The sequence below is a fragment of the Bombus terrestris genome, chromosome 5 (assembly GCF_910591885.1).
Source record: "Bombus terrestris chromosome 5, iyBomTerr1.2, whole genome shotgun sequence".
Taxonomy (NCBI): domain Eukaryota; kingdom Metazoa; phylum Arthropoda; class Insecta; order Hymenoptera; family Apidae; genus Bombus; species Bombus terrestris.
Genome location: NC_063273.1, coordinates 7,581,650 through 7,846,326, shown reverse-complemented (window position 1 = coordinate 7,846,326; position 264,677 = coordinate 7,581,650). Strand labels below are relative to the sequence as shown.

The 264,677-nt window shown below is 37.9% G+C and overlaps 9 protein-coding genes and 5 long non-coding RNA genes across 35 annotated transcripts; 7 read left to right on the top strand and 7 right to left on the bottom strand.

Annotated features, from left to right (window-relative positions):
* Positions 1-10,610: 10,610 nt before the first annotated feature.
* On the top strand, positions 10,611-13,663 carry LOC100645485. The gene is made up of 3 exons (XM_048405897.1): positions 10,611-12,431; positions 12,540-12,776; positions 13,210-13,663. Exons 1-3 carry the CDS (start codon positions 10,847-10,849, stop codon positions 13,413-13,415), a joined length of 2,028 nt encoding a protein of 675 aa, XP_048261854.1. The 5' UTR covers positions 10,611-10,846; the 3' UTR covers positions 13,416-13,663.
* A 5-nt stretch (positions 13,664-13,668) lies between these two features.
* On the bottom strand, positions 13,669-26,144 carry LOC100645710. Its single transcript, XM_048406015.1, has 20 exons — positions 26,016-26,144; positions 20,466-20,577; positions 20,146-20,384; positions 19,792-19,901; positions 19,616-19,703; positions 19,224-19,456; positions 18,479-18,863; positions 17,639-18,266; positions 17,414-17,435; positions 16,575-17,201; positions 16,366-16,516; positions 16,056-16,283; positions 15,352-15,977; positions 14,948-15,128; positions 14,762-14,879; positions 14,615-14,670; positions 14,333-14,528; positions 14,100-14,247; positions 13,917-14,022; positions 13,669-13,847 (listed from the first exon to the last, which is right to left on the bottom strand). Exons 2-20 carry the CDS (start codon positions 20,539-20,541, stop codon positions 13,785-13,787), a joined length of 4,281 nt encoding a protein of 1,426 aa, XP_048261972.1. The 5' UTR covers positions 20,542-20,577; positions 26,016-26,144; the 3' UTR covers positions 13,669-13,784.
* Positions 21,576-25,495, top strand: LOC100644289 (F-actin-capping protein subunit alpha). The gene is made up of 3 exons (XM_003395459.4): positions 21,576-21,823; positions 22,402-22,651; positions 22,739-25,495. The coding sequence occupies exons 1-3, from the start codon at positions 21,626-21,628 to the stop codon at positions 23,155-23,157; spliced, it is 867 nt and encodes a 288-aa protein (XP_003395507.1). The 5' UTR covers positions 21,576-21,625; the 3' UTR covers positions 23,158-25,495.
* A 135-nt stretch (positions 26,145-26,279) lies between the features above and the next one.
* Positions 26,280-31,390, top strand: LOC100643730 (queuosine salvage protein). Its single transcript, XM_003395454.4, has 6 exons — positions 26,280-26,421; positions 26,618-26,833; positions 29,814-29,973; positions 30,296-30,409; positions 30,488-30,673; positions 30,902-31,390. Exons 1-6 carry the CDS (start codon positions 26,326-26,328, stop codon positions 31,138-31,140), a joined length of 1,011 nt encoding a protein of 336 aa, XP_003395502.1. The 5' UTR covers positions 26,280-26,325; the 3' UTR covers positions 31,141-31,390.
* LOC105665732 (fibrous sheath-interacting protein 2) lies at positions 27,890-29,776 on the bottom strand. The gene is made up of 3 exons (XM_020863140.2): positions 29,456-29,776; positions 28,531-29,016; positions 27,890-28,247 (listed from the first exon to the last, which is right to left on the bottom strand). The coding sequence occupies exons 1-3, from the start codon at positions 29,509-29,511 to the stop codon at positions 27,890-27,892; spliced, it is 900 nt and encodes a 299-aa protein (XP_020718799.2). The 5' UTR covers positions 29,512-29,776.
* A 193-nt stretch (positions 31,391-31,583) lies between the features above and the next one.
* LOC100650481 lies at positions 31,584-87,533 on the bottom strand. Of its 9 annotated transcripts, XM_012308548.3 has the most exons (17): positions 86,368-87,528; positions 65,439-65,633; positions 65,127-65,230; positions 56,789-56,950; positions 55,835-55,918; positions 41,859-42,046; positions 41,630-41,714; positions 41,152-41,294; positions 40,254-40,383; positions 38,618-39,646; positions 38,395-38,530; positions 37,850-37,959; positions 37,577-37,709; positions 37,424-37,501; positions 36,806-36,950; positions 33,250-34,314; positions 31,584-32,664 (listed from the first exon to the last, which is right to left on the bottom strand). In XM_012308548.3, the coding sequence occupies exons 1-17, from the start codon at positions 86,463-86,465 to the stop codon at positions 32,350-32,352; spliced, it is 4,200 nt and encodes a 1,399-aa protein (XP_012163938.2). In that variant the 5' UTR covers positions 86,466-87,528; the 3' UTR covers positions 31,584-32,349. The 9 variants fall into 9 exon arrangements, with proteins under 9 accessions (XP_012163938.2, XP_012163936.2, XP_012163937.2 ...); XM_012308546.3 differs by lacking the exons at positions 31,584-32,664; positions 33,250-34,314 and having other exon boundaries at positions 35,107-36,950; positions 86,368-87,532; XM_012308547.2 differs by lacking the exons at positions 31,584-32,664; positions 33,250-34,314; positions 86,368-87,528 and adding an exon at positions 75,873-76,445 and having other exon boundaries at positions 35,107-36,950.
* Positions 51,169-52,227, top strand: LOC105665733. Its single transcript, XR_001098706.3, has 2 exons — positions 51,169-51,427; positions 51,852-52,227. It is a non-coding gene; the product is annotated as an uncharacterized LOC105665733 (long non-coding RNA).
* Positions 87,534-90,613: 3,080 nt separating the features above from the next.
* On the top strand, positions 90,614-115,816 carry LOC100642804 (uncharacterized MFS-type transporter C09D4.1). Of its 2 annotated transcripts, XM_048405898.1 has the most exons (10): positions 95,860-96,129; positions 96,492-96,853; positions 102,211-102,462; positions 105,070-105,291; positions 106,438-106,662; positions 108,772-108,913; positions 109,026-109,231; positions 109,412-109,515; positions 109,597-109,707; positions 110,013-115,816. In XM_048405898.1, the coding sequence occupies exons 3-10, from the start codon at positions 102,382-102,384 to the stop codon at positions 110,272-110,274; spliced, it is 1,353 nt and encodes a 450-aa protein (XP_048261855.1). In that variant the 5' UTR covers positions 95,860-96,129; positions 96,492-96,853; positions 102,211-102,381; the 3' UTR covers positions 110,275-115,816. The 2 variants fall into 2 exon arrangements, with proteins under 2 accessions (XP_012163944.1, XP_048261855.1); XM_012308554.3 differs by lacking the exons at positions 95,860-96,129; positions 96,492-96,853; positions 102,211-102,462 and adding an exon at positions 90,614-91,215.
* On the bottom strand, positions 105,220-106,444 carry LOC125385127. Its single transcript, XR_007224112.1, has 2 exons — positions 105,962-106,444; positions 105,220-105,351 (listed from the first exon to the last, which is right to left on the bottom strand). It is a non-coding gene; the product is annotated as an uncharacterized LOC125385127 (long non-coding RNA).
* A 571-nt stretch (positions 115,817-116,387) lies between the features above and the next one.
* On the bottom strand, positions 116,388-120,666 carry LOC100647179. 4 transcript variants are annotated; one of them, XR_007224105.1, is made up of 7 exons: positions 120,652-120,666; positions 120,337-120,504; positions 120,143-120,245; positions 119,633-119,694; positions 118,216-118,574; positions 117,625-117,788; positions 116,388-117,520 (listed from the first exon to the last, which is right to left on the bottom strand). It is a non-coding gene; the product is annotated as an uncharacterized LOC100647179 (long non-coding RNA). The 4 variants fall into 4 exon arrangements; XR_001098709.3 differs by lacking the exon at positions 120,652-120,666 and having other exon boundaries at positions 119,648-119,694; positions 120,337-120,468; XR_007224104.1 differs by lacking the exons at positions 119,633-119,694; positions 120,652-120,666 and having other exon boundaries at positions 118,216-118,567; positions 120,337-120,468.
* Positions 119,079-122,440, top strand: LOC105665734. Of its 5 annotated transcripts, none has more exons than XR_007224110.1 (6): positions 119,079-119,391; positions 119,713-119,899; positions 120,163-120,593; positions 120,737-120,981; positions 121,328-121,503; positions 121,685-122,440. It is a non-coding gene; the product is annotated as an uncharacterized LOC105665734 (long non-coding RNA). The 5 variants fall into 5 exon arrangements; XR_007224108.1 differs by lacking the exon at positions 119,079-119,391 and adding an exon at positions 120,042-120,074 and having other exon boundaries at positions 119,811-119,940; XR_007224107.1 differs by lacking the exon at positions 119,079-119,391 and adding an exon at positions 120,042-120,074 and having other exon boundaries at positions 119,815-119,899.
* Positions 122,441-122,906: 466 nt separating this feature from the next.
* On the bottom strand, positions 122,907-151,882 carry LOC100643607 (carbonic anhydrase 1). The gene is made up of 7 exons (XM_003395453.4): positions 151,392-151,882; positions 138,883-139,083; positions 133,702-133,823; positions 130,658-130,753; positions 127,725-127,839; positions 126,791-126,969; positions 122,907-126,138 (listed from the first exon to the last, which is right to left on the bottom strand). Exons 1-7 carry the CDS (start codon positions 151,429-151,431, stop codon positions 126,070-126,072), a joined length of 822 nt encoding a protein of 273 aa, XP_003395501.1. The 5' UTR covers positions 151,432-151,882; the 3' UTR covers positions 122,907-126,069.
* A 5,976-nt stretch (positions 151,883-157,858) lies between these two features.
* On the bottom strand, positions 157,859-264,431 carry LOC100645828 (dystroglycan 1). Of its 6 annotated transcripts, XM_012308555.3 has the most exons (16): positions 264,013-264,431; positions 219,726-219,739; positions 176,733-177,088; positions 170,601-170,810; positions 168,432-168,560; positions 166,562-166,687; positions 165,974-166,357; positions 165,792-165,890; positions 164,846-165,286; positions 163,748-164,271; positions 163,435-163,630; positions 163,215-163,376; positions 162,902-163,138; positions 162,640-162,829; positions 161,887-162,567; positions 157,859-161,805 (listed from the first exon to the last, which is right to left on the bottom strand). In XM_012308555.3, the coding sequence occupies exons 3-16, from the start codon at positions 177,036-177,038 to the stop codon at positions 161,582-161,584; spliced, it is 3,909 nt and encodes a 1,302-aa protein (XP_012163945.1). In that variant the 5' UTR covers positions 177,039-177,088; positions 219,726-219,739; positions 264,013-264,431; the 3' UTR covers positions 157,859-161,581. The 6 variants fall into 6 exon arrangements, with proteins under 6 accessions (XP_012163945.1, XP_012163949.1, XP_012163947.1 ...); XM_012308559.3 differs by lacking the exon at positions 164,846-165,286; XM_012308557.3 differs by lacking the exon at positions 219,726-219,739.
* On the top strand, positions 258,222-261,338 carry LOC125385126. Its single transcript, XR_007224111.1, has 2 exons — positions 258,222-261,153; positions 261,211-261,338. It is a non-coding gene; the product is annotated as an uncharacterized LOC125385126 (long non-coding RNA).
* Positions 264,432-264,677: the final 246 nt, after the last annotated feature.

The window sequence follows — 264,677 nt, the reverse complement described above, 5'->3', positions numbered from 1 at the left end:
CGTGCCATTCGTTTCAACGTTGAGAACCTCGAAAACTCGTTTCTATCGGCAATGATTTAATATGAAGATGTACGATTTTTAAGTTGTCAGACGTACGTTTGACAACCAGTTATCGTTTACTGAAAACTGTTAAACCTGCACGTGAAGCAGCAGCGTCACAATTTCTATTGGCACATTGATGTGATTTTGATCGTCTGCCAAACTCTTCACTGCATGAGACTCAACGTGTCAACGCCACCGTGCGTGATTCATTGGATCCGCATTCGATAAAGAAACTATTTATGACACCTATTACGTTCTTCTTTCATAAATTGAATTTGTATGACGATCGAGCAGGAAGAATATTTTAAGCGATCGTGTAAATCGTTCAACAACTCGTGGAAGGGTAACGACAGGATCGATTGAATCGTTTAAACATAAAACCGATTAAAAGCGCAAATGCTAGAATTATTTAACGTTAAGCGAAATTACAATTTAATTTAAGTCACCTTGGAGACGATTCTATTTCGATGATCTTATCCGAGCTAGATGGTTGCATATAACGCCATCCACGTGAATTTTGTACAAAGAACCGATCTAACGGGTGATTTATGATTAAAGGAAAGCCAAATCTAAACATAACTCGGTTATGGATCATTAGGTCCTTTGGATATATGTCAATTGACTCGACTTTGTCTGTTCCAACGACTGTGATGTTCGTCCGGTGAACTTCATATTTTAGAGCTTTGAAATGAGGGATGAAGCTGACGAGCGGTGCTCCTGTATTTCCAGAATCAAGCTATTTTTGAAATTCCCTTTGGATAATTTATTTTGCAGATGACCTGAAAATATTGAACACAGCGAAATACAATCTTATGTAGATCACAAGACAGTTTGGAATTGCGAAATTCATAACTCCAGAATTCAAAGTATTTAGATATCAAGAAAATATGTTACTGTAGAAGTATGAAATTAAATTAATACGCCTCATCCGGATAAGTGGCAACGAACGAACGAATGGATGAATGAATAACAAGAGAAATCTTTGGATTGTTTGCTTTGCATAACGTATGCAACGACCAGGTTTGCATTTCACCAGTTGTGAGAAGTACCAGAAGATATGTAAGACTTTCTCCGTCACGCGATGAACGATCACTGTTTGTTATAATGTTTGGTATAAAAAACCCATGCGAGTGGATCAACAAAATCAATAACAGTATCATTGCTGCATATTCCAGAGAATTGACAGAGTTCCAGGAATAATAATTATCGAAGAGCTATTAAATTACTAAGCCAGTTTCTAATTTAGAAATTTCACTATTTGATATTTCTCTATATCTTCACATATTTTCAAGTGCAAAGTTCAGTTCATCTTAAAATACAACAAACATAATACAACGAGAAAGGAAGCATACATGCAAGTCCGAGAACCAAAAAGTTCAACGTAAAATCATAATTGAAAACGTAAATCTACGTTTTGGGAATGAAAGCGTAGATCTACGTGATCCATCTTTCGAGCGTTAATGCTATACCCAAGTAATATTTTTTCATTATTCGTTACCACGAATCATATTTTGTCTCATTATAGTAGCAGTATTGCCTTAGCTGGATCGAACAAGCAAGTATAATATATTGCTTCCAGTATATGTACCAAAGAATGCCAGATATTTTGTAATTAATTAAGGCCTAATTAAGGATGGAAACGAGACGTTTCGGATTCGAGTGGCATGCGCGCCGTTGGCCAGGACCGGCACGTTAACAGATTGGCTTTCCAGGAAGCGTGAAACACCGACAGAATGCGTTTCGTATAAATCATGTCGGGGACTCGGTAGAAAAAGGAATCTGCTTGGCTGAATTAAGGGATGAGACAGTAGCTGAAGAGAAAAGGAAGCGGTGTGGGGGGAGAGGGAGATGATCGCTGAGAAGAATGAGAGACGTGTTCGTGCATTGCGGGAGTAGTTGGAATGGCGGTGAGTTCTTGGTTGTCTTCAGTCTTTGGCATCGAACCAGATATTCTATCTACCTTCGTGCGGTGCGCCTTGGTTTTAGTTTAATTTAGATGGCGGTATCGTGACGTAACGTATTTAGCGTGGAGGCATATACGTCTTGTTAGTTGCCATTTAGCCAATTACTCAAAAACGTTTGATGTTTCGCCCTTTATTCGCGTTGTTTCCTTCAAGAATGCGCAGTTAATGAGCACGTAAAATCGCAATGCCAGTTTGCGCGCTATACGTCACTTTGATAGGAGGAAGAAGCTTCCGATAATAAGGGCGAAATAGCCGTTCTCTTCGTGAGATTATTGTCATTGATATTATTCTCTAGGGTTAATGTTTCTATTACTCGTGAGAACTAAATGTTTTACGAGGTAACGTTTGGAATTGATGAAAGCGTAACTCACCCTGCCTGACGACTCAATCGTGATTCCCTCTCGTCTGATGACTCGAGTTATCTCCGCTGAAATTTCTGGACACAGATTTAACAACGGTGTTATTAAAACTCTACTGTCTGTCTTACATTTAAAATTTTTATGTTTCAATTTGTTTGGATGTGAATCTTTTATCGTACGAATCGTTGTGTAACTTACCTTGTTTCGATTTGGACGTAATTGAAGTGTTGGAAGCCATTGCGGTGAATTCCACATTACACTATCATTCTAAAAATTAATAAGAAAAAGAACTTTAAGTTACGTTATAATATTTAATTTATGTTCTTAATTCTGAATTTCCGTTTATGATGGCAGTGCTGCCATCTCAATCTAAACGGTGATTCAAATATCGGATTTCAGTAAAGATGTAAACTCTTTCTCGACCAGTAGGTAACTTATCGACTTTGTTAAATCATTTTCTGATTACATATTTTCTCTTTCTATTAACAATATAATCTTTAGAAAGTAATGTGGAGTGATCAATTATACAAATTCATAACCCCACATTTATCACTTACACTCTATTCAGTGTCATAAGAAAGCGAATCCCCTTCACTAAACTCAATCTAAATTTACCTTAATCTCTTCATATTTTACTTCGATTCCATTATCAAATACATGCAAGAACGTAATGACTATCAAACTTTTTCTCACTATACTTTTTCAGCTCTTCTATGCAATTTAAACACGTAGGAATACAAAGGAATTTATATCATACACTACGCCTGCGCACTGAGCCATGCGCAGTTCTCTTTAGCGCGCAATTTTGATTTCACCAATATATTTTTCTTTACTTTACTACTTTAAAAAATCACATATTTAAACAGAGAACGTTGTCATCAAATCTCATACATTTGTTTAATAAATGTAGCAAGGCTATACAACTGTACAATAATGCTATAAATATTACTATACACAATATAGATGTTGCTTCCGCGTATTTGCGCGGTAAATTTAAATATTTCATGAAAAGTGTGGCGGTCACTAGGAAGTTTCGATCGATTTCATGGGGGGTAAATCGAACGTTGTACGTAGATGGTTAAAGTGGCGTCGGTGGATCAACCTTTAGTTTAAGCGAAATCTATTTCCGACACGCGGCACCCGTATTCGTTCGTCTGATTGGCTGGCCACCTAGCACCGCACGATGTTGGCCGCATTTTCTTGTATTTCGCCGCTAATCGGGTCACTTCCGCCATTGATTTCGACGTCGAAATCCACGCGCCAGACACGAAGCTTTACGCTGGTTCATACAACGCGATGGAGGAAGTATTATCGAACCAGCTTGATAAACAGTCTGAATTGACTGCTTCAACGCCGTTCAGCGAGAATATACTCGTACGATACCTTTCATAAACTTAACTGAATTGAAAATGTAAATTATACGCAATATTGTAACGTAAATTTAATTAAACTAAATAAAAAATAACTTTAAAAATCATATTTTTATCATATTTAAGAATGATGTTAATAAAGTTTAGTAATTTCAAAAAATAATGTTTTTACATTTTGTTAACTATTATTCCTTAATTCTTTGACGATCATTTAATCCCAATTTTGTTAAAGACAACGAGGAAGAAGTAAACATTACACCCTCGATAAGGATTCATCTCCTTTGATGCCATCAAATGAAAATAAACTTGTTCTGCTAATCCAATTCAATCACCAACAGCCGATACTACTAGACTCGATCGAATTCTTTTTTTAGACGTTGAAATGGTGCAGAAGCGGAAAAGCCACGAATACTGTACAATTTACGTCCATGTGTATTCAGAATAAAGCTTCAAATATTGAGCCTTAAATTCTACGATAAAAATTTGTTGAAGAACGATAAAAGTACAGCAAAAATCAGTGTTAATTAAGTATCATATCGTGAAAATGACTTGCGTTATTGAATGATTTACATTATTGCGCGCTGTAGCAACTTGTTGTGTCTCAAGAAGACATAACGCAGTTAGATATTTTGAGTAGCGCACCTTGGAAACGCGTGGGCTACCTTCATCGCGGTCATGTTCGTTTAGTCATCTTTCCGCGAACCTAAAAACTTGGCCTTCGACTGGACTGTTCGCGGTTTAATTCACTGGACGAGTTGTGTCGCGATGGAAATTGTGCCAGCAAAATGGCACAGCTATTTTACGACGCACCTTGGGCATGTAACACAGAATTTTATTTCATCGCGAGTTTCACAGCATAGGTTGATGGATCAAAGTCGTACCAGTATCATCATCCCATTAAAAAGACTTTGATGTTTTGACTGCAGTCATGATATAACTTTGTATTCCTCTCAATAAATCGTTTGAGTGAGAAGAGAGAGAAGCCTTAAAGCGCAAGCTTAAAAAGACTGATGTTAAAAATAATCATTAAATAGATTGTATTACATGAGAAGTTAGATGTACAGTCGAAAGATGAGTCGACGTTTGTGCAGTTATTTGCTGCTTTAACTAAATATGTCGAGAAAACGAAAACGATCAGTTATTTCCATGCGAGAGAAAGCTATTAATCATAGAAATTTTCGCAGTAGACGAGTGATAATCAGTAGAAGATTTGTTACACCCTATTCGCGTGCTTCCGCATGGCAAGTTGACAGCATTCCATATCTGTCACCGCGTCGACAGCTCGTCGAAGATAAGACAGGCTCCATATACATAAATATCACGAATACTTTCTACCGTCTGATAAGAACCGATGAAATGAATTTCCTCGTTGAACAAATGTTGTCTTCATCCATAGCTAACTTAATCTTCCCCGATCTTTTTCAATTTTCTTAACTATCGATAGTCATCAAAATATCTCTGTTAATCGAAAAAATACGCTACTCTTTATCCGGAATGTAATCCAGAATTAAATGACACAATCGTACAATTTTATTCCGGTATAACATCTAACCCTCTTCGAGCAACAAATTAATCATCCGGTGCGCAATAGAGAACTCAAGGCCGCGCTCGCGTTCATTTCATAACATACCAGCCCCGTTTGTAACAGCTTTTATTTTTCAATCGCACGTCACTGATATCTCGAAGACGATACTCCTGAGAAAGCAGCTCATCCACCATGCGTCCCGAAATAATCGGTCGAAATTCACCGAGCACAGGCAGCATCGTCCAAGGCCAGTCGCGATAATAACAAAAAATCTATCGATGACAGTGAAAGAGAGACACTAAGTCCTGTCTAGCAGGGGATGGTCGAACGAGGAAGTTGTAAACCTTCAAAGAACCCGGCGGAATGGGGTTCGAATGGTGGATCCGAGCGTGAAGCCAGCACGCTGCTGTTCGTGTACCGCTTGAATGCGAGATCGACACTTGCACAACACTCACGAAAATAGCACGACGACGAGCTGACACGATGGCCAGCGAAAGAGGAAAGAACGAACGTACGAAAAAGAAGCTGGTGAAAATGCTAGACGGACTCACCTCCAGCTAAACACATTCAGAGTCGGTTTATCGAGTTTCTTTGTCGTCGACGAACGAAGGTAAATCGCGACCCTCGTTAACACGCTGAGCACTGGATGTACACGGTGGATCGATGGATCAGCCACTGGATATATCGTTCACCACTTTGCGTTCGGAATCCCCGAATAAATCCCCCGAGGCGGTGAGGAAGCCAGCCGGCGGCTATCTCGAGACTGCTACCAATGCCAGCCGCAAGACGTCCCGACACCCTCCACGCTTCTCTTCTACCTCTTCTTCTTCTTCTTCTTCGTCTTCTTCATCGTGGCCCGCGTCGTCTTCTTTCCTTTCTTCGTTTCTTTCACTTATAACCGTGCGTTGTGCATCGACATCGCTCTGGCATCCTTCTAGTCGTCGTCATCCTCGTTCATCTTCTCTTCTTGAGGTAGTTCATGGAACAACGCACCTGTTGTTCGATGCACCGGTTCCACCGAAATTTCGTTTGTTGTTTCACGTCGTTGTAAGCATTGGCCGAAGATTTATTGAAGAGAAGGTTCGTGGAAATGGAAAAGTGATGCAGCGTAAAATCGAGGATATTTTGAATTAGAGGATTAAGAAATAAAGCATATAGGAATCTTAAAAGAGAACACTGACGATCTAAAGTATTATCGTAATGAATTTTCGTTATGGTAATTAGTAGATGTTTTATTGGTAGAAATAGTAAATAATGTAAAATAAAATCGAGGAAATTTGGAATTATAGAAAAATTAGAGAAGTAGCTAGTAATTTTAGAAAAATGGGTTGAAGATTTAAGATAGTATTGTACTTGATTTTAGGAGATAATTTTGCTAATGATACAATAGAAAAGTATTCGTTTGCAGAAATGGCGACCTTTGGTATTCCTCTCTAGCATCCTCGCGTCGCTGTACGCGAGCCAAGGATTCTTCGAGTAATTAACCAAGGATCATTACACAATTGTGAATTATCGACAATGGCCATTATGTGCGTCTAAAAGCGTGTCTCTTTATGTCGTAAATATTAACTTCTTCTCCTTTGTGTAATTAATTTCTTATCGCTTCGCATTTCGAATCGTCTTCGTTGAAGCAGCTGTACGCGCGCCAAGGTTCGATTAAATAATTAGAAATACTCGATTACGCAATTGATGGGCATCGATCGATTTAAAAATACTGTCCATTTCACAAGCATAATTTGCCAGTCTAATTCGTGCGATCATCGACGTCTTACGATCTAGCAGAGATTTAACGTGATTATTTTACTATTTTACAAACTATCCCAAACTGTACGCACTGTTCGTAAACAGAATTGTTTTGATGTGACGAGCGCTTTGTCATCGTCATGATGTGCATAGAATTCAATCTATGGCATTGGCGCACCTACCTCTCAATTTGCTTTATCCTTAATCGTGTCGACAAATAAAATTTATTAATTATTTTATAGTACACTTATTTATAAATAGGAATCATGAAATTTTCCAATTTTGAATTCTGAGAGAAAGCAAATAGAAAGCGCAGATCACAGAATTTTCAAATTTGGCCCATTTAAGAACCGATAAAAAGCAATAGGAAGCATAACTCATAAAATCTTCATAATTGGTGCATTCAAAATTCGATGAAAAACAACAGAAAGTATAACTCATAAAAATTTTCAAATGTTCGTGCACTGAACGTTCGATTAAAAGTAATAGAAAGTATAGACCAATTTTCAAACTCTCAAATTTTTTCCTCCCACTTAATCTTTCTTCCATGACACTATGTATCCTCTGCACTATAATTAAAAATTTCAGGGTGGTTTAGAGAGTGCAATGACGCGAATTATCTGCACCATTGGATACGCTTGCAATATCGTCGACGAGGCGGACGAACGAAGATTGGTTGTGCTTTGGCTGGTTCTAATAATAATCGATGCCTAACGTGTCTCCAGGGATTTCTCTCCTGGTCCACAGCTGATATGTCCGTTGTATTTGCGATGCGTTGTACAGACCATAATTTCTACGGCAGCCAGTCTATAGCTGCAGTCAGTCGTCCTTTTTGCTATTCACAGCCGTCTTCTGTCCGGCGCCGATGGTACTTCGACGGATCGTTCGGAGTCTATTTGTGTTCTGACTTGGTTTTAATACGTGCACCACATGGTTTCGCTGTCGATGTACTTTTACGACCGGCAAGATATGTCCCGTTTTTCTTCTTGCAACTAGACACCTGTCATTTAGTCCAGACAAATCACAATTAGCCCTTTTCAGCTTCGATGAAGTATTGGTATAAATAAATTCGCTTACGATGTCGCGTACTTGCAGTTTCTTCATCTTATCCTGCAATAACTTGAGAAATATACAAGCGCAAGAAATTGGCATAATTTATATTTATGGTATTTCATTCACATAAATGGAGATTACACAAGTAAGTCCAGACAAATAGATTCAATAGGAAGAGTTAATTTAATTCAATACAGAAATAACAAAATTTTTAAGTTATTAGGATTTCGTTGCAATGAGAGAAGTTTAGATAAATGGGATTTTAGTCTGAGGCAGTAATTTCCCGTAGAGACGTTATAAAGTCTGCTCTTTTACTCTCTTTCACTGTCCAAGTACAACATAAAATATCATTTTGTCGCAAATAAAGCAGCTACAAATCTTACATTCTCAGGTATCACCTTAAAAAGTCATTAATGTCATACATATTGCATCGTAGAATTATTGTGATTGCTATCGCAATTATACTCCAAAAATGTTTCGCATGAAGCGGCGCTAACCGAGATGGAACGATAAAAAGATTGAAAGACTACGTTGTGCCGAAACGACACGGCTATAAGTTCATTTCCGTGTTATTAATGCAAAGATGCCGCGTGTAGGACATTCGTACATAATATCTGACTAATTGAGGCCGACGCGTGTACTTGGCGATCCTCCAAGTCGCTTTGATCGCACGTAGATCGACCCTATGCGAAAGCGACACGCACACGGCACACACGTACCCACACGTCCCTGTGGAACATGTTTCTGTAGATTTAAGTACACGCTTGTGCCATTCGAAACGAGCAAATGGATCGAACTGAAGTTTGTAGTCTTTTCACGATGCTCAAAGACCACTTTACACTGAAACCTTGTTTAAAGAAGGAAATAGAGGAATATGAACAATCGTTTTAAACCCGAGGAAACATTTCCATGATTTCAAAGAGAATCGTACATCATAGGTAATATCGTCAGTTTGCTGGAAGTAAATATGCGAGGAAATGGATTTGAGTTAGAAACTTTGCAGTAGAAAATTATTAATTATTTCATAATCTATCGTAATAAAAAAATATATTTCTTTAACCAATAGTCTCTAAATTTTAAGGGTCTTTGATAAAATTATTCTTCGCATTTATTTCTTACTATGCGATAAAAATAATGTAAAAGCAATCCTTCAAGTTGTGGCATTTTTAAACGGCAGAATTTTATTAGTAAAAATCACGACGCTCGCATAATAGAAAATAATAATTCTCGTTTTTACGATTAATTTTTGCGGATATTTGAAAAATCGCCAATTCTTGAAGTGTGTTACTCTTCCTAGTGAATCAACGGTAACGACATGACAAAAGTTGGTCGTGGAGAAACGAGCATCGAAAGTCGCGCGAGCGCTTTCTGCGAACCTTTCTCGAGGATATGTCAACGTGTCGGAAGAACCACACGTGAACGACCATTTTTCCTGTGATTTATTAACGATACTACCGCGAGACGTTGACACAGGAGAGGCAGAAAACGAAGGGGAATAACTGTCATGAATCGACGCGGTGAAGTACGAGCTTAAATCCATCGTGAGTACGCCGATTCAATGGCACCAGCACCAATTTTTCGATCGATCTACCTCGCGGAGGAATGCTGCTAACTTTATTCAGGTACGGAACAAAAACAATTTCAAATAGGAATAATATATCGTCGATCCTTTTTACAAAATAAAAAAAATGCGGTTGAATAATTTTGCTAACCAAAAAAACAGATTGACCATGATCGTTCCGCTACTAATCAGCGCAGTTGGCGTCGAAACCAATCCCGAAAAATTATCGTTCGTACCGTCAGAAGAAAGCAAAGCAGTGGCCCAATCGCATCGACAAGGTTCTATGTTTTTAAAAGAGAAATCCGTTCGCGATGAAAATTCAGGTCTCGTAGAGAAGCGGCAATCGAACAAGAATAGCCGATATTCCAGCGATCAAGATTCGATAATACGTCGTGGTGGTGTCAGTTTCATAAAGAACAGAATCCCGAGACAAGGCGGCGGAGGATTAGCGCACAAAATGGCTAAGGACGCGCTCAAATCTCCGAAGATGCAGGAGACTATAAGGAAGCTTTCGCGAGTTGCGCCCAAAGGAACTCTTCGTGGGAGTATTAAAATGCCAACAGTATCGAAAACTGGCTCGAAGGTGGCCGAAGGTAGAAGACACCGGAAAGTGTTGAGACACAAGGGACAAAGAAGGAAAAAGAAGAGAAAAAGGTAGTGAAAGAAGTTGTTACCCTATCAACATTCAGACACGTAAATATATTTGGTAATTACATACAACAGGACACATCTTGTTGATTTCAATGATCTTAGTATACAGTAGAGTTTATAGGAACGAAATTTTAGTTAGCGGTAATTGAATCAACTTCTGTTTGTTCGTTCAACTTATCTGAACGTAAACTTCCATTACACGAATAAAAATTCTTTAATAGCGGGGAGTATCAGTCTTATGCTATCGCATGAACCGTCTAATCTCCGATAGGGTTCATATAAATGGAATTTTATTGTATGTTGTTAACATATTGCAGTATATAATTGCTATATTTTCCTGTTTTTCAGACATCACCGAAAGTTCAGAAAACAGCAACCTGGTTTGTTAAAGAGAGGATCCTCTAAGGTAGGTAAGCTTCGTTCATCAATTTTCCACTAATTATCATGGCATGCCCAAGCGGTCAATTTGACTACGCATCGGATAAACGTTCGAAAAATATTCCTTTACTCAGAGAACGTTGGACACCGAAAGGGGCATTAACGCGTTAACAAAGAAATCAAACGGAAGGGGGAATTCTATGATTAAGCATAATCCAGTTATTCTCGGCGAGAAATCACGCGACGAATTGTCCACCCAATCGGACGTCGAAGTTAGCGCTGTCAAAGTTGACGACAGCGATTACGTTGATTTTTCTTCGGCTTTGAGTACCACCCAAAAATCGCATAAGATCGAAAGCGAAAAGATGATCGATCGTTTAATGAGAACTACCACGAAGGATCCGTCGAAAAAGAATCCAGGCGACCAAGGGGTCGAGTATTCGGATTATTATAGCGACGACGAAGTTCTCCAAGACATCGCCGCGAATAAAATTCCCATACAGCTGGCCGAGTCGAAAAATCTTAATGATCGATTCGCACGACAAACGATGAATTTTACATCGCATCGTAGCAATCGGATCAAACACTTGAAACCTTACTATCCGGATTACAATACTCGTGGAAGAGACCTCAGGTACAAGGATGACGGTGTCAATTACCTTAATAATTTTCAGAACTATCCGACAAATGAACATTTCTCGAGACTAAATCGGAACTCTCGACTCTTTGAAGCAGATGATCCTTTTCTTAGTTACGGGATCAACTACGGATCCTCGGAACATCAAAACGAAAATTTCGACGCACCATATTCGGCCAATACGGCAGAAATTCCGGAACACTCGCGAGTAGCCGAGGGTAATAATTTCGATTCGAATGAATTAAACGACGAAGTTCAGCAACCTGTTGTCGAGACGCAGAATCCAGATCAATTTAATTATTGGAATCAATACAAAACTCCCGAAGAAAACTTGCAGAACTTAAATCTGGACGAATCTCAGACTCTGAATGTAAACGAACCGATTGAACCGCAAATTCAAAGTTTAAATAACTACCAACAGATAGAAACAAATTTGCCACGGGAAGGAAACTTCGAGCAGAGTATGATAAATCAACCTTTAATAGATAACACGAGGATTCCAGGCACGAAAGGAGAAAATACGGAAATTGATACTCCATTTAATTACTCTCCTCTTCAATCGTACAGTAATCAGGAAAACCAGCAACAAGACCAACAAGTAGCCCCGCAAAATTTCCCAGTACAGTCCAGATACAATCTTTCGACAGTAAACGTTCCCAACGCGATGGACCAGCCTCTTGGAAAGGTCCTAGAATTCCTAGGAATTAACGTCGATGGTGGTAATCGCAAACAAAATCCAAGTTTGAACGAAAATATTAATCGTCAAATATTGCCTTATTCCAATACCTACGAAAATGGAATACCGGAAGAACATTTTATAAGTCCAAGTTATTTAAAGAAGAAACCAGGCAGAGAACAAACTAGTTTTCACGAGGATGACAATACGAGAGGATTGGAACATCAAGCAATTAGATACAGAAGCAGAAGTAAGGCGGAAGAGGGAAATTTTATGGGGCAGTCGAATCGAAATGGAATATATAACAATGATATTTTGGCACGTCTGGACGATGACAGGGACCCTGGTCATAATACGAATACTTCTACCGCAGTGCATAACACGAAAGAGGTAGCCAGTGAAATACTCAGTACTATAATGGACGAACTGGAGGAACTGAAAGAAGATCGGTCGAAGAACAACAAGGAGGAAGGTAAGATCGAGTAAACTGTGCATAATGTGTAATGTGATGTTTCGCTAAATGAAATAGATGGCCTGAAGCTTGGCTATCCCTGATATGTGAAACGAGCGATATTTTTAGGCTTACCTTGCCGTTTGTCAGGGTCCTGGTCAACGGCTCAGGCCGGAATGAAACTGGATATGAGGGTCGTGAATCGTACTATAATCGTGAGGCTTTCCGACCTCACGTCACCGCGTTTACACGATAGTTTGCTGAATGGAACGTGGAACATATCTGGTCATGCCCCATTCAAACGTGGTTCCCCATTTACCCTCATCGCCACCAATAATTGTACCAGTTCCATAGCCGTCTTTGTTGGTATGCAATTTTACGAATAATTGTATTTTTTGCATATCAGTGTTTTATTCGTAATTATTTATAAAAGGGATTATCTTTCCTTTATCACAAAAATATGTATTTTTTTCTAAAGACATTAACTGCTACGTGAGTGTTGTATATTTTAGCGTGATAGATTAAAATCTTCCAATAAAATCGTCTCTAACGATATCTAACATTTGTAGAATATTTTGTTGTAAGAAAAATTATTAATTCAGATATATCTATCATTGAACGAATCAAAAGTAGTTTTCTAATTTTCGAGTTTTTAGTAATTTAAATACCAAGCAGAGAAAAGTCCGAAATTGAAAGCCGCCGTTGCATGGCCAATGTGCTAAATAAAATAACTGAAAGTAAAATACTGACATACATCGAGATTTGTGAATAGGTAAGTCGTTAATGAAACTCTGTTTAGGTGCTTGCAGGGTCTGCCAGGGTATCGATACCATAGCAGGTGTTTGGTCCGTAGCTCGACAACCAAAAGGTTGCAAAGACTTCCAGGTATCCACGAGTGTCTTCAACGATATTTTCCGCAAAACGAAATTGTCCAGTTTGAAAGAGAAACAAGGCTCGAATTCAACGGAAAATGCGACGATGAAGCATAAAAAGAGGAAAAGTTAGGGGTAGTTGAACCTTCTGAAATCCGTATGACGCGGAAGATCAATGGAACAGGTAAGAAAAACGTTGGAATTTCGAGAGATGGAACTACGATAATGGAAATGATGATCGATCCGCGTGTAGTTAACGATTCGTATGGAAATAATGTATCGCAACACATATGTAGTAACACGTATACAAGAAAAATGTAGAATACTTTGTATTATGATGTAAGTAGCCTCTAATAAATATGGCGTTTTGTACTGCGTAATTTTTTATCACAGTATTGTAGATTTACAAGTTCCCTGGTTTCTTGGTTGGACGTTTATAAATTTTTAATTTTACAGTGACCATAGTTTTACACATTTTCAAAAAATGTAACAACGAATATTTTTATAATATCGATTCGCGTCTTCCGAAATATTGACGTATCGTATCGTAGCCTAACACGTAGATCTACAAATATTTCAAATAAAAATTATTTATCCTCATAGCCAAATACATAGCGAAGAATAGTTACAATACCTTCAGCAGACCAATTTGTTCCGTAGTGTCTGGAGTATACACCGGGATTGACATAATCTGTTCACCACTTCCTAGCGCGTAGTCCCTTATATTAAAATTAGCGAACCTATGCATGGCGATTTTCCTAAATTAATATTTCTTCCACGGAGAATATTTTAATAAAGAAATTCTTTTTCATCTCACCCAATTTCCACGCACTCTTTCGTATCAGTTTCCTCAGGAAGCGGTTCACATACGACAATAAACTTTATATTAGAGTTAATAGATTGATCCAGCATCGCGCATAAGATCCTATTTTGCAACGGGTACTTCTCTTCGTGCACTCGAAACTCTGTGAACAATGCTTTCTCAGCCCCAAATTTCTCCAGCAAAGAATAAAAAAACGAACGAAGGAGTCGAAGAGATTACTATCTTACTTCTTCTAAAATTATATGTTAACTTCTGGTTTGGTGGTTGCGGTTTCTTCACTGAAACCGTTTCCATGTCAGCTCCACAATAACCCAGGAAACAATATTCGATGTAAAGGAGCTGATACTCTGGATTCTGCATTACGGTGCTTTTTGGGAATAAAACCAAATTCATGATTTCAATGATAATTGAGTCCTTTCCAAGCTGTAATTAGTATTTCATGAAATTCTGTTAACTTCTGTAATCTTAGTGATTGGAAAAATGAATCGGTAAAACATTTTAATTCGTACGTCATTGTCTTTATCATCAACAATATAATCAGATGACAAGTCTTCTGTAGGCGAGTCTGAAATTCATTTTTGTAAATAATCCTAATCTATGCGCATCCCATATAAATTAGGGTAATCCTGTTTCGAATTATAAATTGTTATACATGCCCTTGAAAGTGAACGTAGTGCGTTCCTTATATTGTTGCCAGTTTTTATCTGCGATCACGTTGGTCACCTCGGAGATCGAATCGACTGATTTTGACCGATCTGGCTCATCGGTTTTACCCTGAATATATCCGCGAGATCAAAATTAAAGGCTGAAAGAACAGCAAATAAATGATCTTCTAATCTTACGTTTGAAAGGAAAGCATTAAATTCCACCACGCTTGGTCTCCCCATTTCAGATTCTTCGTTTGACTTCTTTGTAGTTTTCATAGGCTTCGGTCTATTCAAAATCACGTTTTTAAATCTATCTAATTTTTTATTTACAAAATGCAATACTTCTCTACAATCTCGTTCTCTATGCTTTTCTCGAGCGTGTCATCCCACTTAACCGTAAAAGTAGATTTATGTTCATCCGTATGGATTTCCGCGTTCGAATCTAAATTGTCAGTTTCGTCTACGCTCTTTTTTACCACGGTGAAGGAAGCGTCGTCATGCTTAAACTGCGTTGTTGACGAAGGGACATCAGTAGAATTTTCACCTAAATAAAACATGTGATCGATTGAGTCTATCCTATGAAGGAAACGTTTTATTACCAATTACTTCCTCGCTCTGTACTTGATTCGTCAATGTAAGTAGGTTCGATTATGCGAGTCGTTGTTACATCAGGCAATTTTCCCGGGTCTCTATACTCTATTTTGGAATTTTCATCCTTCAACACCAACGGATCGTCTTTTGGTGGAACAAATTCCTTCGATTTCGGCGGTTTCTCTGGAATGAGCGTTTTCAGCGGCGGTTCTGATATTATACCGTATCTTCTTTTGAACGCTTCTACTTGCTCGATGTCACAGCTTAGTCTGACCCATAGAGACAATTGACCAAAATTCATTCCAATCGAGCAGGGGAGTACACTGTTCACGGGTGTAATATAGTGAAGTTTGTTTTGTGGATAGTCCAATATATCTTTGATGCAAAGCTTCCCTTTGGCTACCATGTAGTTGTCGTTGTCGTGAAACACGTTCACTTGGAAGGTCACGAGTTCTAGAAGAATGTAGTTGAAGAAGGAGAATAGGTCTGATATTCGATAGACGAACGACGAATTGAAGTTCAGCTTGGGACATTTGAGCGTGGGCGTGTAGGTTGTATCTTGATTCCAAATGTTCCAACTTACGAACAACAACACGTTGCTAATATCCTTTTCTCGGAAAAGGATCTGCTTAGCCTGACGTACAATACAATCTCTCATAAAATTACTTCGGGATTATTTTATTTCATATTAACGAGTTTATTTAGTACTAACGGACGTGGAAAGCTGTAAGGATACGATGTGAAGCTCCACCAGACCTTGACCATCCGCGATTACTAATGGAAATGAATCAGAAAAGGCATTTGTAGTATCGATACACTCGTTTGGACAATCGGCACTGCAGAAAGAGTCTACTTTCTGGACTTCAGATTTAGGTCTTCTATGTATAGGTTGGTATTGTATCGAGTCAATATTTTGCACGTGCTTCACGATTTCATTCACCTAAATGTTCGTGGTACGAGTTTTATCTTCTATCGACATCCTATCGGTTTCAGTCGAGTTTTAATTAAATTGTAATCCTTACTGGTATCCCACTCACGGCTTTTTTGCATCTATCTAGGTGTTTGATGTATTCCTGTAACGATTTATTGCTGGTGGAAGAGTTATTTCTGTTCTGCATAGTCTCACGCGTTTCCGAGGATTTGTACGGACCAGATTTGTCGTCCTGCAACTGACTTAAAAAGGTGACTTCGTGAGTTTCGCGAAATGATCGAAGTTATTGAAGTTCGTTACCGAGAAATGTTCAATGCGCCTAAAGTTCTTGGTATATAGCAGTTTCTTGTAGGTGCGAGAGAATCGTTGTGAGAAGGTGCCTTCGAGTCGATCAAGTCGTTCTTGCTCTTTATTGCCTGTCCTTTGCATTGCATTTGCGTATTGTTGAAGTAGCACGTAAGCGGTTTAGTGGAATTACAGCAACATCGATCACATTGTGTATCTAGATTGCACCTCAGTAAGCTGCTACAAGTACAATCATTGTCATCAGAGACTTTAACCGGCCGACTATAACTCTGTACATTGGGCAATAATTTTCTCTTTGGCTTTTCTTGTTTACTGTAAGGATTCGAGCAATATTTTCTTGTGCTACAACCAGATCGAATCGAACTCTTTGCAACACTGCTTAATGTCGTATCATTGTTGTTGATGTCTTTCACGAATTGATACTTAATCGGTGGAATTGCACGATACAGAGTGTTGGCTTCATGGGGTATCATGTATGTATACTCTTGAAGAATATTAAACAATACGGATAATACTGTATTAGGATCCGTTGACTGAGAAGCATTGTCTTTTTTCTGCTGCTGGAGACCGACTTGAAAAGCTGCGGCTTCTTGAATTCCTTGTACAAGTGTCTCTATGCCACTGTAACACAGTGTCTAACGATAATTACTGAAGATAAAATATTAGAAATAAAAAATGTTCGATTACAAAAGGGAAATAAAGTATAAGAAGGTACTATAATACGAAAGCATCACTTTATTACGTGTTTTATTTACCATAAACCTTATCTATATTTTATTGAAATATAATCAAATACCACTATTTAAACGAACACATGGAATTCTGCCTAAAACATCTGGAAGCTCCAGAATTTTGCTGCGTCACAATTATTAATATTGATAATGTGCGTTATTCGGAAGAACGATATTAAAATTCCAATTCTAACGAACAGGATATTGAAATATTTTGAATTCTCTAAACTTTGTCTATCCTATCTTAACTAAACTAGATTCATATGAATATATATACAAATACAGCGTTGAAATAGCGCGAAAAATAATCGAACAATTTTTGTCAGCAATTAGAGTCACCGAAGAGCAGTTTCTCAAGCGAGACAACTTGCCTGTGTCTCTGATTCTGATCCATCATGTCGCTGTAGTCGGCATCAGTAGCCATGTGTTTCTGATTAAATTTCGCTGCATCCGTAGATGTGCTTATCTGTGCTTGTTCCAGAAGCTTCAGCATTTTATCTGGAGTCAAATAATTCTCTGTAGCTATTGCAGGATCTGTACTTTGCGTCGCAATTTGTGGTTCTTCCATTTTCGATGTTTCTTTTATAGGTGTTATAATTTCCAGATCTTTCGTGTTTACGGTAGATACGCCGGATCCATGTTCTGTCTGCACTGATCTATCCATCAATTTAATAGATTTTTGGATTGCATTCGTAGTGTCTACATGTGATGATGGTTCGCAACATCCTTTGCATTTCTGCTCTTTCCTAGCGATATCTAGCTCAAAAATCTTTTCGAGCGCTTCGCAATATTCCACTTGAATATTGCGAAGAATATTGCATTTTTCCACTTGAATGCTGGCATCTTTGCGCGATTCGCATCTGTCGATTATCATTGGTATCTTCGTCTCGGGTTGTTTCGTCGATATTAGCGTAGTCTTTGTCGTTTCCTGTTTTTCCGTCTGTGTCTGAAAACACTAGAATAACGCGTTCGTTACTTTCATTGGTGCTTTGCAAATGTATCTTCAATAATGAAGATAAGTAAAATATTAGAATATCAATATTAGAATATCCAAATTTATTTAGTCGAGTAGCGAGAAAAAACACTTACTTAGTTAAAGAAGCAAACATCTGAATTGTCAGGCAGAAGACCAGCATTATTGATTCAGAAAAAAAATTACACACTGACCGTTAACTGTACCGTTAAACTGTCTATATTCTTCTGTAGTTCTTCGAGTTTCCCGAGTAACTGTTCGTTCGATGTTTTCAGCGCCACGATATTAGCCTGTTCGGTGTTAAAAGCGGTTTTCAAAGTTTCTTGATCGTGAAGCTGCTCCGTGACTTTTTTCTTTAACTCCTTGTTCTCTAGCTCGACTTCGCCATATTTGGAGCTGAGGTCGATGAGCTCGCTGTTGTGCTGCTGCAATATCTTCATCTCGTTTACCAGGTCCTTTATATGCTCATCCTTCTCTCGCAGCGAGAGTTGAGAATCCTTCGCCTTTAACATCTGTTCGTCGATTTCCGCCACTCGTTTCTTCTCTGTCAGAAGCTCCGTCGTGATCGTTTCGTTGTTCCTAATTACATATTTATAACATTTTTTATTTTAGTTACTCGACTTCCTATTTTATGAATAAAGACAGTGCATTTACATTTGATATTTAACGTTTATCTGCTAGGATCCAGGAGATAGATACTTATAAGATAAAATTTATTTATAAAATAACAAAGGTTGAGGAGAGAAAGTTTAATTACGCGTGAAACTTGTGTCGGAGAATTTATAAGTTGTTTCATGCATAAAAAAAGAATGCATGTATAAGGAAAAAAGAGAAAGGTAAAGGATGATAATGCGATAGGTGGAACGCGATTCACACAGCTGGTCAAGTATTGTTTAGAAATATCGTTGTTGTGCATGAGTAAAGAGACGTTAAGCGTACTTCGTCTTCTCGTAAAGCTCCCTCTTCAAATCGTTGATTTGCGCATTCAACGACTCGTTCTCGTTCTCAGTGGCTATTAGCTTATCATTCAGTTGCTTCATTTGTCGCCAGACTCTTATGTACTCAACGTTCTCTGCTACTTTCTCCCTTTGGTTCATGGCTGTATAAGTAGACAATTCTTCCTCTAGTTCAGTTATCCGATTAGACATTTCTTTCTTCTGCGCTTCCAATTCCTGCTCACCAAATACAATTTTCATTACGTTTTATATCATTTCCATCCCTAATTCTAAATTTAATAAATGACAAGTTGTTTGTTCTTCGTTCAATCATTTATTAGGTATTATAAATAAAAATAATGAATAAAACAGAAGGAACTCATCGATTGCTATTACCTCGATTTTATTGAGATTATATCGCGCATTGTCGTCAATACAATGACAAGATGGTATCTTAGTGCGGCTGCTTTCACTTCGGCATGTTCTAAAACGAGGATCTCGACTCAGTGATCTATCACGATATGTCATGGTATGAATCATAGATTGCTTGTAATATGACGCTATGGACTTACGTGCGTCCAGACGAAGGCCTTGCTTGGGGATTACGACTTCTTGATGACGATCTACCTGTTATTGTATGACTCAGCAGTTGATTTCTCAGCACCGAGACTTTATCTTTCAGCTGGAAAATCGATTGCAACATTATCGTATTAGTCGCAATGGTTGTCGACTTGAAATCTTATTCACTCTATTTTCAATCTATTTTGCTTCAAACAGATCAATGGTTCAGAAATGATTTCCTTAAGGATTAGAAGATAGAGTTGTTTTCTTCACTTCTTATTTTTCAATTCTTTTTTATTGACTTTGAAAATTTTTAATTAAAATTGAAGTAGAAAAATTGTAAAAAGGAAAAATTAAACTTTTACCTTGGAGTTCTCAAGTTCAAGAGTGACTATTTTATTCTTATCCTCATAAACGTCTAAGGCAATTGTGCATGATCTTGAATTGCCAGTTACTCTCATCAACTTTGTTGTCAATCGTTTGATCTTATCTTCCTGACAGTTTGTTAATTTTTTTAAGTTATTTGCTTCATCGAGCAGTCGTAAATATCTGTCTTCCAGTTGGTAACGATCGAGCTTAAATACAATGTGTCGCTCTCTGGGATCTTTAATTTGTTTCAAGTAAAAGTCATAAATTAAAGAAAACCAAGTGTAATATTATTTTAATATTCCTGTCAGATACGAACCTATACCACTGCGACAAGAATCCACACAAGAACCTTCTCTCACAGGCAAAATGTCTCGATTTGGATCGTCAGCCATAATTTCAAAATTCCATTATATTACCTAAAAAAAAAACTACGACAAAATAAATTATTAATAATTATTAATAATAACATTCGTTTCTGATCGAAATATTCAAATATTTGTGCAAAAGTGCCAAAATTAACAAATTTGAAAATTCCAACATTTCGGAATTTTTTAATACAAAAGTTTCAATATTAAAGATTACGTGAACTTCTAAATTTAAAAATTGAAATAGGCATATTGCCATATTTTATATAGCAGTTCATGTAATTCGAACGCGAATGCGCGTTATGTTGTACTTTAAATATGAAGCCCCTTTTTTTCTTGTTTTGAAGCCCGTTCAAATTTTGGCGGGCAAACAGACATATCCGGCGGCGATCTTTCAATAGGGAATGATTTCTCGATAAGAGATTTTACATGTGTAGACAGAAATATCTTGATAAAATGCTCTATCGGCTTTTATCGAAACCACACCTGCCTAGAATTGTGTATAAGAGAACACAAACACTATTCGAGGGTTATGCTCGGCAAAGTTCGTTAAATACAGTGGTTGTCTCTGAACTAAATGACTGAAATTCTGTCTTGAATTATATCCTCATTTCTCCTCTATTACAAATTTTATTCTTTATAGAAAAAAGAATGTTAAATAAATTATGAAATATATTTTAACCACAAAAACAATCTATGTCTCTTCCTTTTATAATAATAATAATATAAATAGACATAGGTATACAATTTCATAATATTACTGCATAAGAAAATGTTTAAAATCGATTTATGCAAATATTAAATTTCAACAAGAAAAATTAAAAGCATTTCGTATATATATATAGCATTTATAAAAGCAAATACAACAATTGAATTATTTAGCTGGTATATGCATCATACATATGCGTATTTAAAATGCGTGTTTCGTCGGAATATGTGGAAATGTAGGAAAATATGTATGTCATAGAGTTGATTAAGAGGAAAGAGATACGTATCCCCTTTGTGATGCGTCACCGGGTATATGGGGCAGTGCTTCGATACGCCGGTACAACCTGCACTGCACTAACCTTGGTTTGACATCGTGGAGTGTGCGTGCGAGAGAAAAGTTAAGATGGCGGCGGATGGAGATGTGATCCCTGATCAAGAAAAAGTACGAATAGTTTCGGACTTTATACTGCATTCACCGCCGGGCGAATTCAACGAGGTTTTTAATGATGTGAGAGTCTTGTTGAATAACGACAACCTGTTGAAGGAGGGTGCGTCCGGAGCATTTGCTCAGTACAACAAGGATCAGCTCACGCCTGTTAAGGTACATCATCGACCTCTCTGTGATGAACTTTTACAATTTTTTATGATAGTATCCGGGGTATCGTTTAGTATCTGTGGTAATCGAAGATCACACTATCTCAGGAAAGTGTCGGATCGAATTTCAATGGCTAGTAACGGTCCTAATCGTGCAACACGCGTTTGGAATTTCGACAGGTGACGTTGACTTTACAGTGAAATTGGAGCGCGATAATATTCACCTGGCTAATGTGATTGTTTACCTAATGTATCCTTAAATCGCTATACTGCAGTTGCTATGTGCAAATCTTAGTGGAGTTTCGATCGAAATCGTACGCTGTAGTAGGGTTAATTATAGTTACATTTTGTGCTCATTTTAATAGGAAATATTTGAGATTGATCTATAATAATTTCTATTTCTGGTTCAAGCTTCGTTTCATTTCGAAATTTGGAAGTAATACCTATTTTGTAATTCTATGAAATAAATTTGGTTAAATTAAGGTTAGATACTAATTTATTTATAAGTGTATTTATATGATAAAATTTTTGACATTTGTGAATCTTGTGTTACATTAGTCAATTTGTTCCTGTTTTTGACTTCAGATTGATGGAAGCGAATATCCTGCTCTTATAACAGAACACAATGATTTAGGTGGACAAAGGTTTTATGATGCTCGTAGTAAGCAAAGTTTTAAATATGACCATCTTAGAAAGGAAGCACAGGATTACGAACCGTATGAACCAGATCCTGTAGCTGAACCATGGAGATCGGCTCTACAAGATGAAATAACAACTTACACTCAAAGTCATTACAGACACGGTGCATGTTCAGTTTTTGGAAAGAGTCAAGGAGGTATAGTTGTTTTTTTTAAATTTCATAAAATTTTAATTGTTTGAAAATCGCAATTGTAAACAAAATGTGGTTTATTCACTTACACAGGTAATATTACCCTAACGGCTTGCATAGAAGATCATCAGTTTCAACCTAAAAATTTTTGGAATGGCCGTTGGCGTTCTGTATGGACTGTTAGTTTTAGTCCAAGTTCTGGAAATGCAGAATTAAGAGGTAGCCTTAAAGTACAAGTTCATTACTATGAAGATGGAAATGTACAGCTTGTCAGTAGCAAAGAAGTAAAAGAAAGCTTACCGATCTCAAATGAGAAACAAACAGCAAAAGAATTAATACGGCTTGTTGAAGAATCCGAAAATGACTATCAAACTGCTATATCGGAAAATTATCAAACAATGTCTGATACAACCTTTAAGGCCCTACGAAGGCAATTACCTGTTATGCGAACGAAAATTGACTGGAACAAAATTGTATCGTACAGTATTGGCAAAGAGCTTAAAAGTCAATAGAAATAGATTTTTTATATAATATTAAGAGAAATAATTAAAATGCGCATTTTGCTGCATGGGTGAAGTCTGGAGGTGTGATGTGCATGGGAGCAAATGTAACAATGCTATAAGTTTGGTTAAACATGTTTTGACTGAAACTCATGCATGCCACTCAAGGTTCCTCTGGACCCCTAAATGTATCTTGTTAATAACAAAAGTAATAAAAAGAAACATCACTGTAGCTATCGATTTTTTAAGAGCAAAAGAGAAAGAAGTACAGATATTTTAATTATAATATCTTTTTTTTACCGAGCTTTTTAAATTCTGTATTAACAATTTCTAATTGCATAAAAAATATTTTTGCGATTACATTTTATTTTTAATGAATTTTATTATCAAATGCTTTGATATAATACTGGGTTTAAATGTAACAGAACATATATATTGTTTATAAACTCATCTTTACGATTAAAACGTCCATTATTTTACAGTATTTAAGAGATTGATTTATATATTAATCTATGTATTATGTGGATTGGTGTCTGTTTATAAATTTACTACTATTTAATAATTTACAATCGGGGTAACGGGGATCCTTGGTCTTACTTTTTGTAAGCACTTTAATTGGAATTATATTTGGTAAACCAAGTCATGTAAAATTTGTAACTGATGGCTAAAATCAAACAAACGTGAAACTTGGAGTGAAATATCGAAATCCGTTAATACATTTATTAGATACATTCAAATTGCATCAATCAGATAGTAATCTTGTACAATAATTATATTTCAGTGCAAACATTTCTAATGAACTGCATTTACTGAATTTATTTGTTGTAATTAATTACATGGATTATTGTCTTGTTGATAATTTGAATGAATAGATAATTCTACTTCATCAATTTTGTAAAATTTATAGTTTATAATCTGGAGTTGAAGTTTAATATTAAAAGATTAAATGCATCCATTTTAACTTATATTGATATCATAATGTTAATAGTCAACATTATAAAGTATAAGTACATGAAGTATTGCACAGTGGGAAAGAAATTGCTGTCTAACATGTGCATGTTCGGTCAGCCTAATGAAACCATCGAGTTAAGATACTTGAATCAATGGTGATTAAAATTTTAATTCATTAGTTGCACAACAATATAATTTTTTTTAAACACTTAAGCCTTGTAACACCTAAAAAGCACAATAACATGTTTAATATATCTTTAAATGAATACTGTCATGGTTTCATGCTATGTACAAATATAATAGCATGCTGGGGCCACAGGTGATGTCAAAATATACAATATCAAATTAAATAGATATGTCTATCATCGATTCACGATCTGGTACAGAATGCCATTAAGTGTTCATAGCATTCGATACACAAAGCAAAACTTCATTCATTACAAATATTGGTGGGCAAGGCCTACTATTTTTGTCCAATTTTATATTTCATAAAATATAAATTTATACATTTTTGTTAAGATGTATTGTTTTATGATAAGTATGTCTATTATGGCAAATATGTTGCAAAGTTTAATAGTACGGTATGAAATAAATGTTAATCATTGCAACTTGATTTCTGTGTTAATCATATTATAGTTGTATGAGTCATTTGTATCAAATAATGTTGAAAAATCTTTTGGTGCTATCGCTTACCACACATTACACAACCAGACATGTATGCGAAAACGGAAACTAACAAAGTACATAATGCATTGTACATTGTAGAATGTAGCCTATAGCCTGCTGGAGCCTTAATCTGTTCACTTTATGTTGAGGGGGTATTATGTACATATGTTATTTGAATGAATGAATGCGATGAAGCACACTACCATTTGACTTTTCAGACCTTAGGATTCGAAACATGTTTGTAATATTATTCATATTTTGTAAGTTACATCGTAATCCAAAATATTTTATTTAATCATGCTATTTGATAATTTTTAGAAAAAAAACTTTGAACAAAATACATACATAACTTAAATATAAGATCATAAAATCATTTGATCAGTTGTGAAGAAGTTAAAAGAAATGTGCAGAGATATAATACAAAAAACTTAGTATACTAAATATTGCAATAATAAAATTTTATATGTAAATATGATGATATACATTATTTAAACATTGTAATTTGTGTTACGTATGTAAATTACAAATGAAGTGTTGAAGTTTCGAATCTTATCAAACTTTACAGAAAATAGTTGCCTATGATAATAAAATTAGGTATTACCTACAATCGAATGTACCGTAAAATAAGAAACGCATGTCCTTATGTAAAAACTTAAACACAGAATACATTTATCAGTTAAATTATGTATTATTAAATGTTATGATTGATTAAATAAAGTGATATAACACTTTATACTTTGACTATCAACTTAAACATCATGTTTAATTCAGAAAAAAATAAATTTTATTTTTTTCTATATGTACTTTACTTTAGATAATAGTTAATATCAACAAAATTCAAATATCAATTATTGTTGATGTTAACAAATGTAGGTAATACAACTGTGGAATTATTGAAGGTAGAAAAAAAACACGTAAAAAATGTGTTATATAAACTTTATTTTCAAATTTTATATAACATAAACAACTAATTATGATAAATAAATGCATATAGAAATTTGCACTATACTGTCATAAAAAATAACCTTAAGATTTCTCTATTAAAAAGATAAGATAGGACAAAATATATAATATAAAATATTGTATTTGAATTAATTACTTTTTAATATTATTTGATTGTAATTTGTAGTAGTAACCCCGAAAAGCTTTTATTACTCAATGTAAACAATTATAGTGCACATGTGCTGCTGTGCATTGTTTTGAAAAAGTACTTTTAATCTCAACTATGCAATTTCAATGATTAAAGTGCTTACCTTGACTTCATCTACAACAAAGTTTTGGAACACTAATACGAACATTTCAGGATGATTATCTGTTCACATAATTAATAGACAATCTAAAAGACAATTTCACGAATTTTAACATTCACAGCCATGTTTGTTTACAAGCCAGTCGTTGCTAACGTGCTAAGAATCATTGGTCACAAGGTACTGTCACGTGACTATTGACTTGATCGTAGAGTAGTTGTGTGTCAGGAGTTTGTATTCAGGTTGTGGATAAATTTTGTGCTTAAATAAATTATTTTCAATTCACTATTAACTACGCTGTGATACTTCCTCAACAATGATTTTAATGCCAAAGGAATCCGCAAAATTAATAGATTTTTGTTCTAAGGATGTTTCCGTTGAAGAAGAAGGAATCAAAAATCTTGCCTATGCGGTAAATAACTTTTCACTATCGTTCAAATCTTTCTCATAAATTTGTTGTAATATATTTAAAAAATTAATTGTGAAATTATATCATAAATGGTGCTTGAACTTTTTTGTTGCACATTTTTAACTAACTAAGAAATGAGATAAAGAATTTAAGGATATGATTGATCACATATAAACTAATCAATATTCTTTTTTTACAGGTTTTTGAAGCCCTTAACGATCGCAAAATAAGTGTGAACAATTTTTCACAATGTCAGTTTCACCCTTCTCCCGATGATCTAAAGGCAGTCGATTGGATATTTGTTTTGGACACATTGAATTATTCCTTTTGGAGTAAAACAAATTGTCCAAAGTGGACTGTTAATGGCCAGACTGGGTATTTTGCCTTGTGTGCTGCTATTAAGAGAGCTGTAGATGTGAGTTAAAAAGTATATAAAATTATAAATAAGTGACATTATCTTTAGAAGGAAAATTAAACTATAGAAAATTTAGTTTTGGGAAGATTATCTGTCTTTTATCATATAATATGTTTTTCACGATCTTTAATTGCTTGACATCTGCATTTTTCTTTTGGTTCAGAAATTATTGATTCTTCTATAGTTTCTGTTTTTGATGAAGGTATAGATTCAGTCAATAGATCTAATTCAGATTTTGTATCTGATTGAGTATCTCTCTTCTTTTTTACTTTTCTCCTTTTCTTTTGTTTTTTTCTTCTTTTTCCAACACTTTCAATTTTACGTGCTTCCTTTTTCTCCATCCTTGCTGAGATCTTCCTTTTTTTCTGTTTCAGTTTTTGCTTTAATTTATCTTTGCTTAGAGACTTTTCTTCACTCCTCTTTTTTTCTTTCTGAAGCGTTTTCTGTATCTGAAATGACATTATATTTTATACCAGATAAATCTTCATATTAATATTGTTTTTTATTGATTATATAGTTTGCAGTCTTAATAACAGATAATAGAAATTTTCTTACTTTATCTTGTTTTATTAGCTTAGCTGCATCCTTTTTATCACTTTCCACAAACAATGTTTCATCCTAAAATTGAAATTAAAACTATAACGTCACATTCATATTTGAGATGATTTTATATTAAATTCATATAAAATACTTCATCATCGTAGAAATATTTTTCACAGCAAATGCGTTCTCTACTTCCAGGCAAGTGCCTAGCCAAATAACATCTTATATACATTTTTACATCTTCAAAAAGTCCTATAAATAAAACATTAAATTTTATCAATTTGTGAGCATACATTTTTATGAAATTCAGTAACACATACTTTTCATTCTTTCTGTTTCTCTGTCTACCTTTTCTTGATATGCATCTATGAATTCATTCCTTTGATCTTCTATACATTGCAACAGAAACTGTTCCTTTTCAATTTGTTTCTTTTGAAATTCTAATCTTTCTTCCCATCTATACAGCACAAATAAAATAGTTTTATTTTTCTAACACAAAGTACGTTATGAATTTCATATATACTTCAGTTCTACGATCTTGCGTTTTTCTTCTCGTTCGTGCGCTAATCGCGTTTCTAGCATTTTCTTTCGTATACGTTCCTTCCTGTTCCATTCCAAAAGAGTTTGAATTATCTTTTGCCTTCGAATATCTGTTGCTGCTATTTGTTTCTGCTGAATTATTTCTGCATGAGCTTTGCTTTTAATATACCGCATTTGTTGAGTTTCTTTCTTTTTCTGAGCCAATGCTTGTAACCTTTCATCAATTTTCCTTTGTTTCTCTTTCTGCTTTTGCAGCTTCATTTTCTCAGTCATCTTGCTTTGCGTGATCGCGGACTTTCGTAACTCCATTAATCTTTCCCTTTCTCTCAATCTAACAAAACGTTGTTTTTATGCGATACCATTCTCAGACAATAGTTTCTTATATATAAATCAATACGTATCTGGTCTGAAAGAACAATGGCGCACAGTGATGCAAGAAAGTAATTTTTCAGGAGACGAAAAAGATCAGTTTCATTTAATTATATCTATAATTAAGTATCGTGGTCTCTTACTATAATATGACAAAAATATTATTAACGTATGTAGCTGAAACTTTTCAATTTTGCGATTATGTCATTGTTCTTCAGGATTAGCGATATTTACTCGGTGGTTACCTCTTCACTTCTTTCTCAGCCTGCTCTTGAGCATACAAGATCGCTCTCTCCTCGATGGATTGTTTCGTTCTTCTATTCAATTCCTTCTTTATGCTATCACAGTGCAGTCTTCTTAGATACCTTCTGTACATATTGTAATCTTTCAGAGAACATTTTGCGTCTAAATTTTTAGTAACGAAGCCAGATTTGATCAAATGCCGAATGATATTCGGTTTGGAGAAGTGAGGAAGCAAATGTTTATCGTGGAGGGAGTCGTAAGTCCATTGTATCTCGTAGCCGTATGGATCGCTTAAATTAAACTCCGCATCCGGTGTGGAGATCCATAGTTCCTCGCCAAGTTTACGACGCGTGAAATTGTAAACACCCTCCGGTCCGGGAACCATTGGGATTTTCGACTCTAACGGCATTACTTTCCATTTTGGTAGTCCAAATTCTGGTACCGCGCCTTTAGGCTTAGGAATCGAATCGAAGAGCTTGTCTAAAGCCCTAATTTATACGCAAACAATTCAATATGAATAAAAATTAAGGGAGGTCGAGCTGCAATAAGGAGGAAGTTTTCAGTAATTTGAGTGAATCAACAAAAAGCAACTAAAGATCAAGTACTTCTGCGAAATTCATGGTCAATTAATAATACTCGTAGTAATAAATCTTTGCATCTTTGAACATGAAAACCACAGGGGAAGAACACCACAAGCTATATCTTTTGTTTTTTATATGAGAGTAATTTTAGTAATTTTAACCTTTAAATAATATCAACATCAGAAAATCAACAAAATTATACTTATCATATTTTTCTCCTATAATATTCATATGAAATTTATATTTTTCTTTCGCTTTCAATCCAAACAATTTAAATGTTTGAGCTCTGTCCTTATTGCTGTAAATCCCGGAATTGATATTATATTCAAGAGTCACGTGTACTCACGTGGGTCTTTTGAGACCGATTATGTCGGTCGAATATTGTTTACACGCGGGGTTCATCTTATTAGCCTTAAGAAGCAACGTTTCTGACTTGACGTGTCCTCAGAAATTTGACCGTCAATAACATTTTGTGGTTACATGGGAATTTTGCATGTAATATAGGTAAAATGTCATGTCCCGATGTTCTCCACGTCTACACGTCTAGCTTCTTTTGTTCGCAAACCGTTTGTCCTGGTCGTTTCAAAAATACTTCAACACGTTGGTGTCTGTGTCGTTTCGAAAGTTACACGATTGTTGAAATTCTACCAATAGCTACGCCATACTTTTTTTTTCTTTTTTTTCAAACAATTTACTTCGAACAGGAGGGGAAACCTATAGTCGACCCCAAGTATTATTCTCAAATAACGAGATCTGAAGCTGAGCATATTTTTCGTGGCGATACTGAAACTAGTATCCCGCTGTTAGACGAAAGAGTTAAATCCTTGAGAGATGCCGGAAAGGTTTTGTTAGAAAAGTATCAAGGTACATGATTGAAATCCCTTTCTTTTCCTCAGATCATAGTTTTGCTTATTAAGTTTATATATAATAAAGGAATCTGGTGCAAAACTTTACCGATCTTTGTTGAAGCAGAAATTAGATTTTCGTAATTAGACGAGCTTATTTCTTTTGTAAATTCCTAGTAAATCTCGAAAGAGACTCGAGCAGACTGTAAAGTTATACACTAGACTACCAAACTATTTTACACACATGCGATAAGTCACTTTTTGGCATTGAATTTTAACATCCAATTTTTAAACATTGTATCACCCATTATATTGGACTATCAATTTCTTTCTCTTTCTAGGTACTTTCACTAACTGTGTGAAATCGTGTTCGCGCTCAGCCGAAAAATTGCTGAAATGTATCGTGGAAGAATTTGAGTCTTATCGAGATGAGGCAGACTACAGAATTCACAAAGGTAGCGATATTATTGTTAATCCTATGAAAGAGAATTATTTCCGAAAGCAAATGTAATAACAGAGTGTTTGTCTTCCAGTTAGCTTCTACAAGCGGGCACAAATACTGATAGGCGACATTTGGGCCTGTTTCAAGGGACAGGGAATTGGTGAATTTGAAGACATTGACTGCATCACGATGTTCGCTGATTATCGTATTCCACAAGTTCTACTACACTTTGGTGCTATTCGTTATAGTAATACTCTTCTGAGCAGACTACAGTCTGGTGAGTCTATTGCGCAATTTTTAAATCCAATTCTATATTGTTATATTTTAGAAGGTTTTTAGATAATTTTTTTCTAAACGATTTGATTATAAATGACGTCTTTCTCATATTTTTTGTATACATAACGTCGCTTTGATATCAGTGTTCAGCCAATCACGGTATAAATAGAGTCATTATAGTTAAGTGATAGAGTTTCTCTATTAGATAGCACAGTATTTAATATTGCAGATATAGAATTAGAAAACGGTAGCGAAGACGAGATCGAAATTCGAGGTTGCTCTATAGAGGTTATCGAACGGGTCAAGGATGAAGTGAGAACTCTAATCGGGCGCTATCCTAATCTAGCGTTAAAAAAGTCAGACATTAACGCTATATTGATCGATCATTTTCTATGGGATTATCGGCGAGAACACGCCGCTGAGTTAGAAAGTATACCGTTCCATAAAACTAGATGCATATATTACTGAGCATATCATCTGTCTCGTAATTAGTATTTAAGGAAAACACTTTAAAAATTGCCTATCACGCGTATAATAATTTTACAAATTACATATCTAAATATACGATGTGTATGGCTATCTCATTTTGTAGCTCTCCAACAAAAAGTAGTATTTTTACAATTATGAAAGATGCTGATAGAATATATATACTGATTTTATAGTTATACAGACACTTATGTACGTGCACGTATTCAAATAAAATGCTCATCATATTTTAGGAAGTTTTTAAATAATTTCTTCTAAACGATTTCCGTGGTACTTTCCTGATCCATCGTCTCGATGATCCCTAGTCCGTCCCTTTTAAAAATGAAAGGTAAAAAGCTTTGGTAATCTTTTTTAGATAATAAACAGTATATTTATGTAATATCGATATAGCACAGTTTCTAGCGTACAGATAACGTAAAGTTAAATCCATACAAATTTTGATATTTTTATTGAAGTACTTTCGTTGCCCACCGATTTTCATAATTCGTATATACACAGATACATATTTAGACGTTAATAAATAATAAATAGTAATGTCGTATATGGGAACACTATATGGTAGATTTATATATAAAACTTTGTGACTATGATTAAGAGTTCCTTCTTATATACAGAAAACAATTTCGACAGTTCGACTATGTTCCGGCGACGTGTATTTACAAATTGATCGTAGAATATTACGAACGCGTAAAATTTAGCTGGTCGTTTCGTAGTTTCCAAAATGTTTGCTATTTAGAAAGTTACGTTCAAATTGCTCGCGTATTTCGAAAGGACCATGCAAAAAATATTTTCTTTGGCTAATCACGGGTTGATATCATTTGGCACACACAATCACATCGACATTTCCTGTCGCGAATGCAATTGCTCTTGTAAATCGATCGATCGTTGAGCCTGTATTGTTTCATACAATTAATCGACTCCTTCGTTGAACGGCGTTGAAACATTCTTACGTTGAGCAAGGATGTTAACTTGTTCTACTTCTTCTAGCTTCTCGATAAAATTCTGTTTCTCGGGAATAATTTCTATCGCACTCTATAAAAAAGAAGACCAAGTTATCTGGATTTTTTACATCCTTTATCTAGACGCTTTGCATGTAATATGTTAATTTAATTTGATCCCTAAGTGAACATTCAATTTCTCTTTCGGTTTCCTTTTTAAGACTTTGGGCCTAATTTTACATACAAACTTGCTTTAACTCTTTCTCTGCATCTGTTCCCAAAATATTATATTCGACTTTAATTTTCCAGGTAGAATTACGTTCGTGTCGTTGGACACGTCGCTCTTCCCTTGCACTACTTCCGTTTGGTTTTCCGTTATATTAGGTTGCTCCATAACGACGTGACTAGCCGGAGGTGAAGTCACCTTGTTCGGAATTTGCCTCAGGCCTTCTCGAAATTGTTTCGAAAGCGATCTGGCAGTCAGACTGTGCATCTGTCTTGGCGTTTCGACTATTTGGATCTCTGGTGTTGACGATCTCTCCTTATTCGCATTGCTCGATTTAGTTATCTAAATAGAATAGATAAGAAACAGTCAAAATCATTTCTGATTACTTCATTGACTTCTATACGATCTCTTGTAACTGGTTGTGAAAAGTGTTTGCAATAATTTGTGATCATATATCGTAACTAAAGTCTCCTTTAGATATATTTGTATAAATGAGCATGCACCTTAAATTTATATTTTTATGAATATAATTAAAGAAATGGAACCTTGAAAAATTTGTCTCTCTAAATATCATGACGTGTACCTACTATTATACTCTGTATACTTTATATATTTTTGCGTATTCTGGTCCCCTAATTTTGTATAAATCCATAATATCTTTAATCTACATATATCATAAACAATGCTTCGCTGAAAATGAAGCGCCCTATACTAAAATTAGATAATTAGAATAATATAAAAAGAAAGATCTAAAGCTTCATATCTTTAAAGCTATTCAACGTATATAATGTCTTATTTATACCAGAAACCTACATGCTACCAGCATCTTGCAAAATTACAGTCAAGGTCGACCAATTGGTATCTTTCTTTTATTAGACTTCTTTTTGTAACACTCTGCATATCGATTACTCAAGAATCCATTCTTACCTTCGAGATAGGTCCAGGAACGGGTTCGGTCTGTTTGCTAAACGCTTCAGCGAGCCTCCTGACCGATGGCATCGGCAGCACCTTATTATCAAATTCCTCTTCGCTCAGACTTTTCTTCTTGACGTCACTCATCGATTGGTGATTCTGTTCCCTCTCAAAGGAATTGTCCGTTTCATTTTCCGAATCGTCGACCGAAGAATCGTTACTCTTAATGTTACACTTCTCCAAACTATAATTATTCGCGATGTTTCTCACCGATCCTTTTTTAACCATTCCAAATTCGTTGTACGAATTCTGATTATAGCTTTCTACCTCCTCATCTTCTTGGCTATTCGGATTCGAATAGAATTTGGCGATGTTCGGCACCGATTTCGCCGACTTCAATCCAAAATCGTTGTAACTCTCGTTTTCATACTTGTTCAAAGTTTCCGTGCTCTGTGTCAAGTTGTTATCGCCAGAAGCACGGTTGCTTTCGATCACATCGCCACGGTCGTTCTCATAATCGTTTCTCCGTGTTAAGTTCGATTTGTTCGACGTTCTGGTTAGCCTTGGCTTGAATTCGTCATTACCTATGCTATTCAATTGAATCGTCGATTGTGTTCGTCGAATTCCATTATCGTAACCAAAAGACTTAAGGTCCAATTTATTGACCACTCTAGGCGTGGAAGTTTTAGCCGTTTTATTAGAGAATTCATTTTCGAATCCATAAGCCTTCAAGTCGATCCTCTTGATCTTGCGTGGATTTTCATCGGAGTTGGACTTTTTCGTTTCTATAACGGCGTTCTCATAATTTTCCTGATTATTCAGTTTCGCGTTGATTTCATTCTTGCTATTTTTCCTCTCATTTTCCAGAATTTCTTCCATTCGTTGGTCGTCCCACGACATCTGCGACTCGATTTTCGAGAACCTGTCTTTGTCTCTCTCCGCCTCGTCTGAAGAGTCATTTTGTCGAACAGGTTGTTGATATTTGTTCTCCACGTTGTTATTCTGCCATTTCGCCACCTTGGATTTCACGTCGTTGCTTCGATTCAGGATCGTCTCCGTTTCTCTGTATTGTGTTTCCTCCTGAAACAGAAAATGGTTCGGTTGAATTAAACCATCCAATATCGGGCGCGCGTTTTAGTTCACAAAATGTTTCAATGTGGCTTTTGCAGCTGTTAGTAACGTTTTTACATCTAAAATTAATTTAATATAAGCTTCGCGTTTGTACGTATATAGCCATGCATATTACACCCAATAAATTTTATCGAGAAAATTAGAAGTTGTTAGTTGTGATCAAACACCTTATAACGGAGAATGGCACCAAAGATTTTTACGTAGCATTCACTTTTTCCTTTTTTTTTTCGGTTCAATGATTTCTGATAAAAGCTTTTGTCGATCATAGAGCATGCAGACCTTTATCGTTTGTTAGTCGACATGCATTGAATTGGAAATGCATGTAAACGGTACTTACCGATCGGAAAAGGCATTTTTCGCAGCGATCATGCATGTGCAATGTGCATAGAACGACTTCGTATTAACAGAATGTTCTCGATCACATGTTTTATTATTTTTATTATTTTTAAGCCGCCTCTTTTACGATCTACGTGTACTATATACAAGAAAGAACGATCATTTTGTATTATACAAGGCTGATACATTACTGCGTGCGATCTACAAGAAAGAGTCAGGAAAGTTATATTTACAGTTTGCTTACAGAGCGTACTAATTTTTCTGTTATACCACAATTGAAACTAATAAAAATGGTATTTAAGTAGTCATAGAATCTTCGAATCTGCTACTCGAGGATTAATCGTAGGGACAAATACCTACACCGTTATAGTGTCATGCACACTTCAAGTAAAGTCACATATCTCATTATTCGTTACGTTCATTAGAAACAATATATTTATAACAGTTACAATATACACTCCTCTGTACAATAAACTTCTTCTCTATAATCTTTCGGTGAAAAATAGAATTTGCATCTTTGATATGTTTTGGACACCTTTCGAGGAACTTTTAGTTGATAATATGGCACTATATACGATAAAATAAAAAAAAGCATTTCTTTTAAAAAAAGGTACTAACTTCTATACGCGTGAAACAGTTTAGATTCCCCAACGGGAGCCAATTTAAGTAACTACTTTCACCATATCGTTAGATCGGTCAAACATCTCACACCAGTTTTTTTCCGGTTGTTCGATTCGGAACTCTTGCTCTTCTTTTTCTTCCCTTTGCTTCGAAGATCTTGTAATGTTTCGAAAGTTTTTTCGACCATCTCCGGCACGATAGGTGGCTCCAGCTTCAAACTTTCGTTATCGTCCGACAATCGTTTCTGCGATCGAACTCTTCTCAAACTATCGTTGAACACCTTCCTTCTGGACGTATTGAAAAAATAATTAGAATCGTTATCCGGATTCGGTCGTAATTTGATTTTCCTGGGCGTGTCCCTTAGACATTTCCGCATTATCGGTTTGTCAGATGATTGAACATCTTCGTCTTGCCAGGATTCGTCCGAGGTCGATCTATACGACGAAAACACCGTCTTAACTCGTCTCTTGTAGAACTTGTTATTGCGCTTTCTCTTCGTATTTATATTAAGGTACTTCATCGTATCTCTCTCCTCGGAACTGTCACTTTCATAATCGCTCTGTCTATCAGACTCCTGATCGATTTTTTCGTTCGACGCATTATTTATTCCATTCATGCGCTGTAAGGCAGAATCGCTTTGAGATGACTTCATTCCTTTGGTACTTTTACAATTCCTTATACACGATCTTAATATCATCTTTCTATACATGGGAATTCCTTTCCAGTCGATCTTCTTGCCCTTCTTTATACCGCCAAATGTCTGAAACTTGAATTTACTGAAATCCGTGATATCGAAGGGCTCGTCGTCACGTGTCTCCATTTTCAAGTTATCCTCCGCGTCAGAATCTTCCACGCTTTTATCAAGAGAGTTCTTTATTCCTCCAAATGTGTGATACTTGTAGCTATTAAGGTTCCAGTATCTCCTTCCATTGAACGACAGAATCTGATCGTTTTTCGTATGATGCTGATTGCCATTGATCCATAGCCTCCAAAACTCCTCACTTTGTTTCTTATTATCCTCCATGGGGTTCATATCGACCGAGAACATCCCTGAGTCATCTGACTTCAAGATACTTTTCTCGGGTTCGTAGAGCGGATTATAAGCGACTTTTTGCGAAAATTCACTCGACATAAGTTTTAAAATATCATTGTCAGTGCCAAGAGGTTTAGCATCATGTCCACCGATATCAAAATATTTAGTTTCCTTGTCTATGATCACTTCGTACTTGTCAATATGTTCTTTATTCTCTGTCATATTTTTCGAATATTCTATACCGTTTGGAACATCGTTTCCCGTAGATTTTTCGTTAGAGCCGTTGATTTTTTCGTGATCACGATCAGTTGGTTCTGTTGATACACCGAGTTCCAACCGTAGAAGAGGGTTGATGGCAAATTGCGGACTGGAGTACGGATCGCGATAGGTCCATCTAGAAAGGCTGCCACGCAGGGAAGCCTCCTCGAACTTTTCGAGCTGGAAACTCACCTGTTGATCCTGGTCCGCCATTCCGTTGGAACTTGATCGTTGAGACAACGAGCTGCTCGGTCTGCTCGAGGTCGACGCCGTCGATCTTCTCCCTTTCTCGTTACCCGACGCTCTGGAATCGTTGATGTAATAGTCCCTGCCGAACCTACGCATTCCAGGCATTTATATAATTAGCTAGTTCATTATCCATTTCCTGATGGGTTAAAAATTGTTAAATCCCGATAATTCTGTCAAGATTATTGATTTCATGCAGGAAGATTCCTCCTAGAGGATTTTTTTTTCTTTAAAATACGAGTAGGTATTTGCGTGTTTTAGAAATTTTGTACATCGGATAAAACTTTTTTGTGCGATATATGGATTGTTCGATATATGATCTCTATTTATCATAGATTTCTTTATTCGAATTTTATTTGCGAAACAAAATATTTGTGGTTTCTGGAAATTTCAGGTACAAAGCAAAGTTTTGAATTCCTATTGCATTCATATGTTATGGTATTATATACTGCGTCTATATATTACAGACAGTTATTATTGAAAGGTTAAGTTAATTTCTAATTTTGGATGAAAGATGAAAATTTAGATATCTGTAGATCTTTTTCTCATAATTTCGAATATCACCTTTTGATATCCGGTTCATGGGGCGCCAGCACGACATCCATATCCGCACCGTTGCTCTTTGGCAATTCGGTGTGAATTCTGAAGGAAAATATCACCCGTAGAAAATTAGTCTTATCAAATTCGCATATGAATAAAAATTATTATAAATCTTACCCAGGAATGTCTGACGATCTTCTAGAGTACTGCCTCTCCAAAAGCCTCTTTTGAATATTTTCCTGGCTATAGGGGTTGTTCTCGATAGGTGGTGCATTTTCCCACTTTTTGTGCTCGCGTTCAGCAATTGTACCTATTTTTTTTTATTGCAAACAAGTAACATTTAAAACAACGTCTTTAATTATATCGACAGATACACTGACTCTGAATTTCTAAAAAATTACGACGAGGATTGAAATTGTAAAAAAAATAAAACTGTTAAAAATTGATCACCTGGTCTTGGAGGAGTACCTAGCCGACCCTCTTCCTCCGGTTCCTTGTTCTGCAGGGACAGATGCGAAGCCGATTCAGCTTTGGCAAACGCCACAGCCTGTCGGCACTTACTGCACAGTGGAATATTGGAAGATTGTTATAGTATCATCGGTAAGAAGAAAGTTCTTTACGGCGCTTCGCAGACCGTTGAACGGTGACGTTACGAAACGAACCTAGTTTCGATACTTTCGACGCAAGACAATCGAGAAATCTCGAATTTTACTCTTTTATGTTCCGTTAAAAATTTCTTTTACGTCAGCTTTGGTCGAGAATTTTCATTTACAAGAAAAGATAACTTTGTCAAAAGTTATAATGTTCATTTTAAACCAGATGAATATATTTAAAGCCTCTCGAAGGCTATCATAAGTGAAGGTTCATTGTGGCACGTCTTTTTTAAGTTAAAAAATTAATAAAGATAAACGAGCGGAGTTAAATGTTTTATCGTCATTCAATACTAGATGAAGAGTTCTAGTGGTTACAAATGATAATACTGGTGTTGATATTACCTTTCGTCATCCTCTATCGAGGAATTCGTTAATGGCGAAGACTCGAATGATTCGGACTTCGTCAAGCTATCCAAGTGTCTCTGAGTCGCGATATCGTAATGTTCGGTGTATTCGCTTTCCTGCTGAATATCTTCGGCTAATGTTCACGAACAAAAGTGAAATGAGTGGCAATCATAAGCTCATAAACTCTTACAACAGGCGACTACGTTGCTAAAATATTTACCATGAAAGTCGACTTTTTGCTGAGCAAACATCGTTTCCTCGTCTTCGAATGCTTCCACACTGTCGTCATTGACGGCCATCAGTTTTTTCTTCGCGCATTCCAAGGAATTCAGAACGATCTTCTCCTGCGAGATGTACGTTTTCTCGCTGTGAGGATTTCCCAGATTAATTTCCATGGAAATCCTCGTCGGCGTGGGTGTCGGTGTCTTTGGAACGTTTAGCTCACTTACATCGGGCAGAATAATCGTCAAAGGCTTCGAATTAACAGAATTCGATAGATTATCCGATTCACTTTTCTTCGCCGATCGATCTACTTTAATGAAATTGTCCCCGTTGATTAAATTTCTCGTTTTATCCTCTTCGGATACATCGTTCGTTTTCTGTCGCTCCTTTCCTACCTTCTTCAAGCCGTTACTAATTACATTTATTGATTCTGAAACAGGTTTCTCATCCTCAGTTTCGACTCTCTCCAATTTTCTTTTCACTTCCTTCTCCTTAATCTCTTTGGCTTTCACTTCTTCGTTTCCCTTTACACTTTGTTTATAATCTTCTTCTTTTTCCCTCTGTTCCTCTGCTTTCCTTTGCTCTTTCACTCGTCTACAGTCAGTCTTTTCCTCATTAGATACGTATACGTATCTGCCATTGGAAAATGAATTCGTATCACCCTCCTTCAATGAAAAGTCATCTGACGAATTTAAGTAGTCCAGACCATTCTCGAACTCCTTTTTCTTCGTGGATCGTGGCACGACACTGCATATGGCTTCCATTAATTCTTTTTCTATCTCTTCGTCTGACTGTGCCGATGAACACTCGGACAAATCGGATGTGTCCTCCGCGTCCTTGTCACCGATTAAAGCCTTGAAATCGGCGCTAGGATGAGGCACCAACATGGCTACAGGGTCTGCCTGGCTTTGAACTCTCTTCTTCTGGAACAGCCAATTCTCTTCCCACGATTCGATCGGAGAAACTAAACCTATGTGCGTGGTCGTCGTGTCTGGATCGTCTTGACTGTCCTCCGAATCTTGACAAGCTATGGTAATAAAAATTAGGTAATTAGAAAATAATAACAATGGGACTAATGTTGGATTTCAGGTTTCATCAAGCGTAGAATAAAATAATATAAAGAATTATTTTAGATATTGCTCGCTACAACATTTCTTTTCGCACAACACTCTCTCGTCTTCTACTTATTATCACGTTTTTTAACGATTGTTGCCTTCTTACATTGCACCACACATTCTAGTCCATTCGTGCTTTCTCCGAATTGCTGCTCACTCGCTATCGGTCTAACGCAAACAATTCGCTTGTTCCTCAGTTACTCGTCTTTCACACGTATTTTCACTGCCGCCACAAATTTGAAATTACAATAAATTACAATAAATTATAGTTCGAGTTTAACACATAACACGATTTGAATAACCACTGGCAACGTTCTAGTACAACTGATCGGAATATCCAACGACAAACTCAATTGTGTTATATCGCTTCCACACCATCAGCAGAAATATTACATACGCAAATGTCATTGTTATCTTTGTGTATCAAATTCCTAAAGGTGAACGACCATAAGAATAAAGATTTCAATAAAACATAAGCAATGGAATTAGATGAACGACACGTGGATAAGCAGCACTTACGATCGATAATGTCCATTCCAAGTTCAGGAAACGGAACTCGATGGGCGTTCTTAATGGGCAAGACGTCGTGTTCCCTATGATCCTCGTCGGACGCATAAGTTGTCGTCACTTCCTCAATTCTTTCCTCTATCTGAAACGATCAAACATATGTGTCATTAATAAATCGTAGGAAACGACCTCGATAAAGTCTGTGTATAGCTTTTCGTGTTTTCTTTATTTCATTTTTTTTCCTCTTATTGGTTGGGACCGGCGTGCGTATTTCAAAGTGGGACAACGGTTCCACTTCCGTCGCTTATCATTCGCGAGTAACACGCTTATCGACCGAGAATCACCCAAGAACCTACAAACCTAGTCGCGAAATTACACGAAACGGTTCATTTTTCCAATCGTAATTTTTCATATCATGTTCTAGATCTAAAATTCAGACATATCCTCGTTACTTGGCTCTCATGGTTATTTATGCTGCTGTGATTGTTTTCAAATTGAGTTCGTTAATCTATGGTTCAAAGTTTCAATATTTAAATTATTTATTTATTTATATAAGCTGCGTTCGTTGGACCCTAGGTATAGGTTTTACATTAAGCAATGCGAAAGTTATTATAAATATTAGTCGACTATGAATTTACAGCATTTGGCTTGTTTAAAAAGATGATTTAAAAAGTTTGATTTTGAGTTGGACTATGCTGGCTTACTCAAATTACTGGAAAGTTTCCATATTGACCATGTTACTCTAGTAAGCTTTTCCAATTGTTTCGAAATCAAGATACTCAATACGAGTCGGAAGACTCAGTAGAGGTCGTATCTACATATTTCCTCGGAAGAGTTCTCGTTTCTTTCGCAAATTCTTCGACGTTCCGCCAAGGTCATAAGCGACGTTCGCCATAAAAGGATCGCTTACCGTGAGAGATAATGGCTCCGGTTGGTTTCTAACGCGTCTCGAGCAAGATGCACTGCAGTCACTGCTACAATCATCCTGAGACAGTGGTTCCAGGCTGCTACAGCCTTCTTCCACACCTTCGTCGAGACCTGCCTCATTTTCGTCTGAAATACGAAGAAGGATTCTCTATTGAATTGCTTCCATCCTCTTTCCTACATTTTCTTTGCTTAATCATTTAACGTTAGAACTGTCGACTGTTGTACATCTAATATACCATATACGTGGATGATTATAATTAATCATGCTACATCTCAATCTCAATAGTGACATACTCCATTATTATGTTTCTATATCATTAAATGTTAGCATTAATTTTATGAAAACCACATCTTCCTATATACTAATTGCACAAAAAAAAACAACCCGAAATCCATCGTTTGTGTTCGATTATTTCTTCTATTCTTATTTATTCTTTTTATACAAAATCAAAGGAACGTACTTAACGCACACTTAGCGGACACTGGTTTTCCTGGGAGAACGTTGCTATTGCCGTCCACCTGTTCCTTTTGGAATTTCTCGATGACCTAGAAAATCCAACGTTCGCTCATCGATTTATCCTCTCTCGCTCGATCCACGAGCGAATACCAGGAATTCCATGAACGGAGCCCAAACACCTCGAGGGAATGCCCCCGAGAGAGATCAGACTCCGAGAAATGAATATTTGTAACCTTGTTGAGTATCGCGGTGGCGAGTATATCCTCGTAACTGTCCTCCGCGACGTTCCGTGCCTCTGGAGCATTTCCGGACACACCGGAACCACCGAGGCCCGGCAACTTCCTCGCTTCCTCCACGGCACGCTCCACGATTTCGCGCAGCGCCGTGTGCGCCATCGTTGGCGAATCCGTGTTTGGCTTGTCTGCGAATTTTTGTAATATCGATATTTGCGTTTTACAATACAGTAGGATTTATTTGTTAGCTGTTAAGTTTGTTGGTTGCGAATACGTTTCCTGCGAAAGTGTTTGGGAATGTTTAAAGGGTTTTATGGCAGACGTTTCATTTTCTTTCGGGTATTTAGTTTTTTTGGGGGTCTTGATAGGTTTTCTTGCGCAAGTTTTGGGGAAATTTGGAAAATCTTATGGTAGATGTTGTATAGATTTTCAATGTGACTTTGCAAGATAAATTTATTTATGAAATATATGTATGCGTAATGTATTTGTGACGTTTCTGGGGACATTTTGTGATAGATGTTGCGTGAACTTTGTTTCAGTATAAAATCGTAAGATCCTGGTGGGTGTTTCGATAGGTGCGAAAGATTTTTGCGAATATCTGAAGAAATTTGTGATGGATGTAGCACTGTGTTTATTCTAGTTCAAGTGAAGGTATTTGTCTCTGTGTGAGATTTTGCTTCTCGCTAGCTTCTCCGTATTTTTTCAAACGCGTGAAGATTGCTGTGGTAAAGGCGTCCTACTTTAAATTGAAATATTCCCGATTGTGAAATTTCCGAATCTTTCCATGTTTACTTACGGCGTGACGAAGTGTTGGACGATAAAAATACTGGCGTCAATATGAACTCTTCAAAACTATTGAAGAAGTCATTCAACTAAAAATTACCATTTCAATATCTGTCATCGTCAAAAGAATTTCTGACAGAAACAAATTCTTGAAAATCGCCTATTCATCCCTCCACACTCATCAATCCATCCTTCTAATAAACCTCAATATCCACAACGTCCATACGCGAATGTGGAAAAATGTAGCAAGACGTACGAATATTAGAGAAAACTCTGATTATAAATTATCATAATTTATGAACGTTAGAAATCTCTGAAAATCGATTTGAGGAGAAACCTTATCGAAAAGGAAATAGATGACGCGAAAGGGTTAACGAGCAAGGCAGGACAAGAAAAGCGGTACGATGGCGTACTTTCATCGACGCGGTAGCTACGGTATTGGTAATGGATCGAGCGATGAACGTCTCGTTTGGCCGCGTACGAACGACAAGCCAAGGTAATTTCACCGGTTCCCGGCCTTGTCAGCTATTCCTCATTCTTCTTTTGCCTGTCCGCGTGCGCGCGACCGAGAGAAATTCGACGGGGACGACCTGCTGAACTCTTTTCGCGGGAAACTTCGAGCTGTGACAGCGGGGACGCGTTCACTCAGAGGCACAGAGGATCCATACTGCATCTGTTCAACCGGTTAGATAGTTGCAATTGGTCGAGTTAATGTCTTGTTCGCTCTATTAACAGATACACGAAAGTATTTCAACACTCAGCACAGAAAACTTTTACGCACATAATTGCGTGTGTTCTATGAAACACGCAGTTTAAAATCTCATTAACACTGACACAACTATGATCATTATATTGGTAATAAATTCAGATCCTTGATTTGAAGATGTATATAGAAATTGGAAGATACTTATTACAAACATACATTTGGTAAAGAATTAGTATAATAAATAGCCATTTCTGTGAAATATACTTGTACCAAATACCGTGTAATTTTTAATACATCTTCGGATTTCCTTGAAACTGGATCAATATCAGCATGGTAGTCGAGTCTCATAAAACTGCTAAAGAAATTTCAAAATGTTTCACGTAACACCTTTAATGCATTAATAAAAGGTTCTTACAGGTATTCGAATACCTTCGAGAGCCTGTGCACAAGCTGAAGATAGAAGTTTGATAAAAGTTCTTCGAAACTATGAGGATTATGGGCATTAAACAATCTTCCTTTAACTATTCACCTCTTTATACTTCGTTTAGCTTTATTTTACGTCTTCACACTTTCTAATTGTTTAGAGGACTGCTTCAAGTTCGTTTCAGTGATTCATCCACGCGATAATCTTGAAAGAAGCGTTTAATGGAGGATTAGTAATACGACAGGTTGTACGTTGTTTCATGATTAATGCACGATTCTTCTTGAGTTCCATTCGCGGTTTATTAACGGCGATTGAAGTCTAAATTTAGCGCTCAGGCTGATATGCATCGGCCTGTACGAGCAGAAAGATTTTCCGCCAACTGTGTTTCCGTGTATCAAACGTACAGATTCGATGGGCTTTCTAACCCTGGTCTCTCGCTACAAGGTGAAGGTCGCCTACATTTATTTTCTGCCTACTTAGCTATCACCGGTTCGTTCAACAATTTCCGCGGCTATTCATTAGCCTCACCATAGCGCGTGATCGTCTCTTAATTAATCGAATTAATTAATCGAATGCTACATTCTTTCCATTACTCGAGTATCATCTTGCAGTGAAATTCCATCGATAAATACACGTTCTTTATCTTCTTTTCCTTTTTCCTCTCTTTATTTTATTTTTCTTGTTTCGTCGAACGAGTTATTCGAAAGTCACGCACGATCAATTCTACAAATTAAAAGTGGACGGAAAAGACGATGTTGCAACTATTACAATTATACAGTTATCGTGACATCTTGCTGCAACGAATAAGCGTATGGATGCGAGTGTTTTGTTTCTTCACATACTGAGTATTAGCCGTGCGTTTACGTAACGCAATTAAGAAATCAATAAAAAGCGGAGTCGATCGGTTTGGCTTCTGAGAGGTTAAAGTGCAAACGTCATCGATGATGAAGACCGTGAAAAGACCCGTCCCCCTGTCTATTACTTCTCCATCGATGATTTTTTCCTCCACGACCTTCGTTGCGCTTTTTCTTCACACTTTCAATCAATCCACTCGGTAATATTCATAAATTGACGCAAACGTAGCCCAGACAGCGATAGAACTGCATATAAAAGAGCGCTGCCTTCGAAGGATGATCGTATCGATGATCGATTACGACCGTTCGCGTTTTTGCGAAACGCGCTGCCCATTATTCGCGACGGTTCGCTTTGTTTTTCCGAACTTTCTAATGGGCGAGTCAGCGGGAGGGAATTTCGAAAGGGAACGAAATCGTTTCCACCCAGCTCGTAACGCTTCATTTCTGATTTGTGAAACGTCGAGCAAACGAAATCGCGCGACAATCGGCGAAATCGAATCGCGATTCGAAAATGTGTACACCGCGAAACGCGTCTGACGCAACGAAATTATAGCGATTATCGATCTGGATGGGCGTAATCGCGGTGCAGAAAGGTTTCTCCCTGTGTCAAATTAACGTGCAACGCGATCGATCCAGGGAAATCGTGTCTCCTCCACGGTTGCTAATTTAATATTTCTCGAAACGACAGTATTCGTGCTTTGAGCTTCTTGACTTTGTCTCTGGACTTTGCTATTGACGGATTTAGATTATCAATTTAATACCATAAGCATGGTTTAAGAATTCTTCACGAAAATAGAACAAAACGCGCGGTGATTATGATTATTTCGTTTAAGAGAGATTATCAAGTTTTCTACTTTAAGCTTAACTGATAAGATTACGATATAATAGAGTTGCCTATTGGTTGCACGAGAATAACAATCGAAATACGGGAGTTACTACGAATATTAATTGACCATGGATTTATAGCTCGTCTAAAAAAATAATTTGGCTTGATTAATCTCGTATTGGTTTCTTTAAATTATTGAAAAGTTGAGCTATCTACTTGTTGCAGCAATCCTTTCAATTTTGATATTCGGGTTTCATCAGTAAATTACGGATATTTCTGCAAGTTCGCGATTTTATGTGAATAACAAAACGAAGAGATAGAACCTGAGCAAAGATTCGTTTCGCTTGCTTAAATATTATAAATTGCGTAATGAATACGTCGTTTTGAATATCTTGTTGAATATCGAACATTATATACCTACTCTTGAATATTATAATATATGCATACAAATTGTTTATATCTTTATGATTTACGTCAATGCATAAACATGCGCATCTTTTTCATAACAGCGAGGAAACGGCCATTTGGAAGACTGGTTTCTTCGTTATTTTTCCATAATTACGTTCGAATTTAATCTCGAAGATGCGAGAAAAATATTCTTTACTGTTCCATTATGAAATATTTTCCGACAGACACGAGCCAAGCAAGTTGCGAGGGATTTTTTAAATCTAAATCACGTTCGACCTCGTGATCTGTACGTCGTTAAGTAAACCTGAACCGTTGGAGATAAAAATGTCGAAAGGGAGGGTAAAGAGATTCGACGAGCAAGAGAAAATTATTCGAAATGGAAGAATCATACGATTCCTCTGGTGATACTATTCGAGATAATCTTGCGACCTTATTGAAGTCAAAAGACGTGTTATCGTGGCGGCAGCTCTGTCAGTTGTTCCTTTGAATCGATCACAATCGAATAATCGAGTCGGTGACAATAACGCACCGATTGTCACCAGCGAGAAATTGTATGGAATTTTTTTTCGTAAACTATATTATCTATGTGACATCTATGTGAGTACGCATAATGCAGGTAGAACGTTTATTTAAAGAGAAGATATTTATCTCGAAAGAATTTACGAAGAAAGAATTACAACGATGAGGTAGAACGAGAAGTCAGGGATGTTAAATAAATTCTTTTTATAAATTTTCCACAAACTCTATTATTTACATGTACGAACATGACAGTGTGAATACACGTAATATAAATATAGAATTCCTGTAACGAGACGTGTATTTATTTAAAAGAAAGAATTATGAGACTGAATGGAGAACGAATCATCAAGAAGGACACTAAATAAATTCTTTTATGTTATTTACGCTTAGCAAGATGACAATACGGGCACACGCAACATAGATATAAAATCTATTTAAAAAGAGAAATTACAACAATGGGCTGCACCGAGCCATCAAGAAGAACGCCTGTTTCGAAATGTGTCGGAGGATGATTTTTCTCGGCTTCTCTTCGTGTTTCTTTTACGAAACATCGTAAAATATTATTACAGAATGTCCTGCGAAATTGTCAAAGAGGAGAGGAGGCAGATCCTCTTCGTGACAGATTATTACGTGCAATCGAGGAACCGTGCCAGGGACACGCGAATAGTTGGCCGGTGACAATTTGCAATAACCACGGCGAATCTGTGCCGATGATGCTGCTTTCACGAATGCAAACTGGATCGAAATTTTATAACCGCTCTACTTTGCATATCCTACGTTCTACAGATTGGAAAAGATTATATCAGTTGCATTCTATCGAAAGTTTCTCGACTTGTCTGTAATTCGATTCGTAATTACCGACAAATAGACTGTGAATGTATATGCGTTTATGGGAAATTGAAAAGCGATAAAATGCATAGAATACATAACATGAAAAAATATATGAAACATCCATCCACATGATATTCAGTAGGCGAAACAAATGTTTGTCTCCAAGTTCTATCCTTTTAGTGGCCATAAAGATAGGAATTTGCATAAATATAAATTCAGGAACGTGGTTGGTAACTTTTTCTGATATTTGATAACTTTTCTTCTGAAATTATCATATATGTATAGAAAGTGAAGACACACGTCTCACGTGAGTTCAACTTGTTATCGATAAATATCATTGGTGTATCAAGTAAATGTTTGGTTTGAGAGAACCTAAGAATGGAGCGAAAAAAATCCCGAGGCATTTAATAACACTTTTCTATCGGTTAGAGAGTTGCGTATTGAAAGTGAAGAAGTAGATTTCACGTGAATTGAATCGCAACCTATTAACATACTCCCACTGCTTTCTTCTACTAATACCATCCTTTTACTAACTATTCAATTTCAAGTTAAGACAAAATTGGTAATATTTACCATTTCTTATGGTGAACAGCACGTAGATGAAATAGGCGACGATCAGGCCGCCGATCAGTGTCAGCATCTCCGCGGTGAGTTCCAGCAACATTTATCACGCGTTTCACATCGTATCTCTAACTGATAAGCTAGCAAACGATTTCCTCGCACTTTCGACGTAACGCTGTTTTATCATTACAGGTAGTATTCCGGTAACACTCGATAATCTGATTTCCACGTTTCATTCAATCTTTCTGACGTCCGATTTAAACGATCAATTTGTTCATTTGACAAATCACGATCTAGAAAAAAATTACAAAATTCAACGAACTCTTGCAAACTTCTACTTATTCCACGCACTGTAAGTACCGACGTATTCGACGTTCTTTCGGCGTTGCCTTCTTTCTTTAGCACGCAATTTCTACGTAATTATGCGAGATACCCAGGTACACAGAAGACAAGATCTCGACGATCATCCGAGGGAGAACGCTTCCGTCGCGTTAGTCGAATATATTTCCTGGCAGCTATAACTTTCTCGTTTTCTCATGATCGACTAATACCGGAAGCCCACACGAGCTCCGCGCATCGCTGTTTACAACCGTTGGTGATTTCTCATTATTGAGGAAAAAATTACGCGCTGAATTCGGCTCACGAAGAACTCTCCATAATTCCACCTTACGCTGATCGCCACCTTACACTTTCGATACGCTTTATTTTACTCTTTCCTCGTGATAATCGCACTTTCGATCCGTCGAATCGATTACACGCTGCTTAAGTCGTTAAAAATAACAGGTCGTTTCCTTCTTTCTCTTCGATGACGATAAATAAATTTTTCTCTCGCAATAAGTAAAAGAGAGCGTCTTGGAGAATGATTTGATACCATCGACAATTCGCGATTACAAACAATTGTGCAGCTGTATATACATTTAATACGCGAATTGAGACGACGTTGCACGCGTGCGTCTGAACACGTGCACGGCACAAATACGATCGAACGACAGACGCAACGAGAACCTTTAAACCCTCATTTGAATAGTTGTCCGACGACGATTCTCTGAACTTTGAAATTTCTCGCTGGAGATGGTAATCTGTTTACGTGTCTATCGTCAGCAGGTTATCTCTGCTATCGTTACAATTGTCATCATCGATAATTACATCGACTCTTGTTTTCGTTACACTACAACGTTTTCATAGAAAAAAAATCAAAAGACAGATCAACGTACGTAACATAGGAAACTGGCGATACCACGTACGTGGCTTTCCGAATATATTGTATGTGAGTATGTGAAGTATATTGTATTCCGAGTATGTGAATACTCTTTATCAATTTATTATCTGTATTATGCGGAACGTTTTGGAATTTTATTAGCCTTGTTACGAGATACGATCGTTCTGATTATACTGGTCAAGATCATATATGTTCATGATTCACTGTATACGATGCTGCATATTGATTTCTTAATATATTAAATAAATTTATATTAAAAATATTTTTATGAAAAAAATGTTAATATATTATGTCTGCAATAAATATCTCGTAATTTCGATATACATAGTAAAATTCGTTGGAAGTTACATCATTTTGATAATGACAGTCGTGTCTTCTTAGAATGCTAATGAAATTTCAAAATGTTTTATATAATACATAGGACATGTGTATAATAATTTTCTAAGGTAAAATGTTTAAGCTGTAGTATATATATTTGAAAAACATTTATTCACCTGTTTTATCAAGAACAGAGAGCAAATGGCGAAATTTATGTGCGTGTCGTGTTACGGTTAGTCGAATCGCACTAATCGCTGTTACCTTTTTGTAGCTGGTCGCGTGAAATACTGTCAGGGAGCATTTAATACTCGCAATCATCGTAATTACCACGGTCGTGATTGCATAATGTCGTTTAGATATTTCTTTCTATTACTTTAATTTAGTTGCAGCTCCATGTGTTTCTTAATTTTAAGCGGATAAACTGGCAAAGACACAAGAAAGCATGGTAAGTGTTTTGAAAAATGAGAAGAAGATTATCGAAATCAAATATCCAGGATGCAGGCTGTACAAAACTGTTCGTAATATTGTCTAAAAAATACTTCGAAGGCATTGCGGAGTGAGGATCGAACAGTTGACGCATGGCTTCGTTGTGTGTCTTATCGAAGCCAATTATCGTTTTTCCAACGCGTAGCGAACGCCGTCTATAGCAGGTAAAGATATTATTGCGAAGCAGTTAGTAGTCTAGCGCTCGATTCGAAACTCGTATAATTTCTAAGGCTTCTTCGGAATCCTCGAAAATCTTAAAAATCTATGTTTTCCCACTCAAATGCCAGCTACCAAAGCGTGACGAACAGAGTAAATTGCATTATCGGCTATTAATCAGTTCATTGAATTTCAAATACCTTAAAATACCATGGAGACGGTGTTAGCTTATCGAAAGTAGATCAAATTAAAAAGAGAATGAGATAAGAGAGCAGGAAGTTTATTCCTAAATAATTTTACTCCGACATTGACTACTGCGTCCATCGAGACACATCCAAATCCTGGTTGAACAGAGATAAAAAGCCTGGTGTTTACATCACGAAGGAGGCTCCATTCACTCGCGAATGAGGTAATTAAAGGCCGCCTGGAGAACGCGGCGAGATTAACGGAATTGATTCGTCGAATCGTGAATCGCTTTTTCTCTCTTTGCATCTTCCGTCTTGCTATCTTATCTCTCAAGGGCGCAATTAACGAGCACCTAGTTGGCCCAGGTAATTGCAATTATATACGCATCGTAATTAGAACAAACACTTCTTTACGCCCATTTTAACTGTCCTTCGCACTCGAGAATAATTTCCATAACACCTTGACGATCGTCGACTTATCTTCTGTATACCTTTCCTTGGATCTACTATCTCTAGTAATAGTAATCTAAAATTTATAAATATTCATATGCTTACGAGTATGTTATATTAAATGCAAAGATCACACGTCGTTGTTCGAAATTCACTTGGCTCTCACTTTCACTTGCTGGCCGTCAGTGGCGGAATTTTCAAAGGGGTACGTTTGCTTGCTCGCCCGGTTGCCACGCGTTCATATCGTGTTTACGTGTTTAACATGTTTTTAATTGAGACGGGTGCTGGTTGATTAGAATACGACGCGGAAACACGAATCGGCCGATCGTCGAACCGGCGAATCGCGAGTCGCCGCTCTGTGTGTGTGTAATCGCAGGCCTGCGCTGCTCGCGACTGAGCCTTTGCCAAAGCGGCTTGATACGCGACCGACGTACCCCACATACGCCGCTCTGTACGGCTTCCTTTTAGTGGGGGATACTTTTGCGAGGGAACCTACATTTTCTAAAATCGACAGACGCCTTCTGAACGATCGTGCGACAACCAGCCAAGACGCATCGTTGCGTACACGGATTTTTCATTTTTTATTATTATTATTATTCATGCTTGTTTTTTGGGATATTCGAATATTTAATCTACGTATGCACTTTCGCGTAAAGCTAAATAGCGGCTGCATAGATAGACTTTACATTATCGGTGTTTCTTTTTAAGGTAAGTAGAAATCCATTTATGAACATTTCCATTTGTTGAAACGTAATTTTAGGTGATGCCTGATTATCCGAGGTTTTACCGATTCAGTCTACATATCTGAATCTGAGTTCTTATCGCATAAAGGAAAGATCATAGGTAGTGGGGAAATTTGTCGAACTTCTATCGCACGAACTCCAACTATATACATTGTTTGTCCTTAAACAAGTTCACATACAGTAATAAGCAAAACTGAACACACACCCTTTAAAATTCTTGTAATAGCTATTTTAAAATTCGTCTAAGCGACTTGATTCTTTCTTTGAAAAGTTAGATGGATTAATCGACTAGACGATGCGTAAAAATAGTTGTTGCAATTTTTAATAAATTACTCTATTTTAAAGGCTGTGTGTTCAGTTTTGCATATTATCGTAAATAGAGTTCCATCGTACTGAAGTATTTAATGCACGTGTATGAGCTTTTCAGAAACTTGTATCTCATGTGGACAGATTTTGTATTATAGATGTTTTTGTCTTTTATGCAGTATTTTATGCAGTAGGTAATTATGTCTTTTTTTCTACAGTTATATCAGTACAAAGACTCTCGACGGTATCGAGCATTAATCATCTCATTCGCAGACGTGTGTTGGGTCAGTACCGATCAGTGGTAATTGAAATTCTACTTGTAAACGATAATAGAATTAAATCTCGCTATTAGAGGAGCAAGATTCTCAGCTACACGCGAGGAGACTGATCTGTATCTGCGAAACTGATAAAACTGCTCTTGTCGAATTTATTGCATGTAAGAATGGCGAATAAAGATTCGAGAGAAACTTGTGGAACAATGCGATCTGTGCTTTATTCAGTCGTGTAAACTGTGATAAATATATGTAGGAATAAACCGCATCATTGTATGTAAACGTCGACGAAATGGCACGTAATAAATATTGATGGCTGAGATTTACAGTTGCATTTATCTACATACATACAAGTTAGAAACGGTAATATTTATCGCGTGAAAGTTTACAGTTTAATATTGCGGTAGAAAATTTTATTTATCAATTTGTAAACATTAGTTTTAAACTTATTAATGCTTTATCGTGTCACTTTTAATTTAGAAGCTTTCAAATTTTATTGTACGGAGTATACGAATCAAAGATTGTACGAATTGCACGATTGATATAAATCGACTCTTTTGGGACATTTCATTCAAGTAAATCACCATGCGTTATCTTCGATATTCGATAGAATTTAAAACAATCGCGCGCTGATTTCGTCGAAAACCGATGGACTCGAACGAATTTTCCCCGAAAACAAATTATAAGTAAAACGAATGTGATTACACTTGATGACGTTCAACTTGTGTTTAATCATCGACTCTTTCAAGCAGGGGAATAAAAAGAGTGATTTTTTCCAGAATAACGATAAGGCAAACTTTTCTTTCGGATACTGACTCATTTTTCTTACGCAATCAGTAAACGAGCTACGTCGTTTAAGATTATTGTCCTGAAATCATTATATTCACCATTGTTCCGTACTTCAGATCGTCCTTCGATTGAAGAGTCGCGAATGATTCATTCGTCAGAAAATAACTTGCACAAAAGTCAAGAGGACCCAATAATTATCGTCAAATATATAACAATTGATAAAAGATAAAAAATTTCTAAAATGGAAATTCACAATCAACGATGAACTAATTACATAAATTTTAAATTCATCATTTTTGTTGATAAATTTTTATCACCAAAGTGCTTAAAGGAACGACCTTAAATTACCACATAAGTAGACTTTGAAATGTAGTGTGAGACACATTGACGAATGGTAGTTGAAGAAATAAAGTGACGTAGAGGTAATATCAGCTGAATGTGTTCATAACCCATAAAAAAGGCCAATTTTGCCACTGAGATTAACATATATTACTACCTCAAATATTTAATACGTATTACGTAAATCTACGTTCGTTTTTGTTTATCTTTTATTCATCTACTTTTAATTTAAGAAACCTACGAATACATTTAAATAAATAACAAATATTATCATTTGGGAAACAAACTCTTCCTGTTAAAAAACGTTTTTCCTGAATTATTCGGTAGCCTGTCATCGAATGTCGACGTAAAGCTTATGCAAACGAAGTACAAATGTCGCCTATATGACTTTTACATGCGCCTTTGGCGCGACGATCGCTTTTCCATGCAAATTATCTATCCTCCATACACGCTCTTTTGTTGCTTTTGTACATCTGACAATGTATTCAAGCGGTTTCTTTCTTATACACGTTACACTTGGATCATTGTGAATGCGAGTGAAGAAACACAAAATTTCGTCGTAGAATACGCGTCGTTATTTTTTCAACGTCAAGCCATCCTAATATGGTACCAATTTACAGTAAAGTTTAAAGATCATGAATTTTTAACCATGCCTTTTTTCTTACAAGCGAGTCGCGCCTTTTCTTAGGAGCTTTATTCTTCTCGCCTGATTTCTCGACTTACAAGTCATCCCACTCGACCAGAACCTTTCTGGCAGAGGATCAGGTTCGAATTTATCCCGATGAAACTGCGATTTCGACGCTACGAAAATCGATAGACAGTGTGGGAACACGTCGTCCTCGTTTCCCGCTTTTATCTTTTTGCTCTCCTTTCAGTTTCAATTAAAAGAGCTCGGCGAATTTTTCCCAACAGCAAGATAAATACAGAGAACGATAAGATTTGTATTTACCTAGAAAATCCTTTTGTGTGTTTCCAAGCTTCTAAAATTTGAAATCATATCCCCAGTTTCATCTATACTGGATTTCCTGTTAATTTTTTTTATTAATTTCGGAGCAGTTAGTTTCTCAATGTAAAAAGTATAAAAAAGCGTTGGGCTAACTTTTTTTTCTTTAAATTCGTCGTTTCTACGAATCGTTCACGACAATGAATCCAAACTGTTGATCGATAATGGGCATATAGAAGTGAAAAATCGTGTAGATGTCGATCTATTGATTGCGGAAAATTCTCAGTGAGAATCGAACGTTCATACTAGAGTACATACCGATAACGAGTGACTCAGGGAATACACGTAGAGACTTGACTACACGTGACAGGAATGCGTATTGTGTATTTGAGATCTATAGGAGCGTGATACGATTGAGAAGTGGCAGAGTTTTCTGTGAATAGTTCGCGTAAATTCAGAATGGATTGTTAAGAGTCAAACATCTAAATATCTGACGGAGAATTAATTTAAACGTTAAATGCTTCAAATTTCCCAATAAAAATATACACTCGCAATAAAGACACCTAAGAATAAAATTTCATTCGAATCGTCAGATAGTACAATTTACGTACAGAAGATTAATATCCACGAGCAAACCGATTTCCGTACGAAAAAGTTTGATTTCACAGTTTGCCCAAGATGGAGATTGTGTCACTTGTACCACATTTCCTTTCCAAATGCTACATTTTCTACTCTCAAATTCCAGCCTATGACAATTCCCAGTCTTGTACGATTCTACCACAACCATGCCGTAATTAACGTAATTCCAACCAGAATAATTAGAAAAATTCTTCCACAAGTACTGGCAAAATCGTGAGCACCGAACGAGTCGTCTCCGTTTTACGGTTGCATCGACTTCTTTCTAAGGATACCTCCGGCTCGTGGGAAGGTAAAAAACGCGCACTGAATCGTCAAACAGAGACCGGCAGCGACAATGATGATTTCTACGCTGCTTATGTAACTCTCTAAAGCTAGGTCGTTCGACGTTGGTTCGCTCGTCATCGACGAACGAACGTCATCTCGCAAGAAACAAGAAGAAAGAACTACATACATTATAAAATTTCCTTACTAGAACAGCCATTAGTATTCTAATCGAATATTAATTGGCACGGTGTTCTAACATCGCTCGACTGGAGAACGGATTTTATTGAGTAAGATAAAATGTTGGGTCATCGAGATTACGCGGTGAAATAATAGTTATAGGACACGAGACTTTAGAACGGATCGCGGCAGATATGATCGTAAAAAGTCACGCGAAACGTGTATTTTAGGATACAGTCGGGAATAAAGACAAGAGCGTAAGTAAGTGTCAATGAAGCTTAATCGAACCAGTACAGAACGTTATACATCTAAGTTTTATCTATTAAGACTATTTAATGAATCGTTGAAATTAATGTTTACATTTCTGTGTAAACACACCATATTTAACGAAACATTATTGATATCTATTTCCACTAGTTGTCCACTTACTTTTGTCCCAGACTGTACGTTGTGTGTATTATGTTTTGAGTCGTTTGTAAGAAGCGAACTTGTATGTGTGTTATTTGAGCGAAAACGCTCGAGGCGCCTGGGGCCAGGCAACCCGTTCCACATCGCTGCGTTGCGGTGCGATCATCCTAAATCATAACGCCTGTGCCTATACTTTGAAGCGCGTATACGTGAGTTTTAAGGGTCGTTTGATATCTTTAAACGATGTCCAGGCATCGAAGATTATAGCCTGATAAAATATAGCTTGATAAGAGGTATATAACGGTTGTGAAGTCAAAACAGTGTATGCTGTCTCGTTTGAAGAATACGAACGACGTGAAGGGCTACTTACTTTCTAAGGACAATCGCAGGGCCATGGCCAAACGTGAGAGCGCGTCTACCAAGGGTGTTATATGTCTTTCCATAAGCTTGTCATCTAGCAACCAGCGTTAGTCGAGTTATTAGCTCGAGCGAGGAAACGTGCAATTAGAAATTGATGTCATGTTTGTTTCTTTCATCCTTTTCATTAACAACTGCTATATTTTCTTAATTGCAACTGTTAAATGTGCATTCTGTACAGGGTGTTTTAAACCACATCTCCGTTTTAAAACATGTTACATTAAATCGAATAAGATACGGTACAAGTATTAGAACTTTACAATGGAAAGTTAATCGTGGAGGAATATTTTTGCCATGTCTCAAAATTACTATTTACTTGTAATTCTGATTTTCGGTGTTTTGTATTTGTAAGTGGATATGAAACAGCCTGTACAGGTGCGGACGTTTTCTTGTAACTTTTGTTTCGCAGAGGAAACGTTCGGTTGCAGAGTCGCGGCGCAACCAAGCGTCAAAGAAGCAATCGAGATACCCGAGAGTTAATTGCCAACCGGGCAGTGCCGCGTTTTAGAGATGTATCAGGGGTAAAAAAAGCGATCAAGATGGTTGGTAGTTAATTGTTAAGTAGGTAACAAATACGCAGCGGGTAGAAATATAGCCGTAGCGATTAAGAAAGGAATTCGAAGCTCTCCAGATACGTCTCCTTTCTTATTTCAATGCATTCGACCGTTTTCTGCAGATGGCAGCATAGCTTGGGTACACGTCGGATACACTTGCGGTCATCTAAACTTACATTTGTTAAAAAATTAAAAAAGCAAACATACGGAGAAATATTAATTTATAATCTTCTATATAAAATCTATAAAAATTAATTGTTACGTGTATTATAGTTCATTTTTCAACGTAAAGTAGAGCAAAAGACGCCAGAGAAAGAGAGCAATTACTTACGTATTTGTGTATTTAGACTTACATGCTGGATGATCGTATAATCGATGGATCGGGGTGTCGTTCAAGTTACCCATCAATCTCACCACTATCTTCTCAACGAAATCTCGAACCGTTTCCATCGTGTTCGCATCTTCTTCCTTCGTGGCCAAACCCTGTCGCGAACTGGTAGCTGCATTTTCCACTCCTAAAAAAATTCAAATATTTCTTTAATTTATTTGCAAAACGTACAGTGCTTTGTACTTCATAGACAGCTTTAATTTAATTAAACGATCGACGAAACGACCGATGAGTTTATAACTCCTTTGAGAATTAAAATCAAGGACGTCGTTTAGCCTCGTAATTAATTTCTTCGTTTCTCATCGTTTGCGGTACTTGCACTATCTTTCGATTGAATTGTTCGACTGGAAACGGAAGCGAGATTCATCAAACCGACGTTATTGTGTTCAATTAAGCACACTACATTTAAATTCCTTTGAATCTTCGTAAGGTTCGAAAGGAAAAAGATTCCATGTGAACGATGAGCAGCTGTCCCTGCGATATCATTTTAAACTGGGTCAACGAGCATAAGTCCGGCATCGTTAACGTTACTTTTACCTTATCAGCCTGATATATGAACATTTTATAGCACACATCACATATGTTTCATATATGATTGTCCAATTTTTTCTTTATAAACTACGAACGATTCCTGACAAATAAAATACTAGTTCAATTAACAATCTAACGCAATATCTTCAAAAATGCTAACCTTTTATCGTACGAGATTAACGGACAAGTGACCATTATTTAACACACGACTCTTTAATTTGTTCGTCTAAAAACTGCAAATAATCTCCGCCAAACAAACTACTCGTCTAATTATTCTCCTATATTATTATCTATATTATCGTTCAATTATTATCTTCAATTTAACAAGAGTAACGAAAATATCTGCAAAAGTGACCACGATATTAAAATCAAGTGATCATTCGTCTACTTTAAACAGGTTCCTTAATTTTTCCATCCGATTAAACCCATCCATCTAAGATACAAGATAACAAGCAAGAAAAAGGAAAAATGGAAGCAACTTACTCATTCACGCGGCCGTAACTTTCTCCCCCTTTCGTCAGATCGAACGATTGTCCCAACATGAGCACGAATCGCGCGTTGCCACGAACATTTTCAAAAACTGTCGACCGAATCGATTTGTTTACAATAGGCGCCGGTCGAAATGGCGTATCAAGTATCGGTTCAAGGGAACGACGCGGCGCGATCGCGAATCTTTGTGCAACTGACGCGGCGCTTTCTAAACGAAAGTATCGACCATTAAAGATCTACCACTATAGTCCTTTTTTCCCCTTGTGTTTGTAACCGCATTCTCTTAGGCGAGTACCGCAAGACCGGTATATTTATCAGTTATCACACGGCTTCGAGGCCGCTCGAGCGCGAACAGACATCGATCTTCGCTCGAGGATACTTGGTTCGACGTTTGTCCCACAACGTCGATCCTTTGCCCTTCAGTTGAATCAAAATACAATCTCTTTAGTCTTCCGAATACTCCATCCTTCGTTTCCTATCATCGATCATTATGTGTTTTATTTATTCAATTTTTTACTACAAACTCTCTTTCCACATCCTTTTCTACAGATGGATATTTAAAGATCGTTACGGATCTTTAGACGATTCTGATGAAACTTGATTTTGATGGTCGTTTTGATTGCGTTTTGATGTTGGATGTTGCGAAAGGATCTATGGAATCTTTTATAAATTCTTCTTCTATAATTCTTCTCCGAAGATGGATCTGTAGCGTAGAGCGGAAACTGTTACCGATCTTGAGATCAGTGTGATCGTTTTTGTTGCTTTTCAATCTAGGGCAAGAGTACACTTATGAAACTTCTTTTCAATTTTCTATCACTTGTCCCTGACAAGCATTAATTTCGTGCTTGAAAACGAGGCTTCGTTTATTAAACATTTTTTATCACACACTTTTGTCGAGTTTCAATTTGTTCGTTCTAGTTGCACTCTATTCTCGAAAGTTCGAAAAAAAAAACGAGACTCTATTCGTTGAATATCCTTTTTCAATTTTCCATCAATCTCCTCTTTTCACATTATATCTTCAACAAGCCTACAGTGAACAAACGAGAAAAAATCCTCGGAGGAAGTTTCTTCGAAATTTTTACAATGCCTGCAGAATCATCAACCGACTAACCCGTTCCACTCGCCGATCCTTTCGAAACGTCTCATCCACTTTTTCATCTCCAATCATTCCGTTCGAAGCCAGACTAATCCTTCAGTCTTGATTAGGTATCGCGACTTTCGCGCGCTTCTGCCGTCCTTGTCTGCTATTTTCCATTTCTAAACGTATAGAACCGGTTACTGGAAGCCTTCCTCACCATCGACCAGATCTCGAACAACCTCTCTAAAAGTCTTCGACGACGTTCACTGAAAAATGGCAAGAAAACGCTAGGTTCCACGATATTTTCACCAACGGGACCTGCTTTCACGCTGCCGGCTCGTTCGACTTCCGTCCTTCGCGACTGCAGCTTGTTCGCGTGCACGTTGCAATTATTATCGATACACGATTATTCCCCACGCGTGGACCGTGGCAGTCACCTTGCGGTTGCACAACACGCGCGTGCACGAAGTAAACGACGTGTCGTTGCGAGCCGAGCCGAGAGGAATTCTCCTTCATGGAATAAACGATACGAAAGAAAATTCACGCAGGAGGAGAGGGGAAAAAATGTTGCTCGATCGGTCCGAATGGCGATCGACATTGACCGCTCGGTGACTCGTTTTGCGCGAGCGGATTCTTTCCAGGGATGCGAGTAACGGAGCGGACGAGACGGCGAAAGAAACAGGCAGAAAGGATTACAGGAGTGCGCGATGTTACTCCCAAGAGTACTGGAGCAGAACTGAGGTTCGCTACGGAGGGCCCGGAGACAATAAGACCGATGAGCGCGCGGGAGTTCCGCTTACAACCGGCCCGAAAACCGATCGGAATTCGGCCCCGCGGCTCCTAATCGACCCTGCCACCGTGTCTTAACAACCTGCTTGCTTTAAGCTTTTTCCGCGCCCCTTGCATGATGTCTTGCAGGACAGGAGTAAAGTGGTTTCCTTGGAAATATTTATCTAAAGCTCGTCTTTCTTCTCTTCATGACGAAGAAAATGGTTTGTAGTCTCTTAACGAAGGATTCGGTTAAAAAACGCATCATAGTGAGAAGTTTTTCCCCCGGAATTAGGTATTTGATATTAGGTGTTGCGTATAAAGGTTGGTTTCTTTTTAGTTTTGATAAATTTTTAGAAATATGCGTACAAGTTTCTTCTCCTTTTATATGGCCAAGAATATGGATTATGATTTTGTACGGAGGAACCTGTTTAAAAGACGCGTTGTTAGAAGAAGCTTTCCAGTGCAATTACGAGCTGAAAGTATTTCTTAAGGAAGAATGATATTAAAACACGTTTCGTTAGAAGCTTTTCTCTGCAATTGTAAGCCGAGATTATCATGGATATAGGTTGATCATGTACTTTAGATTATTATAAACTCATGGACGTATTTCCCTAAAGGTTTTCTTCCTTTTATGCAACGAAGGAGATGAATCGCGATCTCACGCGGTAGAACAGTATTAAATGATCTTAAAAGATTAAGGTGCTTTAGATTCTTACAAATTCTTGGAGATATATCTCTAAAGTTTTCTTTCCTTTTATGCAACGAAGAAAATGATTTATGGTCTCTGGAGAAGAACGATACTGAAAGATTTTCATTCTTAAGATATTTATAAATTAAAACTCTGATGAATAAAAGTAACGCGATGTGATCTAGATTCTCGTGAATCTTGTCTCACATTCATCGATCTCGCGAGAGTGTAAAATCTTCAGATTTGCAATCTTTTCAATTTCAAAGATTTTCAAGATTTTCAAATTGGAACCTTTTCGTTATTCTGTTAATATCGTTTCATCGTTCTGAAGGCCATAAGCTATTAAAAAGCTCGCCTAAATTTTCATTTACAATTCCCAATGTAAAACTTTTATAAAGATATTCTAACTGCGTTCTATCATTATCGTCAATGTTTTGTTCTATATTTTATATAAAAATTCAACTTCAGCTAGCTTATTGCAATTCACGAATTTAAAACACAAACGGTAATCAAGCGAAGAGATCGCGAGTTCTATCCAGCTGGAGGATCTGGTTTTCTGAAATTTCGCGCGGCGGAATGCGACGCGATCCATGCCGGTTTCCTAGAAGAAATAACGAGCGTGGATCTTTCGGCTCGCGAAAAACGACGAACAGGGACAAAACTGTTGGGCACGACCGTGCTCTGACCATGTTTGGCGAAAGAACAGATCCTTGGAATAGGCTGTGTAAGTTGGTAGAAATCAAGAAACCTGATGCGTGTATCCATGTACAAAGAACGTATCTCCATTTGGACAAACCTCCTGCGATCTTGCCTCCTTCAGGAATTCATAATTCCTGTAACTCTCAAACTGCATCCTTCAAGCTGGTCTTTCGAACGACTATTCAATTAACATTGTGTAAGCCTTCTCTAACGTGGATAAGTTATCTCGATTTTCTCGGCTTCTTACGTCCCAGACTAATTTTTGCTTCAAAACAGAAACAAGAAATGAAATATCGTAGATTATTTTATGTCTGTCTTAAAGTTAAGAAATTTTCGAAAATTTTCGATCGAAAAGCAAAGAGCTACGATCAATTATAATTCCTTTCACAAATAAAGAAAACTTTTCTTATAAAGAGTAAAATTTAGAGATTGTGACTCGATAGTTAAACACAGAATACACACGTAATATCAGGTTAATAAAACGAAACTACGGATCTTGTTAAAAGTTTCTTGTTCTTCAAAACTTCCTTGAGAAACTTTCCCAACGTTACTCAACTCTCTATACGTACATATGCAGCCTCGTCGATACAAATAAAATACAAAGTATAAAATTCTGGGTGGAGGGGCAAATCCATAGCATAGCATAATTCGATGATAATCTACTTTCGTGCTTGCCTAACGTTATGATCGAATAAGATAAGATCATTTGGGTTAAAAGTATTTATATTCGTGTCAAGCTGAGTAGTTTGATAATGACAAATTTTTTAATTGTCTTCTAATAATAGATTATTTAACTAATTATTAATGGCCTCATAAACGTTGAAATATGTTACGTGTGCATTATATTTGGAATAGTATATTATCGACAATTTGATGGCTATAGTTTTCTCATAATGACAACTGATCTTAATATCTTCTGTTGTAATTATCCTATGTAATTTAGTGCCGTGTGAATATTATTTATTTCCACAGGTTATTTTATCGCTTAGTTTATTAGCTCTCGTAATATAACATCTCCTCACCGATCTCAATGATTCTACCATACTGTTATTCCACGTTTCTGATATCTTTTTTCTTATTACACCTAAAATATACGATATTTTCCTATTCATTCATTATTATCTTCGACTAATAGTGCCTTACAACATACAGCATACAAATTTGATTATTTTGTGTAAAGTTGAAGATCGAACTTCGAGATATCGGAGCTTAGCTAACTCAAAGAACCTTGTCTCACTACACAAGTGACCTGCATCGTAACTTGCACTGTCAAGTTATTCATAACGGGCCGAGGAATCGTGAATCGCGTACATTCCACGTGACGTGAGACAGGAGCATTTTTTTCCATCGAAGAAAAGCTACAGTTTCCACGGGGCCACTATTTTATCCGTCCGCTATCTAGTAGATAGAAATTCTCGTTCCTGATCAAACGGCCCGATACGATTCACGCGGAAAAGATCGTAGGCCGTGTGCAACGAACAATGAGCATCGCGGGGAATCCAGCGTGAGATCATTTTTGCGACCCGTTCTTATTGTTGCCTCTTCCGTTACACGACTTTTCTGACTTGGAACAAGGACGCCCGTTTCAAGATGGCACAATGGTATCTCAGCTCGCGATTCAACGCTGAATCCAACGTCAATTAACATGTTCGCTCCAAGATTTTCTCAGATAGTTATTTCGGGTTAATTTCGTTTTTCTTTATTTTCCTTGCGACTGTTTTTCCCATTCTTTCACTGGATCGCTCGTGTCGTGAATCTCCTCCAATTAGCTAAAGATCCAAGATCCTCTCACAGCTGTTTCCGTATAAAAGCCTGGACAAATTGCAACATTTATTACGTCGATTGACGTTGATCTTTCGTGTTGACAGGTTAGATAATCTTCTTCGATTAGTAATAACGTCTCACGAATTTCTCAATGTTCTTGCGGCAATCTATTTGCATGAGATGACGTTTTGTTGACCAAGACGGCGAATTGATGGATGATTTCGTATATGTTATTTTGTTTTCGCCACGTCGTATGCTTGCAAACGTGTACCTACGTGTTTCGCGTAATTATCACTGATCTTGCGTTATCATATAAAATATGTAAACGGTAAAAATATATATAAGGAAATAGAAAACAGAAAGAAAATTCGAGATAGATGATCGACCAAGTGATAATTATAGCGGGAGAAAATGAAAGTAGTCGGTACAGTAGTAGCCGAATAGTTGAAGAGACGAGAGGATCGCAAGGGAGACGACGTCAAAGCGAGGGAAACAAATGCTACGTGGAACAAGGGCAACGCGATGAAAATTTACACGAGGTCGTTTCGACGTTTAATTAAGCTTTACATCGTCGTTTAGAACAGATGGTTCGAGATTATCGTCGAGTCGTGGAAATTCGCTCGAATTTCACGCCGCTCGCTGCTTCCACGACAAACTCGCAATTAATTCCCTCTCTAGCGCCGTATGCACAACGCGTATCGATTCGTCGATCGTTCACCGCGCCCACGGCTTCCAACCTGCAAATCAATTTTCCTCGAAGGACTTGCAATTGTCCGCGATTCTCTTTCGAGCTCGACCTCTTCGCGATTCCTCCGTGGACAATCGTTTCTCCGTTGCTTCTTTTCAAGGCACTGCATTAGCGAGGAACATGTAGGAATGCTCCACCTTGTGTCGCCTTGGAAGCTGCATTATTTATAAGGGGTCCGTCGGATCGATTTTCTTGGGAACTCGAGGGACGCGTCGATTTTCTTGCATTCGCGAGTTTTACTAGCTGCATTCGCCGTCTCTATTCACTTGGTACTTTTATTCAAACTTTTCACGATATGTTTGGTGAATAATTTTGGATGCAGTTTGGAGCAGAGGATGGCGCAACAGGTAGCTATTGTCGTTTGCAGAATTCGCGAATGCTTTTGAAAGTCTATAGGTTACAGAGACGAGACAGAGATGGAACATTTTGCAGTGGCTGCAAGGAGTATCGGGATTTTCTCTATGCTATGTACCTCTCCTTTTGCTTTATATATTATACTGGATATAAAATATTCGTTTGACTTCCCTTGAGGATGTCCTCAGTACTGAAATTATAAAACATGTCAAAGTAACGGTTCTTTGATATCTTGTTACTCCAATTATAATGCTAGTATTATATATAATTATTATACTATATAATTGCTTTCAAATGTTTATGACAAAATTAATGATAATATTGAAATAAAATCATGATTATATTGTATTTGCTTATTTTCATCATAATACTTTAATTATATGCACTCGTGTATAGTATTATAAGTCTGTAATGTTAGCAAGAAACTTTGGATGAAATTGTATGCTTATAGAGTAGAAACCAGGAAATTATGAATAAAATTCTAAATAAAATAGTAGAAATATTTCCACATAACTGGATAGTCTTCCTAAGGATAACGAGTAAAATGCTTTTTCAAATGACAACTCCCAGTAGATCATTTTATAGCAAGTACTCGCTGAAAAGATGATATCGCTAGGAACTAGTTTGTTTTCCTGCTTTTTCCTCGGACACGTATTAATTGAAATAGTTTCGTCGCTGTTTCTAAAGAAACCGGTTATTGAGTCGATAAAAGTCTTCTTGTCTTCGGTTCGTTTACGCCCTTATATAATTGGTATCAGACCCGTTTCCGGCGATAATCATAACGATTGCAACACGGTTTTATCGATGGGGAAAGTGACAATGTCGATAATCCATGTAATCCATATCGAAAGATCGATCATTTATCACCTGTTCACATTTATATTACCATCAAAGAAATTACATTTATGGTTTCAAATAAGAAAAGGTACTGTTTCATTTTTTCATGTCGACTGATCACAATTAATCAAAACGTTGAATTAAAAAAAAAGTGATTTACTCATAAGTTTGTTTATCGCAAGGAGGATAAATAATTCCAAGGTAAATTTTATAAAATAAATTTTGTATCCTCATTAATATTCTCTGCATTCTAAGTTATGTCGATTGATCAACATACTTCCTAAGCGGCTTATATGCAAATTAAAGATTCGTGGAAATCGTAGAATAAAGATTAATGAACAAACCTGCCACGTAAACTTGTGATTTTGCCGTATTGAAGTATCGATGTAAATCTTTCTCGTCGATCGGCCCACCGAATGTCTCGACTCCGTTTTTCTTCAACCAGTACCTAATAATAAATTCGAATTTCATTAAAAACTTTTCGAAAGTCGAATGATAACGATCGCATAAATGTTATTTTACAAAATTATGCGAGGTAAGAGTTAAATTGAAAGGAGAAATTATGCAATGGTTTAATGAAGTTACTAGAAGTTTCGTAAAATTAAATAGAGTTTCGTATAGAATTGTGTAACGAATTAGTATATCGCCGTGGGAACCTTTGTTGACGGCAAAACAGACAATGCCAAGCGTTATCTGACGGGTCCCAACGGGAGCAGCCTTTCCTGCAGGATTTTCCACCGCAATCCTCGCAGCGGACTCCACGTCCCAAGAAAAATGGCTTTAGACAGCAGGAGCAACGATTCTCGCTCACGGGAATTTGTTTTTCGTCCTCCTTCGAGTCTCCAGACTTCCTGCAACATCGCATATAATTTAGAAAAAATTCTGCCGCTTAATGAAAATTGATGAATTATCTGGCGAATTAAAAATTTCTATACTAATATATTAAATTAAAAATTACTGATATTTGCTATTGGAATTTTCCTGCTACTAACGCAGGTGATTAAGCATCAATTTTATTGCGAACTTACGTTCAGAAATTTTTTTACGATGAATATTCCAAATGTTTTCGATCAAGGGAAACAATACTTCGTCGTGCATCGACAATTATAATCACACAATGGTACGAAACGACATTGAGGACACAGTGGTGGACGAAAGAAAGTTTAAAATTGCTACTTGCGTATATGTAATAAATTAGTAACTTTCAACTTTATGTCCATTCATTTCTCTGGTCAAATGCATTTCCAGTCTCTAAGGTTATGGTGTTTGCTGGTGGTACCCTCTCACTTTCAAACTTTCTTTCATCCTCCACTGTACATCTCGATAATACAGTTTATGAGAATTTGCTTTTATTAGATGGCCATTATCAAATGATCGATATCCAATATTTCCACAGATATTTACTTACAATTGTTAATTAAAGTGTCACGAACAGGTAGTCTACATAATTCGTAGAACGTTTATATGCACGAAACGAACTATCGGTTATCGACTATAACAGCGCGGTTCCGCGATTGCGATTACTCGATGTAGAGGCGCTCTAGGAGGTGCTGCACGCTTTGCAACTTAGACGCGTAACCGGTCGAGTGCAGTGTACACGTTATTATGTAACCACTTTTAAATAAATATACTTTCGAAATGCTTTCTTGCCTATATCAAATCCAGTTAACTTTCCACGACGACCTGGCGGTAACTCTATTACACAACGCTATCCATTACAAAACGTTTTTACGCCTAATGAACGATATATATACATTGGTTCACGAAAATAAGCGGACACTTGCCATAGCATGGCTTTCATGTTGTACATGCTGTCTGAAAAATTTTGAGATTTTATTAACACCATAATGAGACTGTCACGATTATATTGATAAGATTTGAATCCAATTTGAAAATGTATATAGAAACTGCAACATATTCACTGCAAACTCATGTACATAGTAAAAAATTACCTATACAGTACGGACAACTATCTCGAGAATGTAATAAATGTTAAATATGGCCTCACTGCGTGTTGAGATTTATTAATGTAATGGTAATTGATTGTTTAATTATTTCTGTAATTCCTGCGATATATATATGCTTGTATTAAATCTTATAGTTTCTATATATATACATATTCAAATTTATTTTAAACTCGACCAATATAATCGTCAGCGTTCATAATGATGCCAGTGATGATTTCAAAATATTTCGCATAATACGAATAACATATTCGTAAGAGATGTCTACCAGTCGATCTTTTCCGTCTTTTCCGAAAGAATCCTTGTTCCATTTTCGCCAATATAATTACAGTTCCTCTATCTTGATTCTCCTTTACGAAAAACGGAAGCCAGAAATTACCAAGGGACTAATTTCCATAAACGTCGATTATTTCCTCCGCTTTTGTGCCACGAAACAACGCATCCATCATTGTCGACGCGTCTCTGCCGCTCGTCAATTATTCATGCACGTAGGTATTACCCGATGTCCAATGATAGGTCACTGCGTTTAATGAAATTTTCGCCAGTTTGCATTTGGGTACGAAGCATTAGCATATGCCCCGTTACAACGTACAACGGTTTGCTAATTTCGTTATTGTTCCACAAAGAGGAACGACCACGTTGATGGAACTTTTATTAACATTAAATGTTCATTTTCTTTTAATTCGTATTCTATTTGTGGAAATATGGCTGGTTGATTATACATATTATGTACTTTGTTCGATATTTCGAATAGATTAGGAATGAAGTATCGATTTGAATAGAATCCCGTGTTCTTACCGAAGGATTAATACATATTTTATCGCTTACTCAGATCGTTATCGATTTCCTATAGCCAATTAATTATTTCGAACAATGCATCACTCCATATGAACACGCTCTCCATTTTCTCATTTTTCAACATTAAATTACACCGTACAAGAGATTGCATTCAAGAGAACCAATATTTAAACAACTCTCAATCGCAAACGAGGAAAAACTTGAAGAAAAAGCCCTAAATTACACAAAGAACGATGATAACCTAATAACACAGAAAACACGCTAGGATCACTAATGAATTCGACCAAGGCACTGAATAAATTTGATCGAAGAATCTCATGACTCACAAATCACGCTGTACCGCGAGATTCTTATCTCACGATATAGTTTTCATCTGTTCCACTTGCTGCACGATATTACGACACAGAAGTGTGACACGATGATCCACGATGATGGAGGATCAATCCTCGCGATCGAAGAAAGTGGCAGCAGCTCTCAAACCGGCGTGGCTTTCTTCGTCTCTTTCCATGTCGGAGGTGACAACCTTCACCACGACCACTTCGATGGTTATCAACAGAAAAAGCACCATGAACGTCGCCATATTGTACTTCTCCTGTCCAGGGACTACTCTTTCTGCCTCCAGCAGCAACGTGGCGATGATACTCGAAACGTAGCCCAACATCGTGCTTCTGTTTTCACTTTCAATTCAACGGCAAGCCGCACTTCCGCCTTATTCACCTCGATTTTGCGTTGGTAAACTGCCGGCAATGAGTGAAGGGGCGAAGAAGGTGCACCTAGATCTTGCTACTTCTCGTCACGAATGTATAATATAAACGAGAACTTACTCGTAATGTGCAGTCTATCACACGGATTAACCAACTGGAAAACGAGCACCAGTTTTCCTTGCATATGATGTGCGTCAATCGTTTTTGTCGCTTCCTATATCGTTTCTGTCAGACTACTAGCTCTTTGTATTACACTTTCTCGATTTCTTACATATATATATGCAAGTTATAGAACAATGATATATTTCTTTCTAGGTTTTTGTTCGATTTTTCAATAATATATTTACATTATTATCTGAAAAATGAATTGTTCATTTCTTTAAAATTAGTTTCGCTTTTAGATAATTTATATTCGAAATTGGTGTAACTAATATCTTGATAACTGGAATTAAGTTTCTTCGTTAAAGGATATTGAATTTTAATTGACGATCTTTGTTTGATCTATTTCACATCTTTTAATTTAATTTGAATCGCTAATGGAGTTCTTTTAATGTTCGTATTGGCTCGACGGATAATACTATTTCTTCCACTTTTATCACACATTTCTTTTTCCTCTGCGACGATCTATTTCGAGGTTCGCTGATTTATTCCCTTTCTCTTCGCGATGAATACAACTTAATACCTCGCACACCGGCTGTTTTTCAACGATCTTTTTGCCAGACGCTCTCAAAAGCTGTGTGCTTTTTCTCTTTCCGTCGACGCTTGTCGGTACCGCTCTTTCTCTCGCCGATAATTAAACTCAATCACGCTGATTCTGCGGCTCCCAGCGCAGCAAAAAACTGGCTTCCAATGCAGACATTCGATTGCCTGTCGCGCAGCCGATAGATTGATGCGCTTTCCATGCAAATGTGAAGATTCAGCGATCTATTCGACAGAGATTCTTCGAGCCGACTTCAAGGATAATTCCTGCAGATGATCCTCGCAGCTTCGACAATACTATCGAGAACCGAAAATAATCAAATCGAGTCAGATCTTTCCTCTTCGATTACAAATATCAATCTATGCAAATCAGATCCTCTTCGAATGATGTTTCTCACAAATCTGTGATGTAACTGTCAGAAGGTCACATTAAACCTCTCGAACAGTTCATCATTTATAGGATAATCGACTCGACTTTCTTCCTTATTGTAGCCTAAGTAATAGGTAACCAAATTAGGGTTGATTCCTCCTCTTCAATTAAGTGTGCCAATTTCTGCAGAATGGAATCTTGCAACAATATTCATTACAAATGTGTGTAAATCACATTAGGTCTTCGGAATATTTCACCACTGACGAGCAATCGACTCAGCTTCTAGCGTGATCGAGTCGAATCTTTCTCTTCTCTTCCGATGTGGATACAAAGAAAACTTTTGTAGATCAGAATAGAGTCCGAAGAAGAAAATCACACTGAATTTCTCGAACAAATCACCAACGGCAATGCAATCAAACTTCCGATATAATCGAACGATCTTCCTCCTCCTCTTCGATGGTTATTCATATAACAACGTTCGTAGACCATACGTAGAATCCTGTTGAAGCAACGTTCTTCGCAAGTCAGTGATCTAGGTAAAAGATCACACTGAGTCTTCGAAACAATTCACCAGCAGGAAAACAATCGGCTCAGCTTCCCTCCTCGCCACCAGTCAAAGGAATCAACCGAAAGCGATCTCTCTTGCAGCTGGATCTTCCATTCAACTGAGTTCACGGACCATTTTCGTGGACACCGCTGGCGAACGGTGCCGATCAACTCGTTCCTTTGTGCCGGAGTGCCGGTTTGAAAGTGACAGTAGCTTGGCCGGTCGGGGAAACTCGGTGTTATGCACACGAGCTACACGGTATGGTAGGAGATCTACCTAGTTCAAGATCTTTCCCTTTGGTTTGAGGAGAGGTTGAGCACCCCTATCCATCAATTAACCTGAACTTTCACTGGATTTCGACTCTGTGTTTCGAGAACTAGTGGCGGCAAAAAGACAAAAAAGAAAAAAGAACAAGAGCAGCAGCCGACTCGGCCGAACCTTCGACGTCAATTGACGAAATCGTCGCTGGTTCGAACGCTGTTATAGGTCGAAATCGAGAATCCCCCTTGGCGTGGTCTGATGCATGACGTAATTTCGAAAGTGCCACACAGCGATTGTTACGTGTTATATACAACCTTTCACGGGTTCGCCAGATAGCTCTAGATCGTGATATTTCGTAACAGTATACTTACATTATATATGTAAATCATCGATTCGATTAGTTCGTTCGAATAAAGACGAGCTTTTTTTTTCAGATGATCGGTTTGAAGGTTGGCAAGATGTTTGTTAATAGAAAAGAGAATTTTTCTCGTTATATGTACCATGCTTGGTACGAGGCGAGATTTCACGCTTGGTAATCTAGGACACGGGTTTACGATTATAAAAGAAACGATATTTTATGTAGGCCGTGAATCGAAAGAGAGAGTAGCTTGTTTACTAAATCCTTTTGAGCGAACGATTATTCCGACGTTATTAAAATTCTGCTCCCTCAAGTAGTATAATACGGTAAGATATGCTACAAAGAACGAATCCTATAACGAGCAATTATTATGACGAAAAGCAGAGTGCTATAACGCACAAAAATGTTACAATGAACATGAAGAAATATCGACCACTTTGCCTTCGTTATTGTGGTAAAAAGCAAACACTTTCGAATCATGCAAATGGATGGAACAAGCACCAGATGTCACAGTCAAGGAAAAAATGTTGCCAAACATGATCGTCTCATCATTTTATGATTTTCACTAAATAATAAATTTCATATAACTTTTACCACTTGTCTTTTAGTTTATATTACATTTAGCTGCTGTTTAAATCCTTACACTGGCGATAACATTGAATTTCAGTGTGGGCCTGGGACGAATTACTCTTAAATATGTATGTTTCAGTGTCGAACAGATGCTACAACGTACGTGGTTTGAAAATCAATTTCGTTTGTTTTAGCATATCTTACGTATATTCTTCCTATGTACCCTCGTCTTGTGCTCTTAATGTTCGCTATATATAAATACTATATATAATTCAGTGTTACACCTGACTACAACGAGAAAAAGATAGTACAAACAAGACTCGATGCATTTGAACTGGTTGAAGGAGAAATAGTTCATATATTACTCACTATCTGCAATTTTTTGTTCACATAAGTGGATTACGTTGATATGAGTTCAGCTAGCATAACACTTTAACGATAGCGCACGCCAATCTGCATTCTATGTGAAATTAAATATATCAAATAACATTTTTAAATTATTTAGATCGATAATAATTAAGATTGCTAAATAACATTTAATAATCCGAGCATTTTTGACACATCAAAAGTTGTTGTTCGATAGAAATACTTGTAAAAATGAATGGGTATATTCGAAGGTATATTTCCTTGTAATAAATCAAGTTTGGATAAATGAAATTTTACCGTATACCATATATTAATGTCATTATTAGATTCACAGTATCTCGTTCTACTGATGTCTGACGCTACGCACTGAAACGTATCCAAATCATGAATGACCTAATGCAGCATAATCAAGCCACAATCTTCTCCAGTAAAAAACAGACTGTTACAAAGCTCGTACTTTCTATGTCTTCCGGAATTTACGGAGAAATTGTTGTTTTTTAAATTACAAGAGATTTCTAGAATACCAAATAGCATCGGTTATATCAAATCGCGTAGGATTTTGGTAAGATCATAAATTACCACACTATGTAGGTTTCGCCGGAGGCCTTCACGTGTGATTAGTATTTTTCGTGCCCACGTGTCGTTAATAGCTATAGGATTACGCGATGAAATTGCGTGAAAGGTATTTCTATTCCCAGTTATTGCGAAACGATGCTTACAATCAAGGAGAATATCTTACGACACGTGCTACTCGCTAACATACCGAATTAAAATTATAAGCAAATAACATTGTCTTCTCAATCACTTATTATAATAGTGAAATTTATGTTTGTTTTTTAAATAATTTCGTCACGTTTGCCAAGTAACCGCACCTTGTTATTTCGTAATAAATCTGTTTGATAAGATCGCTCGAATACTTTCAATTCCACCTCGAAGTAAAATACAGAAATTTAATGGAAATTATAGGATGAAATAAAAATTGTAAACTGGAAAACGACATTCTTCTTTCATTTGCGTAAGAGCAAGATTTATATTTGTTTGTCAAACAATTTCGTTGTTTTTCGCATACTTCGTTATTTTGCGATAAATCTATTTAATAAAATGGCACGAATATTTTTAATCTCGTCTCGAGGCAAAATACAGGAACTGTTAAAATTGTTTTGAAAATAACACGACGATGGCGTGATTTATGTTCGCCAGAACGATCCAATTAAACCTTGAACCTCGGTAATAAATAATAGTTCGCGTAGTTGGTTTCTGTCCTCCATTTTTACGGAAATCGATCTGTTTCGCTTCTCGTTTCCACTCGGATTCCTCGCGATTCCGTGTTAACATTCGCATCGTATATTCTGGTAGGCTGAAAAGCTTGGCCATTAATCGATATCCGAACTATCGTACTTTAACCACATTTCCATCTACTTGATATTTAACTTTATCGAACTATGTAATTTTTCGAAGAAAACATGGTAACAAAGACTGCGTTTGTAATTTTTTTTCATTCCGCATGAGGTGCAGAAAATCACAGCACGTTATGTTCCATCTGTTAAGAATTTTAAATTACAAATTGTTCACCTCTAAATTTTTCTATAACGTGTCAGCGCCGTGAATATGTTTGCTTTTGCCTCAATATTTTTTCTTTATTCTCCGCGTATGATATTGAAAGCCAGAAGTAACATTCAAAGAACTTTATCCTCGACGGTATCTCCTCTTAAGAATGTTTTTCGATGCGACACGTTTCCCAACCTCGGCTATGAATCACACGACGAAGCTTCGTCCTATACCCGCTGTTCTCATCGAGCAAAGAAAATGTCCGCTCAAAGGGATCGGCTGGGTGATAAATCCATGGGAAGTTGATCGAAGTGTCTCGCGCGAGTTTCATGGAATCGGCGTCGCGCAGTAAGTGGGCCAATAAATCGCCGGTGAACGGTTCCATCGTTAGCATCTTAATTGCACGAGCGAAACGCCCACGTAAAAAATCCAATGATTTACGGCTGCGTAATTTGAACTTTTACATCCAATGTTTTCCTTGCTAATGGATTTTCAAACAGTATCAAAGGTTATCGCGGATCGATATTTGTCCATTTTAAAGGCAACGCCACGGCAAAGGCGGTGTACACTCTCGTTTCAGATATCGAGGCACGGAAACTTAAGCAAAGTAGAAGAACCATTATGAAATTATCAAAACTTATTTCGTTTGATACTCATTAGATTACAAAGCGATCAAACTCTTATATAAATAGTATTTGAACATGTTTAACCAGGAATTCGCCTGATACTTGACAAATTTTCAAAATCGATTTTCTTAAAGACGAGGCTTAAAAACAAAGAAACTATTCTTCGATAGGGGTTGAGTTAAAAAAGCTGTGAGCATGAAATTATTGTATAAATTATGGTAATTTTCTACATTGCTATAATTCTTTCAAGTTGATTTTAATCAATTTCCACTTTACACGTGCATCACAATTTTGCGTCTAAAATATAAAATTCCGATTGATTAAGGGGGTGTTCTGGATTAGAATGTTCTGAGACAGCGTCTTTTTGTGATTTTTTTTAGAAGAGAAAGAAAGAAATGAAATCATTGAATTTTGAGATATGGTTTTATATACATTTAACGAATACAAAAAAATTTTTTTTAAATAAAAAAGTTATAACAAATTTCTAAGCCCATTTCATGGGCTGCATGAATTAAATTATTATATATTTTCCTTCTCAATGAACTAAAAAAGTTCGTAAAAAAATGTATTTAAATAATTGTTGTAGCACTTTAAAGTTTATTTTTTCTTTTTATAAAACACAATTTTTCTTTAAAAATTTTTAATTTCACAATATTTTCTGCCTTTTTTTTAGTTCATCGAGAAGAAAAATATATAATAATTTAATCCTTTTTTGGTTTTTTGTTTCGCTGAAGAATTACGAGGTGGATCTTTCCCGCCGATTGAAAACTGCAGCCCATGAGATAGGTTTAGAAATCTGTTATAATCTTTTTTCTTACTTTAAAAGAATTTTTTTTGTATTCGTTAAATATATATAAAACCATACCTCAAAATTCAATAACTTCATTTCTTTCTTTCTCTTCTAAAAAACATCACAAAAGACATTGTTTTACAACATTCTAATTCAGGACACCCCCGTAATCTTTTTCCTGCTATTTCTGATGCCAACATTTGATGAATTTTAAGGACGGGAGTGTACATTGCGCAATGGTAAGAGTGTAAGACAGAAGAAATTACATGACCGTTATGTAACTGAGTTACAGCAGCACGTGGGCTTATGAAACGTTGACAGCATACGGGGAAGTGTTCGATAATGCAACTGGACTTGTATCTTTAATTTCACTTTGAAGCCTCTCCGCACTAGTTAATTCGTTTAAGATCGTTTGAATTCGCCGCTGCTTTTACCTACAGACGCTAATGGACGATCAGAGGAAATTACGTTCGTAATTGAAGTGTTCGGACAAAATTTGGGACCAGCAGTAAAGTCTTTAATTTTAGAAAACTGAAAGCTTGGTGTAATTAATGAAAAATCGTGGCACTTGAGAAAGCTCTATCTAAAACTCTGAGAATGATAGCCTGATGATCTTATGGTTGCCATTTAATTTCTTCTCTTATAATTTATTTTGTTAGTATTTAAATGAGTTTACCTGTTTACTGTAATATTATGTTGCATAACAAATAGCCCATGTTATAATCTTTACTTGGCAACTTTCAGTCTAAAGATTTGAGACTAAAGCTAAAGTACAAATTAAACTTTGTTATAAATACAATACATCGTTATTAATTACGATATTCTATATCTATTCATTTAGAAATTGAAGGAAAGTGAAGTTTTGTCGTATATTTTGTGGCATCTTTGTTTTTCCTTATCCAAAGAAAAATATCTAGTCGTTACAATTGTAACAGCCTATGTAATATGACTTATTCAATACCTCGAGTTTCGAATAATTCTAAGAAAAAATACAAGCTAAAGTTTCAATCTTGATAATTATATGATACCAGACCACGAAAATCTCAAAGTAAGTTAAGTACGAATTTCCCGCTCTCGACATAATTAATCGCGATAAATAAATCGAACGACTCATACCAATAAGTTGCGTGTCTCGCTTATATCCAGTAGGGTGGTCCGTTTCCTCCTTTAATCGCCATTAATCGGAACAAACGAACGATATATACATTTCCAATTTCCTCGAAAGCAAATAAACACCGCAGACAAACACATACAATCTATCTCAAGCTGCGATCGACAGCGACTCGATGAACCGATGAAATTACGAATCTTGGTAAACGCGAAGCTCAGCGTGAGATTCGTTCAGAAGTTCTCCGTGATGTCGTACAAAACCGTTAACCTCGATCTTCTTGCGATCGATAGAAAGTACATCCGTACAGAGAACGCGCGATTAAAAACGCCGCGCGTCGTCCACGCTTCTGTCGAGCGGACACACGAGTTTCGTCCTTACCGTTTCTCCCGCTTTCTCCGGCAAAGGATCGTCCGTAGCAGGAAAATTTTGATCAACCGCTTCGCCTCGCTCGGTTTCATCAAGCACTTTGAGTATTCTTTCTCTCTTTAGCGTCGCACGTTCATTCAAAACACACGAACCGAATCACGAATAAGAGTTACTGTTACTCAATTTGCCGCAGATATTGCTGAAAGCTTCTTTCAGTGAATCACAAGTAAAATTAAAGCGACAAAGGATCCTTTGCAAGGAACACCGTTCGCGTCCAAATTCGGATAGCTTCCAAAGAATAAACGTGTATCACAAAGACCTTTTATAAATGAAGATCGTCAACGTTATATAACAAGATCAAATTAAAACTGTCCGATGTTCTTGTTTAATTAATCGCGCCTGTTTTCTACTCTACCAACACTGTAACCAACAAAACCAAAAAAACGCGCGCGATGCTTTAACAAATTTTGATCTTCGGAATAGGACGCGTCCCTCTTCTTTTTCATTTATTCAGAAAATGAATTTGAAGAGAAGCGTTCTAACACCGGTAAAAGAAGCAAAATACACCGGCTGACGGACTATCCGCGACACGAAGCATCTCAACAATGAGGGAGCCGTTGTTCGAGGCTCCCCCGGTCTACGGTTCCTCCTCTGCTTCCGGTCCCCCTACACGCTGACCGAAGCTATTGTTTAATATGGTTTGATACGTCGGCCATTGTGTAACGACGTTTTGCCATTAAGGACACCCGTGTCATGGCCCGGACTGTGCATCCCAATGTCCAGTTTGTTCTCCGTTCTGTTCTTCCCGACGCGCCACGTCTTTCCTCCCTCCTTGTTCCACTCTCGAGGTCGCGATGTCGCTTCTGTTGGTCGACGTTGGTCGATGCTGTTGAACCGTACAGCGAGCCACGCATCACTAATCGGTAACCGTGCGCGTACATCCGGTCCTGCCATGAATTCACGAACCGCTGCTGACCTCACGTGCCTGCACAGCCAACACGTGGACACACCTGTCTCATAATTCTAAATCGTTTCATACCTTCCGATTTTTTCACGTTTCCTTCGTCTTGGTATTTTCGAGGATTGCGCGAAATTCTTGGATCGGATAACGTAAAGATTACGAGAAGTTTGGATTGGATAATCTAGATATTGTAAATGTTACAAGGGTAGGTTGCTTCCAAGGTCGGGTAATTTACAGATTAAGAACGCTTGGATTTTCTGATCTATGGATTGGATAATTTGGCGACGTGAATTGGGCGTCGCAAAGATTTTGCGAAGATTGAGCGCTTCGAGGATTGCGTGATTTAAGGATTGCTTGATTTTGTACTTGGGGATTGAAGAATTATGCAGTGTTTGGTAGGTAACTTAAGGATTGGATGATTTAAGAACTGGACGATGCTTGATTTATATAATTTAAGGACTGGCTGATTTAAAAGTTGGTTTAAGGACTGGGAGATGCTCGATTCGAGTGTTTCAAAGATTGAATGGATGATGACGAATTGGCTGACGAATGTGCTTCGATTGCTAATTGCCGTATAACGATTAAGTGAGCGTTGTTGTGTGTAGACGTAGGCTTGATATATTCAAATATTCTTCTTTTTCTGATAGAAAATTGCTTGCAATTGAAAATCGTAGGCAGTGACATTTCACAGGTAATTACGATAGATCCATGCTTGTCCTCCACCTCCTCCATCCTTCAATTACCTCCTTTCATGACTAATTCCTCTTCCATGATTTATCAAAAAGACGATTCCATCCGTTACTCATATCTCAAAACCCACGATTGTAATTTACCTTTTCATAGAAAAAATACGCTATACAATGGCTACAAGAAGTGCATACTTTTATTTTCTAATGAATCATTTTTCCATCAAATTCTATATTTCATTCACATAGGTCAAACCTTCCTATTCGCATGAAAGTATTACTAAGTGAAAAAACCTAGTTTAATATATCTATGCTCAATTTATATGTATATAAATGCCATGATAAATGCAATGACGTGCAAATATTTCTTACGTTCATTGTATCTCAGAATATCAGAAGATCTTGCAGCAAACCATGCAAAATCAGTTTCCTCCGGAGCCGGCTTAGATTCGTTGGAATTCACGTGACCGACTGCTTCGTCATTCTTCTAAACGTTTCCTATATTACGTCAAGGAAGTGGAGAAGTTGTATAACTGTTTTCTCAACGCTCGACAAAATTTCAACGAACTCGTGCAAATACATTACGATTCGTGGCAGGTGTCCGGTCACATCAAGCGCATTCGTAAACGCCAGCCTGTGTTTCGTGCTCTCTAATCGGACGTTCGATCTCGTCCATGAGCCCATACGTTCGTTTTCAGGTAAAATGGAGCGTGTACGATGCACGGTCAGGGAAATGGATCCGAGTAATGGCTCGTGAGCGGCTCACGTTCGATCTATCGAAGAAAATTCCTTTTTTCTGTTATATGTTTTATTTTTAATAGCAATCAGAATGTAACGTATTCTATAGGGCAAAGTGGTGTCTCAAAAAGTTGCTACTCTTAATCCTCGTGGCGAGGACTCCTCCAATTGCAAGATCCTTGTAGTTGTCTTTCGCGTCTGTTGGGAAAGTTTTGGAAAATGAAGAAAAATAGGCTCGAAAGTATCCACGAGATCCGTGTCGATGCATTCCTCGCGTTAATTGCCAGATTCCACGTTCCTGATTACCAGTTAGCGCATCGTAATATTCATTTACGATACCCACATCGGTGTTACATAATGCGAATGAGATCGTGGCCGCTTGTTGTGGGTGGAAAAATGTAATACATCTGATTGACACATTCACACAGTTATCTGATCGAAAAAGAGCAAACTGGAGACTAGTTTGCTATTTATTTTATGCCATTAAACTCACGGTTTCGTGAAACCGTGAAGTAACGTTTGGATAAACAAGCTTTTCGATTCAATGATTATTTTTAGATTAAGGCAGATTGCGGGAGCGAAAGTTTGTAAGAGACCTGCGTGGGAAATATCTGCTCGGTGTACGTGAAATGTATTTTAAATAAAATGTTAACCACGTAGCCTCTTCCAGACATCGTATTTATTCATGAAAAATATTGATTCCAGAATTTAAAAATTCTCCGAGTCGTCACGGTTTCTTTTTTAAATAATTTATACATTACAAAGTTATGTAGCTGGGACTAGCTTTTTTAATAGCGTCTTTAACCTTTACCAGATGTGCTTCCAATAACCAGTAAGGCACAAGTTACTAAATTTCATCTCGTATAAAAACACCATACGGGTATTCTGATTATTCTTGACGAAGTGATGATTTTTATTAGAAATCTTCTTCCTTAATCTGATTTAATTTGATCGACAATAGAGCCAGATTTAATGTATTGATCAGCCAAATTCAAATTTTCATGATACATCTATCATTCAGGGAATTCGTGTATTATTTTCCTGTATTGTACCATTTCATACGGGATTTCAGATATAACGAACGCAGATCGGTTTTCAGCTTCGATCGTCTGCATATTATCGTGGTTATTAACGGTACCAGAGGTTGCTCTTCCGTTTTATGATATAACATACTCCCACATATATCCCGCGTTCGAATCTGTGAATTTGCACTGCACTAAATTTCCAGCAACGAGATTTTCAGTTTTGTAATATTATTTTCCTCTTCTACCTTGCAAATTTTGTACCATCGTTGAATCGTCCTCGTGTATCTTTTATCTCCGTGTATATGTTAGTCGAATATCGTACATGTTCATAGAGAATTGTTCAACGAAATTTCTAAAATGATTTGGTTTGTGAAACGATATTCGAAAATAATGCAATTTTAATGCTGTTAATAAGCATTTCCTGAAGATTGCGTTTGATTTATTTCGGTGCTTAAACGAGTCGTTTACATAACGTTCCCGCTTGTTTGATATCACTGTGTCTAATTTACGAAGAATACAAATAGCTTTTGTCTCGCAACGAGGACTTTGAATCATTTAAAGCCCGGTCGAAGTCAGTTGGCCAGTCAAGGTCGCTTTCCGCACTATATACATTTTACTTGACCACTTCACCACTTTCTGAATATAAATCAAACGTTTAACTCTTTCACGATATAAATACCAGATAAAGCGATTCGGATATCCTACCGAATATGCTACTACAACATCAGTATTTTTGCAGTTATTTACTTATAAAATTATTATGTTATAAGGTTAGCCTAACATAATTATTTCTCTAAGTTTTTTAAGCTTTTCGGTAGATTTCTCTCAGAGACGAGTTTGTAGTTAATGGCTATGAATTAAATATAAATTACTAAAATTTATTGCTCATGAAAATTCGAAACTACCTACATCTTGCATCAAGCCATTAGAGAAATGCCAAGACAAAGAAACAACTTTCTTCTACTGTCTCTCTTCTTCGTCGTTATATTATACTCTCAGAAAGTGACACGAACACATCATAATAACAATAAGACAAGAACCGAAGCGACAGAATAATAATTACTTATGAGCAGATAATAATTATTCGTATAAAATAATCATCAAGTAATTACTCATCTGGAAGAGGCATGCAACTTCAATCAACGAAAAGAAAGATTTCCCCTTTCAAGCTATTCCATTCGAATAATTAATCGCGCACCACGGAAAAAACTCGTTCCACGGTTCGGTTTGAATAATTGAAAAATGTCGAGGTTCGCGGCCCGATACACGTATAATATTTTCGCATCGTTTATTCGCGGTATCGGGTCGGAATCGAGCGCCTCCGTGTCGACCCGGTCTCCTCTTGGAGTCGTTCTTCTCACGCGGTATCGCGGGACTATTGTCGCGGCCGCTCGTGCACACCAACGGTTCACATTCGTTAAGAAATTACTTCTTCATCTAGGTCACACTTACACGTTGTGGAACAATGAACGCTCATTAAGGCGGGCACATGGCATATACACGTTGACGCGCGATATCGATCTGTTCCGAATTATTAAAGGCAGAAAACGCGTCTGAAACGCGTCTGGATACGTCGCAACCGCGAACCACGCGCCGTGGCAGACGCGAGAGTTCCCCACGTTGAATTAATAGCACGTAACATTGTTACGAAAACGAACGTAACAGAGGAATGTCGCTATTGCAAGAAACTATATAACTATAATTGAGTTTCGATTTAGCTTCTTGTCTTGTGTTTCTATCGATGTTTCTGTGTCTTTATGCCTCTTTATTATTGCTCGAGAAATTAAAATGTTCGTGTCCCTCTTGTTGCTCTAGATCGTGTTATCTCGTCTATCGTCCCTTTTTCTAATTTTGCTGCTGGTCGTTACAAAAGATTCTTAGCAAGGAGGAATCTGTTAAATTAAAATGGTACCTTCTACGATCTGTAATTACACAGTTGGTTAGTTTTAATAGCTTGATTGATCGATAGCTCGCTTTAGGCGTGGCTTTTATGCGAGTTAATGATTGTATTAAGAATGGTAGGGTCTTGTGAATGTTTCAATATTGTGCAGTCCATTGGCGCCGCTGTAGCGACGTAATGAACATTATTATATTTATAGTCTTTCGCATTTTGAAACTCTTTTTCCTTCTTTCTAATATTTCATTATGGAAAATTCGCTGTTTAGTTTACTAATAATCGTAAAAGTGATCGTGAAACTCGAGAACAAGTAACAGTTAGTCCAATTAGTTGTGTAATAATACGACACGATAGAACTATTTCAGTGTTCAAAAAACGAGTATCGTAAGCAGTACTTACGTACTGCGTAAAATAAAACGTTCGACGAAGCTTATCTTGGATTATTCATACCACAAATGCGCAATTAGCCAGCGATTAACTGATTACCTGGATTTCCACCTTGTAGACTAAGTATTCGGAGATAAATTATACTTGTTGCATAGACTGTACCATTTCAAACACCGTGTATACTTTAACGGATGAATACCACTATTTATGGACATTAAGACTACGATAATATGCGGAAAATGACACCTCGCACCAAGCACCTACGTACACGTGTACTGGCCATAAATTCGTCAAGAATTAAGAAACCGATGAGTACCATCTTTACGAACCGTTCGAAATACTTAAAATTTCGAAATAACTCATAACTATTATTAGATTTGAAGTCTCATAAAAATTTTGCGTTGACGATATTTTTCTATTCGGTATATGAAACGGAATTATCGTGAAACTAGAATTTTATTTTGCGAAACGATCGTTAGGTTTTAATTTTCATAAAAATCGAAGTTTCAGCGAAGAAAAGAATAAAGAGTAAGGCGAGGCGAAACTTTGGCCACAATATTCTTTCATTCGGAATATCCTCTTCGATATTCCGAATGGAAATATCGCGAACACGAGTTTTCGTGCGCTCTTCGCTCTTCGCAATGGAGCCCCGATTTTTGTCATCCCCCGTATCTTGAGAAATCACCGAAATATAATTTACCGTGTGCTCGGGGGGAAAAAGGAGAATGTGAACGACACTCGTCAGACTGGTCAGAACAAGAGAGAGTAAATAAAAGCAAGTCCTGCATACCGAAGTTCGTCGTACGCATACGCATATATACGTTTATAAACACGGCCACGCGCGTGTCTACAGGGTATTAAAAAAGTTGAGGCTAAATTTTTCGTATAGAGATAATTAATATAGAAAAAGAACCGCTGATAAACTTCCCAACGATTTTTTACCATTCGTTATTCACAGCTTTGAAAATCAATAAAAAAAATATATCTTTATTGCCATAGTTAGTATAACGCGTAAAATGTTCGCGTTTTCTTTCATTTCTTTTTTCCAGCATAACAATGATAATCTCAGTGAACTTTCAGAACGGCGTCGCGATTTCAACAAAATGGATAATGGAAGCATCTGTAACATTTTCCTGTTGAAATATTTGACCTACTTTTTATTAAATCTTTTTATTCAAGTTTTACAGATTCTTTTGGAATTATTCTAGCACGTTATTGATATGTGTATCAATTTAAGGAATTATCGAAATATAAAATTATACGCATTTTTACTGCCTTAGATAATGTTCGTTGAACTATTCGATCAGTTACGAAATTTTTAAGGGGTCGTCGTTTATTTATTATATTGCATGGTAACGCTTATCGTTTCATAAATTATATGCGAATACGAATACGATTATTAAAACTTATGTAACAGTTCGAATCTCTTTATTTAGCCAGTGAGCAATGTGTTAAACTACCCTCGAACCAAATTTTTCTCGATTCCAAAGAGATATACAGTCTTTCGCACACATATACGTACAGTGCATTAGAAAGTATCGGTATAATACACGTATCTCGAGAATCATAATAACTTGGACCAATTATGAAAATAACCAATCTACGTGTCGAGTTATCTTCAAACCAAGTTTATCAAAAGTCCAAAGGAACGTTTAACGATTTTTAGACGTAATAAAGCGAAAAATATCGGTGCACACGCGAGTCATAACGGCCAAAGATTCTTCTCGAAGGCCTTTGGCCGGACTACTTTGGCCAGGAACTCGAAACGTCGAGCGCGAGCCTCGTTTTATATCGGCTCGGAACGAAGAAATTCCAACTGGATCGTTAAGAAACCAGCTTCCCAACTCCGCTCCTCGCTACATCCACTATCTTTTCCTGCAAAAGTGTCAAGAGAGATCTAAAATGACGATTCCTCGGCGATGATCGCGGGTCCGCGAAAGTCGTTCACCTAATCGGTTCTTGCTTCGAGAACCATTTGAAAAAAGCTTCGAACACCGATTACCGTGTAGCTATTACACGCCTCTGTGCAGGTGGATCCGTGTGTCGTGAACACAGGTAGACAGCTTTATGGCCGAGCAAATGTGTGACGCGTGTACAGGCTGGAGAGAAAAAAGGGAACGCCCCGATACTCGAATGATATCTATTCGAATCATTTGCATAAAATGCTGCTTAAATAGAAGGTGACGAATTGTACTTTTCATTGATTTTTTTACTCTAATGTCATTTTATGGTAGAAAGTGTCTTTTCTCTTTCTAATCAAATTATTCTCAAGGTTATTAACATTTTTACCTAGTGTTCCTTTCCTTCTGTTTATTTCTTCAGGACAATATTCGCTGAATTATATGATCTCTGTTTTCCTTTCTGATTAGGAGACTTTTTTTATTTTCAATGTTTTCGATACTTCTCGCCAAAGATGTTTTTTATTCTGTTCGTCCATTGGAGATGACTCAATAATTTCATTTGTTTTGCCTGATCAGATCATATCTTTATCTTCAAAGTCATCGATATTCTTATCCTAAAGACGCTGTTATTACATTTGTGCGTTAATGACAATGTTGGAGTTCTGTTTGTTTCTTCCGATTAAATAACTTTTTTTACTTTCAAAGTCATGCATATTGTTTAAAGAAATTATCGTAATGTTTCTATGTCGCTCGGTTTCTTGTAGCTGTGGCATTTAATTATCCGAAGCGTATGAAGCGTCCTACTCGATTACATTATTTTTTATCCTCAACGTCGTTACTATCATGTTCCTAGAAACGTTTCTACGTTGTATTTATTTTTAGCAAATAAAATTTATCCAATTACTCGAAGCGTCCAGTTTTTCCCCTTTCCGACCAGCTACAAATGTCTTAACGTTGGTAAGTTATAGGTGTCTTTTCACGCGTGAGAATTATAATTAGTTCCGCGTGCAATAGGCAAACAATTGCCGAAAGACAATAGGCAATCTAATCTCCGTAAATATCTCATAATCCAAGAGATAGACGTCGCTATCTCGGTTTTGAAATTGGTGTATCAGGTGTTGCCAGGTTTCGTGGCTTTCCAATTAAAGACATCTTCGAAACTGTGTTGAATCGAAGGAAACCGACGAAGAGCGTTGTTACAGCTATGGGAACAGAGAAAACCGAGATACCAAGATATGAAATTATCTTCTTCTCTTTTCCTATTAGATTCTAGGCGGTTTGTCAATAAAAACCGGGAATGAAACGCAACGCAAGAAACAGCCTAATGAATATTTAAGTCACGCGTAGCGTGATGTTTCTCGTAACTCTTCAAGATGCATTAACGAAATCATCGCGGCAAGTTTCATAATAGATATAATCTATCGAAGACGGGAGACGCCAACCGCAGCAACGCGTATCTCAAAGAGAGAAGAAGTATTCGACAAATACTTGAAAGACGGGAATTGAAAATATACTAACCTCGTTTAGAATCTTTTCTTCAAGCTTTCTAATGACACGACTTTTTTCTTATCGAACTCGCTATGTATGAAACTAATTGAGATAGTATTAATACATCTATGGGTGAATTTTCTAATTGTAGCCACCTATTCTATCTTGAGATAATTCTCGATTATTTAAAATTCAAGTCGATCGATCTAAATTTAGCGATTGTTTACGTGTGAAAGAATTTTACCTCAGTGTTTATATCATAACGGATTGGTATCTTGTTTTCTTTTGTCTTAAATCCCGTAATAATCGATGTACTCGTGGATTACGTTGCATAAAAGTGGCACGTCTCTATGTGAATACACGAATAATATTTGTGACTCTTGCCAAATTCGACGACCATTGGACGTTGATCCTCGTTGTCGTCACGAGGATCAGATACGCTTTATGATCGATGAGTTCGTTTCGATAGAAACTTATCGCTTTTGATATACGTTTCACGATGAAAATGTTTCATACAGTGCCAGTAAAAAGAAAAAAAAAATGCAAAAGGTGGTGGAGCGAAGCGCCGTTAAATCGAAAGAAAACAAATCGATTGGAATTCGGTATCTAAACGCGATTTCTAAATTTCTTGAGCAATCGATATTATTATCTATTTAAAATCTCCAATAAAATCAACAGAAAATTCAAGAAAATCGTTCGTGTATGAAGAACGAGCAGAAGACGAAGAAGAAGAAGTACTTCAAAGCGCATCACAAACAGACGAAACATGTGCAGAATGTGCACTGTACGTCACGCGCCATTAACGCCTATCTGTGATATCTTCAAGGCTCGAAAGCATATTTTTTCGCCGCCGTGACCAAGAGAGGCTAAAGCAGGTTCTAAGAAAATATAATCACCGCACGAACCGTATATTTATGAAATTGAATAATATATCAATGGAGATTAACAATCGGAATCGAGGTGCTCGGCCTACTTTTACCGCATTGCGTTCTCCATTTTGGTCCATCGGTCAGGAGATCTCTTTTTCGAACGATTCAAGTATTTATTAATATCAAAGAAGGCTACGCAATTACTTACTAAATAATAACATTAAATAAGACAATTGTATCAAAATAATCATGTAAATATTGTTTAATATTTATATATTTATAAAATACACGTAACTGTGGTCACCAAGACCTTATCAGCCCTATCAAATCTAACGATAAATAAAGAATAATAATATTTAAAAATCGAAAGGAAACCACATTTAGTGATCTTCACTTCACGCCCACTCCCCGAGAATTGGAAAATCTTTCTTTTGGAAGAATCAAATGAAAAATTGAAAGAAACGATCGAGTGATCTTTCTGTACAATTACCAAGACTTGTATCGTCGAAGATAAACGGAAAATGAAACAACAAATCAAATGAAAACTGCACTTACCCCCTAAGGACACCACTGTAGATCAGAAAACAAATACCAGAAGCAACACCAGCCACCACTAAACTCATACCAGGCGACATCAACATTTTTCCATTCATTGAACAAGCCTCTCGAATCGAATATCAATCGATCGGGCGGTGTCTCTCTCCAACGACGATAGGATTGACGTTTAATTATAGCTGATGGATCCACTTGACTGTTCCTTGCACGCTGATCGCTATCGAGTCCATTTTTCTTCCCTTTGCCGAAGGTTGACGAGATAAAAAGGTTAAAAAGTCTTCGAAACTCTAGCTACTCGAATCTGTTAGTACGAGTAGAGTTTGTTTGAAATTCGATTTTGCCTTCGCCTCTCTTCGAATATTTGGAAATATCCCCGAGAAACTTGGAACAACTTCTATACAGCCACTGCCGACTCTGATGACTGATTCTGGTTATTTGATCGAGTTCCACGATACGCTGCAACGTTCTGGTTATCTGATACAGTCGATAAATACTTCTCGATCGAATTCTAACGATATCGAGCCGAACTGATTGAGGAAATGCATCGACTTGTTGTTGGTTGATCTTTCAAAGGAGATCCTCCGGCTGTTTGAATCTTTTCACAACTTAATGATACGAATCCGGATTATTGCAGTTTCTTTCCTCCTGCCTGATGCCTATTCAGTTCCTTAAATAAATCTCTGCTTCATCTACCGTCTTTTTCCTTTTTTTAAATTAGATTATATAAATTTTTGTTTAATCCTCTTCAGTTCGATTATTCTTGTAAATATTTCTTAAGTAAACGTCCGTCTCATCGCTGTTTTCAGAAATCAATAGGCAACGTGTCGCGTTTGAAGATTCTTTTCAAACGAAGTTCGATTATCGTAATTTATTTTTTTTCTTCATATTCGTCTAAATATTTAACTTGGTTCCTTAAATTAGCCTCTGTTACGTTACCGCTGTTACAGATTAATAAACAGCGTGTCACGTTTGAAGATTCTTTTCAAACGAACAGAGACGTTCAAAGATCGCTCGGAACGATCGAGTTTCCCGAACTAAGGGAATTTTGAATATCCGCCGTGGGATGTCGGCACTTTTACGCACTTTTCACGCTGGAAATTTGAACAGCGGGCCGATGATACCGTTATTAGATCGGTAACTGGTATGTATCCAGGAGATGTGAGCGGGCCGCACGATAAGATTGAACTGAAGCAGAGCTAAAGTCCCCGCGTGTAGACACACGTGCACCTTCTCAGCATCGTTGCGTACCACGCTAACGCGTTATTCCATGTCGACACTTAGCTTCCTCTAGGATGCAGCTGTCCAATGGAATAGCTGCATTTTCTATGTAAACGTCGATATTTGCAATTCGTTCCAGTTTTAACCTTGTACTCCTGGTCGAACTTTGGAATTACTTCATCTAGATTTCTTTAAAAAAAAAAAAATGTAACCTGGAACAGGTTATTCCATCATTCGTGCAATAGTAAATATGTTTAAAGACGAAGAAAACTAACGAAGATTATGACAATACAATTGTTTCTTAAATCATATTCTTATGTAAACTCTTTTATGGTTTCTATCTTTTGAAATATTTGAGTTACGTCTATAGAAGATACATTTTTCAAGATCTTTTAATAGAAACGGATGGAAGATTGATTTAATAATCTTCATAAATTAGTTGGTAGCTGGTCGTTTTCTCTTTCACAGATTCGAGGCGAATCAATTAACGTAAGAATCATAACGGCGCTTGAAATAGCGGGAAATATTTCCTGAGAAAACGGCCGAAGAAAAAGCTACGCGGTTATTATGTAACTTTTATCTAAGTCGTTAAGTCTGTATTGTCTCGGTCCATGTCGCCTGCAAACAAAGTGAAAATCATTCGCCTAACAAAGTACACAGCATTGAGAGTGAAATATGATCGAACTCGCTCGTAATTTTTCATTTCACTTTTCTATGGAGACTTCGTGTTTGATTCGATTATCTTCCTGTGATGCCATGCGGTTTGCAAGTTACATAATATCTGCAAGATCTTCTCAAGTATTATTTTAATACGCTCATTACTTTGTTACATTTTATTTTTTTACGATATTGTTTTATTTGTGCACTATTATTAAAAAAAACGTCCTTATAACAGTTATTAGTTCTATTCCTTTCTTTTAAAAATAGATGTATAGTGCTTATGTTAGTATCGTAAATATAATTGCACATGTATAATTCCCATCGCGATAATTTTAATTGTTTGTCAGTAATTTCGATTAGTGGCGAAGAAATTTCGAAAATCTGGAGATCTCTGTAGGAGAAATTCGGAATTGCAGAATTTTTTTATCGTTCCTAGTGATAAAGCAGACGTTCTGTTTGGCGACGCTTCGTGCACCTGCCATTGGGCTAATAGAATTCGTACCTCGTGTACGTGGTTGCCTATCACTTAGGCGCGTCTGACTAACGCCGTCGGTAACCATTAACCAAACTGTGTCGAATAGGACTTTTCTACTTCAACCAGGCGACTAAAAACAACAGAACTCTACCATTCTTCCAACTTCATTTTCATAATTCTTCCAATCGTATCCTTTGCTATTCATCCAATTTATCCCCAATTTATTCCTACGTACACATAAGACAACTTAGGCACAAGTGACATTTCACTTTTCTATAGTTTCCTCAAGCTTCAATTGAAAATCTTTAGCAATAAACACAAGAACCTATTGAATAATAAAGTAGATATGTTAATAAGTAACCTGGAATTTGTTTATAGTTATGGAAATTCGTAGAATTCTTTAAAAATTAAAAAAAAGATTAAGATGGACAAAATAGATGAATATGTATTATTTTTGTAAAGAGAATTGACTTATCAAGTTTAATCATTACCAAACTGCCAGTGTCTTAAATATTCTCATTTGATTAAAACATTTATTACCAGTGTGGAGATTTTTATTATCAAGAAAGAGTTCTTTGACATTTTCAAAGTTAAGAGCTGACTAATAACAAGTGCATTCTACTATGACGCAACTCGATAATTTTTCTTCTGCTGCAAACTTGTTCTGCGGTAAAATGATTTCTTCCCTCTAATAGTTTACTCCGCCTACGTGGGACATCTAAAGTGTAGAAATCACTAAAATACAAAGACAAACATTATCATGCGCAATACAATGAAAGCTCTGGTGGCTACTTCAGGCAAAGGTTAAGAGATTTAGAGACAATCAATAGGAAGGATGAACCTCTGTATGCGATCTCATTATCATGTTAAGCACGTTCGAATTCAATCATCGGCTCAATAAACATTCGTGTTTTAACAGCGTATTCAATCCCTCGAATCGAAAGTGTTGATTTCAATATAAAATCTTTCGTTTCTTAGTAGAAAGTAGAAGTCGTTGATATCAAAAAACTACGCTTCTATTCTATCTATGCGACAGATAATCTTATCGATTATTAATTACAAGTCCTTTTGATAAATCAAAATATTGTTTAACTCGTGAAAAATAAGAAAAGTAATCTGTCACAGCTCTTTTACTTTTCATTGATTTAAGAATTATGATTTAATAATATCGTAAACAAGATAATTCAGTATAAAATAATCAAGGTACGAAAAGAGAAAAGAGAGGAATAAGAAGGAAATATTACGTTGAATATTACGATTAAATATTTGAAGACAAAATTGGGAAAGGAAAGAGCGAAAATGGAAAATGGAAAAGGAAAATAAAAGATCAAGGTTGATGGAAGTTAAGGTCAGAGAAGAAGTTGAAGTAGAAAATAAATTGAAAAAAGAAGTGAAAACGAGGTTGGAATCGGTGAAAAGGATGAAAAATGAAATGAAATGTGAAAGGAACGAATCGAACGAAATGACAATAATTAAAATAAAATATAAAAAGTATAAGCATGTAATACTATATAATATATAGGATTTAGCAGTAAGTTATATGGTGTTTTAACAATGAATGGTATTTTAATAGTAAGTTACAAAGAGTTAAGCAACGATTTCAATTTCCCATTAGAAACTTTTAATTATTCTCAAGACTTAACGTTTTAATTAACGTTTGTTAAACGTTTCTTCTCTTCGTCGAGACAATATAGCTTGACTTAATGACAGCTGCGTTAATTAACAGTGGAATCATAGTTCGATAAATGTTGCCGATACAAGAGAATTCGTCAACGCCCCGACTCAGCGTCACAGTTCACCACACTAATCAAAGAATGTGAAACTCGTATCAGTCGACAAGTCTGCGCTCGTTTCAAACATTGTAAACATGTTTCTGCTAGGAAAATTAATATTCCAGTTCGGCTCTGCTTTGCCAACGGGTGCGGCTTCGCACAATCGTCATGGATCTTCGGTTATAATCAATCGCCGCCTGTCGAACGACGAGACCGCACGTTCCGACGACTAAAGTTCGCGAACTTTCGTGATCCTGCTTCGTTATAGTATCCATGGTGTCGGAAACTTTTCTTCAGATTTATTAGAACGCACGCTTCAAGCTTTTCTATTAACTCCAGTTCTATTAACCTTATCTTTACTCGAATCTGTAGTAGTTTCACGTTTAAAAAATTACCAAATTGTAAGACAACGTGGAAATTCCTACGCTCGGAACGATCGTCTGGCTTTGGTCGATCTCGGTTCTAAGAAACAGAAGCGAAGACACTCGAGGTTGCCATAAATTAGGTCCCTTCCTTTGCTGCATTTTGCCTACGAAAGTTTGAAGCTTTTTCGTGAAGAAAATTCGACAGTTGCAAGAAAGCATAAAGTAGGAGTTCGTTGATCAAAATCGAGCGTGTGAATTCAATAACGAAGAAATGAACGAAATTCAAAAAGATGTTCCAGAAGAATCGACCGGCCTTCTGCACCCTAATCAGCATTCCCATCGAACGCTATCTCCTCAGGTATGAATACTTTTTATTTTCATTATTTTTTTGTTCGATAAGATAAGCGCCTCATTGAGATAGTCTCGCTCGCGCGACTTTCCTACTGTTCGTAACTTTTATCAGCAACGACGTGGACATAGACTATGTGTACTGTACATACATCGTATACTATGCACTTCGTGAAATCCTTGGAAAGAAACTTTTCTATTACTGCGATGTGCCGATATTACTTCGGACATTATGAATATTGCCCCAATTACTTGATAATCTTCGATTAAATCGAATTATACAATTAATATATATTCAGATTTTAATGTTTTGTTTCTCAAAGTTGCACCTACCAGAGCATCAGAGCATTTTTATTTCATCGTTGCAATTAATTATATTTTTTCTATTCTTTGACTTTCCTTCATTCCTCTGCTACGATGAATTGAATACCAATGAAGAACAAGGAAAATACTCTTAAAATATAATTATTGCAAACATTTGTGATACTACGGAAATAAGAAACCTATCTTAACTATTTCTATTGACATTTCCTTTAATCAATCTACAACTCGATAACATTCGAAAGCAAAGAATAATCTTACGTTGAAGAAAGCTAGCTGGAAGAAAGTATCTCCAAAATATCACGAAACATCGTGGTGGACACTGCGCAGATAAGAAGTATATCTCGTCTATGAACTATTATTCCATAAACTGAACTATTATTTAATCGACTTCGTATAAAAAGAAAAAGGGAAATCTTCCGTTCACGAGTGGTGAAGAAAAACATCTCCAAAATATAACCACAACAGAAATATCATAAAACATCGTGATACTCAAAACACTACATAGATAACATTGTCTATCCTAATCCTCTAATTACTTGACTAAAAACAAAACACAAAGAATCGCAGATAGTTAAGAAGCACTGATATCGAAGTTTCCTCTAACAATATCAAACATCGTTGGATCATTTTCATCAATTTTTCCTCCTTCATCTTTTGCATACATGCACATACATCCTATACATACATAATTCTTAGGTGTAGAAAGAGAAACATTGCATAACCGGCGAAGAACAGCTCAACATCAGGCAGCATAATAATTAGTCGTTAATACGGCGTGCGCGCGAGATAATGAAGATAAAAGTTTTGATCATCATTAAAATGTTTTATCAATGACGCGCCTTATCACGTAGCCGCTTTGGTCGTCTGGATTCGAGTTTAGCAAGGCCGAGTGGAATCCAGTAACGGTGGTACAATAATAATTGTTTAAACATATTGCGTCAATTGCGAGAGACAAGTCGAGTCGAACAACGTGTTTCGACAACGTGACTTTCGTTTGAAAGAGAAAAAAGTATATAGAAAATAATTTCAACACCAAACGATCGACGTTAGGATAGAGAAATTGGTTTGTTTTAAAATATTAGTCTCGTTGTGTATTGTCTAGATTTATCTTAACTGAAAATCGAATCTCTTGTTTACCAGAGAGATGCTTTTTGTGTCGAGGCGAATTTATCCAGGTTTCTAGCACGTACTCGACTATTTCCTGTCTCTTTCTTTTTCTTTTTTTGGGCTTGTTATCTCATCGATGATATAATTTTTTATCTACGATACAAAAAAACAAGCAACAATGAAACATTCGTCACTGAGAATAATGATAAGCGAAGAGGGTCGTTTCATGGAAAATTCTTACAGGATCCAGTTAAGATCATCTGATCGGCTGTGGCTCTTGAAACAATACGATTACTCAGAAATAATTCTCGAAATTAATTAAAAGAGATCTTCCCAGATCGATTCTCTTAACAGATATTTTGCTTACAAATAATTAACAACGATAAATACAGGAAATATATTTCCTTTTTGGAGATTAGATTAAATAAGTTAGAACAGGTAATTATGTTAACCCAAACGCGACTAGTATACTCGCATCAGATGATTGCCCGTCTATTTTATTTTGTAATTTTTTCGCTTCAAATTGTTAATTTAAATCGTAAATAAAGGAAAAGTGACGTTACGTTTAAAAATATCATTAGAAAAATTTTATGTGTCTCACATTCTTTCCAATTGCATTTTTTTTTTATACTCTCAGAGAAATGTATTTTTATTAATTATCAATAAAACAAAAACATATTTCTTCTGATATTTTTAAAAGGAAAACGTACGGCAATAAAACTTCAAGCTAATTTTGTTAAAACCGGATACGTTTATCGCTTCATTAATAATCTATAGAGTATAGTATTTTGTATATGTAAATCGAGCGTAGAAGGTATATATTATATTACATTTTCGTGGAAGTTTGATTAAAAGTCTGAGAATTTTCACGGTTTACTTTCGGTTAGGCACGATTGCTACATATCCGCTCGTTGATACGTGATCAACTGTATTCACTGACAGTAAAATCGGATTTGCGGGGCTTAGGCAGCGGTATTCTTGGAAGATCCTGTTTACTCGGTTTACTATCACGCTGCGAGCACGAACCGGGCAATTAGTAACTCCATGTCGCATTGTATACTGCAACTGTTGCTCGTTGTTTTTTGTTAACAAAGTCTTACACCGATAAAGATCACGATAAACAGCGATGCCCTGCATGTCATCCAATGGTTTAACCAGCCGATTTTATGATATACACTTTCTTTGATCAAACGAGTTTTCGCGCAAAGAAACTGTATTAACATATATTTGCATTGTTTATAGTATCCGCTATATTTGTATCATATTGACATCGATATGATTATTCTATATTTCTCGTCTCTTTCTCTGTCCTATTGTCACAAAGTAGAACGATTATGTGTTTGGTCAGACAAGCGTAGTTAGAACGTTTTTCTGTATATTCTCAATGCTTATATATTGTCCGTTATTGAAAGTATTCATATTTTCAGCGACAATGTATTTTCACACCTGATGGCTTTTTAATTAGAACCGTCTTCATGAAGTCAAATGATTGTGTGTTCGATCAAACAGATGAGATTGAGATGTTTTGATACGTGTTCTGCATATTTATAAAATAATTTTTCATTTGAAACATTAATTTTTTTTTATGACGTTGTATTTTTACAGTTGACGAGTGTCAACCAGAATCGTTTTCGCGAAGTAGAACGATCACGTGTTTGATCAGACAGATTAGATCAGAACGCTTCGACACATTGTTCTTGATATTTATGTAACGATATATCATTCGCAGCATATTACTTTTTATAAAGTTATTTTACAAAATAAGTAATTTTTGTCTGCTGATTAAACCGAATGAAAACCGAAGCTCGAACGTGTTTTGAATTAACATTAGCAAGGTTGAGATATTTCTATTTTTGGATGACATTTCACGGAGAGTTGCGGCAAAATTCAAGTGTAGATAGTTCGTTGTGTTATTCCAGATGATTTGTCCATTGAGTTCCATTGTTAAAAGTTTCATTAAATCTGCGATAATTCGCTGCTCGTATGCTTCACGTTGTTATCGTTCAGCAGCATTATCTTTACAAATGAATTGTTTCCTACTTATGGTAATGTTATTGTTAATGTGTAACGTGGTTCAATGTCGAAGCTATCACGAAGTTTTAAAAAAATGTATCAGCATTAGTGATCATTAGGCTACTCTAATTCGAAGGTAATCGTTTCAAAAAATTAGCCTTTTTATCACTGAATTGATTTAACAACGTCATTGATGTGACAGCATTGATTTTTCTAAAAACATCGATTTAATTATTTAATTATTTGTGTTAATTAACCGATTAAGAAAAGATAAAGGAAAGAGTAGATTATCTAAATAAGAAAACAATTAAGGACATCGATTATCATCACGATCGAAAAGTATCACGATTTCAAATTTGATAGATTAAAAGTTAAAAACGAGAAATCTCGAATCTCGAGCTGTGTCTGTAGTATCGCTAGAACGACACGACCTATCATGATTTGTTTCATAGACTGCCAAAAGAAAATTTGTACTTTCTTTCTACGCTTTTACCTAAACCCATTATATTCGTATCTAATACCAACCACTCGGAGTCATTCAAAACTTTGTAATATTTCCCTGAGAGCTAAAAAGAGGAAAAGAAGCTGATCCTGGTATAATACGCTAATCAAATAATACGTTCACGTGTCAAGCCATAAAATTGACAAATGTTTGTGTTAGCGAAATATTGTACAACATTTCTGTTCTGAAATATTCTTCCGAATCTCCTGAAATATCTGCCAAAGAAAAACAGAAAAGAGGACTTCTGTTGTACATCTTCAGTGTATTCTATGGCCTTTATCCTCGTCCATATCAAAATCGTTCTTCTCTCTTGAAACCAGAAACGAAATGGAAAGAGAAAACTTATATAAATCTTCAAATGAAAATTGTAAATTTTCATTAAAATATAGAGGATATAAAGAGAATTCTACAAAGCACCGCTAAGACTAAAAACAAAAGGAAGAAAATGTATCTCTGATTTTCCTTCGATCCAAACAGCCTAATACGATATATATCAAAGTTAACTCCAGCTGATCGACTCGTCAAATGTTTTAGATCTCCGAAATCGCGCAAGGCGCCGCACAACTAACGAAAAAATTACAAGGATGACACGTCCCTTATCGCGGCACGGGTGATCGCGGGCTCGAAAATCTCGCGCAGAAGCAATGGATCGAGCCGTGTTCCGTCGATGCGCGCGAGGCCGCTATCAAACGAAGGACGTGTAGGTGGTGCGAGCCGCGGCGAATCTATCGGATTTAGTTAATGTCCAGCGCTCCGTGGACTCGGATGTTGCATCGGCTGCGACTAGCCATGACAGACGAGCTCGCCTGACTGCACAAAACAGCGCAAACGCTTCTATTCCTTTCTGCGACGTTTTCTTTTTTTTTTATAAACCGCACAAAAAGAAACCATCGAAGCTGTTAACGTACATCGAGTAACCTGTAGCCCAACGACTGATCGATAATACACAACAGAGAGAAAGCGAGAGAGTGAAAGAGGGTAAATTTCGTAGCTGCATACACGCTCGCTTCTCCATACGGAAAATTGTGCGGAGAAGCGTAATTTAATTCAAATAAATAATTGCCAAAATATATTTCATTTGACTTGATTTTACGAGCAAAATCAATTCCGTGGAAAATTGGTTACATTAATTGGATAGAAACTGATTCTGAAAAGAAAATTAATCGAAGGGAAAGTGACTCTGAAAAATATTAATCAGAAAGAAACAGATTCTGAAAAATCATTCCTACGATCTATTACATCGAGCAATCCTCTCTTCCTTCCTCTCTCTCTCTCTCCCTCTGTCTCTCTCTCTCTCTCTTCACTAACAGAAAATTAATTTCTGTAATCTTTTTTATTAGCTCTTCGATTATTTTTTTAATGAATTTTTTTGCTCGAGATTTGATTGCCTTTTGATATATGCCGGTGATTAATCGCGAAAAAGCTAGGTACGCGCGTGGCTCAACGATACATCGACGTAGTTCTGTGACCGGCACAGAACAGTCGCGAGATCCACGTGGACTTGACCGTACGTTTTTGCGTCTCGCATACCCGAATTGGAACTAGTCGCGGATTCTCGATCGTGACTGAAATTCGGTGAAAATTGGTGAAAACACGCTAACGTAATTTTATGTGACACGCTGAAGACCTAATCTCGAGAGACAAGTGTCTCTCTTCTTCATCGATCGGCGGATCCACGAGGTCATCGCGTTTCATCGTTCAGGTAAGTTCAATTTTATATGATATTTTTCTTCTCGATAGTTGAAACTTTTGGCTTCGGCGAAGGTAAAAATGCTTCGAAACAAATGAAGGATATCGTAAATAAATTATTGTAATTGACGTTGAAGTCGCACTTTAATGGTAGGTTCTGTAAGGTAATGTGCATCGATTGTGACTAAAGGTGCGCCAACCGCGACCATTGAACGTAATTACGTTTCAGTCTGATTATAACCAAAGGTTAACTAAGAATAATAGAATTTTGAATTCGCGATACGAAGAGAAAATTTAGTCTCCGATATAAATAATACGCCTACAAAAAAAGTACTTGCACGTCGTTGTACTTTTCGTAAGATATACACAGATCTATGTATGTATATGTATATTATTGCATTGAAATGTGGAAAACGAGTACTTTTTATAACTACTATGTAGTAAATGTCAATTATGAATTGAATAAAATAGTGCGTAGAAATTCGACGAATAAAGGGTAAATTATGGAGGTTTCCATTCATGATCAATTACTCTAATCTCAAAAAACAAATATCGAACTTTCTCCGCCGTTTATCTTGCGTATCGCGACAAGCTCTCAGACCACAGTCCTTCAATTGTTTCAAGCGACACAAAGAGATAAAAGAAGGAAAAATTTACGATACAATGCTGCTTTCTCTGTTCCTGGTCAAATTCTCTGATGAAAAAAGTAAATAAAACATCCTTCGTAAAATTTTCAAACGAAGAATGAAAGTAAATTAAATATTAAAAGATCAATTTGCTCGAGGACCAATTAGTGGCACCCGCAGCACAATTAAAGAAAAAAGAAATGTACAATCTAAATTACTCGAGTCCCGATAAATATTCCACGATATCTGCTTTAAAGCTTCGATACCTGAGGAGGTTGCTTAATTTCTCTATATCTTTGCTGCAACCATTTCGTGATTAGTTCATTGATCATTCGAACATTCGTCGCACGACCGTTTCATTTCGTATGCAACGCTGTTAAATTCCTCTGTAAATTAACGATTCATCAAGCCATTATCTCAACCTGAAAATTGATACGGTTTGCAACTTGTTCGAATAATCGTATTGGTCGAAGTGTTGATGGGGTTTCATCGTAAATTCAAATTGAAATTTGCAATTCGGCTGGCGATGTCACTATGGTGGAGCCAGGCACGTTAGATGGTTCCTCTAGTTCCTGTGATCCTTGACCTTAAAACCTAGAATTCCGGACGAAACTCACGTTGAGTCCTCGAACGACCTTCGATCCACTTCCTATGAAACGGCCGTCGAGTTACTCGTTGCATTAAAAGCATCGTATGTCTATTGGCTTTTTTTAAACGTCAATACACTTTTCACCTTTTAATAATTAAATTATTAGAGTTTGAAGAGTGCGAAAGAAAAAAGAAAATATATCGAGCTTTCAATATTACGATTTATATTACGCGGACAGTCGTCTAAACATTGGATATATCGGTTCAATCCGTTATTTTTCATTTATTTTGGGAAACATATCGCTCAAAAGCGAAGGTTCTTTTCGCGATATATTTTTTCCGTCTCATGCATATTCAAGATGATAATTACGTTGATTTACATTGTTTGTTTGTTCTCCGATTAACACTTGTGTCATACGTAACGAGGTTCTATTTTTATCAATTGTCAGCCAGATGATAGTCTTTTTTCTATCTTTCAACCGGAAATACTGCGTTCATAATTTAAAACAGACTCGTGCTCGATGGAACGATTCCACGTGAGAATTTATTCACGAATTTTTCCGTATACCGAGCCTTGTGAATTTTCAACCGGTTTTACAAAACGAAGACTCATCTTAGAATCAGAGATTCTAACGAGCAATAACCACGGCAATTATAGTTAATTTCCCGGAATTTTTCTAAGCTAAATTTTACGTTAGAATAATCTCCGATCTGAAATACCTGCTGGGTAGCTTACAATATTTTATCAATCGATAGATGCTGATAAATCTCTACTTTCGAAATTATTCCTATCTGATTTCTTAAACAGCTTTTATAAGAATCAGCAAACGGGGTTATCCTTATCTACTTTGCGAGGAGACCTTGTGGAACCTTATACTCTACTAACACGAAAGAAAATAAAAAAATAATATAGGCAGATTGATATAATTCTATAGAGTTAACCATTTTTTGAATATATTACGTTTCTTAAACGAAACATTTTGAAATTTCATTGGCGCTATTATGAAGCTCAACTACGGCGATTATATCGATAAACTTTGAAAGAAATGCGAAAATACACGTACGGTCTAAAAGATATTTAATGCAAAGTATATATTTCGCGGAGATGATCAAAATATTTAAATACTCAATTATCTATTTGTTGAGAATTGTGGATCTTAATTGCCGAAATAAAAATAAAGGAACACTAAGGATACACTTAGAATTCATATTAAAGTAGTTTTAGATTTATTTAATGAACGATTTCCAGGATCTTCGTCGATATACATTGGTCTCATCATCTGCCGTACCACACTGCCAACAGAACAGTACATTCATCCATACATACTTCTACACACTCATATTCACATACGTGTGTCACCACTACGCGGTCAATCTAGTCCAGCACATAAAATTACACATATTTCAATACTATTCTATTAATAAGTCTGAATATTCCGACTAATACTAACATAATCTTTTTATTGAACATCTGTTTGCTGTAGGTATATGTTTTCATATGTCACAAGTATATGTAAGTATAAGTATGTATGTCTTCTGTATTATAAGTAAGTAATAACTTTTGTATACATATTTCGATTAATTTCAAAATCAATATAATCACAACAGCCGTATCTCATCGCAATGCTAATGAAGTTTCAAAATGTTTTGCTTAATCCGTACAATATACATACGAAAGTTTGTTGTCATAAGCGTTCAAATACTTTTGTGTATTCACACTGCATACTAATTTCCTATAGTATACGTTGACAGTTGGTAGATATCAGGTATGATTATCAAATCAGTTTCAAATTCCATCAACATAATCACGACAATTGTGTCCTATTACAATATATCAATGAAATTTCACAAACTATAACATCTATATAAACACGCTTATAATGTATTTATATTTCTATGTAAATAATATTCAAATATTTTCTTGAGCCAGTGTATTACCGACGAACGCTTACGTACGTTGTGTGTCGGATTTCCCGCTTGCTTAATTACAATAAATGGGACGAGAACGATCTTTTGCACGATAATGAGCGCAAGGTCGAGCCACCAAGTTATACGTTCCGTGTTTGAGGGCGGTGTGACCCGATCCTCCTTGGCTAAATCAGGGTTTTCATCGTAGAAATATGGCTCCATCGTCGTGACCCCGTGAAACCGTCACCCTCTTTTATAGACCAGATGAATTTCTATATCCCTTTGTGTCGAATTCTATGAAAATTCCAGCTTCGTCGTAGCTGAGATTATTGTATCGCAAACTGCAGGAACTTAAACGCAAGAGAAATCGGAATAAAGGAAATCCGACGAGAGAGCTAAGGTTGCAGGAAGTTTGTAAATCAATTCAGGTTCCACAGTTGTCAGATGCATAAATTAGATTGGAAAGGTTTTTGGATGGTGAACTGACGTTTGAGAGAAGCTCGGTACGCGCGAGCTCGAAATACGAGAGTAAGCGAAAAGTTGAAGACTTGTTAGTCTTACCGCGACGACCGATAGCCGATTAATCAGTTTTTTGTCGCCGACTCTTACCGATCGATAGCCTATTAATCGGCTTTTCATCGCCGACGCTTACCGATCGATAGCCTACTAATCGGCTTTTCATCGCCGACAATCTTTCTCATTAATTGAGCAGTAATTTGTTATTTAGTACTAAGGTATCTTGCGCAATTGCGTCAGTTGCGTTGCTTTGCAAGCTCCCACAGTTTTATACCAATTTGAGAAACTTACCGTTCGCGATGATCGAAAAGAATGGCATTGGAGAGTCTAAACCGAAACAGAGCCGACGCCAGGGAGAATCTGCGCCTGAGCTCGGACGGTCGGACGTATGTATACTGTTGAACAGCCAGCGGTCAGTAAAGTGTTAAGTATATGGAAGATTAGAATTTCAAATGTTGTAATATTCCAGAATTTAGATTTTTAGAGACTTAGTATGTGTCTGAGAATTTGTAGGCGTGTTCTAAAATTTAGATTCTGCAGCATTTGTTTTTACAATTCTCAAGTATCCGAGAATTTAGGCAGCTGGGAACTCAGACGCGAGAACAAGTTCGACAATTTTTTAATATTCGAAAACTTCGGCTCTTCGTGCTCTTAAAATATTCGTAAGTTTAGGTTGCAGAATTTTTTACATACTCGGCAACTTCGGATTCAGGGTATTTTTAAATAATAGTAAACTTAGAAATCTCAGCGGAGATTCTCCTGCGGAGAAGCTAAATTCAGGGACACCTCGATACGGAAAAGTTTACCAACGGTTTATCGATAAAAGGTATATCGCGAACGAGTCGCGAATGACCCAGAATTTCGCTAGCAATCGTTGAATACACAATTCCTACAACTCAGAAGACTTAAATGCGGAGTAATATGACTGATAATCTTATTCACCTTGTTAATTGCTCATCAGAAGACGAGCCTACATTGGAAATAGAAGGACGATACGTATAAATAATTCAGTGTTTGTTCATCGAACGTGCGTCTTGTTTGTTATTGTTGTTATAAGAACCGGTTAATATCACTTGCTATGAATTACGGATGCCTTAAAAATCCTTCAATTATCGTCCACGACCACAATTTTCAAATTCATGCACTTTTTTCTCCAAGACGATCGTGTGATTCTATTGTATCTATGGTATCGTACATCTATCTATTCGTATCCATAATTCTTCAAATCTTGAATATATCACAATTTTCAAGTTAGAATACGTAACAGAAAAATCTCATTATTAGAAAGGAGAAGGCAAGGAAGAACACTTGTGGCCAAGGACTCTGCAAGAGATCTTCATATACATTTTTCCAACATCTACGTTCGAATTCATTGTTCGAGTTTCCTGTTAAATCCCGAAGAGCGTGTTAGCCACTAATTGTTACTTTAAACCGTGCAGAATCATTAAATTTTCCGTAATTAGACTTACGATGGATTATGGTTATAGTAGATGAAGAATCATTCGTTGGAATTTTTCATCATAATTCGTCGGAATGTGTTCCTTGACTCGTTGAGATCATGAAACTCGTGAATTTTCCACCCGTTTTACGAGAACAGAATTATCCTAGAAATTTTAACAAACCATAATCGCACTTAATTTTCTTGCAATTTTTACAATTTCTCTCTTTCTCGACGATTTTCTTGTTGTGTCTCGAATAAAAGTTTCAATGCTTGTTTGTCGATCTTTTTCAGAGAGCAAACTCGATGAGAGACAGGAGGGCACTTGAGAAAATAGTTGCGAAGTAAATACAGGAAGATCGAGCGAGTGAAGGTGAAGTGAATCGGGGAAGTTAAAGGATAGGAACTCGAGGAAGTGAAGTAGAAGAATCGATTTGGACAAATTGGTAGAACGTTCGTTGAATTATGGAACAAGAACAGGATACAAAAATGAAAAGCTCGGCGGACTATGTAAAGGCCATTGAGAGCGGCGCTCAACCGTCTCAGGTGACTACGTTCTCTGTGAAACGAGAGCTGCTTCTAAACTTTGGCTGATCTACGCGGAAACTTGTATTTGGTGTCTTGTACAGTGTGTTAATAAATTTTGTTACAAGCAACGAGCCTCCGCTATTCTATTTTTAAATTATTTTTCTTTCTCTTTGTGAGAATCGAATGTTTCTTTGACCAGGATACTTAAAAAATACTAGGAAAGATAAGCAAGGGATTATGTTCAGGGAAAGGGATTTGTTTCAAAAGATTGTGTTTAAAGACACTTCAATTCGGGAAACATCGATGGAGGAAATTTAAATTTGGGAAAAATTAAATGTAAAAATCCTAGGTGCAAAGAAACTTACGATGAAGGTAACGTAAGTATTAGAGAACCTAATTTCAAAGGATGCTAATCATAAGTGCAAAGAAACTTAGGTCATACTATGTATTTTCTTTAGGTATTTCAGAATAACTTAAATTTAATAAATTCCAGGAAGAAAATTGGACCAAGATACTCTAGATATTTCACAGTTCAAAGGATTCTAAGTGTAAAGAAATTTAGATTATTGTACCATTAAAAAGTTAAATTATAGTACAGTGAAAATGTAAATTTAAACGACTTGAGCTATAAAAGGATTTAGATTATAGTATTTTATTTAGATACTTGAGAACAACTTAAGTTTAATAAATTCCAGGAAGAAAATTGGACCAAGATACTCTAGGTATTTCACAGTTCAAAGGATTCTAAGTGTAAAGAAATTTAGATTATTGTACCATTAAAAAGTTAAATTACAGTATAGTGAAAATGTAAATTTAAACGATTTCAGCTATAAAAGGATTTAGATTATAGTATTTTATTTAGATACTTGAGAACAACTTAAGTTTAATAAATTCCAGGAAGAAAATTGAACCAAGATACTCTAGGTATTTCACAGTTCAAAGGATTCTAAGTGTAAAGAAATTTAGATTATTGTACCATTAAAAAGTTAAATTATAGTACAGTGAAAATGTAAATTTAAACGACTTGAGCTATAAAAGGATTTAGATTATAGTATTTTATTTAGATACTTGAGAACAACTTAAGTTTAATAAATTCCTGGAAGAAAATTGGACCAAGATACTCTAGGTATTTGACAGTTCAAAGAATTCTAAGTGTAAAGAAATTTAGATTATAGTACCATTAAAAAGTTAAATTATAGTACAGTGAAAATGTAAATTTAAACGATTTCAGCTATAAAAGGATTTAGATTATAGTATTTTATTTAGATACTTGAGAACAACTTAAGTTTAATAAATTCCAGGAAGAAAATTGGACCAAGATACTCTAGGTATTTGACAGTTCAAAGAATTCTAAGTGTAAAGAAATTTAGATTATTGTACAATTAAAAAGTTAAATTATAGTACAGTGAAAATGTAAATTTAAACGATTTCAGCTATAAAAGGATTTAGATTATAGTATTTTATTTAGATACTTGAGAACAACTTAAGTTTAATAAATTCCAGGAGGAAAATTGAACCAAGATACTCTAGGTATTTCACAGTTCAAAGGATTCTAAGTGTAAAGGAATTTAGATTATAGTACCATTAAAAAGTTAAATTATAGTATAGTGAAAATGTAAATTTAAACACTTTCAGCTATAAAAGGATTTAGATTATAGTATTTTATTTAGATACTTGAGAACAACTTAAGTTTAATAAATTCCAGGAAGAAAATTGGACCAAGATACTCTAGGTATTTGACAGTTCAAAGAATTCTAAGTGTAAAGAAATTTAGATTATTGTACAATTAAAAAGTTAAATTATAGTACAGTGAAAATGTAAATTTAAACGATTTCAGCTATAAAAGGATTTAAATTATAGTATTTTATTTAGATACTTGAGAACAACTTAAGTTTAATAAATTCCAGGAAGAAAATTGAACCAAGATACTCTAGGTATTTCACAGTTCAAAGGATTCTAAGTGTAAAGAAATTTAGATTATTGTACCATTAAAAAGTTAAATTACAGTATAGTGAAAATGTAAATTTAAACGATTTCAGCTATAAAAGGATTTAGATTATAGTATTTTATTTAGATACTTGAGAACAACTTAAGTTTAATAAATTCCTGGAAGAAAATTGGACCAAGATACTCTAGGTATTTGACAGTTCAAAGAATTCTAAGTGTAAAGAAATTTAGATTATAGTACCATTAAAAAGTTAAATTATAGTACAGTGAAAATGTAAATTTAAACGATTTCAGCTATAAAAGGATTTAAATTATAGTATTTTATTTAGATACTTGAGAACAACTTAAGTTTAATAAATTCCAGGAAGAAAATTGAACCAAGATACTCTAGGTATTTCACAGTTCAAAGGATTCTAAGTATAAATTATAGTATATTATAGTATATATAATTATATAATATAGTATTAAATTATAGTATATTAAAAATGTAAATTTAAACGATTTCAGCTACAAAAGGATTTAGATTACAATATTGTAAATATTTGAGAACTAAAGTTCTAGAAATTCCGGAAACAAAATAATTAGTATTAAAATAATCCAAGAATTTACAGAAGAGTGTAAATTTGACGATTTTAGCATCAGAAAAGATCGCTAATTTAAAAAACAATCTTTTCGCAGGTTATTGAAACGACGGTGTACAAACGACGATGGGCGATTCTAATGATCTTCGTGCTGTACAGCGCCAGCAACGCGATGCAGTGGATCCAATACAGCATCATCGCGAACATCATAATGGTCTATTACAACGTGTCCAGTTTTTCAGTTGACATGACTAGCATGATCTACATGATAACTTACATTCCGTTCATCTTTCCAGCGAGCTATCTGCTCGACAGATTCGTAAGTGCGATCAGCAAAGTTGCATTTGATCAACTTCGGCCGTTTTATTTAAAGAATCGTCTGGAAAAATTGATATCCTTAAATCGTGTTTATCTATGCATGAGCCGAGTTTATCGTAACAGAAATATTTTAAATCAGTTAATTTAACTCGATCGGAAGTTTAATCTAATCTGCTTCGTTATCGAGAGCGATATCTCGGAGAGTATCTTTATATTTATATAAAAATTGTTCATTCTCGTTGCATTTCGAAAGTTGTTGATAAGGAAATGAAAGAAAAAATTATCGAAGAACGTATAAAAATACAAAACAGTTGCATTCGATATTTTTTTCCTTAATGCTTCTTTCAATTATTATGTATTTAATTAATTGCACTGTAATCTGATTCTGAAAATGATTATCTGTCTCTTTGTTTTCTTCTCTTTCTTTAAGTCTTTCTGGGATGTTAGTTCTCTCGAAACGTAAAGCATGGACATCATTTATAAGGAAATTCGATTATATGCTTTGGGGATTAGTGGATCAGGAGTGGGCTGTAAATTTACGTGCGGAGGAAGATAATTCGATTAAGCAGATTGAGTTTGTTAAGTCCGAAGATTTCGAAATACAAGGAAAATATCGTATTTACCATTTCGGTAAAACAAACGTAATAACTTGAATTAATAATTGTTCTCACCTCGCTTTATGATCTTTGACGATCATAATGTCGATGGTATCTCTGTACGAAACAGACACGACAGATTTGATTATTTACCTACAAATGTCTGAAATTAAAAATTATCTGCAGTAACAAAATAATTCTCTATCAAAAATATGAACATCGAAGTATATTAAAATCCTCGTACGAACACGCTATACTTTAAATGCACAACAAATTAAATCTACGCAATTTTTCTATTCGAAGATCAATAATCTTCCTTACATCGATTTTCTTCAAAACAGATAAATTTATTTTACAAAATTCCTCTATTCGAATAATATTTCGAAAAATGTACATTTCTTTAAAAAATATATTTTCTTCTCTAGTGTTAATTTTCCTCGTGATAAATAACTTCAAAATTCTGAAAAAAATCTTCCGTCCAATTATTCACTTTGTAATATTTTTCTTTTTTATTTTTACAGAAAATAAATAAAATGAATCGTTGATTTCAGGGGCTCAGGTTCGCAGCTTTGGCCGGAGCAATCGGAACCACGCTCGGTTCCTGGATAAAAGTGTTCAGCGTGAGTCCAGATCGGTTCTGGATTACTTTCGCCGGTCAAACATTCGTCGCTGTGAGTCAAGCGTTCGTGCTGTCGGTGCCAGCACGTTTGGCGGCTGTTTGGTTCGGCCCGGACCAGGTCAGCAGCGCGTGCAGCATCGGCGTTTTTGGAAATCAGGTCAGTCACTGTCGGATCGAAAAATTTCCAACTAACTTCGTATCGGTTGCATGCTTCGCAAAATTAAAATCGAATGGATACAATGGATATTGATAGTAGCAGACCGAAGAATCACCTTTGACAGAAAAGATAAATGTTTTTACATGTTCCTTTTGGAGGATGTTTCAAAATTCTTCTGAGCCAACCTACTACGGTATTTCAATATTTCTGGCCTAATTTTGCTTCCATTTCGATACATGAAGAAGTTTCAATCTTTTAAGAAAAGTTCTAGGAACATCGAAACAAGAATTTATACGTATTAAAAGCGATTCTTTCGCATCTTTCCTCGAATTTAAGAAATTTCCTAAGAAGCCAAAGTACGTCCGGATTAATTTATTAATAATTTAATACAATTGAATAATTTACTGGTAAAATCTCTAACACGAAACATTTCAACTTGTTAAAGTGTTTAATTCCACAATCTTTGATCTTGCACATCCTTTTCGAGGTAACTCAAACGCGATACCTCTTACGAAACAAGTTCGCTTTCATCATGTCTATTCCCCATAACTCAATTCTCGAATACGTAAACCAATTGGAATTACTCGCTCGAGAATTAACAGCCAATTATATGAACAGGCCAGTGAACTATCCTTCACCAATTAATTAGTGCACTCTGTTGAACATGATCCTTGCGAACGTCGTTTTACAGTCTGCTTCATCTATGTACTGTTTCAAAGCGCTATACTGAGAAAGGCATTGCACATTATCATATCAGACTATTGTCTCAATTACCGTCTCAAAAGTCAGCGTCCATCAATTTACGACGATGATTCCTCCACTTTAATCGATTGACCGCGGTAACAGAAATGCGTATCAAATGCACACGATTTCCATAAATGGAGTCATCAGTAAGTGGATCTGTACGACTCCGTGATAGTTGTTGAATAATGGTGGCGATAAATGGAGCTCGAGTGCACAATACCTGTGTGGTAGAACTGTATTTGGAGGGACAGGCTCGTTGAAGAGTTAAGCAGTGATTAGATGGGAAACAGAGTCGAACCGTGCACCCACGTTTCATTTCGCGGCGGCATAAGGGGATCCTGGACCCCATCCAGCGAATTAAAGAACGACCACATTGCAACAAGCTACACACCCCTTTCCACCAGTTTCTCCCCCCGCGGAGATAATCTGTTCAAGGTGCATTGTCGACGAGATTACTTTGTTACGAGCTGCGTGACTTCGTATGGACGAAGATTATTTAAACTTCTATCCGCTCGAAAGATTTATATTTTACCTTCGATGTTTTCCCGAATTTCTGTTTTCTACTTGAGTTATCGGAGGTGTTGAGTTAGTTGGAAAATTTATGGAAAAATTTATAGGAAAAATTGCAGTTATGAATGTTGATGCGTAGGTGAAAAAGAGATTTATATGCAAAATACTATGCGAAATATCGAAAATAGAGTATTCATGGTTATAGTGTTCAGAATCGAATTTCCAATCAGATTCCACTGCTTCGTTTAACGACGCAAAAGTAATTATATATTTGTATTTTATTCCAAATGATTCTCTTTCGTCTTATCAAATAATAAATATATAGGATACGATAGAATATATCGATAATTAAAAATTAATCTATTTTCCAACTAAGAAATCGAACATTCCGCTTGTCCTCTAAGAAATGGAGCACGCGATAAAACTTTTATTAGAAATTCCTATTTGCCGTACGGTATTAACGAAGAAATACGCGATGGCTATCGTAAAATTGATATAAATGATCGTTGACCTTGCTATTTATGACGTATCACCGTCCGTACAAGTTCGCCACGGTTCTCGCAAGCTTTCGAGAGCGGAACTCTCGTCGGAATCGCTCGTGATGAGCTGAAAAGAATAATGATCTGTCACTTCCTTGGAATAACAACAATGGGCGTCGAGCATCTCTCCACACGTCAGCAATTTCATTACAAAACTTCCCTACCAAACATGCGACTATAAATAATATTCTCCCTTTTCATTCGGAAAAATTCCATCATCTTCCATGTCTCGTACTTTCCATTCTTATTTTTGCTGATTTTTACATATACTTTTATTATTTATAGAAAATCAGAATAATCGTTCCGTTATTTTCAGTTGGGCATAGCAATCGGTTTTCTCTTTCCACCGATGCTGGTGCAAAACAGCGAAGATCCCAACGTAATTGGCCGAGGACTGCACGTGATGTTCTATATCGTCGCTGCTTTTACCACTACTATTCTGGTTCTTATACTTCTATGTGCGTGTAATAACCATAAACTTAAGATTGGAAATTCCTCGAAACGATGTTTCACAGCTAAACGATATTGCTCATCGTTTGAATGAGAATAACGATAAAATTTTTCTTTCAGTTTTCAAGTCTGAACCACCGATTCCTCCGAGTCCAGCGCAAGCTGTACAAAGGGAGGCTGAATCCACGGGAAGCTTCTTCGTCTCTGTGAGGAAACTAGTGACAAACACGGGTTACTTGTTATTGTTGCTCAGCTACGGCATCAACGTGGGTGTGTTTTACGCTATCAGCACGCTCCTCAATCACATAGTTCTTCAATACTTCCCTGTGAGTCTTTCGGCTTCTTTCCTTTATCTATTACCTCCTTTGATTCTCATATTTTGTTTAATTAGAAAGCTAATTTTACCATTAATATTATCGTTGTATTTTTATTTATTTTCCGCATAAATTTATGAAATTTCAAAGTTTAGTTTAATAAATCTGTATTGTCGATCCGCAAATATTTAGAATCATGAACAAGACGCTGGAAGAATCGGCTTGACCATCGTGTGCGCCGGTATGTTGGGCTCTGTGGTGTGTGGCATTGTACTCGATAAAACGCACAAATTTAAGTGAGTAAATCTGACAAATACATGGAACAAAAGAGCGTGCTTAACAGGTGGCCTGAACTTTAATTTGAAATCTATTTGCAGAGAGACAACATTGGGCGTGTATCTTCTCTCATTCTTTGGCATGATCATATTCACGTTCACGATAGACACCAGTGAAATATATATTATTTACATAACAGCTGGAATGCTAGGGTAAGTGCAAAGCTACTACCCCTCTGATCTTTTGAAATATTATTTAATTTTAGAAATCACTTCTATGAATTTTAATATAGCAGTTTCATGCGACTCTAGTTGAAGTATTTTTTATTTTTACTTTTTCTAAAGCATTTCATTCCCATTGAAATTCCCCTATCCAAATGAATAATTTCCAATAACCCCCAAACATTGAACAGAATTCTTTAAAAATGTTTCTAAATAAGAATTTTATTTAAAAAAAATATTGTAATGTAATATCAAATTCCATAAAAAATTCAATGTTTATTTTCCAAATTTTCTAGATTCTTCATGACCGGTTACCTTCCCGTGGGATTCGAGTTCGCTGCAGAGTTAACATACCCAGAACCGGAGGGAACCTCCACTGGTTTATTAAACGCAGTGTGTCAAATATTCGGTATTGTCTTCACGATTTTCTACGGTTATTGCCTGAACGAGTGGGGCGACTTCTGGGCGAACATCTTTCTTTGTGGCACGTTGGCCCTCGGCACGTTCCTCACCATCATCATTCCCAACGATCTTCGAAGGCAGAAGGCCAAGTTTTAAGCGTTGATCTTTCGTGGTCGAAGGTTAATTGACAGAAAGCCGGAGGAACGATTGACTAGTCTTCTTTGTGATCGATGATATTGCGAAAGTATAGCTTCCGCGTCAATGGATGATTATTTTTAAAGCGGATGAGACAGATGAATTATCAAAGGCTGATCAGAAATGGTTGATTCTGTTAAAATATTAGATAAGATAGGTCCTCACAGCTCACGTTTCTTATTGTTATTATTATTATTATTATTATTTCTTTCTTCTACATGCACGGTATTTCTTTAATTTACAAGTTGCAAGTAACTTCACTAGAATGTTTAAAAAGACTTCAGACGTACAAGACGACAGGATACTGATGTATCTCCAAATCTTAATGATATAGATCACCATTAAGAAGAAACACATATGTCCAAATATCATTTTAAGCAAACATACGAGGTAGAAGAGGATTAAAGTAATAACAACGGTAGTCTACATAAGTAAACAATAACGTTGGGCATGGTTCATGATCTGAAATCGTACTGAAATATTTCACGTAGCCTGGTAGCTGAAGAGATCGGAATAGATTTACGAATGAGATTAATCGTGATATCGTCGACTATTCGAGCTTAGAGAATCAATGGCCTATGCTCAGACATAGTTTCTTTTCTCATGTTTCTTCTTCTTTGTACTGTGGCGACTCTTCAGTATCGTGGGGTGAGCCTATTGCGTGTAGGTAACGTGTGGAATTCCTCTGTTGCGTCTTAAGCGAAGGAAAATCGAATGTAGAGCAAGCTACAGAGCCAGTTTTCACGTAGTTTTAAGGGTCAGACACTCTCATCTCGTTATTCGTGTTGTTTGATGATTCCAAAAACGAGTTTCGCCGAAGATCCTTTCTTTTCTTTTTTTACTTGTAGTGCCATCAGTATTAATGCCATTCAGTGTTTTCTATGGCTCTGATGAATGTAAACTGTTGGCCATAAGTATTATTGTTGTAAAAGTATAACAAATTTTATTTTATTTGATACTGTACATTATGCGATGCGAAAGAAATAAGACTAATATAGGGGAGTAACAAGAAAATAGAAGCAACGAATTTGCACTAAATATTAGAAAGTATCATAATACTTATGGCAGACAATGTATAACTTGAGTTAACTTTCGCGCTCTGAGACCTTAAACGATACGAATTACGACGAGAGAATTTAGCGTTATTACGATTGCCGTTCCGAACGAAAGCTAGTATTCGCTGAAATAGCGATGAGTCGTTGAAGATAGTATTTTCGTGGAAATCGAGGAGGAACGGAAAGGATAGTATCGATAATAATGATACTTGTAGCGAATAGATCATTCCAGAAATATTATCGAGATGCTGTGCATCCGAGCGATGAGTAAAATCTACTTATTCTTGTTACTCGTGTAAATGTTTTAATCGAATAAGTAGAGTAGATCTCTAAATATTGATCTTTGTGGCGTACAAATCTATCAAATTATATTTCCTCGATCGACGTAACTTGCGCAGAGTGTACCGTACAGGATCTTAATAAGCGTTCGCGAAGCTGTTTGATCTTCAGTAATCATACTTAGGTTGCTCATTCGCGATAAAACCGAAGCAATGCGGAAGATATCGATGGAAGCAGTATTTTTGAAACGCAAATGAGATAACGAATGTTACATAGTTGTGGAAAAAGTCTTTCAAAATTTGCAAATTTGCCTTTTAAAAATTACTGTACTCGTATTTAGAAATTTACTGTAAATGATTCTATCAATTTAGTTCTATAGTTGAATCGAGTGGAAGATGAAATGACATGGAAGATGATTTTAATAGAATCGAGCGGTTTTTACGGTCTATCCGGTTTAATAAGAATTTTCGATAATTCAATGACCCAGAAACGGCGCGAAATATGCGACCCATCGAAGGAGCAGATCGCTCCACTAGCACAGAAACTCGATTTACAAGGTGGTCGCCTCAAGCCCCGATTAAGCTTGCCTGAAATTATCGAGGAAAAATTAATTATCGCGCGAAGGTCGATTTGGACAAGCTAACAGATACCTGAAAATCAATTTTTCTCCTAGTTGAAAGTGGTTTATAGGGAGCGTTGAAACGTCGTTAGACTTCGGATTCTATTTTAGATTACAGAGAATCGATGTTATCATTATTATATAGAGCTAGATCTAGAATAAAGCATTTCGCCCGTTTCGAATATTTCCTCTAACAAAACAAACGACAATAATCGTAGCTACGCGTACAAAACGAGTATTAAGAGAAACATTGTGAAACACTGTAGTGGTAATTGTCGTAGATCACCGATGTGTGTACTAATTGTGTACTATTTTTTATAGGATATTATCGTGTGTCCTAAAGTCGCGGGGCCAGTCGCGTAGAAACGAAAAAGATTGACAATAAACCTATCAGTAAGAGAAACAAGGATTTCAGATCGATAGAGATATAGCTTTCTTCTATTTTTGTAACATTCCGAACGCAGAGAAACATTCAAAGTAAAATTGCACACCGTTTACTTTCGCTTGTGTTCTTAGATTTTTTACATTAAAAAGAAAGAAAAAAGAAAAAACAGGAAGAACCACTTGTTCTACTTTCTTCACTTGCAAAGATGCATTAAACGCGATGAAAAATCTCTCAAGGAACAAAAGTTCCCGGAGATGTTTGTCAATTAATTGTCACGAATTTTTCAAAGAATCGAAATCACAAAACGAATGGACAATTCGAAGATTTACAGATATAGAGGCACACGTGTACGGATATATGTGTATATTTTGTCAAATCGATGTGTATATTTCACGTGTGTATTTTATTCGAAGTCGTGTACGTCTCTGTGCAAAGCTGTTTCAAACATATCTTTTATAGAACGATATTATTGAACAATATTAACGCGTTGACTGCCACGTGTTTTTGTACAAACGAATTTTGTACACCGGAAACCTCAACAGGTCACAAAATACTGCACAGCAACATTTGATTCTTATAACCTATTATATTATATTTGCGCGCTTTTTCTCTGACAATATTACATAAGTCACTCACATTGGAAATTTCTCAGTCATAATCTATTTATTTGAACCATTTTAAAAAATTTGATGACATGGATCACCGATGACCATCGTAGCAGTTAACGTGTTTAAGATTGTTACGATAGTTACCATATCTCGATGTAATTTAAAGACAATATTAAATGTTAACACGTGTCGAGTTTGTTAAATAGTCTGCTAAACAGATGTACCGATAATCGATAATGAGGAGTTTCGAATGGTTTTTAGTAGCGCCAGCTTTTTTTAATTGAGATAGGTTATTCGTGAATACGCGCTTTTATTTGTGTAGAGAAATAGAAATGTAGAAATCGGAAGCTTGCTGCCGAAGAAATATGTAAAATGCGTGGAAGGTTTTATTACGATCTCGTTTAACTAATTTTGCTGCATCAGCAACGACTAACTTTTTTATTGAAACGAAAACTATACAACGTACGTACTTTCGTATATCCGAGTGGATGTTTTATTAACTGATTAACGTCGAAACGGTAAAATAACGCATAAAGGTTACGTAAATGCAACATCATTGAAAAACGTGTATTATTTACGCGTTACTTTGCCAAGGTAGGAAAAACTGTTAAAGTATCAGATACTTTACAAAGTCACTATTCGAGTTACAAAATTTCCATGATTAAAGAAAAATGTGAAGCTATCGAAAAGCTACCATCTCACTAATTTCGGCGAGCTTGAAATATGTTATCAAGGTCATCGTTTTGAACAACTTTTCCCTATACATATAACAGGTGTTCTGTTCCAGTTTTCGAGTTATACACAAAAGCTCCTTTGATATTATATATATACTTTACTTCTATATTTTATACAAAATTGTACATTAACATTACAAAGTACATTAAGATTGTACATTAGACATTGTAATTGAAGAGTGCTTGTTGAAACGCTGAAAGTAAACTTACGCACAAATGTAGTCCAAATTCATGAAACAGAACAAGTGTGTTTGTAGAAAAGCACGTACGTGCCACCTCTTAGTTGTAGATAAAACTCAATGTTCCATTCGTTTAAGTAGATGGCATGTACAAAAGCCATAAATCACTTAACTAACGTCTATTGGCGCTTATATTTTTTTCCATAGAGGCAATGTTTTAACACCATTTTCTAACGTTATTGTTAACTACTTAGAAAGGATAATTGCACTTAGCTACTATACTGTAGTATTCTCAGTTGGTACATTTTGATTGGAATATTTTTCAATAAAAATCGAAATTTTCTTTTGCCATTCAATTTTACCACTTATAATGTTGTGTACAAACACTCTTCGATTATTGCGTGCATATAGATGTGCGTTTCCAAATTAAAACTTTGTCAATGTAGTTGCATCGTTATCGGTAAGTGCCTCTCATGGTAACCGAGTACGCTTGTAACAAATAGAATTTGACAAAATTTCTAATGGAATGCACATCGTACTTATTCGTAACTTGGAATTTTCTCTTCTTTTTAACGTCACTGAATTTTAATCGCTGATTTATATCACCACCGTCACTTAAATAACCTAACGCTACTTATTTGGAATTCAATGACTGGAGCTTTTACTATTTTTGCCATTGTTTATACGTTACTATGGAGATAAAAAATGCGACGTTAAAATTCACGAGGAGATAACAGATTCGACAGCTTCACAAGATATATATGATACGAAATATGCCTTTGTGTATAACTTGAAAATTAAAATAAAGTACCCATTATATGTACAGGCAAAAGTTGTTTAGAACGTACCTTTTCGATAGGTTGACCAAAACAAAATAATTTATCATTAATCAATTTGTTCAATCTTTACAAAATCCTAGACTCTAAATGCAAAAAAAGGAATGAATCAAACCTTCAGATTTTCTCTTCTGGGTTGCAATGTTAAAAGGATTCGATAATATAAATTAACCAAGAGAGTGGTAAGAGTCGTGTTGCGTTAACGTAACATTAGTCGATAATGAGTTAAGCAAGTTAACAGTCACTGAATGACTGACTGGTTCGTATTATTCTTTCCTTGCTCTCTTTTTCTCGAGATATACTTCTATTTACCTCCTAAGAATCGATTGATGAATTTTTGTCGTATTAAATCCTCAGACGAGAAAAAGAGAATAAAGCAAAAATAAATCGAGTTTGGAATATGATTCGTCCTTGATTGACCGACCAACGATATTATAGTCTTCCGTTCTTTTTTTTAATTTCGCATCTTCGAACGTCGTATTTATTATTCGTTGGCCGCTCATTTTGTAATTAAATTTTAAGCTCGCAACGCGTTTCCATTTGTTTCCTCCTCCCACGAGCGTATTAATTTTTATGCGAAATCGTCTTGCGCGTTCTCCTTAAATAGCAGGAAACGCGCACGACAAAAGTCAAATAAAAGTCTCTGTGATTGTTGACAATATCCGCTATTTGATTATCTTTTGAATATGTAGAGCGATAAGATGCTTCGAAGATTTAAAGCTTTAAGATTAATCTGTATGTTATTGTTACCGTGTAGTCCCGTTACAAACAAATCGAGAAATAAATATATTGAGAAATATTTACGATACAATTGTGTCACTTTTATCGTTACTCCACTTTCATTACAGATACCAGAAAAAATTAATTAAAGCTATATTAACTCTTTACACTCTGAGAATTATTTAATTTGATCAATTTAATTCAGCACATCTTTACTTTTGAAATAGACATCTTTTTGATAAAAAATGGAATTATAATCGTTCACAAATTTATTTATACAATAATCTTCTCCACTTTTCTATTTCTTCATCATTGAAAAAAAATCAGATGAAAAGCTTTCATATTACCAATTATCAAAAAGATGAAAGTGCAAATTTTGTTGGAATAAGAATTACAAATATCTGTCAATTTTAATTATACACATAAATTATTATTTTAATTATAATTATACACGTAAAAATATCCACATAATCAATTATTAAGAAGCTGTGCGATTAAATATATTTTTTCAAAACATCTTTTTAATTAATTTCTTATCTTATATTCGTATCTTATATTCTTATATTCTCCTAATATGAAACTTTATTTTCGAGAGTGTTGAGCGCCTTTGAAGGCTCTCTTCTAACAAGCATAACAGGAGAATATGAAATGCAGGCAACTTCATGATAACTTCTTTATTCAATTGTTCCCCTAGTAAGAAAATCGCAAAGAAACAATAATAGGAGAACACGAAAAGCAAGAAGTTGTAGTTTAATTTCTCTGAACAATTATGTTTTCCTGATGAGTAAGATAGACGCGCAGTACTAGAAAAGTAGAAATAAAGTGGTGGTATTAAATGATCTCTTGTATCATCCTATTCTCCTAGTAAGAGAATTCATTTTTCGACGCTTGAAGAACGTCGATGGAAGCTTCCTGGATGACAGAAGAGAATACAACAATCGACTAAAATGCAAAGTTATTAAAGATGTGTAAATATAAATCATTTGTTACATATGACACATATGTGTTAATATGTGTTTAGTAAAATTAAGAAAGAAACAAGTTTCTAAGTTTCATTCGACGTTAACATATTGATTAACTCTCTCTCGAATGATAAAAAGGTATCGAAAATTGATGATTCAGAATTATATAATAATTTAAGGCAATGATTCCAAATCTGCGAACGTTTCATTTTATACTAAAAACCAAATGTGTTTAGAAAATATTTGTTAATAAAGATTAATAAGTATCGCGATAATTTACGATACGATCAATAACAATTTATAAATTAACAAATCTATAAATTATATTATAGGAATAATATAATATAGACATGAATTCTCGTTCTTCTTCAACTGTATATGTATACAACCTTACGAATACCGTCTATGGTCTCATTTAATGTCATGTTTGTTCTGTCCTAAGTCAATGTTTCCAGCTGTCACTGCTCCGATGATACAAAAATGGTATCATCGATTATCGATAATATACCGATGATGGATAGAGATGTTTTTGTTTTATGCTTACATGATGAATTATGACCATCATATGATGTGTCAAAATTATTATTAATAGCATTGATATCGACCAAGAATCAGATAGGCCTTGCATAGATTACAAAAAAAATATTTCATGACACGAGAATTACGTAGTCCCCCATATCATTTTAATGTCACATGCGACATTATCGGTTCAGTACAAGATAAAATAGAGATCGATTTATATACGATACATCTCTCCAATTATCTGAAATACTGCCATCTATTGCTTCTTTCTCTCATTCATTCAGCCATTGAAGAATTTCTTCCAAAACCTGATAACAGTAGAAATAACAAAATATTTTAGAATTCTTAAATAAATACTACTTATAAATATATATATTTGCAATATTAAAAGTATGTAAAAATAATGAATTACCAATGTTATAATCCTCTGATTCTGGCGATCAAACCCTTATTCAGTCACATCCGATTTAATGCATAGGACAAGTTATTTATCTTCGAACGAGAATTAATTGTTTCTCCATAACCTCGAAATTCCTTCACGCGTTGTGCCAAATAAAACTGGGAACTACTGAAGATCTAATAATACAATTAAATGTTAATGTAATAATCATTAAAACACAAGGTGGATTTTAAGATTTCACACAATATATTTTACTTGCGTTGCAAATCTAAACGCGTATGTCTTTGAGATATCTTTGCACATACTCTGACATTATCTATCCAAAAAGCATCTGCATTGTATCAGTGAATGAAATCCTACTGTGTATAATCATTATTTCAATTGACCACAACAGATAACAAAGAAATTTGGTACACTAGCAAAGATTACACTATGCAATTAAAGTATTTTCTCTATAATCATCCACCAATACGTTCCTGATAATTAATCAGCCATCATTTCCATTACTGGGAGCAGCCAAAGGAACAAGAAATTGATGATACCCTTTGGAGCTGGTATTTTTGCGCTAGAAAGGGATCTGAGAAACAAATCGGTCGTTCGTACCCCGATCACGCAACTACGGTGGAGGTTGTCCGCTCTCTCGTAGAATATTAGAATAAATTGGTGGAAGTGATGATTTAATCCCAAAATCGCAGGGTAGAAGAGCAACAGGCTTCAAAAATGAAAAACATCACGTCCCGGGTACCGGTCTAATGAACCGGCAGAGATGTTACAAAGAATGGGCTGAAGAACCGATGGTAGTCCTTCCGAACTTGTACTCCTGTGCTAGGAAGGGTTATGGGAAAATGAACCGATCCTGGGTGTTTAGATCACGCCTCCACGACGGTGGTTGTCCCCTTCGTCGTAAATAGATTGGACTGAAGAGGCATTTCGAATGTTTAGAAGCAAATGAGATCTGTCCACTGCAAAATTATATGTATTTATTGCACTCCTGTATGTATGAGGCGCATAGGAAGCTAAAAATGTAGATATGTCACTTCTATGGAACAAAAAATGGGGTCCGGAATTTTTCTCAAACGTTATGAACTATGAGAAATAACTTCACGAGAATTATGAGATTTATTCGGTTCAATAACAGAAATCAACAAAGGCAACAAAGGTTAAATCTTTTAATACATTTCAAGAGTTTCTTTACATCCGGGTAAAACACGTCACAGTCAGGTTTGAATATGTTCTCGAGATAGCATTTTCCCTTATTGCGTGTCTACAGAGGAAAGCATACCATTCTTTATTGTTAGACAAATTCAAGGTTATGTATATGTATTTGGAACTGTAGCAGCAAACATTCAATTTGCCCGGCAACTTTTTCAAAGCAATCAAATTATGAAACATTTATAGGTATAATAATAATATTTTATATATATTAACTACATATTTTTTGTTATATTCCCGTGATATAGTATGTCGATGACTATACATGAAATATTAATTCATTCCTGAGAGATCACAAAACACGTAATACTTCCGATGGAACAACTGAATATAGAAGCACAAGAAAGTAGCAAAAAAATCGCATTCCACGTCGTTTCACGTGTCCGACCTTTTTCAACTAATTTCATTTCGAGAAACCACGGTGAAGCTACTAGCTCGACTGAAGTGTGCTATCAGTCCATGATTTTGCCCACCATATTCTCTGACTTGCGATCGATGATCCAAATGGGTCGGGAAACGAATGTTTATATATTGTTCGAGGACGCAGATAAGAACGTACACCGATCAGTAAGTTTGCTCACGTGCACTTGAACCGGCTTTCGCGATTTGTATTTTCATTTCACTTTCATAAAATATTTTGTCTTTTGTGATTAGAAGATTTAAGATTCAGCGAGTATTGCGCCCGAATAGAATAATTATCAATATCAGATTATTTGTATCAATTCTTTATATTAAAATGCAGAACGCGATGTGCAAAGTAACCTATTCCAAACTAATGAATAAAGTACAGATAAAAGATTTTACTCACAAAGATAGTAAATACCTGCATGCGATATGTTCGTCAAAAGTTCTACGTAATACAACCGTCGCCTGTGTCGATTTATTAAGATTATTTCCCCGCGGCATGATTGAGCGACCAGAGCGACAAAAATGTTTACGACTCACGATTAGATGCGACCGACGTTGTCATTGATATCGTTGTGGTCCGAGGAACATTATTATGAAGCCGCCATCATCAAATAGGAATCGTCGAATCCCGTGAAAGAAGTGAAGATTGGAAGAAATTTGTAACAAAGTAAAGAATATTACAATTTGTTCTTCATAACAGAAAAAGAAGTAAACTACTCTTTTGTATCTTTCTTTTTTCTATCGAGTGATTGTTCATGAAAATACTGCTTTGTCAAAACTACGAACTAATTATTATTTATTTACCATAGGATAGAGAAACATCATATTCAGAATAAAAAAAAGTATATAGCTAATATATTTCAAATATTATGATTATATGGATATTTATAAAATATAAAACATGACGTACTTTTTTTGTCTGTTAAACAGAGCTGGGCAATGAAAGAAATAGCGATTTGAAATTGATGACAACCTTCCATATCTTGAAATTTTCTCTGTGATCGAGCAATAATCTGCACAAAAGAATTACACAAAATGTTAAAGTAATGTATAAAAGTAATAAATTATATAAAAATAAAACGACAATCTACGTTAAATACGCACAAACGTGACTACCAAACGTCGTTTCGCGACGTCCAACCACATCAGTCAGCGATATTAAACTGGCACCTCACTCCACGGTTTGTCTAGCGAATAATGGTGACGAGGAATGAAAATAGCAGAGGCTGCTCTTCGGTAAGTCGAGCGGTACGAATTCAAGTCGTCAGATTCCTGGAAAAAATATGTTTTTCTTAGCGCCCTTATTATGTTTCAAACAAAGAAACATTACGATAGGCTGAAGGCGTAAAAAGTAAACACGCGTAAGTTAATATTTAGATTACTTTTGAAATTGAGTGAATGAATTTAAGACATAGATACCTGCGCTTATATATCATAATTTTATTTGATTAAATAAATTTGACTGCTATATATACATAAAGCTTAAAGATGACATGTATTTTAGATCGAAATAAAATGATGCTACTGGCCAGAAAATTTTAATAAACAGAGAGAGAGAGAGAGAGGGAAAAGAAGAGGTTATGAAAAGAGAAAAAGAAAACTAAATGAAGTAATTTTCAGAATCAATCAATGATCTGTATAGAAGAAACCACCAAGTATATTAATATAAAGCAAAATCCTTTAATCGCACTCAGAATAACTATCAAATTTTAGATATAAAAGGACCAACTTGTTACTTAAGTGCCTAAAGTAAATTAATACACATTATAAAAATATATTTCCAAATAATAGCTAACTAATGAACCAAATCATTATAATCAGTTCTATTTACGAATAATGTATAAATTTAAATATCACAAAAATAATTATGAAAAAATAATGTGCTCTTTTTAAAATATTTTTTGGAATCTTTAGAATATTTTATTTGAGATATACTAGTATATTATATGCTGTATATATATAGCATAATACATTACAACATATATGGTGTACTATGTATATAACATAGTAGTATTTTATTAATTATTATTGTTATTACGTATTTAATAAAGATTTGTAACTTTTAACATCTAAAATGTATTTTTATTTTAAACAGAAATATTTAGAACTATAGTAGAAAAAATTCAACAGTTGCTGTAATTACATGGTTCAAGATCGTAACGTAACAAAAAATACCTAAATAGCCAGAGGTGGGTGATATTTACACTGAATGTACGGAAGGAAAGTTATGTTCGACAAATTTGATTGATACTTAAAAATCTGTAATACACGGTGAGTCACTATAATTCTTATTGTAAGAGCTAAAGAAGTTTGATAATCTCGGAGGAAAAACAGCACCCTCTTTTTCTGTCTCCTTTAAACATTCCGTTATCTAACTCTCGCTTTATCTTTTCTTCAAATACTGCATTCCTTATATCTGCTTCTACTCTAACGTTGTTTCTGTTTGTTTCAGCCTTTACAATGTATCTTGAGTTGTTCCACTTGAACCATAATATTCATCTGAGATACTTATTGTGTATCACCTCCAGCCTGCATCGCTCTTTCCGATCCCATATCTCTGCTCTATACAGCATGATGCTTTTAATTGGAGGTCAAATAACTTAATCCTTTTGTTGAAGTCGCCTCTGAATTTTCTTTGTTCAATTTCTAGACCTGTCCCATTGAGTGCGACAAAGACAGACTGTACGTGCGTTAATCAAAAGAGGCGATAGTGTCCGACAAGGATGAGCTACACTGGTGGTGATAGAAAAGGAAGACGATAATGTGCAACAAGGATGTATAAGGGCATAAGCGTATTGAAATGCTCCTAGACGTATCGAGACGCACGTAGATACGTGGCGACGCGTAGAAACGCGCGCAAACAGCTGAAGATGCGTGGAAACGTGCCTGTACCTCGTGTGTGCCACTAGTATACTGAATCGATTGCGATGTATACGATACGACAATGATGTACTTCAAATTGTATGGCACAAAAAATTATTGCATGTTATTCTGTACCTCGTCTGTGATTCTGTATAAAGATATGTCTATTATCATTGGCTACGGTCATATATGATTTATATGACCGTGATTGCTAACCAAGGACAGAACGTCTTGAATAGGTCCAACCTATACCTAGTTTTTGGCGTTATAATATAATCGTGAATCCCAGGATCGACCATTGAAACCGGTTTTCAGGTGGACGCTTTCCCCACTGAATTAACGGTAGTAAGTCGTTGTTGCATCTTGTTTTTATTCTTCGTTACAGGAAATACCTTCTGCCAACTTACCATAATTTTTATGTTCTAATCTTTTGTAACGATGAAATGTGACAAGTTATTTCTTTGAATATTATTCGTAAGGGCAATTGACCATAAAAGCAAAGATAAATGAGATATATTATTAGTAGTCTGCAGATATTTACGCAAATTCATATTTTTATGAATATAATTAAAAATGGTCATTTAGATAAAAGATTTCATCAACTAAATATGTATTGCAAAGAGTTCTTATCTTTGGCTATTTTATATATTTTTGTATGTTCAAATTTCCTAGAAATGCATAAAATTACGCATTCAATTATCGAGTACACAAAAGTAAATAAATGAAGTGAATTGTTTGCAATTCATCATAGATTCGTGTACCGGACGTATACAAATGGTTATATAAGAAATATATTAGGTTTCAAACAAACATTTAAACATGTTATCGCTGCGAGATTTCTCGCGACCCTTTATTACCATTTTTCTTACTTTTTCTTTTATCACAGTCGATGCTACGAAATACATATACAATTGCTTCTCACGTGTTCAACAATAAATATAGGAAGGAGAGGAAAAAGAAAACTTAGATACAATCATCGTTACCAGAGAACGAACGACACGACGTTTTCCATTATCACGTTCGAAGTAAACTGTCCATTAACGTAAAATACACGTTTCAGGAAAAAACCAACAGTAAGAGGAGGAGTAAAACTTTCAGCATTTCAACTAGCATATTGAAAGCTGACACTCGCTACTCCGGTACGAAGAAAGCTCTTTACGATCTCTGATCGACGGTCACGCAAATATATTACAATAATCAAAACCGGGGTTGAATAATATGTGAATCGGTAGCTCGTGTAAACTTCTTTTACATCTCCATGCAAATGTTGCATTCATTATTTCCAGTATGATTGCAGTCATTTACAATGGCTACGAAAAGTATTTCCACACCATTGTATATATTAGAGTATTTATATATGAATTAATTAAATTTAAGTATACCAACATCTTTGAATCAATTTACATTATCAAATTCTACTTCTCTAACATTGTGACGATGGAAAAGAATTCCTAAGAATTCGTATAATATTTTTTTCTTTGACTTAAATTTACAATTTTACCAAATTTAAAGAAATTGACATATTTATAATACAATATATTGCTATAATATATTGCATGATCCCATAGATTAAGTTTCATACCTTCATATGACTACGAAAATTTGATATTACGAAAATGAAATGTAGAATCTGATAACAAAAGAGCTTCATTGAAAAATGAAGATATGTGTAAATATTTGTTGTAACTACTGCGCTTCCTTTATGTGTGGTTACCCGATTTTGATTAGATAAAATGAAAGAAAGAAATATGTATGTATATGAACGAGGCGTTGTCGTCACGACAAAAGCATGTTACAAAATAAAATTGCAATATGCAAAAATGATGATTCCATTGTTCTTCGCGTCTGTGATAATTGAGTGAAAAATACTCAATAATCTCAGATACGAAAGTTAATATGTATTAACAACATTATACAATTGTGTTACTTCACGTAGGTGATTAAAAAGGCACATAGGCGTGCATAGTCCGAGACGTATCGAGTGGTTTTCTTTCTGTGCTTCGAAAAGTGACATAGAAGGAAGATTATTATTATCGTGTGGGTAATGTAAAATGGCACCTCTGCCCACGCTCGTCTCTTCGTGTTTGAAAACGTCTCGAAAATATTTTATTTAAATTTAATTATTTTGTTTAATTTTATAGAAGAATAATACCACGTTTTTTCAATCCACGAGTTAATTTCGACAAAATATCGATACGCCTAATTAAACATTAGGGTAACGTTAGCTGCATTTTCACATTGATGGCCGATGACACTCGGCAGCCTCGGACATTTTAACAAACTATACAAACCGCAAACATCTATATTGAATGTCACACCCGTACATACGTGTAAAGATATACGTATATAGTGTATATAATTATTTATACGCGAAACATAATCATCATACAGCATTCCATAATCAATGGTATCTGTCCGATTTACTATCAGATCCTTGGTGGATCGATCAATAGTGGACGGGTCTGTTTTAAAATCTTTGTAAAACGTTTTAAAAATTACGATTTAAAAAATTTCCTATAAACCGCTGAAATTTGAGTGAATCTTCCGTATTAGTGTGAATATATGTACGTATAGGCACGTTTCTCGTTTCTGAATCCGTTAAAACAAGCAGTCGCAAAAATTTTCAACTAAATATCTATAGTCTCTACACTATGATACGGTTCAAGCGAAATCCTCCCGTTTCAACTACGGTTCTTTAATTGCACTTGGAATCGAAGTGAAATGCCCACGCATTGCTTTGTTCTTTCGCGATTATCGTCGAGATCATGAACAAGCGTTAACACGACTATCGTTCTATTGTACCCGATCATTCAAACAAGACACGCATGTATACCACTATTACACGTTCATCGAACGTTCTGTGTCATGGCGCCTTTGAAATGATTTCCAAATTTCACTCTTTACACGATTCTTTGTACATTCCTTTCTTACGACTCCAATGCTGTCCAGCAGTTTCTCTTTTCTCACCATAGATCGCCGCCATGGTTCGTTCAAAGTTAATTAAACTAATTAAAACCCTGTTGTTTAATACAATACTTTATCTTCTTCTCCTTTTAATACCATAAGTAATATTTAACGATTGATTAAAGGAAATCTCATTATCATTAACGATGGACAGCATCTTATTCAATCACTCGTCAATCATTCCGTTTATCCTACTTAATTCAACCTTATATGCTAAAACTCCTCGAAGGACGTATCCAGAATATACAGGGTGTTAAAAAAGTGGCCGATATTTAGAAACTGATTGTAGACATTAAGACACGAACGAAGTTCGTGTACAAAAATGTAGTTTGTGACTTATTTTTCTAATTATACGCCATTCGATTTTACATCAGAAATACGCTAGTATATATAGTTGCTGTAGACCAACAAATCAGCCGATGTACTTTTCTTTCTGTTTCATCGACACTCCATGTTCTCCAGACAAATGAAGGAAATCAAATATCACGGCAGAAATTCTATTATCGTTTGATTTTTTATAACAAATATGAAGTATCAGTGAGATATATATAGAAAGAAATATAGCCTAATTTCTTGCGTAAAATTGAATTGTTTATATATAGAAGAATAAACCTCAAGCAACAACAATTTACAAATGAACCTTCTTCACTGCCTTGATGCCTACAATTACATCGTACAAGTGTGTTTTCTTTAGCAGCTTGTATCTTTTAGTCTTCATCCACCAGTTTGTCCATAAAAAATCTTCTCTTGTCCTTCGTCCTCTCTCCTTCCGACCACCATCCCGGAAATCCTCGACAGACAAAGAAGGCACTTCGTTCTCCCAGCGAGAAAGGTCCACGATACAGAATGAAGGTTGAACGGCGATGCAAGTTTAGCGACCATAGCGCGTCGAGTGGTCGCGGTCGCTCCATGGTCCACCATAATGGTGGACAACGCGGCTGGGTCGCTTCTTTCCCGTCGTTTTTCACCTGGCACCGGGTGATCTCGATGCGGCATCGCCGGTGAACCGGCTCAGAAGCTGCCACACTCGCGCAGCACGCGATTTCCGAGCGGCATCGGCGGACGGAAGTTGTTGATTACCTGAAACAAGCGGCACACAGGCGCCGGAATTAGGAAAACTGGGCCGTAATTCCGCCGATCTGGAATTCATTCTTTCGCGGTCGGACGCTGACGCGACGCCACAGCTAAAAATAAAACGAGAGAAAAAAAATGGAAGGGAAGGGTGTGCGATGTGTCGCCAAGACGATGGATTTGTGGAGCAAGAGAAAGATTGATCGAACCGATGGAGAAGGTGTCCAGTGGGCGTTTTGTTCCGCCTTGGTTGACGTCGACACGAGTTTGTGATCAATTTTTAGAAATATTCTTCGTTCGTTTGTCGGAAGTCAGATTTAGTTAGTTTTGTTTTTTTACACTGTGTAATATCTCATTGAGTACGAAACATTCGATAGAGTTCAATGTCGATGCAAGATTCTAGTGTATTAAATGTAGGTTTTATGAAAAATTGTAATATTCGATTAAAATTCAGCATCTATGGAAAATTCAAGGTAGTAAATATTTATGGCGATTGTAGGACTTCTCCAATTTTGATGTTAGGAAGCTCTAAAATGTTCGAAGGTTTCTACGAGTGATACTCCATTTTCTCCTCAATTTATCCAACGTTGCTTATTTCACAATATGCTTCGTAATGAATTAACAGTATAAAGAATGCAAACGTGAAACTGAATACACTTACCGCTCCATGGTTCTCATGGCACGGGCACTCCTCCCCACGGGAGAATTTACGTAAGTTGCGGAAGATGTTCAACTGATGATGAGACACCTCGATGCACTTCTTGAAAAGAATCCAAGTGACGCTCTCGTTGCAGGGTGGCGTCGTCAACGAACCCAGATACGTCCAGTAGCCATTGTCATCTGGATCAGGAAATGGGAAGCACGAAATAAAATACAAGCTTAATTAAAAAAATGAACGACTTATAAAATGAAAAAAGTCATAAAGTATTTCCAACGATAAGATCTGCCACCGCGATAAATGATGGACGCAGACGATAGAAAGCGCGGTCGTATGATGGATTGGTTCGCGTTTTTTGCGTTTGATATTTTAAACTGAATACTAATTTATTAATATGTAAAATATCGAGCGCGAGAGAAATTACGTAACTTCATTAACGTAATGCTTTTTTTTAAAAATTACGCGATTCATTATTAAAACGATAATGTATATAGTGGACATGACGATCGATCAAGACCGTCATTTAAAATATTCGAGGCGTTGTCTCAGACAATTGTGTATACTCTTACGGAAGACGATAAATGAATTTTTAAAGACACCTTGGAAAGCTTGGTAAGCAAATTTCTATCGATTTTGAAAGGATCTGTCATGCGAAAGCTTCGTGTCTCGTTTGTAATTTCCAATTCCTTTTGTGTGACCAGGTTCGCGTGGCATAAATGATAGCATAAACGATAGCACTGCTTTAAAGAGTTAAGCGATCGTGATTGGAAAGTAGGATGAAAATTTTAAGAGTCCTTTGCAACTAACGAGCGAGAGAAAAAAAAGTTCTTGGACGATTTTTGTTTGACATTGGTTAATGATGAATAATGAAGTTATGGTTGGTGAGTAATGGAGTCAGGTGAATATAAAATTGACGATATTTTGATAGAATACTGACCAGGAAGTAGCTTGCTGGGATCGATTGGATCTGCGATTTCTACGACTTCGTTCTTGTGCGAGACATATGGCAACAAACGAGCGATCTTCTCCATTTCCTTGTGTGTCTTTCCCACCTGCAATTACAACGTTGCACAACACACTCCGTCAGTACGATCATCAACCTTTAATCTCTATTGTATACATAAATATTCATATTCTTAACCGAGTCGTATGATGCATATTTTCAAAAACCGACAAAAGAAAAACCTACATGTGTCACTATTTAATCATATTAGAACGAAAGAACATTTTAATGTACGGTTTTGGAATTTGTAACGAACTGATTCGGAATCTGATTAATATTACCTCACTTTCACACGGAATTTCTATTATGTTAATATTCTCGAAAAATTTTAAAAACGTAAAATCTACGTAATTTCTACTATAAAAAAACGACGAAGGGGTGAAAATTTGTTTGGTTGAAAGATTCAACTTCTTTTTAAATGATATTTTGCATTACGATCCATTCTTATTTCGAGTTAAATTACCGATCATCTTACACGAGTGCATCTTCATCCTAATTCATACGTTGTTCTTTCAATGAAGTCAAAAGACGCCTAAATATTCATAGTGACGCAACGAGGAAAACTGCACACGTTATACGAAACACAGTTAACAGCTATTAGAATAGCCGACTGGTTTTATCAAGAACAAGTTGCACGATCGTCGCCTTCCTGTCTCTCGAATTTAATTAAAGGCAAAATGCCTTTGGAAGATGATGTTGTTGGAAAAATGGTTGAACAAGGAAATGGAATTTGTATAGAGAAAATGCAGACAAGAATATACATTCAGCCAGTATTAATGACCGTGCATTATCTAATGGTCGTCGAATGTTTATCGCTTAGTAATAATATATACGAAAATTACGGCCTGTCAAAGTCTGTTAATACAGACCTAGCAAGCTTAAAGATTAAGAATGCTTTTTTTCGAGCGTAATATGCACTCTGATCGCGATGAAACGAATTACTGCGTACGTATCTATCCCCGATTGCTCTAAAACGATTCACGCTGTACTCAATGCGCAAATGGAGGAACGTTCTTGTACTTGTGAAGCATATTAGAAAAGTTTCTACTGTGAACCTTTTTTAATTTGTAGAATAATTAGATGAAACATTATCTGAGAATTACTGTAAAAGATAATATTAAACTTTGAAGGCCTTGGAGAAATATTTTCAATTTATAGATAAATTTAATGGAATATTTTCTAAGATTACGATAGAAAGATTTTAAGTTTTTGATATGATATTGTCTTGGATATTGATACGAATGAAGTTAGATTTAGCCAAGAAAATATTCTATTCTAAATTTATAAAATGCTACACAGGAAGTTAGTTACACAGGACTACCGGTACGTAATCAGCTGTAATAAATTTGAACAACTTCCGTGCAACATTCGCGGCCGTAAATAATCTGTTTGACCGGCATAAATTCGATGAAAATTTCCAGCAAACAATGACTACTATAAGCAATCTATTGCACAATGTTACTTTTCGAATTGCCTCGCGTTATAACGTTTCGTAAATATTCTAACAACGATTGCGCAATCGCTGCGCGTGGTTTTTATGTGAAAATAATTCCGATTGAATATCCGAATCTATTCGTACACTTCTCGCACGACAAAAACCTATCTCCATTCGCGGATCGTGCAAAGCGGAAGTCGCTAATTTAAAATCATTCGCTGCAATTCCTTTCAATGTTCCTTACCCATCTCGTCTCTCATTTATTTCATTTTAATATTTATCTAAAATTCTCTAACCTTATCAATCCAGACGTGTTATATAAAAAAGATAGTCGAACAATAAACTGCAAAATTTTAATTGCAAGCGGGAAATATAATAAAATTAGCGGATACCGGTAATTGAAAATCGCGTGCATGATTTCCATTCGTCCTTGGTGGCGCGATACCGTACTGATAAAGAGAGAATTTCACTTCGTCTTTGAAATAACGGATAATGATTCGCTCTCGCAAGATTACGTAACGTGTCATCAAACAGATGATGAAGCAGACCGCGTCATTGTTACGGATTCTACTTAGGAGAGCTTACGAGCTTATTTAGAAGCCCAGACGACTATAAATATGGATACGTTTCTATGAATACGGTTCTATGCACCCGTAGAAAAAACAGCATATAAACGGATTACGATCTTAAGGATCTGCTGTCGCAGTTTTGAAATATTGCTGACTTTGAGACAGGTATCACGCTATATTCTGACTCTGTCTTGTTTAATAACCGCAACTCTAATAATAGATTTTAATTGCTCAAATTCTGCCTTTGATAGGGAAATTTTTATTCCTCGTTACCATTTGTTTTACTGGCTTATCGTATTTTTATTTTGTATGCAAGCCTCTATAGAAAATTAAATGTAGGAAAATGATAAAAATCGCATTAAGAAAGATCCCCTCTCTTATAATTATTCTATCGTGTAAGCTAGTACAGCGAGGAAATTGGCTTTGAATAGGCAAAATTTATAATCTCCCCTATCCTTGTAACCATTAATAATCAATTTACGTTACATTAAAAAAATCACTGTTAACTCGTAAATAACGAGAAATTCATAACTTCATAATTATTTTTCCAAGAACATCGTTAACTAATTATAGTTGTATATATTCGAATCTAATATTACCTGTAAATGGCTACTTGTTCATAATCTTATCATTTTCCTGCTCTCAATTTTCATTCACTTAGCAGTCGATAATAATTAAATTAGTAACTTGGCTTTTAAACTTGCATCCTATTCGTGGCGGGGAATAAACGAAGTTAACAGCTTAACGTAGGTGTAAATATAAATTAGATAGATCAACGTAGCAAAGATACTTAGAGATCTAGAAAATATTATCTAAGAAAATAGAATATCTAGAAAATAGTAGAGTGAAGAATGATTACTGACCTTGAGGAACACGCCGAGGACCGCGAGGCCATCGGATGCCTTTGCAGCTTCCGCGAAGGTGTTGTATTTACTGGTGTTCCAATGCACCAGGTGCAACTGTAACATGAAAATAGCAAATAGAATACATCTAACAAAATAAATGATACTGATATTCGTAATAATTTTTAGACAATGATATTTCTGCAGCAAAATTTTATATCGCTGTTGTACACTTATATTTTCTTTTTCTTTTTTACTTAAATTAGGAATTAAATCGATATCCTGTATTTTATATTTTATTCCAAACATTTTCCAGGAATCTTCGTCAACATCGACTGTAATCAAGTGAAAATCAATCGTTTACAAATATGTAATACAACGACAAAAATCACACGTCAGAGATTATTATGCAAATTTATTAAGAGTTGTGAATAAATTCAATATTGCAAAATCAACAAATGATCGATCTCCTGGAAGATTCACATGCATCGTGTTCTAAGAAAAAACCAGTCTTCCGATATATTAACAATTTTCCTCGTGATGTTTGCATCACAATCTTAGTAGACCACGCTGGTCTTAGTCTCGCTGAATATTTATGACTTGAAATCACTACGAAAGAAAGATCACTAATGGAGTCATGCGATCGAGAAGAAAACTACAAAGATAATGCCTTATGAATCATGGAATTCAGGCTGCTTTCGTGGATCGCTGAAACTCGTGATGATTGTGGCAACATGTTTCTCAAATAATTCACAGATCATCATGTGGTTCTTCACGAAATAAGCTAACAGATAATTCACGGCGAAACTAACGCATTTCGTGATCAAACATTACAAAATATGTTTCTGGAAAATTGAACTATTTATTTATATCCTAGTTGACCAATATTAATTTTAATTTTTAATCTTGTCATTTTGGTTTCTTTTGGTATCCTTAATATTGCTAGCAAATTTAGTAACATTTAAAAAACCAAAAAGAAATTAAAATACAAGATTACAAATAAAAATGAAGGAATACAAATTTCGATCTTCTTTTTCTTCAATTTTTCCGTTTAATAAATTAATCGGTATTCTGTATACTCAAAAGGAAGTACATTGTCGTCGGTGCGCTCGAACCGCATCGAACATCGAAGTGAAGACGTGCACGGCAAACAAACGCGAGACCCAAGCAAACATATTTCACACTACCGTTCGAGAATGCAATTGCAACCTCTTAACGTCGAAGCGACCGCCGCGTGTTTTTCTCTAACAATTAATCATGAAAGAACTTCTCCGTTGCGCAATCGATGTCTAGTTCCTTGCTCCGTAACAACCGAAGGCATTTCTCATAAAGTTTAGGCTCACGAAGTTTGAACACATCTTCTTACGTAATTTTCTGTTCGTCATTTCCATACAAATGGCACGGACAATTATCTTAATTCTTCGGTTCCTTTGAAACAGAATAGGAACGTAAACAATGACATGGTACGTAACGTTCTAATAAAAATTTACTCTAAAAGAAAGAGAGGAAAAACTTAATTAATCCTTCGTAGGAAAAATTTCACAGTTAACTGATTCCTCTGAATTCCTAACATCGTTATTGAAATGATTCTGAAGCTGTTGACATAACCAACGATCATCTGACGCAGATAATATACATAAATATTCATATATGATAGCTTAATATAGTAAACGAATACTACAGGGAAACACTATGTCACATTTTCTATTTTTTATTACGTAAAAATGTAATTTTAAAATTCAGTACACTATCGACTATTTCTATATCATCTAACCTGTTGTTTTCAACTTGATTCTGGGATTAAATGTATGCTACTGTTATCCATCTATTTATGAATGTTTAAAATATATCGGTTGTCATCATCGTTGCTTTTATATAAAACTTCGTGGTATCTATTTTTAGAAGCTACTGATACATCATTGGACGTGTGTGATCTTCACCATCAAAATACCATTTTTTAATCATCAACTGATATAAAAATCAGGGAATTAATAAACATGAACCTATCGCGTTTCTTCCATAGCAGTCTCCGTACATTTCAGAACATCTTCAGAATTTCTAAAAATGTAGAACACGAAAAAAAAGAGAAAAGAAATTGGTCTCGAAAATAAATGATTCGGCTTAGGTATTCGAGGGCGAAGAACACACGCAGCATGCATTGTGCTTTTAACTATCATATTAATTAGAAAACTGGTTATTGCTGGAATCTTTCTTCGACTCATGGACGATGAAGTGCACGCGTTCGAACAAGGTCGAATCGCAACCGTAAGAAGTTCGTACGAATCATTGTGACACGAATCATGCTTCTCGACAGTGAATTATTAAAGATTCGCTTCGAAGCCAGACGCGCTGGTTGTTGAGAATGTTTAGAGAGCACGGTTAATCACCAATCCCACGTGCGTCCTTTTAAATTCGTTTGCAGGCGGCCTCTTCGTCTTTTGTCCGTGCACGGAATCGCAAATTACGCCGAACGATCTCGCGTTAAATCCCGTTGGAACGTATTTGTTCCTCTCTCTCTATTTATATCATACATCGTGGGCCTGAATTCTAGAGGAAACGAAAGTTGGCAAGTGGAATATGTAAATAAATTTGTCACAGTCGTATTTGTTGATAAAAATGTGGAAACTTGACCATGGATATTGCACACACAGAGTCCAGGTATATGTAGCTTGTTATTCCTCTAGAATATCATTTTCGTCGTAAATGAAACTATAAGACGCTTCTCTTTTTTCTTTAAATTTCGTAAATACGATTTTAATTTCTCTCTTGTTTAATAAATTCAACATTGAATCGATTTCCACTGTCTGTGCGCGAACAAATAATATAGGATTGATTTGTATATCTAAAAACTTTATAGGTGAGCTGTGGATGAATTACCGTGAAACTGCTTTCAAAATTTTGTGATTCTTATCCCGTTAACTAAATAAAACGAGCTGACCTATAGCTCCAATTCAACAGTTACAATGAATATGTATATGAAACGTATAATTTATGTACCGTATCTAGTTGGAGTTGCTGTTACGGACAATTGTTTACAAAAGTGAAGTAATCGTTTTTGAACTAACCTCTCCGGCGAAAGCCTGTCCATTCACAGTGTGTTCGGATCCTCTCGAGTCGCTACATCCCCAGTGGCAGTGGTACTGTTCCAATTTGTAGACGTCGTCCATCAAAGGTCCGCCGCTCAAAACTGTAGAAGCATCGTTACGATTTTATTTAAAGACACAGTCCCAAAACTGTGGAAGCATCGTCGTAATTTCATTTAAAAAAAACGTAACCATGCTTGGCCATTTAAAAATCGAATCGTCATTCAACGACAGTGTAATCTTATCAGTAGAAAATTGCAAGAAGAAACAGATATATGAACCGATGCTAAGAAAAAAGAAATAAAAAACAAAGATAGCGAACCAGAGATGTAAATCATTCTCCTCTATTTTTCTGACCTTAAGTTTCCTCTTTCAAACGAACGTTGAATATTCGCCGAATTTATCTTTATCGTAAATTTATTACGCGATCCTTCGCCTCCTCCGAGAATACGCGGTAGAATTTTTCGACGAAACCATCGTCAACACGCGAAAGAATTCTAATATTAGTCCGTATTATGGTTTCGCGGTTGTGTAACGCGAAAACAGGCGGCAGAAAAGTTTCCATCGTTTCCACGATGGCACTTGGAACGAACGCGGATCGTTTCAGCGCGTTGAATTACAGGATACGCTTGATTAGCCGAATTACAAGAACGATACTGGGGTCGTAAGGGGATAGAAGCGAACAGAGAAACCCCACACGCGTCATAACCGCAAAGGTTAAAGAAGATTTATGGCGAGCGGGTCAGAGTCGACGAACTCTCGAATCGAATAGCGTAGCTTCAAACTGAATAAACGATCACCTGCTTCGATCCTACAGCGAGAGTCAAAAGAGAGTATACGTGTTGGAAAAATGACGGTCGTACAATATTGATCTTCCTCGACACTTATTTACGTTTCTGTTTTACTATTAATTTGTATTTCTACATACTTTGTTCTAGACCATGGATGTTTATGCATTTACTGGGAAATTTGAAAACGCAAAATTGCACAGAACGCGTATAATACGAAAAGTATTAGAATGCTTTCTACGATCCTAGCTACCTTTTTAGTTACGTTCTTAAAAATATGGATTTCCATACTAATCCGTAGTTTACGTCTTTAGAATTAATTTTCAATTTGTGCAACACGCTCGTAAGAATATTTGAGTAAATGCCGTGCCTCCCGGATGTATACTCGCTTTTGATTCTCACTCTATACCTGTCTGAGATATTTCAATGTTCATTGCCGTGTTCCCTTAGCTTCTATGCAACACCGTATAGAGATTCTATCATCCTATTTGTTCGAGTATAGAAATCCTATAGTAGTAACTAGCGTTGTGTAGTAAAAATGTAATTGCGAAAGTTGCTTGAATGAGAATGTCACAGAAAAGGTATCGCAATGAAGTCATTAGTGGCACAAAGCTGGTGGGTTCGACAAAGTTTACAACAAGATAATGAATGGCCATGGTGAACTACAACGAAATAACGATAGTCGATTTACACAAAACAACAAAGGATAAACGGATTCTTGTATACAAATGTATTATCGTTCTTAACACATTCGAGACTGATAATTTTTAAGTACAAAACAATCTAATTAAGATAACGATAAATATCGCGTATTATGTCACGTATTATTAATTCAAATATATACAAGAAATTTAATATCTTTTTCTTCGCTGATATAATTCACTTGTATGCGCTCGTCTTATCCAGAAAAAAGCATAGCAATTTTATTGATTATTATTAATATTAACATATTAATGGTATTGCCTTATTACGACCCTAATCTTGTCAAAATACGATCAAAAAGCGTATCAAGGAACGATCAGTCCATCAAATTTTGAAATCCATAATGTGATATTAAACTTTCGTACTATTCCCAAATTATTGTATGATCAAACAAGATTCGCATCTTTATTGCTTCTAAATGACAACGAAACGATTACGCAGGACCTAATAGTTCGTCGAATAAAGGGACACGATTATTTTCGAAAGGTAGACACGTGTGTATTTGTCAGATTGTTTGAGACGATTGGTCGTCGTTAATAAAAATGGGCCACGATATATCGATGGTATCGGGTCATCGATTCCCTGAAACTTTGCTCTATTTCCATCGTGTGGACGTTTCGTTCCTGCCACGTATGAGCACGCATAATGCGTCACGGCACGACCGTCCTCGTTTCGAACATACCTCGCAAAGGTAAAAGCCTGCTCGACTGGCACGAAACTGCTGTCGAAGCGTTCGAGGAAAACGCCAATGACCACGATTCACTCTACGCTCGTTCCACGACTCTTCCCTCCGATTATAATTAATAAAAACCAATTATAATTTGTCTTTCTTTGTTATCTTGCGTTTCGTGACGAGCAGTTCGCTCGAATACCAGCGTCGATTAACAATCTTTGATTCGTTCGCTATAAATTGCTTTGATTATTTCCGAATTCCTCAAGCAAGGAGTAATCATCAACTTTTTGTAAAATAATGGATAACAAGTTGATAAAAGTAAGTAAACCACGGTCACTGATACATCATCCTGATGTTCGAATGCCTTGACCCTCTTGTTTTGTGTCGATACATATTAGAGCAAATAGAAATTAATTGGAATTATTTGCTTCTAAAGCGCTGACGTATAGGAAAGTGAAAATTAGCGAGGCCGTTCTAAACGAAGATTTATCTCGAATACAGTTTTTTATCGTTTCAAATGTCAAACTTCCCTATATCTTGGCTTGCACTTTTACTTCTTCAACTAACTTAGCTCAACTCTATTCATACGTGATCAAACGTTTTTATTCAAAGAACAATTACATGTTAAACGATTTTCCGAACACACATATAACGGGACAGGAAAATATTCGAATGCTCTCGGATTACTTTCAAATTTGGCCAACACGATCATGACACTCGTGTCTCATTATACAGCTAATGTACTTTCGAAGAATTTATGCATATGATACACGCAATACGTGCATAAAATATTTCGATAATAAATGTCGAAATACTCTCGTGAGCCAGTGTATAGAACTTCAACCTGTATACCAGCTACTTATCGAATTAATAACAAGTATATAAATTGCGATCTACTCGATCCTGTGCTTAAGGTGTAATATAAGTTTCAACGGCTGATTCCTTTCGCAAAAATTGTTTTTTTTCCGTCTTTATTTTTTCTCTTCGCTCGTGATAATCTCACGAGGATTTCAATACCATAGATAAGACGGCTAATCATAGTAAAGCATAGAATAAAGTTTTACGGCCGCGGGATTTACGATGTTGATGACGAAATGCAAACGCAAGCTTTTCCTCTGACGGGTTCCTGTTAGGCGAACCGGCTCTCACAGCGTCGGAAATGGACGATTAGAGCCACGTTTCGTGGCCCTTGCATGCAACCAATTAGCTTCTAGCCGCGGTTAACGCTGAAATCTACTTCGAACTGCTTCGGATTAAGTCCGTCGCTCTTCATGGACTAATATTTGGGTCATCGTGATGAAAACAGCATCGTATACTTGCTTTGTCAACAGCCGGATCGATTCCAGATTCGAATTAATATCGGCCAAATGGTCCACTGGATTCTCTGATATTTCTATTTATTGTCTGATAAAACGGATCTTTTTTAATGAAATACGAATTGAAATACGATTTCTTGCAGGCTAAGCCTCCAAGAATTTTAATCGAGATAACAATGTTGAGATATTTCCTGGAATTTTAACTAAGAAATGTATTCTCCGCGTTTAAAAGGAATCTTGCTGCTAAGACATCAACGACCGTTCTTTAAAATCTAACGCTTCCTCAATCGTTTGTTTTATCCGAGTGAAAATTACAAAGAAGTCGAACTAACAATTACAAGTGATAATTAACGTGATAATTTCTACTTTCCAGAATTTTTGGAATTTTCTCTCTTGAAGAAGAAGCTCTGAAGGGGAAGTGTTAAAGGTTTCGATGGATTTCACGATCCAACTATCCAGAAAAGGTTTCTTCTTACTGAATCTTTGGGAAGGGGAGATATTTGCATTCGTGGTCAATCTGCAATTCAATGCTGCGGATCGAAATCGTTCTCACGGCGTGTCCCAGGCTTTTCAACTAACGAACGACTTCTTAGTTTCGCATTTAAATGCACGAACGAACGACACGGCACGGCACGCCGCGTTTCTTAACCCCGAAACCACTCTTTTTCCATCCGCAATGATAAATAATATTGGAGTCAAGAAGCGATACCGCGAGCTAAGTCCGATCAACTAGTTTACAACCATTCGTATCTACATGATTAATACGAAATGACATTTTTTATCCTATCTTCTGAATGGACGTTCGTCTATCTTATTTTTTAACCTGCTCTAAAGGTCTCACAATCTATTTTTATCCTTATAAGAAAGTTCTAGCACACTTCAATAATACTAAATGTATTAAGTACAATTATATATATATATATATTAGGTTGTCCGAAAAGTTTCTTTCGTTTCATAAGGTGATAATGGACGAGCAACAATTTATGTTTTATATTATTTTATAGAATTAGGTATGATCCATTTCGTTATATTTCTATTATTATGTTCGTGCATAATTCAATAAACTAATATAAAACAAAAGACAATGTGCGTCTATTATTTCTTTATAAAACGAAAGAAACATTTCGGACAACCTAATATATATATATATATATAAACGAAATTCACGAAAATTGTGTTACGATGATTAAAAAGTGATGAACGACAATGTACGTATTCTTCTAAATTTCTACGCTAAGGAAAAAAGGGTGGATGAATTTATTAATAACCGAGTATTTATACAATGAAATTTAACTATGAAAATAATTAAAAATCCAGAAGAACATGATCTAAAATATTATTCAGATAAAATTACATTTTCTGAGCGCTGTTTAATCATGGTAAAGAGACTCAATGACCCATTTTAATTCTCCTCAATTATGAATTATCCGAAGTTTATAACCAATTAATGTTCCTATTCCGTATTAGTATCTACTATTATGTTCCAATCTTGACACTTAAACGTACTCTATTTCGTTGTTAGTTTCAATTTCACTCCAATCACAGGCTAAGAATAAACGTAGTTTTGGTCACGCACGGTACCTATCTGTATCTACATAGGCAATTTCTGAAAGGCAATAGCCAATTGCTCGATGCGATAAGTAGCTTTCCCGGATCGTTTCGTGGAAAATGAAAATAAACTTACATGTGCCCTCGCCGTCGGTGTCCATCCGCCAGCAATAACCCGGATTAACAAGTTTCCGGGAAGCTGTTGCCGAATACTTCCATCGCAGGGGTTTGCTACTCAAAGCCTCGTGATCCGATTCAACTCGGTCGGTTTCGATATTCACGGGGCTCTGCCTCGATCCTGCCGCCATTGGGAATTTTGATACCCATGTGCTTGGTCCTGTAATCAAAAAGTAAATTATATTTGCTTTAGTTCGACAACGTGCTTTGGGTGGGAAATGGAGCAAAGGCTGAACTCGAGAGATTCTTACCAACAGATCTCCTTTGTGTTTTGCGATTGAGCGTTGTGCATAAGCTATTTAAACTAGAACTCTAACTAACTAACTAACTAGATAATTAGCTACTAGATACAGGCATGTGCCACTGGTCAAATACATGTCAACGTACTATACAAGATTTACTTATGTTCTTAGTACACAGAATGTAAATAACCCGGGAATTAACTGAAAATCCAGATCGATAATAAATTAGCATTTACTTTCATCTGAAGGAAACGTGAAAAACAGAAAAGAATGATATTTTGTCCGATCGTATTATTATTTGTTTATCTTTAAAAGTCACGTTTTTGGTCTTGTAACAAGACTATGAATTAGTATTTTATCTCGTTCAATCGTATTATGTCAGTATTTTAGATAAAAAGACAAAACGGTTTACATTGATACTTTAAAGTGCTTGATAAATTGAATATTTTAATATTATCATAACACAAGATATAAGATATATAACATTAAGATGAAATATCAAGAAGCTGAATCATTTTGTGTCGTTGTGTATTTAATACACAATTGGATTTTTATTAGTCACTTACAGTGTGTACAAGATGATTGTACAGTTTGTATTTTTATGGCATAGCAGTCTAGATTTTATGTGTATACATAATTCTGATTAGATTAAACGAGTATCAATCGTGTGATCTGGTTAATGTTTGCCAATCTCGAGGCGTCATTTCTTAAACATTCTGTACAATCTTCCTTCATAGCATCGTAATTCTCTTTTTAATTAGATGGGAGAGTTTAATTGGAAATTAATTCTATGCGAGCTTATCTTCCCTCGTGAAATGCAGTGTTTTTTTTCTTTCTTTGAATAAACGCTTTCATCATCTCGCATAAAAAGTGGTAAAACAAGTGTTTCTGGAAAAAACGTTTAATTGTTTTTGTGTTCTCTTCTTTTTGAACGAATATTTTTCTCTCATTTCACGCAAGAAAGTGTCAGAATAACATTTGTCAAGTAAATATGCGAGACAGACGTAACATCTCCACAGACCTTCAAGATCCAAAATCAACAAAAACTTAGAGAGTGTGTGAAAAAGCTCGTGACACGGGAAGTCATCCGTTATATCTGTAATCCCCATGAGTTTTATACCCTTCCTTAATCATTTTCACATAGATAACAGGTTTTAGCGTGCTGACTCTATAAATAATCCAGCAGACGTGGTATGCGTTGCGAGCAACGTTTTAATGATATTGAAACTAACCGAAGCACAACCGACGAGATATTAGAATTATCAAACGTTATGAATATTTAAGATTACAGTCTGTCACAAAGTTTTGCATTACGCTCAACGTAATGTATAGAATACACCAGCTCGTGAAGGAGCTAAATCGATGCTAACGACGTCGAAATTGGTTACGCTTACGGGATCGTAAATAATTAAAATAATTTATCGATTTACACGAATGATCCAAGAGAAATTTTCCTATCAGTCGTAATAGAAATTTGACGATTCGCAGATAAAAGGATATCGATCGAAATGAGACATATAGTGGCTCATAATATTATTCGAACATTTACAGAAACCTATTGTGAAATTTTACTAGCACTGTTGCAAGACACGACTATCATTCTATTGGCAAAGATTGGTAAATTTTGAAACAAAATTGAAAATACATAATAAGCTTCGATATTCAGTGGGACAATCTGTAACACTAATCGTAAGTTTCAGACCATTATTCGTGCTGTATAATAACTTTTTACTAAATACGTGTTTACGATACGATAATGACAATCGTATGTCATTAATGGCAATGAGACGTTTCAAAAAGTTTCGTGCAACAGGTATAATATATTCGTAAAAGTTTTCCATGATAAATGGAAGAATACTTTCCTTTCTATATCTACTAAAAATTACTCCTTGGTGGTTGGCGCAATAACACTTGCAATAAGAAGTGCAATTAACACTTCCGATATTATCCTATGTGATAATATAGATCGATAACATGAGTTTAATCGTACTTGTGAAAAGCAGAAGCTTTTCTAATTACTAGTTAGAGATAACGTTCCAGCCACCAACAATCTTTCAAGAGTAGCAGTTTTCACATTTTTTCCCCCATGTTTTTTCAATCAATACGATGTGCAATTGCTTACGTTTATCGTTGAATAAATACTGACGTTATGGGACGACTATATATTTTTTAACTGTAATTATCATATAATGTCGGTTAAAAATAAGTATAATCAATGTTTCTAGTATTTTCGAAGCTGTTCTTTCTATCTTTTTTGCAGGATATCACTTATCGGTACAAATAAGTGGTCTTTTTAAAGTAATAAACAGAGTCTTGTTTCGATAGGTCAATCGACAACAACAACATCGAGTTAATGATAATGGCACGCGAATAACAACGCTCGATTGTGTAATAGCGAGCACATCAAAACAGCCTGTATTGGTCCAGATAATCGAGGTAAATTATCGGTTGATTTAAGACGCCCGTTATCACGGACGCATGGGTTACGTGCCGTTGCATAAATCTCGTTCAAACGTTGACACGCGATTCCGATATTGCTCGTGATAAGGCTGCATTCTTAAGCATTTCCCGTCCTTCGATTACATATACTTAGAATATCGATATAATACCATGAATTATACATGGAATTTGCAAATAATTATTATTCTTCCATTCCATCTCTTTTTACAGATTGCTTCTCAGCTGAGAGGTCTGTATCAAATATGGAATGATTCGGCAGGTTCGGCGTGACCTTTTGCGGGGCCTGAATACACATTCAAATCCTACACTTAAATTTTACAACGAGGAACTATTTATTAACAAATGCTGTTACATATTATATATTTGTTATAAGATGAATATTAAATGATAATACAATCCAATAATAATATTAAATAATTTTTCTCGCCTTTTTCGACGCCAAATCTTTCATAACATCGTCAAAATCGATTGAATTTGCTATTTCACTTTCTATTGACAGAATAGTCTCTGAAAAATCTCTTGTCTCATCGCAGATAATTTTCGTAGACCTCGGGGCCTTTCAAAACGCGGAGCCGGCTTCCGGCGAACGCGCTGAACCTGCCTTGCGCTCGCTCTGCGATTCTGTTACTGATACACAGGCAACTATAGCTATATTTAGAGTTGTCGATACTTTCGAGATATAAACAATAAAAAAAAGAACGGTAGATAACAAAAGATAGAATTAGACAGAAAAAGATAGAAAGATAGAATCGACTGTCGATAAGTATAGAGAAAGAAATTTCGTACAAGTGTTTGCCGAAGCAAGATATATCATTATCAATGCTAGCGACGGCAGATCGTCGACATTTGGCTACAATTAGCAGACAGTCGACCAACACGTACGAGCCAATGAACGAAGATGATGTTCGGTGATGGATAGGTCAAGGAGGCTCGTTTTGTGTCAAGATCATATGATATTACACCGCGATAATTTTATCGGCAAATTTTGTAACAAACACGATTGAAAACAAAGTTCATGTGCGACGTTAATGAACAGAGCACCCAAACTACGAAGTTTACGTTCGAAAGAAAGTAACATCATCATTGGATATTAATACATCGATCTTGGATTGCCATAATCGCACGTGACGCATTTTTCTTCCTACTTATAGAATTTTATTCAACCACAGGTTCAACATTGAAACGATCTTAGCGTCGTACCACATTCAAAACGCCTAACGCGATTCGCGTGACTCTTATACCAGCGAGTCGCACTTGGCGAAACTGTATAAACATCATATATTATAATCAGATCAGAATATTACGGAATCAGTTGGACTGATCATGTATTTCCATCTATTCGTCTATTTTTCATTAAATAGTCATGGAATCTTCTAATTAAGGAATTAACGTCATCGAACAAAGTTCACGATTACAAGCCACGAGTTCTTTATTTCTCGTTGCAATATAACGTTAAGTAGGCGAGCAGTTAATTATTCTCGAAAAGTGTGAGCACGATCGTGTGTTCGTTTGCTCTGGAGCGAGAAAAAACACAGCTGTTGAGTGCACACATTCCTCTATCGCACGTTAGATTTCAGCGTGGTTCACAGCGCGAAGCAGCACGTGATGATGACATAATGGGCGCGCGACGTAACCGCGATTATGCTCGGAACGCGCGATATTGTCGCACGCCATTAATTTGCAAAGTAGCCCTTATAATACCATGGACCGTGACCGCCGGTTTCTTCCAATTTCCCGCGCATTTGCAGAACGTATTCTCCGAAAAATGTTTCGCGAGTTTGCAACATACAATGACTATAAAAAGTACCGACACATATCCTTGTTCTCCATTAAAGTGTGGATTTCTTTTCTGTCTTTACATTTTCTATCTTATTTCTGTAATATCAAATTTTTCTAATCATACGAAAGTACTATCAAATGTTATCAGATTAATATACCTTCGATCTAATTAATCGATACGTAAGTAGCATCGTGCATTATACGAAAGAAGAAACTGAAAGGAACATTCGGTACGTAGAAATTGGACAAGCGAATCGAGTCGTTCGGTGTGGAAAGATCTTGAAGAAATTTTATTGCGTGTATGCGAGCGAACTTAAATCGCAGTGTGAACTTGTGAAAACGGCGCGATGGAAAACTGTTCGATAACAGTTGTAACAGAGATACTGATACACGTGAACCAGTTTACGTGGGTGGAAAGTGATATAACCGGTTACGAATTCTGGTTTAATAATTCCGTCCACTTGCTACGTTACCGTATAAACATGCTGTAAACTGTTTCCAATAAACGAACAATCCTCAAGATACCAATTTTCCAACGATACTACAATTTTACTAAAACGATATTAAAATGACAATAAAACTAAAACTCCCGATAAAGGTAACCACTTCAATTTGAAAAAAAAAAAACATTCATTATGCACTTTCAAGTTTCCAAAATAATAATTCATCATGGTGTGAGCGTTCGTTGCGTCTTGCAGCCATCTGAATGCACAATTCGACTCACAGTCTTGTTCAAGCTCGTTGAGAATCTCATTGATCGCGATCATAAAGGCCGCCGCGCTTCAAGCAGAAAAACATCTCCTCGAGGTCGTCGAGATCTGCTCGAAGGTTCGTTCAACCTTGTCGAAGACACAAGGCGAGCGTAAACGCCGCATCCCGATCACTGACTACGGTTTCTCGGCGAATTTCACCACGGACCTTGCACTTTGACCTTCTTTATTTTTAGTCCCTTTTCACCGAGACCACCTCGTAAATCGCGACACGAAACAGCAACATTGTCGTGCAAAGAATCGAACAAGTCGAAGAACGTTGGAGGAGGATCGAAGAAATCTCTACGGCGGAAATTGAGTCAGACGTCGAGTTGAATTAAGATCTGTGACGCTCAAACTACTCAGAATTAGTAAATAATACAGCGTGCTTTCGTTTATATACGGATAATGCTTCTAACATTCATTCGATTACTTTTTATTAACTGATATTGACACTTTCAGAGTTTAGCCTTGTTCTTGCCGTAGTACAGCGTACACAGCGTAAACTAGAAAGTTGAAAGTCGGTGAACGTTGCCATTGAAATTATTCTTGCAGCCGCGAGGATTAACCTTCCTTTGATTACGTGTTAAACTATGCGTGTAACTTCTTAACGAATACGCGTGCACAACAATGCCACGCCTTTTACGTAAACCGGATGAGAAAAATGACGCATCGCATCTTCCTGCCTGCTCCATTGTGTGCCATATTTAACGGCGCGTCGACTTCGTGCGACGACTCTAAACAAACCTCAACTAATCAAGCAGCTGTTTTAAACGCGTAATTCTCATTCCTCCATCGTGTTAATTACCATGTCAGTGATCATATTTAGAAGATTTAAGAACTATTTAAAACCAAGGTTCGCTTACTTCTCTGTGTATAATCATGATTCATGGTTGAATATAGTTGCTCGATGAGATCATAAATACATATATATTATTTTGCAAACATTTATTTTATAAAATGATATATCTTATCTCGGCACAGAGGAGGAAACTAAAAAATCGATATACAACACGCGGTGTCTATAACGCGATCATCGATCTTTCACAACGATCCGTTTCGTTCAATCTCCTTTCACCTTCCTATTTAATTTGGGCTAAAGTTGTCGAAAGGAGTCGTAGGTGATAGAAAAAAATTCCACGTCGCTAAAACCTGCATTTTATCGAGACTCTTTGAAAATTGCACGATAATCTTGTCGCGTGATTTGCGTCGGTGCACGATAATTACGTACATTGTCCATACTATTTTCCCGAAACGATCGGTTTGGAATGTGCAGGTTGCGGAACGAGGCAATAAATTGCGAAAAGTTGGCGGTACTGCAAGGTAGTTTCTCATAAGTGTGTTTCTGAAGTTTGCAAACGCCGATCGCGCCCGGTTAACGAGAATCATTAATGGCTGCCCTGCAGCGGACTATGACACGGTGTAAATGAAAAAGGGGCAAGCAGTTGCGTCGACGCGGGAACGCCGACCTCGATCCTTCTGTGTCGAACGAAATTCCTGTTTGACCCGAATTTCACGCTAACTGTGACGAGGAACGAGAAAAGAAGAGAAAGAAGAATAAATAAATAAGAAAAATAAAACGGTACTCGTATAGATTTCAACGAACGCTTCAGGCTCGTCACGAACGATAAAAAATGATCGTATCGAAAATTTCTTTCTCACCTGGCGTACAACGCAACACGTGTCTGCGATTAAAAGCTCGCGGTAGAAAACTTTTCCTTCGTTTCCGCGAGCTGTACCGTTTCCAACACCTATCTTTGATCTCGCTTCTTAACTTAAACGCGATACTCGAACGTATTACGTACTTAAGTCTAGTCTAGTACCTGATTACGTATACGTACCGACGATCCTTCTTTTCTTCATCCTCTACTTCTACGTATAATACTTATCGCGATAGAACTCCGTTTGTATAATCTTGGTGGCAGACAAATGAATCGGTGAATTGAGAAACGATACACGTTCAATGCGGTGTTATTTTAAAACGTAGAAAAAAGATTACTCGTATAATTACATATAAATGAACGTTTATCTGAATCAACGTGAACGCGTTTAAATTGAAACAATACTATAAAACCAATGGCAATAATCGATGGCACGCAGAAGCTATAGCCATTTTGCAAAATATCTGTAAATGTTGTTCTTGGACTTTTAAGGTCCTTCAAGTGATCGATTTAACTAGTTGTATCATAAAACAGTACTCCGCTTGATACTTCCAACTTCCTATGATTTTTTATTTGCACAAGTAATAGGACTTAACATTTAGGTAAGTGGGTTCAATAACAGCAAGATTTCATTTCATAAGACATTGCCTAATATTTCATCCACTAAATAAATCCACTAAATTCTACCGTACTTCGAATCCAAACGAGATATTCGAATCCTTCGCGAACGTAACTCTATCAAGCTGCTGTTTCTTAATTCCCTCTATTTCGTTCAAAGTAAACGGGATCCGTGTACTTATGTAACTACGGCGTACTAAGAAGTTGATAAAAAGTGGAAACTATAAGACGAAAGAATACTAATTACATCGAAACCGATGATAAATCATGAGATCGATATAATCGCGGAAGATAATCGGCATCGTTCATTAATTGCCGCGAAGGACAATAACGCCGCGGTCTTAAACAATGGTCGCGATAGTGTAACTTCCGGCAGTGATCGAATATCCCGCGACAGGGTAGTAAAATATTCGAACCGATTGCCATTTCTTGGGCGAATCGCCGGTACACGGTCGGAAAGCCAAACGACTTAATCGGCGATCTGCACGCCGGCCAGGAATTTATGCAAATCACGGTATCCGCCAGACTTTGCGATTGCACTCGCGCCGGTTCAAAGATAGCGCTGACAAATTGGCCCCAGATTAAGGGCATTTCGGAGAGGCATGCACGGTAACCGGGTAAGGCGAAACGAAACTGGGTCTGCGACCCCCAACACGCGCTTTCGTCTAACTATACGTTTCGCTTCTCGTCCCCTCTTGACTGTACTTCCATCCATTTCAGGTATGCAAACACGTCGCTATCGTTCCGATTCATTCGATATCGATATTTAAACACGCGTTAAGTAGCCAAACAGTTTCCACTTTGTTTATTACGCATCGATTTGATCATCGTTATAACTCTTGCTTGATGAAAAACCATTAGAACGAAGCGACTGGAAACGAAGGATTATGGTTTTATCGTGGCTTACGAACGCGTTTAAATACCATCTTCAATTTGTGGTATCATATCAATCGTATCGTTATTGTATCTGTGATTTGAAACGTTAATGGCCTTTTCGTTTGTTAGAACGAAAGGAAAATACTTATTAAAATATATCGAAGCTTATCGATATAATGGGTAATTGTTTATACTCGTGTGATCTTATATTATATGAATTCTATGTACATTTTGATTTGTTCCAAGCTCTATCGGTATAGTAATGGTAATTGAGTCTCATTACAGCTAATGACAAAATTAAAAAATGTTTTGTTCCATACACGTGATATATCCATAGAATATCTGTATATATATATATTTGAATATATTTACGAGCCACGATATGCAATTATGGAAAAAGCGATTCTTCTTGGAAGTAAGGTTTGTTTTCCTCGACTATGTTCCTTGGCAAATGTTTCCAAGTGAAACGTGTTAATGGACATTAACGTATCGCGACTCGCGCGAAATGCAAAATTAGAACGTAAATCTCGCCAGTGGCTTCTTCGTGGCGGGAAATTTTTCACGGTAAATATTTGTCAGCCCAGGCATGTTTTTTCGACGATCTATTTACGATGTTTATTCACCCAATTTAGATCACGTCGCGCTATGTTACACCACTTCCGCGCCTCGTTGCGCTCGACATTCATATTTAATTATTCATTCCACATAACACAGCGATATACGTACTCGATCGTGTATATGTTTCATATTCTGGCGTACGATCGGCTCGATAAAGGTTGACGCGTGCCATGCGATCTTTCGCGATACAATTACATCGGTAATAACAATTGTCTTCGAGTGCTTCGTGCTCATGACCCTCTCAAATTAAATATGGTACAATAGTGCCACGTTAAGTGGCCGAGAGTTTGCTTCGTTAACTAGCCATCGCTATCCCTACCAATTCTTAGAATTGACTTCGCGAACCGAGACTCTAAACCCTCTATCAACTAATTTATCAGCTAATGATATTAATGAAATGATCACGTCGAATTCGAACCCATCAAGTACCATCGTTGCCTTAATGCAACATTTCATTCGTAACGTTCTTTAATCAAATGCGAAAAAGAATCGCAAAAATTTGCTCCAGTTTTTTCTTTATTTTACTTTCGTCAATTATTAAGTTCGATTAATTTTCTCGCTACTTCCCCTTCTATGTACATCCACAATTTTATGGAGTTTGGCGAAATTGAAATATTGCGTGATACCGTGACGAGATCTATTTTTTTCTCAGATTATAAAACTTTTTTAGGGCCTGCAATTTGTATAGCGGATTAAACGTATCTGTTATTCTAATACATTTCGTATCGTACATCTTGATAGAGCAACTGAAATAACTTACTTTACTTACGTTCTTTAGCAATGTTGCAATGTTTATGCAATTTTGTCCTCAATAAAAACCCGATTTCCTTCAATTCTGTCTCTTTCATCCTCCATTCTACGATATCTTGCATTCAACGAAGCGGACAGTACGCGTACACCAGAACCATTCATACGAACTCCATTTATACTCAATTTTAGTTAACGTTTGATTAATCTGAATCTACTTATCTAAACGTGAACACGCATTACCAGAACGAAGAGTGACGGAATTACCGTACTCCTATTACATCGACCCCAATTATGCGAACTATTTATCCTCTGAGAAGTTCATATAAACGTAGATCAATTCAAAATCCCCTACGTTCGTATCTCCCTCGATAACTGACCGGATAAAATCCCGACCCGTGGCCAAGTATGCACATACCACCGTATTTGACTACACAAATGCAAGAACCTCACGTACAACTTGTGCGTGTTCGTGCCTCGTTACCAGCGAACAACGTGCTCTCTATTCTCGCATTATGTTTACGTGTCTACGACTAGTATACTATACGACACGTTTTAACACGGTTTATGGTTATATATCTCTGGCCGGTAGCGAAGTATTGGTGTGCACGATGCTTTCGAGTACACTCTAGGCTGGTCAGAACGATACAGAAAGTTGCCTACGCCCGCCGACGGAGAACAGGTGCATCGGCCTGAAGTACGAGGAAAATTATTGATTTTCGTTTACCTACTGAGCCGGTTGGTGTCCCGTGCTAGCATGGCGAATGCAACGCCGTCCCTTGGCACGACTGGGACGCCCTGCATTCGAAGACAATGGCCTTAGGTCAGTGAGCCTGGTGCCATCGTGACACCGTGAAAATCGAACGTGCCCCAAAATGGGAACTAACTTGTTATCACCGACAGAACAGTAACTTTCTCTTATTTCAACTCTCTTTCTAACCTCTCTTATTTCAACTTTCCGTTTCCAGTCCGCGTAAACAGCATCATCCACGATGTTGAAAAAACAATCGTTCGACTAATCGATGTTTTTTTAAGACGAAGAAGATGTCAGCGACATCGATGTAGCATATATTTACAATGCAAAATTGCTAACCTGTGTGCCTTGTAGTTGTAACCGGAGGCGGTATTATGTAGGTTATAAATTACGGAGAAAGCCACGATATAAGACAAATTGATTAAAAAATTAGTCAAAATCGAAATCACGGTTGTTCGTTGTTATGCGAATCTTTACATGCTACGATGTGTTTTTGCTGGGATCTTTGAAAAACATAAATTGCGTTTACCGTACGTGTTATGAAAGATATGATCGATCTATATAGTATCAGATAGATCAAATACGCTTTGAACGAAATCACAGTCGAAAATGAATAGCGTCTGAAGATATCTGTGTACTAATTTTTATTTAATACTTTTATTATTCTCTATGGCATTAAAACACTGATATGATTCTATCTAATCGCTGTGATTCACGAATATGCACAGTTTTTCGTAGACGCGTATAATATTTTTAATTAGTGTGATTGATACGGATAGTATTTATATTGGAACGCAATCTTTTTTTTATTAGATAAGCAACAAAGCGAAAAAAGATTAATTAGCAAAGGTAATTTAACAAAATGACAAAATCACCACAATGGAATAATACTGTGTTGTGAAATACTGCGGAGATCGTAGTTCTTAGCAGTAATAGAACAATCGCGAGATTAAACAAGAAAAACGATAAAATTATTCATCGTTCTTCGTAGAAATACAAGCGTGACTGACTTTTGTAATAGTTCAAGAAACGTTAAAAATATTAAACACAAAGAGAAACATTCCTGTAAAACATGTATGACGGTGTCTCCTCTACGTGTATGTTCCTTCCCTCCAAGTCTTTAAGGAACTATTTTTACCAAAGTAACAGGCGCGTTTTTCTTCTTCGAACATAAAAAAGTCAGAGATTATGTTACACCGTTCCTTCGTGAGGAATGCAAGGTTGATACAGAAAACAAAATATTTTTAGTCATCAGTCAGAAAAGCGATTATAGATTATAGAATAAGAATAGTTAACGATGCGTAGCAATTGTAATCGATAGAAGCGTTTAATTTTTAATACGATACGTTTATTGGAAAAGTATAAAATATAAAGGAATACGGGGTAGATCTCGAGGATTGAATCGGTCAAGCGAATCGATAAACACGCATCAACTCTCACTCTCCGTTGCAAGATTTATGGAATTCCTAACGGATGTTACAAACCATAGAAAAAGAAAGAAACGGCGTAAACGAGCTTTCAACTAAACAAATTAAAGCACATGAGATAAATGAAATGTAATTGAATAAATGAAACATAATTTTTAAGGTTAATGAGAATTTTTTTTATTACTCGATTACAGCTATTCGTATCCTTACGGCCAAATCTAAATAAAGATTTTTACTTCGCCCTAAATATTTTAATGAGTAATTTGTATACTCGATGCATTTTCATCAATTATGTATATTTCTTTTGCAGCTTTCGATCTCCCATAAATGCATTAATATCGTCAGCCCACTCATTATTTTCCTTATTTTGACACTGTACCGAAGAAATAAGCTGAAAGCTGAATATTTTACCTGTCGATGTGAATAATGCACGAGCATTCTAATGTAAATTTAAACGTGGAAAGCAATGTATCGTCACAACAGCTTATTCCTGCCCTGGTTGCTGCGACGTTCATAGATAATCAAGAAAAAACTCACCATTTTGAACAGAGTAGTCCCATTCGCTTTTGTCGGCCATCTCGGTGACGATCGTGTTATCGAAAATTCAGGTCCGCGAAATTAAGATCCGAGTAGAGTTTGTTGCCGGTCGTCTTGCCTGCTTGTTATTCTTGATAGTTTGAACACGCCACTATATCGCGTCTTTATTTCGATTTACCGTATCCACGAATCGTACAATCCGGCGAGATGCCGATCAGAATCACCACTGATTGATTTGAACTCGGAACGAAAATCGAGAAACGATTGTCAAATCCACCGATCGTCGACTACCTTCAAATTTCTTCCCGACTTTCGTTCTGCTTATATTTCGTATACGTGCACGTACGAATTATTCGGCTACACGAGCATTGGATTGTACGAAATCGTATTTTGTAGAAGGTTTAAGAAAACTGTTTGTTTCTAGGAAAAATCGAAGCGAAAAAACCACTCTTGTCACCTCGGATTATCCACGAATGCGACGCCGGCCGGTTCACCACTGGATTTTATACGCGAGTCGGTCACGTGACCCTTACTATGGAAAAGCAAGCGTCTGCGCATGCGCTAGTAAATGTTTACACGTGCATCGCCGATCCCCCACCGCACGCTACCTTAAGCACGTGCTTCGTTGTAGTCGACAACACCGACAATATTCGCAGTTTTATAATTTTTAGACCAACAATTTGATTTATAATGTTATAAATTTATAGGATTAGATCTAAGAGATTAAACATGGATTAAATATCGATAAAGTTATGGATACGGTTACGATTTGAAATTTCGTTTGAACATTGACAAAGAGGCGGACGATCGAATTGGCCGCGTTTGTTCGCCAATACGAGTTCGCACTGCGAGGAGGCAGTAACTAGCGACTTAATGCCTTAATGATTCATTTTATAATCTATCTCAAACGGGAACATTAATCTCGATGAAATGATAAGCTAATATAACGCGCGACAATTGTTCTATCAGCTACGATGAGAAGAAATCAAATACGTTCTTTTCGTCGAGTCTCAACGTTTCCTTGCTTTATTACGCTTTTTATTACATTCTTTTTATCTTCGTTATTTTCCTATATTTATTATCCTCTTTTCAAACTCTCGTAGAATGTCACTGTTCTCTTACAATAATGACATTCCATCATCGTGATAGATCGACAAATAAAGAGATTAGATTAATCATCGAACTTGCTCTCTTGAACTCTGTCATTCAGTTCCTTGTTTATCGCGTAATTTTTGTTTTAAGTGCAAATATTTCTTTCTCACCTTATAAACATACGAATGACTTCTTTGTCGGGTCATCAGTTTCTTTCCTCGTGAGTTATGACACCGATGCACAAGCGCTACAATGCATTATTTGTGTCTATTGTTTCGACAGTTATTATTTCTAAGTCAGACGACACGAAATCGTTTATTGTATCAAGTGAATCATAATCTTGCAACGAAATTGCATTCGCCATGACCGATGACTCACCCGGGCCCTTACGAGGTCGAAGACCTGGATAATCCTAACTGTACTTCTTTACTTTATTTATTTGGCTAGTTTCTTTCTTCCTTACTCCAATTGTAGTCCTTGCTCTGTCATTTCTTATAACCACAAGAAACAGAGATTTGATATAAAAATTATTCAACTTATCTACTTTACGACGTGACATGAATTTCAGATAAAGTTTGCAGACATCTATGAAATATTATAACAACAATATATGTGTTAACAAATATTTGTACAAAGAAACGTGATTAATCTGTAAGATGCTCGGCACACTATTAAGAGAGAACTATGAGTCTATGTATGAAGAAATAAAAGTTTGTAAAAGGACGTAACACAGATAAACCTGCATCGTTACGAAAATTTCCTTCTGTGTCCGACTGTGTGCAATCTCCTTTCGCGCACAAATGAGCTAGAACGTATCAAGGAATTGGGTTCAAGAAATTGCCACTTTAATTTCATCGAGCTCTCATAACACTGTCACGTCAATGTTATGTCACGGAACGTGGCCGACGCTCGCCGTGGTCGTTTCGTCTTCGTTATACCAATAAAACGAGCCGGTCGCACTACGATGCTCTCAATAAAAATTAATGAATTCCAGAAAATTCCATCGCAAAACGTCAATGGACGTCCGTTGCTCCGCGTCTGCGGCGGTGACTTGGCGCGAATACGCTTTTTCCCGCCATCTTTTGCGGTTTTCCGCGCGTGATTTTCTACTGGACCTCTCCTTTGTTTCGCCTGTGGTTTATGCCCATTTAATGACTTAGAACACGAGTTTTTCACCTTCAAATCTCTCGAATAAAGTTAGACTTCAGAATCGTCCTTACTACATTATACGAAGGTACAATAATTGTGAGAAATTTAAAAATACGATAATACACAGAACAATGGAAAAACATAGAAAATATCCGAGATACCCTTTATAATATTTAATGGGTAGAAAATTCTTTATCTAAGTTTTATCTGTTTAATTTTTAAAAATATGAATTTGCACAAATATCAACCTACAATATTAATCAGTATGCTGGTCGTGATTGAGATTGCCTCCGAAGATACGTAGGAGGCAAAGAAAGGCGATTTGATCACACAGATTAGCTCGCGCGTACAGAACCGATCGTTGCATAAATCAGAGACATATGGGCAGATATTCTTCTTAATTAATCGTGTATAACGATCGGCAAACGAGCTGTAGCGCAATTTATTTTGGTATGCCTGAGTGCAAAGTCTGTCTGGTCATCGAATCAAGAAGGATGCTAACTGAAATTCAACGAGATAAAGGTTCGATTTTAACCGAACAGGGAACAAGATTTACAAATTAGCTGTCAATAGCATTAGCATGGTCGACCTACTATTTTTCTTGAAGGAAAAAGATAAATTACCATGGCCCCTGGTAACTTCTTATTGTGGTAGGATGATGGCGAAGATTATTTATTCAAATTACAAAAGACCATCTCATAAATTCGTCAGAACCCTCATAAATTTTCCAAATATGGTCAAGCAGGCCACAAAGAGAATTCCGATTTTCTGCCAGAACGTACACAATTGTTCATTCATCAAGAGAATTCCTAACCAGCCGTTTCGTTCATGAAACTCCTTTGCATTTTAATTTTGTCGTGTAGAAGGAAGCGATATTTTATTCAAATCCTTTGCAACTGTTACGTAATTGCCATTTTGCTTGTCCTTCGCGGCAATCAAATTGCTGTCAAGTTTTACCTTAAGGGGGTATTCTAATCTACAAATTTAAAAAAATCGAAAATCTTTTTTTTTTCATGTTTCCAAAGTTTAGACATTTAAGAATATTCCCTTAAAAGGATTTTTCAAAATTTCAATTATTTGACAAATGGACAATAGAAGGTAGACCCTGCCCGAGTACCTGCGTATGAATATCCTCATGAAATCTTTATTCTACTTTATCCCTTTTTAATGTATTTTTAATTCTCTAATTCTCTGGAACGATGGATTCTTTTGGGTTCTGAAACCCAAAATAGCAACGAATCGTTAGATTCGTTAATATGGACTTTTGCTCCGAAGCACACCTACGCAGGAACGCAGACAATTCAAATTTCCACCTTCCTCGCAGTATGTATTTTTAATGAAGGTTTTATATCCATATTAAAAATCTTAAGTGTCGTGGGAATCACGATTGGCCCAGAAGCTCATGCGTTCGCAGTCAGGCGAGACGAAGTTCGCATCGAGCGCTTTGAACTTTGAGTTTCAGAGGCATCAAAGGACGCCAGGACTGCTCGTCTCCATGAAAGAACTTCGGAAAATGAGTATTTTGAAGTAGAGGAAGGTTTCTTGTACAGAGCAGGAATCGCCGATTAAAAATATGTAAATATGCTGTACCATTCTATGAGTAAAATTGCCGGAAACTTGTCTCAAAACTTTAAACGCGTTTTTCTCGAAACTACTTTTTTCGAATTGGCGTGCACGATATCTCAAGTTCTAATGAACCGATTTATTTGAAATTTAGTGTGAATGTTCTTTATACATTCCTCTATCGCCTCAACCACGCCGAGATCAAAATTTTTAATTTTACTATTTTTAAAAAATTCGGAATTGCCAAAAAACATGCCAAAAAGGAAAATTTTTTTTCAAACGGCCGCCATTTTGTAGAAAAATATCTTTTTGACTTCTCCAAGGCTCATGCTATACCCACATCTATACTAATTAAGAATCCGTTCGGCTTTTTCGCTTCACATGACCAGAAGGGTTGAAATCATGCACGCCAGGACACCCTTTCTTTTGGACCCCCACTTTGCCAGCTCGTAACTTTGTGAATTTTGAGTTTTCCGACTTTCCCGTTAATTTTCTATGTAATCTTAAAATATTAATAAACAAATAATAAAAAAATGGATAGTAAAAATATTTTTTGTATCGTTTGTACAATGCTTCAAAAACCGCCCGAAATTCATGCCCCTAGACTAGAATACCTCCTTAAGGAACGTTTCTATCGTATAGAAACTTCAACAATCTTTCGACGATTCAAGGAACGCCTTGAATTCGATCGTTACGAAAATAATTTATGTTAATCGTGATCAACGTCGATTTGACTCGATCCGTCGGAAGTATCTTGCAGGTATTACTTAATCATCGGCTCGTGTAAAGGCATCGAGCAGACGCGTTAAAAATGCTAATCGGTAGTCGTCATCTGCAACACCGCTTCTTTTATTTTCATAATACATTTGGTGTTATTCCTGTTAGTGAACGTTTACTATTATCGGATGTTAAAATTGTTTCAAGAATAAAGTGATAATTGAGTAATTTATTTACAGAATTTGGAAACACGGTAGATGGATCATTGAAGCATCTCGGCGAATGCAGAGAATTTCAAATGGCCGTTCGAATAATACTCGAATCCGTAGAATATCGATCAATTGCTATGCTATCAGACTTAGCTTAATAACTTCGATACTTACGTAATCGTCGAACCTTATCAGTAATTGCTAGAATTTTGAATCAAAACGCATTATGGCAACTATTGTCTGAATCATTGCGTGTCAAAATTTCCCTTTATCTTTCCTTCCTCTTATCTATGGTACATCGCCAAGTACAGCGTTTCTCAATTAATGAAACAGCAACGAATAACGTCCTAAATACTAAAAATATTACCTAATGTAACGCGTTGCGTCAAACGATTCACTTTTTACTACCATTATCTCATATCATTAATAATTCCCAAATAATATCAGTTTTGTATTTTACCTGTTCAATGTTTTTAATCAAATCAATGCAACAAAATTTCAGCGATTCCCTCTTCGATTGCGCAATTCTACGATGACGTAAAGACGACGTACTTTTCGCCATCTTTTCTCGATGAATCGTTCGTTCATGTCTACGATTATTGATATGATAACGATATATCTTCATAGATATGTAGAAGGTAGAGACGATGTTTGACCATGAGAAGGTAACGCGACATCCGTCATCATCGTGGCGACTTAAATTGCTAAAAAAAAATTTATACGGGCATGCAGCCAATGTCAAAAGCGAGGTCGGCAGTCGATACGCCGTGCCGTAGCAGCTCTTTGTCAGCTTCGATCTAATTAATCCTCGTTAAGTGATCGTCAATTGTTTACGTAAATGAAGTATTCAACTGGCAGATGCAAACTTTTGCTCACGAATCGCGCGCGTGTGTACCTTGTTTCAGCTGCGATTATTGCACATGCGGTCGTTACGGTCGTACAAAGGTATTAACACCTGTCTCCTTGTCATTTGTCTATAAGTATAATTTAACCGAAGACAGACGTAACGTGAAGCACGAGAATCGAAGTGAAAAGAACAGATGAAATCGAGGACGGTCTCACGAAAAGTTTCGTCTATGAGAACATGCGAATACACTTTGTTTTGCGTTCAATACGAAGTTAAAATATATTTGCACGCGTGTCTTCTGCGTAGGTTAAATGGAATACAAACAGAAACGAGCTAAAAGAATAATAAAATAGGAAGTGAGCAGGAGTTGAAGATAGAGTGGCGTGCAATGTTTCTGGCCAGACAAATTTCTTGCTTTGTATTTCAAAACTGATACGCAGACTGCGCACCTTTGTGCAATTTCACCTTTCCGCGTGCATAATCAAGGAAATGGAATCTAAATAGGGACTCGCGTCGCTGAAGCCGTAACAAAAAGTTACACAGTTAGAGTTCTTTAAAATATCGTTTTTAGAATATGAAGCGAACGATCTACCTGGCTGGAAATTTTTGCGCATCGTTGGAGGTCCTTGAAGGATACGAATATGAAAGGGAAATACAGTCACAGTCTAAATAAATGGAGGATAAATAGATCGAGTTAAATAGCAAAGAACTCGACAAAGATCAAAATAGGAAATGACAGCGTGATTTACTTTCCGGAAGTGGAAGTTCAAGGCAGATCCTTGAGCGACTCACCTTGCTACTGGCAAGGTGTACCCACTCCATTACGATATCTTTAATAATCTATCTGATTTCTCTAATGTACACCGAATAGGAACGAACGAGAAGCCTGGTATCCTAAAATGGCTTTATTAACTCTTAACTTTACACGTGTTTAATATGCAGTACTTGTCAGAGATATCTGTATACGCGTGTATCTGTGTGTCTGTGTCTGTATTATTCCACGCTTCTTTTATTAGTCGTCGACCACACCACCCGATAGGATGATCGTTAACGAGACACTATGCCTTTTCGATCGTGCAGATCGAAGGAAGGACGATATTTTATTACCTGGCCCGATTCCTTCCATCCGGGGTTCCGTCGAGGCGCCATAGCGGACAAAAATAATTTGCGAATTCCCAGTCGACGAGTATTACTCTTATGTATATATCATTATGTGTACAAGACTTTCTCCTCCTTCGTCTTTCCCCTCGAAGCGGAACTTTTTCGGTTGTCCTTCTGGACTCCACCGAATTCTACGATTTTTCCTTCGTATTTCTTCCGTAATTCTTTCGTCGTTTCATTCTTGTTTCCCTAGCTTTTGTTCTCTTCTATACAAAATACTTTTGAACCACGCATACTGTCTCTCTCTCTCTCTCTCTCTCTCTTCCTCTCTTCGTTTCGCAGGCCAAAAAAAAAGAAAGTAAGCTCCGTCCAAAAGCTTGTTCTTAAACACGACGATCGGCTGCATGTTCGCCAATTCCGACCTCTTCTTTACAATATTTCCACTTCTGACACCGTATCTTATAAATATCGTACACGTTTATTATACATAATCGTCGTTTCCGTCACAATAACACAATTGCAGCGCATGAGAGTTACGCGTATAGCGATGATATGATTAGAAGCATGATATGAGTTCTGCTCTTGTCTATCGCAGGTCACAGACCGGAGATTCGAAAGTAGTCTTTGAGTAGCGTGTACATATACTGCGATCGGCCACGCACGATCGATATGGCCTCATCCACGATCCGAGCTTCTTTTATTCTTATTATATATATATTTTTTTTTCTCTCGTAAAAAAAGCTTTCTGTGTCTCTCTTTTTTTTTATTTTTTTTATTTTTTTTTTTTTGAGGTAGCTCGAGCGTGGACGCGACGAGACGATCCGTGACGCATCAATTTCCTTGAACAGCGGATACGCTAAAACGTGATACAAAAATAGAAAATACTCCCGAGGTTTTCTAATTCGTGCGATTATCGCGACGAATCGTACATGTTGTTCGTTTCATTGGAACGCAATCGTTTTGCATTGTGGAATAGAATGATCTGCCTGATTTTTATTCTGCGATAAACAAGGCGCGATGAAGAAGGATTGAAAAGAGATAGTCGCCTGTTAATATACTTAAATCTTCTACATTATAAAGACGTGAATTAATATATATTATATCGTAATTTAGCTTGCATACCAAACATCCGTTTTTTTTTTTTTATCATTCTACATACACAAATATCATCATCATCATCATCATCATCATCATCATTCACACTAAGTTTTAATAGGAGTGACCCCAAATTTGTAGATTCGTCAACTACCTGTTTCTGTTGCGAAGAAGTGGATGAACAGAGCCTCCAAATTCGAGGTACGCAAAAGATATCGCTTTTTTTTTTTTACTTTTGTTTTGTTATTTCTCTTCCTGTTTCCTCCTACCCTTGTCCTTCGTTCTTTTCTTTCGATTTCTCGCATTATTTCCTTGCTCTTTGAAAAAATATCAGGAAACTATCGAGGTATTGAAGAAACGGCGGCGCGTACATACCCGTATCCCAAAAAAATTGTGGTTCATTCTCGTTCCTTTTTCCTTTTATTTATTCGTTCACGAAAATCAGTCGAAAGTTTGTTTGTAACAGAGCAGCTGGTTAGATTGTACAAAATCATTCATATAAAAAACGCGTGCGCGCCCTGTTCATAAGGTGTACGGGTGTTTACGCACGTTTGTATATGTTAAAAAGTAGGTCTTATTACTTTATTCTCCTCCGTGTCCTTTTGTTCCTTCTTATTTTTAATTCCATTTTTTCTTCTCTGCTTTAAATAGTTAGTACTTTTTTTTTTGGCTTGGTAACTATGTAAATTCTAAATTAAATTAAGCCATCGACGGGTTTAGAATCGTTAAAACTAGAGCTTCCTTTTTCTTCAAACGATGAAAAAAAAAAAAAAATAGAAACAAAATACCTTAGATAATAGTCACAGAGCTGTTAAAAAAAAAAGAGCGAATTGTTTGTCTGATTGTGCGTGAAACGAATGGGAAGCTTCCTCCTGTACAGTGTAAAGAAAAAAAAGAAATAAAGAAATAAAAAGTGCAAGACAATGTAAACCCTAGACAGTAGGTCTTGGCAGTGTTTTTCGAACGACATCAATCTAACAATAAGTAATGCAGCAGACTGTCTATCGAACGACAAATAGGTAATATACATAGTTTTTATATATATATATATATATATATATATTTATATATATTATCATTAGTTTTTTTTTCTTTTATTCTGCGTGGCCTACAGCGCCAATGGAAGCATTTTGCTGTCACTCTGCAATGGCATATCGCGCAAACAGATACACACGGTTAAGTTATGTTCCATTTTTTTTTTTCTTTAAAAAAATCCTCACTTCTCACTAAGTTAATTGTTTAAGTCTGGCATAACCGATCGTCGGATGGGTCAGTTCAATAAAATCGCAGAATATACAAAATCTTCTTCGTTCCTGTTCCGATATTCCTTCCTCTTGCAAAAACTTATGGACAGTATAAAAAAAGAGGCTTGAATAACTGGCGATAAAACTGTCTCGTCCGACGAAGAATTATCATGTATCTCTTTTTTCCTCATCTGGCAGCGTTACGCGTTGTAGGTACGTTGTAAGATTCGTTAAGTCGATAGTCTTTGATACTTGGAGACCGTTTGCTTCTTTTTTTTTTTCATTTTTTAACAGTAAATTGCGTTAAGTCGTAGAACCATTTATAGTAAGTGTTTTCTTCGTTCACAGCAGGATACCCTTATTGCTTAAAAAATGGCACTGATATTACTGAAATATTTAACGAGTATCGTTGCTGCATATACAAACACCGACTCTCTTTGCTACCCCATATTATCAAGTAAAATACATCTCGCCCTAAACGACTGGCTGGTTCTACAAGATTCGTAAACCTAAAACCTAAAATATCCGCTTACCCGGTCGGAGTAGTAGAATCATTCTCCCTCTTTCTTTCTCTCTTTCTACAGTTTGAATTCGTTACGAAAGGCAACGCGTGATTTGTAATCCCATACACTCCCTAGAAAAATGTATCCCGTGAAATTACAAGACGATCGATGACAAAAAGTGCATCTGTTTTGTTAAAAAATGAAAGTAAAAAGAGGAGAAGAAAAAGGAAAGAAACTCGAGGACGACTTTCCCATCCCTCGTTCCCTCGTCTTTCTCTTCCCTTAAATACGTTATATACCGCGGATAAATAGCGACGAATGAGTATACATGTACATAGATAATATTACAAAGTAAGTAAAAGTGGGCGTGACTTTTGGCGTGAGTTCTCCTGAACAGATCTTTCGTCTTCTCTCGTTTCGTGATACCGATATACATATACATATATATATTGTTCGAATGCCGGGACGAACGAAAGCTTTGTGTTTTCCTTTTCTTTTTTTTTTCGTTTTTTTACTTAAGATTCTTGTATATGTTCAGATTACCGCAGTTGTCCATTTTACCGGCAAGCTGAGGTTTCTTCTGATAGTTGGTTTGGTTTTGCGCGTGTATTGGGGAGTCTCCGAGCATCGCTAACATATATTTGCGCGTGGGCGAGTGAACCGTATTTTGTTAGGGTGGTACGTATGGGGGTGGTTTCCTGTACGTCGGCGTGGGTTTAGGACGATTCTGACGATTGGTATCGCGGTTCGTTGCAAATGGTGGAGGTGGTTGGTACGGTTCCTCGGAATTCTCTTTTGGCAACATCGGCACGTCCGCGCCATCTTCGGCCTTTTGATATTCGGGAGGTGGTAGTGGTGGTTTTTCTTCCTTCAGAATGACGGGAGACTTGTTACCTGCAATAAACGATAAAAATATATAGCTTAACGCAAGAATAGTGGCAAATCTAGATACTTAAATAAATGAAAAATTTATACCTGGATCTGGTTTTTCATCCAACTCGTCCTGGAAAATGACGGGTATACCCTTGCTACGGAAACTCTGTCTCTCGTCGTCCTGTTCGCTGACGCTCATCTTACCACTACGCCTTCGTCTGTACAACACGCAGGCAATGATACCCGCTAGAATGAGCATTATAGCGATTATTATAGCCGGCAGGACGAACGTGATAAGATAATCATCGTGGAATGCCCCGACTGAGGTGGAATCGTCCACTGGTGGAACATGACTGTCAGGCGAATGAACGTCTGTTAATTCGCCAAGGCAGATGCCCATGGGGACCACAGTGATTTGTTTCACAGGGAATTTCGGGCCCATGACGTCCAGAACCTCGTCCGTGACAGATCGACGATCGTTGTCACTCTTTACGAGTACCGAACGCAATCTACTGACTTCTTCGTGGGCACAATACGAGGTAGGCAAGGTTCTGTTGTGCCACGTGATTACCGTGCTACCATTCGATATACTATGTAAAGAGATCGCACTAGTATCTTTATCTTGATACAGATCACGGAGCTTTTCGATGAAATTACGCTTTTGAAGGGCAGAGTGTGCAAACGACTTGTACGGGATGTCCAAGGTCATGGAGAACTCCACCGTATGGTGCATGAAGGGTGCAGAATGCACAACAACCACTAGGCCGTCAGTGGCGCTTGCGCCTATAAGGAATTGACAGAAGTTTTATAAAAATATCCAGTGTCTAAATCTTGGAAGTGGTAAATTTTGCTTACCTTCTTTGTCAATAGCTACTAATTGATATTCCTTACGTCCAACGTCACTACGCATTGGCACTCCATAAAATTCTTGATTCTTGCTGTCAAATTGCAGCCATTCATGTGGCGGAATAGGCTTGCGTTCGATGGTCAGTAGAGATATTTGCATATTTCTTGCGGAACCATCTTCTGTATCGTAGAAGGTATCCTAGAATAATAATTTGTATTAGATTTATATTTAAATAAAACAGTGTGTTTCTTTTGTTACGACATAACGTACCTCTGGTACTTTAAATACAAGCAACTGGCCAACAGTGGCATTAATAAGGTCCACCTGGTTCCTTGGTATCGGTGGGAAGTTTAATTTAGGCTCTTGCGTAGATACTTTTGGTACTCTTGGACGGGATATGTCCTCACACTGTCCAATACCCTGGTAGACCACTCGTTTGACTCTAATTTCAGGGAGGAAAACATCCCTCAATGAAGGACTGGGCTCACCGTTTTTATCAATCAGGACCTAAATCACAAATATTTAATAAGATTCTCTTTAATACGCATCTGAAAAAATAACGAGACATTAAAACCATAATTACATGCATCAGATCGTCGATATATTCTTTAGGGCACTCGCTACTTCTAGGTAAACTATCATTGGTCCAAGTGAAGATTGCTTGGTCGCGATCGATATCAACAGCTCTAACGGTGATATGCCTGGTATCGCTATCTCCATACAATTCGGCTATTCCTCGAATTGCCTATAAACCGACAACAATTGAACGCACTAGTATAGGCTCTATTATAACAGATGAATACCTTTATCTCCCAGTCAACGTCTGTAGGAAACTCAGTGCGCTTATCGATCCTTAAATAAATACTGAATTCATGGTTCACACTGCGACTGAGCTTGTGCTGCTGCACGTGAATGTCGAGTCGATCTGTCACATTTAATCCCTCGCTATCGCTAGCTACCAATTCGTAGGTCCAGGTAGAAATATCTTTCTCCAGTGGCCTGCGCAATAATTATTAATTAAAAAGTAAATTCTTTATATACAGAATATTTCACTGTTAAACACAGTTCATATATAATAAACCACTGTGTAATCATTCCTTGATAACTAATGCTTACAATCCATAAACCTCCTGCGTCCTTTGATTGAATTGTAGCCAGTGGCTGGGTTTCAACGGTGCACCCTGCAGATACAAACTCAGCCTCAGGTTTCTGGTATCTCCGTCCTCCAGATCGCTGAACGTATTAGCGGGTATAACACAGCTCAATGGTTTTCCAGCCGTAATCGGTATCTTCTGCAGTCTCCTATCTTGTTTGGGCGGGAAGTTGCGAACTCCGTACTCTATGGTTTCCGTGGTAACCCTAGGTGGTTCCGTGGCAGCGCTGGTCGGTGCTGGAGTGGTAGTGGTCGTGGTAGTGGTTGTACTAGCAGTGGTTGGAGCCATGGTAGTAGTAGTGGTGGTAGTGGTAGTGGTTGTAGTTGTAGTGATTGGTGTGGTTCTCATCTGTGTCGTTGTTGTTGTGGGTGTTGTAGTGATATTTGTGACCAGTGCGGTAGTTGTGGTTGTGGTGGTGGTGTTCGCAGGTATTGGTAACAGAGTAATGGGCTGTTTCGTCGAAGACATTGACGATTGTTCCGTCGGCTAAAGGCAGAAAAAGGATGCTTTAATATTGGGAAACAAGTAGTCAAATCGTCGAATCTCGATGTATGAAGACATCGTGAATAATAAAAAAAGGGACAACTTAATTATGGTAATTAATGAATGCTGCGAGAAGATCGTGCGAATTATCTTTTCGACCACAATTTCGAGATGCAAATGAAAACAAGAAACCTTGGTTTTGGCCAGTTTCTCATGGACAATGCTCCCTTCCCGTGGAGTTGGCACGCTTGCTTTACTCGTGTGAATTATTACTCGGCGCAGCTTACTCTAAAGTGACACGCCTGTGCACGACGCTGTATTAAATTACACTTCTAAGCTGCGCTTAACTTTCCCGCCAGCATCTATGCAGCTTTGTGACAAACGACAATGAGCGAAGGATATCCACGCTACGATCCTCGTCGCGCATCGTTTATAAGGCAGAAGATGGCTTTAGGTGGGCTATGTGATACACAACGACCTATCATTTGGCATACTAAAGCGACAGACTAACGTGAACGGACTCTACGCGTAGCATGAACTATCGTACAAACGAAAGCTTGAAGCATTGAAGCATTACCTCTTCCGTGGTAACATTAACGGTACCATTGGTGACGTCCGGTTCCGTCCTTTCGACAACAACGGTGGTAGGTGTGGTTCCCATTGTTGTGGTACTAGAGTGAGGAACGATTACCGAAGGAGGGATGGTGGTGAGTTCTGGTATAGTGACAGATGAGACGTTTAGAGATTCGGTCTCCGTGTATCTGGTGTTCTTCGTTGTCTCTTCGGTGCTCTCCGATCTCTCCGGTGTCTCGGTCGATGGGACAATGATGGTCGGCATGATGCTTGCTGTTGTTGTATCTGCTATTGTTGTACTCGTTGTTGTGCTAGTTGTTGTATTGGCCGTTGACGAGGGTGGTTGTTGGGTGGTTGTTGTTGTTGTCGAAGTAGTTGAAGTGGTCGTCGTGGTGGTGGTTGTTGGAGTTGTTGATGGTGGTGATGTAAGTTCAGTGGTTGTTGTCTGCGAAATCGTTAGTAGATGCGATGTACGGCACGAAAAACTTGGTTAGTTACATTACGAAGGGAGCGAAGAAGATGTATACAAAAAAAAGAACTATAAAGAAAGAAAAAATAATATATATATGTGCTCTTCTCTCTCTCTCTCTCTCTCACACACACACACACACACATTCAGGCTTTCGTATCCATTTCAACAGAGTTACTTCGCATTACAGCGCTTCCTATACATCGATCGATACCGCCTAAACGGCATAGAAAATGGCATAAGTCGGCATTGAACACGCAGTACCCACAGCTAGACTAAAATATTTTAAGCGCAACGATTCCCTTAAGCGATTGGCGTGGCGAATGAAGGACAAAGACATAAGAATTTTTAACGAAAGCCAGTTATATAGCGATGTTCTTTTGCTATTTTCTTTCTTAACGTTTCTTCTAATTTAAGAGAAGAATCGGTGACAAATTTCAAATTTATCACACGATTCGATTCGCTTCAATCTGATACTTACGGTCGACGTGGTGTCCGTAGTGGTTCTATTCAATGCACTCTCCACTACATTTGGTTGATTCACGACTGGAATCTCCTCCTCATCGATATCCTCTTCGGTCTAAGACACGCATAAGTTCCGTTAATTTTCCATAAAATTAAAATATTACTCGAATTACTCTTCGTCGTATGAATACAACTTACATTCCAATCGATAGATTCTTCTCCATGGTGATGCCTGTGCGGATGTTCGGGCAGATTTTCTCTAGGAGAATTCGTGTCCGGCATGAAAGTTGGCGATACTTGCGAGTCATCGCCATCCTCACCGTCCTCGCCATCCTCACCGTCTTCGTCATCCTCGCTATCGTATTCGATGTCATAATCATCGTAACTTTCGTAGTCCGCGTTACCGTAATGCCCAGAACCGCTTTCCCTTCTGCTTCTCAGTAACAAGCTCGACTCCGTCTTGACGCGCCATAGCAGGACCGGAAGTTGCATCACTTCCGCCAGGGTACCATCCTTCGCTTGTTCCCGCAGATGTTTCACCAAATCTGTCTGGTGCCTCCATAAATGACCGTCGCAACCGACCTTTTAATAAAATTCCAACGTGGAATGTTAGCTTTAATCGTTGTCAATATCCTTTGACATTCTTTCATTAAAGAATTGTGAAGTGGTATAGTACAGAAAAAAAGAAATAATAGTCTTTGAATGAGATTCGAACGTGGACCGTTGCAAATCGACAAAAGTAAGGAGACTACGGGGGAAGTAAAAATTTCAATCAAAAGATCTCACCTGCCACTGGACCGCCGTGAGGTGTTTCTCTTTCCGGTGTTTCACGTTTCCTGATCCGCTGAGGATCACGGTAGAATCATCGTTGAAACTCTCCTTGGCGTTTTGCGGATGCATCGAAAACGCGCTCTGAAATTCGAATCGAGGATGAACGAAACGTCAGAAATGAATAAAAGAGCCGAATTTTTTGCCGATAGTAGACAGCGCAAATAACGAGGGAGATGTCCGCGCATCCCGATTTCGATTACGTCGAGCACTCTAATCGCACGGAAAATAGATTTTTGTTCGTCGCGACCCGGCTAGGGCAAAAATTCCACGGGATGCAATTAAATCATCCTCAATGGCTGAAGATTGAATTCACGTAATCGATTTGATTATTCCGATGAAATGAATTTCTCCGACGATGCAATTTCCCGTGATTTAAGCGGCGCGACTCGTTTCGAGATCTCCTGCGACGTTTCCGAAATATTTCCACTTCGATATGCAGAAACCTATGATTCTGCAAATATGGTTATTCGATTTCTAGAGTTAAAGTGTATACAGTCGAGTGGGCCGTATTATGTACAAAGAAAAATACAGCGGCCGAGGAAAATATTTGAACAGTTACCGCAGAAAAATTTTATATAAATATTATGATACTTGTTACGATAACAAGATTCATCTACAAAATGGCAACAACCGCGGAGATTGTAAAACGTACGAAAAAACTAAATACGATCTAATCTCTAGCGCGTGCACTATCGCACACTCTTCCGCTCTACCTGTTTTTGCCTCGTGGAAAATACTATCTGCATTCTTCATATTGCACCTAACTGCAGTTTCTCAGCGCGCAGTCATAAAAGCTGCAAATCTCATTCGTTCAAGCGATACCAGGCAATGTAAAATACCGGAGAGAAAAATTGGACGTTGTTGTCTCCAACAGCAGTAAAAATATATTGTAGAGATAATAGCAGGACGGAAGTGAGGAGGGAATAGTCTGACGCGCGCAGAAACACGCGCAACGAACGCAGGTCTACGTATATAAAGAGTAATGTGTTTCTTTGTTTTTCGCGGTGATTAAATTAATTAAGAATTCCCGAGACGCGCGGTGAGAAAAAAATGGCGGCCTGCTCAAAGGCGTCCAATTTATGCTCGGCGGAACCTCTTCGCCGAGGATGCTTTAAAACTTGAATATTTTCTGTATTATGTCGAGCTCGCGATGCATCTTCTATTTCACAACGTTGCACTGGCTGGTGTAACGTCATAAAGTTTCCCTTCTCATAAAGAAGCTTCTCCTGGCAAACTTTATCAAATATTCCTCGCCACGAGCGTTACTTCGCGCATTAGGATAGCTCCGCGATTTCTCATATTTGCCCGATTAAAACTTCTGTCTAATTCCGGCCTGTTAATGAATCAGAAGGATCTATAGATCGCTCTCGTCGATTCGCAAGACGAGCATTAGCCCAATTTACGGAAAGAAAGAAGTTTGGAATTTTTGATAATCCAACGGTTTGCAGCGATAGAAAGGCAACACTTAAATCCTATGTATCCAAAAACGAACGAATCTATCACGCTACGGATCAATTGCGAATTTAAAGCGCGATTCAGCAAGCAGCTTGATTCTGATCGATTCTGAGTTTCTTCCTGTCGGTGCCCTCGAATTACTGAAAAGCGGTGCTCTTCGGTCTTTTTATCGCCAATTGTCTCGATCTTTTCAATCGTTCGAAACGTCAGCAGAGACGCACGTTCGACGAAATGCGTTGGAATTTGTAGAAATCTAGTTGGAAATTTTGGTTCGTCGGTCGCGTGGAAATCGAGTTTCAATTTTTCCTCGACCTTCTTCTTCTCGAGTAAAGCTACGAGGATTGTGCGTATACGCGTAACGCTATCGTACCACGTGCAGTCCCAGAAATCCTGCGAGGTTCTCGATGGTGTTGACTCGCGTGACCGGCGAGAGGTTGTCGAACCTGGCATCCAGCAGTATCGTCAGCAGCGTCTGTTCCTCCCCTTCGTTGCAGTGTGTCTAAAATCAGAGAGACGTCCCATTTCAGTTGGCTGACTGGGGGCAGAAGCGAACGGTGTCAGTGTGCGAAACGCGAGGAATTAAGGCCGACCATCCGAACGATACTCAGCCGCGATGACGCACAATACGCAGGACTATCAATTGGCATCAATCAACAACGTCTACCAGACTAATTTCTCGGCGAGATTTAAACGTGGCGTACCGATGCAATCGCACGCCACCACTGCACGCGAGTAGAACAAATTCCACCCTTCTATCCCGGGTTCTTTCGATTCAGAAAATTTGTCCAGAAGATCGGTTGGATTTTTCTTGCCGTCTTGTAGGAATTTTATTAGATTTCACTATCTTCTTCGTGGAACGCGTTATATGGTAAAACAAAGTAAAATGGTCAAGGGTGAGGTACAATTGATAAGGCTTAATAATTCTTATCAAGTAGCAAAGAATTAATTTAGAGCAGAATGGATTGTGTTTGTGCGAGATAATGTAACGAATGGACTGCGGATTTTCACGCAAATTCGCGTTTTTACGAACACGATAAAAAGGAGAGAGGGAGAGAGAGAGAGAAAATAGAAACCAAGGTAAAGATTTGCGTGTTTCAACTGCTTAGTGTTATAAATAAAATATATAATATAATTTGCCGAGCACGTCGCACAAGGTTGCTGTTTCTCTGGTAAAAATCGAATAATTGGAAACGGCAGGCAAACGATAGCAAATGGAATTTCCCGTTTGCAAGCGGCCAGGGTCGAGAGATCGCGCGCGTACGCGTGCGTCGAGGGGTGAAATCCAGTTTATCCGATTAATTAATCGACGCTAAACGGTTCAAAAATGGCGATGTTTCCGTGGACGTGAGTGATCCAGGTAAGCGGCCACAGTCTCGTAGCGAAGGATAAACGTGATAATTTCGTCGAACGATTTAACGAGCACGGCATTGCGACCAATTAATTATCTAGATACCGAAAATCGGCTGGATCCGATTAAAACGATCGACGCGTCGCGCAAAAGTCAAACCCCGATATGCTTGTTGCTCGATCGGCCGACGAAACCGATTAACGTGCTAATTGATTTACCGCTTCATTAACAGCTTCGGCTGGACGCGCCGAGTTTAGCAACAAACGAGCCTGCTCTGGCCAACCTGAATGATCTGTTCGTTCACTAAAATGGATAATAGGTTTAAAGAAACGTGAGTTTTTTAACACTGGAAATATCAGAGTCTCGCTTACAGACATATTTTTCTTCTACTCGACTAAACTTAAAAACGACTTATTATTATTTTAGACAAGACATTGGAAATTAGGAATTTTTACGGGTTCAAGCGAAGATGACCTGATTAATCGTTCTATGGTGAAACGATTAAGCACCGAAGATTTTTTACAAAATACAATTCTATACAATGAGATTTGAAGATATTAGGTTGTCCGGAAAGTGTCTTTCTTTTGCAAATGTGTTTTTGTTTTGCAACAGTGTACCTTTATGCAAACCAAGTCTGTGAAATGTCGCGGTGTTTATCTCAACAGAACAAAATGGATCGTACGTAATTCGACAAAATAATATAAAAACCTTGTGTATCTATTATTTCCTCATAAAACGAAAGAAATTTTTCGGACAAGCTAATACAAGTGTTCCGAAACAGCAAATTTACTTATTAGGATAATTTCCAATTATAGTTTAATATACTGTTCGATCGATGTCGTTGGATCCTAAAAGTTTCATTTTTTTCCGCAATTTTATTTTCCTTCGCTGACGCGACTACGATTCAAACACGTAATTCTGTTCGGTCGGTTTTCAACGAGATCTTTCGTATTTAAAAAGAGAGGAACAGTTACTGTTCGAAACGAAACGATTTGCACGGTTAGTGGAAAAAGTTAGCAAGTTAGCCAACAGGTTGCGAGATCCTACGATTAATTCTGATAGTGGCAGGCTAGTGGTACCTGTTGTTCGGACAGGAGCTAGTTGAACCGTTGCCAATAGAACGCTTTCATCGTTAACGATAGGACCTGGCAACGGTGCTCGAGAACTTTTGCTCAAATATAAGGAACTCACCTTTCCGTCTCTGTGCTTCAATTCCTCGTGCTTCTCCGGCACCACTTGCACGACGAACAGGTTCTTCGTTTCACTTACATCGTGCTTTGGCACCACTTTCACGCTTAAAACGCGTCTGCCCACGTCCTTCTTGGTCGGGACGCCCATCAGAGTCGACGCCGCGTCGTCCCAATACAACCATCGTAGCAGTTTTCCGTTAGGGTCGAACAACTGTTTTTGCAACATATAAAAATTGCTTAATGTATCTGTTTCTTTCTTAATCGTTTGATATTAAAGCTTCTAAGACCCGTCAAGTTGCGTCCTTTGTTGCAAATAAAATTTCAACGATGACGGAACGTACCCATGAAGAATCTTTCAATGAATTATAAGCTGTTTTATCTGATTGTCCAAGTGAAATATTAAAAGTTGAATAATAAATAAAATTTAGGTTGACAATTGTGGATCTTAATCGTGGAAATAAAAGTAAAGGAACAGTTAGATTACACTTATATCAAAATAGTTTCAGATTTGTTTAACACTTTGATTGCCACGTTGGTCATTGGTGACCGGAGCGCTTGAACTTCTGACAATTGTAAAAATTCTATGAAAATTGACAGTCAGGGCATTTTGAATATAACCGATAAATAGAAGATACTTTGAAACAAAAAGAGCCCCATTGAACGATTAAACATTTTTATTGGAACATCAATAAAAAGAAAATTAGAACAAATCTAGCATCTAACGGTGCACTATGTAGGCATCCATATCTTTGAGGGCTAATCTACAAATATTATTATAAACACACCTTAGAAAATAATCGTAAATGCTGCTTTGTAATCATATAATTGAAGTTAGAAGTGTGCACATACCTTACTATTATATATAGAATGAGCAAATACTGTTTATTAATATCTTCAACACGTTTCGACAATATTCTGCACGTTTTACTTATGACGAAACAACGAATGCGAATGGTTTGTTGAAATAAACGAAGCCTTGCTATAATATGTCGCTATCAACTGTTACCAAGGCGCCACGGTGGTCACCCGTGACCGTCAATCAGATAAATGGTCCATTAGAGAAGAATGTTGTCTTAATCATCAATTTATTATTATTTTGGCATTACATGCTTCGAATAATAAAAATACTCAGCGAAACACGTGATTTCGGCGTGGCAGTCAAAGTGTTAATACTTTACCAACCGCTAGCGATTTAACAGCATACGCACGTCCGACCGGCATCTCAGGCACAGATTCTCCCTAGCGCCAGCCCTGTTTCGGTTTAGACTCTCCAATACCATTCTTTTTGCTCATCGCGAAAGGTACGTTTTTCAAATTGGTATAAAACTGTGGGAGCTTACAAAGCAACGCAACTGACGCAACTGTGCAAAGGTACTTTAGTAGTATATAATAAATTACTGCTCAAATAATGAGAAAGATAGTCGGCGATAAAAAGCCGATTAATAGGCTATCGATCGGTAAGCGTCGGCGATGAAAAGCCGATTAATAGGCTATCGGTCATTAAAGCGTTAATATGTGATTTACAAGATTTTCGTGGATATATATTTGCACGCGTCTCAGCACTCTCTTTGTCTGACCATCTTCTATACCACACTACTAACGGCACAGTTGCATTCATCTGTTTTTCGAGACGCTGTGCACACACATACTTCCATACATTCATACTCACGTACGTGTGTCACTACTACGCGGTTAATCTACTCTAGCACACAAAATTACACATATCTCAACAATTTATTGAAGTTTATTTATATCGTTTTACTTCCACATCCAATTACGAAATAATATCCGGTGACACGAGATAAATTCTCAGTAAAATTGCCGGTCGACAATGTGTTAAATAAAACGAATTATTTAATACCAAAACTACCAGAGTAATCGAAATGATCAAGTCGTGGTTTTTAAATAGAAATTTTATGGAATTTGCAGAGGTGTATTTTTTTTGCTTATTCTAAGTTTGCTGTTCAATCGATGACCTTTTATGGCCCCGCGTCAATTCCACTGTCAGGTACAGGTAATTATCATAGTAGCGAACGCGTGAGTAGAATTGTGTAAGTTGATAGTTGGTAATGTGTGTGCTTCAGGCAAAAGGAAATTAGACGGGTTTAATTGAGTTTGGTTTCGGGTCAGTCACTCCATCGTCCCTACCCGAATGTCCAATTTCACTTACGCGGTTCACAGACGTTTAACATCTCGTCAGATTTTTGCTTGCGTAATAATTATAGTAAACGTCGATTAACAAACTCGAGAACAGAGTAAACGATTCTATCTTTCTACCTCTTGCGCTAAAAGCAACTCACATATTGCTTTCGTAACTGTGTGTCAAGCAAGCAAAAGAAATATAATTGCGTAACGTATGCAAATTCCATGGGTCGGCGAGTGAAAATCGCTGGCGAAAGAACCAGTCAGAAGAGAAAATCCGGAGGACGAAAATCCGTATGACGATAAATACGTATTTAGATTTCTCAATCAAATGAAATAAATTGCACGAAGATAGGGTACGTTTTCATAAGAAATTGGCGAATTTATGTCGGCTGTGGCTGCAGTCTCGCGAAATTTCATCGTCGTCGCCGCAAATAACGTGCGAACAAAAACAAAAAGGCTTGGCAGATGTGGTTTTTATTTTCGTCGATGCCATTGGGTATTCTTTCTTCGAAACGCGTGGGTATGTTCATCGGTCGAGGGTCGTTGCTCGTTCGATTTTATCGCAAGAATAAAATGCCTATCGACGGCCTACTAAACGAAAGAGAAGATACGGCTGACGTGCGGTGCTGGCGATTACATTTGGATTATCGAATTTTCATTTCACTATCGTCGTTATCGTTTCGAAACACGAATAGTTCGTGCGAACGTTCGTGCAGCAAAACCACATATCGATTGTCGCTTAATAAATTTCTTCTGGGTTATTTAAAGTTTCTTTAAAAACAAAAAATGTCAAGAAATCCTTCTGACCGATTCGATGGGCGATAAATCTGCAAGCATTTGGTCGAATAAATTTGTTGCAAGTCTAAAACGCTTCGAAAATTCAGTTAGAATTGCGTAGAATGTACTCGAGTGTCGGGTCGACCCTCGTTCAAGAACATAAAATGCTAATGTAGGATCTGGTTTCCTGGCGATGAATGCCGTACCTTGCGAATTTCTATCCGTGTTATCGGCAAATTGAATCAGGAATATAGATACCTAGGGGCGTTAGCATGGCCGACAAAAGGAAGCGAAGGAAAGACACGGGAAGCTACGTACGGTAGGATGACGGTATGAAATTTGGCGACAATCCAAAATTTGCCCGAAACGGAACCCTGGAATTCCTGGCTCCTTCCCGTTTGACAAATTAAGACGCGTTCGACTATTTGTTGCACCAACGTTCTGGGTCAAACTGAAGTTACATTAACGTGCCGAGATCGCTATGATTCCATAGAATCCAAGAGTTGCGAAAAATTCGGTTAAAATTCCACTGTCTCGGGAAACGTAGCCGTGAAAAATTTCTCAAGGCGAAAGAAATTACCATCGATATGTACCACGTAATATCTTGAATTTGAGTTTACGATCCGAGAATATTGAAAGAACGACGTTATTATTTCATTAGCTTGAAAAACAATTTTGTAAAGAAATTTCCAAAATAAAGTTAAATTACTGTGCATATGGCTGCGACATTAATTTCAAGTTAATAATACGAGTTCGAGTATAATTAAAAAAGTAATTGCAAGTGTCTTGTTGATAACAATTTCTCTTTCATCGTTGTTATCCTTCGTTGAATAATTTCTTTCACCATTTTCTCTTCTTTTTACCTACTTATTACATAGATGCTTATCTACAAAAAGGTAAGAGAAAATTTTGCTGGATCTGCATCAAAAATTCTCGTAAATCATGCTCGTGACAGGGGCTTATTACTTGAACCTGTGTTTCGTAGAATATAGTTTGCTGCCCACGTGTGCTTCTGATTTGCGAAAACAACACTGTCCGCTACCAACCGAAGAAACACAAGCATTACGCGCCACCCACATCTGTTGCAGCATCACCGGGGATGATGTCACTATCTGATATCCTCGTTTAATAGTGCACTTCGCTTGAAATGGGTCACGATAAATTAAACCACGATACCAACCACAATAAACCGAAGATAGTGCGCAAACTTTTTAAACGTGGCTTCTAAGTAAAACAACAAACAATATACTTTCAACTTTTCGACAGACAAATCCGAGCGAATTTATGCTACCAGGAAAATCAACGTGACCTACTCCAAGACAAAACTCCTCTCTGGTGACCGAAGTCACGTACCAGAAAAGTATTTTAAAGGGATTGGAAAAAGAAAGAATCGGTTTACGATCATTGGCAAACAGCCAGAATTAACACACTTTGTCGGCGGGGTACTTTTCGCTAAACGCAAAATGACTCGTAAATAACAAAGATTAAATACGCCGCTGTGTTACTCCTACGGTGCATTAGATTTATGTGTCTATTGGCAAAGGTCAGAGTATTTTTAACGTTTGTAAATATAACGTTGGCGAAGCAAAGAAAGTTTGAAAGGCACCACTTTTATTGCATTTCGTGGAAATTATATCACAAAAGTAAGGAAGAGATGATGCACGTCTCGAGGTAAGTGAACATCATCGGCGTGGAGGAAAGTATTTTTCATCGCGTACGATTTAATCGCGTATCGCAAAAATGAAGCAATTGGTCGTTGGCAAAGAAACAAAGGCAAACACAGAACAAGTGACACGATTATCTCGCAAGCAAAATAAGTAAAATACCGACAACATTAATGGTAAAAGGTATACAAACAAAGGTATAGCAAAAAGACAAATTAACTAGTTGCAGATTTAATTGCAATATGCAATAAATTGCATAAAGAAACTGAAGTCATTTTAGTCACAAGTACTGAGAACAGTCGTTCTGTCTCGTGTTATCTGAGGAACTCGCACTGACGCAAACATCTAAAAATTCCAACGGCCCAAGAGGAAACAAGTAGATATGGAAAGAAAGCACGAAGAAAAACTCCTAACACATTTTTTAACCAGTTAGCGGCGGAATTATACAGACTCTCCACTGCAAGAAAGCTGAAAAAGGAACATCCTACCGATCTGTCAGCCTAAAAAGAAAAAAGCAAGATCCATCTTAAGGGGGTGTCCGGAATTAGAATGTTCTAAAACGGCGTCTTTTTGTGATGTTTTTTAGAAGGGAAAGAAAGAAACGAAGTTATTGAATTTTGAGGTATGGTTTTGTATATATTTAACGAATACAAAAAAATTTTTTAAAGGAAAAAAAAATTGTAGCAGGTTGCAATTTTCAAAGATCCACCTCGTAATTCTTGACCGAAACAGAAAACCAAGAAAGGATTAAATTATTACATATTTTTCTTCCCGATGAACTAAAAAAAAAAAGACAGAAACTAGTGTGAAGTTACAAATTTTGGCGGGTTTAAAGAAAAAATGTGTTTTATAAAAAGAAAAAATAAACTTTAAGATGCTACAACAATTATTTAAATAAACTTCTTGACGAACTTTTCTAGTTCATCGAGAAGAAAAATATATAATAATTTAATCCTTTTTTAGTTTTCTGTTTCGGTCAAGAATTGCGAGATGGATCCTTCACGCCGATTGAAAACTGCAGCCCATGAGATAGGCTTAGAAATCTGTTATAATTTCCTTTCTACTTTAAAAAAATTTTTTTGTATTCGTTAAATATATATAAAACCATACCTCAAAATTCAATAACTTCGTTTCTTTCTTTCCCTTCTAAAAAAAATCACAAAAAAACGCTGTTTTGGAAGATTCTAATTCAGGACACTCCCTTAAGATTCTTAAAGACGACATCCTGCTGAATTACGTAAATGAACCTGGCGCATAAGAATTTCCCTAATCTCGACTGGACAAATTGTAATGTTATAATAAACAAACAAACAGATAATAAAAATAGAACTTAACGACACAAAAGTTATTAACACTCGTATGCGTACGAAATTATCAATTTTAAACTCTACTTCCGTTGAATACTGCAACGTGATTATTTCGCATCTGGTGTTTCCCATAGATAACACCGGTTACAATTACCAACGTAATTAAATAAGGACAGCAGCTGGTATCCCCAACTATCGAAATATTGAAATTTAAAGCAGATATAATTCGAGATTTCTCACCTCGTAGTAGTCTTCAGGGCCGCTGAAAGCTTCCTTGTGGACTTTAAGCTTGAGTACATGTCCAACTGGCACGACAACGTGAGGAACGTTGTGCACCTTGTCGAATTGATGTCTTTTTGCGTCATGGAAGTACTTCGGCTCGTACCAGCTGGCCCTGTGCTCGTCTAATCGACGACTGACAACCGCGGCTGCTGTGCTGGCCGTCTCTTCGCCGACGTCGTCGAACACCAGGTCGTCCTCCTGCAGGGTGAGGCCCAGCACCGCGGGCAGCAGAAGGAAACACGCGAGGACGTAAGGATTCTTCATCTTGCGGGGCAGATCTCCTCGATCGTTGCTATCATATCATGCTGAAGTACCTGCAATCAGATAGAAGAGCATTGTTATTATAAAGTGGAATTTTTACAGCGAATCTTACATCATAAAATAGCGTTCAAATGTCCGACACGACAAGATAAAGAGAGCGTGTGTGATGAGAAACAACGATGATTTAAAATGACTAATATTATCTAATAAAATTGGATAATCTTTCAGCAACTTTTTTTTCATATATATATAGAAGATATCGAATTGTTTTTCGATAATCGAGCGTTTACATTATTGCGTAATCACTGTTGACATTTTGCTTTTTATCTCACTGATTCGCGTAGACTAGCGAGTACACAGAAAGCTAACTGGAAAGTGATAAAAAGGCGAAACCAACGGGAATAGCTGAGCTCGTTCAATGAACACCCCCACTATGATGAAGTAAAAATAGTTATGATAACAGCGGCTTCATATGATGTATAGAATCACGTACGAACGATGTGTCGGCACGTTCCACGTTCGATTGCTCATTAAATACTGTCACGCGTTGTTAGATCATAGAGAAACAGATTCGTGTTCATCACGCAACGTGCCTTATCGGAAACAATCAGTCATATATTCAGAAACAATCAGTCATATATTCATCTAGCAAAAATTTATACCACCGTACTACTAGAATTATTCATCTATTTATCTAGTTTATTATACAGGCGGACTGGTTTTGGTAAAGGCCAGGCATTGAAAGGAGGTCAGAAATTATAAAGAGGAAATATTGTATACAAATAAGAAGATGCTATAAATCGAAGCGCGATCGAATATGGTACAAGAAATATTTTCGTAGCTCTAATATTAACTTTTGTTGTATCTTCGTCGACATTTTGGAGAATGGAGATTCGGGCCAGTTTTGTGATATTTCCGCTAAAAAGTATTTTTAAAACATACAAACTGTCCATATTTACTCCGTTAGAAGTGTTAACCACCCAATTTAGACAGTCGAAAAATCCACAAAATCTACAAGCGATACATAAATATCGGTAAGATTCAGGTTTGAAATTAAAGGAATTTGACGCTTCGATGTTGCGAAAGATTTGAAATTAATCCAGCTAAGGAAATTTCCAACGCCGATAAGGAGCACGAAACAATGCACGTTCGATCGATCGCCATTTCACGCGCTAATCGTCTCCGGATCGATGAAAATTAACGGTGAACGATCGAACGATTCGCAGCCTGTATTTCTCAGCTCGTAAGTCGTTGGCTTCTCTCTTTTTCATTGGTCCAGTTTCGTCGCTCGTTCCATGGGTATTTAACGAAAGGAACAATGGAACGTTTTCGTGAACGAGACCGAATGCATTCAGTAGCCGACCAATGATAGTCAATAAAGGCTTTCATTGCATTTTTATTTCCTCTTATTGCTCGGTCTGTCGAGGACCGTGCCATTAATTGGCCGAGCCGGACAATGAGGACCTCACAGTTAAGTCGACGCTGCTCCATGTTTTCAGCGGTAAATACACGCCGTCTGCCATCGCCGTGATCCTTTTTATTCCAACAAATTCTCAACAATTTCTACCACGTAGAAAATTTCTCACGAATGCTGCGTCGCCAACGATTGATCGGTCTGTTAACTCGATGGATGCAAACGAGGTATATTGGATTCGTTGATAAAGCGTCACTGGCTCTAACATAAATTGCAAATTAGATTGAACGAAACTTTCGATGATAGTTTTATTAATCTACGCTAATGTTTTCTAAATTTTTAATATTATTTATATATCCGTCGGTAGACTTTCGCCAATGAAATTACATTGTGTAACATTTTTCCTGATAGCGCCAATTTTTCGGAACCATAAACTACGATGCAACTGACGCCTAGCATAGGATACTATTAAAATTTAATTCTTCCGCTGCATTCTCCGCAATTGAAGATTTCGTGCAACTGGAAAAAACTTATGTTCAGAAGAAAGTTACAGAATTATTTATAGAAGATGTAATGCTCTTAGCGATTGATGACTTGATGTTTTAGGATTTCTACGTATATCCTTTCTAACAACGAGATTAATATTTTTAATGATTCGCCATCGATATATAGTCTGTCATGATATGAACACGAAATTAAATTGAACAGTATCTCGATGCATTTCGCAGCCAAATGTGATCCTCCCGATACCAAAGACACGTAGAACTGTGACACACGTTGCACTTTTCCGCAACTGATGCCCTGACCCGTTTGCGATGCACTTCTGACCCTCGTTACTTTATCGTAGTAAAGGCGATAGCGCGATTCATGCCGGTTTCCAACAATGAAGCATTGTGAAACAGCCATGACCCGCCCGCCTTCCGGATAAGCCGTATCATTGTCATTCAACGACTTAAAAAATAAATCATACGACATCGATAACCCACATCCCATTTAACGAGCGCATAAATCAAGTACCCTTAATTGCTAATCGTTATCGAACCAATTAGCTTCGACAAATTAGGTTCAAACGTTTACTCTATCGTTATATTGGTATTTGAAGATCCGTTTTATTTTTCTGAATATAATAAGAAGAAAAATAAACAGGGCATTAGCGAAGATTTGCTCGTCTGTTAAATATTCTACAAGATAATTGATATTTCTGCATCTTATGTACATTGTATGCAACTTTTCCACTTTCTAACATATCTTTAGACTTTCTAAATAAATTACAAATCTTCTTGTCGTGTGGCATCACTTTGCTAGATGGCAACTAAGTGATTGCGGATTTTGTCATTAGGTGGTATCGACGCAATCCGTAATCACTTAGTCGCCAAGGCAATAGATCCTGATAGAACGATAATCTCGATATTTAAAACTGATCAGAAAACGCGGTCAGAATCGATAGACCACCGATTTACCGACTTCGCGTGATAAATAAAACATGGCACACCTGTGGCGAGCGTCTATGGGGAAACTGCGAGATTAATCGCGTACAAATCGTCCATTTCGTTTTCCAAATTCGGAAACCGCGTTCATTCGTATCAGCAGGTCGGAAACGCGCTAACGATCCATCGAAACAGACAAAAACGGTTGTATCGACTGGCATAAATTACACGTCTTTACCGGCGCACGCTAGAATCCCGAATAGGGTTTCGCTTTTAAACGATCGTATAAATCGAGTTCGTCGCGTTAATCGAAAGGAGGGCGACGCGTTTTACTGGCTGCTTCTAGGAAACATCGAAGACGGCCAACAGTACCAGAAGACTATGTCGTAGGTGGAGACAATCGAGTTTGCGTCCGGATTTACATACGTCGCCGGGAACTTTTGTAACGCTGTGGTCGTAGTATCTGCGACAATCGTGCAGTCTATAAGCGACCAACGCGTATGGAGAGTAGCGTAATGCTACAATGTTAGACTTTGGAGGAATCTGGAAGAAACGATGTCTTGGAAAACGTTCATCTTTCACCTTGATATCGTTTCGAGAATCTTTGGCGAGCTTTTATTGTCCGTCAATGGTCGAGTATTTGAAATTACATAATAGTACAAGAAGAGTACTTTTGAAATACTATAATATAATACAAGAAGAGAGTATAATCGCGCCGGGTATTAGCTTGTCCGAAAAGTGTCTTCCTTTTACAGACACGTGTTTTACAACGATGCATCTTTATATAAACATGAAACCTAATCTGTCGAACGTTGTGATCTTTATTTTGATAGAACAAAATGAATCATACGTAATTCGATAAAATAATATAAAACGGGAAATGTGTATTATAAAACGAAAGAAACTTTTCGGACGACCTTTACTTCGATCTTGGAGGAAGAAATTTTATATAGAGGAGAGCGCGTGTGCAAACTGGCTGGACGATGGCTGTGAAGCTAGTTTTTGAGTAATTTTTACCTACGTCGAGCTACGAACGACAGTTTGAAACACTCGAAGAACGTGAGAAGTTTCACATTGGGCTGACTTGTTCTACTGAAGCTTAGATTTATGAATCAGGATACACATTGTATAAGAATTTTTAAATATAAAACACTGAGGTCATGAACATGCTAAAATCCTACGAAGAGTGGATGTATTGAAAAAATCGCTCCAGTTATGTTTCACTAATTAATACCGTTCGAATAATTAAATAACCACTGTAAATAAAATAAACTGAACGAAAAAGAACCCTTATACATTACAATATATACAGGGTGGTTGGTAACTGGTGGTACAAGCAGAAAGGGGGTGATTCTACGTGAAAAAAGAAGTCGAAAATATAGAATAAAAATTTTTCGTTTGAGGCTTTGTTTCCGAGAAAATCGACTTTGAATTTTCGCTCGGTACGCGTGCACTTTATTACGTCTTACGGAAAATTAAGAATACATAATGAAATAATATGAGGTAATCATAAAGTTTATTACTACAAAAATTGCTGAAAATGTTGCCCATTCTGCCGAACACATACTTCTGCTCTTCTAATTAAATTTCTATGAACACTTTCTAACGTATTCGATTGTTTTAAAGTATGAAAGGCTACAATAATTTCTTCTTTCAATTGCTCGCAACTTGCGATTTCTTCAGAATAGACAATTGATTTAATATGGCTCCATAAATAAAAGTCAAAAACAAACTTAAACTGCGATAATATCCATCAAGGCAACGATCTACAGTGAGATCCGTTATAACGAGACGTGATAAAGTGCACGCGTACCGAGCGAAAATTCAAAGTCGATTTTCTCGAAAACAAAGCCTCAAACGAAAAATTTTCATTCTATATTTTCGACTTCTTTTTTCGTGTAGAATCACCCCCTTTCCGCTTGTACCACCAGTTACCAACCATCCTGTATATTAAGTCGTCCGAAAAGTTTCTTTCGTTTTGTAAGGAAATAATGGACGCACTGCATTTTCCGTTTTATATTATTTTATCAAATTACATTTTGTTTTATCAAAATAAAGATCACAACGTTCGACAGATTAAGTTTCATGTTTATATAAAGATGCATCGTTGTAAAAGACGAGTCTGTAAAAGAAAGACACTTCTTGGACAACCTAATATATACACATATAGGATTATTTATTCAGAAATATTAGAAATTAGGATTTCCAATGATTTCTACCCTATGTGATAAATTTATTGATAGGTGGATCCATTTACAGTGGATTAAACAAGAAACGATGGTTATTTAACGTGAACTAAATACAGTAATATGCTATAACTAAGACAATTGAATGAATAATTCACAACTCACAACTAATAGTTTACAACTCATAACAACTCAGCAACTCTCTCCATTCAATTCTCGACTCCTCACAACTCGACTCTCAACTAACGACTCCTCACAACTCGACTCTTAGTTAACGACTGCCGATTAATTCGTCTTTGTCCCTTAAACATCTCTTTGTCTTTTCTCATACTCCCACCACCACGTACGTATTCCGTAACCGATCACGTGCACCTTCTTCCGCGTAAATATTCGACTGAAGAACCGACGACACATTAATGGGATTTTTGTTTTTGGGACTCAAACGGTTAAATAATTATATTTTTATCCAATATTAAAACTACCTCCCTCTCTCTCTCTCGTACAAACATAAGCTGACTTTTTCCAAAAATATTGCAACAATGTACCGATGTAAAAATAATCCTATATTTCCTATCTTTAGTGAAAACACGGGTTGCGCTGTAATTATTAATGAAATAAAAAGTGTGGCATAAAGTGGCGGTGGTTAATCAAGGAAGGATATTACCAGACCAAAGGGAAATATTTATGGAGTCAATTCGTGGCACTCGAACGACAAAAGTGGAAGCGTAGCCAGTTGTATCCGAGGCGAAGAACGTTGTGCACGGGGTTCGAGGTATTGTCAGCGAGCTGCTTATTTCAGAACGCGATTCACTTTGATTCACCGACGACAAGAACGTCGTGGAGTATGATGCCATTCAATGCGCCATTGTTCTGGCTCAAAGGTTACGCGGATTGATCGAACAACGCGGCTGGTTGCTGTATAAAGCAAGCAAACCAATGGGAAATGAATCGTACGAGGACTCGCTATAGGAAAACTGGCAAACGTGATTGGGGGTAATTCCGATAATTAACACGTATTGGAGAATTCTATCTTCTACTTCCAAACCAGAAATCTATATCCCTTCGTGCATTGTGTAAACATTCGCATAATCCTCTTTCGTTGGGAATTTAATGAAAGCAATTTGCAAATTTATAGCCAATTCAATTACAGATATCTCGAGGTATCGTTGTGTAACTAGAGAGAAGAATATTCCACGAAATATCAACGATTTTTATACGTTAGATTCTACTCAATTTCATTCGGAGTTAAACACATTGCATCGTGTGAAAGAAAAAAGATATGGGAAAAGACGATCATCCAAAACTTCTAGCGCTATGAGGCTCAAGTGGTTCCACAAATGGCGCTGTAAAATAAATGAAAATAAATCCAGTCATATAATCTTCACGCTGCGAAAACAATCCTGCCCACAGGTGACCATAAATAATATTCCAATTCCAAACAAAGATTCGGTCAGATATCTGGGCACGATTCTGGCCAGAAGAATGACATGGAAACGACACATTGTAGATAAATCCGAAGAACTTAAATCAAAATTTAAAAAATAATACTGAAGCGTGAAGAGAAAAATAATGCTATATAAAGCCATATTAAAACCTGTTTGGACCTATGGGATCCAACTATGGGGAACAGCGAGTAATTCCAACATGGAAACTCTTCAACGATTCCAATGAAAAACTCTAAGATCTTTAATAGATGTACCTTGGTATGTTACCAACGAAACAATACATCGCGAGCTTAAGATACCTACAGTTAAAGAAGAAATATCCAAATTCAGTAATAGATATAACATAAGAGTTAACAACCACCAAAACCCATTAGTTACTCAATTAATTGACACGTCAGATCCGCACGCTAAAAAGACATTACCCTGTAACATGTACGAGCATCTTCAAATATTTACGAGTTTCTATCCGTGGGCGTCATTTTTTTTTTTTACTTGGAAGAATTTTACAATCAATTCTCATTGCGAATTATAAGTAAATTATTCTAACTATAACGTGAATAATAAATGATTATCGTATGTTTGATTCTAGCTGAATCTAATGTTTAATTCTAATTATTCACGTTATAATACCATGTCAGAATAATTTACTTATAATTCTCAATGAGAATTGATTGTAAAATTCTTTCAAATAAAAAAAACAAAAATGGGGTCCACGTATAGAAACTCGTAAATACTTGAGCACGCTCGTGCGTGCCGCAGGATAGTATTATAATGAGGGATAACACTTGAGGGTACCATAAATTAGGCTCTTCATGGTATTATACTACATCGTGGCCTAGGGGAATCGACAACTTCGTAACTGTAGCATCGGATACCGGATCATTGATATATGCAATTATGGGAAACTTATTATAACATTTATAGAACGAAACAAGTCGTTATTTAATTTCTAGCGTCATTTCGTTATTGAAAGTTCGTAAAAATATTTAAAATTCCTCATGTTCTTTATCTCTCAAGTATTACGCGCAAAGAAAACGACAAAACTTCGATTTTCCTGGATTTCACAATGATAAATGAAAGATATTACGTAAAGAGCGCATAGATATTTTATTTATAAGAGCCCTCGACCTTTCTCTGCAGTCTCGCGAACATGTCAACGTTTTAATATACTCGAGCCACGATCTAAAGTCACTCACGGTTCCCCCGCAGTTCCGTAGCTAGTTGAATACCGGTTCGTTCCACCGTGAAGAGGAAAAAAAAAAGAAAGAAAGATCGCGGTACATAGTCAGAAAGGAATAGAGACCTCGTATCGTCGATCGGACTCGCATAGCTCGCGTGTCAAGCACCTCGCGTTGCCGTTTCGCAAACAAGAGCTTTATCGACGCGTGTTTGCGCCGCGCCAGGTGCAGCCGTGCCGGTGCACGCGTGCAAAATCGGCCAACAACAGTCAGACGTCCGACAGAGAGCGAGGGCGCCGAGCGGAAGTGCGCCAAGGCTGACTGCAGTCGATGCCCTAGTCGCGATTCCTAGTCGCGATTCCCAGTCTTTTGCGATACAAGCAACATGTGAGCATATGCGTAATTCTACGATAATCGACCATGTTCCTTTTTTTTTCCTCGAGTCGAGTCGAAAACGAGAGACGATTTGCTAAAATGTTATTAAGGTTTGATCGGTTATTAAATGTTTGAGTTGTTCGACGAAACGTGATATTTTGCGGGCAGATTGGAATAAGACTGATGATAGAAAGTGGAGAAGATCGAAAATTTTCGAGATTGCAAGTTTCTTTTTGTCGGTTTTCTTAAGTGACTTTTTCCATCGATGCGAAGTAAGTACAAATATATGCGTAAATTTGAAAATGTAATTTCCTGAAATCTAATCCCTTCGTGCAATGGATATAGAAAATGTTCGGTGATGATAGCGCTCGTTTAATTCCGTAAATGATTACAACTATTAAGTTTGAATCGAGTTGGCGTTAAATTTTCCTTTTGGCTAAGATCATTGGATATTAGAATCTGGCAAAGTCTGTAATCGCTTTGACTTTGGTTATCGAATCTCCGCTAATATTCTAGTTTATCCTTTATTCATTTACCTGTGTACTTCTTAAATGAACTTTATTGCGCTCGACACCAAACTCTCACAACTCAGCCACTTCGTCCCTCTTCGATAAGCAATACTCAAAGGAAAATGGAAGATTTCAACTTCAGTTTATCGACGGTTGCAAAGAGACTAACGATTTACTCGACGACCGTGTCACTTTAATACCCACGGTAAACTTGAGTCAGCCTGTTTTTCGGAGTCCACAATGAGATTACGCAGGAGTGACTAACCTTCGTTAGACTAACAGTAAGTCTAAAGGTGTAAGGAGATTTTTCAACCTTCGACACGTCAATGCCGTTGTTAACGTTCCACGTGGTTCGCGGTGGTCGAAAAAACGTTTGTCAAATATTAATTATTGAGACGTGTATAATTTTGTGTGCCAAACTAAATTAGCCGCGTAGTAGTGGCACACCTGTGTGAAACGCCTTGTGCGTCTCGAAAAACAGATGAATGTAAGTGTTCCGTTGGTAGTGTGGTATGGAAGATTTCTTTTTATTTCGGAGAATTTTTCAATTTATTCTCATTGAGAATTATAAGTAAATTATTCTGGCGTGGTACTATAACTTGGATAATAAGCGTTTATCGTATGTTTGATTCTAGAGAATGGAGAATGGTGAGACAAAGACGCGTGCAAAAGTATATCGACGAAGATCCTGGAAATCGTTCATTAAATAAATCTAAAACTATTTTAATATGAATTCTAAGTGTAACCTTAGTGTTCCTCTCCTTTTATTTCCGCAATTAAGATCCACAATTTTCAACACTAATTAACAAGTGTAAATCAGCTGCACGCTCCAATATATCCTTCTTCTTATGAGAATGAAATTTTCGATGGAAATATTGGACTGGCAACTAAGTGATTGCGGATTTTGTCATTAGGTGGTATTGAGAAAATCCGCAACCACTTAGTTGCCAAGCCAATATTAATCGCTAGAAGGAAACGTTCTCGAAGAGCGAAGTCGGTAAAATTATGTGATAAAATCCTCAATGAAGGTAGTAAAATAATGAAACAGTGAATAAATCGATGGAAATCTTTCGTTCTCGCCATTTTTTTCTCATTTCTTTCCTTCTTTTGTTCCAGATAAAGCGATAAATCGGTCCCCGTAGAATAGCGGAATTTCAAACTCTGACCATTCTTCGCGTGAAATATTAATGACAGCCGTAACTCGATTCTTTCAAAGCCTTAACTCGGATATGGCTATCGTTCTTTCAAAAGGACAATTGCAAGATAACTTTATTACATTTCCGATTTTTCCACCGCTCTTCACGTTCTTCCATACCCCCCACTGGATGTCCATTTTTTAACCATCGATCTATCAGTGGACATTTTACAGGAAGCAAGAAGTTGCAAAATTAACTTACCGTTCTATCGCGTTAAAAGTCTAAAGTTCTTCGCGAATCGCTCGAAACAGAGAAAGCTACTCGTTCATAAATACATGCTAAAATATGTATCGTTGATGAAAACTGGAATTACCACTGTTCTATAAAGGAGGGAGGAAAAATTTGTTAGAAAAATCTGCTTATTCTTCTATTGCTTGGAGAATCTATCGAAATAAAACATATTATCATCGTTTTGGTACTGTAACAAAATCAACAGAAGATTGGCTGTACGTACGGCCGAGAGGCGATGTCAAATTTCTGGCCATTTTACGAAAGTTAAGACAAAAGGGAGAGAGCAAGTCGTCGATTCACGGTTAATCATTACGAGGACGCCTCTGCCGACTGAAAAAGTTAGCAGCGTTTTTTACGCGGCGCATACGAATGGTTTTCCCTGCGTATGCAAATCACCTACGGCGTATTATGCCTGCATGCAAATGCCTCATTTGCATTGCAATTATCGAACGATATGTAGGGCACACCGTGATAATAAAGACACGAAGGGAGATCACTTGGGGGAAATTGCGTTTCCGCCGCGAGCCGCCTCTAAATTGCGGCCGCGTGATCGTGCCCCGTCGAAATTCCAATTAAACGCGAAGGCATCTCTGTCGTTCGCGCCGCTTTTCGTCCGCCGTTTCAGACGCGTATTCGAAACACAGCCGAACATTGGTTTCGTAGAATGGAACATGATTAGCGCGACCTGTATTAGCGTAATGACGACGGGAAGGAAGACGGGGAAGAAAGTTTGCGAACGTCGAACGGAGAATGTAATTTCAGTAGAGAAAAATTGCTTGGCTTTTGAGAGAAGTAGGACGAATACCGCCGAGAACGTTGCCAGGTTTAAATGGAAAACTCAGAGTCTTGAACAAACGTCGCGAGGAAACGCCAGTCTTCAAGTGGTCACTGGAGTTTGATTACGTTTGGATGGAGTTGCTCGTTGCAAGAAGATTCTCGGAAGAACCGAGCAGCCACTTGCGCGTAGTACGCTTGCACACTGCTAGCATCCCGAAAATAGTGACTCGTTCAAGAAATTTCTGGTTTGTTGCATTTACAGTTACTCAGAAAGTCTTACGAACGTGATATCTTCTTAATGAAATAAGGTCCAGCGCAATAACGAATGTAGCGATAAGCGTGAAACAGCGATAAAAGATGTTTCAGCGTGAATTCTCGGTATAAAATAAAATAAAACTTTACAACGAAAATTTGTAACACGTTGCTTGGATAAAAGTAACCTTCTACTCCATAGAATGTACAAAGATTTTTATAGACGTCTGTGGATTCTTTATATCAGATGTTTGATTATGTACGGATAGAGATCTAATAAAAACACAAACACATTTTCTGAGATAAGCATTGACCATAGCAATTCACGATACGAACTATCGACAAACTGCGCTAATTGGCGATGTTTCAAGTGCTATGTTTTCTATTTCCTTTGGGCTTTGCTATTATTTATATCATCTTACGGTAAATAAACTGACAAGTAATTTGTCTTGGCAGGATTTAAGATCGATTCTTATGTATCAAAAGCTAGAAATGAACAGAAGTCGGAATTGGCAAGAGTAGAGTAGTGTGGCTGTTAAATCAAGTATACAAAAGTCCATCCCTCGGTCAAGACGGCCAACAGCTGTACAAATAGTCGGACAGCAATGATCCTAAGCAACTGATATAAAATTAAGCATTTTTACTTTATCGTCAAGGCCCTTAATTGCTACAAAACATCTTTCAAGTCGAGAAATTGGACCAAGAAGAAGAGACGATCAGCACCTATCACTAGTTGCGCATAAACATCGCCGTCACAGAACATAACTCACTTGCTGTCATCCCTTCGAATATAAAAACATCTCAACTTATTGGTCGTTCTTCATCTTATATTCCTCGAGAAAAAGTTGTTGGAATGAAGAGTATATTTTATTGAAATATGTATAATTTTATGTGCTAGACTAGCTGCGTGGTAGTGACACTTGTATGCGAATATCTGTATGTGGAAGATGTGTGTGCGCGGCGTCTCGAAAACAAAGGAATGTAAACTGCTCGGTTAACACGGTATGGAAGAAGGTGAGACAAAGAACACGCCGAGACACGTGCAAACGTGTATCGATGAATATCTTTGAAATCGTTTATCAAATAAGTATACAAGTATTCTAATATAAATTCTAAGTGTAAATTTAGTGTTCCTATACAATTATTTCGGCTATTAGGATCCAAAATTCTCAACATATTTAAGTTGTAAAATCAGTGTTATAATTATTCAACCGCCCCTATTATTTTAATCGAAATAGGAGATCGCCCGATCATCGTATCGTAAGGAGAATTTACTATGAACGTGTTTGCCGGTCGAGCATCGAGTTACGGTAAATTCCTGCAGCAATGAGAACCGCTGAGAAGCGGCAAAACGAAAGAGAAGATAAAAACTACACAACGCCGTGTCTATTTCTACAAAAATCTGGCTACACGCAGACCAGCCGGCTGGCAAATATTCGTCAAAAAATTTATGAAAATCTTGGCCGGGTCACGCAGACAGCGGGGCCGAACACACACGTTTTCCTCCCAATTGTGTGTTACACGCGAGATAGTATCGATTGGAGGTGGTGTGTCGGTATACGGGACCGATTAAAAGAGGCAAAAAGCGATTGCCGGACGGCGCGACGCGACGCGTCGCGACGCACTCCGCGCGACCCGTACGCTCTCCGATCGAATCGATATTAAACGCGCGTTCTCTCTTCCTGCTCTCGCGTTATTAACCCTTTCGCCTTTCTTTAGCGATACCCGTAGCCACTGGTTGTCGAGCATTTTTTTCCTGACTGTAATTAATGCTGAAACTCTAAATAATGACTGCGAGAAAAATTCGAGAATCTTGATACTTATATACAAAATAATTTGCATGAAATATCATGCGGGGAATTTGGAAGAAGAGTGGCGCTTAAATCTTTGATTTAAGATTTGTCCGTAACCGCAAAGATCTTGACGTTTGTATATGCAGAACGATTTCCGTGAATTATTATGCGGAGAATTTAGAAGAGGAACGACGAGATCTCTTCGATTTAAGAAAACCGGGGAAAAATTAAATTTCGAAAGGAAAATCCGTATACCTTTTAGCCACAGTCAGAATCATAATGCAATTTCACAAATAAATGTACTATTTGCGATAAAAATAAAATACCGATCGATCGATTGTTTGTCCGATAATTCGAACTATTCTGTTGGCAACTAAGTGATTGCTGATTTTGTCAATAGATGGTATTGACAAAGCCCGCAATCACTTAGTTGCCAACTCAACAGTTACGCGTTTTTTATGAAACCAAAATATATTCTAACGCTTATGAACGAGCGTAATACATAGGCAATTGAGATTTTCTGGCGAGATATATCTGCAGACTCCGCTTACCTTTACTTTAATTTACAAAGCCTATCTTTACAAAGAGCAGCATAAAGAAGGGATTAGTTGGGACGTTCTTGACCGTTCACAGAGATCGACCGGATCTTCCTGTGATCACGAGGCCACGAATTAGAATAGGTCGCTTGATATAATCTCGCTGGGAATCCGGAGCTTGTGTGCTCGGCCATCTATGCTCGCATCAGACGGCGGACTCGTGCGCCTCAACACGCTCGAATTACGATTTTCGTTGCCCGGTGTCGAGCTTTGTGTTTCCTGCCGAGAGCTGAACTCCCAGGCACAGGGTGAATGAACTTTAAACCTAACTTCGCCCGTAATTGCTACTCGAACCAAGTTTCGCTACTTCCTCTTTTATCAAGTTTTTCCTTATAACTTTGTAACGCTGCTTTCGGCTTGTTTTAACGCAGTCGTACAAAGAGGAAGATCGCTTGAGCGGGCTAATCTTTCAAATTTAAATTCCATCGTGCAGATTTTGCCGAATTAAGATTATACGGTGACGAATAAATTAATACGCTACGAATGTCAGCGTATAACTTCTAACTAAAAATTTCTTAGCATATTGGTAATCATTTTGCGTTGTATATTACATTTATTCATTGCCGCTATTAAACGCAAATTCACTTTGTAAAGTTCTGACGTCGTTTTACTCTTCGTATCTTGCGAACTTTCTTTTGTTCGCCATCGTATCTCGGCGGGAATGATCTGCCTCTGATTCGTTCACGATCCTGCGATTCGTCTCCGCGATGTGTCAGGAAGATAGTTCACAGATGGTAAATCTCCGATCCTCTTATCCCTTCATCGCAAATATGACACTGACAGCGTATTGAAAAAGAAATACGAGCGTACAACGAACAGAAGCCCGAAAAATACCATTGCTTCTTAATCCAGAGTTAAAAATAAATTCCGCCCGGGATATTTAAATAGTCGACCCGATCAATTTTGTCCCTGAACAAGAAATCCCGGAGAAACATCGACCTTGTGTATATATCCCGGCTATAAATTACTTGGACGAGGAAAAGGGGAGAAGAAAAAGCAGGGAACAGAGATGTTCTTGAAAGCAAACAAGCGCGAGCATACAGATGAAAGATCTAAATCGCGCTTTAGCGAAGAGAATGAAGACAGGAAAATCGTATGAGCAGGAACAGGCCATCGATTGTTCGGGCAAGCAATAACTTCGCCTATTCACACCAGACGCGCGTAGTAGTCTCGTATTACGAAATTAGTCGCTGCAGTTGTGTCAGTTGTAAGCTCAGAGAGTCCCGTCAACGTTAACCGGAGCAACACGCGTACGATCCACGCACATATAATTATTGCACGGAACGACTCGATAAAACGAGCTGCATGTCGTTTTTCAGCATTTTTCGAATGCCGTTTAAACCTTCTATTACGTGATCAATCGCGACGTTCGCTCGCCTACGCGATAAACTTGTGCAAATCGCGTTACGACAACGATATATACCGATAGCATTTTGATACAAATCGCTTTTACTTCGTTAATAAATAACCTTGGGATGTCGATGTGTACTCGTTTGTGCTACACGGTACTTGCTTCTTCGACTTTCTCTGGTTGATCGATGGATTCTTGTAACAGACATTTTTCTCATTAGTTCGTATCATTTTAGGACGCGTTTTAATTCGACATTTTTGAAATTCTCAATGGTCTTCTGTTTTATTCTTTTTCGTTTCTCTGTTAAAAATTAGGCTTTTTGTGTATTCTGTTTCTCGTTGCTGTATCTCGCATTATTTTTATTCATTCGAATATATAACACACCCTTTTGATTCTTGTTTTATCTCTTCCTCATTGTCGGTAATATACATTTTCCGAGATTTTCAACGAATATTCGTTTTTCTATCTTCCGTGTTTCTAGTTCAACTTTCTGCTATGTGAATTTCAAAGGAAACAAGACTACTCTTGCCCGATGTGAAAAACTCCCACACTTTTATCGAAACTTATTCTTCTGAAAAGTCTATTAAGTGGAACACGGTATTCCAGCAATTCTTTTGGAATTTCGTCGAGTCTTAAAAAAGCGAGGTTACTGCAAATCGAGTTTCCGCTTGTACGAGTAATTAGAAGTAGAAAATATCGGGAGAAACACAAAGAAAATTTTTCCAAACCAATTAGAGATCGAACTGATCACCTCAGACTTGAAAGCAGGTGTGCTAATCACTTTGCCAACGACGCTTTACGTTCTAAAAAAAAACCTGTGCTATAATATATCTAGCTTCAAAATTCATTGATCTTTCTCAAACCTCGCGTTTTCATTCTGCAGAAGATTTCCTATATTAGATTCCTCCGATCTCGAATTCTCGCCAGCAGACCCAAAAGATCCACGATGGTCTCTACGGAGTCTCATTGATCCGAGCTTAACCCTGTCGTATCTCACGTTGCCAACTATCGACCACGGTTTCCGCCTTTATGTCGCGGGGGCGTATTAAATTCCTCGGCGAGTTGAAGCGCAATTTACGCTGCGAGAAACATTATATCAGACGTTTCAATTATCTGTTTGACTTTCGCGTTCTAATCTCGAGGGCGCGATAAGCGTCTGGCCGTGTTGATTCAAGCGTAATCGCAGTGAAAAACGTTGACATTGTACCTGTCTAAGGAAACGCCGCAGGTGCTCCGCCAATAACTGCGTGAATGCCACGTAACGACCCGATAAATACTATCGTTAACCTTATTCCGGATTCAGCAGCGACTTACTCCGCTGATCAACGCTGATTCAACTTGATTTATCTCGCGTGTGACGAATACACTCGCTTTGTCGCTGAAGCTGGCAAGAAGTCACACTTGCGGTCTTTCCAAATGTCACGTACTAACCACGCATTATAATTCTCAGCAGTGGACATTTACGCGTGTGGTTCATGAGAGTACGCGAACACATTTACCGCGGAAACTTCTTACGAACCTATTGGGTTGGCAACTAAGTGACTGCGGATTTTGTTATTAGATGGTATTGACAAAATCCGCAGTCACTTAGTTGTCAAGTCAATATTATCGGATGTGTTATAAAAATTATTTGTATTACGCCAGTGAAATTCCGAATCGATCTGCAAATGTGTGTACCGTATGCGTTATGTAAAATACATTGAAATTTCATTAACCCTGTAACCGGAGACCATCGTGATTGTGTTGGTAAAATTTGAATCCAATTTCGATACGCGTAGGGAAGTTACAAGGTCTCGTTGAATAATGAATAATTGATCGTTGAAATATTTACTACTGAACCATTTATAATGTGATATTTACTACTATAGCATCTACGAAGAATATACTTGCAGCAAATTGTGTAACATTTATACAGATTTTCGGATTCGTTTCAAACCTGTGCGATGTAATCGCGATAATCGCGGCTTGTTATAGGAAATTGCAAATTTTCCAATGTTTCACGTGGCGTAATATATTCGTGAAAGCTTTCTATCGGTGCTTGAATACTTTCGTCGACGATTGTACAACGAAACTTAAAATACTGCGCGAAGGAATCGCAAAAGGTGAAGCGCGATTTGATGAGAATATTTATGGCCGTTGGGGCGAGAATTATTTTTGAAATTTTCAAGCAACGGCCTCGACCGAAATCTTTAAAAGAGTCGGCGATCTCGCGGTCTAAATTTAAAGCCACTCCCTGAACCGACTTTGCTGCAGATCCACTCGAACGAATTGCTTCCGGATATTCCGAATCGGCAAAGGAACCATCGCGTTCCGGTTCACTGGAATATTATGTCGGCGAGCAAACGTACGACTGTATCGACGATTTTTCAACCGTCACAGAAGCAAAACAACGATTTCCAGTGATACCAGCTTTTTCGAAGCTTTACGACAATTTAACGATAAATAAAAAAAGAACAAAAAAATGACGAGGCCATATTTGAAAATTGTAAAAGCTCGCAGAGACTCGAAAATATTTTATAGTGTCATCGTTCCACGAGTTCCACGGAATACGTATACAGCTCACCACTGCACACTGTGTATAGAACAGTACGGGACTTTTTTAGCTATTAGCTATCTGTTCGCCCCAAAAAATAGGAAAGAAAGAAAAAAATGTTTGCGACCGTTAGATTGGAAAACCATAACTAACACGTACGCTTACGAAACGATTCAAAGGAATATCCAGGTCTCGATATGCGTATTTTCGGGCAACCTGACGCCGTTTGGCTATTGATCGTCGTCTGAAACTCGCAGCAACTTGCCTCCGAGCGAGGCGCACCGAAATTAGTTAAATTCATCGTCCTCTTCGTAACGAGAGCAAGAGGAAGAAAGCCGATTTTTTGTCTCGTTAAACAGAAACTGTGAATAATAGCGAATACGCCATGGTTCGTAACCAAGGTATTAATAATGCACTAAAGAAATGTTTACAGTAATTACGAAGCAGGTCAAAACGGTAGTCACTGGCATGCTATTGTATTTATTGTAGCATTTAGGCAACGAGAAACGGTATGTGGCGTAGTATTTGGAGATAAATAAAAGGGATAACGAGAGATATATTTATTATGCTACTGTAGTTATTCGTAAGCTCAGCGTTAGTCTTAATGTTTATAAGCTACATATGTAAAACCGTTGAATTTTTAAGCCATCAGGCCGAAGTAAATAGATACAATACGATAGACAAGATCGAAAATTTCACGTGTTTCGTTAATTGGAATGTAAATAAATTGTTTCGTAAATCGGAATTCGGAATTTATGAATTTTGTAAATTCCAAAGCAGATAAAAGTGACGGTGTTAATTATAAATAGTATTTTTATGATTATACCCTGTGACTCGTGAATATTTATGATATGATTTTGTCGTAATAAGCTTACGAAAGCTAATGAATAGCGAATAAGCTTACCAAAGTAACGAAATAGTCGAAGTTATCAAAGGGGTTGATTAGTTCGGCTTTCGAGGGACTCGATTAAAATACAATACGATGGATAGAATACTCGTCATCGTAATCGACGCTAAAATATTTGTTTCTCGTTACCACGTAACAGATGACAAACAAACGTGGACTATTTTAAAAAATAAACAGAAAAACGTAACACGGTGTTACGAACTTGTTTTTCTTTCTTTCTTCCTTTTTTTTTTTTTTGCTTCTCTTTTAATCAACCTCGTTCATTTTGATCGATTGGCTACTCGTTCGTGCAAATCGATTTTTCGTCCCATACGTATGCGTGCTGAAAATAATTCCTTCCAACAGGACTACAAACAAAAATTGTTACATAACCAACTATTGTTCCGCTATTTCCTTTTCGCGAAATATCTTTGTTTTTCGTGACAATAATTCCGACGATGGAACGGCTTATCTTTTACGTAAAATTTAATTGCTTTGTAACACTACTTTTTAATAATGTTAGAATAAGTAGTCGAAAAAATAATTTATGGAACAAACGGATGTGACGGAGGTATAAAGGAGACGTGAATGAATGATTTCATCCGCTGTATCACTGGTCTTCGAGATGACGTCGTCTTTACTCGACTTTCTATTTATTCCTCATCGTTCCGCTTTTAAATTAAACCGAAAGGTTTCGGGAAACGCAACCGTTTCGTCGTATTACTCATCGAGCTAGATCATAAAACGCGACTTATTTACATAGGCGGACACTTTACCACGTTTGTTGGCTGCATCTCCATAAATCATACGTCTAGGATACGTCTTAATGATCGCTGCCTGGAGAAACAAGCAATCATCTAATCACATACAATTTCCTTAATGTCTCTCCTTTCGACTGCAACTTGGAGAAACAACTACGACTAAACAAGCACGTATAATTTCTTTCAAGAGTTCTTTAACCGAAGATTTATTGTGTTAGTACTCCGAAATTCAAGGGGCAAATGTCAAACTAAAGATCAAATACTACAAAAGCACTTGACTTTGCTGCGAAATAAATGAAGCGTTTATAACAATCTGAAACATCGAAATAATTCTCGAATTCTGCATTCTTAACCCTATTACGGTTCTCGAACGTCCTTTCACCTCTTCCGTTAACTGCTTGAACCGGGGTCATTCATTGTTAATACGATCCACTTTATTCTCTGTATTTGTGAAGCGAGTACTATTAAATATAATTAAAATACTCGACACAAAAGAAGAAAAATCAGGGGCAAGCGTCGAAAGAAATGACACGATAAAACGTGAAAAGAAGAAGATAAACATTATTCTCGCGATTCTCGGGTCAGCGGCAATCGAATGGTTGAAAGGAAGGTTGATAATTTGGAGAAAAGTACAGAGAAATCCTCGCTTCGATTTTTCTTGAGGAAACAAAATCTTGAAACACGTATCGCGATATAACGGGTGTTATGGAAACTGCTGCCACTGTGTGTCCGTAAGTCCAGGCTTTCGAATAATCTAAAAAAATTCTGAAACACTCGTAAACGAGCCTAATAAAACAGACAGCGCGTGTTCATCTACCCCGCGTAGAAATTCAAGGCTCGAACGAGTATACAGCAACCTTCCCTCGGGGTGTAGCCAAACATCGGGGAACAAAAAGACGAAGAGAAAACACACGTGCGCCTACAAAATTTCGCCGTTCTAACATGCATTCATCGGACGGAATGCAATTACGTTGGAACCGTGGTCGTGGAAGGTTCGTTTTGGCCGGCTGAAAAAAGACGCGGCTTCTGTTTTCCAAGTCGCCGTGGCATCTGGAGGAATAAAAGCTGTGTAAACGTACGATCCTATCCCGTGTGTATATACGCGCATACAGAAAGCTTCGAATGGATTATGGATGCAACACCGTCACGTGTTAGCTCGCGTTATGGCGTTCGTTGAAAATGTGAAAGCCACGTCGCTCGTGGTTGGCTGCCGCCAGTTTCGTTCGCTCGATGAAAAATTCACCGTCGAATACTTTCGATGAAATATCACCGAGTTGGTCGCAGGTTGGCTCACAGCGACGACGGCAGAGATCACCGAGTCGATGGCGTGCACGATGGCACGACGAGAAACGGGACGCCACCACCCGATATCGATACTAATATTAGAGCGCTTATCGCCAACCGATAGACCGGACCGCGTTTAATTGCATCGATCTCCGGTCATTTGTCGATTTGCTCGCGCCTTCCTGTCGCCTTTCAGTCGATTAATTGGATACGGTAGCACCGATTCCAGCTCTTAACTCTTATCCTTCTGCAGACAGACGAAAGAGCCACGCTCCGCCCTCCAATTTTATTCGTTTCGAAGTCTGCTTCCATCGAGAAAAATTTCAATTCGGTCTGCAATTTTTTCTTTATTATTACCAACTGCAACGATGGTCGAAAGGAGGTATAATCGGATAACATATTCGCTTTTCAATGCGAATTATAATTGGCAAGATGAACGAATTGTACGATATTGCTCTACTTGATGAGTGTTTAGTACAGAGAAGACGCTCAGGACGCCACGGGAGTACTTTTATTATTCAAAGCATATAATGGCAAAATAATAATAAATAATAACTTCAATTATATGATTATAAAGCAGTATTTACGATTATTTTATGTTTATAATAATATTCGTAGATTAGCCCTCAAAGATATGGATGCAAATACAATGCACAAGATTTGTTCTCATTTTTTTTTTTCATTGATGTTCTAATAAAAATGTTTCACTGTTCAATGTGGCACTTTTTGTTCCAAAGTATCAAGGTGATACAAGCGGAAAGGGGGTGATTCTACGTGAAAAAAGAAGTCGAAAATATAGAATAAAAATTTTTCGTTTGAGGCTTTGTTTTCGAGAAAATCGACTTTGAATTTTCGCTCGGTACGCGTGCACTTTAATTGTCTATTCTGGAGAAATCGTAAGTTGCGAGCAATTGGAAGAAAAGATTATTGTAGCCTTTCATACTTTAAAACAATCGAATACGTCAGAAAGTGTTCATAGAAATTTAATTAGAAGAGCAGAGGTATGTGTTCGGCAGAATGGGCAACATTTTCAGCAATTTTTGTAATAATAAACTTTATGATTACCTAAACTGTAATATAATAAAATACTTACTAAACTGTATTCTTAATTTTCCGTTACGGCAAAACAAACTTAAACTGCGATAATATCCATCGAGGCAACGATCTACAGTGAGATCCGTTATAACGAGACGTGATAAAGTGCACGCGTACCGAGCGAAAATTCAAAGTCGATTTTTTCAAAAACAAAGCCTCAAACGAAAAATTGTTATTCTATATTTTCGACTTCTTTTTTCGCGTAGAATCACCCCCTTTCAGCTTGTACCACCAGTTACCAACCACCCTGTATATTGGGTTGACAACTAAGTAATTGCGGATTTTGTCATTACTACCTAATGATAAAATCCGCAATCACTTAATTGCCAATCCAATAGATGCCATTTAAAAAGTTGCGAAATTAATGAAAAATGGACTTCGTCCGTTTGATTTTAAGACGCTCGGATACGAGTTCGTTGAAAGTAAACGACGATGAAGAAGTGGATGCGTGTAAAGAAAAATGCGCTAATCCAGCGCTGATAAAGGCGAATTCGTGACCGAGTATTCGCGTTACGAGCGGTCATACGAATCTGCCCTGCAGGCGCAACAGGAAACGTTATCGCTGACCACTTTAAATATCTTCGAACAATAAAGGAACAGTGAAGCATGTCGTAATACTTACTCGGTAATTGTCGGCGATTAATCGCGATCTTTTCTTCGCGAATAAAAACACCATGTTGTAAAATGTAATCGTTCTCCTGGAAAAATCTGACATCGTTATGGGGCCTTGATAAATCCCTTGGTGCAACCAGTGGAACGAATTTGTCGGTTTATATAATAAATCATAGGGATAATTTGGAACTTTCTCTCAGTTATGAGGATAAATGGACAACGTCGGAGAAATACAACGACCATCAGGGAGGAAAGATTTCGTAGAATCTTGTCAAGCTGGTTTTGTTGTTGCGATATAAAAAGCTCGCTTCTTGACGTTAACGAGATCTCGAAACGTCTTGTTAATTTAATGTAATTGAATTTTCTACACGAGTCGTGGAAAAAGTGCTTAGGAAAAGGTTTGGTTAATGGCGCTCGGATGATTAATCCTTCGCAGGTGTAACGCGCGTACAACTATAATAAACAAGCAGTTACGCTATTCTTATTTTTCTATCCTTTTCGCCAGATCTCTATCTTTCTTATTTTATTTATTATTTATTTTCTTCTTTTATCCCTTCCCATCTTTCCTTTCTCCTTTCACCCTATACTCTTCTTCTATTAGGTTATCAAATAAGTAACGCGATCTTTTCGTGAATTAAATTTCAAACAACGGCCGTTGTTACGGTGGAAATTTCTAGATAACTTAATAGAACAAAGCAGAAAATAATAAAAGGACACGAGAAAATTCATCGCTGTAATCTAACCAACAACTAATTTCTTATTTCCATCTAAATTTTCATCTATGAAAATCAACGACCGAGTTACCTATGATCCTGTAAGGGTACCTACCCTAACTAAATATTAATAATAACCTAATATCCTTCGCATTTCCTCCGAGAAACATTTAAATACAATTACTGTCTACATTACTCGCTCTCCTCTACCATAACATCACCTTTCACCACATAAAACCCGTTTCTTAATCGTTCCAACTCTCCCTGAACTGCTGTAAACAACTGGAGAAAAGTATCCACTGTCGCTTCGTTTCAACCCCAGAAACGAGCCCCACCAGTGTCGTATCGAAGAAATCTCTTGACAACAAATTACGGACGCAATTCGTAGGGCGGCCAACGTTCTCGTGAAAGATTCAGTAAGGTCGAACAACGTGGTGCATTAGGCAACGAGGACAGATATACGGGTGGTGGTAGGCTCGTCGATTACAGCTGCGGGGCGGGCGTCGTGCCTCCGGGCGAAAGAAACAGCGAAGAAAGTGGCGGTTAAGGTCCCGGAGGAGCGACGAACTTAAGCTAAACGAAATATCCCCGGGGGCGGTCGACAAAAGGGAAACAGCATCGAGGAAAAGTTTGCTCGAGATGTGTTACGAGGATGGCCGCGAGATCGTCTCTTTTCATCGATGTGGGCGGTGCCGTGGCGAAGAAGAAAGACCTGTTTCTGGACGTGGCTGAAGAAAACTAGCGGATAAAGGCAGCGAACGTGCGCGAATCCGGCCAAAGGTTCCGTGTCGGTGAAAATGTTGACCCGGTTGCTATCCCACGGAGTTTCTCGCTCGGCTAAAAGAGATGGCGATAAGAGAGCCCTGGTCGAACGACCATTTTGTCCGATGGGATTGAAAATACAGTTTCGTACCGCTGGTTTTTCGAGGGTCGTGAATACCTAAGTTTGACGAGATCGAGAGAACGTTTGGTTCTTTGCTATTCTCAGATTCAAATTCCGCTGCTGTTGCTCCTTCGCTTAATCACTTCTCTGATATCTAGTCTTACCGGAATGTAGATTTAACTCTGGATTACGCTCTGATACTACGTTCCAATCGTGATGAAAGCAGACACGAAACTCAGCGAAGATAGAGTTCGAATGGTTCGCAGTGATAATTCAATTGACCTAACAAACAGGTACTTGTCGCAGTCTCGTTAAGATGGTTCAAGAATCGTCGAAAGGGGAATGAAGAAGCTTCGCAGGAACGAAGTGACGTAAAATGCGAAGAGCAAGGAAGACGCGTGTCCTAAATCTGCCTTTTGCAAACATAGAGCAAGCAAAGAGATTAGAGAAAGAAATAGGACCATGAATTTAACAGTAGCATCCACTAAAACGTTACACGAAAACGTTTCTACGTAAAACCAGCCGTAGATCATGTCGCAAGCAGAAAATATCGCGAACTGTACCTGAAATCATGCAGCAGCTTAACCAGCATCTTGCACGAGCGTAGAAATTCTCCTCAACGTAATCTACTCCTCGGTTGGAGGCCAGCAACTCATTTACCCAACCTCGCAGCTTTTTCAACGACGCATTTACGTTGCTTTCAGCCACCACCAGGCTAACGTCGGAAGCGCAACACGGCCTTCGCGTCGTTCCTCGCCGGTCTCAGTGCAATTAAGCGGCTTTTAAAGGCTCCTAATCGAATCATCATTCGCGTGTTCTCGCGTTATCCACGACACAGCGGTGAAACTGGCGAGGATGAAAGAAGAAAGAGACGATAGAGGAATCTAGGGGAAGAAAAAAAAGTATATCCTTTCGTGGTGGCTTTCATTAGGTCCGTACCGAGCCTCTTCTTCGGCTCTCCCAGGACCGCTGGGCAAATTGAATCACAACTGGATTTAATAAAGCTCGGCTCGTGTTTAGCCTGTACGCGGTGAAGTTAGCGTGTCGTCTCTTGGGAAGATAATGCCCTCGTCAACTCGCTTAGCATAAAGTTCCGAGACAGTGCGGCGACATTGAGTTATCAGAAGGGAAGACACGGTGAAAAAAGAAAAGCACGGCCAGGAGGAGACGCAATATAATTTTTTCCCTGCCGCTATTTTCTCCGTTTTTCTATGCTTCTCTTTCTTCTTTCAATTTACTCGTTCTTGATTCCTCGTTTCCTTATTCGAAAGGCGTAAGATGACCAGTCAGGATAGCACCGTTTCACGTTGCAGACTCTTCCTGGATTTTCGTTTTCCTTTTTCCGTTGAATATTCTCTAGCTCTTCGTCGAAGAGAATACAGCGGAAGCACGCTGCGCGATATTAAAAGCTGCAATTAGGGCGAAGTTTTCTCGTTAAACGCGATCGACCGTGTTTCGATCATGGGATTTTTCATTAACGAGTAACCATCTCCGTTAATGAACAACTGTTGCAGCCAGACAAGTGCCTTGATAACGCAACGTGCACGTTAACCGGCACTGTGAAACAGCAGTTTGCAGGAATGTAAACCGTGGCTACCCTCTATGACTGTTATATAAATCACTAGCTTCCTCGTTATCAAGAGATTGCGAATAAACAAAATAGGGTACAGGTGGCTGCAGTATCAAATTTTCATCGTATCGTGCACCAGCAGGTATTACAATTCAACGCGGGAATTTTCTGCCCTCAAGAATTTATTCTCTTGCACTTTCTCTATCGAGTAGTCCAAGCCACGTATCTAGCGAAATGGGTCAGTAGCTTTTTCGCAAAGGAAAGCAGATCTGTCGGGAATTCTTTCTGATTAACATATTGCCTTCTAAACGAATAATGTTAGCTGTTCGTTGACAAATTTGTTATACGTATATACCACAAGCTGCTTGTAAAAATGTCTATCGCGACAGACAACGTACGACTACTGGCCGTTTGTAAAAGCGTCTATCCTGTGAGCGAAAAATAAAACTGCTTGCTGCTCGTAAAAATGTCCGTTTTGCCGATGAACATGGAACTACACGCTGCTTGTAAAAATGTCTATTCCGCCGATAGACTTGATACTACACGCTGCTTATAAAACTGTCTACTCCATCGATGAGCATGGAACTATTCGCTGTCTGTAAAGTGTCCATTCTGCCAGTGAACATGAAACTACTTGCTGCTTGTAAAAATATCAATCCTGCCGATGAACATGGAACTATCTTTTTTTTTTTTGCTTCTAAAACTGTCTTCTGTCCCGTTGACGAACGTAGAATCGTTGGCGAGTTATTTACAAGTAACAGCGTGGAACGATCTTCGCTGTTCTCCGACAAGTTGCTTGCTCGTTCTACGCAACAACGGGCATATTATGAACGCGTTTTGCGATCTATTCGCGAACACCAGCGTGAACGCGAACTAAGGACAAGTTTCTCCCCGAAGAAACGTCGCCATTGCTCGCGATGATCGTTCGCTCGATTCTAGGATTATTGGAGATCGCTTCTATCAAGTTTCAGTGTCTGCGAAAGTTGCAGAGTTCGCCGAGTTCTCGCCATCTAGGATTATCGGAGATGGCGCGATTCTACGAAATTCCTCGACCTCGAACGATCCTCGAAACTTTCCAAGTTTCCAAAATTTCCGTCACGCGTTCGCGACGTCGTTATCGACACCGGTCGTTACGTTTCTACGATAGGATTTGTCGCGAGATTGTTCGTGCAAATGAATCGAGACCGGAACACGTAAGCTGAACGAGCTTTCAGCTTTGCCGTTTCATCTTCTAATAAAAACGTCGCGTGTCACGATACAATGTAGTATACGTCCGGTTTGTAGACACGTGGACACCGTTTGTCGTTTAAATTAGGAGCCTGGGCTCGGTCTTTCGCGATATGATAAATTAAAATATTCGTAGGAAATATTCCTGCGATATCACAGATTATTCGTGCGATATTATGGATCCTGATATATTCGCGCGATATCAAAAATAACGTTTGCTGATGAGGAAGGAAAAAGCTTTTAAGCCACGTGCGATCTTTGGATTATTTCTTCCCTGAATCCTATCTTTTGCATCGTTAGAAAATTGTTTAAGTTCGAAGAAAATACGAAAGGACAATTATCGATATGACACATAATCAAAGGATTTTGTTGGTGGAAAGTCGATCGACGAGGCGAGTCGAATCGCGTGAAAAGTTATTCACTCGTCGCAAAGCTCGTACGTTCATCGCAATTATCAATGGTTTGCTGTGTGTTTACGGCGCATCAACGCGACAACGACACGATCTAACTAGCTCTGCTTTGCATTTCGCCTTCCAACTGATAATATCCTTCGTTACGTGTGCATCGCTTACGCTAAACCGCGCAAACTAAAACAATCAGTCGTCATATCGTGTCATCTGTTATCACTGTAACATGCGAAACATGAAGTAACTACGGTCTGCGAGAATAAAGATAGAGCTGGTTCTCCGTGCCAAAATCATCCACAAATTACAAGGTAAAGCACTTTTCAAACCAAATTACAGTATAACAGTTCAAGACACGCTTCCTGTTCATCTTCTTCGGAATAATATTTCTATTTAGTGCAAGCTCACCGCAAGCAAGCGAATCTTTTAGCAAGTTTCGTAGCAAGAAATCGATCTCAGAATTATTTTTAATTCAACTTTCCCCGTTCCGAAACCCTCGTTGAAATCAAACGTTTGTCTGCCACGAAATATTGCGGATTTTGTTATTAGGTGTCAATGACAAAATCTGCGATCACTTAGTAGCCAACCCAATATTTCGTGGTAGACAAACGTTTGATTTTAACGTAAAATTATATTCTATTGGGTATACTTTGTATGGGATATTTGGTTGACAACTAAGTGATTGCGGACTTTGTCATATCACCTAATGACAAAATTCTATTCTATCGGGTCATTGCCACCTAATGACAAAATCCGCAATCACTTAGTAGCCAACCCAATATTTCGTGGCAGACAAACGTTAAATTCTATTCTATTGGGTATACTTTGTATGAGATATTCTATTAGGTTATTGCCACCTAATGACAAAACCCGCAATCACTTAGTAGCCAACCCAATAGAATAGAATGTTGTCGTTAGGCGATATCGACGAAATTCGCAATCACTTAGTTGTCAAGCAAATACCTCATACAAAGTGGCATCAAGATACAAAATCAACAGAATGGCCGTTCGCTTTACTTCTTCATAATTCTTCATCGTTCAGACTGTTCTATCCTATCGGTTGGCAACTAAACGATTGCCAATCCAATAGTAAGAGTTTACAAAAACTTAATAACTGAACTATTTTCGATCTCTTATTTAACCCAATCCCGTTTCATCTCCCGAAATAAAATTCTCGTGTTACAAATTCGCTCGTTAAATACTAACGATAGAATGCAAGAGCCTGCAGCAAATGGAAAAAAGAACAGAAAGAAAAGGAAAGTTATACAAAATCTACTGCCGCTTTCCCATACTGAAAAGATCAACAACCCCATCAATGGCCGATACCGCAACCATCCCCGTTTTTCATTGTTGAATCGTCGGCGATCAGGCCGGAGGATAAATCGTCGTTACGGAAGCGGAATAACAGTTTCCATCAGCTTGCTGGTCGGATGCACCGGCGGCTGCGAAGTGTCCATAAAAATTGATCTCGGGGCATTGAATGTTACAGCGTGCGATGTCCAGCCTGGCGAACATTCCCGACACGTTTGCTGAACGCACACCAAGTATATAGGTGCACGACGAGATGAAAGGGCCCTATCGATGAATTTCTTCGCGACGCTTTCTGGGTAAACACGCCGGTGCATATGAAGTCGGCGTACAGTCGATTTTTTTTCATATATATGGAATTGCAAATTTGAGGGGCTGGGAACAGTAAAAACTGGGGGGGGGGGGAAGTGTTCGTCCTTCGTAGAGACGAGGGAAGACGAGAAATACGTATATTATATGGTAAGTGATCGATTCTCGATCTTAATAAAAGTGGCCGGGTGTAAATATCGATCGGCTTTGATGGACCCTTTGCATAGCAAAATTTTTACGACGCGATCGGACCAGGAACTTCAACACTTTACTTTTATGGCGAAACTTTGACGAGAGGAGACGAAATTGCAAATGTATAATATTCGTTTGTATTTTCTTTTTTCTTTCCTCTTTTCTTCCTTTTCTTTTTCTTTGTGTGAGAATCAATAGGAGAAATCATTTGAATATCGTTAATTTACAAACACGATGTCAGTGGAGAGCAGAGAGTTAACACTTTGGTTATGCGGATTCGCGTCTTGCACAGATCGAAACTGTAATTTTTACGTTTCCCCGGCAACCATCCTTTCTAACGTTCATTATTTTCCCAGTTGAGTGTGAAAATTAGCAAATGTGGCATCAAAAGTGCCATTTGCTAGCTCGATAAAACTGGCGACATTTTCTTGCGGATATTGCCAAGGTTTATCGCGTATCTGTATACATTTAAGGCAAGAAAAAAGAAAAAAAAAGAGGCAGCGAAAGGTTGGTGCGATATTTTCCCCTGATTCGACTGACCATCGGGGATTCGCGTTCCGCGCGAGCGCGGCAGAAGATAAAAGAGGGAAAAGGGAAAGGTGGAATCGACCGGAGGAATGAAACGAATCACCGGAAAAATGAGCAATGCCACGCACCTCTGCCCTTTATTGTGACCAGATATTATGTAACCTGGTGTTCGTTCTACCGGAAAAATGACGTTTACTCGCATAACACGCTTCGCCATAATAGCTAATTGCGGAAAACGTCACGGAAGTGAACAGAGAGACATTCGGTCCGATTATTTTTTTTTTTTCCACCGTCGACTAATTTGAATTTGGTCCAAGAAGATATAAAACGGAAAACCTGTGTTATTCCTTAGAATTCAGAGAAGCGAGAATCGGAAACGAGGATTCTATTTCTAATTGTTTTCTCGGTACGCGATGTGAGGTAGCGCGAATTCGTGGCAACAGCGGTTCGTTAGAACGTGTAATACATTTCTCACTCGCGTGTTCAATCAACAAGTTCTTGGCACTCGACGCGAGGGCAGATATTTTGGCATCCGCTGTCCGACCATTTAGCTTTTCCTTACGTTTCAGGTAAAATCGCGACTGCAGTCAATTTGACAAACGATCTACGCTAAAAATACCGACAGTAAGAGCGTTTACATTTAATTTTTCGTCGGGATGACAGATAAAATCGAATTATCGATCGATATTTCATAACAACGAATGATGACGGAGATTTGAACAATGGCGTTTATCAATTTTACTCGCGTGCGCAAAATCTTCGCGAATTGTTTGCATAAGCGTGTGCCAGCGATGCGGGACTATAAATAGCGGAGGAATTCGGCATTTAGAGGCAGTCAACGATGAGTCACAAGCCTCCAGGGTGTTATTCGTAGACGTTTCCCTTTCGTTCGTACGCTAAAACAATGCTCTTTGACGCCGCGAACTGCGACTTGTCAAAGGGCCTTGCCGCGGTTCTGCACGCGGCCTCACGACGACTCTTCCTTAGTTTTCACACCAGTGTTAGTTAATTGACTTTCGACGGATTCCTGCTGACTAGTCGTCGCTCCGCTCTCTTGACACCGATCATCTCAAATTTCAGAATGCAGTTAGCTGGAAATTTTGCTCGATCAATTATTAGGTTGCCGGAAAAGCTTTTTTAAGGAAATAATAGACGCACAATGTTTTTTGTTTTATATTAGTTTATTGAATTATGCACGAACATAATAATAGAAATAGAACGAAGTGGATCATACCTAATTCTATAAAATAATATAAAACAGAAATTGTTGTTCATCTATTATCATCTTGTGAAAGGAAAGAAACTTTTCGGACAACCTATAGATAAATAAAGTTTGGAATTTTCTTTGAAAGACTTAGTTTTAGATCGCTTAGGATCGTTCTCAAAGCAGCTCGATACATCTAATCTCGTTTATTTATAAGAATTACCGAAACATCTTAAAACCGTTATTCGTGTGTTGATACTTCTTTCTCAGATAAGATAAATAATAAAGATAATATTACGAAACAGGGAGATCGGTAGGAGCCAGATTTACTTCGAACCTAATCCAGTGCATGCCGCTTATTTACGAATATCCAAGCTTTTAAAACTCTCCCTCTGCCTGCTAATTACACAAAATAGGGAATTATCGGATGAAACTGCGATAACACCATAAAGCCGGATTTATTAATGCAAACACCACCCTTGTTTATAACAATCATCAAACTACTTTGAAACTTCCACCTTTCCCGTTGATCGCGTAAAGCACGAAATTATGCAGATGAAACTGCAAAATGGCAATAAGTCGAACGCTAGACTTATTATTATGCCGGATTTGCATGAAAATTCCCGTTTCTCAGTGTATTAGTAACCAAATACGTTTCCGATCGTTAACGTTCACGTAGTTAGCCGAGAACCGGAGAAGCTAAACCCGGTGTAACCAGGTTCCATCCTTTCCGCCAAATCCGTGAGTTTCAGCCGACGTTGGTAACTTCAGAAATTCGTCGAATTACCAACAACCACGTAATTTCACTCCTCCTTCCTCCGAATAAGAGTAGCTGTACGTGCATGGAATAATCGGGCCGATTATCGCGATTCGAATCGTCGCACCAACTCCACAACGAAACACACTTTTGCATCCTCCGCGTGAATCCAAATCACGAGCAGCGCGATCAAGCTACTTAGTTGCCGGGTTAGAAAAGAACATGATTAACGTCGGTGTTCGTGGCTCATTATAGGACGCGTCGAGGTCACTGACACTTAACTGTCCCTTGACGGACGCTATCGAAGATGGAACGCGATTTCCGGTCGGCCTAGCAGCTGAGTATACACCGTACGCGCCACTGTCAATTCCAATGTGTCTGATTTCGAATGTCGAGTTACTGTGAGGGATGTAACAGTGGCGTAACGACGATGGAGCTGCAAGGTAAATTATAAATTGGTTCAATTGGAATTGGTTCTATGGACGTTGGTTGATGGTGGTTGACACATTTGCAGTTTTTTAAATTTGCATTGGTTCCAGAAAATATTCCAACACTTGCACGCAACTTGACATACGTAGGCAACTTTTATGTCTTTTTCAATGCATAGCATTGAACATTAAACGTATAGTCGTGTAACTAAAAAGGAGGAACTGATCGTCTTAGCTTCCGGGAGGCTGGGCCGTGATGTTTCCAGCTAATATCCGAGGAATATTTAATATTTCAGGATGGTCTAATCTTCTATTCTCTTCTATCTTTTGGCAAACTTAAGCAGCTTTAATCTTCCATTAACTTTGCTATAAATATTACCTAAGCTTACTTATCGATAAATATTACTCAATTTACCATCAAACACAAACATTAGTGGACTAAGTCCGCTCTTAGGAAATTCTTAACATTTTGACTGCCACACCAAAATCACACGTTTCGCTCAGGATGCCACGGGAGTATTTTTATTATTCAAAGCATGTAATGGCAAAATAATAATAAATTGATGATGCAAGACAACATTCTTCCCCAATGGACCGTTTATTTGATTGGCGGTCACGGATGACCACCGTGGCGCCTTGGTAGCAGTTGATGGCGACATATTATAACAAGGCTTCGTTTATTTCAACAAACCATTCGCATTTGTTATTTCGTCGTAAGCAAACCGTGCAGAATATATTGTCGAAACGTGTAAAAGATATTAGTAAACAGCATTTGCTCATTCTATATATAATAATAAGGTATGTGCACACTTCTAACTTCAATTATATGATTACAAAGCAGCATTTACGATTATTTTCTAAGGTGTGCTTGTAATAATATTCGTAGATTAGCCCTCAAAGATATGGATGCAAACACAGTGCACCGATAGATGCAAGATTTGTTCTGATCTTTTTTTTATTGATGTTCTAATAAAAACGTTTAATCGTTCAATGGTGCACTTTTTATTTCAAAGTATCTTCTATTTATCGGTTATATTCAAAATACCCTAACTGTCAATTTTCATTCAATTTTTACAATTGTCAGAAGTTCAAACGCTCCGGTCACCAATGACCACCGTGGCATTCAAAGTGTTAATCGTATAGTTGTGCAACGAATAAAAAGAGGAACTGATCATCTTAGCTTCCGGGAGGCTGGGATGTGACGTTGCTAGCTAATACCAGAAGAACATCTAACGTTTCAAGATGGTCCAATTTTCTATTCTCTTCTATCTTTTGACAGACCTAAGCAGCTCTGATCTTCCATTAACTTCGCTATAAATTTACCTTATTGATAAATATTACCCAATTTACCGTCAAACACGAGCATTAGTGGACCAAGTCCGCTCTTAGGAAATTCTTAGTCAGCCTTTCGTGTTATCTAACCGCGTTATAAGTACTTACATCCCTGAATCAATTCCAAACGATAGTCCCTTCATGTACAATAAATTGTAATAACGTTTCGATGCTTTAATATCGTGACTCGATCGACGATAGTCGGATTAAAGTCGATCAACACTTTCTCGAACGCGATAGCAAGTCTTCTCGAACCTTAGATCAAGTTCGACGATCCTTCAAAGGACTGATCCGATCGACGCTTTTATCGTGGGTCGCGAGGAATTTTATTTCACGGATTAATCTCTGCGACGACCAGTGAATCAACAAGGTGTGCCTCTTTGTAAAAATGTCACGCTCGATTGAAAGGTGATCGTGATTCACGATCCTCTGTTGAATCAGTGCGGTGACATCGCACGTGACACGTGCATCTCGATCCCGGTATCATCGACCTGCGGTTTAGGATCCTGAAGATTAAGCGGTTTCACTGGAATAAAATTTTGCTGTATAAACAGAGGCAAACATTCCACGTATTCTGATATCATTTCCTTTCTTCGAAGTCTTAGTTAAGGTCTTACGCATCGATCTTACTGTTGCGGGTTACCGCAATGTGTAATACATAATAATTTAACATCGTAGCAGTACATTATGAGAAAATACAATTTACACACACACACATACACATATATATAGGGATTACAATAGCTTGAGATACACTGGAATACACTCAATTTGCTGCAATGTAACTTATTCGTATTTGGAACTGAAGGAAGCTGGCACGGCAGATAAAGTCTGAATTTCGTGAGAAGCATCTGTATATTTTCCGGAGAATCGTAGGAACAAAAGATTGAAACTCGCTTCAACGAGTTTGATAGTTCTGCTATTGAATATTTCATCGGAACTTTCGAAACGTTTGAAGCTCGGAAAAAATCCCTGAAAATTGTGAAATACTTTGAAGCACGAAAATGAGAAATTGTAATCATGAATAATCATGCGTCGGAACTGAAAGAGAAAAATTGGCCGAATTTGGGGCAAACTGGACTAACGCATGTAGCGAAGCGCATCGCGGCAAACATCGGAACGTTTGCTACGAGCAAATGTCCACGAGGCAAAGGAAAATTCGCTTCCGCGAGATAATTCACTTCAGTAGGGACGGCTCTACGAAATGAAAATTCGATTCCGAGAAGCGTCGTTCGCGCGGCCATTTCACGTTTTTTTTTATTTCTTTTTTCTTTTTTCATCTTGACGTCGCGAGTCTCGCGAAGCTCGCTCAAACTGGCTGACGAGCGCTAATTAACTCGCAATGCCATGCAGCCCCGACTAATTGGGCTTGTTCTATAATTAACCATGGCCAACTTCAATCGGTCTGACTTTTCGTTCAGCGCTATCACTGAAACGAAACGTTTCGAACCGATAAAATTCAAACGGCAAAATTTCGTACGATATACACGTCGTTGTATAAACTGTGAGAAAGACAGGTCAGCTCCTGATCTACGTTGAACCTGTAGAACCGTTTGTTCCAACCATCTTTCCGGTTCCTAATGAACGTCTATATGGGACGAGCAATCTGTGTTAATTAACCGTGTCCTGCGTGATCGGGGCATCGATGATGTTGCCAAAGAGATTAAAGCATCTCTGGTATGACGATGGAGAGAGAGAGAAAGAGAGAGATTTTCTTTTAATGATTCATCGAGCGTTGGCATTGATGGATTTTCTCTGTTTTCTAAAAAATGTTATTAGAAATTTGATTGATAATTAAATGGAGATTAAAGTTAGTTTATTATTATTATCGAAAATATGGTAATTATTACTTTGATATGGCCATCGATCTCTGGGAAAGTAACTTTATTGCTTATATTTTACGGTTTTTCCAGCGCTCTTCATACTGGCTAGCAGAGATATAAAAATTTTAGCGAAGAGATTGAAGTATCTGCGGAATGGAACGAGAGACGTTTCTCTAATGATTCATCGATTAATTACGTTCTAAAGTATTTCGTCTGTGCTCTCTGTCTGCTCATTGGCAATTAAATGGAAATTACGTTATTTTAACATTATTATTAAAAATTCTTGCCTTGGAGTGTCTGTCGTTCTTTTGAAAAGATAATTGAAAAATAATTCACCTCGTGACTTCCGAGCACCTCCTTCCAAATTGCCAATGACTTTTTAAACAAACTGACCAATGTACAAAAGTTTGTTTACTACGTTTCTAATTAAAATATCGCATCAAAGTAAACATTTTCCTTAAACGTTGGACAGTGTCGCAGGGTTCCTAGGTTTGAAACACTGCCGACTAAATCTATGCATAGTCATGTCGTTTCTTCATCGGTCAGTTGCCGATACGATCGAGAGAAGAATCAAAGACGGCTGATTAAGCTCACAGCGAATCGTTCGACAGGAGAAAGTGTGTCAGAGTGTCGAATCCTTTTTGAGAAATTTTCAATGGTCTCCGAAGATTGGAACAGCGACTAACCACGAAGAGAAGGCAGCTATTTACGACGATTTCTGCGGAACACGAGGACGCAGCTTGCAGCCAGAGGCGGTCGTGCAGAAGTGATAAAAGAGAAGGGAAAAAAAACAGCGGGAAACAAGAGAGATAAAGGGCTGGTAATAAGTATCGAACGAAAGACGATCGAGAGAAAGGTTGAAGGAGGCAGACAGGGTGGGAAGAGTATCGCAATAAAAAGCTGAGAGAAAAACTGATCGGAAAGGTTAAATGCTGACGGCGGATAGACGCGACCAGACAGCGTTCCCATAAACATAACCCATGCAACCGACGTAAAACATAAAACTGGCTGAAAGAATGATGGTCGACTTAGGACGAGCACAATGGTACCCATTCAGGCAAGTTTACGCGGCATCGTTTAAGCGTCGTTATCACAATACGGCGAACCTTCGTGCCCTGTGTTCCATCCAACGTCGGACCTGACTGACGTGTAGACGTGCCACGGGTAGAGGAAAGTCGATGACGAAAGGCAAGTGTCGTTTGTGGATCGTATTAGAAAATTCATTGGTTTTCATTTTTATGCTACGCGTTTATGGGCAATTTCAGAGTAAAAATGTACAGAATTTGGAGGATACGCGAAGATATGGGAAATGTGCAAGATATTAACTTAATCTACGACTCTCCAAGAATTCCTTCACGTTCATCCGAATATCGCAGAAATATTTCTTTCCAACGTTGTCTTCGTACCAGTGAAACTAGATAATTACCGTTTCCAATCAATTAGCACGTCGAAATTATGCTACAATTTACGGACGCGTGATAAATCATGTGGAAGCTAAGATTCTTTCTGTCGTTTATCGTGTCACGTAGAAGACACAAGAAATCGCGAAATTGACAGATCACCGGTGATATCCTCGCGTCACAGTTCGGACGTTTTACAAATAAGGTAAAGAATTGAACTTTGGATATTGCGGTAAAATTTATTGTATGAATCCAACAAAGTGACGGCTCAAGGTGTTAGAATAAAGAGAATGTCGAGAGCTGATTTTTGGAAGGTCTGTTCGAAAAGTGTCTTTCTTTCGCAACGTGTTTTTTACAACAGTGTAGCTTCATACAAAGGTGAAACCAAGTCTGTGAAATCTCGTGCTGTTTATCTCAACAGAATAAAATGGATCGTACGTAATTCGACAAAATGATATAAAACAAAAAACCTTGTGTATCTATTATTTTCTCATAAAACGAAAGAAATTTTTCGGACAAGCTAATAAAATGCTCATTCTTGGTCACTGCTATTTAACGGGTGGAATAAATTCCAGGTCTCGTTTGTTCGGTCGTGTCCACGAGGATATGAAACTGCATAAAGGTAAGTGGACGTATCCAGGTAGAGACAAATCGTAATAATATCAAGCGAGTAAAACAACATATGTGAATCAGGAATTTTGCTATTGCAATTGCCACGAGTCATAATCAGAGTAGTGTGATCTATGTGACATTTAACACGTTGACTGCCACGCGTGTTTTCACTGAAATCTCCGTCAGACCACGCGTTACCAAGCGTTCTCTGCTAGGTACTTCCATCGATATTTTAGTAATGCGAGTAAATAATTTTTTTAATAAACCATTTTCGTATTTCCTTTATAACAATTCAATAGTTTTATTATTTCCTCTAGAATATCTTTTCAAATACGTACGACGATCCTTCGCAAGTGGTCAAATAAGCGCCACCCGAATACGGATGACGCGACCCTACCGGAAACTTTGCTGTCACCCGAATGTGGGTGTCGTGGCAGTCAACGTGTTAAAGGGTGCTTAGTATGTATAAAATACGAGCCACGCCTTCTATATCGGAAAGACATAAAAAAACAGAGTAAAAGAAGCCTTTATGGGTATTAACACTTTGACTGCTACGCCGAAATCACATGCTTCGCTCAGGACGCCACGGGGGTATTTTTATTATTCAAAGCATATAATGGCAAAATAATAATAAATTGATGATGCAAAACAACATTCTTCCCCAATGGACCGTTTATCTCATTGGTGGTCACGGATGACCTACGTGGCGCCTTGGTAGCAGTTGATAGCGACATATTATAACAAAGCTTCGTTTATTTCAACAAACCATTCGCATTCGTTATTTCGTCGTAAGCAAAACGTGCAGAATATATTGTTGAAACGTGTTGAAGATATTAGTAAACGGTATTTACTCATTCTATATACAGGATGGTTGGTAACTGGTGGTACAAGCGGAAAGGGGGTGATTCTACGCGAAAAAAGAAGTCGAAAATATAGAATAAAAATTTTTCGTTTGAGGCTTTGTTTTCGAGAAAATCGACTTTGAATTTTCGCTCGGTACGCGTGCACTTTATCACGTGTCGTTATAACGGATCTCACTGTAGATCGTTGCCTCGATGGATATTATCGCAGTTTAAGTTTGTTTTTGCCGTAACGGAAAATTAGGAATACATAATGAAATAATATGAAGTAATCATAAAGTTTATTATTACAAAAATTGTTGAAAATGTTGCCTATTCTGCCGAACACATACTTCTGTTCTTCTAATTAAATTTCTATGAACACTTTCTGACGTATTAATTTATAATGGGCAACATTTTCAGCAATTTTTTTAATAATAAACTTTATGATTACTTCATATTATTTCATTATGTATTTCTAATTCTCCGTTACGGCAAAAGCAAACAAACTAATATCCATCGAGACAACGATCTACAGTGAGATCCGTTATAGCGAGACGTGATAAAGCGCACGCGTACCGAGCGAAAATTCAAAGTCGATTTTCTCGAAAACAAAGCCTCAAACGAAAAATTTTTATTCTATATTTTCGACTTCTTTTTTCACGTAGAATCACCCCCTTTCCGCTTGTACCACCAGTTACCAACCACCCTGTATAATATTAAGGTATGTGCGCACTTCTAACTTCAATTATATGATTATAAAGCACCATTTACTATTATCTTTTAAGGTGTGTTTATAATAATATTCGTAGATTAGCACTCAAAGATATGAATGCAAACACAGTGCACAGTTAGATGCAAGATTTGTTCTCATTTTTTTTATTGATGTTCTAATAAAAATGTTTAATCGTTCAATGGAGCATTTTTTATTTCAAAGTACCTTCTATTTATCGGTTATATTCAAAATACCCTAACTGTCAATTTTCATTCAATTTTTACAATTGCAAAAGTTAAAGCGTCACCAATGACCTTGGCATCACAGGAGAAATCATGGCGGGTCATATATGACCCAGCGTGGCAGTCAAAGTGTTAATACTACGATCTTTGAGACGTAGCGTCTGTTCTGAAGAGCAGATAGTCTGTCAGGTTCAATGATTACGAATTGAATATCGCTTACACGTAATAGCAAAGACATTGTTCGTAAAACGTTGCGCATAATCCTATTTTACATCGAAGAAGCGAACGATTCGGATTCAGTACGCTTCGATACGAGATTATTGTCTGCGAGCCAAAGTACGTAATTTACCGAGGAAGAGAAGAATACAAAATGAACGCGAATAGAAGAAGACATTATCCCCTCTGATTCGATTTATACACACCGATGCTGAAAATTCATGGCGGTTGCTCGATAATCCGACGATCTAGTCCTACCGATACACTCACGTAATTAGCTAGTATTGCACGAGTTCCATCAATCTCGTTCAACATGTACGTTGCACGGCTCGACCACACGCATCGTGCACCTCTAGTCACGTTTACAATCTCTGTAACATTGCACCTCACCGATACACGCTGCGTCCTCTTCATTGTCGCAATAATTTCTAATTAACCAACGTTGAGCCGCGAGCCTCGTTCAAACTTGGACTATCCCCTTTAGAATCATCATAGACCGAAATACGAAATAAATCAGGTTAGATTGCTGCAGAGAGAGGCGGATATCCCAGCGTGATATCAAACACACCGACGTTTAGTTTCTATAGGGTGGTGTTCAAACCCATAATGGCTCATAATTGCACAGTCGGCGGCCGATTGAATCCTATTAATTTCGGTCGTCGTTGTAGCTCCCTGCTGCTATCATTATCAACGTTGTTCCCTGGCTGAACGTCGTGCTCCCTTGAAAATACCGTGGTCAGTTCGCGCTAGTACCGCGTAATTAACGTAATTACCGGTCAGCTTAATTATCGTTCGATCGAGATGGAAAACTTGGAAGTACAAAGCTTCTGTGTGTGTTAATAGAAGCAAGAAGTTTCGACAGCTGCTTTTATTTCCAGGTAATAGAGTGCAACGTTACTGACTCTGGATTACGATATGGAAATTGTAGAGAGAAACGAGAGATCGGTGGTTGAAACGCAGACAGAAGCGCGAGGATTACGAGTGGCGTGTAAAAATTGACAAAGTTTTGAATTTGTTTAACAAGCGAATAGAAAATGGAAAGACGAGATAGTTCGAGACGATATTAACGTAGTTGTTGATTTTATCTCGACGTTTTTCGAAGGAAAGCTTTTACACAACGGCGACGTTACGCGCTACATGCAAAAGCTTTTCCGCTGAAATATCGCGCAGCCATCTTGACTAGATCTCTTAAAATGAACAATCTCTCTTCGACCAGTAAAATATAGAATCTGTGCGAAACGTATCGCAGAATTTTTCAAGCCAATCAACGACTGTAGAAGCTTTAAGAAACATTTCTTTACAGAATTCGGTATTTTGAAATTACGATGACGGTGCAGACCCCTAAGAATTCAGCAAATAGAAACGAGCTTAGGGATGATAAGTCTGTTCTTTGTACGCGAGGATACTCGGCTTCAAAATTATCTATGTTTGCAAAGTGACAAAATATCTGTAGCTCGGAGAAGGCGAGTAGATTAAATTGGAAAGAATGTAACAGTGTAGTTCGTGTTTGATTTTTTGATGGAACGAAGAAGTCCGTTTTCCATGGCTTCAGCTCGCTTTAATACAGGTCACAGTGGCAAAAAAGAAAAACCGGCCAGGCCCGAGTCCAGGCCAACACAGCGAGACATGTGTTACGTGTTAACTCGGCTTTCTCGGCGACCAGTTGCATCAGCCGGAGGAAACGACGAGATTGCCAGTCCCTCTGGCTTCAGCCTGCACAGTCAATTAACACTTGCTGCTTTTTTCATCCTTCTTTTGCATATTCCTTTTTGTCCCCTTTCGGCTCTCTCGTTCGTTCGTCGATGAGCAATGTGACTTTCGTAGCGAATCGGTATCGATTCGCTTCGATTATTACACCAAGAGAAAGAGAGTGCAGTTTGATTGACAATTTTTAAAACTTCATATACGTTTTTTGTATTTTTCTCTCTTCTATAAAATCCTTTTCTACATCTATGCTTTTGAGTACTGCTTCCCTATTTCTTATTCTGTAACACTTTGCTTTGATATTATATTATCGCGTGGCTAATAAGCAATTTCTTTGTACCAGTTAGCAGTTCCTGTTCCTGTTATCAGACTCAAAAATATGTACATAGCGATTAACCGCAATTACTTTATCTTCTAAACTGTAATTTCCTTATCTTCTTACGAACAAGAAAAGATCCTTTTAATGTGGGTTTCTTGTAGCAAGTGAAGCCGGTAAATTTACAGTAAAAGTAAAAGAAGAAAATGCCGTAGAAATTTCCACGAGGTCTGCGTCTCGTCGCTCAAAATCTGATACCATTACGAGTCTTACAGCTGAAAAAGGCACAGTTCTGCTGCTCGAATACTTGAAAGCTTCGAAACTTTACTTGAAAAACCGTGGTTGCTATGACTCAGAGGCACGCTATTACGTGTTATTTCTTCCGATCGTCCCTCAAACGGAGACATATTTCATCCTTATCGTCGACCATAATCGCGCCGGTTTGAAAATTCACACGATACAAGACAAACGAACTTCCAACGCGATGAAATATCGAGAGGAGGGATTTTATCTGCATTGGTTCGATCCAATGGCTCCATGAAAACAGCGTTTGCGACGACAAATGCCGACTCTCGTGAAACATCAGATAAAAATTTATTTAACTACTTCGTATTATCGCGAATTTCTCTGAAATTAGCGGTTCGATAAAATAAAAAGATGGCTATATCGAACGTGAAAAACGAAAAGCGCCCGAGGCAAACGTTCATTCGGGTCACGCGCTTCGCACGAATTAGCGTCGACGAATAGTCATTAGCGTGAACTTTTAACAAGCGTTTCGAGCAGATGCGAGCATTCAGCAGCAAAACTTGCAACAAAGAACGGCTGAATCCGGGCGCAGCCTGTACGCTTCGACATCTGCAACCGCGACTTTTTCTCATCCGAACCGTTTGCAACTCAACCCTGTTGCTAATTGTTCTACGAAAGCTTCCATGCATCCTGCACCATGGATATTATTTATTCGCCTATTTGCTTATGGTATACAGAGATTGCGCATATTGAAGATCTTTCAAAGTAAACGTCTGAGCTTTGAACGTTAATCAGTTTTCAACATTCATCACTTGCAACGTTAACACTACAACTACCACACCAGTCAAATTCAATGGTTTACAATTTTATTTTAAAATTCCTACTTCGTGTTATATTTTTTAATGATGTCATGACTTTCGTAACGGCAATTAAAAGGATAATATAACGAATTTTATTTTGCTCTTTATGTATTCAAACTGAAAATAATTTTGTGTCGAGGCTACTTATACCAATACCAATCAAAGTGATTGGTACTTGTCGAAGTGTAAAAGGGTGCTGCAATCTGTTTATCGAATCCCAATTAACCAGTTTCCTCGTTTTGTACAACTTCCCACGCGTTTTTAAAATTTTCACTGCGTATCATTCGATATGACGATATCTGGATCGATCGCTAGATCGCTAAATGCCAACACAAGAAATATCACAGCAGTCAAAATGACTGGTTCTACAATTTTATAAATGTATCAATCCTCGTTTAGGGATCATAATCCCAGATGAATTAATAATATCAAAATTGTACTACATAACATGGAATTGCTTCTGTAAGAAAGTAGTAAATCAATAAGTATAAAAATATTCTACAATTACGTATTTTTTAAAGATCAGTCATTTTGATTGGTTTTGGTAGAAGTAGCTTCGTGTTAACTATCGGTAGTTGTAGTGTTAATCGGTTGGAAAATTCAGGAGAAAATTTCACTGTCATTCGTGAAATATATCGAATGAACGAGACCATTGAACGACAGCTAAATATCGGAAAATCCTGCTGTATAAGTGCGGAGATTAATTAAAACCGTGGTTGCAAAATGTAAAATAGTCGCGGAGATTGATTTTGCAAAGGCGAAGATTGGTGAAACGGTAGTCTGAAAGAGTACGTTTACTCAAAAGCGGTATTTTCTACGGACCTCGTCCTCTTAGGCGTTGAACGAGCTTCGAAGAAGGTCACGAGAAAACAGAAGATAATGCGTGTTGCAAAAGAATCGATTACCTCATCTCCGAAACTTCTTCCTTGTCTGCCGTATAATTAAATTCGTGTCCACGTACCTCGAGTATTTGACCTAGAAAAAGGAGATAAAAATTCTTTTTATTCGATATTACGATAGCCTTCTTATCGCCATAGTCATTTTATCGAATTTTCGTAAAACGATGGAATAACGTGCATCGAAAGCCAAATAGTTTCATCGTTTCCTTGTTACTCGAATATTTGTAATGTTGGCTTGGCAACTAAGTGATTGCGGATTTTGTCATTAGGCGGCATTGACAAAATCCGCAATCACTTAGTTGCCAAGCCAATAGATTTCAAGATAAATATATCGCCGTTTGACGACAAATATTCGCATACCAATAGCTTCTATACGAACATTGTCAGATTCGTTGCAAAATTCTACCGATACAATGGTGACAGTCGCGCCTCGTTAAAATGCCGACGAAATTTCAAAAGATTTCGTATAAAGCGCATACGCGAAATGTTTCTACAGGTGTCGGAATATTTTCACGAACCACGGTATATCGCGGCCGGCACTTCAGAAATTCCACTTTATTAGAAACGATCGCCTAGATATAGGGTTTTCGTCCGTGCTATAGGAACTAAGTCCTACAGTGTGCCATATACCGAAGCTATTAATCAACGTGAACTATGGACTCGGAAATGCGTGTAACTCGGTCTATAGATAACTATGGATAACTATGTGCACGAATAACTGGAATCGCTATAGAATCGCTATAAATACACACGTAAGTTTCTTGGCAATCGGTTTAGTGATAGTGGTGGAAATTCCAGGGTTTGGAGATAAAACGTACGCGAAAGTTTTTGATAAGGATGAGTCACGTTAATTTACTTCGAACGATTCGTGCAGTGACGCAATGCAGTGGAATTGGTCGGCTCGTGCGAGTACATTCGATTGGAACAATCCAGCTGCGCAAGATTAAGCGTTTGGATATCAGTGGTCTAATTTAAGTCACTTTGAAGCGGCTGCCTAAATACCGCGTGGTGAGATCAATTATTTACATATTTAGTACACCGATAGACACAAACGAACTGTAGTCCATCCTAACGGTACTTTCAAACGAAATTAAGCGAGGAATCTTGCATCGGTCGCGAGTGATTTCAAAAATCGGACAAATTTTAGTATCATACGCATATCTGGCTTTGCTTCAGAGACTTGGAACTTTCTGACTCTCGTATTACATATCGAACAGTTTCACTCAGTCTAGTCCTGGAAAATCCGAGATCTCGCGTTGTATGACGCCGCAACACGCCGCTCCAAGAAATAATAAACGTAAAATCCCGTTGATTTCATAAGAGAAAGAAATTCGACGAACTTCATCAAACGTACACCAAAGTGCGAACGCAGGAAGATGCAAGCGGCGAGGAAAGTAAAGAAAAGAGATAAAATATCGATCGAGCCGTTGGAACTGCGGTGCACTTTGCATAATTTTGACATTCCTAAATTAAACATACTCCGACATAATCTCCCCAGGGGACAAGTCCTTTTTTTCTCTCGAAACAGAAGCGTTAATGGTCTTCCACTTTCCCCGAAGTGCGATTAACCCACGAAACACAGGCTGCATAGTGTTTGGAGTGGCGTGGTCGCATGTTTAAAAGCTCATCCTATCCGACAATAGGAATTCCAGGCTCCTCATTCGTCAAGCCAACCGCATTTTCGTCGCTCAGCCGCAGCAACGTCAGCTTCTAGGAAGCCTTCGAATGTGGAGCATTAAAATTCAACGGGGCATCAAGAATGTAAAGCGTAAGCGACCTTTCCGGCTGGTCGGCCTACAGAGAAAATTCTCTCTCCCTCTCTCTCTCTTTTTACACGGTGTTAAAAGTCTGCGAGGGACAGGAGACTCGCGTCCAATAGGAGAGGAGGGGACCAAGCCTTCGTACAAGTTCTCGTCTCTTCCATCTCTACGGATTATCCTGGACTACCGGCCGATGTCCCTCCTCATTTGTCGTCCCTTTATGGCTCGTCAGTGATTCTCCATCGAAACTCGTCCCTCTTCCTTCTTCTGCTGTTCGTTCCACGATTTACGCGGCTCCATAATAGTAATCCTTTTGTGTCGTAAAGGTAAGATGATTTTTCAGGATCCGTTCTGGTTACGTGGCTTAACACGTTCACCGTATGGATTCGATTTTCGTTTATAATATCCCGACGAATAATTCTCATAGAACAGTTTCATAGAAGAATCGTGTGCAATATGTCCGAGTGAAAAATCGTTTTATATGATAGCAGAGCTTTGTATTAGGTTGCCCGAAAAATTTAACACGTTGACTGCCGCGCGTGTTTTCAATGAAATCTCCTTCAGGCCACGAGTGTCGTATAGATTCGATGGTTTTTTATGCCACTACAATTAGAAAAGGAATCAAATGGTATCGAACACCTGGCGTTCAACTGCTTCTGGGAACTTCTGTTGTAAACGCTTCGACGGTTTACAAAATTGCAACAGGGAAGGATGTAAATATTGGAATATTTAGAGTTCGCTGTTCGAAAAAATGATTTCTGGAGAAGCATTAGACGCGCGTGCAAACTATGTTATGCAGATAAAAGACGTCGAATGGACCGAACAAAGACTCGAGAGAATTTAAAGGAAACAACTTATTGTCCAAATTGTCTCGACCAACCTCAACTTTGTATAAAATGCTTTAAAGTTTTACAATTTAAATAATTTTCTTAATAAACCATTTTCGTATTACTTTTATAGCAATTCAATAGTTTTATTACTTCCTGTGGAATACCTTTTTAAATACCTACGATGATCCTTCGCAAGTAGTCAAATAAGCGTCACACGAATACGGGTGACGCGGCAGTCAACGTGTTAAGGTGATGAATAACAATTTCTGTTTTATATTATTTTATTGATTTAGGTATGATCCACTTCGTTCTATTTCTATCATTATGTTCGTGCAAACCAATAAACTAATATAAAACAAAAAACATTGTACGTCTATTATTTTCTTATAAAACGAAAGAAACTTTTCGGACAACCTAATACTTGCGAATATATTCCGATTTTGTCTCTCACAAATTCGCTATCTTTAATTCAACTTGCAAACATTTGTACAGATAAAATCAATTACTATAATAAGTACTTTACTTCGTTTCGCTTTACTTTTATACAAAAAGCGTTTAATCCTACGTTTTAAACTTCCCGTAGATGCATAAAGATTCGCAATGTGCGCATAACGTAAAAGCAGGTACCGTGCTGGCTGGTTGACCATTCGTGGTGAACGTGTCAGTCACGAAAGGAACGTATGCCGCTCTCTACTTTTCACCGTCTCTAAAAACACTTCGATAACGAGTCGTGACACAGTGTTGATCGGTCGTCAAACTTATATTAATAGGTAAAACTTTGTCCAAGTGAAACCGTACCATATACACACGATCAGATCGCACGAACTTGTAACGTGGTGCTTTTCGCTAGTTTTTACTTCGATCGCGAGTCGGTTGCGCTTTCGGATATTTAGACGATGGACAACGAAATTTCGTCGTAGATAAGCGGATCGAATATGTTAGGTTGGCGAATCGTGATTCAAGTTTATGCAAAGTGGTCACGCGAAATAGTAATCTGGCTGGCGAACTCGGTCGCGTTATATAGGCGTTTTATACATCGGCGGGATATTCGAGCAAATCCGAGAAGAGCAACGCACGGCGCACAATTTTTCGGCGATCGAACGCTCGGTGAAAGTAGTCGAAAACGTTTCCACTGTGAGTAGAGTGTGCGTGGCTGGACGCGAATTCGTGCAAACCGGTCACGCGAGCCGATAACGCGTTTGCTGGACACGCGCCGGATAAAAATTCAACGGCCAGGCGTAAAGTGCAACGCGCGATTACAACATTTACTGGCGTAATAATAAAAGTGTGCGTGAGTCGGTTACGTGGAGTGCGTTATCGCATAATACCGTTGGCCTGTTAATAGACTTAATCAAGAGTAATAGACCGTGCGTCTACCTATTAATAGAGCAACCGTTATGGCGTGTGCCGCGATCCACGCTAATCCGATGACGTAGATCGTAGACATCATGTACATCGTCTATTCCTCGTATCTCTTCTCGGATTTCTCTTTTCGATTTTCTATTTCAACGTTGACTGTTGGATCAAAGCTGCGTGGCCTGGCTACGCGACCGAATACTTTTTCCTTAAAAATTTTCAATTTCTCGACGCCACTTGGAGAACATTGGGTGGGTGGGTGACGGCGATCTGGCGTTATCGGTAGACGCGTTAAGATTTTAACTTTGATGGAGTGACTGACCCGAACCCAAACTCAACTAAACCCATCTAATTTCCTTTTGCTAGAAAGACACGCATTACCTGCCAACTACCAACTTACACAATTCTATTCACGCGTTCGCTACTATGATAATTACTTGTATCTGACAGTGGAATTGACGCGGTCCATGAAGGGTCATCGATTGAGCAAACCTAGAATAAGCAAAAAGATGCGCCGCTGCAAATCCATAAAATTTCTATATAAAGCCACGACTTGATCATTTCGATTACTCTGGTAGTTTTGGTATTAAATAATTCGTTCCATTTAACACATTGTCGACCGGCAATTTTGCTGAGAATTTATCTCATGTCACCGGCTGTTATTTCGTAATTGGATGTGGAAGTAAAACAATATAAATAAACTTTAATTAATTATTGACATATGTGTAATTTTGTGTGCTACACTAGATTAGCCGCGTAGTAGTGACACACGTACGTGAGTATGAGTGTATGGAAGTATGTGTGTGCACAGCGTCTCGAAAAACAGATGAATGCAACTGTGCCGTTAGTAGTGTGGTATAGAAGATGGTCAGACAAAGAGAGTGCTGAGACGCGTGCAAATATATATCAACGAAAATCTTGTAAATCACATATTAACACTTTACCAACCGATAACCGATTAATCGGTTTTTTGCACCGACGCTTACCGACCGATAGCCCATTAATCGGCTTCTTGTCGCTGCCAATCTTTCTCCTTATTTGAACAGTAATTTGTTATTTAGTACTAAGGTACCTTGCTCAGTTGCCTAAGTTGCGTTGCTTTGTAAGCTCCCACAGTTTTATACCAATTTGAAAAACGTACCTTTCGCGATGAACAAAAAGAATGGTATTGGAGAGTCTAAATCGAAACAGAGCCGGCGCCAGGAGAATCTGCGTCTGAGATATCGGTCGGACATGCGTATGCTGTTGAGTCGCTAACAGTTGATAAAATGTTAACACTTTGCCACGCCGAAATCACATGTTTCGCTGAGTATTTTTATTATTCGAAGCATGTAATGGCAAAATAATAATAAATTGATGATTAAGACAACATTCTTCCCCAATTGACCGTTTATCTTATTGGTGGTCACGGGTGACCCACGGTGGCGCCTTGGTAACAGTTGATAGCGACATGTTATAACAAGGCTTCGTTTATTTCAACAAACCATTCGCATTTGTTATTTCGTCGTAAGCAAAACGTGCAGAATATATTGTCGAAACATGTTGAAGATATTAGTAAATAGTATTTGCCCATTCTATATATAATACTAAGGTATGTGCACACTTCTAACTTCAATTATATGATTACAAAGCTGCATTTACTATTATTTTCTAAGGTGTGTTTATAATAATATTCGTAGATTAGCCCTCAAAGATATGGATGCAAACACAGTGCACAGTTAGATGCAAGATTTGTTCTCATTTTCTTTTTATTGATGTTCTAATAAAAATGTTTAATCGTTCAATGGTGCACTTTTTATTTCAAAGTATCTTCTATTTATCGGTTATATTCAAAATACTCTGTCAATTTTCATACAATTTTTACAATGTGGTTACCAATGACCAGCGTGGCGTCATAGGAGAAACCGTGGCGGCTCATATTTGACCAACGTAGCTGTCAAAGTATTAAGGCGACTTTATGCTTATTACATATTCAACGAACACCGGCGGATGATTCATCCGCTGCAAATATAAAAGATGGACGAGTATCTCTATCTATACCAGTTCAATTCATTTCAATAGTTCTTAAAATACCGATGACTGAAACAACGAGCATCAGGATCGAACGAATAAGCTTAGTCCTCGGGGAAGAATGTCGTCTGCGGTTGTTTTCTTGTGCAAGCTCAGACTCGCCACTGCCGCTTCATGAATCTGCCAATGAGTCATCCGTCTAATTCATCGAAAGTAGACACTGGCTGTAACTTGTTCGCTGGTCGCTTTCCACGACATGCAGATGCATACGATCTTATCAATTCTAGTTACGATCTTCTGTCCTCGTTGATCAATTATTCATCGCGAATGGCATAATTTAAGAATGATTCGCGGGGGATCGGACGACCAAAAATGGCTCGTCTCGCGTCTCTTTCGATACAACCGCGGCGTTGGCTGGAATGCAACATTGTTGCGTCACCACGAGAATGTCTTTCGCCTTGCAATCGCTCGATTATCCTGCGCGTGAACTACACTTGGACGACTATATCGCCGACTTAGGACGATTCAGACGATTCAAGAAAAGCTAATTTGCGGTTTACGACTTCCTAAGGAGATAGGACTGACAGAAAAAGAAGGAATACCGGAGATATTTATGATAAATAATCCCATCTAAACGGTAGTAATCTGCATATGCCCATAAAACTTGGATCAAAGCTATTAGAATTATTAGAATTGGATGTTAGATATTAGAATGGTTGAATATTAAATGGGTCAGGCGAGTTACAGTTTCTCTGAAACATGCATCTAAGGCACTTAAGCGTAGCTGGTATGTTTATGGAGAATCGAATGCTTTTAGGAATACAGCAGGAAACTATAAAAGAGGCAGAAGTTTGTTCCTACAGTTCCTATTCCGTAGTTAACATTCACTGTTCAAGCATTTAATGTTCAAATACGAGAAGCTTGGAATCTTCAAACGCATACAAGTACTTTGGTACTCGAAGACCTGAACAGAAGTCAGGTACTTAAGAATCGAGAATTTACGTACTCTCGACAATATATGGTAATGAAGTTATGAGACCGATCAGGCGTCGAACGTTACATGCTTCGAGCATTAAAAATGGTCACTCGAGACATCATGCAAGTGATGTCATACGATGACGTTCGAGTCGTATGATGTCAACTTGAAATTGCTTCTTTGTCTGTGGCATATTTAAAAAATCGTTGCGAAACGTATCATCTTAAAGACAGGTTCTACGAACCTGCTATTCAAGCTACTTCTACTAAATTGTTCAAAATAATTACAGCATCTTATACGTCGTGGTCGTTGTGGTCATCGTACATGTACAATGTTCATATATCGTATTGATCGATAAAAAAATCATTGAAAAAAAGAAAGAAAAAGGTGAGCTTGATCGGTTAGGTTTCTCACAGTCTCATACATATAAGACACGCATTCTACGTTAGCCTACAGCTGCATCAATCTCGATTGCATCTTGCGTCTCAACTCTTGAATTTACTACCTAACACACAGCCGTATATAGCCTCCGCCAGCTGTACTTGCATTCTACCAAAGCACGATCAAACGGACTCAAATTCAATAGCCCGATAGCCCATCAAACACCCGGATACTAAGTATCGAAATAACCACTCAACCAGAATACCAAAACCGCTTACTGGCGAGATAGCAGACGCGATACGCCATAGGCATCTCGTTGTATCGTGTACTTACACGAGCAACCAGCAGTCTAATCTACAAGCGAGCATCGAACGAAGCAAACAAGTATCTAAAGTCAACTTTTTCGAGGCACGAGCTGCTCCTTGGAAAAACAGGCTTGCTAAAAAAACTTCTTTTCGACGCCACCGATCGTTTGTGGCACCCTGTCGCCCGTGAGTCATCAGTTTCTCCACGCGAACCGCATTATATACCCGTCGTTCTACCTTAGTCAAACATCCGGCCGACTCTTCTCCTCTTTTATCCACTGTTCAGACGATGACCTCACTGGTATACCAAAGCACCGTCCTCGCTCCTCGCCCAAGCAACAACGACCAAATTCTTTTATATTTCACGTTGCTGGAAGATGTCGCCGATTCTCCTTTGCTGTTTCTTCGTGCTGCTGTTTGTTGGTTGGCGTTTCTCCGTGTTTCGCGAGTGAGTTACCGCTTGTTGTCTGAAGCTTCTTCCTGCAACAGATGCTGGTTGCTATCGTTCCGTGTTCCTTGAAACCGCTGCTGGTTGTTACCCAAAGTTCGTCTGTGTGTATTGAAAAAGATGCTGGTTGTTGTGCGATATCGCTGCATGTTTCTCGAAACCGCTGCTGGTTGTTGGCCAAGGTTTCTTCGTGTTTGTTGAAAAAGTTTCTACTCGTTGTATTCCATGTTCGCCGAGAAAGTAGCTGGCTGTTGCCCAATCTCCCTCGTATCTCCTATCGTTTCTTTTATCAGTAACAAAAATTGCTTCCGCCGCCATTCAGCGAGATAAAGATGAAAGAAAAGTAGAAATCGAGCGGTAACGTATGGCGACGAAAACAAATTTGTACAGCTCGTCGACTATTACACAACGCGCTTGCGTATCAACAATTTGTTCCTCGTAAAGGAACAATTGTCGCTTCGGAAGCCGAACAGAAACCAAACGTTACTCCGATTATGTCGTTCTATCATCTCGATCAATTCCTTCGAACAAAACGTTTCTGCGCTTGTACGAAGAATATTTGTTGGCGATCGTGCGAAACACGGTGCAACAACCAGGCAACAAAAAGACCCCGGTTATCCTCTCGATGAGAATGCGGCTTTTAACGATGACTCTAACACCGTCGTTGCGGTTTGCAGAAAAACGATGCCATCATCGGCCACGCAGCCGGTTTACATCAATCCCCCAAAATAACGCGCGGCCCGTTAAAAGGATAGCAGAACGAAACTATATAACAAGCGGCGTGGATCGTCGGCCAAACTAGGGACGAGCGCGCCTCGGTTGATCACCACAGGCAGACCAAAATGGAATTACGGCCTGAAAGCAGCCCTGCTACGCTGTACGTTTCACGTAGCAGTGCGCTGTGTGCTCGTGCCAGTCAAAGGGGAGTAAAAACACGCGGCGTATTCCGCTCGAACACGGAAGCTTTCTCTGCTAGCGAAAACGTGAAGAATTTAGGTTAGAACCGAGGAAGCCGCGTCGCGCAATTTTCCACATCCTTGTAAACCAATTCAGATTTCATCGATTAGATACAACTTTTAACCAGCTTCTGGCAAACTACGAATTTCATCGACTTGTCACCATTTTCATCGACGTTCTATCAAATTTCAATTCCACTTGTTCGCCAATTTGAGAAACTCCGCCTCTACCCTAACGACTATCGAACATTGTTGAGATTTGTGGACAGCCGAAGGATCTTTGTAATGGAAGAATTTCCACGCTGATAGAAGAGAGTTAAAGGACGCGGTTTGACGATGAGACACGCGGAGAATTCGGCAACAAAGGACGATGGCTTGGGTTGGAAAAGGAAGGGAATGCACTTGTGAGACGAGTGCATCCACGCGGCTACACCGGTCCCAGAGACAAAAGCTTCTCGAGCCAGTGATTACGGTCGAAGCTCGGTATACCGGCAAAACACTTCAGATCTTTCGATTCTCCGTGAAACGAGGCAGGAAAGAACGGCTTAATTCGCGGCACGTTCATAAGTGTACGGTACGAAGGATAATTGAATTATCTCTAACGCGATTAGTCCGTCCGCGACGCGAGTTTCCGCGTTCCCGTTGGCAACTCACGGGAATCGTCCAGCTACGACTGGACAACACGGACAATTTGCAACGACGTATGTAATTCAGGTACCACGACGCAGACCAGCTTCTGCCTCTATTTTGTAGCTCGGTTTCCCGAGTGATCTAAGAAAGACTTTACTCGGAATATTTCTCTGCAGGAATTTCACGGAGTTTTTAAAATTCCATCCTCCGTACGGATATCCAAATGACGACGAATATTGAGAATTAAATGGATTCGATGGATGAGGTGAACAATGAGATTTAGAATTATCGGTAATTTCCTTCGAAAGACTCTTTAACCCTTTGTCGAGTGTGACTCGACATCGGTTTTTATCTCAGCAGCTCCTTTGTCGAGTCGCACCCATTTTTGTGAAACGTGCGAAAGGAAAGCAGGATCGCATCCTGGAAATTGTTTCAAGATATATCATACACTTAAAAATTAGAAAATACAACAATAGTGTGAATAAAACTGGTATTTAACACTAGAACTACCACGCCATTCAAATTGACTGGTTTTACAATTTTATTTTAAAATTCATATTTTCTGTTATATTTTCTCCCGCAATGATGTACTGACTTTCGCAACGATAACTAAAAGGATAATATAATGAATTTTATTTTGCTTTTTATGTATTCAGACCGAAAATAATTTTGTATCCACTTATACCAATAATACCAATTAACCAGTTTCCTCGTTTTATACAACTTCCCACGCGTTTTTAAAATTTTCACTGCGTATCATTCAATACGACGATACAGTTATCAGGAAAGTTCCAAATCGATCACTAGATCGCTAGATGTTAACACTAGAAATACCACTGGTTCTACAATTTTATAAATGTGTCAACTCTCGTTTATGAATCATGGTCCCAGCTGGATTAAAAATACCAAAAATGTACTACATAACATGGAATTGCTTCTGTCAGAAAGTAATAAATCAATAAATATACAAATATTCTATTATTACGTACTTTTTAAAGAAATAGAAATAGCCTTAACTATCGATAGTTCTAGTGTTAAGTGAATTTCCTTCTTCCTCTACTTATTTAAATTGTTTTATTTTTTGGTTAAAGTAAATTTCAAATGAAACACTTAGAAGCGTTGGGAGCTGCTGCTAACGAAATTGAAATAAAATTCCAAGTACAAAGGGTTAATAATGCTATTATGAAATAGCATGTAGCGGCGTAGGTGAAAAATCCAATAGCTTCAAAGAGACAGATGCTGAAGGGCGTCTACTTTATTTCATTTAAATTAATTCTAAATATTTCGTTGAAATAAAATTCTGATATAATTAAAAAATACCAGAGATCCGGCGATGAGTCACCAAGGCGAAATTTGAGTAGCAAAATAAAAAAGAAGAAGGGAAGGGCTTTAGTTGGGGAACACCTACCTCGATGAGCTGAAAACCATCCAAATCTCGTGCATCAACCTATAACCTCTTTTAACGACCAAGAAAGAGGATACGTTGGCCGTGTACGTATTTTCTCCAGTCAACACCCCGAGCCTTGGACATGATAATACGCACGCTTACCAGATTCACTCTAAGTCCGAGTGTGTAACACGATGTACCTCGAGCGAGGGAAGGTCTAGCCAAGTAACGAGCCTCTGGTGTTAGATTACACAGCAGAGTCCAGTGATCGTCAAACTGAAGCCGGAGGGTGGTTTTCGATTTTCTAACCAACCCAGGACGTATCCATAAAAATAACTGATAGATCTATCCACAAAAATAGCTAACGCAGGTCTTTCCATAGAATTAATTTCCACGCTCGGTTATCGTCAAACCAACGGCTGGCTATTCGATTTTCTAACTAACGTAAATCTATATATATGAAAATAACAAGTGAATCTATCTGTAAAATTAGTTTACACAGCGGAGCTCAGTGATCGTCGAAATAAAAAGGTGGCTTTCGACTTTCTAACTGTACCACGTAAATCTTTCCAAAAAAGGAAACAAAAGAAAAAAGAAAATAGCAGTCAATGACACGCAGACGTTATCATGCACAGGTATCTGGATAGCTATTGCTGGCTGTTGACTACTATCGTTTCCATTGATCGATTTGTCGATCCATAGCCAAAGGAGAGCTATCGTGGCACACCGTTAATCCACTCTCGTCCATTTTCCGCCGGTGAATCCAGTTACCTCGTGACGGATCTCTTTAAATCGCGTCAACAGATCGCAGCGAAAGAACAGAGGGATCCGCTGCGGCTGGAAACACGTGGAAATGCTTGTGGTTGATCGAATCGTCCTTTATTTTGGCAATGCTACAGGCGACGATTTTCTCATTTTTCGTTATAAACGTTGGAACTGCGTGATGGGGTAATTTTCTTCCGTTTACCGCTACAGTAAACACGCAGATTCATTGCGCTATTCTGCTGCTGCTAATCTGTTTTCGCATCATGCACGTTCGCTTATTTGATATGATAGTTAGATTACGAAACTGATTACTCAATGTCGTATTATACATGGTGCCGCTTTTACACGATATGTAAATTATCGTTCAATTAGGATGAAGTAATTCGAAGTAATGTAAAGCGTAGATAACGAGTTATATGTACGTAAACATAGATCTTAGCATAAGATATCGCGCGATGTATTGTAACACACTTCAAATTTACGGACTTGTGGCATAGAAACTCCTACGCGTTCGACGGTTTAGCATTTTCCGCGATCCACTCCAAGCTTATGTAGTTGATCGAAAAACCCATTTGCATCCACGCTGTGCGCGAAACTTTGTGCGTTTAAATTTCTAGAAATTTTCCGATAGTCAAAAACAGAACTATACTAATCAACGTACTTTAAAGACTCCTACGCACTGGGAAATTCTACAATTCGTTTACCGGCACAACAACTCGCAACGTAACAGGGTCAATCGAACGGGCAGGTTTCTCAATCGTGGCGATTTTCAGCCACGCCCTGAGCGAGGCGTAATCGCGATCAAAATCATGTGTCGTGGCACGAGACTAACGGTCAGATATTACGAGAGAACCGTGCAATTTCCACGCGGTTATGTTCATCTGCAGTTTATCTCGCGATGCACGCGAGCCTCGCGGACAAGAATGCGCTTATTGCTCTTGCAGCCAGATAGAAAACGTTCGGGATGAATGCAAAGCGGTACGTGACATCCGCGCAATCGCTCTAGGATCGTTTCATCTACTATGAGTAACCGCGATCTGATATATCTCGCGATCCTCGTAGAATTTCAGGGCTCGATGTCGTAAGACAAAGCACGGACGACTCGAACCCTCGACCGATATCGTGAAATTGTAAGCAATCACGATTTCTCGAGTTATACAAAACCACGCGAAAGTATTCGAACGCTTGTATTGGGTTGGCAACTAAATGATTGCGGATTTTGTCATTAGGTGGTATCGACAAAATCCGCAATCACTTAGTTGCCAACTCAGTAGGATATTATTTCTTTAATTCGCTTATTATCAATTTCGCGGTAAAGAAAGATCATTTTGGCGAAAAGAAAAAGGTACGATGTGGGGAAGATAATGAAAGATAGATAAGGTAATAAGATAATGAAACGAAATAAGAAGCAAAGATCAGGAAGAAGAAGGCAAGGCATACAATTGAGAACGAAGACAGAAAAGTTATTAAATCTATGTTCAGGAGAATCTTAGAGATTCCACAGGTTGATTATTGTATTTCTTTTTTATTTGGAAGTAATTTACAATCAATTCTCATTGAGAATCATAAGTAAATTATTCTGGCGTGTTACTATAGCATAAACAATAAATGATTATCGTATGATTGGTTCTAGCTGAATCTAAGATTATTGCAATGTGTCAACTTTAGCATAGGCGATGTTAGTGAAATCTTTAACGAACGTATTATTCATTTATTTCTTTAATTCGCTTATTATCAGTTTCGCGGCAAGGAAAGATCATTTTGGCGAAATAGAAAAAAATACGATGCAGAGAAGATAGTGAAAGATAGATAAACTAATAAGACAATAAAACGAAATAAGAAACAACAATCAGGAAGATGAGGTAAGGTATGCAATTGAGAATTTACACAGAAAAGTTATTAAATCTATGTTCAGGAGGATCTTAGAGATTCCACAGGTTGATTATTATAATGAGTCAACTTTAAGATAAGCGATGTTAGTGAAATTAATCGAACCAGATCTGCTGGCGGTACGATGCTGGTTAAATTTCGAATTTTTTATTTTTATTTTTATCGACACGATCGAGGAAGGAGAAGTTAAAAAGACATTCGTTTCATTTTTATTTCAAAATTGCAAGGTAAATTATAAAAGTTTCACCTCGCGACTTCGGCTCCGCAGCGTACGAATGAAACGCTCTAATTCCAAGTAACTTGACTCTAAGTTCTATAGCTCACCTACGATTACGACTTAAGAATTAACTTAGTTTAAACATACGAATCAAGGGTTGAATCTTCACGATCCGTGTGGCAACGGTAAGTAAACGTGCTATGTGTTGGTGTAATATCTGCCTCGCGCAAGCAGAAATACTGTCCAAGATAAAGACCGCTGGTCGTAAGCTCGCGTTAAGGTGATTCGTCACGCTTGCAAGACGTAGAAACGGTTTTGATAAACTGTGTCCTGCTTGAGCAATAAAGTGAACAATCGTATGGTTGAAGCCATGCACCGCCCGGAAATGCTGCACGCTCGAGCGCAAAAATACTTGAATTCTCTGTTACGGATCATTCTCGTAACATAAATTATACAAATATAATGTATACGAGCAGAAACACGGAAAGAACGTTACGATTTCTGCTGCTAGAATTTCTCCAAAAAATATTCCGAACACCCACGTCGCAATACGATACGAGAGGTTGCTTAACTCGCAGCTCGCGAGACAGAAGACCGTAAAATGCAGTACGAAAACATTTTTCAAAATTCCGAAAATACAAAGCCACGTAGTCGCTGTCAGGTTGAAGATGCCGTGTTATCCCTGAAACGCCACGTCTGTTTCGGGACCAACAGATTTTTCTTCTCCGGAGAGAATGTCTGAATGCAGTTCACGCGCTTTTAACGCGACAAGAGAAGGATTGTCAAGAAGAATCATAGTGGTTTCCCAACTGGAGAGAAGCGAGCGGCGGCTGGTGTTTCTCGCGAGGGAACATCGACGTTGTGCAAATTTTTCTTGGACACGCGTTGCGTAATCTCGATGGGTTAACGGATTATGTTCGCTGCGAGGAAGAAAAAGCTGTTGCGAAGGTCGGTAACGGGCCTCGCGGGTTATTTCCGTGTTGTTGGCCAATTAATCAAGGGGAATTAGCGTGTAAGGAAGGAACACGCTGGAAGGAAAAGCGGCGAGAGCTGGCGAGGAACGCGGTGCGTGCACACGCTGCACACGCCAGAGAACACCGTAAAAGTGGCACGATCGTTCGCGTTTCAAGAACACAGCCATATATGACGCGATCGGTCGCGGTCGCGCGTCAACCAGCTACCCGGTGAAACTTTTACGAAAACTGGACCGGAGATAGAAGGCGTATTGATAGAAATCACGTGGTTCGTTTCGTCAGAGACCGGCTGCAGCTGGCTACAGATACGCAGAGGAAAATATTTTTTTTTTTTTTTTTATTAGAATATTTACAATCAATTATCGTTGAGAATTTTCAGTAACTTAGTTTGGCGTGATACAATGACATGGATTATAATAGTTTTATATTGTTGGTTCTAGTAGAAACTAAGGATTTAATCTAGTGGGTATTTTTTTTTTAGTCTGCGGATCTGGTCCGTCGTGTCCAGTAGTTGGGTGACTAGTGGGTTGTGGTGGTTGTTGACTCTTGTGTTATATCTGCTTCTGGACTTGCGTATTTCATCTTTGACTGTAGGTATCTTGAGGTCACGGTGGATTGTTTCGTTGGTAACATACCAGGGTGCATTTAATAGGGGAGGAAAATATTTCCAACGCATCGCTATGGTAATTGGCTCGTTACATAGCAGGCGGGAGATGGGTGTGATCATCATCAGATTGATGTAATTAATAATCATGAGGTGTAATGATTTTCGGAGAAGCTTTAGGATATTCATTAGGTCGTTCGGAAAGTGTCTTTCTTTTACAGAGAACGTCTTTTGCAACAATGCATCTTTGTACAAACATGAAGCTTAATCTGTGATTAAGAACATTGTGATTTCTATCTTGATAGAACAAAATGGACCATGCGTAATTCGGTAAAATATAATAAAACGGAAAATGTGCATCCACTATTTCCTTATAAAACGAAGGAAACTTTTCGGACGATTTAATACGATTTTTAACTCGTTCGAGATTGTCGATTCGAACGCTGAATCGGATTTCTCTTTTCAGTGGCCGAGAACTCGATGGTTCTTAGCAGAGTTAGAAGCTATTAGTAGACTGCAAATTTTATGCAATTTTCCGGGGCTATTAATTCATCGAAATACAAATTATAACTTCAGAGATCATTCAAAGATTGTCGCAGAGACAGTTTCTGCCAAGTGTATTAAGACGAACAGCGAAGAATGGAGGAACCATCCTTGTAGCTATTTCCAACTTTTATGTTTATTAGCCATTTAGTGTCAGGCAGTTTTACGCTTTACGAGAGATTCCGAGACTCGCAGACGTTTGAAAATATCGCTACCATAAATTAATTTTCGGGAAGAATGGCAGACATAATATCGGAAGGTGAGTACGAGTGGGCACGTCAGGCAGACACTTTGCTGAAATGCAATAAAACAAGTACGGCGGCATGGGAACAAAGCGAAGACGATGAGGCGAGAAACCGTGATTTTTGAGAAAGCCGGCCACGTTTTCTGCCGTGAAATTGAGAACCACCAGCGGTGGGCTAGACGATAGGTTACGCGGTGGAGGGATCGCGTTACAGAAGCCGTCGACCTAGCTCGTGCTTTAAAAGAAAACCTGTTCGCGAAGCTGCGGCTCGAGTGCATCTTCGATTCACCGCGCAGAAACGGGATTGCCAATTAATTCTCACGTTCGTGAAAAAAGAAAGGAGAAAAGGAAGAAAGGAGGGAGCGAAAAGAGAGGATATCGAGGTATAATATTCGCAGGACACTGCGATTCGCCGCGCTTGCACGCGAATAATCGAAATTAAAATGTTACTCCTATCAAATATAATTCGCATTGTCGTAGAATTTAAATTGCAAATAACGAAGGGTTCTCTTTTTAATTTTCATCGATTCGATCTCTGTTGTTGTTATTTTACGGAGTATCGGAAAAACGAGGTTATTTTTTCACAGTGAACGCATACCGTGTAAATGGATCGCGTATACATTGTAATTTGCGGCGCTGATTTAACTGCAAAATAATAACGCAACGGAAGAACGGCGCGTCTGAAAATCGACAAGTGTTTGTCACGTAACCCTGCAACATTTATTTGCCGTCGGTGAAGCAAACAGCAAGTTCCACAGGCTGACAAATAACCAGGCCAACCGAACGAGCTTTTTCTCTCTACCTCATTTCACCTGTTCTCTCGCCGCTGCCGATCTGTCTCCGCCGCCGCTTCTGCACCATTTTTCCCTTTGTCGTCCCGGTGAAAACTAACACGTCACACTGATGGAGAATCGTAAATTGTTCTAATCCCAATCAACGAATCGACTGTCACGGAGGAAGCATGGTTTTACGATGCCGATCGTATAAATCACAACTGCTCTCGTTCCTTTCGGTATCGAAGAGAAGGAAAAGGAAGAAATTCTACTTTGATACACTTCCTTTGCAGAGGATACCTTTCCGGCCAATTTGCAAACGGAGTTCCTAAAAATAAGAGTCGGCAGGATGTAAATTAAAACCGTGGGACGACGGACGAGAACTAATTTTTGTTTACAAGAAAGGATACGCTCTTGGTTAATCTTCGGATTAAAATTCTACAGATAGGAGCGGTTGCAATGTAAAAATCCAGATGTGAAACGCAAGAAGGAAACTAATTTTATTTATAAAGAAAAAAACGGTACACTTTTCTTGGTTCGTTTCTAAATTAAGGTTCTAGAAATAGAAATGAACGTAACGTACCATCTAAATGTGAAACGAACACGAAATTCTGACTTTATCGACGAGGCAAGGTAGATTTCTAAACAGAGATTCTAAAAGTGATAGATCGATGCAACGTGAAACACGGAGCAAAAAAAACAAGATCGTAAAAATACCTTTTTTTAGCATTCGTGTGTCACTTTCCCGCGAACGTAAAAAGAATCATCGATGATCTTCCGTCACCATATATAGTCTAAATAGTTAGTGTTGAGATTATCTGATATATACATCGAAGAAATATAAAATGTACAAGAACATGTACAATGTATGCTAATCCACATGCTCACTCTCACAGTGTTACGTTACAACAAAATATGATAGGGAGCACGTTGATACTACATTTATAGCGAAAGACATTACCAAAAACTGAACATTGGTGTGTAACTTTAGCTGAAGGCTACAAGAAACAGCAATAAAGCTCTACTTATAGCTCTTCTGTTTCTAGACCTTGTGACCCAAAAACAACATTCGTATTCACGATAATATGAACGTCTCCTTTTTTAATTTGTTGCTTCGCTAAATTCTATTCTCTTCGTAAAGCCAATGTCCAGGCCACGGGTATACAAAAGAAAAAGACGTAGACTTTTCCTAGAATTACTAATTACTTGAAGAATTAGCAATAAAGTAAATATCGGAGTATAAAAGACTCGTGCTATCTGATTTTCTACCTATAGAGCATGTGACAAACCTTTACTAGATCAAACCGGGGATCGTTAAATATCTGCTTGATAGTCGAAATAACGTGGATCATTAATCACGGCAGATCCATGAGCTTGAATATTCTACACAGTTTCATCAGCATCAAGTTCGTTCGTGCATCAACTTTATCATCATTTAGCGTGAAGCCAGGCGAATGTCACCGGCTCAGGAATTTCTTCATCAACGTGGCGGTTCTTTGAAAACGTCGATGACGCTGGGGTCGATAATTTCAGCCAAGACAAATTTCCTGTCGCCGCGGAATCTTAGGATTAATGAACCGGCCCATGCATCGCCGCGTTTCGCCGTCAATGAAACGTGACTTTGTATCCTGCACGATGAGAAAAAATGAAAAAAGGGAAGAACTAATATAATATAGAGGACCGGAAATGATAGCGTCGTACACTGCTAATATTCAGAAATTAATCGACAAGGATTTTAGCGAAAACTCTGACCTTATCATACCTTCCCCTGTGACTCTCAATTAGGAAACTGAAAATAAAACTACGCAACTAAATTGAAATCGCCAAAATATTAATTCACACGTTAATTTTTAACCCAGCATATATAACTTTAGTATATATATGTACATGTAAATATATAATTATAAATTAATATATATATTTAAGCATTAGTTGAAAAAAACTAATTAATATATAAAATTAAATATTTAAATATGATTATTTTATAATTAATCTTGAGATAAATATATCTTGGGAAACATTAATAAATAAATAATTATGTGTTTATTTAACATATAAATAAATATGTTATATAAAATATAATATATATATATATCACCACCTTTATTTAATGCTTCAAGAATATATCAATTAAAAGTTTCTCGCTCGGTTCGTTATACGATTTAACGCGAAGCTCGCTAAAAGTACGAAAGTGGTTGAAGAAACTGAAGCAGGTGCCGCGATCTGGTTTCACCGAAATTTCGTTTCCAGCGTTCTCGGTTCCGATAAAAATAATCTGGCTGCGTAATTATGCGACGGCTATCATGGACCGATAAGCCTCGTTTCCCGTGCCTGTTCCAATTAATAATTACTTCCTCTGAGTTTTCAACTTTCCCCTGTTGGTGTGTCGCAATCACGTTTGCCAAGATATTCGTGAAACGAGAGCGGCGCGCCACCCTTCCTCTTTCGCTTCATTCGTCGTTTCGACAATACCGGGCCTCCGAAAACATGAAAAGAAGAACAAGCGTAAAGAAAGGGGAAGGGGAAGAAAGAAGGAGAGAAGACAAACAGACAAGCGTGCCCTCTGTTTTGGGTAAACCGATTGAAAAGGAAGGGTGAAACAGGACATGTAAGGGGATTATATTTCAGAACAAGCTGCTATTGCTTCCAGGTTTCAGCGGTGTTTTGCGGTGACGAGCGAGTGAATAAGCGAGTTTATACGGGGTGAGAAGAAAACTAACGGGCGATATTAATATGTTGTTGTTTTAGACATCAACACGGACGAACATGCTTCTCGTACGAAAATATCTTTCCCGAGGTATAAGCAATTTAGTTTTACGCTAAAGATACATCGATATCTGTATAAATCGATAAGTTCGTTTTACGTTGACGAATGTTCGCGCGTTTCGCTGCAAAAACGAGATAAAAAGCCAATTTTCGTCGCTTGACGCGTTCAACTTTAAACTTAACTTCCCGTTAAAAAATGGGGAAAAAACAAGAAGTATGAAACGCGAGTGAAATAGAAATAAAGTTTCGTCAACCTAACGCCAACTAATGGTATACTCGAATCGTAAAACTAAATTGTGTACGACTTGGAAGATAAGCCTCGGACCACATTTTTCTACGCAAACTTTCTTCGTCGCCTTGGTGCCTCTAAGATCGCACTGTACAAAAATATCGTTGGTTAGTTTCTCAACACCCAGTGTATACGCACACAGACGCGCGTGTGTCGCAAGTGTGCATACATATGCGCACGCACTTGGTTCTTAAGCTCATTCATAACTTCTCGAACGCCAACTCCATTCACCGCGTTCGACGCGTACAATACACTCCACCCTTTGTTTCCCCCCTCCCCTCTGAATCAACGTTTGCATTATTTTCTTCCCCTGGAATGACTTTACCACCTCTGCCGTAGCTCCAACGTCGACTGCCGCGTCCCTTGGTATTATCGTCGTCGAGTGGGAATATTAATGGCGCTGGTCGTGAACGACTTTTCTGATTTTTACGAGACGTTGATAGCGCCGTTTTCTAATGTACATTTGATGTCGCTTTAATGGCAACGCCGCTATTTAGACCGCGTTTTATTTATGCGACCGTTGATCGACGTGGAATTTTGAACACTTAATCAATCATCTCGCTTTTCCTTTTGCCTCGCGTCCTTTTTTTGCATAAACTTTGAACGTTTGTACACTCGGCAATTTTAAACCGTTTATTTTGGGTGCAAAGAGCATCGATAAAGATTTGATGGATAGATATAATGTATTTTTTTTCTGAATAATTATTTGGGAGATTTTTGCTGAATTTTTACGCCCCCACCGGTGGAGATACATCTCCAGGTTCGATGATGATAATATCGCGCCATAGCCTGGTCAATGTATTAGGTTGTCCGGAAAGTTCCTTTCGTTTTGTGAGGAAATAATAGAAGCATAACGTCTTTGTTTTATATTATTTTGTCGAATTACGTACGCATTTTGTCCTGTTGAGATAAACACCGCGACATTTCACAGACTTGGTTTCGCGTTTGTATAAAGGTGCATTGTTGTAGAAAACATGTTTGCGGAAGAAAGACACTTTCCGGACGACCTAATTCTAAGAATCTGAACGATTCTTAGGGGTTTTGAACTATGTATCAGCTTTATACAGCTTTCTCCAATTTCTTTAGGTTCTATCACAGAGATCCACATTACAGATGCTGTCACTTGTTTCCTTCTTTACTCCGATTTCGTTAATTATATCACAAACCATAGAAACCGTGACGGAATGATAAACGAAAAAAAACAGTTACTCGAATAGTGTGGGTCCGTTGCGCTCGTAAATTAAAAAAGGCCGGAGAATTTCGTAACTGGTAAAACATGAGCTGCAACCGAAGGGCGTAACATCTGTCAAACACAGATGTGTCTCCGAAAGATATTTCTCTGTTCGAGAAACATTTTGACCGAGGGAAATCGATAGAAAAATAAGAGAAACGTTGGAAAAAATACTGTATGGACGGGGCCTAAACAAGCGTGGCAAGCGTCCCGAACCAGATCCCTTCGATATTGTCAGAAGATTTCACGAATGTAAAGCGTGATGTTCGAGAGTTTAGTTCGCGACATGTCCAGCGTTGTCGAAGGAAGACTTACTTGGATCGAGGGGGACGTCGAGTAGGGCTCTTGAAACGATTCAACTTTCACGTTCTACTTGTAGTAGGAAATTCCGTCGAAGAAGATAAAAAAAAAAGGGGGTGGAAGAACACGACAAAATTTCTTTTCGAAGTCGGTCTAAGGAACTTGGGATTTTTTCGTCGACTCCTCCCCAACGTTTGAGTTTCGCCAACAGTTTCTCTCGACCCGCAAGTTTAACAAGAACGAAAGAGATAATAGTACCGTTTACCAGGAAAAAATTTACTTCCAAGAAACGGTCGACTCGCGATAAAGTTCTCGATAAAGTTGCTCTAATGGAAAACAGAAATCCCGGTCATCGAGAATAAAGCGATAACCACTGCATTTGAGACCAAATCGCAGGCTCCTTTGCCCACTTCTTACGTAACTCTAACACTTTGACTGCCACGTTGGTCATTGGTGATCGGAGCTCTGGAACTTCTTGCAATCGTAAAAATTGAATGAAAATTGACAGTTAGGGCATTTTGAATATAACCGATAACTAGAAGATACTTTGAAATAAAAAGTGCCCCATTGAACGATTAAACATTTTTATTAGAGCATCAATAAAAAGAAAATGAGAAGAAATCTTGCACCTGACGGTGCACTGTGTTTGCATCCATATCTTTGAGGGCTAATCTACGAACATTATTATAAACACACCTTAGAAAATAATCGTAAATGCTGCTTTATAATAATATAATTGAAGTTACAAGTGTGCACATACCTTACTATGATATATAGAATGGGCAAATACTGTTTACTAATATCTTCTACACGTTTCGACAATATATTCTGCACGTTTTGCTTACGACGAAACAACGAATGCGAATGGTTTGTTGAAATAAACGAAGCCTTGTTATAATATGTCGCTATCAACTGTTACCAAGACGCCACGGAGGTCACCCGTGACCACCAATAAGATAAACGGTCGATTGGAGAAAAATGTTGTCTTAATCATCAATTTATTATTATTTTGCCATTATATGCTTTGAATAATAAAAATACTGCCGTGGCGTCCTGAGCGAAACATGTGATTTCGACGTGGCAGTCAAAGTGCTAAACGCTGCACGACGAATAGCGAAGATCGTGTGAAATATTAAACGAGATATTACACATACTGTTGATCTACCATTAACAACGAGTGAATTCTTCTTCCAGCGAATTATTCTACGGATTTAAATCGTTCCCTTGGTAAACGTTTATCTTCAATTCTGTTCTCAATCTCGTTGTGGCATTTTCTATTAATGCCCTGTATTATCGTACTCTTAATTGTATAAATCTTTACCTTCAATCTTATTTCAAATTAACCTCGCTATATACCGTGGCTACAGATTTGTGTTTGCAAATATTTTCCAATAAGGCGCTTCCATCCCGTTACCGTCGTTAATTTTTGTGCTCGCGTGAAACTCTTATTATGTGAAATATCATACGCTTCGTCCCAATTAATCGCTATGCAAATGTTACGGCGAAAACAATGGTACGCGAATATCTTTCGTTGTATATCTCGCTGTAGCGCAAGGAGAGAGAATGGAAAAGCTGCAACTCCAAGAAAAATCAGCGATGATGCTCGTTTATCTTCGAAACCAATTGGCCATAGATAATCCACAGCACGTCCGAACCATAAAATTCTCAAAAGATTCTGCTGTTGCAGCACCGATTCTTTGGGATTTATAGTTGGTATATAGATAGCGATGTCGCCAGAACTTATTGATCCACTCTCTGGGGAATTATCGGCGACGTGATATCCGAGTCACCGGAAAAATAAAATTCCAAGCGAACGATAATTGCTCGTAGCTTGAAAATTCATGTTTATTAACGCATCTAATATTCTATTCGAACGATCGCATGGTTTTTTACTTGCACGATCCGGAGATCGCGACTGGTTGCCTGTACATCGAGGGATGACGAAGGTGGTCATTTCACGAAGGTGGTCATTTCACGAAGAAATAAGGCTGTGCACTTCCTTCGGTCAACCCTAATCAGATCTAATCCGCGGAGCAAGATTCCATCTCAGATTCCTCTATAGCGAGACGGAAGCTGCTCTCGTCTTATTTCTCTCTCCGCTGTAAGTACATACGTTCGTATTCGTATTTAAATATGCTACGACAGTGTTTATTTTGAATACAGCTTCGCTAGTTAACGTAAATTGTGCAGCTCAAATTGTACGCATTTTTCAAGTAGAATTACCGTTTCATAGGGAAGCTGACATTTCCAAGCTATTGGGTTGGCAACTAAGTGATTGCGGATTTTTCAATACCACTTATTGACAAAATCCGCAATCACTTAGTTGCCAAGCCAATACTTGAAAACCTGTAAAAAGCGGCTGCAACGAGCTATTAATCTTACAACGCCATCATTGCCAGGCAACTTGGTACACACGTTTCCTTGCGTTTTTAACGTCGGGTACCGTTTCTCCATTTGCGCTACGCGGCTCCCTTTTACACAGAAACACTTTCCGTTAATCAGCTGTCCGGCGACGCGAAACAAGCTACGTCGGTTCGACGATGGCGGAGAAGGAAGCGCGAAAAGGAGCGCAATACGATCCATCGAACTTCGAACATCGAGAGTATTTCTGCTAAAAAGTCTTGCAACAGTTACTGCTATTATGTTCGCTTGAAACTTTGAAAAACTCAAGTAGCGAAAAAATCTGCTGAATTGTTGCTTCCGCTTCTCAGAAAGCGAACCGATCGACTCCGCTTTTTGCCAATTTCTTAATTTCGTCGCACAAGTACATCGTCTTGTCGATCATCGATCGACGTTCACCTCCCAATGGCTCATCGTTACGTTACTCGTTACCATTACGTTGACTGTTCAATTTGAACGACAGAAAGTTCACTGTCGGTAAAAGACAGTCGTCTGATCGCATTTATTAGGTTGTCCGAAAAGTTTCTTTCGTTTCGTAAGGTGATAATAGATGAACAATTTCTTTTATTGAATTAAGCATGATCCATTTCGTTATATTTCTATTATTATGTTCGTGCATAATTCAATAAACTAATATAAAAGAAAAAACATAGTGAGTCTATTATTCCCTTATAAAACGAAAGGAACTTTTCGGACAACCTAATGATAACTTTTACGGAGATAACTGACGAAAATTCTAATGTTTTGTAAACTTTATAATTCACTTAAAAACACGACAATATTTTTCATTCGAGAAAAGGATACTTAAAATATCGTTACGCATCGAACACGCTGTACTCTTCTGATTAAAAAATAACAAATTACGCTACAACCTTAACGCTAGAACTACCAGCTATTTCTACCAAAACCAGTGAAAATAACTGGTCTTTGAGAAATACGTAATAGAATATTTTTATACTTATTGATTTACTACTTTCTTACAGAAGCAATTCCATTTTATGTAGTACATTTTTGGTATTTTTAATCCAACTGGGACCATCATCCCTAAACGAGGGCTGACACATTTATAAAATTGTAGAACCAGTCATTTTGACTGCTGTGGTATTTCTACTATTAGCATCTAGCGATCGATCCGGAATTTTCCTAATAACTGATATCGTCATCATGAATGATACGCAGTATAAATTGTAAAAAACTAGGAAATTGGTTAATTGAGACCTTTTACACTTTGACAACTACCAATCGTTTTGACTGGTATTGATACAAGTAGCCTCGACACAAAATTATTTTCAGTTTAAATACATGAAAAGCGAAGTAAAATTCATTATATTATCCTTTTAGTTATCGTTGCGAAGGTCATTACATCATGGCGGAAAAAATATAACATGAAGTAGGAATTTTAAAATAAAATTGTAAAACCGGTCAATTTAACTGGTATGGTAGTTCTATTGTTAAGCTGCCACTTGCGTATTTCAATAATCCCGATGATATAGAAAGCAAAGGACGGCGAAGCTGAAAGAAATCCAGCGAGTTCGTGGAATCCGACTTAGGCCAACGGAAGGAAACAAAGAAATTGTAATTTCCGGCGGGAGTAGTAAGTTCGTTTGACGAACGTTTCCGAAGATTCCGGGAAAATGGCCAACAAACCGTTAACCGGTATAACTGGAAAGCTTTCGCTTGGAAATCTCGCGTTACCAATTCTTTGCACGCGACTGTCTTTTAATACGCGATCGCGATTTTACCACACCATCCCAAATGTAGATTTGCGCGATAACGTTTCGCTGCAAATGGTTTCGTGTGCGACCCGTCAGCTGATGGAAAATACGGGACGGGGAAAGATCGACGTGACTGACTTTCCAAACGAACGAACCAACTCGCCGGAACGGAAACGAACGACAAGGAACTCGTCGGTTAGGCTCGTCTTATCTTCGAACAAGATGTACGTTAATGTACAAACGTCCTCTCTTTCCTCGTTAATATTGATGATTTTCCCGTTCAGCAGCCTCTCTCGTGTTTCTGCTTGGAATTCTAAGTACGAACATATTCGATTATTTTTCTTTTGTTCGCGAAACTGAAGGTGCCCGGTGAATTAGAAACTCGGTGGCTCGAGATCTTCGATTCTTGTGCTTTCGTTTGGCTACGAGAGTCAGGTTGGAATTATCAGCGAATACGTTTCTCAAGTCTGTTGCATTCTTTCCGCGCTTTTCTTTTCATACTGTTGCATTTTTCGCGTTGCCGATGAAAAGTTTCTTGACCGTTTGAGTCGCAAGCAGAGCGACGCGCTATTTAGATTTTGCGTGGAAAAGTGCCAGTACATTTGAACGCTACGGGCGACTGATGGTATTTCGTATTTCATTAGTATCTTCTCAGGAATTTTTATTAAACAAAACTTGCAATATTTATCAACTAATAATATTTATAAATTAACACTTTTTACGCAAAGGATTAAGCTCGTGAAAATACTCCGTTTTAATCTTACGGCGATTTTTCTTGTCGCTATATTTGCTCGTTGAAACGCGAACGAGATGAAGAATTTGAATCTAATCATCTTGTCACACGTTCTCGATATTTCTAACAATTTTGAAGTATAGAGAACGACAAATCGAAATCCAAACTTATTTTCATCTAGGCAAGTTCGTATTGGAAACAAGCAAGAATATCTAGAGGTTTCCAAGGCTCCGAAAAAATAAACCGAACCTCTACTACGATGATGAACAGAAACAAGAGTAATTCACGAAATTTTCGAAAAGCTTCGAAGCATCGCTCGATAAGTTTCGAGACTGAGTTTCCACTGCTGTGAGAAACTAAGTCTGTTCGGGTCAAACAGTAGCCCGCTTGAATTCCACGCGAGAGAATCAACGGAAACGGGCAGCTTTTAATTTTCGACAAAGTCCCCTTTGAACGAAGCAGGCGGAGTTCGAACTTTCCGCTCGACTATAAGGGCGAGTGCCTTTTTTCCCTTTTTTTTTTTTTAATATCTCTCCACAGCTCGTCGAGAGATGGCCGCTCGAGAGAAAGAAAGACAAGGTTCGCTTTGTGTGACCGGAAGTTGAAAGGAGTATAAAGCCGCTTCCTTTCGAGGCATCGTCCTATCTTCGCGATGGAGGACGTACACTGAACATAGTACGCTACTATGGATTACTGCAGGCCAACCAACACTTCTACTTTGCTAAATTGTTATCGTTCTTCGTTCAAACTCGGCCTTCGACTTGGCTTCGATCAATTTCGGCGAATCTAATCTCGTACAAACGAAGTCGAGCGACGATAAACCGTTTAAAACGTGCTATCTTTAAAGTCGAGGTAATATTAATCGTTGTTGCAAAAACGATATCTTCAGCGAACTTTAAACGTTTGTTTCAAAGCCAGACACTAGTTTTACTTTACGATTAATTACAACGTTTCTTAAAAGTTCATTTGCTATCACCGTGTTAGCTCATAACCGTGTGCTGATTTATTTGTTTTGTTCGCTTCAACAGGTTGCTTGTACCTGTTCCTTTATTTCACACCTTCGAATTAATTGAATTAGTTGATGTTGTGGGAAACACGCCGATTCGTTTAAGCGGATAAAAAGAATCGTTAAGGCGTTTCACGGCTGCAAACGGTTAAATATAACGTGTATTAAAATGCGATACGTATGCTAGCAGCTGCAACGAGCTAGGCTTTGAAATATTTATTACTTTTGCGCACCTCGGCAACAACACCTATCTATCCATCTTTAGAACCGTTGGAAAATTCATAACCCAGTCGCGGCAAATAGTAAAATCAACGACACGAACGTCAGGGAATAGCATGGAAAAGCAATTTTCGACGAAAAGGTGTCGAGCCGCGTCGCTAGTTTCCGCACGTCCGATCGACACTTTTTTCCGCGTGATCGTGCGAACTCACCGGAAGGAGCCATCGACTTTCGTCCCTTCCTGCTGGCACCGTTCAATCCTCGCCGTTCTATTTTCCATTTAACTTCGTAAATAGGACACGCTCGGTTGCTGGTTAATTAATCGTGACCGGGATGCGGGTGGCGCATCGTGCGAAAAATATCTCCCCCTCCCCTTGCTCTTTTTCCCCCTGCGGCCTCTTCTTGCGTTCCATTCCTTTCATAAAGTCGTTCGAAAAGATTAAAAATGCGGCAATACCGTACACAGTGATTAAAAGCAAACGCAACTAAAGGTTTTCGATTGTTGTAAGAAGAATGTGTCGTCTATGAGAAAATATTAGCAACAAGCTAGTGCATATTTTGACCCTTTCACAGAGACAATTTTATCAGACAGGGTGTTAAATAATAGAATGGTTTGGGATTTTTCGACGAATGTTTAACTTAGCAGAGAACAAATTCTTCTTTGTAAATTATTTTCGCAGCTTCCCTTATGAATAAATATAGCGTGTGTGATATATTACATACCCGGTGTCTATATTGCAAATGTATTATTAAGCTAACGTATGCAAAGAAATTATTTCAAAAGAACTATTAGATTTAAGAAGAATGGAAAATCTAGGAATCAGAACATATTTTCAATTGTCCATATGCATGGCAAACACCGAAATTAAAATTTTATTATTATTAAAAAAAGGAAATCTACAAGTAGCCCAAAATGTAAAGAGAATTTTGCAAAGAATCAATTCTTCTTCGTAAATTATTTTCGCAGCGTCCCTTACGAATAAACATAGCGTGTGTGATATATTATTACATACCTGGTGTCTATATTGCAAATGTATTATTAAGCTAACGTATGCAAAGAAATTATTTACAAAGAACTATTAGATTTAAGAAGAATAGAAAATCTAGGAATGAAAACATATTTTCAATTGTCCATACGCATGGCGAACATCGAAATTAAAATTTTATTATTATTAAAAAAAGGAAACCCAAAGCCCAAAGCCCAAAAGGAAAGTAGCCCAAAATGTGAAGAGAATTTTGCAAAAGATCAATTCTTTTCGCAGCTTCCCTTGCGAATAAACATAGCGTGTGTGATATATTATTACATACCTGGTGTCTATATTGCAAATGTATTATTAAGCTAACGTATGCAAAGAAATTATTTACAAAGAACTATTAGATTTAAGAAGAATAGAAAATCGAGGAATCAGAACATATTTTCAATTGTCCATACGCATGACAAACGCCGAAATTAAAATTTTATAATGATAAATTTGTTTGTTTGTATTGTTAAATGTTTAAAATGTTAATGTTCATTTTATTATTATTAAAAAAAGGAAACCTACAAGTAAAGGAGAGTAATTGATCATCAGAGAACGTATCGATAGGTGAAATTCTCTACAGTTATTCAGAATCGCGAATGAAGTTAAGTCTAAGCGAACGATAGCTAGTCCTGGACGACAGTCGTCGCTCGTGTAACAGTCGAGATAGTTTTGATGAAAGACGACGAAAGACAAGATGGAAAGTGGCGTATATTCGTGCCGAAGTATTACAACATCTCCGACCCCCAACACAGTCCCCCATATCCAACGAGTGTTACGCGAAACTTCGCTTCTGCACCGAAGTATCCCAACAGGTGTTTCCTGCACTTCGATTTTATATCGTATCGCGAAAGTGGAGCGTGCATATTCCAGCCAACTTTTTTATCTGGAACGGTGGCGTGTGTGTTGAAAATTTGAAAGGCAAGTGCACGGGACCTCGACTGCATATCAATTCATACAATTCCTGATGGAATTGTCCAAAGCGAAGCCTTATCCTTCCATCGTCCTTATTTCAATATCAAACGAACAGTCTCGAGAGAACTTCAATCCCTCGCTTCGTCCCTAAATATCATCTTCGAATGAATGCAAATTCTGTTCGATGAAGGTAGTAGCATTCCTATCTTATCAAAGAAAAAGTGGAAGAGGAAAAGCAAAGAAAGAACCAGTCATCGTAATCGTTCATTGAGAGATGTCGGCAATCTAGTAAGTAGACTATGGGTGTTTACGCAAATTCAGGATGAAATAGGATCGAATAAAAGACTATCGACCTCTACATATTACAACTACTATAGAATTCCGATTATATATCAACTTTTCACGGAACAACAAGCTTATGTAATTAAAGTTTAGCAAGTTTGCTAGCTACCTTTGCTTTTCATTCGAATAACAGGAATTCGTATTGGCACGAGTGGATTCAATCGGTAATACATTTAATCAGATACTAATTAAAATTTCGTTCCAACAAATGGAGTTTTACCGTGGTATTATACTTTTACCATTTCGTATAATATATCCGAAGAACAGTATTGCGTACGTACATTTCTACGTAGACCTAAACGATTAACCACTTGCGCTAGAAAGACGTGCTTTTGTTGCAAAATCGCCAGCGTGTATATCACGTCGATAGTCATTTGTCGCAGAAATAAAAATGACAACAGTCAGATAGTTCGTTTGTAATAATCTATCATACAGTAGTAACTTATTAATAAATAAAATGCTATTGTTGCCGTGAGTATTTATTCATATCCATGTAAAATTCTTTATGTAAGACTCTACCAACGCGCTGAGCTACTGTCACGTCGCAGACACATTAAATCCCGAAATCGATAGATCGTCGGTGATCTCCTCGCGTCGCAGTTCAAACGTTTCACGAATAAGGTGAAGAAATTGAACTTTATGTATGATAATAGAATTTATTATGCAAATTCAACAGAATGAGGGTTCAAAGTGTTACAAGAGACTGGGACAAAATGTTTTAACAGACTGATCCGAGCGCTTATTTTGCGGGGTTTTTATACCGCGGGTTTTAGTCCCTTTGAAGGGACTACGTTGTAGTCTGGTGTCATTTCAGAGGCGCCTATTCCGTTATTATTTGGTTATTGTTTCGATGGCTGTGGTATGCAGAATGTTTCTGAGCGGGTGGTCTTCTTGAGCCTGTGACACTACCAACGTGTTATATTGTAGCGCACGGCACGCGCAACCGTGAGTTTATTGGTAGCGCAAGTGGTTAAAATGTAAGATCTATAACAGAGAAATCGAAACGAAAGGTATCTGGAAAAAGAAGAGAAGAAGAAAATAGAAAAGGTACGTGTAACGCGAAGCATTCAAGAAAGGATCGACCAAAAATTCAGATGTCCAACAACGCAGCCGATATAAATTCATAAAGTTTCTGTGAAAAAATATGAATAGACCGCTTTAACCGCACCGCTAGTACCAGCAATAAATTTTCCAGGGATGTATAAAAATCCGGCAGCGTACCAATAAGAACGCCAGGAAAAAGGGTCAACAGAAGGAAGATAAATCCGCGCCTGTTCCCCAGGGCGGGCGTTGGTCGAGCAACACGCTCGGTTCCGGGTTAAAATGCCACGAAAATACCATTAACGCGAACAGCCATCGAAAGTTCGGAGCTGGGAGCTAGCCCAGGCAAAGCCAGCGGAGCTCGAACGAGCCACGATTTACCTGAGGCAGTGTGCTGCTCGCCGTGGAAACTTTTTAATGCCGCGCTCACTGCAACAGAGGAGGAGACAGTGCGCTCGACACCGTTAAATGGTCCGTCCCCTCTCTTTTTAACTGAAATTACACCGTGAGCCTGGCCGACAATGTGTCTGCCCCATGAAATCGTGTCCAACAAGGCGCACCAGGATGCGTAATCTTTGCTCGAGACAGTTTCAATTTTTCTACCTTTTAATACGGACCCGCTATGTCCGACCAGGGCCCTGTGTAACCGTTCGTCTTCGCGTCCAACGCTTAATTTCACCTCGGCCAGGGACAAAAAGTCCGACTGAGATAAAACAACAGAAATAAAAGAGCTAAAGCGACTGGTATCTCGTTGGAGCGCGCAAACCAATGGCAAGCTTTTTGATCCGGGCTGTTCAAACTTCGTATTAAACGTCGTGTTAACTCGCCATATTAATTCTACCTGATCTTTCTCTTTCTCCTGTTTTACTTCGTTTGAAGTCCCCCGCGTGTGTAGATGCTGTAACAAATTATGGAAAATTCGCGGAAAATAACTGTAAGGAGTCCGTAGGATAATAAACCTAAATTTTCGAAAGTTAAATTCCGTTTTCTAAGCTATCGAGCTACTAAATTACCTTTACGAACCATCGCGGTTCGAAATGGTTTACTTTACTGAAAGATAACGACAGTGGAGTTAAAGTGAGATGGAAGTTCATCTCTAACCAACTTTGCTAAATATACGTAAGCACGGTATTAAGCCACAAATGGCAATTAAACCGACAATTTCGTGCAAGAAGCACGGCGTATATGATCGTGGACGAGGACGACTGTATAAATGAAATTTATACAACGACTTTCCAAGGGACATGCACGGGGGACGCGTTGATTTGTTCTAACGCTTAATTCCTACGATTCGCTGCTACTTTCGCTTGTGCGAAACTAGTGTGCGCCTCTTGCGCGTCCGCGTAACTGCGATTCAACCGCATAAATCTGCTCAACCGAGATCCCCTGGCCTTTTTACGCCGTTGCACAAACGTTCGCGCGTTTCCTGCCAACAATTCCCCAGACGGTCGATTGCCGCAGGGGATAAGAAACCGATTTTATATTTGCAAGTTTCTTTCAAGTCGTATTTGCTTTTTTCGTCGGCACGCAGCGTAGTTTTTTGAAGAAAATCCGATATATTCGCGATCTCTCTTAACGTTTTACAACATCATGGAGCGCAGGAGGAAAATATATTTAACAAATACGTTCTCTTTTTATCGAATTTGTGATTTTAACGCGAGATTGACGGCTGACGCGGATCGACGTTTTGCATTTTATTTGATTCGGTACGTTTTGTAGAAACGTGTGGCAACTGGCATAAAATTTATTTCGCGGTATACAACGGGGAAACGTTTTTGGTGACTGAATTTTGCACGAAATTGCTTTCCCGTGAAAAGCATCTATCTTGTCCCGTAGTCTTCGATCGTAGCGATTATTATAAGAATCATGCAACTGTGCGATATTCGAAGCGTTTGAAAGTCGTTCGTAATTGAAGCAAAGATTGCATTAAAGTATTACAGACGTACGAATTAACTTGCACGAATAAACTACATATATTACGTTTCGAACGAGTAACATAATGTTCACGTTGGAATCTAATCTTTCTGCGATATTTTATTTTTTCGTTTGCTTTTCTTTTCTTTAAGTTAATATCACGAATCTGAAGATCGTGCAACATCGAATCATACACGATGCATATTTATGACACGAAAGTAACAATTTCAGTATGTCGCGAGTATGTATCCTCGCTGGTAGCAGAAACGGTTCAAGATTATAGCGTACTGTAATTAGTACGACGAGAAACAAAAAAGAACTCGTTTCCCGAGCAGGACTCGCGCTGTATAAATTCGAAAAGAAACGTCCACGGGGGACGCTTTAATTGCGAAACTTAGCTTAAGAGCACTTTCCAGCTCTCGTGGAGTCCGGTGAATAAATGCGAATAATCGTTAATGCCTTCGATTCCTTTTCTACGCGTGATCCTTGATCCATATTATAGTTATCTCGCGGCAAAAAAGAAATTGTCCTGAAACGTGGTACAGCTGTATTTTTCCCCGGAAGCGATACGTAACGATAATATTGTGCAAAGGATTTTGTCATAAATTCCTAAGCTTATAAAGATAACCCGTTTCTTTTCAACTTTCGGTTTCCAGTATTTGCAGCAATTCCCAACAAAAGTACCATTAAAAAAACATTACATGTTAGCACACTTTTATCAAGCGTGCGATATAACGAAGGAACGTCTGACTATCACAGTCAAATTCTACTTGGGCTGACATGCATCTGCCATAAAGAATTCGCTAAATACTTCAGCTACCTGTGATTTTTCTACTGTTGGGTTGGCAACTAAGTGGTCGCGGATTTTGTCAATAGCGTCTAATGACAAAATCCGCAATCACTTAGTTGCCAACCCAATAGAAGACGTACGTTTAATCGGCTGCTAAACTTTTCAAAACCGGATCATTTTAGCCTGTGAGAGTAAGAATCATTTTTCTGGACAATTTTCTAAACGAGATATAACGCGCAAAAATCTGAGTACAACGTTGCTTATACACAATATCGAACGTGTAAGGGACAAGACTTCTGTTTTAAGACATGAAATTCAGATAAACGTGATCCTATTAGGTTGTCCGAAAAGTTTCTTTCGTTTCGTAAGGTGATAATAGATGAACAACAATTTGTTTAATGTTATTTCATTGAATTAGGTACGATCCATTTCGTTCTATTTCTATCAATAAAGTAATATATTCAATATAAAATACAATAAAGTAATAAATAAAGTAATATAAAACAAAAAACATTGTGCGTGTATTATTTTCTTACAAAACAAAAAAACTTTTCGGACAACCTAATACTATATACATGTGTGTCTGTGTGTACAAAAGGCGGCATATTTATGTCTCTAACGTAACGTGTTAGGAATATTTAAAATTGGTGTACGTAGGGTAAAGAAGAAACAGAAAATAGATCGTAAATCTCGGTAAAACGATTGGAATAGCTCGGTAGGAAAGGAAAGAGAAAATTAAGAAAGCACATTACACGTGTTCGCTGGAAGTCGTTTTCCCGGCAGATTGCGAGCTTCCGTCGCGAACTCGCCTCCTCTCGAGCGTAAATCAGGGGTGGTTAAAGGGCGGCGACGTTTCTTCGCCGATGAACGCATATGCGTGGAGGATGTTTGCGGACACAGGCTGAAGGCAGTAAATTACATTGACACACGTGGCGCGACAGAGACAAAGCCCCGGACCCCTGTGTCCATTTACCAGGGACGTGCATGCTGGACGGATCCACGACAATGCGCGTACCGACCGCCTCGAGCTGCAAGTTATTGCCGGCAAAGAAAAACCGTGTGCTACAGGAGCAACAAACACGCTGAGAATCGTAGAAACGTACGTGTAAGCAAAATGAAAGAAGAACAACAGAACCCTTTCGCCAATAAACAAACGAAATTTAATTAATCCTGAAAGCCGTTTTTAATTAAAAGGATGTTTAATCCAGCCGGTAAAATTAGAGTTTAATCAAGTTGATGCCGACTGAAGATCACAGGTCGAAAAATAAATTCACTTAAAAAGTGGAATATCGAAAATACAACTTTTATAAATAAGAAAATTTCGATAGAATACTAAAACGAGATTAGTCACGCTGCCAAATTCTATAAGATCAACGCTATTTAAAGACGAACTGTATAATAATAGAACAGATCAAAATAACATAAAGATACATATGGAATGAAATAGACAAGTTTAAAAGCAGAATACATAAATAAGAAATTACGATATAAATATAGGAATGGCGGAGGGAACGATCGAGGAAAGTTGCAAGGAATGGTGCTAAATTTAATTAACAAGACGACTAAAATATACAAACCCGAAGCTGCACGTTCGAAACAGGATGCCATCCGTATCGACGATTCGTCATGGACTCCTGACAAATTCCATTGTCATCACCATTACGTGACCATAATATCGCGATGTTCATGCGTGCCAGCACACGAGCCATGTTGGCCGGCTAATTGCGACGCGTGTAGACGACGTACACGGCCAGATATGTAGTAGCAGGGTGCGGTATACAAAGGACCGTGTTGGCTACAGACACGACCAGAAGCTTTCGCATCGCTGGTCGGTTCCACCTCCCACAAATCCGCGCACCATCGTCCTCGCAAAGACGCATCGAAAGCACCGGAGCATTTCTGCAACTCGCGGTATATAAAAGCTTCGGTGTATGCCGAGGGGACTGCTTTTACGACGCCACGGTGTAAGTTAAAATTGAAGTGGATGCCGTCTAAAAGTCTAAACGGTCGACCTACTGTCTCGAAAAAAACGTGCCTGCTCTAATACGCCTTGATAGGTTGCTATGTTACGACCGGCGTTACGGGCGCGACGCTTCTCAAGAAGCAGACCACCGTCGCTGTTACTCTCCCGTCTTACGTGGTCTCGCCATGTCGTGTGGTGTTTCGTGCAATAACGTGACTTGGATTTTTGCTTTCAAGAAAGATACCTTTTACCGTGTAGCTTTGACTTTTAGTGCACGAGGTGTGGTTTAATTTGTAATAGAAGGTGGTATAACAGAAGTGAGATATAAGAACTGCGTGGAAGTTAAACAGATTAGGATGACGGATAATTGCTGTGGCAATGCAGATATCTGGGAATTGTACGAAGTAGGTCATAAGTTACAGGACACTTAATCAAACGATACTTCGGTAAAATTGCCGCGTAAAATGCGACGAAGAGTACGATCGACCTAGGCAAATAGTCTCTTGTTACGACAGGTTGGCATCGTAAAACGACGAGGTACAATCTAGGCGGCGCCAACTTTCCGGCTAGATACGTGGTATCTATAAGGAAAACTCCAAGTATCGTTGTTCGAGTCGATGCTATTCGTCGACTTCGTTTCGTAGAATATTCTTTCCTCGTCGATGTTGTTATCTTGCATTCGTATTCTCTTCGAAGGCTTTCCACGTAAACATACTTTTGCATTAAAATACTTTCACAATTCTTACCTCAAATTCTTCGCTCTTCATCACACCCGGAAGAAAGAAAGTAGCTCAAACTCTGAATCATATCTCGTCGTCGTATCGCTTCTTCGGACTATTTTCGAGTATTCTAAATTCTGAACTTTCACGATGACTAAAATACAACTATCGATATATCAAAATCTTCGAGAAATTTCGCCTTCTTCTTCCTTTCCTACACTGAAATCCTCGCTAAAACATCGGAACAAAGAACAACGTCTCTGATACCCGCAGATCCTATCTTCGAATATTATCTTCGAATTCTAAGCTCCGTCTGCAACGTCATTGATCCAAGAGCACGGACGTCGAATAGAAATGACTCGAGTCTCATTCATTGCTAATTGGCCCGCGGGATTCACACACGACTCTTGCTAGACCGTTTCGACACGTGTATTTATGTACACATCGAGAGACACGAGCAGGCGAAAGAGAAGAAGCTAGGGGCAGAGAGAGAGAGAGAGAGAGAGAGAGAAAGTCACGCTCACAAAGAGCGATGTTGACCACGAGAGATCGTGATTAGAGGAGGTTGTCGATGCTCCGGAGGGGTTTCACCCTCCGATATACGAAATGATATATCGGCGGACGTGTCAGGCTGAAGCATCTGCGCGTTCAGAGGACTTGACGTATACGCGCCGTGTAATCGGAGGATCTGCGGAGGTCACCGCGCTGCTAATGAGTCTTAATGAACGGGCGTGAGAGCGTACGACGACGCGACGATGCCCTCCACGGCGTCCATGTTAATTCCGCGATAGATAAGGGCACTCTGAACACGCGGTTCGTTGAAAGGTTCTTGTTTCTTGTGAAATTTGAAAGGGCACCGACGATGCAACGATCGTCAGACATCTTCCAATTCTTAAATGGCAGGCTAAGAATGGATCCTTCGTCTCTGTCCGCTCTTCCTATCTATTTAACACTTTGACTGATAAAAACTTCACCTACCACTGTACAACTATACCTTGAAACTTTCTTTGCATTTTAAGAAAACAACTTTGGACAGTTGAAAGAACGACTGTTTCCATAGAAATCCATAAAATTGATAAGCAATTTTAATTAATCAATTCCGTGTTACCGAAGCTGTCTCTTCATTTGATCGTGGGATTAGGAAACGAAGATGGAACGTTTCAAAAATATCGATTATTAGAATATGGCAGATTTATCGTATACTTTTGGAAGACTCTACTCTGGACAAGCATCGACCTTAGCAACCAAGCGACACTCTTAACACTTTGACTGCCACGTTGGCCAAATATAACCTGCCACGGTTTCTCCAGTGACGTCACAGAGGTCATTGGTGACCGGAGCGCTCGAGCTTCTTACAATTGTGAAAAGTGAATGAAAATTGACAGTCAGGGCATTTTGAATATAACCGATAAATAGAAGATACTTTGAAATAAAAAGTGCCTCATTGAACGATTAGAACATCAATAAAAAAGAATGAGAACAAATCTTGCATCTAACGGTGCGCTGTGTTTGCATCCACATCTTTGAGTGCTAATCTACGAATATTATTATAAACACACCTTAGAAAATAATAGTAAATGCTGCTTTATAATCGTATAATTGAAGTTAGAAGTGTGCACATACCTTACTATTATATATAGAATGAGCAAATACTAATATCTTCTACACGTTTCGACGTGTAATAATATATTCTGCACGTTCAATGGTTTGTTGAAATAAACGAAGCCTTGTTATAAATAATATGTCGCTATCAACTGTTACCAAGGCGCCACCGTGGGTCACCCGTGACCACCAATAAGATAAACGGTCCATTGGGGAAGAACGTTGTCTTACGTCATCAATTTATTATTATTTTGCCATTATACGCTTTGAATAATAAAAATACTCGCGTGGCGTCCTCAGCGAAACATGTGATTTCGATGTGACAATCAAAGTGTTAACGGTTATTCATAACGAAAAGTAACTTGCGTTATTAAAACTTTACCGACTGCTACCGGTTCAACAGCATACGCACGTCCGACCGGCAGCTCAGGCGCAGATTCTCCCTGGCGCCGGCTCTGTTTCGATTTAGACTCTCCAATACCATTCTTTTTGTTCATCGCGAAAGGTACGTTTTTCAAATTGGTATAAAACTGTGGGAGCTTACAAAGCAACGCAACTGAGGCCACTGAGCAAGGTACCTTAGTACTAAATAACAAATTACTGTTCAAATAAGGAGAAAGATTGTCAGCGACAAAAAGCCGATTAATAGGCTATCGGTCGGTAAGCGTCGGCGACAAAAAACCGATTAATCGGCTATCGGTCGGTAAAGCTTTAACAATGGTTACCGGTAACAAAGAAACAGGTTTCTCATTTATAATGGTTATTCCTGAGCGGAGTTGCTTGAACTAAGACACCGATTCTCGTAATATAACTTAATTTCGATTATAGGTAAACTGTTAGAATCGCTGCATATCCATGCAGATGGATAGATAGATACGTAACTATCGTGTAGTTGGGAAAGTTCGATTTTATGGCGAGTTTCTATCGTACAATGAAACCTTCGAACAAAGACTGGTCTTAATCGGAGAGATACTAAGTTCTAGACATTTTATTCAACAGAAGGATGAAATGTAAAGTTTATTGTCTGACGGAATGTCGGACCTTTTAAAACGTTATACTGTCGGAGTGGCGGCTCGTTAAACGTAAGTTCGTCGTCCAACTAGAGGTGCAACTTGCACGTAACCTAATTACATCAGTGAAGTGCTGAATATCTGGTCTACCGTGAGTCGAGTCCCTCGACACTGGACGTTCTACGAAAAAATGTAATTGCTTCTGCTCTCTCGAGAAAGAAAGAGATGACATAAACCCTTTTGCGCCCGGTTGCAACTCGCGTGCGAGTGACCTTTTTTTTTTTGATAGAGTACGAAGATAAATTGCATTCTCTTGGCGTATCTATCGTCGAAAGTTTTGTGATTAATGGGACAAACTGGCAGTAGGGAAAAATGAGGTTATCGGAATCGTTCGAAGGCCAAAATAATTACGATAGCTGATTACTGATATTTGCGGAAAATTCCAACTTGCAAAAATGTGTAAAATATTCAGAGTGACGTACGGTTTGCGATATTTATTAGACAGTACAAGTTCCCACGGATGTATTTAAGTTTTATCGGTCTCTTATCAAATAGCTTATTACGTTCGAAGATTGCCTTTAATTTCTCGAATTGAAATTCGTAAGAACGTCGCACTGATATTTCGATTATTCCCGAGCTCAATAACGAGATTTAATTTGTTGCAAATTTTCTTACGTGTATAATACGTAACGCGTGATTTATTATTTACGCAAACATTTTCTTCTTTAATATGATTGATGATCGACGATGGGATACAGCTTAATAAGCGAAATAGACCTGTCTATGCAACGTGCACTACGATCCTTTCATCCTTTTGAAAAACGAAAACGCATGAAGATAGATAGAAGTCAAAGTAATTGTACGAAAAGAAAAGGGTGGCAGCCATCTCCCCAGCTTCCGGCATTTTCTCGTTAACACGGTTCGAGGGATCCCATTGACACGCGAAATTCGCCATGGCAACACGACGACCCTTTGCTCGCTCTTTCCCTTCCATCCTTTTGCGTCGTGCGAATCGGCACCACAGGTCGACACTCAGACACGAGCCATCCGATTTAAAGGAAGTTTGACAAGCGACCAAGGATTCTTCTCCTCGGTCAAACAAAGAGTTCGATTTCACTCGATCTGGCTAACTGGAAAGGCGATGAAAGCGGAGTGAGAGGAAGCCGACTCGACTTAAAGAAGAAGAAGAAGAAGAAGAGGGACGAGGAAAAAGAAAATTACATCAGCTGCTTGGCAGCGATCCCTTTCGTACCATCCTAACCCCCGTTTCTTCTTCGCCCTTTTCTTGCTACGCGAGCCAGCTTCTACGAAATTCAACCTTCTTCTTGTCCGTTTGCTACTTCTGGGAACCTCTAGCACGTTTTCGCCAGCAACCAACACACGGCTAACGATCGCACACCTACCAAACCCACGCAAAACGAATGCGAGAAAGTATAGACACCGCGAATGAATTGCCTTGCATCGTAACGTTGCGAATATATGAAATTCTCGGCTGTCGCTAGAGACTCGAGGAAATCCACGCGAAGGTGAAAATTGCGACGAGATGCTGGATGAAAATTTTTTTCAACGGTAAAATTTCAATTCAACCAACATCCAAGAGAATTGGATGCTACGAAGGATCGACCCACCCTCTCGGATCTGCGTACGTCGAAGCTGGTGAAAGGAATGGAGAGATGCACAATCCGTCAGACTTTTAGCTCTTCATTTCTATACGATAGAAAGAAAAATTTGTGTCGCTTGCAGACAGAGGATTCGCACCGTCATTTGAATTTATGAAAGTTCATCCTGTCATGTTCAATGAATTCGACATTAATTCTCTATAATTAGAATTTGTTCAACTTATCGTAATCCACCAGACTTTCGGTTTCGTCTGCAAATTAGATTAGAAACTTATAATTGCTATTAAGCGAGTATCAGTGAAACACAATAACCCGGCGATAAACAAACGAAATGATTACTTCTTTAAAATTACAATTTTGCTCGCTTGTGTGCGAGAAAGAGTAGAATTCGTGCCATGAAACGATAATAAAACAGAATAATCCAGTGACAACAAACGGATGCGAGCTAAAATTTAAGAAGCATATTTCTCCAAGTTATCTGGCGTTACGAAGACCTAATCGCATATTCCGTAGCAAAAAGAAATTGCATAAAGAATGTTGTTAACCAGTGTAACGACTGATGTCAGAAGAACGTCGCGTGTCCAGAAATTGAGAAACTAGAGTCTACGACGTTGCCTACGTCGACCAAGAAGAGTAGCAAAGTGCGGTTTGAACTGGCGAAAAGCTATTCGTCTTGGTGCACACCAAGAACGCCACTTATGGTAATATTTCGTACATCGCGCTGCATGCATAATGCACAGCTCTAGAACTCGGAATTTATGTTTCGAGGACGAGAAGCCCGTTGTTACGAGGACTCATGGCGGAGGATTCGTGTCTTCTGTCCGCAAGAAACATCTGCCACCGGCGTGGTAGGTATGCCGTGTAACCGAACGAAGAATAGAGAGAACCAGCTTCTACTCTTTCAGGGATCCCGACCGGCCTTCTACTCGCTGCACGATCACTTTAAAAAACGATTAGCGCTTCACGGACCGTGTGCAGCTCGATCTTCGATAAACGTCATCGTTTTTCCGCGATAAACGTACAAAGCGTGGGGGAAAAAAGAAATACGATGGAACGTGAGTGTTGGGGACGATTCTACTATTATTACGATTATTATTCGATAATTATTATCTTACGTAGCGCAATTCTGTGTTGGTAATTATATATTTGTAGGGAGAGTTGAAAATTAACGCGACCAGAATTTAGTTTCTTCGTATTTCGATTCTTACAACCCATATGCTTCCACGTGTTAAATTACTTACATTTTTATACGTATTGGGTTGGCAACTAAGTGGTTGCTGATTTTGCTATTAAGCGGTATTGTCAAAATCCGCAATCACTTAGTTGCCAACCCAATACCTCTGTAAGATTCAGATAAATATGGATCTAGTTTTTAGAAAAATTGTAATTATATCTCCCTTTTACCGAACCCTTTATTTCAGTTGATTTTAGTTTTCGAATCGATAAAATAGACATTTGCCTTTGCAGTGTTTCTTAATGAACGACCGTAGATAGCTTGATTCATTTGCTGAGTAATTATTTCCCATGGAATTCAGCAAGCGTGTTAGCTTGTAGACGCTGAGAATCGCAAGAAAGCTGCCATAGAATGCAAATCACAGTGAAGCATCAGCGAAGAGGGTTGGACGAGTGGAGGCGAAAACAGATTTGCAAGCCCGGGCCACCGGCGGATTTCACTTTCGGTGGCAACGAGATCGATGCAACATCGCGGAGAAGAGAAAAACTCGTGCCAAGTAAACAGGAAGTTCTGTTACGACCGTGACAGAGAGGCGAAGAGACGCATCGCAGACGGAATAACGAGTTACCATAAAGCAGACTGTTTCGTAAGGAAATTCCATTGAGAATCATCTTTGAAACGTTTCATATATTTTTCGTGAAAGACAAATATTAGTTCGACGATAAAAAAAGCTCTTAACGTTCATCACTGTAATCTTACTTAGCTGGATTTTATATTTGACCTCTTATCGCAAATGTATAAATGGAACTATTATTTTCCCGAGAAATAACATTCCATATAAATTTCCACACAGTTTTATAATAAAGTTAACGAAATAAGAAAAGGCTACGTGTTTTGTAGCGATAAGTTTCTTTAAAAATCGATGAGATCTTAAAAGCCAAACCGATCGATTTTATCAAGCAAAAAATAGGGTAACGCGATGACGTTACAAATACTTGTTAACATTTATTATGAAATTTACGGTGACTTGTATTATCCGATATTATCCAGTTTTTTTTTTTTTATGAAAATCAATACCAATCACATAACTAGATAGTGGAATTAAAAAAATGTACGGGAAGCGTTGATCGTTCTGGCTTCTGAAAGACTTGTACGCAGGATCGATATTTATTGGCCATAAAAATATCGTAAATTTTCTCACAAGTTTGAAAGCTGAATGGAATCGGCCTGTCCGTAGTTATCGAACTAATTAGTATACTTCATCTGCCAAGTACGAGTTGAAGGAACTCTAGCTATACTTTAATAGGTACCGGTTTTCAGTGAATGGCAGTTCTATATATACAATATACATATACACGCTATCGATAGCCTTTGAAATATCGGCAATTTCGCTTGAATGAACGATTCGATATCATTTCCAGTACAATGCAGTTCCGCTCCTCGATCTGTTTACCAAGTTCACGTACGTTTATACTACAAGAAGGAAAGCAAAAGTGGAAAAAGATGTGTATGAAAGAAACACGTAGAAAGAATGAAAAAACATATATAACGAGGCGTATGTTTGTTGAACGCGAACGTGAAATATAGTGGAGCGTGTCCCGTTCGAAATGATAAACTGCAGTCTTTCGAATGATCGGCTATTGCCCTATCGATGGGTATGAATCAATCGGTTAACGGTAGATTCGGGGCAGTCGATGTCTTGTTTTATTGTCACCGATAGCCTCTCGACACGCGGTGACAAAATTGCAAACGATCGTCAACTGCGAATCGTGATATTCCACTGTAATACATAACCCAAGCTTCTGTTGTCGACGCAAGATTATTGACCTTAGAATTCGAGTTCGTGTACCTTAACCGCATTAAAGCAACGTTCGAAAAGACGGAGGTGCGACTAAAAACAAATACAAGCTACGAGTAATGTATAATACTACAACGTGTTTCAATATTTTGCATTCAACACGATGCTGCAATAACGAATAGCCGAAGCTAAGCTAATAAGATCATTAGACACGAGTATGTTAACATACGTTGATATGTAATCACTATAGACAATTACAATTACATCATATGTAGCTGCAAAACTTAAACTTCCTGTGTGTTGAAAAAATGCGATAACCAATAATTTCCGATACAAAGAACCGTGTAAGCGATTCGAGGAGGCATTCCCATAGAAGGAAGGAAATCGCTACCCAGACACAATGGTGGTAGAAAAGAAACAGAAGGTGCATCGTTAACCTTCGGTGGAAACTGCGGTCCGGGCGGCGAGCAGCTGTTCCGAAAGTGCGGACTGGTTTCGAGGCCGAGTTGGCCTCGGTCGAAAGTAAAAGCGTGTAACCGTAACCGGTATCGGCGCGACGGATCACGGCTACAATCGCGTTGGTTATACATAGGAATCTATCTTTACGTGTCCACACAGCGGCCGGATCACGGTTACCTATGGTCGCGGAAATAGAAGCACGAAAGAGTCGTCTAACGTGTCGCCTAACCTTAACCTATCGCGCGGTTTTTGTTCTCTCTGAGTGTTCTCACTCACCTAGCGGGACGCGTAGAGCCGGCCAGAACTCCGGAAGCCAGACGGGGAGACGTGCAGCGTCCAGTCTTCGCGAGCGTGTAAAATCCCCGTGTGCTTCTTCTTCCACCACTGTGTCTATTCGCACCGACGAGAAAGACGCACGCTCCTCGCGAGCCGGTCGAGAAAAGAACAGCGACAGCAGCGGCGGCTGCGGCCGAACTGAAACCACGCTCCCTTTTTCTCTCTCTCTGGCTTTCGACTGTCCCGTTCGACCGGCCTTGTCGCGGACACGCACGTCGTTACCAGAAATATTCGTTACAGAGGAGAAAACAGAGCGGAAAAAATGTAAAGAGAACTACACCACCAGCGACGACAAACGAGGACGACGAGCACCGCGACGATCCGCGTAGGCGCTGGGCGCGTACTGTGCCGAACCAACGAAAGCAGTATGGCGCCCGGCAGCTTTCCTGCTGCGCGCTCGCTCCTCTTTGTCCCCTTCCATGCGCCTCTGTCTCCCTCCCATCGTAATCTAGCTACATGCCTTCTCTCTTTTTATCTCTGTCTCACTCCCATACGCGAATAGGTTATGGATCGTCCGACTCTGTCGCGCGGCATGCGCCCACCACGTTACCTCTAGTGATGGGCATTTGAATACCTCTGTCGTAAATTTTCCAATGGCACAATTT

Bases quoted from the DNA above. Each gene is read 5' to 3' on its own strand.
- LOC100644289 (XM_003395459.4), top strand. From the start codon at position 21,626: ATGGCGGCGGATGGAGATGTGATCCCTGATCAAGAAAAAGTACGAATA. The intron at 21,824-22,401 runs GTACATCATCGA...TTTTGACTTCAG, and splicing joins ATCAGCTCACGCCTGTTAAG to ATTGATGGAAGCGAATATCC. The intron at 22,652-22,738 runs GTATAGTTGTTT...TCACTTACACAG, and splicing joins TTTTGGAAAGAGTCAAGGAG to GTAATATTACCCTAACGGCT.
- LOC100650481 (XM_012308546.3), bottom strand. From the start codon at position 86,465: ATGAATGGAAAAATGTTGATGTCGCCTGGTATGAGTTTAGTGGTGGCT. The intron at 56,951-65,126 runs GTTTGTTCATTA...GAATTTTTTTAG, and splicing joins ATCACAAGTTTACGTGGCAG to GAGTGGAAAATGCAGCTACC. The intron at 42,047-55,834 runs GTAAGTAGCCCT...AAAAATTCGCAG, and splicing joins CCTGCGATTGTCCTTAGAAA to ACAAGCCAAACACGGATTCG.
- LOC100642804 (XM_012308554.3), top strand. From the start codon at position 91,129: ATGAACGAAATTCAAAAAGATGTTCCAGAAGAATCGACCGGCCTTCTG. The intron at 105,292-106,437 runs GTAAGTGCGATC...CGTTGATTTCAG, and splicing joins GCTATCTGCTCGACAGATTC to GGGCTCAGGTTCGCAGCTTT. The intron at 106,663-108,771 runs GTCAGTCACTGT...CGTTATTTTCAG, and splicing joins TCGGCGTTTTTGGAAATCAG to TTGGGCATAGCAATCGGTTT.
- LOC100645485 (XM_048405897.1), top strand. From the start codon at position 10,847: ATGATTAAGCATAATCCAGTTATTCTCGGCGAGAAATCACGCGACGAA. The intron at 12,432-12,539 runs GTAAGATCGAGT...CGATATTTTTAG, and splicing joins GAAGAACAACAAGGAGGAAG to GCTTACCTTGCCGTTTGTCA. The intron at 12,777-13,209 runs GTATGCAATTTT...AACTCTGTTTAG, and splicing joins TTCCATAGCCGTCTTTGTTG to GTGCTTGCAGGGTCTGCCAG.
- LOC100645828 (XM_012308555.3), bottom strand. From the start codon at position 177,038: ATGAAGAATCCTTACGTCCTCGCGTGTTTCCTTCTGCTGCCCGCGGTG. The intron at 166,688-168,431 runs GTACGATAGCGT...TTCGAATTTCAG, and splicing joins GATTTCTGGGACTGCACGTG to AGCGCGTTTTCGATGCATCC. The intron at 165,287-165,791 runs GTAAGTATCAGA...ACGATTTCGCAG, and splicing joins CTACGGACACCACGTCGACC to ACAACAACCACTGAACTTAC.
- LOC100643607 (XM_003395453.4), bottom strand. From the start codon at position 151,431: ATGGCCGACAAAAGCGAATGGGACTACTCTGTTCAAAATG. The intron at 139,084-151,391 runs GTGAGTTTTTTC...TTTTGATTACAG, and splicing joins GGACTACTCTGTTCAAAATG to GACCAAGCACATGGGTATCA. The intron at 130,754-133,701 runs GTTAGTTCAAAA...TTCATGTTACAG, and splicing joins GACAGGCTTTCGCCGGAGAG to TTGCACCTGGTGCATTGGAA.
- LOC100645710 (XM_048406015.1), bottom strand. From the start codon at position 20,541: ATGGCTGACGATCCAAATCGAGACATTTTGCCTGTGAGAGAAGGTTCT. The intron at 18,864-19,223 runs GTACGCTTAACG...ATATGTAATTAG, and splicing joins GAGCTTTACGAGAAGACGAA to GAACAACGAAACGATCACGA. The intron at 15,129-15,351 runs GTAATAAAACGT...GGGATGACACGC, and splicing joins ACAGAGCGAGGAAGTAATTG to TCGAGAAAAGCATAGAGAAC.
- LOC100643730 (XM_003395454.4), top strand. From the start codon at position 26,326: ATGATTTTAATGCCAAAGGAATCCGCAAAATTAATAGATTTTTGTTCT. The intron at 29,974-30,295 runs GTACATGATTGA...TTCTCTTTCTAG, and splicing joins TTTGTTAGAAAAGTATCAAG to GTACTTTCACTAACTGTGTG. The intron at 30,410-30,487 runs GTAGCGATATTA...TTTGTCTTCCAG, and splicing joins AGACTACAGAATTCACAAAG to TTAGCTTCTACAAGCGGGCA.
- LOC105665732 (XM_020863140.2), bottom strand. From the start codon at position 29,511: ATGAACCCCGCGTGTAAACAATATTCGACCGACATAATCGGTCTCAAA. The intron at 29,017-29,455 runs GTGAGTACACGT...CGTATAAATTAG, and splicing joins ATCGGTCTCAAAAGACCCAC to GGCTTTAGACAAGCTCTTCG. The intron at 28,248-28,530 runs GTAACCACCGAG...ACGTTTTGTTAG, and splicing joins GCTGAGAAAGAAGTGAAGAG to ATTGAGAGAAAGGGAAAGAT.